The sequence below is a fragment of the Oncorhynchus clarkii genome, chromosome 7 (assembly GCF_045791955.1).
Source record: "Oncorhynchus clarkii lewisi isolate Uvic-CL-2024 chromosome 7, UVic_Ocla_1.0, whole genome shotgun sequence".
Lineage (NCBI taxonomy): Eukaryota > Metazoa > Chordata > Actinopteri > Salmoniformes > Salmonidae > Oncorhynchus > Oncorhynchus clarkii.
In genome coordinates this window covers 57,172,529-57,460,886 of record NC_092153.1, presented here as the reverse complement: position 1 = coordinate 57,460,886, position 288,358 = coordinate 57,172,529, and the positions used below count along the sequence as shown (strand labels likewise).

General features: G+C 42.5%; 11 protein-coding genes, 3 long non-coding RNA genes and 1 pseudogene across 16 annotated transcripts; 5 read left to right on the top strand and 10 right to left on the bottom strand.

Annotated features, from left to right (window-relative positions):
- Positions 1-29,121: 29,121 nt before the first annotated feature.
- LOC139414349 (coiled-coil domain-containing protein 174-like) lies at positions 29,122-32,916 on the bottom strand. Its single transcript, XM_071162266.1, has 11 exons — positions 32,771-32,916; positions 32,330-32,431; positions 32,112-32,212; positions 31,919-31,977; positions 31,637-31,784; positions 31,422-31,517; positions 31,139-31,275; positions 30,860-30,954; positions 30,584-30,731; positions 30,289-30,438; positions 29,122-30,018 (listed from the first exon to the last, which is right to left on the bottom strand). Exons 1-11 carry the CDS (start codon positions 32,810-32,812, stop codon positions 29,339-29,341), a joined length of 1,758 nt encoding a protein of 585 aa, XP_071018367.1. The 5' UTR covers positions 32,813-32,916; the 3' UTR covers positions 29,122-29,338.
- A 7,865-nt stretch (positions 32,917-40,781) lies between these two features.
- LOC139413537 (uncharacterized) lies at positions 40,782-44,935 on the bottom strand. Its single transcript, XR_011634809.1, has 6 exons — positions 44,495-44,935; positions 43,613-43,661; positions 43,196-43,228; positions 42,726-42,836; positions 42,458-42,583; positions 40,782-42,176 (listed from the first exon to the last, which is right to left on the bottom strand). It is a non-coding gene; the product is annotated as an uncharacterized lncRNA (long non-coding RNA).
- A 14,216-nt stretch (positions 44,936-59,151) lies between these two features.
- Positions 59,152-60,381, top strand: LOC139414347 (vasopressin V2 receptor-like). Its single transcript, XM_071162265.1, has 2 exons — positions 59,152-60,016; positions 60,173-60,381. The coding sequence occupies exons 1-2, from the start codon at positions 59,152-59,154 to the stop codon at positions 60,379-60,381; spliced, it is 1,074 nt and encodes a 357-aa protein (XP_071018366.1).
- A 25,575-nt stretch (positions 60,382-85,956) lies between these two features.
- LOC139412630 (protein cereblon-like) lies at positions 85,957-100,607 on the bottom strand (annotated as a pseudogene).
- A 463-nt stretch (positions 100,608-101,070) lies between these two features.
- On the bottom strand, positions 101,071-102,657 carry LOC139413536 (uncharacterized). Its single transcript, XR_011634808.1, has 4 exons — positions 102,595-102,657; positions 102,466-102,492; positions 101,719-101,741; positions 101,071-101,403 (listed from the first exon to the last, which is right to left on the bottom strand). It is a non-coding gene; the product is annotated as an uncharacterized lncRNA (long non-coding RNA).
- A 1,038-nt stretch (positions 102,658-103,695) lies between these two features.
- Positions 103,696-112,164, bottom strand: LOC139413535 (proliferation-associated 2G4, a). Its single transcript, XM_071161035.1, has 12 exons — positions 111,900-112,164; positions 108,720-108,848; positions 108,196-108,301; positions 107,064-107,133; positions 106,820-106,976; positions 106,575-106,653; positions 106,115-106,193; positions 105,845-105,978; positions 105,568-105,662; positions 105,357-105,484; positions 105,085-105,138; positions 103,696-105,002 (listed from the first exon to the last, which is right to left on the bottom strand). The coding sequence occupies exons 1-12, from the start codon at positions 111,982-111,984 to the stop codon at positions 104,937-104,939; spliced, it is 1,182 nt and encodes a 393-aa protein (XP_071017136.1). The 5' UTR covers positions 111,985-112,164; the 3' UTR covers positions 103,696-104,936.
- A 2,776-nt stretch (positions 112,165-114,940) lies between these two features.
- LOC139413534 (receptor tyrosine-protein kinase erbB-3-like) lies at positions 114,941-153,445 on the bottom strand. Of its 2 annotated transcripts, none has more exons than XM_071161033.1 (28): positions 153,063-153,445; positions 144,674-144,828; positions 141,635-141,821; positions 141,152-141,277; positions 140,280-140,342; positions 140,020-140,138; positions 139,736-139,877; positions 139,399-139,512; positions 139,152-139,269; positions 132,144-132,217; positions 131,928-132,018; positions 129,033-129,250; positions 128,775-128,907; positions 128,558-128,651; positions 128,112-128,266; positions 127,981-128,034; positions 127,698-127,839; positions 127,413-127,532; positions 127,145-127,243; positions 126,213-126,398; positions 124,368-124,523; positions 124,023-124,098; positions 123,741-123,887; positions 120,035-120,132; positions 119,642-119,803; positions 119,387-119,446; positions 116,833-117,109; positions 114,941-116,549 (listed from the first exon to the last, which is right to left on the bottom strand). In XM_071161033.1, the coding sequence occupies exons 1-28, from the start codon at positions 153,139-153,141 to the stop codon at positions 115,660-115,662; spliced, it is 4,335 nt and encodes a 1,444-aa protein (XP_071017134.1). In that variant the 5' UTR covers positions 153,142-153,445; the 3' UTR covers positions 114,941-115,659. The 2 variants fall into 2 exon arrangements, with proteins under 2 accessions (XP_071017134.1, XP_071017135.1); XM_071161034.1 differs by having other exon boundaries at positions 124,374-124,523.
- A 19,137-nt stretch (positions 153,446-172,582) lies between these two features.
- On the top strand, positions 172,583-175,459 carry LOC139413533 (peptidyl-prolyl cis-trans isomerase FKBP11-like). The gene is made up of 6 exons (XM_071161032.1): positions 172,583-172,931; positions 173,153-173,215; positions 174,190-174,280; positions 174,665-174,698; positions 174,939-175,009; positions 175,179-175,459. Exons 1-6 carry the CDS (start codon positions 172,761-172,763, stop codon positions 175,376-175,378), a joined length of 630 nt encoding a protein of 209 aa, XP_071017133.1. The 5' UTR covers positions 172,583-172,760; the 3' UTR covers positions 175,379-175,459.
- LOC139413532 (coiled-coil domain containing 65) lies at positions 175,435-181,147 on the bottom strand. The gene is made up of 9 exons (XM_071161031.1): positions 180,931-181,147; positions 180,457-180,689; positions 180,157-180,324; positions 179,732-179,901; positions 178,899-179,037; positions 178,279-178,476; positions 176,245-176,463; positions 175,953-176,105; positions 175,435-175,869 (listed from the first exon to the last, which is right to left on the bottom strand). The coding sequence occupies exons 2-9, from the start codon at positions 180,601-180,603 to the stop codon at positions 175,576-175,578; spliced, it is 1,488 nt and encodes a 495-aa protein (XP_071017132.1). The 5' UTR covers positions 180,604-180,689; positions 180,931-181,147; the 3' UTR covers positions 175,435-175,575.
- A 4,083-nt stretch (positions 181,148-185,230) lies between these two features.
- LOC139413531 (zinc finger protein Eos-like) lies at positions 185,231-192,956 on the bottom strand. 2 transcript variants are annotated; one of them, XM_071161028.1, is made up of 8 exons: positions 192,729-192,956; positions 191,496-191,547; positions 191,263-191,361; positions 190,824-191,087; positions 190,465-190,632; positions 190,163-190,312; positions 189,893-190,024; positions 185,231-189,693 (listed from the first exon to the last, which is right to left on the bottom strand). In XM_071161028.1, the coding sequence occupies exons 2-8, from the start codon at positions 191,530-191,532 to the stop codon at positions 188,867-188,869; spliced, it is 1,677 nt and encodes a 558-aa protein (XP_071017129.1). In that variant the 5' UTR covers positions 191,533-191,547; positions 192,729-192,956; the 3' UTR covers positions 185,231-188,866. The 2 variants fall into 2 exon arrangements, with proteins under 2 accessions (XP_071017129.1, XP_071017131.1); XM_071161030.1 differs by having other exon boundaries at positions 191,263-191,399; positions 192,729-192,940.
- Positions 192,957-205,292: 12,336 nt separating this feature from the next.
- LOC139414346 (uncharacterized) lies at positions 205,293-212,420 on the top strand. Its single transcript, XR_011634873.1, has 4 exons — positions 205,293-205,423; positions 209,499-209,919; positions 210,309-210,369; positions 211,945-212,420. It is a non-coding gene; the product is annotated as an uncharacterized lncRNA (long non-coding RNA).
- Positions 212,421-216,813: 4,393 nt separating this feature from the next.
- Positions 216,814-220,791, top strand: LOC139413530 (GTP-binding protein Rheb-like). The gene is made up of 9 exons (XM_071161027.1): positions 216,814-217,213; positions 217,683-217,754; positions 217,971-218,038; positions 218,255-218,337; positions 218,482-218,538; positions 218,652-218,699; positions 218,943-219,024; positions 219,137-220,362; positions 220,493-220,791. Exons 1-8 carry the CDS (start codon positions 217,162-217,164, stop codon positions 219,227-219,229), a joined length of 555 nt encoding a protein of 184 aa, XP_071017128.1. The 5' UTR covers positions 216,814-217,161; the 3' UTR covers positions 219,230-220,362; positions 220,493-220,791.
- Positions 220,792-225,203: 4,412 nt separating this feature from the next.
- On the top strand, positions 225,204-231,193 carry LOC139413529 (5'-AMP-activated protein kinase subunit gamma-1-like). The gene is made up of 13 exons (XM_071161026.1): positions 225,204-225,429; positions 226,530-226,581; positions 226,896-226,996; positions 227,099-227,180; positions 227,302-227,360; positions 227,563-227,608; positions 227,704-227,758; positions 227,894-228,020; positions 228,292-228,457; positions 228,568-228,605; positions 229,046-229,192; positions 229,386-229,491; positions 229,675-231,193. The coding sequence occupies exons 1-12, from the start codon at positions 225,421-225,423 to the stop codon at positions 229,488-229,490; spliced, it is 987 nt and encodes a 328-aa protein (XP_071017127.1). The 5' UTR covers positions 225,204-225,420; the 3' UTR covers position 229,491; positions 229,675-231,193.
- Positions 231,194-231,846: 653 nt separating this feature from the next.
- On the bottom strand, positions 231,847-264,307 carry LOC139413527 (activin receptor type-1B-like). Its single transcript, XM_071161024.1, has 9 exons — positions 264,123-264,307; positions 241,433-241,678; positions 239,692-239,958; positions 239,242-239,472; positions 238,923-239,090; positions 238,335-238,491; positions 238,044-238,168; positions 236,921-237,051; positions 231,847-236,520 (listed from the first exon to the last, which is right to left on the bottom strand). Exons 1-9 carry the CDS (start codon positions 264,208-264,210, stop codon positions 236,395-236,397), a joined length of 1,539 nt encoding a protein of 512 aa, XP_071017125.1. The 5' UTR covers positions 264,211-264,307; the 3' UTR covers positions 231,847-236,394.
- A 5,234-nt stretch (positions 264,308-269,541) lies between these two features.
- LOC139413528 (photoreceptor ankyrin repeat protein-like) lies at positions 269,542-277,596 on the bottom strand. The gene is made up of 5 exons (XM_071161025.1): positions 277,521-277,596; positions 275,967-276,291; positions 275,613-275,742; positions 271,367-271,507; positions 269,542-270,392 (listed from the first exon to the last, which is right to left on the bottom strand). Exons 2-5 carry the CDS (start codon positions 276,243-276,245, stop codon positions 269,569-269,571), a joined length of 1,374 nt encoding a protein of 457 aa, XP_071017126.1. The 5' UTR covers positions 276,246-276,291; positions 277,521-277,596; the 3' UTR covers positions 269,542-269,568.
- Positions 277,597-288,358: the final 10,762 nt, after the last annotated feature.

Below are 288,358 nucleotides of genomic sequence, written 5' to 3'. Positions count from 1 at the left end.
ATTACTTGATGTGGAATAGAGTTCCATGTAGTCGTGGCTCTATGTAGTACTGTGTGCCTCCCATAGTCTGTTCTGGACTTGGGGACTGTGAAGAGACCTCTTATGGCATGTCTTGTGGGGTATGCATGGGTGTCCAAGCTGTGTGCCAGTAGTTTAGACAGACAGCTCGGTGCATTCAACACGTCAATCAATACCTCTCTTAAATAAAAGTAGTGATGAAGTCAATCTCTCCTCCACTTTCAGCCAGGAGAGATTGACATGCATATTATTAAAATTAGCTCTCTGTGTACAACCAAGGGCCAGCCGTGCTGCCCTGTTCTGAGCCAATTGCAATTTTCCTAAGTATTTTTTGTGGCACCTGACCACACGACTGAACAGTAGTCAAGGTGTGACAAAACTAGGACCTGTAGGACGTGTCTTGTCGATAGTGTTGTTAAGAAGGCAGAGCATCGCATTATTATAGACAGACTTCTCCCCATCTTAGCTACTACTGCATCAGCATGTGTTGAGCATGGCAGTTTACAATCTTGGGTTACTCCAAGCAGTTTAGTCATCTCAACTTCCACATCAATTTTCACATTATTTATTACAAGATTTAGTTGAAGTTTAGGGTTTAGTGAGTGTTCTGTTCCAAATACAATGCTTTTAGTTTTATAAATATTTAGGGCTAACTTATTCCTTGCCACCCACTCTGAAACTAACTGCAGCTCTTTGGTGAGTGTTGCAGTCATTTCAGTCGCTGTAGTAGCTGACGTGTATAGTGTTGAGTCACCCGCATTCAGTAGGCTTAAATTGAAGATGTGGCAAATAGGAGTGGCAATATCGTCTGCTATTATCCGCAGTAATTTACCATCCAGATTGTCAGACCCCAGTGGCTTGTCATTGTTGATAGACAACAATAATTTTTTCACCTCTTCCACACTGACTTTACGAAGTTCAAAAGTACAATTCTTGTCTTTCATCATTTGGTCCGAAATATTTGGATGTGTAGTGTCAGCGTTTGTTGCTGGCATGTCATCTCTAAGTTTGCTTATTGTGCCAATGAAAAAGTAATTAAAGTAGTTTGCAATATCAGTGGGCTTGTGATGAATGAGCCATCTAATTCAATGAATGAAGGAGTCGATTTGTCTTTTTCCCCAAAAATTTCATTTAAGGTGCCCCAAAGCTTTTTACTATCATTCTTTATATAATTTATCTTTGTTTCATAGTGTAGTTTACTTTGATTTTTATTTAGTTTAGTCACATGATTTCTTAATTTTCAGTACGTTTGCCAATCAGTTGGGCTGCCAGACTTAATTGCCATACCTTTTGCTTCATCCCTCTCCACCATGCAATTTTTAAATTCCTCATCAATCCAAGGGGATTTAACAGTTTTTACAATCATTTTCTTAATGGGTGTGTGCTTATTAGTAACTGGAATAAGTAGTTTCATAAATGTGTCAATTGCAGTGTCTGGTTGCTCCTCATTACACACCACAGACCAGCAAATATTCTTTACATCATCAACATATGAATCACTACAAAACGTATTGTATGACCTCTTATACACTATATTAGGCCCAGGCTTTAGGACTTTGGTTTTCCTAGATATGGCTATTATATTGTGATCACTACATCCTATGGATTTGGATACGGCTTTAAAGCAAATATCTGCAGCATTAGTAAAGATGTGATCAATTCATGTTGATGATTTCATTACTGTGTTTCTAACTACCCTGGTAGGTTGACTGACAACCTGATCCAGGTTGCAGGCACTGGTTACAGTTTGAAGTTTTTCCTGAGTGGGCAGCTTGACAATAGCCAGTCAATATTTAAATCACACAGAAAATACAGTTAAAGTCGGACGTTTACATGCACTTAGGTTGGAGTCATTTAAACTTGTTTTTCAACCACTCCACAAATTTCTTGTTAACAAACTATAATTTTGGCAAGTCAGTTAGGACATCTACTTTGTGCATGACACAAGTAATTTTTCCAACAATTGTTAACAGACAAATTATTTCACTTATAATTCACTGTTTTACAATTCCAGTGGGTCAGAAGTTGACTGTGCATTTAAACAGCTTGGAAAATTCCAGAAAATTATGTAATGGATTTAGAAGCTTCTGATAGGCTAATTGACATAATTTGAGTCAATTGGAGGTGTACCTGTGTATGTATTTCAAGGCCTACCTTCAAACACAGTTCCTCTTTGCTTGACATCATGGGAAAATCAAAAGAAATCAGCCAAGACCTTCACAAGTCTGGTTCATCCTTGGGATTCAAGTTCTAAATGCCTGAAGGTACCACGTTCATCTGTACAAACAGTAGTACGCAAGTATAAACACCATGGGACCACGCAGCCGTCATACCGCGCAGGAAGGAGACGCGTTCTGTCTCCTAGAGATGAACGTACTTTGGTGCGAAAAGTGCAAATCAATCCCAGGACAACAGCAAAGGACCCTGTGAAGATGCTGGAGGAAACAGGTACAAAAGTATCTATATCCACAGTAAAAACGAGTCCTATATCATCATAACCTGAAAGGCCGCTCAGAAAGGAAGAAGCCACTGCTCCAAAACCGCCATAAAAAGCCAGAGTACAGTGCAACTGCACATGGGGACAAAGATCGTACTTTTTGGAGAAATGTCCTCTGGTCTGATGAAACAAAAATAGAACTGTTTGGCCATAATGACCATCGTTATGTCGTTAATGACCCAAGCATACTTCCAAAGTTGTTGCAAAATGGCTTAAGGACAACAAAGTCAAGGTATTTGAGTGGCCATCACAAAGTCCTGACCTCAATCCTCTAGAAAATTTGTGGGCAGAACTGAAAAAGTGTGTGCGAGCAAGGAGGCCTACAAACCTGACTCAGTTACACCAACTCTGTCAGGAGGAATGGGCCAAAATTCACCCAACTTATTGTGGGAAGCTTGTGGAAGGCTACCGAAACGTTTGACCCAAGTTAAACAATTTAAAGGCAATGCTACCAAATACTAATTGAGTGTATGTAAACTTAAACCACTGGAAATGTGATGAAATAAATAAAAGCTGAAATAAATCATTATCTCTACTATTATTCTGACATTTCACATTCTTAAAATAAAGTGGTGATCCTAACTGACCTGAGACAGGGAATTTTTACTAGGATTAAATGTCAGGATTTGTGAAAAACTGAGCTTAAATGTATTTGACTAAGGTGTATGTAAACTTCCGACTTCAAGTGTACGTACACGCACGCGAGCCTGCATAGTGGGTAGTTACACTGATGTCAAAACAAGAAATGAGAAGAATGTGCTTTATTTTGTATTGACAATTTGAACTTTGACACTTTGAAAAGTAATCAATTTTCTATTACAAAAATAAACTTGTCTCATTTTTTCCTAACAATGTCAGAATCAAATTAAACCCCTTTACATTCCCTTGTCATCATAGGCAGTTACTGTGTGAAGAGTGCAGATCAGTCACTGAGACACCCCCCCCCACCATCCTGATGAAAAATTTTCTGAGTCAGGAGAAGATGACAAAGGAGGGAGGAGTAACAAATATCATCCCTCTGGTGTCAGTGGCACTGCATCAGGCTGTGGTGGCAGGTCTGCCTATGCTCAGCCTCTTGCTCTGCATGGCCAGGATGCACACCCTGTCTGACATGCTGGACACCACAAAGTCCAGGGCCGTGCCCCCTAGAGACCTTAGGGGGAAAGGAGTGTGTGTGTGTCTACAATACACTAGCTTTAATTTAAACTTTTTCCACAAACATAAAAATACTTTTGGACAGCTGAAACAAGTCTCACAATTTGTGTGTGTGTGCATGTTTACCTGGATTGAAGCTTATCAGGGAACCGGTTCTCCTTGTAGTGGGAGCAGGAGGATCGGGATCTGAGGGGTCTGTCTTCCATTTGCCTATCCCCTTTACTGCGTCCTGCTGGCTCAGTTTGAGGGGGACACTTGGCCTCCCAGCCTTGGGATCTATCAAGGAGAGCTAAGTGACAAACTAACACTACAGTCCACTTGAAGTGATTGGCCACAGGCCTGCTGGCTCTCCAGGCCAAGCAGAGGCTCTCACTTTTAATTTCATCCATCACAGCATTGATCTGACACTGCACAATCCATATAAACACTCATACATCTACACAGACACTCTCTTTCTCTCTCTGATGCCAATACATACAATATTTTACACACCTGTCAATGCCTTTACTTTAAGAGCTGGAACGAGTTAACACATGTTCATTGGCCTGTGTGAATGTAATGATTTGATTTGATCGCAAAACATGATCATTCTCCCACTGACTGAACAAAAACATGATAATTCTCACACACATCTGTAGCCATGAAATACTTTGAAAGGCTGGTCATGGCTCACATCAACACCATCATCCCAGAAACCCTGGACCCACTCCAATTTGCATACTGCCCCAACAGATCCACAGATGACACAATCTCTATTGCATTCCACACTCCCCTTTCCCACCTGGACAAAAGGAACATCTATGTGAGAATGCTGTTCATTGACTACAGATCAGTGTTCAACACTATAATGCCCTCAAAGTTCATTACTAAGCTAAGGACCCTGGGACTGAACATCTCCCTCTGCAACTGGATTCTAGACTTCCTGATGGGCTGCCCCCAGATGGTGAGGGTAGGCAACACCACATCTGCCACACTGACCCTCAACACGGGGACCCCCCTCTGTACTCTCTATTCACCCATGACTACGTGGCCACGCACGACTCCAACACCATCATTAAGTTTGGCGACGATATGAGAGTGGTATACCTGATCACCGACAACAATGAGACAGCCTATAGCAAGCAACTAGATTCAGCCTCAGGATAATTTGTTCTTGAGCGGACGGTCAGGGGGCTGGAAAATAAGTAAAATAATTTGTAGACTGCATATTGACCGCAAGAAGACCAAACAGATATAATGTTTGTCTAAAACATAATAATTTCAAACCTTACTTACATTTGTATACGATCGCATTGTGTCTCTCTATTATGCGTGGGAATAATTGGTTACAATTTCTTAAATTAAAATCACTTGGAGCTGATTTCCTGGTGTTTTTTAGTCTTTTATGTCCAACAATAAATAATAAATAAATAAAACCACCCGCAAGCTGCCAGTTGGGGAATCCTGGCCTATAGGGAGGAGGTCAGAGGCCTGGCAGTGTGGTGCCAGGACAACAACCTCTCCATCAACATAAGCAAGACAAAGGAGCCGATCTTGGACTACAGGGAAAGGAGGGCCAAGCACGCCCCCATTCACATTGACAGGGCTGTAGTGGAGCGGTTCAAGAGCTTCAGGTTCCTTGGTGTCCACATCACTAAGGACCTATTATGGTCCAAACACAACAAGACAGTCTTCACGACAACACCTATGCCCCCTCGGGAGGCTGAAAAGATTTGGCATGGGTCCTCAGATCCTCAAAAAGTTGTACAGCTGCACCATCGAGAGCATCCTGACTGGTTGCGTCACTGCTTGGTATAGCTACAGAAAGATGGTAGTGCATATGGCCCAGTACATCACTGGGGCTGAGCTTTCTGCCATCCAGAACCTCTATACCAGGCAATGTCAGAGGATGGCCCAAAAAATGGTCAAATACTCCAGCCACCCAAGTCATAGACTGTTGTCTCCGCTACCCCACGGGAAGTGGTACCGGAGCGCCAAGTCTTGGACCGAATAGCTCGTTAACAGCTTCTACCCCCTAAGCCATACGAGTGCTGAACAATTAATCAAATGGCCACCCACACTATTTTCATTGACCCCCTGAATATTTTTTTTTTTTTTTTTTGCATAGGCTCAATGTACACTCACTGGACTTCAGTGGCGACCCGTCATTCAGGGCAGGTGGGGCAGAGCAGGTGGGGCAGAGCCCTTTCCAAATTCCACAAATTAACAAACAAAATTAAAAAATAATTTTTGGTTGCTACATGATTCCATATGTGTTATTTAATTGTTTTCATGTCTTCAATATTATTATACAATGTAGAAAATAGTAAAAATAAAGAAAAACCCTGGGATGAATAAGTGTGTCCAAACTTTTGACTGGAACTGTATGATATCTCATGATTTATTTATTTTTACATTTGCAAAGATTTCTTACAACCTGTTTTTGCTTTGTCATTATGGGGTATTGTGTGTAGATTAATGAGGGGAAAAGGCTGTAACATAATAAAATGTGGAAAAAGTCAAGAGGTCTGAGTACTTTCCAAATGCACTGTAGATTAAAGGCTTCAATGCCGAAATATTGAACTATGCCTTTAATATGGAGTAAATTACAGTCATTGGAGACAATTACAGGGTTTTGTCTGTATAGAAAATTATTACGCCGGCCGGTACTTTGGTGACTAGTAAATATTGTTTAAACCTCCCGCTTTGGGCTGGATGTGCGTAGTTCATACATGCATAATCTATGAGTAGAATTACTGTTTTACCTCAATTAGCCACGAAATCCCTAGTTTGAAAGCGACTGTTTTCTGGAAGCTGTGCGGCGGCATTTTCCCTACATTTACCCCCACGTGGGCCTGGCCCCTAGCAATTCAAATTCTAGCCAATGAGCTTCAGCCTCTCTGTATTTGAGTGACAGCTAGCAAGACGCACACATGGTAGATCGAGAGAGAGCAATGACGTGGTGCACATATCTGCACCTTTGTGAAGTAACACACATTTTTCGGGACCGCTTTTGACTCGTGAGTGCTACTCTCAGAACTATTGGCCAAAAAATATACAAAAGTACCAGAGAACATCTTTAAAACCAGAAAGCATGCTGAAAAGATATTGAACTATATACACTACCATTCAAAAGTTTGGGGTCACTTAGAAATGTCCTTGTTTTTGAAAGAAAATCACATTTTCTGTCCATTAAAATAACATGAAATTGATCAGAAATGCAGTGTGGACATTTTTAATGTTGTAAGTGACCATTATAGATGGAAATGGCTGATTTTTGAAAAATTGAATATCTACATAGAGTAGGCATACAGAGGCCCATTATCAGCAACCATCACTCCTGTGTTCCAATGGCACGTTGTGTTAGCTAATCCAAGTCTCTCATTTTAAAAGGCTAATTGATCATTAGAAAAACCTTTTGCAATTGTGTTAGCACAGCTGAAAACTGTTGTGCTGATTAAAGAAGCAATAAAACTGGCCTTCTTTAGACTAGTTGAGACTTAGACTTCTTTAGACTAGTAATACTAGTATTACTTCCTTCACAGAACAACACACACTTTGATTTTCTTTCAAAAACAAGGACATTTCTAAGTGACCCCAAACTTTTGAATGGTAGTGTATATATTTTTAAATAATACCATATTTGAGAACTAACAATCAAATAAAACCTAGACAGTCGGGGAGAATCGAAAATGATTTTGTTATAATGTTTGAGCAGAGGAGCACAACATTAGCCATGGCAAAATGCATTGAATTGCAGGAAATGTGCTTTAAAACTGTAAAATTGTCTCAGCTCAATACCAAACTGTGTAGAATTGCTGGAAATTTGCTTCCGAAATGAAAATGTTGTTCTCTCAGTTCAATGTAAAAATGTGTAGAATTGCAGAGAAATAGCTTTACAACAGCAAAATGTTCTCTTCGCCGCCAAGTTACAATAGGCTATGTTAGAGTTTACACTTCCTGTTCCAATGAACTGTGAGGTCAAAATAATGAAACTGTCTATCAAATATATTCATTTTAAAATGTTGATTAATTCTACTTGACATTATCATTCACCTGATGATAAGACAAGACATGGTTCATTTTCTTTGCTCATATACTATGGAGTCCCTGGGTAGCCGGTTTGCCTGGACGAGGGTCCCTGGGCATGAAAAGTTTACAAAACCTCTGGTCTAGATGACCCCACTGATCATGTTAACGCACAGGTAGATTTTGGGTCGACCTGTTTGAGTAGTCAGTGAGCGAGGTGATGGTCCTATGTGGTTCTGTGCCAGACTCACCCCAGTTTGTAATCATGAGGTAGGACGTTGCCCTTGGCATAGTCACTCTGGGTTTTGGCAATCTGCTTCAGGAGGTTGGTCTTGCTGAAGCCATAGCCATTCAGAGCACTGCCTCCGAAAATCAACTTTCCCCCAGCATACATCTGTGGACACACGTGACCAGTTGCACACACAAGATTAGAAAACAATAAAGGGTGTCAGGTTGGTATAAATTGAAGAAAATTGCAAATTTGTATATGGTTTTGGTTAGAAACCTCAACTTTAGGGCAAAATACAAAATCAAATTTCGTGGTCATCTAGCACAGTGTCACGCCCTGACCTTAGATATCTCCGTTTTTCTATATATTTTCGTTAGGTCAGGGTGTGACTAGGATGGATACTCTAGTTTTTGTATGTCTAGGGGTTTTTCTATGTCTATGTTGGACTGATATGGTTCCCAATCAGAGACAACTGTTTATCGTTGTCTCTGATTGGGGATCATATTTAGGCAGCCGTTTCCCCTTTGTGTTTCGTGGGATCTTGTCTATGTTTAGTTGCCTGTCAGAACTAGTTGTATAGCTTCACGTTTCTTTTGGTCGATGTTCATTCATTAAAAGTAATGTACGTCTACCACGCTGCACCTTGGTCTCATCCTTATGGCGAACGTGACACAGAAAGTCATTTTACAGTGTCTCTATCTAGCTGCACAATAACATATGAATAACATATAAAATAAAGCAATGACAACAGGGCAATAAAATAACATCAATAATAAGCAACATCAATAAGGGATCATAGATTTAACCTGGATTCACCTGGTCAATCTATGACATGGAAAGAGTAGGTGTTCTTAATGTTTTATACACAGTGTATATGCATGTATAGTGGGGTCTGAAATTATTGACACTGTTGATAAAGATATGAGCACTGTGTTCGATCGTGCCTGGCCATCTTGTTTCAAGAGGACCACAATTGAAATAAGTTTCAGACTTTATTGTGTGATATCCTCAATGATTTTACTCATGTGCATGTATACCTTTTTCAAGTTTTGTGTGCTTTTTTTTTTTAAATGGTCTAAATACTAAAATAAAACTAGCAATAACGACTGTATAAAATAATTTGTATGCTGAGCTGTTGTATGCTCCAAAAAAATGTAAGGAATCAAGAAGGAATTGTGAATAATGATGAGTGAGAAATTTACAGAGGGTCAAAGATCATACACCCAAGACATGCTAATTCAGCGTTTCCCAAACTTAGTCCTCAGCACCCCAAGGGTTGCACATTTTATTTATTACCAGAGCACTACAAAGCTTATTAAAATAATAAAATAATCCTCAAGCTTTGATCATTGGAATCAGCGTAGTGTTAGGGCCTCCCTTGGGGTCCCGGGGACCGAGTTTGGGAAACACTGTGCTAAGCTCTCACCATTACCAATAAAAGGGGAGGTTAGCATGTCTTGGGGGTATGATATTTGATCCTCTGTAACTTTCTCTCTCATTATTCACGATTCATTCAGGATTATCCATAATCACGGTAGCATCCACATTAATGTTTAGAAACATATTAGGTTCTTCTTCTCTCCCTCCCTCCAAAATGTGCCCTGGTAGCAACACATAAATGCATCTTCATAAATGGGAGTAAACACACACACACACACACACACAACAAACATGCACACACAACAAACATACACAGATGGTGACAGAAGAGCTGTGACTATCTGAGTGATTGTTTCCCAGTCTGTTGGGCTGTTCTCACCAGAGGCAAATGGAAACAAAGAGAGGGGGGGGGGGGGGGGGGGGGGCAGTCAAGGTCACATGGGGGCCTTCCCTCCACCAAACCAGGAAGCGCCTTGCCCCTCCATACAGGATGTCTCTCAATACTATAACATGGGCTCCGTTTCCTTTTCTCCTTTCCTTCATGAGAGAACTGGGTAAGTTTCCACCATATTGCCTCAACTTTTCAAATGATGCCAGATCAGTGATAAATGGAGGAAAGGAGACAAGGAGAGGAAGTTAATAGTTTTAACAGACAACTATACAGTAGCACCCCCGCCTTCTGTAGGACAGTGATCTCCCAGCTAGCACATGTGGTTCCTTGGAAGTTGTGGAAACGTACATTTTTGTTATCCCATTGGTTCTGGGAACAAAGCCAAAATTTTCCTGACAGGTAAAACAGAACGTTTTTTAAACATTCTCAGAATGGAAGTAGAACTTTCCCCTTTTCTGTGAACGTTACTTTTTAGGTTGCAGGGAGGTTGTTAGAATGTTTCACTATGGTTCCTTGAAAGTTTTCCTGGGAAAGGAAACCCTCATTAAGATCAGGTGCGGCTAATTAGTGGGTGCGGCCAACACACCTGCACACAAATTAAATCACATTTTATTGGTCACATATACATACAGTATTTAGCAGATATTATTGCTGGTGTAGCGAAATGCTTGTGTTCCTAGCTCCAACAGTGCAGTAGTATCTAACAATACACAAATGTAAAAGAATGGAATTAAGAAATATATAAATATTAGGATGAGCAATGTTGGAGTGGCATTGACTAAAATAGAGTAGAATAGAATGCAGTATATACATATACATATGAGATGAGTGAAGCAGTATGTAAACATTATTAAGGTGACTTGTGTTCCAATATTAAAGTGGCCAGTGATTCCATGTCTAGGTACAGAAAAAAGTTTAGACACAGCTACTAATATTTTTATTTATTTAACCTTTATTTAACTAGGCAAGTCAATTAAGAACAAATTATTATTTACAATGACAGTCTCCCCCGGCCAAACCCTAACGACTCTGGGCCAATTGTGCGCCGCCCTACGGGACAACCAAGAACGTCCGTCCGGATGTGATACAGCCTGCAATCGAACCAGGATCTGTAGTGATGCCTCTAGCACTGAGATGCAGTGCCTTAGACCGCTGCGCCACTCGGGAGTCCATTCAAGGGTCTTTCTTTATTTTGACTATTTTCTACATTGTAGAATAATAGTGAAGACATCGCAACCATGAAATATATGGAATCATATAGTAACCAAAAACGTGTTAAACAAATCAAAATATATTTTATATTTGAGATTCTTGAAAGTAGCCACCCTTTGCCTTGATGACAGCTTAGCACACTCTTGGTATTCTCTCAACCAATTTCACCTGGAATGCTTTTCCAACAGTCTTGAAGGAGTTCCCTTCAAGACTGTGCACCCGGTGATGCATAGGACAGACCGTACCACCCTCTGGAGAGCCCTGTGGTTGTGGGCGGTGCAGTGATACTGCCCGTCAGTATGCTCTCAATTCTACATCTGTAAAAGTTTCTGATGGTCTTATGGGCCAAGACAAATTTCTTCAGCCTCCTGAGGTTGAAGAGGCGCTGTTGCACCTTCTTCACCACACTGTCTGTGTGGGAGGACCATTTCAGATTGTCAGTGATGTGTATGCCGAGGAACTTGAAGCTTTCCACCTTCTCCACTGCGGTCCTGTCAATGGGGATAGGGGCGTGCTCCCTCTATGTTTCTTGAAGTCAAAGATCAGCTCCTTCATTTTGTTGACTTTGAGGGAGAGGTTATTTTCCTGGCACCAGTCCACGAGGGCCCTCACCTCCTCCATGTAGGCTGTTTTGTCATTGCTGGCAATCAGGCCTACTGTTGTGTTGTCTGCAAACTTGATGATTGAGTTGGAGGCGTGCGTGGCCACGCAGTCATGGGTGAACAGGGAGTACAGCGGGGGGCTGAGCATGCACCCTTGTGGGGCCCCTGTGTTGAGGATCAGCGAAGTGAAAGTGTTGTTTCCTACCACCTTTTGGCGGTCCGTCAGGAAGTCCAGGACCCAGTTGCACAGGGTGGGGTTCAGATCCAGGACCCCGAGCTTAATTATGAGCTTGGATGGTACTATTTTGTTGAAGGTTGAGCAACAGCCAATGAACAGCATTCTGACATAGGTATTCCTCTAGTCCAGACGGATAGGGCAGTGTGCAGTGCGACGGCGATTGCATCGTCTGTGGATCTATTGGGGCGGTAAGAAAATTAAAGTGGGTCTAGGAAGTCAGGTAAGATAGAGGTGATATGATCCTTAACTAGCCTCGCAAAGGACTTCATGATGACAGAAGTGAGTGCTACGGGGCGATAGTCATTCAGTTCAGTTACTTTTGCTTTCTTGGGTACAGGAACAATGGTGGACATCTTGAAGCAAGTGGGAACAGCAGACTGGAATAGGGAGAGTTTGAATCTGTCCGTAAACACTCCAGCCAGCTGGTCTGCGCATGCTCTGAGGACGTGGCTAAGGATGCCGTCTGGGCCGGCAGCCTTGCAAGGGTTAACACGCTTAAATGTCTTGCTCAGTGGCACTGTGTTATCCTCAAAGCGGGCGGAGAAGGGGTTTTGCTTGTCTGGGAGCAAGACATCGGTGTCCGCGACATGGCTGGTTTTCCCTTTGTAATCCGTGATTGTCTGTAGACCCTGCAACATAAGTCTCGTGTCTGATCTGTTGAATTGCGACTCCACTGTCTCTGTTCTGATGTTTTGCCCGTTTGATTGCCTTACTGTTTGTATTTGACCATATTTCCAGTCACCTTGCGATGGTTGGCGCTTTCAGTTCTTTTGAACAAGATAGAGGATAGAGAGAGTTTTGTTGACACAGAGCAGAATGAATATGTTTTGTAATAACACTCTTAGAACATTCTGTTCTGAGAACATGACTTTAAATAGAACCATAAGGAAACCTGCAGAAAACATTATGCTGAAGCACTGAAATTCCCACAGAGGAACTTTGTTTCTTAACGTTCTCTGAACATTCGTAATATCAAACCAGTTGGAGTACCTTCCTAGGGCGGCAGGTAGCCTTGCAGTTAAGAGAGTTAGGCAAGTAACTGAAAGGTCACTGGTTCAAATCCCCGAGCTGACTAGGTCAAAAATCCTTGAGCAACGCACTTAACCCTAATTGCTCCTTTAAGTCACTCTGAATAAGAACGTCTGCTAAATGACAAGTGTAGAATATTACCAAAAATGTTATGAAATGTAACCATGTTTTAATTTTTAGGAAACATTCTGTTAAAGTAATGAAATATCAAGAAAATAACATTACTTTGTCAAGTTCCTTAAAAGTGCTGAGAATGTTCCAAAGCCAAGCAACTATCTTGCACCATTCTCAGAAAGTCGTGAGAATGCAAAATAACCATAGGACATCCATGCTCTCGCCAAGCTATAATGTTCTCAGAACATTCTGTGCTAGCTGGGCTGTCCCAACCATAATCAACTACTTCCAAACCCCCCTGTTCCTCCCTGTGCCCCCATGTCGTGTACCAGAAGTGTTCCAGGTCCAATGCCGTGCCTCTGGACCAGGACAGGAAGTGATGACTGGGTCAGATGATTGGCCGTGTCTGTGTCGTATTTGACCAACCTGAACGGGTCCTGAGAACTCTATCACAGACATAAACATAATAATTATTAACACTCAACAAATAGCAAAATCATCTAGCATACTCCCACTGTATGTCTGAGCCAGGGTTGCCATGTTCCCAGTTTTGCTGCAAATTGGGCTACTTTGAAAACAATGTTGCGTGTGAAAATGTAATGGTCGCGGATTTCAGGTTTTTGGGCTACTTCTAAACTTCACCACAGACGCCATGGCATTTCTCTCTGTTGAGTGAGTGATGAGGAGGAGGGCAGGAGCAGTGTATGTGTGTTTCTGGGTGGAAGGGTGTGTGTGTTGAGAGAGCACTGCAGCAGGCAGCTGAGTCACGTGAGTGAGAGGATGTGCGCACGTCATGAATGGAAACACCTATTGGATAAATGTGGCAACTCCTCTCTTGCTGCCCTCCAATAAATGTGGGTCATTTTCAGGCCTTGTTGGCTGGCGGGTTTTGAGTCGTCATTGATCAATCTACAACTCTGGTCTGAGCCATGATCAGACATAGTCTATATACAGTATGTCCCTAAAGACACCCTATTCCCCATATTGTGCACTACTTTCTAAAATACTGCGTCTATTTGGGATCAAAAAGCAGTGCACCATATATGGGTAGTAAGAGTATCATTTGGACAGAAGTAACACCTCCTCCACACCCCCAGCTCCTCACCTTGGCACAGGGATTGGCGGAGGCATGGACCTGCCTGTGATGGACCCTCCGCAGTATGACCTCCACGTTGCGGGCCCTGGGTGGGGGGCAGAGGGAGGAAGTGACGTAGATCACCAGGATGTGGCCACGGGGGGCCCAGGGGGCCCGGAGGAACAGCTCCAGCTCCAGGTCAGACAGGAGGGGAAGGCGGGTTGAGCAGTGGCAGCCCTGTGGAGTAGGAGGAATCTGAGAGCCTTGGAGGAGGAGGAGTCTGAGAACCACAGGGCATGGAGGAGTTTCACTGGGGGAGAGAGCTGAGAGGGAGGAGACGCATGGCAGGCCTGCTGACTTTGCCCTGTGGGAGAGAGAGAGACTAAGATTAGTGTGTGTGTGTGTGTGTGTGTGTGTGTGTGTGTGTGTGTGTGTGTGTGTGTGTGTGTGTGTGTGTGTGTGTGTGTGTGTGTGTGTGTGTGTGTGTGTGTGTGTGTGTGTGTGTGTGTGTGTGTGTGTGTGTGTGGTGTCACCTGTGTAAGGTAGGTCTGTACAGGTTGGCTGGTGTGGACATGGGCAGGCTGCAGGTGGCTGGCCTCGGGACCTTCCTCCTCAGACGGGCTGGACGCACAAAGGTAGGTGGTATCTCCTCAACGGTGAGAGGTACTCTGGGAGTTGCGGTCCAAGCCTCTTTGCGTTTAGGTGGTCTGGATTTGTAGTCTGGGAGCAGTGGTTCATCACTGAGGCCTGGGGGATGAAGAACAGAGGGAGTATAGCTAGAAGACTAGTAGTTTAGTTTACAAGAAATAAACATCACACAACAAACAGGGTTGTTCTAGGGCCATCTATCATGGAGAATAGCCCATGGGGTGATGGCATACCTGTGGCCATCAGGTAGAGTTGGAGCCAGCGCAGCGCTGTATCTCTCACTCTCTTCCTGATCCCCTGTAACTCCACCCTGTAGACCTGGACCTCCACTGACTCCACCACTGCTGCCCCTGGCCCCTCCCTTCCACTACTCACAGGCTATACATGGGGAGGAGTGGGAGGAAAGGAGAAGAGGGAGGGAAGGAGGGATAAGAGGGGGAGTAAGAAGGATGAAAGAGGAGGGGATTGAGGGAAGGAAAGGGAGAGAAGGAGGGAAGTGAGAGTGAGAGGGATGTGAGAGGAGGGGATAGAGGGAAGAAGAGAAGTAAAATAGATGCATTAGCCAGAGACTCTGGGTTCGCGCACAGGCTCTGTCGTAACCGGCCTCGACCGGGAGGTCCGTGGGGCAACGCACAATTGGCCTAGCGTCATCCGGGTTAGGGAGGGTTTGGCTGGTAGGGAAATCCTTGTCTCATCGGGCACCAGTGACTCCTGTGGCGGGCCGGGCGCAGTGCGCGCTAACCAAGGTTGCCAGGTGCATGGTGTTTCCTCCGACACATTGGTGTGGCTGGCTTCCCGGGTTGGATGGCACTGTGTTAAGAAGCAGTGCGGCTTGGTTGGGTTGTGTATCGGAGGACGCATGACTTTCAACCTTCGTCTCTCCCGAGCCCGTACGGGAGTTGTAGCGATGAGACAAGATAGTAGCTACTAAAACAATTGGATACCACGAAAAATAAGTAAAATAAAAAAATAAAAAAATAAAAAATAGATGCATTAGACAACAGCTGAGACAGAAAAAAGTGCTGTTTCCATAGTGATCATAAACCGCTTACAGTGAAGGCTGTCTAGTCTTCCATACTGACACTAAGTTAAACACATCAAACAAATACCAAATAGATATCTCTTACACATTAAACTTTTTTATAGGAATGAGAGAATACCAAGAGCAAAGCTGTCATCAAGGCAAAGGTTGGCTACTTTGAAGAATCTAAAATCCCCAAAAATATATTTTGATTTGTTTAACAATTTCTTACTACATGACTCCATATGTGTTATTTCATAGTTTTGATGTCTTCACTATTACTATACAATGTAGAAAATAGTACAAATAAAGAAAAAGCCTTGAATGAGTAGGTGTGTCCAAACTTTTGACTGGTACTGTAGTGTATACATTTTTTTCCAGAAAGTTATGAGGTTCAAAAGTCACAGCATAATAGGAATGACCCGGATGCTAATTTTAGGTCCTGTCTACACCCCAAGACAAAATGTGTAGAATTGCAGGAAACTAACTTTAAAATCGACATTGCTCTGCCATCAAGAGGGGGGAAACTAAAATGCTTTGCCCACGAGGTGAAAGGGCGGGGGCACAACCAAATCTCGCTTAGGGGCCCCCAAAAGACTAGAGACGGCCCTGCTGAATTTAATCAGTCAATCACATTGTTTTGCTCATTAGTATATCATAGCAGGCCCAATGCAGTCATGTTGTCTCTTGTTATCCCTCCCTTCCTTGCTCTCTCTCTCTGTGCCTATAGTATGTAGAAGCCATATTCAGTATGTAGGACTGTGTTTAGGGGCTCTATCCTAGATTCTGGGTTCTTACCGGCTCCTCCTCCCTCAGACTCAAGGTGATGTCATTCTCCGCCAGGACGCTGAATATCAGGGTCATGTTCAAGTGGTTACTGAAGGTCAGTGTTATGTTCTCATTCACCTGATGAATACACACAAAATCTATAGTAGATGTGTTTGGGCTGCACACACGCACACGTACGTACACACACACCTTGTATTTGTGCAGAACTTCATTCTGAGACCTGGGGTTGAAGGTCCACTCCTTGGTGAGACAGCCCTCTCTTGTGTACTGCTGACCTCCCAAGGATCCCACCAACAAGGCAACCCAGCTGGACCTGATCACACAACACACGGCCCTTAGTTTAGAGACTCTTTTACAGACTCTCATACGGTTTACTCTTGAAATTACTGCTAAAGTTTGATTGCATGGCTACCATTACTGCACATCTGTAGTGCAGAGGATCTCAACTTTTTTGATGCCTGGGACCTCTGTTGTGGAAGCAAATTCATCAGGGACCCCCTCATAATCAGAACATTACTTAAGTGAGATAAAAAATTGCATACAATGAGTTGTACTATGACTTCGGCAGTGCATGGCCGGACAAACCAAGTCTCTGGTCCTGGGAAGAAACATTTTAAAGGCCCGTCGCTTGGCATCGGAGAGAAAATGTTGCCGTTTCCAAGCTAATTTCCTGCAATTCTACATATTTTGTCATGTGGCAGAGAGATTTTTTGTTGTTGCAAATTTAAAGCTAATACAGTGCATTTACATTTTTTTTAAATACAAGAAGTATTGAGTTGAAAAAATGAAGAATTGGTGGCGTACTGTGGATACCAATATCCCTGTGAGCCTCCCAGGTCCATGTTGCCCCGGGGTAAGAACATCCATTGTAGATTAATAATATTACATTGTATTGCATTATACCATCTTAACTTACTCCACGGATCCCTTGGCCAAAATGTGTTGAATCTGTTGTCGTTAGTAATATTATTTTTTATTATGCAGCACCATCGCGAACCCCCAGGGGTGCCCCGACCACACTTTGAGAACAACTGTGTTTGTGTATTCTGGTTTCAAACAGCTGGGGATCTGACCATACCTGTGCTTGCCTGTGTGGTACACAACACCATGGCCACTGGGTTTGAAGGAGGCCACCAGGATGTCATAGGGACTGTCAGAGAAGATGTTTGTGTAAACGCCCCCTCTGGGCATGGCACTGGGCAGCTGGCACACTGCTACTGAACCAGATGGGTAGCTGAGACACAGTCAGGACAACACTGAGAGGAGGGCTCCATGCTAAAATAGATTAAGTATGTGAAGAGAGAGAGAGAGAGAGAGAGAGAGAGAGAGAGAGAGAGAGAGAGAGAGAGAGAGAGAGAGAGAAAACATGGAAGTCAACAGTGGTAGAAAGCAGAAGTGGCGAGGCAAGGATACTAGAGATAGCTGGTTCCATCAGGCAGGCCGTAGTGCAGTTTTGGGGAGATGCTATAGCTCAAGTACTTGGTGTTGGGGATTAAGGGGAAGAGGCAGTCCTCTGCATGGGCTGGGACTGGCTGTGGAAGCTGGAGAACCTTATAGTCCTGGTAGTGTTGAGCCACCATGGGGCGTGTGTGGCCTCTCAGATCCAGCCGGGCATTCTCTTCTTTTCTATAGGAGCATAATCAAATCAACACAACAGCTACACAAGTGTCTATATAAGTCATATATGTTATTAAGATATAGAAGGGTAGACGGGGGAAGGAGAAGGAGTATCCGGTTTTACAGGTTGATCTATAGTGCTGAGAGAAGAGGTCTGCTCCATAGGTTTATACCACTTACATCTGATCCAGAATGGGTCTGAGCTTGTTGACAGCCCAGTAACACACCTCCAGAGTCCTGCTGTGAAGACGTGGAGTACAGGGGGCATTGTTTACCTCTATAGGGAGATGGAGAGACAGATACACAGAGAGAGAGAGACAAAGGTTGAGGGTTACACTTGCAACACTACTGCATATCTACAGCCTAGTCTGGGTGGAAATGCATGTTTTCCCACCAGACAATAGTGTAGCATTCATAACTCTAAATTGTCTTCATCGGGTTCTGCTAAGCATTTTGTAGAATTTGTTTTGAAGTCTGTATGGTGATGGTGTGGGGTGGTTTGCTGACAGTATTTTAAAGGAGAGGCATGGCCTTAGGTCCTGTCCTGCTGTCATTAGTGTGTCACCTTTGTACGTGAGAGAGAAGGAGAGATGGGACAGACACTCCTCCAGGCAAAGCCTCAGAGTGGACGTCACAGGAATACAGGTCGCTGCAGACAGACAGAGATCAATGTACCACTCATCAACAGGATACTTCACTTTGAACAAAATAAATTCATTCTTTCAATCGCAACCCAATAGTTTACAACCCCTTTGCCATTTCCCTCGATGAAGCCACATGATTTTTGCATTATTTGTGCACAGAGATATATTGTAACCGGGAGTGTTTTGCTTTGTGTGACTTACGTATCTGTTTATCACTGTTGTTGTCCCGGTCAACAGGGAACTTTTTCTTGAACTTCAAGGTGCTGAAGCGAGTGGTTGGCTGGCGGACAGACAGGGAGGACTCAGTGGGCAGCAGGATCTGACTGGTGACAATGGACATCCTGTGCCTGGTGTCCGGGGGGAAGGCGACCTGGTTGGGGTAGGGCCGCGGGGGTCTACCAGACACCCTGGTCTGGTGGAAGGGTTTGGCGTCAGCAGGGATGTCTGAGAGTTCCTCCCAGGACAAGGCACACAGGTTCCGGATTCCCTTGGGAAGCAGGATCTCCTTCTCCTGACATTCCTGGAGGAGCTGAGCTATCTGCTCCAAGAGGTCCGGAGCCTCAGCCGTGTAGCACTGAAATGTCTTCAGGTCCATGTCTGTCCCCTGTAGTTCAGGTCACCGGGTAAACGCTAAGGCCAACATTGGTCAAGTGTAATCTCAGGATTAGCTTTAAACACAGCAAACTCTCATAATCTATTTCATTTAGAGAAGATTATTAGTGTAACAATTAGAAAGCAACTTTGGAAATGGAACATATGGTTTCTCTGTTCAGGCTGGCCCATAGAATGTTGAGGTGGTTCCTGGTCCATTCTAGAACATGGGTCAACAATGACTCTTTATGACCAAACTTTGAGAGTTCTGATACAGTTCTGTTCAGGATTCCCCCGAAAACGTTCTATGGCACTGGAGTGACAGCAATGAAAGCAGCTCTTGTACTGACTGTCCCGTTAAATGGGATTTGTTGTATATCATAAAGCAGAACCAGACATCAATGGGCAACTAGGCAGCCCTGTCAACTGATCAAAGTCACACAAGGCTAACATCAAGGCTTGTCTGATGGAAACACACACAATGGCTGCTTATCCAGCAGTGGAAACTTCCAAGGCCTGATAATGTATTAAATGAAAGTGAATACACAATTTTAAATAGCTGCTATTACATTGAAAAATGACTCAACTTGAAATCAATCCATTGAAGCTGGTGACACCTTTTCTAGGTGTAGAGTTGTTTGTATATCTGAATGCATTGTTAGTTTTGAGCATCTGGAGATGCACTACTGTATAAAACGAATCAACTATAGTTCATCTGGACATTTGTTGCTTATATATGATCATTTTAAGAGTAGTTGAGGGGATATGTTGCATTTGAGCCGATTGTACATAACTAACTAACAACTTACCTCGAGTGACATTCTTTTGTGTGATGACTGGATTACCATTTGTGACAAATGGTAAATGGTTGACTGTAATCCCACTTGAGCAAGGTCTCTCATGCAAATACAATACTTTTGGCATTTAGCATCAAATAGTACTTGTTTATTTTCAACCACTAGGCCTATCATCCAAAGGCATCAAATGCCCATAAGCCATAGAAAATGGCAACACTGGTGAAGGCCAGTGGGATGGCCTTGTGTCTCCCAGGCTTGTGGCTGAGACCATCTGCAGAGGTGCAGCGGTGTACACATCCAGTTGTGACCTCCATAAAGATATAGACCTGAAAGACAAATTAGTTCTTAGAAAAGTCAAGTAGCAGAAAATCTAGGAGGCAAATTGGTGAATGGTGTCAGGTATAACTGATATCACCCTGTTGAAACCCCCAACAGTCCAAACCCCATGATGAAGACATGTGGTTTCCCTCTCACCATGTGTTCCTGGCGTGTAATATCAGAAAGGAAGCTTTTGAACTGTCTTAAGAGCCTGTGGCCTGGTGCATGCGGAGCACCATGATCTTCCCCTAGGCTCTAGGAAGATGTAATCGACACTGCTCCTAACCAGCCAGAAAGATTCATAGGAAAATATTAAATTACTGAACTGTTGTGAGTAAAGAAAAGGCAAATAAAGAAAAGGCAAAGACAGTTTCCCTGGAGGCTCAACACTACAGGGACATGTTGGTCACAATCAAGAGTTCTAGAACATGTTAAAGGGTGATACATCTGTTAAAGGGTGATTATGAGTCAGCCTAGAAACTACATGTTTCACTAATGGCTGGAGGTCAATGTCCTCAGGTCAATCTTTAGCAGCGGCAGCCATGATGTCAGTCTTGTACGTCAGAAACACTGGGTCGTTCGAGACCTGAATGCTGATTGGTTGAAAGCTGTGGTACACAACATGGCCAAAGGTATGCAGACACCCACTCGTCGACCTTCTCATTCCAAAATTATGGGCATTAATATGGAGTTGGTCACCCCTTTACTGCTATAACAGCCCCTACTCTTCTGGGAAGGCTATCCACTAGATTTTGGAACATTGCTGCGAGGACTTGCTTCTATTCAGCCACAAGAGCATTAGTGCGGTTGGGCACTGATGTTGGCCGATTAGGCCTGGCTCGCAGTCGGCGTTCCAATTCATCCCAAAGGTGTTCGATGGGGTTGAGGTCAGGGCTCTGTGCAAGCCAGTCAAGTTCTTCCACACCTATCTTGACAGAACATTTCTGTATATACCTCGCTTTGTACACATGGGCATTGTCATGCTAAAACAAGAGAGGGCCTTTTCCAAACTGTTGCCACAAAGTTGGAAGCACAGAATCGTCTAGAATGTCATAGGTCACTTAGTTTACTGGAATTAAGGGGCCTAGCTCGAACCATGAAAAACAGCCTGTCGTAATGTTGTATTGATTAATGTGACGACTGTTGCTCAACGAATGATTAACTGTTTATAATTACGTGATTAAGTTAATCAGGTAATCATTAACTCAGTACCTGGGGCACCATGGGAAAAGTTGTTTTTATTGAATTTCCATTTCCCAAATGAACTCAAAGAATATCAGAATACTGATTTTACAGCAGTTGCTAATTAATTCATTTCCTCTACAGTCTCATCCTGAACGTCGCATAATTTGGGAATCTGCACAAACCCAAGTCTCACTAAATTATTCCGTACCACACCAGTTGATTATTTATTTACTAACAAGCTAAATGATAACATAAGATACACAAACACACAGTTTAGGCCACTGATTAGAACTTAGTACAATGAAACAGGTCTCTAGCGGGCCAACACAATATGACACGTGTTTCACAAAATACCTCTACTAGCTTTCCTACAGACAGGAGGGTTTTGTTCAGGAGAGTAGCGTGTGTTTACCACCAGAATAATGTCCTGAAGAGACTTTCCCACATGTTGCAACCTGAGTGCCTGTGGTTTCAGCTGTTGCTGGATAAGTGACATCTCTTCAGTAATCTTCCTAACATTTATCTTGACTGTGGCTGACTGCATTGACAGTAGTGGTACCAAGGGCAAATAGTGCGCCACAGGTGGAATGTGTTGGCGGTACACGTTCTCTGAATCTAGGCGGACGTACACCCTCGGCATGCGTACTATGCAGTTAGTTATAAGGAGTCCTGGATCATAGCGGAGAACGATTCCCTTAGGGGGTCCGCTCGTGATTACATCTGCTGGGTTGGTTTTGATCAGGGCGCAGAGTGTCAGGATCAGCCAAAGGAACTCCATCCTACAGAAACACATAATCGGAGATATTGTTTGATTATTTCAGTTATTTTCTTTTGTAAACAAAAATGTCTTGACACAACAAATGTATCTGATTTTCCTATTTTGAACAGCACAGCGCAGGACAATATCAACAATGACAACTAATGTTTAATATCTTGTAGCTGGGAAGAGAAGAAAATATGTTAGGTGCAACGTACTGATCACCTGGAAGGGATCAGCTGAGGATACTTAAGAATTTTCTTAGAAAACTAGCAAGTCAGAGATACTATCTATTCGGTGCTGGCTTGCACCCCTTCTATCCTATGTGGGGAGTGTACAACTTGATTTGGTTCCTGTGGACCCACTTTAACTTGGCATTTTGTTGACCTTTGCTGATTCTGATTTGATAAGCTACAGGTGAGAGTTTCACCACAATCTCGTGTGGCCCTGTCCAATGGGGTAGGAACTTTGTCTCAACGCCCGCGGGTTTGTTGTATATGTAGTACCAACCTTATCCCTGACCTCGAACACCTGGTGTGAGGCCTTTTTGTCGTAATAGGTCTTGTCACCTTCTATGCCTCTTTCCATCTTTCCTTGAGCGTACGCAAAGGTAGTCTGGAGGTGGGTTCGCAAGTATGTCATGTATTGATGAGTGGTGGCTGCGACAACTTCTCCCGGTTGGTACAGGAGATGCAGTGGATGTGTCATTTGCCGGCCTGTCATCATCTCGGAGGGTGTTATTCCCGTAGACCTGTTGTGTGTGGCTCTGATCGCCATCAGTACCCGTGGGAGTTTGAGGTCCCAATCTTTGTGGTTGGCTGCCACATATTTCCTCAGGATTCTGACAATTGTTTGGTTGCTCCTTTCTACCTTGCCAGAGCTCCGAGGGTGGTATGCGATGTGGAGTTTAGCTTTGACTCCCAGCAGCCGCCACAGTTCGGTTATTACAGCTGTCAAAAAGGGAGTTCCTCTGTTGCTGTCCACCGTTTCTCCTGGCAGGCCGAAACGACTGAAAACGTGGTTGAGCAAAAGTAAGGCAGTGGTTTCCGCTGTGCAATTGGTTGCGGACAGACACTCCACCCACTTTGTGAATGCGCAAGTCACTGTGAAGAGATACTTGTTGCGTCTGGCCGCCCTGGCAACTGGGCCAACCCAGTCGATCTGGATTGAGCTCCAGGGGTAAGACACACCCTTGCGTTGCAGGGGTGCTCTGTGAAGTGGCTTGGAGTGTTGAAAATGGCAGCAAACTAGACAACACCTCACGTATTGTGCCACGTCTTGTTCCATGTGAGGCCAGTGGGCCACCTGTCGCAATGTTTCACATGTAGCCTTGACCCCCCCTATGGCCTCCACATGGCTCGTCGTGGGCATGAGGTATCATTAACCCCCTCTGTGTTTTAGGAACCACCCACCTTCGTGTGGCATCGGTTTCTGAAACATATACCAGTAGGTAATCTACAAGTGTGAGGTGCTGTTTAGTTGCGTACAGTGAACGCAAGTCGTGTGAGCCTGCCAAAGATAGTTCGGACACTGGGTGAATGACAGGATCACACTAATCACACAGAATTACATATAGACAGGAAAGCCATCAAAGTGGCGATGGACTCATCTTGCTGTTGTATTGCTACCAGGTCACCATTCAGGAATGAATGAGTTAGCAACACATTATGTTCGTGCAAAGACGTTTCCCACGGTGCTACATGACTATGCATTACCGCAGACACCATAGCCGCCTCAGTGATTATTGAGTCTTGTGCATCGAACACCCAAGGGGTGTCATGAATTGCACCATATTTCACCATGCATGGTCGTTGCCAAGTTTGTCACTACCAGGTGATTTGGAGTGTCCCTTGACTTTCTTCCAATACACCTGTATGTCGTGTTTGGTTATGAGGTCATCACAAGCTAGAATGTGCTCCTTGTTTTTCACTTCTTTGCCACTTGAAGTAGTCATGTGCTTTTTTTTCCAAAACGGTAAGTGGCATAAGAAGGTGAGTCTGGCGTAGTCTGAGTCGGTGCCGATTACCAGTTCTGACAAGTCGTGTTTCACAGCCGTTTGCAGTGTGATAAGCATGCCCGCCACTTCTGCGAACTGGCTGGTCTTGTTGCCTAGCTGAAATTGAAGCGGTTTGCATGGAATGTCATTCTGCCATACCAATCCCACACCAGCTTGCAAGTGGTCTAGATGGCGGGTAAGAACAACCATCCACAAATGCCATCGGCATGCCAAGACACGTTCTCTTCGAAGTAGTGATGGTTCAAAGGCAATGGCGGAGCTACGTCATGCGGGGGTGGTGTGAAGTCGGTTTCACAGTCACCACAGCGTTGACACACCGCCAAAGCCCTTTGCATAGTTGATTACTACATCATGGCTCTGCAGCGTCATTATTCCAAGATGGCGTAGCAGTCGGATGTCTGTTTTTGTTTGTCTTGTCCCGTCCTGTTGTCGTGTCTTTGGCTATGCCGGATTAAGTGATATGACATGCTATTCTATACAATCCTTTCTCCGTAATTAATATTACCTGATTGAGCTAATCATGTAAATGTAATTAACTAGAGAGTCGGGGCACCACAAAATAATATTTATAGATCTGTTATCTTCCGAATAAACTCTTAAAGACCTAGTAATATTTTACACCAATAGAAGTCAATGTTAATCGTCACCTTAATTCAGTCTCATCTGAAAGTTGTAAATTCTTAGTTATCTTCACGAACCCTGGCTAACAAGTTGAATCAGCAATTGGGTTTAATTATTTATTTACTAAATACCTAACTAATCACACAGAATTACATATACAAAGAATGAATCATACCTTGATTACAAATTACGTCATAAAGGAAAACATACCTAGCGGGCGGAACAGATATGACAGCTGGTTACACAAAAGAAAAGGGTCTGGGTTTGAGTGAGAGGTAGAGAGGTCTTGAGTACGGAACGAGAGATTCAGTGAGGAGTTTTCTTCCGCTTGCTTAGAAATCAAGATTTCCATCTTCATCCCCCGAGTTCTCTCATCATTCATTTGGTCAGTGACTTCAATGAGTTCTGCTGATTTGTCATCTAACTTAGTCATTGTGTTCATTACTTGATTGTCTTTGGTCTGCAGAATTTTGAGTAGAACCATGTTACTCTCAGTAACGTTCAACAAAACTGCCTGCATGTTATCAAATTGCGCGCTCCTGTTTGTAGATAACTCAACAGATTTATCTAGTTTGGAGGACAAAGATCGTACTTTTTGGAGAAATGTCCTCTGGTCTGATGAAACAAAAATAGAACTGTTTGGCCATAACGACCATCGTTATGTTTGGAGGAAAAGGGGGTAGGCTTGCAAGCCGAAGAACACCATCCCAACCGTGAAGCACGGGAGTGGCAGCATCATGTTGTGGGGGTGCTTTGCTGCAGGAGGGACTGGTGCACTTCCCAAAATAGATGGCATCATGAGGTGGGAAAATAAGGTGGTTATATTGAAGCAACATCTCAAGACATCAATCAGGAAGTTAAAGCTTGGTCGCAAACTGACGTAAGACAGGGAATGTTTACTAGGATTAAATATCAGGAATTGTGAAAAACGGAGTTTAAATGTATTTGGCTATGTTATATGTAAACTTCTGATTTCAACTGTATATTTGCCATATACCACAACCCCTCGTGCCTTTTTGCTTAAATATAAATTCTCATACAAAATACGTTTCTAATACTGTATAACATCAAACAACAACAGAATAGCTGGTTTCATGAATGGTGGTCATGCTTGAAACCTATAAGACCTTTTGAGTTGTCGGCAGAAATCACTCCATCATTTCTTGGTTGCTAAAATTCTAATAGTTCACCTAATTTCAGTTTATGTGACAAAACAAGCAAGTATTGTGTAGACAATCATTGTACCATCTAAACCGCTGTAAAATATATTTTCCATAACCAAAAACATTGTAGTGTCAGCTGTTTGAAGCTGGTGTACAAACCCGAAAGTAAGCAAGAATGAAACTTGAGTGAGAAGCATAGAAACAGTGAACATAGAACAGCTCTACTGCTTCTTAGACTTGCTTCAATGAGAATGACAGATCTATAACTCACATTTTATGTGGATTTGGTTGGGTTGCCCAAAAAGTTATGTATTGCAGCTTTAAGTATACCTTTAAGACAAAACATTTCAGAGGCCTAATTAAAAGAGATCCTATTAAATTACTGGAGGGGCTATGTCATGAACCCTTAAAGTTCCACAATGGGGTGAAAATGGAAGCCATATTGGTCAGGTAGAAATCCAAACCAGTCTAATTGGAATGAATGGCAGTAGAGACATAATCCTGATTTCACTTTCGGCATGTGATATGTCCCCAAAAAATTAGCAATAGACTTGAATTGTCAACCTACAATAGTAATGTAATTATAAAAACAGTTTATACAGGTTTTATTCCAATTTTCTGTATAAATAGCCTCTAAAATATATGTACTTGTTTCATTTACAACTTGTCTAGGTTTTCTCATTAACAGATTTCAACCAGTGTTTGGCTGTAGATTCACTGCATTGTTTGAATGGAATGTTGGCATATTGGCAATTCATTTGAAACATTAAAGGAATCATTCCTTTAAAACTGACTGGCTAGCTAGCTAACAAACATACAGTTCAAATAAATTATTCAAATTATTCAAATATTTTACACAATATCTTATCACAGCACTGGAAAACCTACTTCAGAGGTGGATTCAAAATGGTTTAAACATGTAAGTTGTTCCAAAACAGAAACGCTATTTAACATGTGCCTCAGTAAAGTTTATATTATTGTCTTCTTGTGTTATATAATACACTCACATGGCATAAATACATATTTAATAAAATCCAATGATTAATCAGAATTATTAAAGTTACCCTTCCGTTTGAAGAAGCGAAAGATTTTCCCAGATCAGTGTCATTTCCATGACCTGCCTTCTTGATGGGACAAACGCATATGCCTCCCTGTCAAGCCCATGAAATGGACCAGAACAGTTCAGGCCAGAGTATACTTTGTTGGATTGAAAAACATTCAAAACATTGCAATGTTACACAATCTGAACACACCCCTGCTCTGAGGTCTGGTGGCTCACAAAAAGTAAATGGACACAGCACCATCTAGAGGCTCCTTCTGCAGTAATGTCAGTGAATCCTTCCTCACTTAAAACTACATCCATCCCCAAACATTATCAATTATATAGAGTGCATTAGGAAAGCATTCAGACAACATTTCCCCCTCATCAATCTACACAGAATACCCCATAATGACCAAGTAAAAACAAGTTTAGACATTTGTGAAAATAATTAAATAATACATTTACATACAAGTATTCAGACCCTTTACTCAGTACTTTGTTGAAGCACCTTTGGCAGCAATGACAGCCTTGAGTCTTTTTGGGTATGATGCTACAAGCTTGGCACACCTGTACTTGGGGAGTTTCTCCCATTCTTCTCTGCAGATCCTCTCAGCTCTGTCAGGTTGAATGCGGAATGTCCCTTCATAGCTATTTTCAGGTCTCTCCAGAGATGTTCAATCAGGTTCAAGTCCGGACTATGGCTGGGCCACTCAAGGACATTAAGAGACTTGCCCAAAGCCACTCCTGTGTTGTCTTGGCTGTGTGCTTAAGGTCGTTGTCCTGTTGGAAGGTGAACCTTCGCCCCGGTCTGAGCGCTCTGGAGCAGGTTTTCATCAAGGATCTCTCTATAGTTCGCTCCGTTCATCTTTCCCTCAATCCAGACTAGTCTGCTGAAAAACATTGCCACAGCATGATGCCTCCACCACCATGCTTCATCGTAGGGATGGTGACAGGTTTCCTGTGACGGTTGGCATTCAGGCCAAAGAGTTCAATCTTGGTTTCATCAGACAAGAGAATCTTGTTTCTTATGGTCTGAGTCCTTTAGGTGCCTTTTGGCAAACTCCAAGCGGGCTGTAATGTGCCTTTTACTGAGGAGTGGCTTCCGTCTGGCCACTCTACCATAAAGGCCTGATTGGTAGAGTGCTGCAGAGACGGTTGTCCTTCTGGAAGGTTCTCCCATCTTCACAGAGGAACTCTGTCAAAGTAACCATCCGGTTCTTGGTCACCTCTCTGCCCAAGGGCCTTCTCCCGAATGCTCAGTTTGGCTGGGCGGCCAGCTCTAGGAAGAGTCTTGGTGGTTCCAAACTTCTTCCATTTAAGAATGATGGTAGCCACTGTGTCCTTGGGGACTTTCAATGCTGCAGAAATGTTTTGGTACTCTTTCCCATATCTGTGCTGGACTCCAATCAAGTTGTAGAAACATTTCAAGAATGACCTGGAGCTCAATTTCAATTCTCATAGCAAAGGGTCTGAATACTTATGTAAATAAGGTATTTCTGTTTTTAATTTTTAATTAATAAACTACAACTTCTAAAAACCTGTTTTCACTTTGTCATTATGGCGTATTGTGTGTAGATTGATTTAACAAATGTTCTCTCATCCATTTTAAAAGGTTGTAATGTATTAAAATGTGGAAAAAGTCAAGGGGTCTGAATACTTTCCCAATCCACCTAAATGCAAATAGGTTGAGTTTTGAGCACAGGTCTGCACATGCTTTAATATAAATGACAAGCTTTGACATCTCAATGCCTGTACCTAACCAGAAAACAGCTATTACCTCATGGATGAGCCTCTGTATTGTCCTGTCACTCAAAACACGTAATCATCAAACATTAACAAAATCACCAGTCTAAACAAAATGAACTATGGACTGATTCAGTCATGCATCGATCCATTAAACAACCATCTTTAGCTATAGACAAGTGCCTTGAATCCCAAATATAGCAAATCAGAAAACACAATGTCAAATTAAAATGCTATCCTTTAATAACAGATCATAAATATGGAAAGCAGGTTACAGATCCAAGGTCAAATTACACAAATGGTTCCTTCTCTTTGGTGCCCTCGGAGGTCAAAGATCATGGTAATGTCATTATAGTCTAACACACTGACGTTGTTTGTGTGTTAGGGTAGATTAATACAGGTGTGTGTGTCACCTGTGTGAGACATGTCTGTGAGGATCAAGAATAATTCTTGTAGAAGGACAGCATGTCATCCAGGCTCTGGGAGGGGGGCTGGGTCTGAGGGGGGGGCTGGGTCTGAGGGTGGCACTGGGGCTGAGTTTGTGGCTGGGGGGGATACTGTGGGGTGTATTGAGGGGGGTAGTGAGGTGGGGCTCCATACTGGAGGTGAGGTGGAGTGGGATACTGGGGATGAAAGGGTAGATGTGCAAATTGGGGCTGAAATGGGTAATCAAACTGAGGGTGTGTTTGTGGTGGTGGAGGTGGTGGTGTATATTGGGGTTGGGGCTGTTGGGAGGGGGAGTACTGAGGTGGGGGTTGGGCGGGGCATTGAGGTTCTGGAGGTGCAGGTGTATTTTGGAGATGGACAGTGTTTTGGGGCTGAGCAGGGGATGGTGTGGGTTGAGGTTGTGAGGGTACAGGGGTACTTGGCTGGGGTATAGGCGTACTTCTGGGCTGAGGCTGGGATACAGGAGTACTTTTGGGGTTGGCCTGGGGCACCTTGCGCCCTCCAAGCTGCCCCTCGGACCACTTGAAGGCCATTTTGGGTTTGTCCTTCTCACGTTTGGCCTCTTTCCCATAGCTCTGTCTTTTATTATTGCTGAAGTACGCAGAGGGAGGGGCGAATTCCGACTCCCTCTCATCCCGCCGCCGACTCGTCCACTCGCCAAAAAAGTCCACTAGGAAAGGAATGTGTTGTCATATTGGAAAGAAAAGACAGTTAGTTAATGACTTAACCCCCGACCCTAGGAGGCATACCAGTCTTCAGTGTCCCACTGGAGGAAATTGCCAGAGATGACAGGCCTCGGTTACACCTAGATCGCTCCTGCTCAAATTTGTTGTGTTATACGTGTTGAGTTAGTGTGGTGGAAGTGATTCATCAATGATTACCATTAATTATAAAAGAACCATGCCAATCGTATCAGCCCCAAACAAGGAGTAGCGTTTACCTTTTCCCCTGTCCCACTCTCTGACGTGGGGTACTCCTGGCTTGGTGTCCCTCCTCTCCTGGATCTCCACCACCACCTTCTTCAATGCAGGGGCCTCTTCAGGTGCTCCACCTGATGGGGGTAGGGGCCCAATCAGGTCCTCCTTCCCTTCTGAGAGAAGTAATACAACCGACAACACTTACAATAGCATTCACTACAGCCCAAAGTATACAGAGCAGTAGTCATAGCCATTCAATCTAGCGTGATCAGTTATCATTGTCCCTGATGCAGTATTGTTGTGGGAGGTTCCTCTAACCTTGGTTGTGTTCATCTCCCTGGTCGTCCTCAGTTCCGTCCAGCTTGGCCTTCTTCATCTTCCTCTGCCTCACCTTGGCCAGCCGAGCATCCAGCAGAGTCTTTCTCTTCTCCTTCAGCTGGTCCCTCTTACTGCGCTGGTCTGTTGTCTATGAAAAAGAAAAGGAGAGAAAAAAAACATTCACAATCTGCTTCAAACTCAGTCATTTAAATGAACTGATACATAATATAAGTAAGGTCCTAGTCTCAGGGGTTGTGAAGGCTGAGAGCAACTCACCTGGTCTCTGAGCATGTCCAGGGTCTCTCTCTGTTTCCTGCGCTGCTCCTGGTCCTGAGAGAATGCAAAGTAGCCCACACCCAGCTCACGGGCCTCTGAAAAATAGCAGGTTGAGAGATGGAGAAGGAAGAGGCCAGAGATCAGAGAGTGGAGAAGAGCACAAGTCAATCCATAATCCACAGAGATCACACCTCTCTGGGTTTGCTGTAAAATGTACAGTAAATAGCGTTTGATTTGATGAGTTCACTAATGTATCTCTGTAACAGGTGTCTTGCTAACCTTGCTCCCTGATGTTCTCATAGTGGATTGGACCCACAGGTCTGTTCATGGCCTCCTCCTCCTCCCTCTCCCACTCCTGCCTTTGCAGCTCTCTACGCATGTCCTCTGACAGCAGGTCCTTCTCAGCCGGGTCAAGTCTGTGTACATAAAAGCAAGAACACGTAAAAAATATTGGCAAAAAATATATAAAAAATGAATAACCAGAACAACACTACTGGTACTAACATCTTCTTCTAAAAATAAGCTTACATTAATTTCCAGGTTTGATCAGAATAAAATATACCTTTTTCCCTGAAAGTCTTTGTCCATTTTCTTGAACCCTGGTAGGTCTTTCTTCATGCATCTCCGAGATCGTCCCAAAGCATCTACATAGTCCACCCTGAGTAGAAATCAGTAAACGGCTACTTTAACTCCTAACCCTCGACCACTCAATGGCATCTACAGTCCAATACTCTGACATACAGTAGTTTGGGGCTTCATGTGCTGTAGATACATTACCATTCCTCGCCTGGGTTCTCAGGGGGTGGGATGGGGGAGGAGCTCTCTCTATCCTCTCTCTCACTCTCTCGTTGGGCATGATTCTCTCTCTTCTTGTCAATAATCTTCTGGGTGAAATCCACCAGAAAAAGTCCCTCTGTCTCCTCATCTGACACATTGGAAAATAGGATAGTAATTCCATTGTGAGAAAGACAAAGGGCATTTGCAGGGCCTTCACATGTCAACTTTACATACAGAATATGACAGCATTTCTTGTACAGTATCACAAACATAACACTATACCAAGAAAGTCTCCTTTGGTCATCTGCTCATACAGTTTTGCCTTCTCCTCTAGCTTGCGCCTGCGGGAAAAGAGAGACATGGAAGACAAGCAGCAATGAGAGACTTTTGCTATATTACAAAAAAAGACCTAATAGAAGGCAGTGATGGTGCATTAAACATGTTGTCAGTGTGTAGTACATCACGTTGTACTCACTTTGCCCTGTCAAGGTTGTTCTCTTCCTCTGCCACCAGTTCCACATCTTTCTGTCCCCGCTCTGAAACACCCTCATTCTGTTTGCTCCATACATTAGGTTTCTACACAGGGAAAAGAACACAATGGATGTTATGGAGACAAAGTTAGGATATGCTGGTCAAAATGTGTGGTAACCTGTTCATTACATGTCTCTGTCCTGTACAATGTTCAATACATACCTTGCTTTTGGGGGCTTTGGTACTAGTTCCAGCATCTTGCCCCAATTTTTCATGTTTGAATTGCTCTTGTTTCCTATAGAGTTCAGCTTTGAGATCAACCAGCTGCAGATGAGAGTGTAACATAGCAGTGTGGTCGCCATTTTAGTGGTTAAACTGATAGCAACTAACGTTAACCCAATAAGTCGTGTCACCATTTTAATATCCATGAACCTCGACAACAATAGACAATGCTTTATTTTTTTTACATTTACTTTGACTATAACATGGTTAGTTTGCCGCTGATTAACATGTCAGAAGAAAGTAGCCTAGCTTCCTACGTTAGGGCGCTGACTAGGCTAGCTCGCTAGCTACCGTTAACTAACTAGCGAGCTATGGTTCACACACTGATGACAAGCAACATTAGAGACAATGTAACAATATGATTTATTCTGAACAACTCACAGATGAAGCAGTCACGGCATATTGCTTTTTCTTTTTATCCATGGTTGTTAGATTTCGATATATTATCTCACAATCAGGTAGCTAGTGAAATAACAATCCACAACTTCGAAGAAGGCGTGTTGTTTGGGTGACGTGATCATTTCTGGGGGACGTACCTAGCTAAGACTCAAGACTGCCACCTACTAGTGTGGAGTAAGAAACCTAGCGTGTATATTTTTTTATATGTTTTATTTTTATTTAACCTTTATTTAAATAGGCAAGTCAGTTAAGAAAAAAATATTATTTACAATGACTGAATACCCCAGCCAAACCCTAACAACGCTGGGCCAATTGTCCTAGAATCTAACTAGGGTCTGTAATAACGCCTCTAGGACTGAGATGCAGTACCATGGACCGCTGCGCCACTCGGGAGCCCAAATGCATGTTCCGGCTGTGGCAGCCCCGAATCCTAACCACTAGATGTTTTCAATGTTGCCTCATTTGTTTTGGGTTAATCACATCATGGATTTAGGCTCTTGAACATGCAGTTGATTATGTAATAGAGGGGCACATGTATATCAGAGATGGACAGAGATAGTTCATTTACTAATGTGATTTTGTAACCAAAAATATACTATTTCTATGCTTACAATGATGCACAACATTCTGCCCATTATAGCTGACAACAAATGGTATGTTGAGATAATGTGTTCTTGGCATATTTCCGCACACAGGACAGTGAATATGTCTATTGCAGACTCAGGAAATAGTACCCATGCCAAACCCTTCTCCTGAGGGAGAGTAGGTTTTGTCGTGCCATCTTCACGACTGTCTTGGTGTGCTTGGACCATGTTAATTTTCTGGTGATGTGGATACCAAGGAACTTGAAGCTCTCAACCTGCTCCACTGCAGCCCCGGCGATGAGAATGGGGGCGTGCTCGGTCCTTTTTTTCCTGTAATCCATAATCATCTCCTTTGTCTTGATCACGTTGAGGGAGAGGTTGTTGTCCTGGCACCACACGGCCAGGTCTCTGACCTCCCTATAGGCTGTCTCGTTGTTGTCGGTGATCAGGCCTTTCACTGTTGTGTCATGGGCAAACTTAATGATGGTGTTGAAGTCGTGCCTGGCCGTGGAGTCATGAGTGAACAGGGAGTACAGGAGGGGGCTGAGCACGCACCCCTGAGGGGCTCGTGTTGAGGATCAGCATGGCGGATGTGTTGTTACCTACCCTTACCACCTGGGGGCGGCCCGTCAGGAAGTCCAGGATCCAGTTGCAGAGGGAGATGTTTAGTCCCAGGCTCCTTAGCTTATTGATGAGCTTTGAGGGCACTATGGGGCTGAACGCTGAGCTGTAGTCAATGAATAGCATTCTCACATAGGTGTTCCTTTTATCCAGGTGGGAAAGGGCAGTGTGGAGTGCCACGTGCGCGCTGAAAGGGGAATCCACGCGACTGATTTGATGTCAAAAAGACATTGGCGATAGAGTCCCTGGTTTGGATCTTTTGGTAGTTAGAAAAAGTTTGAGCAAATATTCCTCAAGGAACACAAAATTCAAGAGTACAATGTGGAATAGTATGACTGACCCTACATACTGATCTTAGGTCAGTTCTTGAGTCGTCCCCTAATGTATTTGGGTAGGGTAAACTGATAGTAAATCTATCAATTTGCGAGTTCATCTGGAAGCTGTATATTCCTGCCATTTTGCAAGACTCCATTTGATTACAGTGTTGTTACTATATGGAGAAATAAATGAATGAATAATTATTGCACTAATGAGGCATGGTTTTTTAAATATATATATTATTTTATTTCACCTTTATTTAACCAGGTAGGCAAGTTGAGAACAAGTTCTCATTTATAATTACAACCTGGCAAAGATAAAGCAAAGCAGTTCGACACATACAACAACAGAGTTACACATGGAGTAAAACAAACATACAGTCAATAAAACAGTAGAAAAATAAGTCTATATACAATGTGAGCAAATGAGGTGAGATACGGGTGGTAAGAGCGACATCATTGATGTATACAGAGAAGAGAGTCTGTCCAAGAATTGAACCCTGTGGCACCCCCATAGAGATTGCCAGAGGTCCGGACAACAGGCCCTCCGATTTGACACACTGAACTCTATCGGAGAAGTTGTTGGTGAACCAGGCGAGGCAATCATTTGAGAAACCAAGGCTATCGAGTCTGCCGATGAGGATGTGGTGATTGACAGAGTTGAAAGCCTTGGCCAGGTCAATGAATACGGCTGCACAGTATTGTTTCTTATCGATGGCGGTTAAGATATTGTTTAGGACCTTGAGCGTGGCTGAGGTGCACCCATGACCAACTCTGAAACCAGATTGCATAGCGGAGAAGGTACGGTGCGATTCGAAATGGTCGGTAATCTGTTTGTTGACTTGGCTTTCGTTTTAACAGTCTGGTGTAGGAGTTAATACATTCTATACTGGTAGGCCACCGTGTACCAAATAAAAAGTTAAATGGGGTTCCATTTAATTTTCAACTCTACTGTCACAAAAAAAATGTGTCATATAGCGAATGTGCCCATTCTGGTATTGGCATGTGCGTTGACAAAAGCTTGTAGGTACAGTGCGGGTTAAGTATACTGTACATGATGAGATTATTATGGACAAAATAGGAAAATTATTTGAATTTGTCAAAAGGCAGCCAACCATCGATCATCATGTCACCAGAATAAGACCCTCGATATTTATTGAAAAGGAGCATCAAGCTCATCACCTTGCACTTCCACCACCATCATCATTTATTTCAACTGTAGCCTAAAAACGACATGCTTTCCTGAGGTTTCCCCTAGCAGTCGGCACTTCCTTTTCTCAACGCATGAGCAGTTAGAATCTTCCAATAATCACTCTATTGTGGCATTGCTTTATTAGTTGTTAGTTTAATATTACATGTTACAATTGAGGTATAGACACGTATAACGCCTCATAGTGGTGGGCGGACCATACAACATGTCAATTGCCTGACTCCAATCGATATGATGGTTATTAGGCTGTAGTAAGTTTTGCGCATAAATGCGTTTCCACAATTCCCAACAACGACCTAAAGCACACAAATCTATTTACAAATAAGTATATGGATGAGCGATGGTCGAGCGGCATAGGCAAGCTGCAATAGATGGTATAAAATAAAGTATATACTTGTGATATGAGTAATGTAAGATATGTAAACATTTTTAAAGTGGCATTATTTAAAGTGACTAGTGATCCATTTATTAAATTAAAGTGTCCAATGATTGGGTCTCAATGTGGGCAGCAGCTTCTCTGAGTTAGTGATTGCTGTTTAGCAGTCTGATGGCCTTGAGATAGAAGCTGTTTCTCAATCTCTCGGTCCAAGCATTGATGCACTGTACTGACCTTGCCTTCTGGATGATAGCGGGGTGAACAAGCAGTGGCTCGGGTGGTTGTTGTCATTGATGATCTTTTTGGCCTTCCTGTGACATCGGGTGCTGTAGGTGTCACGCATGACAGGTAGTTTGCCCCCGGTGATGCGTTGTGCAGACCGCACCACCCTCTGGAGAGCCATGCGGTTGAGAGCGGTGCAGTTGCCGTACCAGGGTGTGATACAGCCCGACAGGATGCTCTTGATTTTGAATCTGTAAAAGTTAGTGAGGGTTTTGGGCAAGCCAAATTTCTTCAGCCTCCTGAGGTTGAAGATGCGCTGTTGCACCTTCTTCACCACGCTGTCTGTGTGGGTGGACCATTTCAGTTTGTTTGTGATGTGTACGCGCAGGTACTTAAAACTTGCCACCTTCTCCACTGCTGACCCTTCGATGTGGATAGGGGGCTGCTCCCTCTGCTGTTTCTTGAAGTCCACAATCATCTCCTTTGTTTTGTTGACGTTGAGTGAGAGGTTGTTTTCCTGACACCACACTCCGAGTGCCCTCACCTTGTAAGCTGTCTCATCGTTGTTGGCGATCAAGCCCACTAGTGTTGTGTCGTCTGCAAACTTGATGATTGAGTTGGAGGAGTGCATGGCCATGCATTCGTGGGTGAACAGGGAGTACAGGAGAGGGCTGAGCACACACACTTGTGGGGCCCCAGTGTTGAGGGTCAGCGAAGTGGAGATGTTGTTTCTGACCTTCACCACCTGGGTGCGGCCCATCAGAAGGTCCAGGACCCAGTTGCACAGGGAGGGGTTGAGACCCAGGGTCTCCAGCTTGATGATGAGCTTGGAGGGTACTATGGTGTTGAATGCTGAGCTGTAGTCAATGAACAGCATTCTTATATACAGTGGGGCAAAAAAGTATTTAGTCAACCACCAATTGTGCAAGTTCTACCACTTAAAAAGATGAGAGAAGCCTGTAAATTTTCATCATAGGTACACTTCAACTATGACAGACAAAATGAGAAAAAAAATCCAGAAAATCACATTGTAGGATTTTTAATTCATTTATTTGCAAATTGTGGAAAATAAGTATTTGGTCAATAACAAAAGTTTATCTCAATACTTTGTTATATACCCTTTGTTGGCAATGACAGAGGTCAAACGTTTTCTGTAAGTCTTCACAAGGTTTTCACACACTGTTGCTGGTATTTTGGCCCATTCCTCCAAGCAGATCTCCTCTAGAGCAGTGATGTTTTGGGGCTGTTGCTGGGCAACACGGACTTTCAACTCCCTTCAAAGATTTTATATGGGGTTGAGATCTGGAGACTGGCTAGGCCACTCCAGGACCTTGAAATGCTTCTTACGAAGCCACTCCTTCGTTGCCCGGGCGGTGTGTTTGGGATCATTGTCATGCTGAAAGACCCAGCCACGTTTCATCTTCAATGCCCTTGCTGATGGAAGGAGGTTTTCACTCAAAATCTCACGATACATGGCCCCATTCATTCTTTCCTTTACACGGATCAGAACTTGCACAATTGGTGGCTGACTAAATACTTTTTTGCCCTACTGTAAGTATTATTTTTGTCCAGATGGGATAGGGCAGTATGCAGTGCGATGGCGATTGCGTCATCTGTGGACCTGTTGGGGCGGTATGCAAACTGAAGTGGGTCTAGGGTGGCCGGTAAGGTGGTGGTGATATGATCCTTGACTAGCCTCTCAATGCACATCATGATGACAGAAGTGAGTGCTACGGGGCGGTAGTCATTTAGTTCCGTTCTCTTTGCCTTCTTGGGTACAGGAACAATGGTAGCCATCTTGAAGCATGTGGGGACAACAAACTGGGATAGGGAACGATTAAATATGTCCGTAAACACACCAGCCAGCTGGTCTGCGCATGCTCTGAGGACACGGCTAGGGATAGCCGTCTGGGCCAGCAGCCTTGCGAGGGTTAACATGTTTAAATGTTTCACTCACGTCAGCCACTGAGAAGGAGGGGGGGGGCGCAGTCTTTGTTAGCGAGCTGCGACCGTGGCACTGTATTATCCTCAAAGCGGGCAAAAAAATTGTGTTTAGTTTGTCTGGAAGCGTGATGTTGCTACCTGTGACGTGGCTGTTTTTGTAGTCCATGATTTCCTGTAGACCCTGCCACATACGTCTTGTGTCTGAGCCGTTGAATTGCGACTCCACCTTGTCCCTGTACCGGCAGTTCACTTGTTTGATTGCCTTGCAGAGGAAATAACTAGACTGTTTATATGCAGCCATATCACCAGACCTCTTTCCATGGTTAAATGTGGTGGATCGCACTTTCAGTTTTTGGTGAATGCTGCCATCCATCCACGGTTTCTGGTTAGGGTAGGTTTTAAGTCACAGTGAGTACGACATCTCCAAAGCACTTATTTATAAACTTACTCACCGAGTCAGTGTATAGATCAATGTCGTTCTTTGAGGCTGACTGGAACATATTCCAGTCCGCGTAACCAAAACAATCTTGGTGCGTGGCTTCTGATTGGTCAGACCAGCGTTGAATGGTTCTCATCACTGGTACATCCTGTTTGAGTTTCTGCCCAAATCCGTCATGGTCGGATTTGCCAAAGGGAGGGCGGGGGAGGGCTTTGTATGCATTGTGGAAGTTGGAGTAGCAGTGGTCGAAAGTATTAGCCCTTCGTGTCATGCAATCGATATGCTGATAACATTTAGGTAACAATGATCTCAAATTTGATTTGTTAAAATCCCCAGCTACAATAAATGCAGCCTCCGGGTATATAGTTTCTAGTTTACATAGAGTTGAGTGAAGTTCCTTGAGTGTTGTCTTGGTGTTCGCTTGAGGGGGGAGATGTACACAGCTGTGACTATAACTGACGAGAATTCTCTTGGTAGATAGAATGGCCGATATTTGATTGTAAGGAATTCTAGGTTGGGTGAGCAGAAGGACTTGTTATGATCACAACATGAGTTGTTAATCATAAAGCATACACCCCCGCCCTTCCTCTTCCTAGAGAGGTGTTTATCTCTGTCGGCGCGATGCATGGAGAAGCCCGGTGGCCCGGTACCGGCCAAACTGTGTTATAAACGTTGTGAGCGCCCTACTCTCTGGTGACAGCGGTATCTGCCAAAAGCCTGAGTGGGCATCCAGCTTTGTGAAGACTTGTGAGCCATCCAACTGAGCCAGTGACTCCTCCAATGATGGAAATATGTATCTCTCTCTGCGGAATGCCTCATTCAAGTTAGTCATGTCCACACAGATCCTCATGTCCCCATTGGCTTTTGGGACCACCCTGCACACCAGTCAGTGGGACTCTCTATTTTAGACACCACCTCAATTTCTTCCATCCTCCCCAACTCTTCCTTTACTCTGGCCAATAAAGGGATAGGCAGAGGGTGGTAAGGGCATAAGGGACAGCATCATCTTTCAGGCGGATTTTGTAGTCACCTTCTATCCTTCCTAGACCAGAAAACACTTTTGGGAATTTCTTTTTGAAAACTTCACCTGGGTCCTCCAGTTCGCTCACTCTCTCAATGAGATGCAACGCTTCAATTACTGGCAGCCCCAGGAACGGTCTGGCTAGAGAGTCAATGACGAAGACAGGCTGGATGGCACTTTTGTCTTTACTCTCCTACCACTGGTAATATCTTATTACTGGACCCGTACAGCTTTTTGTTTATGGAGAGCAAAGGGCCATCTCTACTATAGCTATACAGCCTAGTTGGGATTGCTGTCACTGCTGCCCCAGTGTCTAGTTTAAATGACACAACCTCCCCATTGAGTTTAATGTCTGAGTGCCAGCCAGCATTGTTTTCCCTTACTTCTCCCAGAAAGATGCTGTCCTGCTGTACCTCCTCTGAGACCTCATGCATTTGCTTTAATCGACAAACAGCTGAAAGTGTCCTCTCCTGTGACAGTTCCTGCATTCTGCATCCTTTGCTGGGCAATCTTTCTAGCTGTGGAAAGGGGATTTCCCACATTTGCAACAAACACTTTAAGTAGTTACTTGTGCTGTCTGTGATTATTTTCTCCAGTCTGTCTCTGTTCTGTTTGTGCACCAAACTGACAATGTTCTGCTAGCTTGTGAATAGCTGTGATAAAACTGTTGGTGGTTTCACCATGCTCCTGTTTGAGCACATTAAACCTAGCTCTCTCAAATATAATGTTGTGTCTCCCTACAAAATGCATTTCAAAACAGTCTTTAACGTCACTGTAGTTAAGTTTCTCTTCCTCAGTCAATGTATCCTCGGCTTCATCACCCATAGAGTAGATCAGTGTGTTAATTTAAGGCTGATGCTACTCTGTACCTTTCAAAGCGCCTGATCCATTTCAGCCAGTTTTGAATGTCCATACAATCAAAATTCTCCAGAGGACTAATGCGAAATCGGTCAGCACTAGCCACTGACCTGTCCTTGTTTGCCCGAGAGCCTGTTGAACTTGGAGTCCGCAAACCCTGAAATCCCGCCAGTTTCTTCCTCTTGCAACATGTTGCTTAGCAGTAACTTAGTTCTTGCTAGTTAGCTAACACAATAATGATCTGAGCTGTTTATCTCCAACACTGTGCCCTCCCTGCTTTCAAACAGCCTGTCGGCCTGAATGTATGATTTACTTGGTACGTCCTTCACATTTATGTGATTATTAAAACCACTTCTGACACCATGTAGTATTATCTAAAATAAGGAGGCACAACAACAAGGTTTTAGTTTAAGCCTGTTTACTAGCCCAGTCCCCCATGGGACATCCTACTACACTAGATTCCATGAAAGATAAGAATGTTTCATCAAACTTCAAACATTGAAAATAGCTAAAGCTTCTCCTCCTTCAGACTCTTGGTAATCCCAGTAAGGTCTTGTAGGCTCCAAAGCTGTGTCCATGACCTAGAGCAGGTATTACATCATCATCAGTCACCTGGCTGGGTGCTAGTCAACATCATCTCCAAAGAGACGATCCATTCTATCATAACTCACAGGCATGCTGTTACTCTAAAATATAGGCATCGCTTTGGGCCTCTCAGTCTGAAACCCTTTTATGGAGACACCAATATGCACTACTTCACAAAGCATTGTACTGATGATCAAATCCCATGCAAAGAAGGTAAGTCAGAGAAGACATAGTTCCATCCAAACTGTATGTTAGCTGATATTTAAATGTATATTCCGGACTCTGACATTGCTCATTCTGATATTTCTTAATTTCTTTCTTTACATTTTTTGGATTGCGATAACATCTGGAAATCTGTATACACAACCAATAATACTGTATTTCCTGTAGTGTTAAACCCTGGCATATGTGAGAATTCATTTACTAACCTACACGAGTCAGAAACATTTAGATAAGGGATCTAAGAGGATCTAAAGCAGAGGGAGGGAGTGGGTTACAACCAAAGCCTGTAGGAGAAGAAGGGATGGGGATTAGAGATCCTGAAGCAGAGTGGAGGATGTGTGTCAACTCTGTGGAGGAGGGATGGGTGTCAACTCTGTGGAGCAGGGGAAGGGATGAGTGTCAACTCTATGGAGGAGGGATGGGTGTCAACTCTGTGGAGCAGGGGGAGGGATGGATGTCAACTCTGGATCAGACGGAGGGATGGGTGTCAACTCTGTGGAGCAGGAAGAGGGATGGGTGTCAACTCTGTGGAGCAGGAAGAGGGATGGGTGTCAACTCTGTGGAGCAGGGGGAGGGATGAGTGTCAACTCTGTGGAGCAGGAAGAGGGGTGGGTGTCAACTCTGTGGAGCAGGGGGAGGGATGGGTGTCAACTCTGGATCAGGAAGAGGGATGGGTGTCAACTCTGTGGAGCAGGGGGAGGGATGGGTGTCAACTCTGGATCAGATGGAGGGATGGGTGTCAACTCTGTGGAGCAGGGATGGGTGTCAACTCTGTGGAGCAGGAAGAGGGATGGGTGTCAACTCTGGATCAGGAAGAGGGATGGGTGTCAACTCTGTGGAGCAGGGGGAGGGATGGGTGTCAACTCTGGATCAGATGGAGGGATGGGTGTCAACTCTGTGGAGAAGAGGGAGGGATGGGTGACACCTCTGTGAATCAGGGGGAGGGATGGGTGTCAACTCTGGATCAGACGGAGGGATTGCTGTCAACTCTGTGGAGCGGAGGGAGAGATGGAGTTAACAGGGTTTGTCTCTGCAAAGTCTGGTGGCAGCTTTATAAATATGAGAGAGATGAAAGTGTAAAGGTTGAGAAGGCCAGGGATCTTGCATAGCGGGAACTTAAATTAAAGAGACTTAAGGAGAGATCTCATTCCCCTCTCTCACATGTGTATGTGAATGTCACACTGTCCCGTGTGATATAGGTTATGTAAACCTGTGTAACCAGGGAGACATAAGAGGGGAGAAGACAAATGCCTGTTTATAAGACACTCACATTTAGGGGCCTTCTTCTCGATGGGCCAGTAGCGGAAACCCCTCCTGGCACGGTCGTTGTATTCGTTCCTGTACTGGGGCAGGTTTTGGAGAGAGGTGTTACCCCCCAGAGTACTCTGGGACATGCCTAGAGGCAAACAAAACAGCATGACGAGCAAATTTGAGCAGAAAAATTCCAGTCTGAGCTCAGTTAGATCAAGTCATTATCTCCGTCATTATTTATGTTGAACAGATCATTAATAACAAAAGGAACCCTGAAGAGGATTTACCTTGTGCCTTAGAAGTGTTAGGATGATTAGGTGAAGCCTCAGACATTTGAGTCAGGGGAGGAAATAGATGGTTGTGCAAACCAGCCGGACCCATCCCATACACTTGAGGATCTAGGAACAAGGGCAGGGACCAACAATGTTCTTCATGCAAAAGATGATTTTTATGTTTTTGGGGAACTCACCCCAGCACAGTAGAGCCTTATTTCAACCTACCAAGCTACCAACACACTGGACCCTCATAACCGGCCTAGCAAGAAGACCTACTGTAAGAAATACCAGTCACCAAATGACTAGATACACACCAACCTACAAGCTGCAGAAGAGATAAATACAGCAAGCAGATCAACAGCTGTCAGCGCAGAGACAGTCAGTACACAGTGAGTTTGAAAAGAGCCACTGCCACACTCCTAGTGAGAAGGCTTTGAGGTCATGACAAAATATGTTGAACTTTACAGAACTATTCACAAAACCTGTTCTCTGGACTCTCGGGTTATGTCATCAAACTGCAAAGTAGGAGAAAGGCGAAAAATAATCACAGTCAGTGTCAAATGTTCTCTTCAAAATCCCATATATTACTTTTTGGAGACTGGACAATGACTCCAGTGCTTGTGTGTGAATAGAGTAGGACGCTAATGTAATTAAAATCGAATTCAATATGGACTGGTTGTGTTAATGAGAGGTACACTATCAGGAGTGGAGGAATAGTAGGCTTGGACTTCAATCAATTCCATCAGCATTACTTAACTTAATTTAGAAGAAAGACTTGTTTATTGAATGTTCTTTCACATTTTCATCATGTCTGATGATTGGTTGCATGATCAGTTATGAGAAACCATATGTCATATGTCTATTTAGTTTGCTCATGCTCAGGCGTAATATTACAGTACCCTTTTCCTTCACCATGGCAGCTGGCATTGAGACCAGATACGTGGGTACCTGGGTGAATAGAACCCAAATGTGATTTACAAATCATTCTAAAGGATATACAGTGCATATAGAAAGTATACACCCCCTTAGATTTCTTCACATTTTATTGTCTTACAAAGTGGGATTAAATTGGACTTAATAGTCATTTTTTTTGTCAACGATCTCAACAAAATACTCAAATGTCAAAGTGGAAGAAAAATTATAATATTTATAATTTAAAAAAACACTAATATGGTGCATTCTGAAAATATTCAGATCCCTTGACTTTTTCCAAATGTTGTTACGCTTATAGCCTGTCGTAACGTGACTATGATTAAATGTGAAGACTGTTATATTATCAAATCGATTGTCTATGTGTAATTATTCCTTACATGATTAAACTAATCATGTACATTTTTATTAACTAGGAAGTCGGGGCACCACGGGAAAATGTGTAAAGAGTCTCTATTTCCCTAATTAAATCTTCTATTAATGTATTACCTCATCAGTCTCATTCCTGAATGTCGCAAACCCTTGGATATCTGCACAAACCCTATCATCATAAATCATGAATCAGCGATATACAAATTGGCTGAATTATTTATTTACTAACTAACTAATCAATCGCAGAATTACATAAAAATAACACACAACAGTTATACATTGGTAACTGACATGATACACTGAAAAGTCCCGAGTGGGCTATGCCGATATGACAGTTTGGTAGACAAAGGAAGGGGGGGCAGCTCAAGAGCGGGAAACTCAGAGTGGACCCACGTCCATACAGTCAATAACTACAGTCATGGAAATGCAAATACTTTGAACATAAACAACCGCTCATTCGAAAAGAAAATGCTATTTACATATTTACGAGTGTATGCTTTTGTTGTCCTTCTCTGCGATCGCCGGTCTGTCTGCTGGATAGTCTGTTGACAGATCAAAGTCTTTCGTAGTTGTAGCTTGTTATAATGGATACGTCAGAGTACCATTCGGAATTGTTCTTGAGAATAGATCTTTCAGAGTACCATTGTTCTTAGATCCGATGCGTTTACCAGACTAAAGTATTTAAACAGCTGCAGACTGAATAGTTGGTCTTTAGTTTGTAGATTTCTTAACCATTTCAGTGTGGGGATGATGGCCACGTTCTCTGGTCCTATGGTAGAGATTTAGTTTGAACCATTTTGCAACATCCGGCTCAGTCTGCTTGGTCTATAGAGCGGAAGCCATTCCAATGTTGGGACCTCGTCCCTGCGTTCTCTTGACTATTTAAATTGCCAACCATTTCAACATGTAGCAACAGCTCCATGCTTTCTGGTCTAAAATACATTGTGTCATGAGTCATTTATTAACTTTATTAACTGATGTTTGGTTATAATGGCTGTGCTCACCCTTAACTCAGTACTTTGTTGAAGCACTTTTGGCAGTTATTACAGTCTTCATGAGTATGAAGCTACAAGCTTGGCACACCTGTATTTGGGGAGTTTCTCCCATTCTTGTCTGAAGATCCTCTCAAGCTCTGTCAGGTTGGATTGGGAGCGTCGCTGCACAGCTATTTTTAGGTCTCTCCAAAGATATTCGATCGGGTTTAAGTCCAGGCTCTGGCTGTGCCACTCAAGGACATTCAGAGACTTGTCCCGAAGCCACTCCTGCGTTGTATTGGCTGTGTGCTTAGGGTCGTTGTCCTGTTAGAAGGTTAACCTTTGCCCCAGTCTGATATCCTGAGTACTTTGGAGCAGGTTTTCATCAAGGATCTCTCTGTACTCTGCTCTGTTCATCTTTCCCTCGATCCTGACTAGTCTCCCAATCCCTGCCACTGAAAAGCATCCCCACAGCATGATGCTGTCACCACCATGCTTCACCGTAAGGATGGTGCAAGATTTTCCCCAGACGTGACTCTTGGCACTCAGGCCAAAGAGTTCAATCTTGGTTTCATCAGACCAGAGAATCTTGTTTCTCATGGTCTGAGAGTCTTTAGGTGCCTTTTGGCAAACTTCAAGTGGGCTGTCATGTGCCTTTTACTGAGGAGTGGCTTCCGTCTAGCTAAACCATAAAGGCCTGTTTTGTGGAGTGCTGCAGAGATGGTTGTCCTTCTGGATGGTTCTCCCATTTCTAAAGAGGAACTCTGGAGCTCTGTCAGAGTGACCATCAGGTTCTTTGTCACCTCCCTGACAAAGGCCCTTCTCCCCCGATTGCTCAGTTTGGCCGGGTGGCCAGCTCTAGGAAGAGTCTTGATGGTTCTAATCTCCTTCATTTTAAGAATGATGGAGGCCACTGTGTTCTTGGGGACCTTCAATGCTGTAGACATTTTTTGGTAGCATTCCCCAAATCTGTGCCTCGACACAAACCTGTCTCAGAGCTCTACGGACAATTCCTTCTATCTCATGGATTGGTTTTTGCTCTAACATGCACTGTCAACTGTGGGACCTTATATAGACAAGCGTGTGCCTTTCCAAATCATGTCCAATGAATTCAATTTATCACAGGTGGACTTCAATCAAGTTGTAGAAACATCTCAAGGATGATCAATGGAAACAGGATGCACCTGAGCTCAATTTTGAGTCTCATAGCAAAACGTCTGACTACTTGTGTAAATTTGGTATTTCTGGTTTTTATATGTTATAAATTTGCAACAATTTCTAAACTTTTTTCGCTTTGTCATTATGGGATATTGTGTGTAGATTGATGAGGAAAACATTGAATTGAATCCATTTTAGAATAAGGCTGTAACGTAATGTGGAAAAGGTCAAGGGGCAAGAATTACTCTCGATGGCACTGTATACCTTATTAGATAAGTATTCACTCCCCTGAGTCAACACATGTTTGAAACACCTTTGGCAGAGATTAGAGCTGTGAGTCTTCTTGGGTAAGTCTCATAAGAGCTTTCCACACCTGCATTGTGCAATATTGGCCCTGTATTCTTTTCAAAATTCTGTCAAGGTCTTGTCATCTTCAGTTTTCTCCCATCAAACCATTGAACTATGTAACTGTTTTAAAATCACCAATGGCCGCAATGTGACATCTCTGAGCAGTTTCCTTGCTGCAGCTCAGTTCAAAAGGACGATTGCATCTTTGATGTATCTGGGTGGTTTATACATCATCCACAGCATAATTATTATATTGACCATGCTTAAAGATATATCTACCAATCACTGCCCTGTTTTATGAGTCTTTTGAAAAGCTCCCTGGTCTTTGTAGTTGAATCTATGCTTGAAATTCAATACTTGGGTGAGGGATCTTACAGATGTTGAATGTATGGGGGACAGAGGAAGGGGTAGTCATTAAATAATTATGTCAACTCCTATTAGTATAAATAATTTATTATGAGATTTGTTAAGCCAAATTTTACTTCTGAACTAATTTAGGCTTGCCTAAATAAAGGGGGTGAATACATATGCAACGACTATATTAAGTTATTCACTTTTTATTAATTAGTTAAAAACTGTGTATAATTTTCTTTTCACTTTGACGTTATGGAGTATTTTGTGTAGATCAATGACCAGAAACTACAATTAAATATATTTTAATCCCACTTTGTAATGTAACAAAATATGAAAAAGTTCAAGGGTGTAGCTACAGTATATGATAGTTTTACTCAATTATTCATGTAGGGCCAGGGGATTTTCCTGACCACAAGACTTTACCAGTAAAGACTCCTGGCCCTATGCATAACCAGATACTGCTTTGAGCACATCAATCAGGCTACATATAAAGTACTGGTGAAGTCCATACCGCAGTCTTCATTTTGGTCCAGTGGTCTGTGTGGACATGTGGAAACACCACAGGGTGACCCTGGGGCCAAAATGTCATGCTGTTGAAGTAAACCAGAACTTCATCAGTGTGTTAACAGTCTCATCTTTACTATTGGGATAAATTCACATAACTGAAAGCTGGCAGGAAACCGTTTATCTTCTATTCTATATCTGATTGACGTCTTTGGCAGAGGAACATGTTGTAGTCTGCAAATGTCTGCCAGAATCAAGATAAGAGGCAGATAAATATGCACCACAAAGAGAGCACTCAATCTGTATCTGTGATGCTGTGTGTGTCATTGTGTTCACGCATTCAAAAAAATATGGTGGCATAAATTATCTCCACATTTTCACCCATATGAGATACAAAGTGCCTTCCTACATACAATTGCTTGCATGCATACACATTACAGCCTACTGCATACTATTTTGGTATGTGAATCAGTATTCAAGTATAACCAATACAGCCTTGCTTAACCTACAAAAGTAAATAATCTAGCTGTGTCTACTCTGCATATAACCCTGTGGTATATGGTACATGTACTGTATGTCAGTCAAATGACATGTGGAATAGGGATAAGAGTTAAATGGTTCCACAGTGAAAGAAAGATGAAGGATGATTGGACTCACTGCTGTTGCCTGAAGGGACTGGGGTCCCAGGTTTTCTTCCTCTTCTCCCCAGCCTGCATGTTTCTGCAACAACTACAAAGACAGGGACAGATTGTGTTTCTTCGTAGCCTAGCAACAGGTCACCAACAATCTCCCTCCTCTGGCATGCCGGGTGCTGGGGGAAATAATTTTAGCCACTGCCTTGTAGCACACATTCATATCTTCAGAGGTGAAGTTGCATAGAATGCACACACACACCTATAGACACTATAGAATAGTACAGTACCTAACACATGAATGGAACAGCCATAGAACTGAATATAAAAATGACATTGGTCTCTTTCCTTAATAGAATTAAACTCGTTAGTATAACCAAAGCATATAATTACTCATGCTTGAGGAACTTTTCACCTTATGCAACATTGGTAGTCTCACGAAGATAACCATTGACAAAATAATACATATGTTAAGAATTTGTTGTCCCGACTTCATCTTTAATCTCTTCCAAACCCAGTAAATGTGACTAACAAGCTGATGAGCAAAACCTGCTCTAAAGTCAAGCCACTGAATTGGTATTATTATTGTTATTATTAACACATTATTGACTCAGTGAATGCACAGACATGTAGGCTACAAAGTCCATATTAAGCAATTGCTAAATAAATGGAGAAGACCTCACTAGTTGCTACAGCACTGAATTCACCCTAACCTACCTGTGTCCAGTCATACCATTTTACATGCTGTTATCTCATTATTTGTATAGATTCAGAATTCATCAAATACAGCTGAATCAAAGCCATATAGATATCTAGTATATATATATATATATGACTCTGAGCTGAATAATTACATTACTATCCATGTCATATTCCTGAAGTGTCCTAGAGTAGGAGTGCTGATCTAGGATCAAATCAAAATTGAATCAAATTTTTGTCAGGATTTGGCCAGGGTTGTTCCGGTTTTGGTCACTAGATGCCCCCATTGTGCTTTTTGACCCATTTGTTTTCCCTTGTTCCCAGTTATTATTTGCACCTGTGCCTCGTTTCCCTTGATTGTATTTAAACCCTTAGTTTTCCTCAGTTCTTTGCTCTGTGTTTGAATGTTAGCACCCAGCCCCAGCGATGCTGTGAACATTTGTTGCACCAGTTGGACTCTCTTGTGGTACTCTGTTTTTGTTCTTGTTTATTTATTTTTGATTATCTTTTGAGGCTTTTTCTGCTGTACCTACCACCTTGTGGATTTACCTTTTTGTCTTGGAGGATTACCTTTGTTCTCTTGGAATTACTTTTGACGTTGTGGATTTATATTTTTGCCTGAAGAACTTTCCTTTTACTTTATTAAAACACCGTCTCAAGTCAGGACCCGGGTTCGTAACCGGGTCCGGACAATTTTGTTGGTCACATACACATGATTAGCAGATTATATTGTGAGTGTAGCAAAATGCTTATGCTTCTAGATCTGACGGTGCAGCAGTATTGAACAGGTAACATCTAATAATTCTACTACAAAATCTAATATCTAACAAATTCCACAACTAAATCTAATACACACAATCTAATAAAGGAATGGGATGAGAATATAGAAGTATAAAATATATGGATGAGCAGTGACAGAGCTGCTAAGATGCAATAGATAGTGAAGGATAGTATTCATGTAGTTTTGACTTAGATCATAATGAATAAGATTAAAAGGACGGGGGGACCTGATCCTAGATCAGCACTCCTACTCTGAGACACTTGATACATTTGGCCCCTGTCCTTATGCCTCCTTGGGTTGCTGCCTGTCCTCTAGGAGACACTGTTCCACACACTGGGTGATGTGGCTCAGGTCATTCAGCACACTGTGAAGGTCCTCATGCTCCTCATGAAGACACCAGGCTCCATGAGAAGAAGACTAAAGAAGAAGACTGAAGAAGAAGGAAGAGGGATTAGTGGAAACTATCTAGGTTTCCCCTTTTATCTGTGGATTAATTGTCGGAGTAGAGAACACACTATTTTGTGTGACTCAAAATGGGTCCAAATTCTACAAAGATCCAGAAAAAAGGACTTTGAGCATTTCAGGTAAAACAACAAATCAATGTTTATATCCCAGGACAAAGTAGCTAGCAACAGCAAGCTAGCTAGCTAGCTAAATGGCCATGAGTGTTTCATGAGTTTCGACCTGTCCCCAAATTAATACAAACAATTCCAGTTCACAAAACTTTGACGATTGTAACAGTTCCCAGTTCATCCTTTACCCAGCATGAAACAACATACTGTATGGGTCGGCCAAAGCAACCTCACTCATACAGGTCCAAAATCATCTCTCATAAGACTCTCAGGGCAAACATTTGAAATCTCTACCACCACACCTGCCACCACAGGTAGGCCTTCATCCTGGTTGGGCTCAATTTCAGAGGAATCATTACTGCCGACTGACTCCATTTCATGATTCTCAAGAGAGCCAGCAGACCCATGGGATCCAACATCCTAAGGATAAAATCAAATCAGAACTTTATTTGCGCCGAATACAATATGTGTAGACCTTACCATAAAATGCTCACTTACAAGCCCTTTACCAACAGTGCAGTTCAAGAAAGAGTTAAAGTAAAGTAAAAAATAATAAAAAGTAACACAATAACGGGGCTATATACAAGGGGTACTGGTACCGAGTCAATGTGCAGAGGTACAGGTGAATCGAGGTAATTTGTACATGTAGGTAGGGGTGAAGTGACTATGCATAGATAATAAACAGCGAGTAGCAGCAGTGTACAAAACAAATGGAGGAGGGGGGTTGTCAATGTAAATAATCCAGTGGCCATTTGATTAATTGTTCAGCAGTCTTATGGCTTGGGGGTAGAAGCTGTTATGGAGCTTTTTGGTCCTAGACTTGGTGCTCCGGTACCGCTTGCCGTGTGGTAGCAGAGAAAACAGTCTATGACTTTGGTGACTGGAGTCTTTGACAATTTTTTGGGCTATCCTCTGACACTGCCTAGTATATAGGTCCTGGATGGCAGGAAGCTTGCCCCCAGTGATGTACTGGGCAGTACGCACTACCCTCTGTTGCGCCTTACGGTCAGATGCCGAGCAGTTACCATACCAGGCGGTAATGCAACTGGTCAGGATGCTCTCGATGGTGCAGCTGTAGAACTTTTTGAGGAACTGGAGACCCATGCCAAATCTTTTCAGTCTCCTGAGGGGGAAAAGGTGTTGTCGTGCCCTCTTCACAACTGTCTTGGTGTGTTTGGACCATGATAGTTCATTGGTGACATGGACACCAAGGAACTTGAAACTCTCGACCAGCTCCACTATAGCCCCGTCGATGTTAATGCGGGCCTGTTCGGCCCACCTTTTCCTGTAGTCCACGATCAGCTCATTTGTCTTGCTCACATTGAGGGAGAGGTTGGTGTCCTGGAACCACACTGCCAGGTCTCTGAACTCCTCCCCATAGGCTGTCTAATCGTTGTCGGTGATCAGGCCAAATCACTGTTGTGTTGTCCGCAAACTTAATGATGGTGTTGGAGTCGTGTTTGGCCACCCATTCATGGGTGAATAGGGAGTACAGGAGGGGACTAAGCATACACCTCTGAGGGTGCCCCCGTGATGAGGATCCGCGTAGCAGACATGTTGTTGCCTACCCTTACCACCTGGCGGCGGCCTGTCAGGAAGTCAAGGATCCAGTTGCAGAGGGAGGTGTTTTGTCCCAGAGTCCTTAGCTTAGTGATGAGCTTGTGGGCACTATGATGTTAAACGCTGAGCTGTAGTCAATGAATAGCATTCTCATATAGGTGTTATTTTTGTCCAGGTGGGAAAGGCCAGTGTGGAGTGCAATTGAGATTGCGTCATCTGTGGATCTGTTGAGGCGGTATGCGAATTGGAGTGGTTCTAGGGTATCCGGGAGGATGCTGTTGATGTGAGCCATGACCAGCCTTTCAAAGCACTTCATGGTTACCAACGTGAGTGCTACGGGGTGGTAATAATTTAGGCTGGTTACCTTCGCTTCCTTGGGCACAGGGACTATGGGGTCTGCTTGAAACATGTAGGTATTACACACTCGGTCAGGGAGAGGTTGAAAATATCAGTGAAGACACTTGCCAGTTGGTCCGCGCATGCTCTTAGTACACGTCCTGGTAATCCTTCTGGCCCCACGGCTTTGTGAATGTTGACCTGTTCAAAGATTTGACTCACATCGGCTACCGAGAGCGTTATCACACAGTCGTCCAGAACAGCTGGTGCTCTCATGCATGCTTCAGTGTTGCTTGCCTCGAAGCAAGCTTATAAGGCATTTAGCTTGTCTGGTAGGCTTGCGTCATTGAGTAGCTTGCGGCTGTCTTTCCCTTGACGCTCAAGAGACAAAGTAGATTTACAAGTAATTTTACTTGGCTTGTAATTCAGGCGACGAAGGTTTGCTTTGCTTTTTTGTCATTGCAGTTCTTCACATTTTAGCTAATTATTTTATGTTAATAAGGGCTGGGGAGTGAACGTCTCTACTAAGTGGTTCGTTTTACTGTCCATCACTGGACCTTGACCAATTACGTATTTTACATGTAAGGTACATTTTTGACACAATATTTATACAGAAGATGTCTACATAGTTATTAATGGTTACTTATTTATTGGGAAATAAATAATTTGAACTCAGTTAAGGCCAGGCACGAGCAGTGGTGTAAAGTTCTTAAGTAGGGGCGTCCCAAGTGGCACAGTGTATGACAATTGAGTACTTTTTCCACCACTGGGCTGTTGAATATAGATACAAATAATACTTTTTTGTATTAATATATATTTTTTAATTGTATTAAAATATGCAAATTATGTGATATCTTAAATGTGTGCATATGCTTGTCCCACAAATACATTTTTCTGGACACTGGATTAATCCCGCGTTTACATGCTAGTCGGAAATAATAAACTCAGAAGTTTCCGATTTGCTGACTCGTTATAGAAATATGATCCCGAGTTTGTCACTTGGGACGTATCAGATTCAACCAATAGGAAGCTATAGTAAATATAATTATATAATTTACACTCCCTTTAACTCAGAGGTTCCAATTCCGACTAGCAAGTGAACACGCCATTAGTCAGCCTAAATATTGGTTTCATGCCGGGTTCAAGTGCTAGTCAGAACCATGAAACTCTGACATTTCCGACTTGCTAACTGGTGGAACATGGCATGTGTATAACTACAACCAGTAAGCAAGTCACACATTTCCGAGTTTCCTAGTTCCGACTAGCACATGAACACAGCATAATTTTGTTAAGATACTCCAGGAGCGAATTTACTCAGAGCAGATTGTGGCCAAATACTTTTTTTGTCGTTCTATCTGCCAAATACTAAAGACATGTACAGTGCCTTGCGAAAGTATTCGGCCCCCTTGAACTTTGCGACCTTTTGCCACATTTCAGGCTTCAAACATAAAGATATAAAACTGTATTTTTTTTGTGAAGAATCAACAACAAGTGGGACACAATCATGAAGTGGAACGACATTTATTGGATATTTCAAACTTTTTTAACAAATCAAAAACTGAAAAATTGGGCGTGCAAAATTATTCAGCCCCCTTAAGTTAATACTTTGTAACACCACCTTTTGCTGCGATTACAGCTGTAAGTCGCTTGGGGTATGTCTCTATCAGTTTTGCACATCGAGAGACTGACATTTTTTCCCATTCCTCCTTGCAAAACAGCTCGAGCTCAGTGAGGTTGGATGGAGAGCATTTGTGAACAGCAGTTTTCAGTTCTTTCCACAGATTCTCGATTGGATTCAGGTCTGGACTTTGACTTGGCCATTCTAACACCTGGATATGTTTATTTTTGAACCATTCCATTGTAGATTTTGCTTTATGTTTTGGATCATTGTCTTGTTGGAAGACAAATCTCCGTCCCAGTCTCAGGTCTTTTGCAGACTACATCAGGTTTTCTTCCAGAATGGTCCTGTATTTGGCTCCATCCATCATCCCATCAATTTTAACCATCTTCCCTGTCCCTGCTGAAGAAAAGCAGGCCCAAACCATGATGCTGCCACCACCATGTTTGACAGTGGGGATGGTGTGTTCAGTGTGATGAGCTGTGTTGCTTTTACGCCAAACATAACGTTTTGCATTGTTGCCAAAAAGTTCAATTTTGGTTTCATCTGACCAGAGCACCTTCTTCCACATGTTTGGTGTGTCTCCCAGGTGGCTTGTGGCAAACTTTAAACGACACTTTTTATGGATATCTTTAAGAAATGGCTTTCTTCTTGCCACTCTTCCATAAAGGCCAGATTTGTGCAATATTCGACTGATTGTTGTCCTATGGACAGAGTCTCCCACCTCAGCTGTAGATCTCTGCAGTTCATCCAGAGTGATCATGGGCCTCTTGGCTGCATCTCTGATCAGTCTTCTCCTTGTATGAGCTGAAAGTTTAGAGGGACGGCCAGGTCTTGGTAGATTTGCAGTGGTCTGATACTCCTTCCATTTCAATATTATCGCTTGCACAGTGCTCCTTGGGATATTTAAAGCTTGGGAAATCTTTTTGTATCCAAATCCGGCTTTAAACGTCTTCACAACAGTATCTCGGACCTGCCTGGTGTGTTCCTTGTTCTTCATGATGCTCTCTGCGCTTTTAACGGACCTCTGAGACTATCACAGTGCAGGTGCATTTATACGGAGACTTGATTACACACAGGTGGATTGTATTTATCATCATTAGTCATTTAGGTCAACATTGGATCATTCAGAGATCCTCACTGAACTTCTGGAGAGAGTTTGCTGCACTGAAAGTAAAGGGGCTGAATAATTTTGCACGCCCAATTTTTCAGTTTTTGATTTGTTAAAAAAGTTTGAAATATCCAATAAATGTCGTTCCACTTCATGATTGTGTCCCACTTGTTGTTGATTCTTCACAAAAAAAATACAGTTTTATATCTTTATGTTTGAAGCCTGAAATGTGGCAAAAGGTCGCAAAGTTCAAGGGGGCCGAATACTTTCGCAAGGCACTGTAGATGCTTCTGAAGCTGAGGAAAATTATTTGGCGTCTGACTTTCGGGAAACGGCAGTTAAAGACAAGTATACTTCCTTTTGATTATCAAACGTCAAACACCTATTTCAATTTAGACCCAATCACCATCTCTTCAAAGTAAGTAACTACAGTACATATAGTTGAGAATGTTACATTCTCTATGAAATGGGCTTTTAAATGTGTAATTCTGTGTAGTGAGCTTTGAAATTATGGATTAATCCATTTAAAAAAAATTGCAGTTTAGCATTAATTGTCACAAATCTTTCCCTGGAGGCAGGTCTGCAGAGTGGTCATGCCTCACTAGCTGGCACAGCCAAAAAGTAATAAAAATACATTTTAAACCTAACCCTAACCGTAACCACACTGATAATCCTAATGCCTAACCCTAACCTTAAAATAAGACCAACAAGCACATTTTTGTTTTCATAAATGTTTACGATATAGATCATAATGAATTTGCAGCTGCCCTATCTAGAGGAAATCACTCCGTTCTGCAAGATTTGTGATAATAAACCTGCTTAAAATGCTGCAACCAGCTTAAAATGCTGTACTTTTTGAAAATACTAATAGTAGTGGACCAAAATACCAACAAATCAAAAAATGTAAAGGTAGATGCAAAAATTGTATTTCAACCGGTGGTGCCTGGCCATAAAAATGTTTAAACAGTTTCTGTTTCAAGTAAAATTGTAATGCAAAAGTGTGATTCTTGTAAAGTTGTTTTCTAAATGTGCAGCATTTTAGTTTTACCCTACAGTGGAATGTTTGAAATGATGGAAAAAAGGTATTACAGTCTATTTATGTTTACTCACAGAGAAGACGGTGCAGATGGATGCAAATAGAATGGTTATCTCGCCAACCCGGCCGGCTCTCAGCTGTCTCTATGCTGTAGCAATAGAGGCTGGGGACGAGGTTAATAAAATGGTGGTAGTACAATTACCCTCTTTAAAAGTGAAGGGAGCTTGTTGGCATTGCTCTGATATTATTGTTGTGATTTTGTTCCTATTGTTGTAGTGAACATTTGTCTGTCATTACAAGAACGACATCAAACCATACCTCTTCCGGCAGCACGTTGCAGTGCCTTGTGTTCTTTTGCACCACAAAAAGCACTGTATATTAACATGCTTTTGAGTCACCTAGGTAGTCTACACCTTTTCTTATCAGGCATACATATACCCAGTCATATACTCTACACCAGGGATGGGCAATTTTGATGAGGGTGGGGGCCACCAAAAATCTGAACTTGACCTTGTGTATTCTGCTATTCTAACTTGCAACAGTAGCTTGAGACCTCAAACTAAATTCACAAAAATGTATCCAAAGGGGTTCATGTTTATTGTCCTATGCACAACAGTCAGATTAACGTGCATGCTCTACCCAACAGTGCAGTAATCAATATCAAATTAGGACAATAAAAGGCCACTCTAAATTGTGCAGTTTTGTCACACAACACAATGCCACAAATGTCTCAAGTTTTGAGAGAGCCTGCAATTGGCATGCTGACTGCAAGAATGTCCACCAGAGCTGTTGCCAGAGAATTGAATGGTAATTTCTGTACCATTCGCCGCCTCCAACATCATTGTAGAGAATTTGGCAATACGTCCAACCGGCCTCACAATGACAGACCACGTGTATGGCGTTGTGTGGGTGGTTGATGTCAATGTTGTGAACAGCGTTCCCCGTGGTGGTGGTGGGGTTATGGTATGGGCAGGCATAAGCTACTGACAACGAACACAATTGTATTTTATCGAAGGCAATTTGAATGCACATAGATACCGTGACGAGATCCTGAGGCCCATTGTCTTGCCATTCATCCGCCGCCATTACCTCATGTTTCAGCATGATACTGAGCTGACAAGGTAAAAATCTGCCGTTCTGCTCCTGAACAAGGCAGTTAACCCACTGTTCCTAAGTCGTCATTGAAAATAAGAATTTGTTCTTAACTGACTTCCCTATTTAGCCAGGACACCGGGGTTAACACCCCATCCAAAAGACTGGTTTTCTGATCCACACCTCTACTTTTTTAAGGTACAGTATATGTGACCAACAGATGCATATCTGTATTCCCAGTTATGTGAAATCCATAGATTAGGGCCTAATTTATTTATTTAAATTGACTGATTTCCTTATATGAATTGTAACTCAGACAGATAATCAGATTCCCTCCCTCTCTCCCTCCCTCCCTCCCTCCCTCCCTCCCCTTAGTGGGTAAAAACCCAATGCTGTATGTCTTACAGGACCAGAGGAGCACCTGCAACTCCCAGGGATTCTGATCCAGAGGAATATGTGCAGCGAGGGAGGGGAGGACAAGCTGGGCACAGAGGCTGAGCTCAGTCAGATTCACAGATCATAAGGCACCTATCATCACAACATATTTACAATGGGCATGTGAGAGTAATTAGTGATATAATTATCCTGATTTTTCATTTGTTCCACATGAACACTAGCGTGTGATATAGTTGTGATAGTCACCTCCAGAAGGAGGAACCCAAAGGGCAACAGTGTCCGAGTAATTTCTCCACAGAAAACATATTTAACCAGCTGAAGTCAACTCTGTCTCGAATCAACACTGACTGTTTCAGGACATCTGGGGGTTGTTAGGAACACTAATGGTGTTCTGCTACATTGGCACATCTCCATGCCCTGTGATGGGACTGATTGTTTGTGTCTGTCTGGATAGGCCAATATAGGGAGGATGAGACTATAGGTCATTGGGTATTAGGGCACTCAAAGAAATATAATATCATTAATTTTTAAGCAATGCCACCGACCGTCAGATTTAGGATTATGAATTGTGATAATTGTATCAAGTTTTGTTTTTTAAACGTGTACATTTGTATTACTGAAACCTACTTATTTGAGGAACATTACATTTTGGAGTTTGGGGTTAGGGTTGCAGGAACGCTCAGATCTGTGTAAATTGGGATGATCTCATCCTCCCAGGAAGCTAATACATAGGCTAAAGACCTGAATTATTATGTAGAAGCATGGAGCTCTTTATGGAAAGGGAAACTGAATTCCAGGCTGAGACAACTTCCAAAGACTGGGTGCTTACTGTATATAACAAGTAGACCTATACCTAGTGCAGTCCAATGTAAACATCTGTTAGCCTAATACAGTACAGACAACCTACTGTAGCAGCCTGACACGCTAGAAATGATTTGAATTCTAACGACATATCCAACCTTTGCACACAGACTTACACACACACACACACACACACACACACACACACACACACAAGCACTCAGAACATACACACAGTCAACTATGATGTTCTATTAATGATTCCACTACCCACTTTATATTTGTAAATACAGTCCATTATTACTATGCATACTACCTCTTCTATTACTTCTACTACTTTTATTTTTGTAAACTATTTTCGTTGTTATTGTTTATTATTTATTAATGTAGGCCTACTGCGTTGTTGAGGGAGCTATAGCACAATCATTTTGCTGCACCTTTTATATCTGCTGTAAACTGTAGCTATGTGACAAATACGTTTGACTTAGATTTAATTCGATTTTAGCTGACCGAACTAAATAAAAAACGAACGCGTTATGCTAAAAAAGAAAACAATATATATATATTTTTTAATTATACAAGTGATCATATTTGAGACTTCTCGCTAGAGTGTAAAGGGCTCTCTAGTCAAGAAAAGCGGCAGCCGCTGTACGCGCGGACTGTGGTGCGGAAGCTCCACCCCACCCTCTCCCATGCGAATAATATAAAACCCAGAGAAACCACTGCAACACCTCATCAGTAGACTTATCCTGCGCACTTCAATCAAATGAATTATCAGTAAGTTGTGTCTGTTTAAGTTATAGTCCTACGTTTCTTTAGCCTATGGTCCTATTTTTTCATTTTTATGGATTGAAATTAGTTATTTGGACATTTAGGCCATTTTGTTTTCATCATAGATGTGATGTCAGTATTTGATAAGCATTTATTCATTGTAATTTCGAAGTTTATTTAGCCTAAACGCAACTTAACTTGCTCACTCAGACTTGCTTTTTATTGTTATTTGAGAAGTTAAGATCAGATATGGTAGATAAATCATAACAATAGTATAATAGCATATCAACGTTTCTCATTTAGTCAGTGTATGAATCTTTGTATTTGTTTCTCTGCAGAAGAACACTCGTGCGTAAAGTTGCGGGCCTCCTCTTCGCTCTCCGTCAGTAAACCATGCACCCGTTTAACAGCAGTCTCGGTAACTTCAGTATGATGATGGAGGTTGAGGACACGCCCAGGGATGAGAAACTTGCCAAAGTAGAGATCGCGCTGCTCAGTGTTATCTTCGTAAGCGCCTCTATCCTGAACACCGGGCTATTACTGGTTCTGTGGAAGCGGCGCAAACAGGTCTCCAGGATGCGTGTCTTCGTGTTCCATCTGTGCATCGCAGACCTGGTGGTTGCGTTTTTCCAGGTTTGCCCGCAGCTCATGTGGGAAATTACTGACAGGTTCATTGGACCAGACCTGGTGTGCCGCTTGGTGAAGTATCTGCAGGTAGTGGGCATGTTTGCGTCCACCTACATGATTGTGGTGATGACCATTGACCGCTACCAGGCTATATGCAACCCCATGGTCAAGTTTCAGAGGAGGCACGCGCGCTGGAACATCCCAGTGTGCGTCGCCTGGACGATCTCCCTCGTGGGCGGCCTGCCTCAGATGTTCATCTTCTCGAGGGTCCAGGTGGCGCCCGGGGTGTTCGACTGCTGGGCGGACTTCATCCAGCCCTGGGGCCTGAAGACCTACATCACTTGGACCACGCTGGTCATCTTTATCTTACCCATTTTGACTGTGGTGGTGTGCCAGGTGCAAATATGTCGAGCCATCCAGGTCAACCTTTATCTAAAGACGCATCAGGACGGGGGCAGCGGGGTGGCCTTTCGACTGCCCTCCAGAACCAGCAGCGTGGCCGGGGTGTCCAAAGCACGAATCAAGACCGTGAAGATGACGGTGGTTATTGTGTTCGTCTATATCATCTGCTGGACTCCGTTCTTCATGGTCCAGCTTTGGTCTGTTTGGGACATGGACGCGCCGACAGAAAGTAAGAACACGGATATCAATCTTATTATAACTAAATAATAAAGTCAACAATTATGACTGTCGATGTAGCCTAGTGCTTTATTGTTTACACGCCCTCTGATTTTGGGTAAGCTAGTCTACCTGTGCGTAATTTCATCTTGTGTTATTGTCATTGTAGCGACAACGTTCACCATCCTGATGCTGTTGGCGAGTCTGAACAGCTGCACAAACCCCTGCATCTACCTGCTCTTCAGCGGCCAGCTGCCCAAGAAGCTGGAAACGGTGCTGTGCCGGAGTCCGTCCGAAGTGAAAGACTCCATTAATGATGAGGCCGCGGTGGTCAGCTCGCTCTACGTGAGCTTCAAAAGCATTTCCGACTCCAAATAGAACGCACGGTTTTCAAATCCCCACGGTGTGTTGGGAAGCAAGTGACTAGAGGCACGCACAGTCAATCAGGTAACCAACGGCGAGTCAAGGGCAGTTCTAATGACGGGCCATTTACTCCCTCGATATCATGGTCAAGATGTATCAAGTGATCTTTCGGGGACATTAAAGCACTCACTATAATGGAGCCAGAAATAGGTAGGATAATTGTGATAATTGTGTAGGGTATTTGCGCAAATACGCGCCAAATCCTGGGGGGTAAACCCCCGCTAATGGATAAAGGCAGGCGGTTGGTGCTGAAGGCTGGTGCTGGGCGTCACAGGGAGCTAAATCACGGTTGTAAAACATCTGTCAGACAACATAGTAATGAGAGACATTGTGACAAGGTGTGGTCAACATGTCGGTGGAGTCCAGAAAATAGATTCGTTTGGTACCTTATGTGAATAATTTTCCAAATCTAACAAAATCCATGTTAACACCTGCAAATGGTTTGACAAAATATTGTATAGCAGGCATATAGAATTAATTTACTGCCTGTTATTATTGTTATATTTCATAAATATATTGTAAACGATCAAACTTTCATCATCAACATTGGAGAAGATGTTTAGTGCTTTTATGAAATTTTTATTTATTTATTTAACCTTTATTTAACTAGGCAAGTCAGGCCAGTCAGAGACATGGTGAAATAATCCTTTACAAAATAGAAGCTGTGTGTTCACAGAGACAGTTCAAGTTGTAGCTTAACAAGACAGACCAACAGACCAACTTTAGAGTGCCCAGACATATTTTTGGTAAAACTTAAATTTGTACATATAAAAAACGATTTATGAAAGTCTTCTCTAATGTTCATCTTCTATGTTCTAAACTGAGAAAGACACCAATGATTTTGTAGTGCAAGCGATTATAAAATAAACTACCACATTTTTGTGTGTCAATAGCTAGGTTGTTTTCATCCAACAGATTTTCATGTGAATGAATATTAAAGAATAAAAAAATCCGCATAATAACAATATGCACATTTTCGCACTAAACATGTGTTTCCATCAAATTGATTTGTTGCACGATAAAAAAAATACATTGTACAGATAAATTGCCATGTACCGAATAAAAAAATACAAGTTAAATGGGTTTCCATCGCATTTTCAACTCTACAGATGGTTTACTCACACAAAACAGCGCTTTGTTTAGCAAGTGTGCCCACTCTGGTATTGGCACGTGCGCTCTAGCCATATAGTAGATTCTGTACAGTACTGTAGCTGAGCGCTGTTGACTAGAGCGCACGTATAGCCTACATGATGAGATTATTATGGATAAAAGAGCGAGATTATATTTTTTTTGTCAAATGGCAGCCAAACATCGATCATATGTCACCAGAATAAGACCCTCAATATGTATTGGAAAAGAGCAATAAACTCATCACAGTACACTTTCACTATTCTGTGAAGTTCATCATCATTTATTTCATCTGCAGCTTAATAAACTGCATGCTTCCCGGAGTCGTAGTGGAAGGAACACACACGTTTACTTAGATATGATGGTTATTGTAGTATATCAACATTTGCGCATAAAGGCGTTTCCACCGCAATTTCTCGCATAATAAATTGTACAAAACGATCCCATTTTGTCTAGAGTATTTTGAAAGGTTTACCGACAACTTTTTGTTTTCATCATCTGTCACGACATTTTTTATCCAACATGTACTTTAGTAGCTTAAAAAGGTTGGATGGAAACCTGGTTACTGACAGCAATGGAGCTGGCATGAATAAGAACATACCTGGGACCAAGCTAGGTTTAGGAGCCTGGCAGACCGGTATGTATCTTTATAAGAGCTGCTTGCCATAGTTTCTCCCTGACTATAGCCTTAGGGTGTTTCACTCTTGGTCCCTTTCAGATCATTTTTTTGTTGCTTCGCTTATTTTCGTGTGCAGTGTGAACACGCCAAAGAAACTCAGACCGCTCAAAAGAGTCCCGGAAGCGAACCGAACTGTGCCGGTTTCAAGAAGTGGTCTGAGTTCGGTTCACTGCAGTTCCCTTTTTCAGGGAAATGTTTTATGTATTTTACCATGATTTAACTAGGCAAGTCAGTTAAGAACAAATTCTTATTTACAATGACAGCCTACTAGGAAACAAGGGTTAACTGCCTTGTTCAAGGGTAGAACAGCAGATGTTTAACTTGTCAGCTCGGGGATTCGATCTTGCAACCTTTACAAGTCCAACCACTAGGCTACCTGCCGCCCCGTTAGTAACACAAAACTCCCCCGGTTTGCTTGACATTATTCCCGCACCACCTTTTCATTGGTGCCACAATAGAGAGAAGATGATGATGTGCAGGTTTGCAGAAAATAATGTGTGCTATTTTTGTATATTGATTAGTGATTGTCACTGATGCACAGTAATTCCAAAATATGTGTGGAGTTTTCAGTTCAGATTATTTGTTTGCTATATGTGCTCTATAAGAGAGCTTCATAAGATGTTTACTCGATTGTGGAGTTTGAATAGTGTTAGAGGCCACAACATACTGTATTTGATGAGAATCACAACATAGGGTACAACATAAATTCTAGCTCTTAAAGGGGCTGTAGCCTACATTGGGTGTACAATGATCAATTACAGCATTATTTAATCTGCAGTTATTCTTCTGTTGTTTATGCTGTTACCAATAATATTCACATGTTAATAGTATCTTCTGATTGCAATTATTACGTCATCTTTTAATTAAATGCAATAGATTAGTTTCCAAAATGTTTGTTTTTTAAATGATTTTAAGTAAGCTACCTGTACTGTATCTCTAGCTGTACGATAACATGTTCTGACCTGTCCTTTGTAAAAACCCAGAGTGCATTGAGTGAATGTTGGGAAAAAAATATTGGTTCCTTTCTAAACATTGCAATGTGAATGCAAAGAAGACTCGGACCACAAAATGGGTGAAGTGAACTGGCAAAAGAGTCCTCATTCAAAGGCAATGTGAATACAAAAATAACTGAGTTCACTTTAAGAGGACTGAGATTGGTTATTTTAAAGAGAACTATATGTGAAAAACTTTTACTCTACAGCAGGGTTTCCCAAACTCGGTCATGGGTTTGGGAAATCCTGCTCTACAGTATGAACAGGTGATACAACAGAATAATGTGGCTTTCCAAGGGAATGGATATTAGCATATTTTCTGCTCCATTTAGAATGTTGCATTGGAAGAATGGTTTGTCAGATGCAGCGTTTCAAAGATCAATACATGTCATCAGAAAGCCGTTATTAGCTGTTCTTTTCCAGGATCAGTCACTGTGCAGCACTGGGAAACTCGACTGTACTGTCAGCCTGTCAATCAATCAATCACAGGTAATGTGTATGTGTTTCTAAGCGATTTGGAGGCCAGTCTGAGGCCCCGCCCATGTCTATTTAACACAATCATGTCTACTGAACAAAGGGCTGTTAGAAGCAGAATGAAAAGGCTAACTGAAAGATTTAAAAAGAAAGATTTGAAAAGTCCTTCACTAGTAAAGGTATGTGTTCAAGTTAGGGATGCACAGATGTGGAAATTCTGGGCCAATACTTACAGTGCATTTGGAAAGTATTCAAACCTCTTGAATTTTTCCACATTTTGTTACGTTACAGCCATATTCTAAAATTGATTTAATAGTTTTTCCCCCTCATCAATCTACACACAATACTCCATAATGACAAGCAAAAACAGGTTTTTAGAAATGTTTGCTAATTTATATTTAAAAAAAACTGAAATATCACATTTACATAAGTATTCATACACTTTGCAATGAGACTCGAAGTTGAGCTCCGGTGCATCCTGTTTCCATTGATCATCCTTGAGATGTTTCTCCACCTTGATTGGAGTCCACTTGGGGTAAATTCAATTGATTGGACATGACTTGGAAAGGCACACACCTGTTAATATAATGTGCCACAGTTGACAGTGCATGTCAGAGCAAAAACCTGTCACGTTCTGACCTTAGTTCTTTTGTTATGTCTTTGTTTTAGTATGGTCAGGGCGTGAGTTGGGTGGGTTGTCTATGTTAGTTTTTCTATGATTTTCTATTTCTGTGTTTGGCCTGGTATGGTTCTCAATCAGAGGCAGCTGTCAATCATTGTCCCTGATTGAGAACCATATTTAGGTAGCCTGTTTTCGATTGTGTTTTGTGGGTGGTTATTTTCAGTCTTTGTGTGTCTGCACCAGACAGAACTGTTTCGGTTGTTTCTTTGTTGTTTGTTATTCAGTGTTCAGTTTTTTCATTGAATAAGATGAACACTTACCACGCTGCGCTTTGGTCCTCACCTTCTTCCACCACAGACGATCGTTACAAAACCAAGCCATGAGGTTGAAAGAATTGTCGGTAGAGGTCCAAGACAGGATTGTGTCGAGGCACAGATCTGGGGAAGGGTACCGAAAAATGTCTGCAGCATTGAAGGTCCCCAAGAACACAGTGACCTCCATCATTCTTAAATGGAAGAAGTTCGGAACCACCAAGACTCTTCCTAGAGCTGGCCGCCCGGCCAAACTGAGCAATCGGGGAGAAGGGCCTTGGTCAGGGAGGTGACCAGAGAATTCTGGGTCTCGACCCCGCCCTGTGCAACTGGGTCCTGGACTTCCTGACCGGCCGCCCCCAGGTGGTGAGGGTAGGAAACAACATCTTCACCCCGCTGATCCTCAACACTGGGGCCCCACAAGGGTGCATTCTCAGCCCTCTCCTGTACTCCCTGTTCACCCACGACTGCGTGGCCATGCATGCCTCCAACTCAATCATCAAGTTTGTAGACGACACGACAGTGATAGGCTTGATTACAAACAACGACGAGACGGCCTGCAGGGAGGAGGTGAGGGCCCTCGGAGTGTGGTGTCAGGAAAATATCCTCACACTCAATGTCAACAAAACAAAGGAGTTGATCGTGGACTTCAGGAAACAGCAGAAGGAGCAGCCCCCTGTCCACATCGACGGGACAGTGGTGGAGAAGGTGGAAAGTTTTAAGTTCCTCGGCGTACACATCATGGACAATCTGAAATGGTCCAAACACAACCGTAAGGCTCTCCAGAGGGTAGTGAGGTCTGCACAAAGCATTACCGGGGGTAAACTACCTGCCCTCCAGGACACCTACACTACCCGATGTCACAGGAAGGCCAAAAAGATCATCAAGGACAACACCCACCCGAGCCACTGCCTGTTCACCTTGCTATCATCCAGAAGGCAAGGTCAGTACAGGTGCATCAAAGCTGGGACCGAGAGACTGAAAAACAGCTTCTATCTCAAGGCCATCAGACTGTTAAACAGCCACCACTAACATTGAGTGGCTGCTGCCAACATACTGACTCAAATCTCTAGCCACTTTAATATTAAAAAGTGGATGTAATAAATGTATCACTAGCTACTTTATATAATGTTTACATACCCTACATTACTCATCACATATGTATATACTGTACTCTATACCATCAACTGAATGTTGCCTATGCCGTTCGACCATCACTCATCCATATATTTTTATGTACATATTCTTATTAATCCCTTTACACTTGTGTGTATAAGGTAGTTGTTGTGAAATTGTTAGATTACTTAGCTATTACTGCATGGTCGGAACTAGAAGCACAAGAATTTCTCTACACTCATCTTAACATCTGCTAACCATGTGTATGTGACAAATAAAATTGAATTTGACCAAGAACTCGATGGTCACTCTGACAGAGTTAACTTATTCTAGCCAACTAGCTAGTTAGCATAAACTGTTAGGAGTGCTAGCTAGCCACCTTATTACCAGGTTGTCTGAGGTAAAATACATTCAAAAGATAACTTAATTCAAATCAAATGTATTTATATAGCCCTTCGTACATCAGCTGATATCTCAAGGTGCTGTACAGAAACCCAGCCTAAAACCCCAAACAGCAAGCAATGCAGGTGTAGAAGCACCTTTGAGTTGTAATTGCAGTTGTAAATGTTTCCACTAGTGATTGATAGATTTACAGTTAGTGTTACTTTATAGCCTTTTAGCTATTTCACACAGCATTTTATGTCATATAGCTAGCTACGTTTTTAAGAGAGCTTTTCAATTCGCATCTCTCCCACTGTTTTCAGTCACAGGTGGGGACTGGATTAAGTGTGAGCAGTGCAGGAGGTTGGCTACAATTTTACAGGAGGTAGCTTTATTTGTGACCCATGTTCAAATTAGAATTATGCAATAGCAGAGCATAAGAGCCACATCAATGTTACACTGAGTTAAGTTGTTGTTACAAAATGTTATATTCCAGTGTTATTTAATGTTATTAGTTACAGTATATCCCATTCCAATATTATATTCCAATTAATATATTTTTTTAAATAATTAAAAACTATCGAAAACCTTTTGCTCCTGAATGTCATTTTAAAGGCTGCTGGGATTCAAAATCTTGCATTATTAAAATAATATTTAGTGCAATTGTACATAATGGATTGCATGGAAAAGGAACAAAGAAAGAACAAAGAAAATGAATGTGCAGGTGAGTTAAAAAGAGGGATTTTACATCAGATCTCACAGTGCAGATATTAATGGTGACATGTGCAACACCATTCCCTCCCCCCATATTTTATTAAAATAAGACAACTAGACTTTGCTTTTAAGTATTACTTACCAAATAATTTCTAAATAAAACAGATAAATGGATTTTAACACACTTGTGTGAAACCCTATGCCATAATCTTCTACCGGGGTGACCATGGTACTTTAAAAAAATGCAATTTCTAGCCATTTGTAGCCATTTATTTCCTTTCATAGTTTATTTGCCTAAACATGACCTTCATCCACATACACGTTGCTTTTTTTGTGTCAGAAATTAGACATTGTTCTTAGGGGGGTCTCGTTACCCCCTAGAAACCTACTCACAAGCGTAGGAGTGCCACAAGCGGGGGTGGAAGGCAAAACAACTCAAATTATGTATAATTAAACAAAATGAATGCCAATTTCATGAGGCCCCGGATGATGTGAGGCCCCAGGCAATTGCCTAATGGTAAGAGCGCCACGGTGTGTGCGTGTTTGTGTCAGTCTCATTTCAGTCTGATCTAAGCAACATTACGACTCAGTTGTATCATGTACAACTTTGAAGCATACTTCATACACAAACGCAGAAAGACACATAAACAAACACACACAAATCGAATAGTTCTGTACTTCAGATACACACTGATATGGACACAGAGACACAAACACACACACATTAACAGTTCTATACCTAAGACTAAGAATATACTCAGGGGATGTCCAAGTTCTTTGACGCTGTCCTGAGACACAGATTAATGTTGTTGTTGTGAACTGAAAACAATCTGGGGTCCTGTCCTAGAAATGCTGTCTGGCCTTAGGCCAGCCAAGGTCTCAATATTCTGCCTTCACAATTAGACACAGAATTTATAGGATTCTACACAGAGGCTCTTTCATAGGGGTTGAACTTGAATCCCGTGTACGCCGGCTTTAAATGTGCCAACATTCAAGATTTCATTATTTAATCTTCTAGGAAATCTAGGCTAAGAAATATTGAAACTTGCACAAATACAGACTGAGTTTGTTGGTGGGATAATTACAAACACAGTTTAATGTTCCATAGGTCCCCCTTGTCCCTGTGATATTAAGCTGTCACTTTGACACATACAACATCAGGCTACGTCCTATAATCATGGCTTTAGTGCCAAAGATGTATTGTTCCTCGAAGTTCTGCGGAATTGAAACACTCGAAGGGTCATTTATGTGCATTTAAGCATACAGACAGGCATAAACACACACACATTTTGAAACTTGATACAAACAATCACTCTTAATCCCAGGCATAACAGTCAGGCAGGTTATAAAAGGTAAACAAACGTAAGAGGTCTGATGGAACTCCTGAAGCACCATTTTAAATCTCGTATTTTTCCCCTTCATCAAAGGCTGGTATCTAAAATGAGAAAAGGGTGAAAGGGGAGAAATGGATAATTCATGTATACTCCAGCAATGCATGTGTGAGGGATGATCACTAGACTAGGGAGAATCAATCTGTATACCATTTAATCTCCATATACATATTTAAACCAAACACACCTCAAGCCACTCCACTGCCCTGAACTCGTAATGGAACCAACACTATGTTCCAAAACAAATGACTTGGCTTTGCTTTGTACTCAGCCAGCCTGTAGGCTACCAGGGGGGCAGGGGAAGGGGGACAGGCAGTTATCATGACAGACCTACAGGTAACTGCCAAAATAAAGGACACACAAACATAAAGTGTCTTAATAGGGTGTTGGGCCACCACGAGCAGCCAGAACAGTTTAATTGCACCTTGGCATAGATTCTACAATTGTCTGAAACTCTACTGGAGGGATGCAACACCATTCTTCTATGAGAAATTACATAATTGGGTGTTTTGTTGGCGGTGGTGGAAAACTCTGTCTCAGGCGCCGCTCCATAATCTTCCATAAGTGTTCAATTAGGTTGAGATCTGATGACTGAGACACACACAAACATTTTGTTCTACCGTCTTGGAGACCTAAAATGTATTTCCATTCAAAACCGCTACCATAACCCGTAACCCAAAACCTAACTTCTAAACCTAACCACTCACCCCTTACCCTAATTCTAACCCCTAAATTTAAAATAGCCTTTGTCCTCATGAGGACGTGGGACATGTCCCCACGAGGAAGAATTTTCCTTGTTTTACTATCCTTGTGGGCACTTTTGAAGAACCAACACACACACCCTTTAAACCACGATGCTCCTTTGAGACCCCGCTTTCAAAGTCACTGAGATCTCTTCTAGCCATGGTAGCCAAAATAATGGACAACTGGGCATTTGTATACGGTTTATGCAGTGTGGGATCCTTGGGACATCCCTACCCTAAACCCTAATCTTATCCCCTACCCTAACCTTAACCATAAACTGTACCTAACCTTAACCCTTACCATAACCATTTCAAATGTAAACTTCAATGGGGTAGGGACTTCCCAAGGATTCCAAATAACAAGGACACTTTATAAACATGTTTTAATTTCTTAATTAACTCAGGAACCACACCTGTGTGGAAGCACCTGCTTTCAATATACTTCGTATTCCTTATTTACTCAAGTGTTTCCTTTATTTTGGCAGTTACCAGTAGCTGACAATGACAGAACGCTGCGGACACAAAACATCTCTGCCACGTTAGAGACAGACTCATTAACTCTATCAGACCTCAGGAAAGACACAGATGCAGACATTTCACGATATGCTGGTAAGTTTGATGAGACAAGACGAACTGGCAACAAACAAACAGAAAACACAAGTCTAAATGCACAGGGGATAATGGGGGAAATGGGCAACACCTGGAGGGGGGTGGATGAACAGATAACAGGTGAAACAGAAAATGGGGTGACAAACTCTCTCTCATACTCTGGCATTATTGGCATCGGCAGGCCAATATCACTATAGAAACAACGGACAGGTGGTTTTTGTCTGGTTCACTATGGCAACCACCATGCCTTGATTTAGAGGGCTCCTGTGATTGGACAGAATCTTATCATGAATTGTAACTACCTCTGAAATATATAAATAGTCTGGGATCTGTGGGCATGCATTTTTCAGTGCAGTGGTACTGGGTATGGATGATTATCTAGGCAAGGGACCAGAACAGCTTCACATATTCCACATAAGCTTGTATAGGCCTCCCAATTTTCTTGCCAACTCCAATCAAATCAGATTTTATTTATCACATGCGGCAAATACAACTGGTAAGAGGACTTTACCGTGAAATGCTTGCACACCAATCTTCATGTGTGTTTTGCTCTATCAAAGTTGAGCTACACGTAAGGGTTTTACAGTTATTCCATAACTGACACACTGTTATCTCATCAAAAGAGCTCTCTGATGAACTGAAGTCGGGGGGGTGTACATCCTCTTACTCAGACACTCTTATAAGCAGTGAAATCTCCAAAAAATAATAATAGTTTGAGAGTAGGAGGGTGTGCACTTCTCTCTGAGTGGAGGAATGTGACTCTTGGCTGATTAGCTGCAATTGTGCTTCAGATGATCAAATCAAATCAAAGTTTATTTGTCACGTGTGCAAAATACACGTGAAATGCTTACTTACAGGCTCTAACCAATAGTGCAAAAAGGGTATTAGGTGAAAAAGTTAAGTAAAGAAATAAAACAACAGTAAAAAGACAGGCTATAAAAGTAGCGAGGCTACATATATAGACACCGGTTAGTCAGGCTGATTGAGGTAGCAAGTACATGTAGATATGGTTAAAGTGATTATGCATATATGATGAACAGAGAGTAGCAGTAGCGTAAATGGGAGTTGGCGGGTGGTGGGTGGCGGGACACAATGCAGATAGCCTGGTTAGCCAATGTGCAGGAGCACTGGTTAGTCGGCCCAATTGGGGTAGTATGTACATGAATGTATATGATAAACAGAGAGTAGCAACAGTGTAAAAGAGGGGTTGGGGGTGGCACACAATGCAAATAGTCCGGGTAGCCATTTGATTACCTGTTCAGGAGTCTTACGGCTTTTGGGTAAAAACTGTTGGCCTTTTTGTCCTAGACTTGGCACTCCGGTACCGCTTGCCATGCGGTAGTAGAGAGAACAGTCTATGACTGGGTTGGCTGGGGTCTTTGACAATTTTTAGGGCCTTCCTCTGACACTGCCTGGTGAAGAGGTCCTGGATGGCAGGCAGTTTAGCCCCAGTGATGTACTGGGCCGTATACTCTACCCTCTGTAGTGTCTTGCGGTCAGAGGCCGAGCAATTGCCGTACCAGGCAGTGATGCTCTTTATTTTGCAGCTGTAGAATCTTTTGAGGATCTCAGGACCCATGCCAAATCTTTTTAGTTTCCTGAGGGGGAATAGGATTTGTCGTGCCCTCTCCACGACTGTCTTGGTGTGTTTGGACCATTCTAGTTTGTTGTTGATGTGGACACCAAGGAACTTAAAGCTCTCAACCTGCTCCACTACAGCCTCGTCGATGAGAATGGGGGCGTGCTCGGTACTCATTTTCCTGTAGTCCACAATAATCTCCTATAGTCTTGGTTACGTTGAGGGATAGGTTGTTATTCTGGCACCACCCGGCCAGGTCTGTGACCTCCTCCCTATAGGCTGTCTCGTCGTTGTCAGTGATCAGGCCTACCACTGTTGTGTCGTCCGCAAACTTAACAATGGTGTTGGAGTCGTGCCTGGCCATGCAGTCATGGGTGAACAGGGAGTACAGGTGGGGACTGAGCACGCAACCCTGGGGAGCTCCAGTGTTGAGGATCAGGATCCAGTTGCAGAGGGAGGTGTTTAGTCCCAGGATCCTTAGCTTAGTGATGAGCTTTGAGGGTACTATGGTGTTGAACGCTGAGCTGTAGTCAATGAATAGCATTCTCACATACGTTTTCTTTTTGTCCAGTTTGGGAAAGGGCAGTGTGGAGTGCAATAGAGATTGCATCATCTGTGGATCTGTTTGGGCGGTATGCAAATTGGAGTGGGTCTAGGGTTTCTGGGATAAGGGTACTGATGTGAGCCATTACCAACCTTTCAAAGCACTTCATTGTTACGGACGTGAGTGCTACGGGTCTGTAGTCATTTAGGCAGGTTGCCTTTGTGTTCTTGGGCACAGGGACTATGGTGGTCTGCTTGAAACATGTTGGTGTTACAGACTCAATCAGGGTCATGTTGAAAATGTCAGTGAAGACACCAGCCAGTTGGTCAGCACATGCCCGGAGCACTCGTCCTGGTAATCCGTCTGGCCCCGCAGCCTTGTGTATGTTGACCTGTTTAAAGGTCTTACTCACGTCGGCTACGGAGAGCGTGATCACACAGTCGTTCGGAACAGCTGAGGCTCTCATGCAGTATTGCTTGCCTCGAAGAGAGCATAGAAGTGATTTAGCTCATCTGGTAGGCGCATGTCACTGGGCAGCTCACGGCTGTGCTTCCCTTTGTAGTCCGTAATAGTTTGCAAGCCCTGCCACATAAGACGAGCATCGGAGTCGGTGTAGTGTGATTCAATCTTAGCCCTGTATTCACGCTTTTCCTGTTTGATGGTGCAGAGAAGTGCCGTGATTAAAGGAAGAGGAAGAGTCACCACTTCCTCAGAGTTTGTGAAAGAGAAATACAATATTTTATAATACCATATGCCATTTAGTAGACACTTCTACCCAAAGGGACTTGTCATGCGTGCATACATTTTACATATAGGTGGTCACGAGAATCAAATCCACTATCCTGGCAATGCAAGCAACATGCTCTACCAACTGAGTTACACAGGGTGAGTTACTGAAACTTTCCGGACAACGAGGGCCTACGGTCTTAGCTCTGATGATGTGAGTGATGACTCTTCCTTATGAGCAGGTTACACGTGTATTGATCATATACTGTAGCGCCCACTCCAACCAAATCATGACTAGCTCCAATAAAGAGCACCATTCAGGCAGTCACAAAGCCACCAGGTGTGAGACGAGAGCCCTGGAGTGCTCTGTTACTCCTGACAGAGTGGTTAGCTCCAGCTGGAGTGGCTGACTTAGTTGACGTCACAGGGCAAAGAGTGGGTGGATGAATGAGACCTGTGACTTAGACCCATTGTGAGACTCCACAACACAGTCATAATGAGCTATTATAACATACAGTGTAGCTAGCTCTGTGCCTACCTGCTCTCCTACACACTGGCTAACTAAAGAGGACAAATAGCTGAGAGAGGACAGCAAGATGGAGAGAGATGCTGGAACTATTGAGAGAAAACAAAGATAATTGATTACCACACACCCACACTGCTTGAGTGTAGGCAAAGAGGAAACAACAAGAGAGAGGCCATCCATCTTTTCTCTTGGGTTGTTTTGAAGGAGTTTGAGGTGTGGTGCTGCACAACTTGATTTCAGTTGTAACTCCCAATGTCTCATCATAACAAAACATATGCTGAGTGATAAAACCAAAAATGCTGTTGTGAGGGCCACGCAATGGCCCATAATGTCATAAAACTTGCTTGATGCTTCCCATTTGTTTCTAAGTGGCCAGCTGTGGATCAACAGTAGGCTATTGTAACCACTTAATGAGGCAGTTTTCAGACACATATTAATCCTAGTCCTGGACAAAAAACATGCTCAATGGAGAATTCCCATTGAACTAGTTTTTCAGTCCAAGACTAGGCTTAATCTGTGTCTGGGACAACGGTCCAATGGACACAACGGGATGGAGGCTGAGTCAGATGTGCATGACGTCTCATAGGGAGCTCATCATACTAAATCCTTGATCAAACACAACACAGCGGATCCACCGTCGTCTCATTCCCAGCGCTGTTATCGGATTAACACATGCTGGGAATAGGGTTTTGGTGCATTTAGAGAAATCAGTCTCATTTCCCTTTGGAGAATCAGAACCATGCACAGAGTGTCACAGGGCCGCCACCGCATCCCCTCTGTCACATTACTTGGAGGAATTAACACGGCCCCTGGATTCTTCCCCATACTTTCCCCTTAGAGTAGTCTGGCCTGGATAGCAAACCATCTACTGGACCAGATTTACAGACATGGTGTAGTCAGGGTGGTGGTGGTGATAAAGCTACCGGAACCCAATGAGCAGGAGGCCATTACCGGCTCCTGCCAAATCAAATATACAGTCACTTTGAAACTAAAGCAAACTGGTGATATCCAGTTTGTTCAGTCACACAACTATTGAGGGGTGTCATCAACCTAGTCAATGTTTTTGAAGATGCTGGAGGTTAATTATGTTCTTTTGTGAATTGCATTCAAATGGCAAGAGATCACATTTTTCTTTGAATGCAGTTTATAATTACAATTTCTGAAGAGAAGGAAAAAAAGTGTTATTAGTCTACATAGAAAGACAACTTCTGAAATCCTAAAAGGTCATCTCAGGCAGAGAAGAAAAGGCTCTTGAATATACAAGCTGGTGGAAGCTACTGTATGAACAGTGGTGCAGGAGGACTGTGTGTGTGTGTGTGTGTGTGTGTGTGTTACAGCATATATATATATATATATATATATATATATATATATATATATATATATATATATATATATATATATGTGTGTGTGTGTGTGTGTGTGTGTGTGTGTTTACTGAATGATGGGACTAATGGCCCAGCATCAAAGAGCAACAACGCCATGACAACCATCAGTTGTTATATCTGGCCTATTCCAGCATATTCCACATCACCAGTCAAAATGTCCTCTTTAGCTCTGTTGGTAGAGCATGGCATTTGCATCAGCAGGATAGTGGGTTTGATTCCTGAGACCACACACACATAAAAATATACACACGCATGACTAAGTTGCTTTGGATAAAAGCGTCTGCTACATGGCATGTAGAGTCGTGAAAAAGTAAGTACACCCACTGGAAAGTTGCCTTTTTTTGTAAATATTTGGACAGATGGATATGTAATCTTCACTTCAACACTATTGACAGATAAAGGTCATATAATTTAACAAATAACACTGAAAGATTATACGTTGCAATCATTTATTCATCAACAATCAACGGAAATGCAATTTCATAGTGCGGAAAGAATAAGTACATCTCTAGCTTCAATGGCTTGTGTTGCCCGCTTTAGATTGAATAACTTAATGTAGCCGTTTCTTGTAACTGTCTATCAGTCTCTTACATCGACTGGGAGGAATTCCCCCCCCCCCCCCCCAGTTTCCATGTCTCTAAAGCATCTTTACCTGGCTCACTGCAATAAAATCTGCTGTAATGAGTAGGGCTGTTATGTTGAGCGGTCACGAGTCATGACCACAGTCAGCAAATAGGCTTTTCCAAGATCTGATGCTGCTGATGGTCATTAGTAGCCTACCAAACTTGCTAACTGCTTGGTACTCAGCACTCTATTGTCCCTCTAATCACTGACACCAATGCAAATGTATTCGAAAATCTAAACAAACACTTCATGAGAGCCCATGACACTTTCTATAGGCTATGCAATTGCATGAAATAACAGAGTGATGACCTCTATTAAAAATAGGAGCCCATCAGCTTTCTATAGGCTAGGCCTACTATATTTATTTCTAAAATGACCTAATATTAAGCACATTGCTTCTCTTTACAACAGGACTATAGCCTACCTTGCGGGCATGAAAACGAACCATGTGAAAAGTGTCCTCCATTTGCTATTTAAGTGCATAGATGACATGCATTTTTCCCCGCTGCCCGTTTCACGACAGGTGCAAGATAATGGTCCATTCTAAATCAAAACAAATTTCACACATATTATTTAGTATACGTAAAGACAAGATTTAATCAATAATAGTGGGATGGGTGACAATATTAGCCTATCACTTGTGAATGATGTCCAGTTTAAGGCAAACAGTGCATTCTTTTTTTTTTGTTGCTACATTTTCAAATCATAGTTGCACGCCTCATGTAGCCTAGCTCATAGGCCAATACATTTTTATACGGTTTGTATCACAACTAAAGTGGCCAAATAATAAATCACATTAATCCGCTTTACAACGGGTTTAGAGCCTAACTGGCATACATAAGCAGCGTGTGAGTTTCAATTTTGGGAAGATCATTTTCACCATAAAAATGCACCTTTATAATAAAAGCAATAAATGCATAATCACATTTGCGGTCACTTTTGAGAATTGTGTTTTCCTGCTAATGGAACATTTGTGCTTATAACCTACTGCTGTGTGCGAATTGCTGCACTTATAATGTGATGGAATAGCCTAATAGTTTATCAACATTTTAAGCTAAACATTCTCATCTGTTGCGTCAGGCTCTGCTTTATTTTTTTTTAAGCTAGTGGTTGTATTCATTTGGGATCTTTTGCATCCCACAAATGTTTGGGATATTTATTTCTAGCACAGAATAGGTCAACGTTTGTACTATGGGAGAATAGTAGATTGACATAGACTAGTGCTTTGCTGTTCGGTAGGCCTACTCAACTTGTTGGCTAACTGAAAAGTAAATGTGGAAAGTTCTTCCAATATTGTCAATATACACCTCGGAATTGGATAAAGATGCGCGCAGTTGCGTCCCAGATGTGTCTGTCTTCAAGTCCCAATCACGTGACGGAGAGCCATGTGAGTGTGAGATGATTCTGGAAGCAGCCGAATTATAGAAGGGAATTATAATTATCATATTCAGCTACAAAAGGCACAGATTTTTTTTTAGGGGGTATTAGAGGGGATGCACCCGGGAAGTTGAGGCATTATTAAGTGCTTGTCAAATTGTGAATGAGAGACTGATGAAGTGTGTACAGCCTGCACAAAAAAAACAAAGCAGAGCTCATGCCTTTCATGCAACTTTTTCAAAATCATAATTGGAGTCACATCATGCAGCCTTAGAAAGTATTAATAATCAAAACATAAACAGTGCATTCGGAAAGTATTCAGAAATATCACATTTCCATAAGTATTCAGAAACCCTTTATCTCTGTATTTTGTTGAAGCACCTTTGGCAGCAATTGCAGCCTTGAGTCTTCTTGGGTATGACCAGCCAAACTGAGCAATCAGGGAGAAGGACCTTGGTCAGGGAGGTGACCAAGAACCTGATGTTGGTAACTCAAAGCTCTAGAGTTTGTCTGTGGAGAACCTTCCAGAATGACAACCATCTCTGCAGCACTCCATCAATCAGGCCAGATGGAAGCCACTCCTCAGTAAAAGGCACGACAGCCCACTTGGAGTTTGCCAAAAGGCACCTTAAGACTCAGACCATGAGAACCAAGATTGAACTCTTTGGCCTGAATGCCAAGCATCACGTCTGGAGGAAACCTGACACCATCCCTATGGTGAAGCATTGTGGTGGCAGCATCAAGCTGTGGGGATATTTTTCAACGGCAAGGACTGGGAGACTAGTCAGGATCTAGGCAAAGATGAACGGAGCAAAGTACAGAGAGATCCTTGTTGAAAACCTGCTTCAGAGCTAAGAACCTCAGACTGTGATGAAGGTTCACCTTCCAACATGACAATGACCCTAAGCACACAGCCAAGACAACACAGGAGTGACTTCGGGACAAGTCTCTGAATGTCCTTGAGTGGCCCAGCCAGAGGCCGGACTTGAACCCGATCGAACATCTCTGGAAAGACCTGAATATAGCTGTGCAGCGGAGCTCCCCATCCAACCTGACAGAGCTTGAGAGGATCTGCATAGAAGAAGTGTGTGCAGGTGTGCCAAGATTGTAGAGCCATTCCCAAAAACACTTGAGGCTGTAATCGTTGTCAAATGTGCTTTTGTATTCTAAAGAAACTGTTTTTGCTCTGTCATTATCGGATATTGTGTGTAGATTGATGAGGGAAAAAAAAACAGGGCTCATCTGTAAAAGAGACCTTGGTCTCAGTATGACTTCCTGATAGAATTAATGTTAAAAAAAGAGGTGGGGGAGAAGGAATGAGTAACATATGGAGAGATATACACTATATATACAAAGTATGTGGACACCCCTTCAAATTAGTCCATTTGGCTATTTCAGCCACACCCGTTGCTGACAGGTCTATAAAATTGAGCACAGAGCCATGCAATCTCCATAGACAAATAGTGGCGGTAGAATGGTCTTACTGAAGAGCTCAGTAACTTTCAACATGGCACCGTGATAGGATGCCACCTTTCCAACAAGTCAGTTTGTCAGATTTCTGCCTGTAAGAGCTACCACCGGTCAACTGTAAGTGCTGTTATTGTGAAGTGGAATTGTCTAGGAGCAACAACGGCTCAGCTGCGAAGTTGTAGGCCACACAAGGTCACAGAACTGGACCGCTGAGTCCTGAAGCTCGTAAAAATCATTGTCTGTCTTTGGTTGCAACAGTCACTACCGAGTTCCAAACTGCCCCAGGAAGCAATGTCAGCACAACAACTGTTAGTCGGGAGCTTCATGAAATGGGTTTACATGGTTGAGCAGTTGCACATAAGCCTAAGATAACCATGCGCAATGCCAAGCACCGGCTGGAGTGATATAAAGCCCGCCCCCATTGGAGCAGTGGAAACGTGTTCTCTGGAGAGATTAATCACGTTTCACCATCTGGCAGTCCGACAGACAAATCTGGGTTTGGCGGATGCCAGGAGAACGCTACCTGCCAGAATGAATAGTGCCAACTGTAAAGTTTGGTAGAGGAGGAATAATGGTTTGGGCTAGGCCCCTTAGTTCCAGAGAAGGGAAATCTTAATGCTACAGCATACAATGACATTCTAGACAATTCTGTGCTTCCAACTTTGTGGCAACAGTTTGGGGAAGGCCCTTTTCCTGTTTCAAAATGACAATGCCCCTGTGCACCAAGTGAGGTCCATACAGAAATGGTTTATCCAGATCGGTGTGGAGGAACTTGACTGGCCTGCACAGAGACCTGACCTCAACCCCATCGAACACCTTTGGGATGAATTGGAACGCTGACTGCGAGCAAGGCCTAATCACCACACATCAGTGCCTGACCTCACTACTGCTCTTGTGGGTGAATGGAAGCAAGTCCATGCAGCAATAATCCAACATCTAGTGGAAAGCCTTCCCAGAAAAGTGGAGGCTGTTATAGAAGCAAAGGGGGACCAACTCCATATTAATACCCATGATTTTGGAATGAGAAGTTCAACGAGCAGGTGTCCACATAATTTTGGTCATGTAGTGTATTTTGGATTACATTCATTATGGCCATGCAAATGGAATAAAATGAGAGTAGTTGGCTAAGTGTTAAGATAGAGCCGAGCAAGATAAAAGTGATGCAGACCAGAATCACAGCCAGGAAGACTAAAGAGACACAAGCCAGGCACTGGGGCTGTTACAGTAGCAGACAGTGGTAAAAAAAAAGTGCCCAATTGTCATATTTAAGTCAAAGTAAAGATAACTTAATAGAAAATCACTCAAGTAAAATCCCTTTAAAATACTACTTGAGTAAAAGTTTAAAAGTATTTTGTTTTAAATATACTTAAGTATCAAAAGTAAATGTAATTGCTAAAATATACTTAAGTATCAAAAGTATAAATAATTTCAAATTCCTTATAGTAATCAAACCAGATGACACACTCTTCTATTTCAATTTACGGATAGCCACGGGCACACTCCAACACTCAGACAATTTACAAACAAAGCATGTGTGTTTAGTCCACCAGATCAGAGGCAGTATGAATGAGCAGGGATGTTCTCTTCAAAAGTGTGTGAATTGGACAATTTTCCTGTCCTGCTAAGCATTCAAATTGTAACGAGTACTTTTGTGTGTCAGGGAACATTTATGGGGTAAAAAGTACATTATTTCTTTAGGAATGTAGTGAATTAAAAAGTTGTCCAAAATATCAATAGTAAAGGGCAGGAAGAATAGTACTTTAAATACCTCTCCCAGAGGCCAGTCACACACCCAGTATCCCCTCTCTCTGGGCAGGAAGAATAGTACTTTAAATACCTCTCCCAGAGGCCAGTCACACACCCAGTATCCACTCTCTCTGGGCAGGAAGAATAGTACTTTAAATACCTCTCCCAGAGGCCAGTCACACACCCAGTATCCACTCTCTCTGGTTAGCCCCTCGCTGGGCCAGCGACAGGAGGCTACCAGGAAAGCACTGACCAAGCCAGCACACCGTGTTGCACGTGTACCTGTATGCCTACAACACACAGCGCAGACACACAAGTCAAGTCCACTCACATGCTCACCAATTACTGGAAATGACGTATGGATACTCAGTACAGAGTGGATTCCTGCCACCCCTTTTCTTCCCACCTTTCCATTTTCACTCTTACCCCATTCTGTCGAAAGGTTTTTCATACATGCTGCATCTCTCTATAGCTGCTGTTTCTGTCTGAGGAGTGCCTGGTGTTCCTTTGTTGGTTACAACAGTGAAGTGAGAAGAGGGTCTACTAGCTTCTAAAAGCCCTGCTGATTCTGCTGAGATGGACTGCAGGAACATGTGCACCTCCACATATGCCAAAGAACAAACAAGTATGCTCCTTACTTTAATTTGAGCTACAGTAGAACACTGAAAACTTTCAGGGGCATTAGTGTGTCAGACTACACACAGGGCTGCCCAATTCCGGTCCTGGAGAGCCGAAACACTTCCGTTTTTTGTTTCTACCTGCTAATTAATTGCACTCACCTGGTGTTCCAGGTCTGAATTAGTCCCTGATTAGGAGGATAAAAAACAGTTTGCGTCCTATCGGCCCTCCAACACCACTTCTTGCAGCATCTGGTCTCCCATCTAGCCCAACCCAGCATAACTTCAGAGGCAAGCCAGCACTGGGATGCAGGGTAATATGGCTGCTGAATAAAAATTGAAGACTAATAATGTGTTCACCAGCCCCGTGAGACATGGTTCTATTACTCATCCCCCATGGTGATGGATATTGTCCCTTACACTGTATTGACCTTAAGCAATCGGTCACCTGGGGCTGCCACTGAGGACACAAACAAATACAAAAGGACAGCAATTTCCTCAATACATGTAGATACACACACCACACCGCACGCACGCACACATACATACAGTACGCATTGAGGCATATTGACATGTCAAGATGTGTTTGTAGCTAATTGTCACAGATGTTACCGCCAACGGAACAGCGGGTCACTGATGTACACTACTGTTCAAAAGTTTGGGGTCACTTAGAAATATCCTTGTTTTCCATGAAAACATACATGAAATGAGTTGCAAAATGAATAGGAAATATAGACAAGATGTTGACAAGGTTATATAAATAATGATTTTTAATTGAAATAATAATTGTGTCCTTTCGTCAAAGAATCCTCCATTTGCAGCAATTAAAGACCTGCAGTCCTTTGGCATTCTAGTTGTCAATTTGTTGAGATAATCTGAAGAGATTTCACTGCATGCTTTTTGAAGCACCTCCCACAAGTTGGATTGATGGGCACTTCTTACGTACCATACGGTCAAGGTGCTTCCACAACAGCTCCATACAATTGAGATCTGGTGACTGTGCTGGCCATTATAGACAGAATACCAGCTGACTGCTTCTTCCCTAAAAAGTTAGGGAAGAAACATAGTTTGGAGCTGTGCTTTGGGTCACTGTCCTGTTGTAGGAGGAAATTGGCTCCAATTAAGCGCCATCCACAGGGTATGGCATGGCATTGCAAAATGGAGTGACAGCCTTCCTTCTTCAAGATCCCTTTTACGCTGTACAAATCTCCCACATTACCACAACCAAAGCACCCCCAGACCATCACATTGCCTCCACCATGCTTGACAGATGGCGTCAAGCACTCTTCCAGCATCTTTTCAATGTTTCTGCGTCTCACAAATGTTCTTCTTTGTGATCTGAACACCTCAAACTTAAGATTTGTCTGTCCATAACACTTCTTTCCAATCTTCCTCTGTCCAGTGTCTGTGTTCTTTTGCCCATCTTAATCTTTTATTTTTATTGGCCAGTCTGAGATATGGCTTTTTCTTTGCAACTCTGCCTAGAAGGCCAGCATCCCGGAATCGCCTCTTCACTGTTGACGTTGAGACTGGTGTTTTGCGGGTACTATTTAATGAAGTTGCCAGTTGAGGACTTGTGAGAGTCTGTTTCTCAAACTAGACACTAATGTACTTGTCCTCTTGCTCAGTTGTGCACCGGGGCCTCCCACTCCTCTTTCTATTCTGGTTACATTTCTCACATTGAATAGCCTTAATTTCTCAGAACAAGAATAGACTGACGAGTTATAGAAGAAAGTTATTTTTTTCTAGCCGTTTTGAGCCTGTAATCGAACCCACATGTTGATGCTCCAGATACTCAACTAGTCTAAAGAAGGCCAGTTTTATTGATTCTTTAATCAGAACAACAGTTTTCAGCTGTGCTAACAATTGCAAAAGGGTTTTCTAATGATCAATTAGCCTTTTAAAATGATAAACTTGGATTTGCTAACACAACGAGCCATTGGAACACAGGAGATGGTTGCTGATAATGGGCCTCTGTACGCCTAGTGCTGACTGTAGTACTGTACTACGCTCTGATTTTACACAGTAGATCACAGTTTCTAAACCTTTTTCGTACCAAGGCATCTGGGGCTCCTTTTCTACTTGTTTTCTATTTCCACTAATCCAAGGTTCTTCTTCAATGGCATTTGTCTCATCTGAAGTGTTACCTACTGGTATACCAAACAAATGTTAAAAAATTATAACAATCATGAAAAAATACAATCTCAATTGTATTGAAGAACATTTCTTACTGCGTAGAATTACTTTGCTAAAAATGGTGATAATTGAGCTGAACAAATCAATCCTGTTTTACATTGTTAAAAAATTGAACTACATGGCTATGGGAGAGGCAAGAGTGTTGAGGTTCTACATCACAGATACAGTTGAAGTCGGAAGTTTACATACACCTTAGCCAAATACATTTAAACTCAGTTTTTCACATTTCCTGACCTTTAATCCTAGTAAAAATTCCCTGTTTTAGGTCAGTTAGGATCACCACTTTATTTTAAGAATGTGAAATGTCAGAATAATAGTAGAGAATTATTTATTTCAGCTTTTATTTCTTTCATCACATTTCCAGTTGGTCAGAAGTTTACATACACTCAATTAGTATTTGGTAGCATTGCCTTTAAATTGTTTAACTTGAGTCAAACGTTTTGGGTAGCCTTCCACAAACTTCCCACAATAAGTTGGGTGAATTTTGGCCCATTCCTCCTGACAGAGCTGGTGTAACTGGGTCAGGTTAGTAGGCCTCCTTGCTCGCACACGCTTTTTCAGTTCTGCCCACAAATTTTCTATGGGATTGAGGTCAGGGCTTTGTGATGGCCACTCCAAAACATTGACTTTGTTGTCCTTAAGCCATTTTGCCACAACTTTGAAAGTATGCTTGGGGTCATTGTCCATTTGGAAGACCCATTTGCGACCAAGCTTTAGCTTCCTGACTAATATCTTGAGATGTTGTTTAAATATATCCACATAATTTTCCTCCCTCTGGATCCCATCTTTTTGGGGAAGTGCACCAGTCCCTCCTGCAGCAAAGCACCCCCACAACATGATGCTGCCACTCCCGTGCTTCACGTTTGGGATGGTGTTCTTCGGCTTGCAAGCATCCCCCTTTTTCCTCCAAACATAACGATGGTCATTATGGACAAATAATTATATTTTTGTTTCATCAGACCAGAGGACATTTCTCCAAAAAGTACAATCTTTGTCCCCATGTGTAGTTGCAAACCGTAGTCTGGCTTTTTTTTAAATAGTGGTTTTGGAGCAGTGGCTTCTTCCTTACTGAGCGGCCTTGCAGGTTATGTCGATATAGGACTCGTTTCACTGTGGATATAGATACTTTTGTACCCGTTTCCTCCAGCATCTTCACAACGTCCTTTGCTGTTGTTCTGGGATTGATTTGCGCTTTTCGCACCAAAGTACGTTCATCTCTAGGAGACAGAATGCGTCTCCTTCTTGAGCAGTATGATGGCTGCGTGGGCCCATGGTGTTCATACTTTCGTACTATTGTTTGTACAGATGAACGTGGTGTCTTCAGACATTTGGAAATTGCTCCCAATGATGAACCAGGCTTGTGGAGGTCTACAGTTATTTGAGGTCTTGGCTGATTTCTTTTGATTTCAAATCAAATCAAATCAAAGAGGAACTGTGTTTGAAGGTAGGCCTTGAAATAGATCCACAGTTACACCTCCAATTGACTCAAATAATGTAAATTAGCCTATCAGAAGCTTCTAAAGCTATGACATCATTTTATGGAATTTTAAAAGCTGTTTAAAGGCACAGTCAACTTAGTGTATGTAAACTTCTGACCCACTGGAATTGTGATACAGTGAATTATAAGTGAAATAATCTGTCTGTAAACAATTATTGGACAAATTACTTGTGTCATGCACAAAGTAGATGTCCTAACCGACTTGCCAAAAATATAGTTTGTTAACAAGAAATTTGTGGAGTGGTTTTAATGACTCCATCCTAAGTGTATGTAAACTTCTGACTTCAACTGTATATCAGACCAGAAATTCCATAACTGACTGGTTACTTATTACTGGTTACACATTTAATTGTGTGGCTCACTGATATAACAAACAAACAAGACATTGATTTGGACCATAGGCACTCCATCCAGCCATCAACATCACACACAGAACCATGGTGACTGACAGATTCTCTGGATCCACTGCCTTGGGCCCTGCTTTCCTCAAGTCTACACCCGGCACCAAGCCAACTCTAGTCTTCACTGACCAGAGGTACTTCAGAGGCACAGTGTCTTACAGTTAAATGGGCCTCCATCAGTTACAAAATAGAAATGAGTATCTCTACATGTATACTACAAACAGTGGGGAGAACAAGTATTTGATATACTGCAGATTTGGCAGGTTTTCCTACTTACAAAGCATGTAGAGGTCTGTAATTTTTTATCATGGGTACATTTCAACTGTGAGAGACGGAATCTAAAACAAAAATCCAGAAAATCACATTGTATGATTTTTAAGTAATTCATTAGCATTTTATTGCATGACATAAGTATTTGATACATCAGAAAAGCAGAAGTTAATATTTGGTACAGAAACCTTTGTTTGCAATTACAGAGATCATACGTTTCCTGTAGTTCTTGACCAGGTTTGCACACACCGCAGCAGGGATTTTGGCACACTCCTCCATACAGACATTCTCCAGATCCTTCAGGTTTCGGGGTTGTCGCTGGGCAATACGGACTTTCAGCTCCCTCCAAAGATTTTCTATTGGGTTCAGGTCTGGCGACTGGCTAGGCCACTCCAGGACCTTGAGATGCTTCTTACGGAGCCACTTCTTAGTTGCCCTGGCTGTGTGTTTTGGGTCGTTGTCATGCTGGAAGACCCAGCCACGACCCATCTTCAATGCTCTTACTGAGGGAAGGAGGTTGTTGGCCAAGATCTCGCAATACATGGCCCCATCCATCCTCCCCTCAATACGGTGCAGTCGTCCTGTCCCCTTTGCAGAAAAGCATCCCCAAAGAATGATGTTTCCACCTCCATGCTTCACAGTTGGGATGGTGTTCTTGGGGTTGTACTCATCCTTCTTCTTCCTCCAAACACGGCGAATGGAGTTTAGACCAAAAAGCTCTATTTTTGTCTCATCAGACCACATGACCTTCTTGACCGACTGATCAAAACATCTGGCACATGAAACAAAGGCATGATACATCCTTGTAAAAGCAGCATACTTCCACATATACAAACCCCCTCTAATCCTGGATTTTACATGGTCTATCTCTCCATGAACCAATCCAGCTGAAATTAGGTTCTCTGAGAAACACATCAACAACTAACGGTGACCAGAATCCCAAGTTGCTTTCTATTGATTTGTTTGTTTAGAGATTATGGGCACCAAAGGTCCTCTTGATCGGAGTCTATAACCCTATACACACCTAGCTGGATACTGCATGCAAAGTCACACCTATGGTTTAGAGCAGTTTGATAGTATGGCAATGCACTAGTGCGTGCCATGTCTGTGACAGATAGTATTGGAGCTAGATAGAGAGAGCAGTACAGACAAGTCCAGAGTAGCATGCTATGGGAAAGATTTGCCTGTGTTGCAGAATAAATATTGCTCAATTCCCCATATCTATCTGTCAATATGCAACACATTCCATCTCCAGTGTCACTGCACTCAGGAACAAAACACCTCTCCATCCTCTTCCTCTCTATCTGTGTGTGTGTGTGTGTGTTAGAAAGTGACATTTAAAGGCAGGATGACCTTATATGAGGGATTTGCTGCCATGGCTGTCGGGGGTTGGGTGGGACACCGAGTACTAAGGAGAGGCCCTCGCCAGTGGACAGAGTGTGTTGGCGACATGGGTGGCAGGGAGGTCCTCATGTTGCCACAGGCAAACCAGGCGGGAGCCCTCGTCCCCCTACTGGCCACCTGTCTGGGGGATGCGGGGCAGCATTGCTGAGCGGGTCAGGCCCCAGAAACGAGGAGGGGACAAGTCCGTCTTGGTGGCCGTGAACTTCCAGCCCATGTGGGAGCCACAGATCTGACACTGAGCGATCGTCCAGGCATACCTGAGGGAGGGGGGAGGAGCGAGCGAGAGAGGCAGAAATAACTTCCATCAGTCCTTAGGGATTTGTGCAGCATGCCTCACTTCTTATTGTTGACATAAGGCATCTGACACAGAAACTAATAACCTAGTCTTCCAATTTCCCTCATCACACAGTATATGGCATACCAGACAACATTGCTAATAGAGGCCTTGGACATTCTGATGCTCTCATGCACATATATTACATAGAGAAAGAACACAGACTGTGTCTATTCAATACAATGCCCTCTCTCATCACCTCTCCATTTTCTCCTCAGACTAAAGCCCTTACTGGCTGTCACGTAGGAATGGCGGCAGGCCAGGCAAAGGAGGGAAGGCACACAGACAAACCACTCCACTCCCATCTGACACCTGTTCAATTTAGACGTTTCTCAGGGTTCTCTTCCTGGCAACAACCTACCATTTGAATAACAATTATCACAAAGAAGCCCTTGCAATTAACAGATGAAAGACACCAATAAACAGCCTAGATCTGTCATGTTGTGTGTCTGTTGCTCTCTCCACAACATGTCTACTCAGAACAACAGGCTGTAATAACACGCTTCACCAGAAGAGCAGTGTGGCAGAGAGGTTTCTTCCTCCTCCATAGCTCCCCACAGAGGACTTGAATAAGACTCATCTTGACCAGTGCCAGCCCATGGGGAGGATAAGTGGAGGAAGTTATTGCTGTCATTATTACAGGAGGCAAACACAGGAGCGCTGAGGACTGACGAGTGGCTTTGGTTGAAGATTCCTTACGTAACATAACAGAATCACTGAGAACCCAGGGGAGCCCAAGGGCCTTGGACATGTGTGTCACTTGAGAATATAATTTGTGAGTGTAAGACTGTGGGTGAGTTTCTATAGTGTGGGGAATGGGTTAGTGTACATCTAAATGTGTGAGAGCGAGGGAATGTATGTGTGTGAGGCATGTATAGAGAGGGGTTACCCTGGAAACCAGCTGTGGAGCGTAGATGGCCTGCGGACCAGGTTGAGGTTGCTGGCTTTGTAGACAGTCAGGGTCTCATGGACCGTGGGAGTTAACATAGGCTGCATGGGGCCAAACAGAGACAAGCTGCAGGTGTGTGTGTGGGGGGGAGGAGACCAGGGTAGAGATAATGTCTGTACAAAAAACTGTCGAATTGAGTGTACAAATGACATTCAGATATTAAAGTATACGAATACATTAAAACTACAAATATTCTAGAATGACCCAGGTCGAATCAGACAGTGTAGACAGACAGAATGGGACAGTAGCCAGAGAGATGGTTATGAAACTTAACTAGATGAATGTCAAACAAGAGACACGAACTTGCTTAACCCTTCCTTGCGCGCGCACGCCACTCTGATGACCCCATAGATAAAGTGTTGAGTGTTCAGGGACATTGATGAGAAACTCCATATTATTTGAGGTTTTATAGATTCAAGTTATTGTTACATTTAATGGGTCTTTGAGACAATCTTTTAAAGATGTAGAAATTCCACCGCCACTTCTTGGTTGCTAAAATACGATTTCCTTTTACATTATTTAAATTTATTTAACCTTTATTTAACTTGGCAAGTCAGTTAAGAACAAATCTTATTTACAATGATGGCCTAGGAACAGTGTGTTAACTGACTTGGGGCAGAACGAAAGATTTTGACCTTTCAGCTCAGGGATTCGATCTAGCAACCTTTCGGCTACTGGCCCAAAGCTCTGTCCAATACGCTACCTGCCGCCCCAAAAACTCTAACAGTTAGCTTAAGCAAGTATATAGTTTAGAGAATCATTGTACCATCTAAACTGCTGTGAAATAGCCTGTGTTGCATAAATGTACACATACATGTTATTTAATTATTTCATCCAAACTGCTTCTGTGTGGGTCAACGAGTGTCTGCGTTTTTAGACGCCTGACCCGCTACAAGTCCCTCCTCTCCCATCTCCTCATTGGTTTTTAGGAGCATATACCCACATGGGTGATTGAAAGATGAAGGAGGTCCATATGCCAGTCCAGTCGGTTACAGTAACGAACCTTAATGTTGGTTGCCAACTGCCATATAAAATCCACAGAAGTAGAAAAGAAGACTGAACAAGGAGAGATTACTAGAAACCAACTCAGTTTCCCCTTTAATCTGTGGATTAATTGTCAGAGTAGGGGACACACGATTTTGCATGAGTTAAAATGGGTCAAAATTTTACTAATATCCAGCAACAACAAAAAAGGACCTTGTACATTTCAGGTAAAATAACAACCAAATGTTTATGTCCGAGGACAAATTAGCTAGCAACAGCAAACTACAGTTGAAGTTTACAAACACTTAGGTTGGAGTCATTAAAACTCATTTTTCAACCACTCCACAAATTTCTTGTTAACAAACTATAGTTTTGGCAAGTGGGTAAGGACATCTACTTTGTGCATGACACAAGTAATTTTTCCAACAATTGTTTACAGACAGATTATTTAATTTATAATTCACTGTGTCACAATTGCAGTGGGTCAGAAGTTTACATATACTAAGTTGACTGTGCCTTTAAACAGCTTGGAAAAGTCCATAAAAAATTGTCATGGCTCTTGAAGCTCTTGATAAGCTAATTGACATTATTTGAGTCAATCGGAGGTGTACCTGTGGATGCAATTCAAGGCCTACCTTCAAACTCAGTGCTTCTTTGCTTGACATCATGGGAAAATCAAAAGAAATCAGCCAATAAGTCTGGTTCAACCTTGGGAGAAATTTCCAAATGCCTGAAGGTACCACTTTCATCTGTACAAAGAATAGTACGCAAGTATAAACACCATTGGACCACGCAGCCGTCATACAAGTCAGGAAGGAGACGCGTTCTGTCTTCTAGAGATGAACGTACTTTGGTGCGAAAAGTGCAAATCAATCCCAAAACAACAGCAAAGGACCTTGTGAAGATGCTGGAGGAAACAGGTACAAAAGTATCTATATCCACAGTGAAACGAGTCCTATATCGACATAACCTGAAAGGCCACTCGGCAAGGAAGAAGCCACTGCTCCAAAACCGCTATAAAAAAGCCAGACTACGGTTTGCAACTGCACATGGGGACAAAGATTGTACTTTTTGGAGAAACGTCCTCTGGTTTGATAAAACAAAAATAGAACTGTTTGTCCATTATGACCATCGTTATGTTTGGAGGAAAAAGGAAGAGGCTTGCAACCCGAAGAACACCATCCCAACCGTGAAGCATGGGGGTGGCAGGATCATGTTGTGGGGGTGCATTGCTGCAGGAAGGACTGGTGCACTTCCCAAAATAGATGGCATCATGAGGGAGGAAAATTATGTGGATATATTGAAGAAACATCTCAAGAAATCAGTCAGGAAGCTAAAGCTTGGTCGCAAATGGGTCTTCCAAATGGACAATGATCCTAAGCATACTTCCAAAGTTGTGACAAAATGGCTTAAGGACAACAAAGTCAAGGTATTAGAGAGTGGCCATCACAAAGCCCTGACCTCAATCCTATAGAAAATGTGTGGGCAGAACTGAAAAAGCGTGTGCGAGCAAGGAGGCCTACAAACCTGACTCAGTTACACCAGCTCTGTCAGGAGGAATGGCCAAAAATTCACCCAACTTACTGTGGGAAGCTTGTGGAAGGCTACCTGAAACGATTGACCCAAGTTAAACAATTTAAAAGCAATGCTACCAAATACTAATTGAGTGTATGTAAACTTCTGACCCTCTGGGAATGTGATGAAAGAACTAAAAGCTGAAATCAATCATTCTCTCTACTATTATTCTGACATTTCACATTCTTAAAATAAAGTGGTGATCCTAACTGACCTAAAACAGGGATTTTTACTAGGATTAAATGTCAGGAATTGTGAAAAACTGAGTTCAAATGTATTTGGCTAAGTTGTATGTAAACTTCTGACTTTAACTGTACTTTCATAGCATGAATATACACAATGCATAGGCTATTATTGTTGACCAAATAATGATTTTTAGAACAAGAACATTTTGCTGCAAAATCACAGAAAATTACCAACATCAGCAAAATGCTTCGATGTGAGCAAGGCAATGTCAGCGTCTGTAATATTTTCAGCTTATTGTTCCAGCTCTAGTCAGAGCGACGATGAGGAGGGTGAGGATGGAGGGATGGATTAGAGAAGAGGTGTTTTAACACTTGCACAGCTCTCAATGCATGGGAGAGCTCACAAAAGAAGGCAGCATCTCCGACCCACCACCTCAAGAGAGAGGAAATGATCATCACTTTTATAGGCGGTGGCTAAATATAACACTAGCACATTAGAGTAGAGGAAAGAGAGGAGAGAGAGAGAGAGACGGGAGTCTGCCACAGAACAACAGGGAGGAGTAGGGGTAAGAGATTAGACCAGATCAGTTGGGGTACAGTGGGTACAGCTGGATGGATTCGTGGTGGGTGTAGGGGTAAATATCAAACAGTGTGTGGATACGGCTCTGTGTGTCAGACAGATGAACAAGTCCTCGCCTGGTTCATGCGTTGAGCAGTGTGCATGGCCTTTAAATTGTAAGGTTTAGTGATGTGTATTTATGGCTCTGTGTGTGTGCACATGTCTGCGTCTGTCTGTCTTTGTGTGCTCACCTAGTCCATGATGTCCAGCTCACAGCACAGCCTCTGGATGGCACTGCCTATCTTCAGCAGCTGGAGCCGGAGGGCATCGTCTATGGGCAAACAGGCTGCCACTCTGTAGGAGAAATCTGATAGGAAGGAGGGATGGGGAGATGGTAGGTTACAGATCAGGATTTAAATCTGAGAGGTTGGAAGAAGTACCTGAAAATATGATGGTTTTTGTGGCAGAAATATACAGTAGCCTTTAGGGCAGGCCGGGGAGTTGTACCTATAGCGTTTGTGGGGAGGGAATCATCCTTGAGGTTCTCGTACCACTCATGGAGCTGTCTCTTCACTCTGTTCATCAGAGTCTCCTGGGGGACAAACACAAGAAACAAGGTTACAAACAGGATGTGTGTCGTCACTTAACTGGTAAAGTATTTTTCTAAAACACATTATGGAATAAATCAGCTCAAATCAAGTTCCATTGGCAATGTTCTGTCTGTGTACACACAGTAGTTACAGTGCATTCAGATAGTATTTAGACCTCTTGACTTTTTCCACATTTTGTTACGTTACAGCCTTATTATAAAATGGATGAAATATTTTTTCCCCCTCATCAATCTACACACAATACCCCATAATGACAAAGAAACAACAGGTTTTTAGACATTTTTGCTAATGTAGAAATATCACATTTACATGAGTATTCAGACCCTTTACTCAGTACTTTGTTGAAGCACCTTTGGCAGTGATTACAGCCTTGAGTCTTCTTGGGTGTGATGCTACAAGCTTGGCACATCCATATTTGGGGAGTTTCTCAGATTCTTCTCTGCAGATCCTTTCAAGCTCTGTCAGGTTGGATGGGGAGCGTCGTTGCACAGCAATTTTGATATTCGGTCGGGTTCAAGTCTGCGCTCTGGCTGGGCCACTCAAGGACATTCAGAGACTTGTCCCAAAGCCACACCTGCGTTGTTTAGGCTGTGTCCTTAGAACCGTTGTCCTGTTGGAAGGTGAACCTTCGCCCCAGGCTGAGGCCCTGAGCACTCTGGAGCAGGTTTTCATCAAGGATCTCTCTGTACTGCTCCGTTCATCTTTTCCTCTATCCTGACAAGTGTCCCAGTCCCTGCTGCTGAAAAACATCACCACAACTTGATTCTGCCCCCACCATGTTTCACCATAGGGATGGTGCCAGGTTTCCTCCAGATGTGACACTTGGCATTCAGGCCAAAGAGTTCAATCTTGGTTTCATCAGACCAGAGAATCTTGTTTCTCATGATCTGAGAGTCATTTAGGTGCTTTTGGCAAACTCCAAGCGGGCGGTCATGTGCCTTTTACTGAGGAGTGGCTTCTGTCGGACCACTCTACCATAAAGTCCAATTGGTGGAGTGCTGCAGAGATAGTTGTCCTTCTGGAAGGTTATCCCATCTCGACAGAGAAACTCTGGAGCTCTGTCAGAGTGACCATCACCTCTTTGACCAAGACCCACCTCCCCCGATTGCTCAGTTTGGCCAGATGACCAGGTCTAGGAATAGTCTTGGTGGTTCCAAACTTCTTCCATTTAAGAATGATGGAAGCCACTCTGTTCTTGAGGACCTTCAATGCTACATAAATGTTTTGATACACTTCCCCAGATGTGTGCCTCGACACAATTCTGTCTCGGAGCTCTAAGGACAATTCTTCCGACCTCATGTCTTGGTTTTTGCTCTGACATGCACTGTCAACTAAGGGACCTTATATAGACAAGTGTGCGCCTTTCCAAATCATGTCCAATTAATTTAATTTACCACAGGTAGATTGCAATCAAGTTGTAAAAACATCAAGTATGATCAATGGAAACAGGATGCACCTGAGCTCAATTTCTAATTTCATAGCAAAGGGTCTGAATACTTAGGTAAATAAGGTATTTCAGTTTTTATTTATTTCCAAAAATGTCTAAAAAAAATGTTTTGCTTACCTATTATGGGGTATTGTGAGTAGATTGTAAGAGGAAAATTATTAAATTAATGTAATCCATTTTAAAATAAGGCTGAAACGTAACAAAATGTGGAAAAAGTGAAGGGGCCTGAATACTTTCTGAATGGACTGTATATCTAGCCCAGAGAGGTTAAGACACTAACCTATAGAACAGTGTTGAGTACACAGAGTCATAGAGGGCGTAGACCCAGGGAGGCCACGATGTCATGTGGCCCAATGGAACTTCCTCTGATTAGAACACAGGCAAACACACAGAAAACATCACCTCAGCAGGAGAACATCTTCATTCATATGCCTTGTGTTACACAAACAACACTGGGTTGCAGGTCACATTCAGGGGGAGCAACTATATATAGAGGGGACATTATTCCTTTTCCACATGACAGAAAAGCATGTCTGTTCTAGACAAAACAAGTTTATCTGAACACTCCGTAAGATTGGGCCTACAGTTGAAAATGCGTCTCATGTTCCGTGTGTCTCGCCACCGAAGACTGTCACCACTACCTCTGCATGTTAAACATCCCCCTAACAAACAATTAACCTTCCCACCGCTCCTATTCTCCACACCCTGTCACTACCACCACACTCTGTTAACTTCAAGAGCGTGTGATAACAGACGGTGCATGACTTCACCATCAACAGAACAACATACACAGACATATAAGGTAATATTTTAAGGCAGGGGTTCTCAAACGGGGGTCCACGGAGGTACTGCAGGGGGTCCACGGAGGTACTGCAGGGGGTCCACGGCCAGATCTCTTTTTTTGGACATGACATTTTTTTATGAATATTACTAACACATTAAACTACTTTTGGCGTAGGGATCTGTGGAATAAGTTAAAAGTATGTAATGCAATACAATGTAATATTATTAATCTACAATGGATGTTCTTAACCCTGGGCAACATGGACCTGGGAGGCTCACAGGGATATTGGTATCCACAGTACTCCACCAATTATACATATTTCAGCATAACACACAAAAAAAAAATTGTTGACATAAATGCACTGTAATTTAAGCTTTGAAATGTTTTCTATCTGCATCACGGCAATTATTTTAGAATTGCAGGATATTAGCTTTAAAGCTGCAACAACAAAACATCTATCTGCCCCATGACAAAATGTTCCTTCCCAGGGTTCGGACCGTGGTTCGTCCGACCATGCACTGCCAAAGTCATAGTAAAACACCCTGTATGCTATTTCTATCTCACTCGAGTTGTGTTATGAGGTGGTCATTGGTGAATTTGCTATCATAAAAGGGGTCCCCGGCCCCAAAACATTTGAGAACTCCTGTTTAAGATATGTGATGTCTCATTTAAAGCTAGATTATGAGGGTAGTAGAGTATGTGAGGTATATCATGTGAATAGTGGTACATACTGACTGTACAAAACATTAGGAACTCTCTCTCCATGACAAAGACCGACCAGGTCTCATAGTGATGAGACAGACGATGGTTTTGCATATTTGAACTTCACTGGCGCCACGCAGTAAAACATTTAGTGTCGCAGCGCACAGCAGGGCAGCACACAAGCGACATTCAGAGTCATTTGCCTATTCCTATAGCCTGTTCCAATAAATATGTTATATAGCAAGAGAGGAATGCAGGCCAAAGAGAGCAGATAATTCACCAAAGCAGCACAAAATGCCCAGTCAGAAAATACTTTCTCTCTCTGTCAAATGCATAGGTCTTCGGTCTAGCTGTTTTTAAAAGAATGTAGCCTATTTTCCCTTCTCTTCATTTGATAGCCTTCAGTCATATTCATAGCCTAAGGTTAATAACTTTATGCATGGCTTTCTCCCGGTCAAACAATGAATATAACAGAGTTCTATCTAAAAAGTTATTTGAATGGCATAAGGTAAAAACATAAGGTAGCCAAAGGTCTAATAATGAGAGAACAAACAATATCAATAGCCTATAGAAAAATTGAATGACAAGTTTAAGCTTATTAAAGATGCACTATCCAGAATTTGCTGCGCCATTTCCTGGTTGCAAAAATTCAAATAGTTTGCCTAATTTCCGTTTATGTGACAAAACAAGCAAGTATTGTGTAGAATCTAAAGGTATTGTATTTTCAGCTGTTTGAAGCTGGGGGAAAAAAATGCAAAAATGAAACAAACATGGAACAGATCTACAGCTTTTGACTTGCTTTCAATGCGATTGACAGATCTGTAACACACATTTCTATGTGAATTTGGTCAGGTCCCCCAAAAGTTACATATTGCAGCTTTAAGAAAGAAAAGCAAAATCAAGGAGTGCAAGGCAGCATACAAAGACAAATGAGAAAACCTTTTCAAGGACAAGGACAGTAGGAGAGCGTGACAAGGGCTACAAACCAAAGATACATTGTCAAAAATGACCTTGCTTTTGCAAATTATTTGAACAGTTTCTATTGTCGGTTTGACATGTGTGATTTTACTAGTAGAAAGAGGAGGAAGGGAAGCGCTACTAAGGTACACAATAGTACATTTTGGTAGATAGGAGGTGCTCTTTGGTAAAAGGGGTAAATTGGTCGTCAAAAAGAAAGGAGGACCAAGGCACTCTTCATATACTAATAAGTAATAATAAAGGCATTTTAATTAATTATATGAAGAGTGCCTTGGTCCTCCTTTCTTTTTGATGTGTGATTTTACATTGAAGCAGAAAGTAGCCTTGGACAGTATAGACAGCATACCAGCTGTTGATATACAGATCTCTGTGAATGACATCAAGAAATACATTCAACGTGTCAACCCACAAAAATCATATGATCCAGATGGTGTCAGAAGCAAGGCACTACAGGCATGCGCAGACCAGCTCGAATTTCAGTTCCAGCGATCTGGTTTTGGCTGAGATGAAGGTTCACCTTCCAACAAGACAACGACCCTAAGCACACAGCCAAGACAACGCAGGAGTGGCTTCGGGACAAGTCTCTGAATGTGCTTGAGTGGCCCAGCCAGAGCCCAGACTTGAAACTGATCGGACATCTCTGGAGAGACCTGAATATAGCTGTGGAGAAACGCTCCCAATCCAACCTTATAGAGCTTGAAAGGATCTGCAGACATGAATGGAAGAAACTCCCCAAATACAGATGTGCCACGCTTGTAGTGTCATACCCAAAAAGACTCTAGGCTGTAATCACTGCCAAAGGTGCTTCCACAAAGTACTGAGTAAAGGGTCTGAATACTTATGTAAATGTGATATTTCAGTTTTTTAAATTTGTAATACATTTCTAAAAATCTGTTTTTGCTTTGTCATTATGGGGTATTGTGTGTAGAAAGATGGGGGAAAACGATTTAATCAATTTTAGAACACGGCTGTAACCTAACAAAATGTGGAAAAAGTCAAGGGGTATGAATATTTTAGCACCAGTAGTACATTTAACATTAATTCCTATAATTCTAATCTATAATGTTTGTTACTTTGGCAAAGGTCATTTCTGTTAATGCATTCAATATTATTATTCCAGTCTTCTCATTATCATTGTCAGAGTGGTCATATTGTTTGCAGAGTGCACAACCTATACTACATTTGTGAGAAACAAGTTTTGGTTTATTTCATTCCATTTATGAGTTTTGTAAATTTAGTCATCGTCTTTTGTTTGGAGCGCTTCTGTCAATGTTGAGTAAGGACGCACACACATAGAAGTAGGCCTATAGGCTACCTGGCCTGATTATACATAGTAGGCCTATAGGCTACCTGGCCTGATTATACATAGAATTAGGCCTATAGGCTACCTGGGCTGCATGCAAATGTAAGCATATAAATGTGCCCATTTGGGGATCTGATATTATTTTTGATTGGCTTAACGCACCACCACTAATGAATGACCTTTGGAGCTTCTCAAAGTAATGTTTTCTTCACCTCAAACAGCAAGCCAACAAAGTATGTTTTTACATCCATTGAGAATTACAAGTTTCTCAACGTATTTGAAAAATCTTTCCAGCTCTCTCCCTTTTGATAACCACTCAGTGTGAAAGGGGAAAATATCATGCTCTGATCCAGTGGAAACGTCATAAAATAGGCCTACCTGATTACTTCTTATCAGTGCCTGACTTGGACTGAAATAGGTTCCAGTACTCATTTTGGGTGCTGGTACTGTTTATATTTAGGTACAAGAGCTCCACAATATTTTTGAGGTAATATATAAGCAGTAGAACATTTGAAGTGACAGTACTCAGCTCCGGTGAGCTCCTGCCCAAGTCAAGCACTGCTTCTTATCCTTGCGCAAATAGCCTACAGTTGTGTCTGACCCAAGTTCACTGGCATGGAAAACTGAGGGCCCAGAATATTTTATACAATGTTGAAAGGCACTAAAGTAACTGCAAAAAAGGTGACAACACAATGAACTTTTTGTCTTGAATACAAAGTGTTATGTTTTGGTCAAATACAACACATGACTAAGTACCACTCTCAATATTTTTAAAGCATAGCGGTGGCTGCATCATGGTATGGGTATGCTTGTAATCATTAAGGACTATGGAGTTTTTCAGGATAAAACAAATAAATGGAACTAAGCACAGGCAAAATCCTAGAGGAAAACATGGTTCAGTCTGCTGCCCACCAGACACTGGTGGAGATTAATTCCCCTTTCAGTAGAACAATAACTTAAAACAGAAGGCAAAATCTACACTGGAGTTGCTTACCAAGAGAGTGAATGTTCCTTAGTGGCCGAGTTACAGTTTTGATCTACTTTAAAATCTATGGCAAGACCTGAAAATGGTTGTATAAGCAATGATCAACAATCAATTTGGCAGAGCTTGAAGAATTTTGAAAAGAATAACGGGCAAATGTTGCACAATCCAGGTGTGGGTGGAACGTTCTTAGAGACTTACAGCTGTAATCGCTTCCAAAGGAGCTTCTACAAAGTATTGACTCAGAGGTGTGAATACTTACGTAAATGAGATATTTCTGTAAACTTTTCCAAAAATATGTTTTCACTTCGTCATTATGGGGTATTGTGTGAAGATGGATTAAATGTATTTATTTTCTTACCCATGTTGAATTCAGGCTGTAACACAACAACATATGGAATAAGTCAAGGTGTATGAATACGTTCTGAAGGCACTGTATGTGCTTTTGTCAGTATATATATTGTTTAAAAGGCTAGTATATTATATCACCTCCCCATAGTGTCTAATGTGCTTTTCTACTAAAAGGATAAAAAGAATGAGTGTGCCATCTTGTGGAATAACTTGCTAAATATTTGTTGCTCATTCATACTGTACATAGAGGCCATGTCAGAATAACCATACCTGCATTCTAAATAGTAGGCTTTTAAGGTATGTGAAAATAGAATGTTTTATAGTATGTGACATTTCTTTTTAATTGAGTATGTTTTAAATGCCAGGATGTCATACTAATTTCTGCTTTTCATCTAGTAGAATTTGCTGCACACTATTGAGGAAGAGAATAGTATTTTTACACACACGTATGTTTGATAACAGCTGATAATCAGAATAGGGGACGCACTCTGCAAAAATGGCGGGGAACAAGCGTGATTGAGCAATAGATGACATCTTCTCAGTATGGATGAGTAATATGTTGATATTTGTTGCTTAATGCATGTGTTTTTATTAAACAGTAAGATCTAGTATGCAGTACTATTAGTACACCGTATGTAGTTTTAGTAAGAAGTAGACAAGGTGGATTTCGGACAAGGCCAATCTCTACTTATAAGGCCATGAAGATAATAATGCCTTTATGAAAGTGAGAATGATGATTACATTTAGAGATGAAGCTCAAGTGACAGACAGATTGGATAGATTTTGGTCTTCTGTCTATAAGCTGTTTTACTCATTACTCTGCCCAGGTTCTACGAGGTCTCAGGTGGTTCTGTTCAGTAACATTTGGTTCCACTCACCCATCTGCCTGGGTTCTGATCTCATGGACCTTGAACCGCTGCCGTCCGACTACCTTCACTTTGACAGTCTCGATGCCGTACTCCTGATCCTCCCGATAAGCATAGATTTCAGCTGTCGTCCCAAACTCTGCATGCACCTCGCCTGTCACTGGAGGGTAAGGTGAGAGGTACAGACAGCCACACACATCTAATTAAGAACACTCTACTGTGATCACACACACGACACCAGTCCAATGCATTTAAATCAGTGGTGTAAAGTACTTAAGTAAAAATACTTTAAACCACTACTAAAGTAGTTTCCGGGGGTATCTGTACTTTACTATTTATAATTTTGACAACTTTTACTTCACTACATTCCTAAATATAATAATGTACTTTTTACTCCACACATTTTTCCTGACACCCAAAATTACTTGTTACATTTTGACAGGAAAATGGTCCAATTCACACACTTATAAAGAGAACATCCCTGGTCATTCCTATTGCCTCTGATCTGGTGGACTCACTAAACACAAATACTTTGTGTTATAGTGTGCCCCTGGCCACCCGCCAATAAAAAATGTATTGTGCCTTCTGGTTTGCTTAATATAAGGAATTTGAAATGGTTTATACTTATACTTTTGATAGATAAGTACATTTGAGCAATTCCATTTCCTTTTGATAAGTATATATAAAACTAAATACTTTCACTCAAGTAGTATTTTTACTTTTACTTTAGTCATTTTCTATTAAGGTATCTTTACTTACTTATGACAATTGAGTACTTTTTCCATCACTGATTCAAACATGAGGCTGTGCATTATCAGGCTGAAACATGAGGTGATGGCGTTGGATGAATGGAATTCAAATTGACATCGTTAAAATGCAATTGGGTTCGTTGTCCGTAGCTTATGCCTGCCCTTACCATAGCACCACCCCCACAATGGGGTACTCAATTCACAGCATTGACATCAGCAAAGTGCTCAAATTTGTTGATAAAATGCGGGACATGATTGTTTGGTTGCGGGACAAAGGGCCAAAATGCGGGGCTGTCCGGCACAATCTGGGATATGTGATCACCCTAAACAGAGCCCATTCCCATTATTCCCACCATCTCCTTCTCTCCCTCCCTTCACTCTATACCTGTGTGCGAGCACAGCAAAGGTGCGGTCTCTCTGGATGATGTTGCGCATCATTGCTGACCTCCTGCAGTCTGAAGAGCTGCAGCGGCAGGGTCTGTCCAGGGATAAGCATGATGGCGGTGAATGGAAGCACTGGGATGGTCTGGCAGCTGTCGTCATCGTACTGGGAGGAGGGGGGCCGAAGCACTTGTGCAGTGTAGAAAACCAAGAACTCTATACTCAATGATACAGCTGTACAACAATACTTTGTAGATGTAAATATGAAACCCACAGCATGTGAAGTTGGAAGACTCGGGTCAAAGTTTATGCTTGGTTTTTCTTCATCCTCACTGTCCTGAGTCTCAGTCCCCATCTCATCCTCTTAATTTTCTGTAAGAATAATAGTCAAAGTGGCCATAAGCAAATATGTACTTTCACTTGCCCATTGCAAAACAATTTCCCGAGTGATTGCGTTAACCTGTTGGACATGAAGATGCATTTTGAAGATAATCACAGAAAACCTAGGTTTGGCAAGCTATTACTAGTAGACTGGCATGACTAGCAGCTGGGAATTAAATGACATTAGCATGCTTTTTTTTTTACTTAAGTACTTTACACCAACGAGACATCTCAGTTATGTAACTAGCAAGATACATTTTAATGAAAGCAATCAGTGAAAATTAGCTTCACTACGACAGTGATTGAGTTCATTATGCTGTCACATGAAGTATGGCCTCATTTCTTTGAATAGAAAACAGATGCGTTTAAGGTCCCATTACAATTACCAACGTACGCTTCAGTACACCCGTCTACCAATGCAATTAAAGACCTTTGTATCGGGTAAGAGTTGTAGCTGATTGCCCATGTCGATATTGTCGCCTCCACCCCGGTCGTCGGCCATATCCTGTGGTTTTCTATAGCAGGGTAAGCATCCAAAACGACTCACTGTCGAGCCCAAGTGGACTGAGTTAATCTTCAGAATTATGCATTTTGGGGCTTGGAATTAGTTTAGTGGTGGACATGTTCCCATTAGCTGGACCTGAAGCCCGCTAGATAAGAGCTCCAAAACTGCCATTCCGTTCATTTGATCTAAATCCTAAACTATTGTTTGTCATAGTACTATTAAATGACGTTTATGAAAATGAACAGGAGCCCTTGTTTCACACTAAGCACGATCGTATTACACCCCCCCCCCCCCCCCCAAAAAAAATAGAACCCCAAAGGCTACCCTTAAGAGTCAAGAACTTGAACCCATATCAATACCCAAAGGCATTTCACAAACTAAGTGTGCTGCAATATGGTTTCAAGAGTTGCCTCGTTCTCATAAGGATTTTACTGTAGGGCTAACACATGTGGCTTGAAAGACAAACAATAAATCAATTAACAGGGAGCAATGTAGTTAGTAAACCAAAGATTTATTATAGTCTTTACAACTGTGCTGGGCAGATGGTATAAGGCCAGAATTAAAAACGACCAAAGATTCAATCTCAGGTCTTCCTCGCCATTCTCCAGTAGTCAGCCAGAAGCCATTTGCAGAGTAGAAGACTGGGTAGCCGGGATCTGTCCTTTACGCCATTGCAACGTTTGCTTCAGACTACCACGCTCAGCTCTTCACATCATGGACTGCAGTCTTCAGTCACCAGAGAGGGCTTGGAGATCACAGCTGTAGGGTATGGATGGGCCAGTCTACTTAGACCTCTGCCTCATCTTTCGCCTTTTACGCTTCAGCCTACAGACAAGTGACAATGAGTGAACAGCACTACATTACATGCAAAACTACACAGCCATATCAGTTGAGATTGCAAAGTAACTGTAGGGACTTTAACAATGATTAAGTCTACACCAGTACTCAATGACAAAGTGTACACCCAGAATTGAACTCAAGCCCGAAATTGTGCTGAGCATGATTCTCATAGTAAAACGCAAGTCCAGCTTATCTTGCAGTGTATCAATTGCTCTGTATACACGGAGCACCATGTTTGGCTAATGACAACTTGTACCATCCATATCCAACATATGAATTAAGGCAAAGAATGATTCTTACCTGCGCATACGCTTCTTCCTCCACTGTAATAAAAAAAAAAACATTTGTCAAGTGAAAATCCACATTCAAAACAAGCCAAGTATTTTGTTAACATGCCGAGCATGATTTGAGATTAACTTCACTGCATGTTTTGAATAAACATGGCACTAGAAATCACTAACATGTTGCATTACTGCAGGCTACAAAAGACATCAAAAGCAACATTGCTAGTACCTTTCATGTGCCACTGGGCCGTTCTAACTACACAAAAGAAAAATAAACGCAACATGTAATGTGTTGGTCCCCACGTTTCATGAGCTGAAATGAGCCAAGAAAATAAAAAATCTAATTTCTCTAATTTTGTGGACAAATGTTGACATTCGTTATTAGCATTTCTCCTTCGCCAAAATAATCCACCTGGTAGCTGTGGCATAATCAAGCCTATTAAACATGTGGGCGGGCAAGTGCCCCTGTCCAGTCATGTGAATGCCATAGATTTGGGCCCAATTAATTTTCGATTGAGCGACTAACTCCTTAAGAGGTGTTGAAATAGTTGCGTTAACATTTGTTAGTAATGTAATATATATATATATATATATCGCCATGGACGAGGCTAACCCTGCGACAAAGACCAACTGGTACACCAGTTAAGTTAAAAAAAAATAAAGGAAGCTAGAAAAAGGTTCGTCTGGCGTTAGCTAGCCACTGACGAGTAGTGACAAAGAGCCAAACAAAAACCCGCCAATAAGTTAATATTCATCAATTTACCTTTGCTCTCATCTTGTGGAGATGTGTCTGCAATAAAATATATAACAAAGTTGTTAGATGCAATGGATGCCAACCATTTATTCCAGATTAGTTTGGATTCGTTTCGGGATAGCGTACTATAAGACTTACCACTAAAGCGAGGACACCAACTTGAAAGAGGATGTGACGAAGAAAGGGGAGGGGATTTATAGTGCCAACGCAAAACAAACGTCATATTAAATTGCCCCTTGCTCAGCTTAGTGCTCACTGGGAGATGTAGGCAGAAAGAATTGAACATAAACTAATATTTTATGTTGGAATTATGCACCTGTGCACAGGTATGTTTAGTTGGTCTACAACCATGTAAGTCTATGGATTCAGTTTGTAATAGCAAGATGGGGCAGACTTAAGCCATAAGACTAACAAAATGGCCACAAAGACTATCTGCATGGACCCTTCTATTTTATTTTGTAGTTTTGCACTGACTCTATGCACACTTCACTTTATGTAAACAGAGCCAAATATGTTGATACATTTATTTTAGTTTATTTATTGATAAAAGTCACCTTGTCCAAAATATTTACATGGCTATCAAAACATCATGCCAGGGTAAGCCAACATGAAACAGCCCTTATTTTAAGGGTTTCTAAAATCCCCTGAGATAATGTTAAGGTGGAAAAACGATTGGAACAATTTCCATTTGACGCTAGATTTTATGGGTATTGTGACACCTCCACTATTGGGCTCTATTGTAAACATGGTATTGTCACTGACCTATCTATATCTTACTTAGTGTACTTACTTTGATTTCTCATGTTTTTTTTCTACTTGACTTTTTAATGTACTTTTCATAGTAATACTGATATTGATTACTGCATTGTTGGGAAAAAGCAAGCAAAAAAATACATTTTACTGTACTGTACTTACTTAAAAAATGTGAAACTTTCCATCCATGTAACTTTCCTTTAAAAGCTCATCAAGCAAATCAAACAAAGGTTTAAAAACTGTGAGCAAGTTCTTTTTCACCACACTAAATATCTGCGGTCTTCCTTACAGATATATATAATCAGAAGAACTCTGTTCATAGTGAAACTGAAGGTCCAGGGACCCGTAGATAACATAGGATTTTCATCTGTGCCCTATACAGTCCATGAGTTGTGCTCTGATGGTAGAATTGTGTTTCATAGATCAAAAGCATCAATAGAATAATAGTGGAAACTACTTTTAAAAAATAATAAAAACACAAGGCACTGGTATTATAAAGTTTATTGAATGTTTTCTTCATTTTTTGAAAATAAAACAAAAACACAGGGGATCTGTATGTTGACTTACATGAACTCTTTGTGCATGTCTGAGCTGACCAAATTAGGGTACATGGGGAGGTTATTCTGATGGCTGGCTTAAAAAAATACTTGTATGCAATTACATCAAAAATGTGTGCATAGTTTCCACAGAAAAGTAAACTAACTACCTGTCACTAAAATCATTCTACTACAACTGTTGTCAATGTAGCTTTGCCAGATAATGATATATCTTACTTAGCAGAATAATGGGTTTGCATAAAATATGATTTCATACAGTTCTGATTGAAGACACGGTTTAAAAGCTCCACTAAAAAGTTTCATACGTTAGATGGTTGATAAAAATTAGGTATCGTTGAAAATAAAAACCTATTTCTAAAATTGTTTGACTGAAAACAGCGCACTACTTCCTAAAAAAAAAAATCCCCTACCAGGAAAGAAGGGGCTGGCAGTAAACGTAGCAGGGTTCGTTCCCCATAAACTATTCAGGTGTTGGTGCGAGAATTCTGTTCTCTAAATTCTGTGCTCTAACCATTCAATTCTGTCATGTTTGAATAACTAACACTTGAACCAAATAGGATTCTAGGGCAAAACATGTGAAGGGCTAAGTCGGTCTCCTTCATGTACAATGAAAATACCAAGTCAGCTTATCAGGGTTTGGAATTATTACAAAGTGTGACTGGAACCCCAACATTATTTTACAACAAATATCATCCAGTTTAAATTAAAACTTGCTTTATTTAGTATTTTTTGTTAATTTAGAAAGTTTATAAAACTTCACCTATAGATGGCAACCATCCTGAAGTCAGGAAGTTACATCACCTAACGATAAGGTGTAAAAACACTGCTACAAAAGGTTATTTATCCATCATATTCCAAAAATGTGTTTCCCCAATCTAATATTCCAGTTAAGTATCAATGGCAAATATGTTGTTTACAACAATGTGTTACACAGGTGTGACCCTCATTCAGAATCAAATGAATGATGTGGGACACAAAATTGTATTTTTCAACAGATTTGAGATCTATCAGATTTATTCAATGGGCCATATGCTAGAAAAGGGCATGTGGGTCAAAAAGAGCTAACAGTTGGGGAAGATTTAGATTAAGTTTTTAAGTTTCCATTCTTTGAGGGGGGAAGGGGGGGGGGGGTGTATGCATGTGTCAGGGTGTTGGAAGACAGGTAGCCATCTACTCTGCCGCCTTTTTGCTCTCCTCAGTTGGCTGTCCAGTAGCGGTTTCCACAGTCTTGGAGGCCTAGGAGAGAGGAAGGAGGGCACAGATAAGAATGAAGAGAGCGAAGAGTGTATCGACTTAATTCGTTTCTCATATCAAATACCTTCTTTTTCTTCTTCTTCTGTGTTTTGCGACTAGCTGAGCTCTGCAGTAGAGTCTGAAGGGGGAGAGAGGGATTGTTTGTTGTAAATCATGAGATTTATTCAATGGAAGCCACAACAGAGCTGGCAAGTGTGGAAATATAACGGTCAAAACTTGACGCCAACTCACAGTTATCTAGTTCAGGCTCTGAGATGCAAATCCCTGTTCATGGATAGTTATTCATGTAATATGAACAGTGAAGAGCTTTTCAGGTTGCCTGGGAGCCTTACTTACCCTAAGCTCTGCGTCCTGCACTTCGTGCTCTGACTTGTAGAGCTCTGGCTCAAAGGGTCCGCTGGTGATTCTATGGGGGCCGTTGGCCATCAGCAGCACTGTGAACTTAAACTGGGCCACAAACTCTCCTGGGAGACAGAGTGAGAGATGAGACAGGTAAATCGAAACAGAAGAGCACAGAGGATAGGAAAAGACAGATGCAGAGACTCACCCTCCTTCTCGTTGAGCACACTGAAAGGCTGAAGCAGTTCGTGTTTGGCACACTCGACCACGCCCAGGCGGGCTTTAGCCTCGTCCTCAAACGCCCTGAGAGGAGAGCAACAGGACAGACCCGTTATCTGAGGAGGTTTCCAACAGACATTCAAAGCACCTGACTCAGCATCAGAGATGGTTGATGAAAAAAAATGTAAATAAGAGTATGGTCTTGATATGGGGTTGGTTATAACATCTTTCTGACACTCCTAATGTGCTTCCATTTGGTATCCTACCTGAGAGTGAAGGGCATGGCGTCGAAGCGTCGCTCCACCTCACTGAAGAACATGCGGGAGGTCTTCATCTTCAGCCCGTACTGCTTACTGGGGTCCCTCTTGTAAATTGTGGTCCTCTGGCCTCCATCCCTGGCCTGGGTATAAGAGCATAGAAACATTGGACAGGCACATTTAGCCAGGTAAGAAATGTAAAGGAAAAAGATTAGGGGCTTCTTAGGACAGTTCATTGGGGCAGTGAACAAAAAAAATAAACATCTCCCTCTCTTTTACCTTCCCTTCACCAGTGCTGATCAGGACATCCACAGCGTAGACCTCGTGCACCTCAAACTCCGCCTTCTCATGGTCCTTCCTGCAGACGGGCATCAACAGTAACAAATCAGAGCAACTCAAAGCTTTCAGTTATCATTCAGTCTTAGTGTCCTCCTGTCTGTCTTTGTGGTATTCCACTTTGTCAAAGCACTATTCTCTGGGGTGACAGGAATTATTACAAAGTGTGACTGGGCGGCAGGTAGCCTAGTGGTTAGAGCGTTGGACTAGTAACCAGTAACTGAAAGGTTGCAAGATCGAATCCCCGAGCTAACAAAGTACAAATCTGTCGTTCTGCCCCTGAACAAAGCAGTTAACCCATTGTTCCTAGGCCGTCATTGAAAATAATAATTTGTTCTTACCTGACTTGCCTAGTTAAATAAAGGTAAAACAAAAGTGTTCAAGTGCTCGGACAATAATGTACCTTTGCTGGTCTGTGGGGTTCTGAATGATGGTTTTCTCTCCATCGATGATGTGCTGCTTCAGCTGATGAGATAACATACCTTAAACAGAAAGGCACAAAAAACAACAACATTGCAAAGTTTTTCTCCCTACATTTGACTGTTGTCACACAACAGTAAACTTCATACGTTAAAGGTCAGATAAAACTGTTGATTCACTATCTTAGACCCATGAACCAGAGTCAACTTAACTAGCAAAGGCACTCACCCTCAATGGCCGTGCATTTGAATGACTGAGCAATCTTGTTCCATGCCTCCGTCACCTTTGAGTTCTGGTTGCCAGGCTTGACAAGGCGTAGGGCTGCCTCCGCACACATGTGAGCTGCATTGATCACATCAGCTTTCTTCCCTGTCACTGGAGCCTCCTACATACACAGGGAAGAGGTGGGAACTTTAAGCCTGTTGCGATGAGGGATCAAAAACCAAGTCATAAGGCCATACAAGGTACATACCTTAGTAGCTCCCACAACAAAACTATGAGCTACATTAGAGATGAAGCCGTCAACATGGACACCAAGATCACTGCAGAAATAAAGGGGGCAGAGATGGAAAGAAAAGGGGAGATGAAAATGTGATAAGTCATGAGGAAAATAGAAGTGCATCAGACATTCAGAATTATTTCTGCCAGGGGTGTGAATACTTATGTAAATGAGATATTTCTGTATTTAATTTTCAATAAATTTGGAAACATTTCTATAAACATGTCATTATGGGGTATTCTGTGTAGATAGGTGAGAAAAAAATCAATTTAATCAATGTTGAATTCAGGCTGTAACACAAACTGTGGAATAAGTCAAGGAGTATGAATACATTTTGAAGGCACTGTATGTAATTGTGTAAAAGGACTAGATGAGATTATTTCAATGTTGTGTTCCCAAAGATCATATGGGAAAGACGTCAACAAAAAATACAAGGTCAGACAAATACGAAATAATCGAATGTGTGTGATTATATTACGGTGAGTGAGGATGTGCTGAGGGTAAGTTTTGTTACTGGTTTGTTCATGTTCACCTACAACAATACTGCAGGGGGCTCAATGTAGCTCAAAGACAGCAACACTAGCAATTTCATTGTCATGGTGGAAGGACACACCCAGGATTTTGTTATAGTAATGAAAAAGGTTACTTTTCAGATTCTAAGAATGGCACAGCCATACAGTACCACAGCATAAGCTGGCATTTAACCATTAGTTGGGTCTTAAACACATTACACTCACAATATTCCTAACAGTGTCATTATTATATATTGACACAAAACAGGAAAGGTAGGGTCAGAGATGAAGACAAAAGTGGGCAATTCAACAACTAAGATGATGAGGCTTGTTTAACTACGCAATGGCCAAAGTGACAATTGAACACCAATGCCAGATGAACAAGACATGTAATCCAATCATTACTTAGAATTTGCCACATGACAGATAGACATACGGCACACATAGACATACAGAGAGACGAGACCTAACAGAAAATACAAGCCAACAGCCAAGCATCAGATGCATGAGAACACAGCACACAAGATGACAGACGAGAGAGGTACTGGAGACAGAGTGATGGGGGCCACGTTACTGCAGATGGAGGTTCCTACATTTTGACCAGGTCCCCATCTTTAAGTGTGTAGTCAGGGTCACTCTTCAGGGGAGAGAAGTGGCAAACACAGTTATTGACTGAGACGCTGGTAGGGAAGGCAATGCCTGGAAAAGGGAAGAGAGAACCACCAAATCTTTAATTTAAAATAATCTGTAGTGTTTGTGAGAGAGACCTGACTGATGTCAAATTACATCCCTATTCTTGCCCTATATCACTCTTCATAGTTCTGTCATCTCACTGGCATATTCAATGACCCATCCCACGTTCAGGCTCATTGTGAATGTGTGGCATGGACACATGCAGACTCCTGCCACAGACTGAACTGATCAGGTGATGTTTCTAATTTGGAGACAGTATGACAACACATTAACCACATCATGAGAACAACCACTGCTTTGAACCACCTGCCCTACATAAACAGCTATGGGAGACAGGGCAAACAGTTTTATCAGTACAGTAAATAGCCCCATTTCTCTTGCACTTCTCACCCATCCTTATCTCCCCTCTATCCCAGCCCCTCACCTTTCTTTAAATCCTTCTCCTTCCTGAAGACCTTGCCAGTCTCGACCATGATGTGAGCATCTCCCTTCTCACACAGGTTGACAACAGACACCCCTGACTTGGCCGCCTCAATCACCACACGCAGGGCCTCTGGATAACAGAAGAGAGGGCGGTCAGGGGAATAGGAGGTGGAGCGGTATCAGACAGATGAGGTCAAAAAGATTAGAGTGTAGAAGTGAGACCAAAGATGTCATTATTACATTCAATCACACCATATGCGTTCTCTATGAATAAGACTACCCATTATGGTTGTATTGTGTCATGATGAATCAGCAGCCATTTAACAAGTTTCATTGTCAGGTTACTTTTATTTTATTTCACCTTTATTTAACCAGGTAGGCTAGTTGAGAACAAGTTCTCATTTACAACTGCGAACTGGCCAAGATAAAGCATAGCAGTGTGAACAGACAACAGAGTTACACATGGAGTAAACAATAAACAAGTAAATAACACAGTAGAAAAAAGAAAAAAAGAGAGTCTATACAGCGATCGGTTAGCTGCTCAGATAGCAGATGTTTGAAGTTGGTGAGGGAGATAAAAGGTCTCCAACTTCAATGATTTTTGCAATTTGTTCCAGTCACAGGCAGCAGAGAACTGGAAGGAAAGGCGGCCAAATGAGGTGTTGGCTTTAGGGATGATCAGTGAGATACACCTGCTGGAGCGCGTGCTACGGGTGGGTGTTGCCATCGTGACCAGTGAACTGAGATAAGGCGGAGCTTTACCTAGCATGGACTTGTAGATGACCTGGAGCCAGTGGGTCTGGCGACGAATATGTAGCGAGGGCCAGCCGACTAGAGCATACAGGTCGCAGTGATGGGTGGTATAAGGTGCTTTAGTAACAAAGCGTTTGGCACTGTGATAAACTGCATCCAGTTTGCTGAGTAGAGTATTGGAAACCATTTTGTAGATGACATCGCCGAAATCGAGGATCGGTAGGATAGTCAGTTTTACTAGGGTAAGTTTGGCGGTGTGAGTGAAGGAGGCTTTGTTGCGAAATAGAAAGCCGATTCTAGATTTGATTTTGGATTGGAGATGTTTGATATGAGTCTGGAAGGAGAGTTTACAGTCTAGCCAGACACCTAGGTACTTACAGATGTCCACATATTCTAGGTCGGAACCATCCAGGGTGGTGATGCTAGTCGGGCATCCGGGTGCAGGCAGCGAACGGTTGAAAAGCATGCATTTGGTTTTACTAGCGTTTAAGAGCAGTTATGAGTCATAACCTAGGGACTGAGGTCAGTCTCTGAAGTCCATAGCTGGAAACCAGCCAAACATCCAGTGCCAAACATTCAGAAATTATTCTTACCCCTTGACCTTTTCCACATTTTATTGTGTTAGAGCCTGACTTTAAAAAAATATCTACAAAATTGAGATTGTAGGCCAGCGACACACACACACACACACACAATACCCCATAAAGTCAAAGTGGAATTATGTTTTTAGAAATTTGTACAAATTAATTACAAATGAAAAGCTAAAATGTCTTCAGTCAATAATTACTCAACCCGTTTGTTATGGCAAGCCTAAATAAGTTCAGAAGAAAAACGTGTTTAACAGGTCACATAAGGTGCACACGCATTGTGTGTAGTCTTAAACATGATTTTTGAATGACTACCTCATCTCTCTACTTCACACATACAGCACCTATTGATATATATATTTTAAATTAAATGTAACCTTTAACTAGGCAAGTCCGATAAGAACAAATTCTTATTTACAATGACGGCCTACACCGTCATAGGTTAGTTTTGAGGAGTAACTACAATGTTGTTGATCCATCCACAGTTGTTTTCTCCGATCACAATCATTTAACTTTGTAACGGTTTTAAAAATCACTAATGGCCTCATGGTGAAATCCCTGAGTGGTTTCCTTCCTCTCCGACAATGGAGTTAGGAAGGACTCCCTGTATCTTTACAGTGACTGGGTGTATTGATACACCATCCGATGAGTAATTAATAACTTCACCATGCTCAATGCAGTGTCGGCTATTTTTACCCATCTACCAATAGGTGCCCTTCTTTGTGAGGCATTGGAAAACCTCCCTGTTTTTTTGTGGTTGAATGTGTGCTTGAAATTCACTACTTGAATTTTTCTTTAACACAGTGAGTCCATGCAACATATGACTTGTTAAGCAAATATTTACTCCTGAAATATTCAATACTTAGGCTTACCATAACAAAGGGGTAGAATAATTATTGACTCAAAACATTTGTAAAAGTCTCTAAAAACAAAATTCCACTGACATTGTGGGGGTATTGTGTGTAGATCAGTGGCACATGTCAATTTAATAATTTTGAAATTCAGTCTGGAACACCAAAATGTGGAAAAAGTCAACGGGTGTGAATACTTTCTGAAGGCACTGTAGCCAACAGTATATCCGTTAGACCTAAATTTCACTTAACTTGAAACAAGTAGCTAACGTTAAATAGCTACCTACCCACACAGCTGGCTAACTATCAAATTCTGTTGTTCCAATTAATCTGTTAGTCAGGCACCATCATATAGCTACAATTTGTGTGGTTGACATGGAAACATAAATGCAGTTATCCCCAAATCCCCAAACTGTGAACTAGCTAGCTAACTATGACTTCTAGAGTAGCTAGCCAACTAGCTACATCTAGATAACTAACAAATAAGGTGGTTGGTTAGCTAGCTTGCTTGCTAAACTCGACAGCTAGCTGTCTGATGTGACTAACTGTTAAATCATCTACGTTGTTGACAAAATAACCGCGTTAACATTGTTCACGTGAAGTCAGCTTGCTAGCACCAAGTTACTAGACAACTAGGACTGGGCCCCATTTCCATTCCACACGTTTCTAAATCTGCGACTAGCATGTCAAAGCACATGGCTGTTGGACTGTGCCTTCTTAGTCATTGATTGGGCTTGTTCGACAGTACATGCGACTGCCAACTGGCTGATCTCCAACATCACCTTGAATCATAACGATTCATTATTATTTGTAGATCCGTCAGTCACAATTCACCCATGATACATTCACTGTTTTGACGCTCTCGAACAAGGCCATTGGTATGTGCCTACCTGTTATGGTGACTACACTGTCACTACGGGCTGTGTGTACGAAACGAATGGCATGCAGAGTAGGTCACCTCATTTCAAGTCATTCCGATCGGACACTTACGGTTGGCGATGTCACCTCCCATTTTGTACTTGGTGACAACCAAGTCCTCCGCGATGGTCTGTTCTTGTTCTTCGTTGTCAGACATCTTGACAACGTCTCTCTTTACAACACTTTTCCCGATATGTCAAGCTCCAAGACCAACACACATCCAAAGCTCCACTCCGCTGCTAAAAAGCCCAGCACCCTCATTCCAGATTCTCCTCCCACCTCCTTCCTACGTAAGAACAAAAAACGTCCCAACAACCATGCCGCCAAAATGAGAAGTGAAGCTTCATGGTTTAGATTGTAGTTTTTCAATCCCCTTCAAGTTACTATACCTATACACGTAGCACCACAGAATAAACTACATTTCACACATTCATCTACAGCCACATGGGTTGCGTCACAGGTCGTCTTTTTTTGTATTGGCACTGTGACAGAGCACCACCTTTGCTGCAAGTATAACATGCCAAGAAAGGTTATAATCACTACTGACTCAAGTAGTAAATATTGTGCAAAATGTGGGTGACACATCATCATCCTAATCATCATATTCTCCGGTGACTCTGGAGCAGTCTAAGCTCTGGAGAAGAGTCCTTTAGATACAGACGGAAAATGATTCGGTGGTTATCATCAATCCAGACAACAGTGATCACTCAGACTCACTGAGCACGATATACGGAGAGAAACCCCATCCCAACAGGGGGCCTTACTGCCTTTGTCAAGACAAGTTGTTACTTTATAATGTGATAAAATACAAATACCACATGATCATCTGCTTTGAATTAACTTTGTGTTAATCATGGAAATGGGAATTTCAGCACTGTGCCATTTCTTTTGATGCCCTAAGGGGAGAGGAATATTTATGAGTGTCTTACAAGTAGGCTAAATATTTGAAAACATTCTGATTTATTCGAATATGGTAAAAACTGATTTGGTTTCTGAAAATATAAATGAATGAAGAAGCACTGAACTGGAGAGCTAGGACAAAATTACAATAGGTGCACACACACTTCCCAGCTGAGGAAACGGTCAGCCTGAGGCATGGATTTCAGTACCAGAGTGCATGCTGCGCTTTTAAGCATGGATGTTGTTCCTGGTGTTGAGCTCTAGTAATCTGCTCAAACCAACTGCAATAAAGATGACATGGAACGTGCCCCTTTATTTCTCACTTACCCCAATAAATGGGACTGTCAGAAGAAACAGCAAGACCAGCACAATATAAATGAATTAAAGATCTAGTATCAACAAACTGAATGAGAATTATGTCCCCCTATCAATAACAATTATGTACATTCTTCAAAGATTTTTATTATTAAAAAAAAAGCAAAAAAAATATCACTAAAAGGTAACATTAACATATTAAAAACATGAAAATACAAGTGAAAAAGGAGATTGTACAAATACATTTTTTGTTCTTATAAGTACAGTGCCTTGCGAAAGTATTCGGCCCCCTTGAACTTTGCGATCTTTTGCCACATTTCAGGCTTCAAACATAAAGATATAAAACTGTATTTTTTTGTGTAGAATCAACAACAAGTGGGACACAATCATGAAGTGGAACGACATTTATTGGATATTTCAAACTTTTTTAACAAATCAAAAACTGAAAAATTGGGCGTGCAAAATTATTCAGCCCTCTTAAGTTAATACTTTGTAGCGCCACCTTTTGCTGCGATTACAGCTGTGAGTCGCTTGGGGTATGTCTCTATCAGTTTTGCACATCGAGAGACTGACATTTTTTCCCATTCCTCCTTGCAAAACAGCTCGAGCTCAGTGAGGTTGGATGGAGAGCATTTGTGAACAGCAGTTTTCAGTTCTTTCCACAGATTCTCGATTGGATTCAGGTCTGGACTTTGACTTGGCCATTCTAACACCTGGATATGTTTATTTTTGAACCATTCCATTGTAGATTTTGCTTTATGTTTTGGATCATTGTCTTGTTGGAAGACAAATCTCCGTCCCAGTCTCAGGTCTTTTGCAGACTCCATCAGGTTTTCTTCCAGAATGGTCCTGTATTTGGCTACATCCATCTTCCCATCAATTTTAACCATCTTCCCTGTCCCTGCTGAAGAAAAGCAGGCCCAAACCATGATGCTGCCACCACCATGTTTGACAGTGGGGATGGTGTGTTCAAGGTGATGAGCTGTGTTGCTTTTACGCCAAACATAACGTTTTGCATTGTTGCCAAAAAGTTCAATTTTGGTTTCATCTGACCACAGCACCTTCTTCCACATGTTTGGTGTGTCTCCCAGGTGGCTTGTGGCAAACTTTAAACAACATTTTTTATGGATATCTTTAAGAAATGGCTTTCTTCTTGCCACTCTTCCATAAAGGCCAGATTTGTGCAATATACGACTGATTGTTGTCCTATGGACAGAGTCTCCCACCTCAGCTGTAGATCTCTGCAGTTCATCCAGAGTGATCATGGGCCTCTTGGCTGCATCTCTGATCAGTCTTCTCCTTGTATGAGCTGAAAGTTTAGAGGGACGGCCAGGTCTTGGTAGATTTGCAGTGGTCTGATACTCCTTCCATTTCAATATTATCGCTTGCACAGTGCTCCTTGGGATGTTTAAAGCTTGGGAAATCTTTTTGTATCCAAATCCGGCTTTAAACTTCTTCACAACAGTATCTCGGACCTGCCTGGTGTGTTCCTTGTTCTTCATGATGCTCTCTGCGCTTTTAACGGACCTCTGAGACTATCACAGTGCAGGTGCATTTATACGGAGACTTGATTACACACAGGTGGATTGTATTTATCATCATTAGTCATTTAGGTCAACATTGGATCATTCAGAGATCCTCACTGAACTTCTGGAGAGAGTTTGCTGCACTGAAATTAAAGGGGCTGAATAATTTTGCACGCCCAATTTTTCAGTTTTTGATTTGTTAAAAAAGTTTGAAATATCCAATAAATGTCGTTCCACTTCATGATTGTGTCCCACTTGTTGTTGATTCTACACAAAAAAATACAGTTTTATATCTTTATGTTTGAAGCCTGAAATGTGGCAAAAGGTCGCAAAGTTCAAGGGGGCCGAATACTTTTGCAAGGCACTGTAAACACAAATACAAAGCTTGACATCTGGCCATTTCATTTAGTGCCTCCCTCACTCACAGTGCATTCCACTTGTAATACAGAAAGAAAACATCCCAAAACGTATGTTATTATGGATAAAAACATGATCAATGTAAACCTGTAACAGACACATTAAAGATACAAACATAGAGATTCTGGGTTCGAGTCCAGACTCTGCCGCAGCTGGCCTTTACCGGGAGACCCATGGGGCGGCACACAATTGGCCCAGCGTCATCCGGGTTAGGGGAGGGTTTGGTCGGCAGGGATGTCCTTGTCCCATCGCGCACTAGCAACTCCTGTGGAGGGCCAGGTGCAGTGCATGTTGACACGGTCGACAGGTACACAGTGTTTCCTCCGACACATTGGTGAGGCTGGCTTCCTGGTTAAGTGGGCATTGTGTCAAGAAGCAGTGCGGCTTGGTTGGGTTGTGTTTCGGTGGACGCACGGCTCTCGACCTTCGCCTCTCCCGAGTCCGTACGGGAGTTGCAGCGATGAGACAAGACTGTAACTACCAATTGGATACCACGAAATTGGGGAGAAAACGGTAAAAAAACATAAAATAAAATATAGTTATAAACATGCCACACATATTTTTAATATTGGATGGCTTTCTCCCCTCCCCTGGTCCTTCATTGATTTCAATTGGCATGGAAGAGCTACAGAGGAGTCTATCCTCTTCAGCGCCAGTGAGGGAGGTCCACTTCCCTACGTGTTCACAGCGTTAAGCTTCAGGAACAACCTGCTCTGCCAGTAGTCTGGATTGTCAAAGGAGCAATCTCCGCCACTAGGCTCCCCTACCCCTGCACACACTTTTACAAATGCCCCCATCCCTGTGTGCTGACCCCCTATGCCTCCCACTGCGCCTTCACCTTCTCTCTGCACATTCTCGTACTCCACTGGTTCCCCAGCTCCAGGGGCGGCCAGGGAATCCATGTCCTCATACTCATCCACCTCTCCCTCTCCTCCTCCTTGCATCCTCAGACCCTCCCTGCCTCGCAGATCCTGCCGCAGCTTGGGCTGCCTGTTAGTGTATTGATAGTCGTCCTCTTCTACATATTCTACTACGTATTCGTCGTCCTCCTCTTCCTCCACCTCTCTCTCGCCTTTCATCCGCTGTTTAGGCGTAGCTCCAGGGTGAGGCACATCTCGTGTTGGGGGATCGTCTGGTCTTTCACTGGCTTCTGGTCCAACACTTCGAATGTCCATGTACTTGTATTCCATATCACCGGAGCCCTGTTGCTCTGTGTTGTCTGAATCAGAGTTGAGAGCTGGGAATTCATAGTCCTGGTGTTCTTCATTCTTGGTTTGGCCTCCGCTGGTCTCCCCAGCTGATGTCCTGTACCCCATGCACTTTGAGTACTCTGTGTCCGGCACAGAAGAGCATTGCCTCTTGTTCATCTTCAGCCGATGTGGGCCATCTTTGGAATGTCCAGGTTGCTGCCTGGGGGAGAGATACATAATGGATGCCTGTTTGTTCATGTACTCATATTCCTCACAGGCACTGTCATGGTCCTCCGAGGGTCCTGATGGGTATGAGGAGACCTTGGACGTCTTCCAGTGAGGAAGGGTGACCTGGGAGCTAAACAGTAGGGTCTCTGTGGAGAAGGGTGACAAGAGAAAAAGGAGTGAGTAAGGTGATCCAGAGATCTGAAATGATCTGAGTACTCTTGCAATTAATACTGACATTCATATACTCAGAGTTATAACAATGCCATGCAACCATCCCCAAACATGTCATGCAAAACCATTTACACTTTTTATATGGCTTAATGAACATTCATAAATGCAATATGTTCAACAGACAGAAACTCAAAGATAGATGTTGCTATGCATATTGTGTGGTATGTTGGTTTGCGTCATCTATCTCTGGTATATCACCTCTCTCTGGGCTGTCACCCAGTCCGGGGAGCATGTATCCGCTCTGGTCCTTCTCCCCCTTTGTGTCAGGGGAGGGGGTCTCAGAAGGCCCCCCTGACATGCTGTCCCTCTGGGACATGTAGGCACTGTCCTCCCGATGCCGCTTTCTCTGCATGCTGCCAGCCAATAAAAAGTATTCACTCATCTCCAGCTCCACCACAGTGCCCCGCCCTTCAGAACTCTCTGACATGGTGCGGGCGGAATTGAGGCGAGAGCGGGACGCTGATGGCCACACCATCTATACAGGGGAAAAGGGAGTATAATGCAATATGAGTGATCAATCCTATAGGATTGATATAGGGTGGAAGACGTGTTAGCATGTTCACGTTTTCATGTACACTCCTGTTCAAAAGTTTGGGGTCAATTAGAAATGTTCTTGTTTTTGGAAAGAAAATCCATTTTTTTGTCCATGAACCTTTTTGGGATAGGGGGCAGCATTTTCACTTTTGGATGAATAGCGTGCCCAGAGTGAACTGCCTCCTACTCTGTCCCAGATGCTAATATAGGCATATTATCATTAGTATTGGATGGAAAACACTCAGAAGTTTCTAAAACTGTTTGAATGATGTCTGTGAGTATAACAGAACTCATATGGCAGGCGAAAACCTGAGAAAAATCCAACCAGGAAGTGGGACATCTGAGGTTTGTAGTTTTTCAAAGCTTGGCCTACCGAATACACATTGAGATATGGATGAGGTTGCACTTCCTAGGGCTTCCACTAGATGTCAACCGTCTTTAGAAACTGGTTTGAAGATTCTACTATAAAGGAGGGGCTCATGAGACCTCTTTGAGTCAGTGGTCTGGCAGAGAGCCTTGGGCTTATGACGCGTGCTCCCGACAGAATTACCTCTCGTTCCAGTGCTTTTTCTGAAGACAAAGGAATTCTCCGGTTGGAACATTATTGATGTTTTATGTTAAAAACATCCTAACGATTGATTCAATACATCGTTTGACATGTTTCTAAAGGACTGTAACGGAACTTTTCGAGATTTTGTCTGGATGAAGTGCCTGCGCCCCACATGAAGATGGATTACTGGTCTGAACCCGCTAACAACAAGTGGCTATTTGGACATAAATGATGGAACAAATCAGTAATTTATTGTCGAACTGGGATTCCTGGGAGTGCCTTCTGATGAAGATCATCAATGGTAAGTGAATACTTATGGTGTTGTTTCTAACTTTGTTGATTCCAAAATGGCGGATATTCCTCTGGCTGTTATGGGTTCTGAGCGCCGTTCTCAGATTATGCTTTTTCCGTAAAGTTTTTTTGAAATCTGACACAGTGGTTGCATTAAGGAGATGTCTATCTTTAATTCTGTGAATAACACTAGTATCTTTTATCAATGTTTATTATGAGTATTTCTGAAAAATCACCGGATGTTTTGGAATCAAAGCATTACTGCACGTAAGGCACCAATGTAAACTCAGATTTTTGGATATAAATATGCACATTATCGAACAAAACATACATGTATTGTGTAACATGATGTCCTATGAGTGTCATCTGATGAAGATCATCAAAGGTTAGTGATTAATTTGATCTATATTTCTGCTTTTTGTGACTCCGCTAGCAGAACCCCTGCCCTAGAAAGGTTAACTAGTAAATAAATAATAACACCAGAGTAGGCAGAGTTGCAAAGAAAAAGCCATGTCTCAGACTGGCCAATAAAAAAAAAGATTAAGATGGGCGAAAGAACACAGACACTGGACAGAGGAACTCTGCCTAGAAGGCCAGCATCCCGGAGTCGCCTCTTCACTGTTGACATTGAGACTGGTGTTTTGCGGGTACTATTTAATGTAGCTGCCAGTTAAGGATTTGTGATGTGTCTGTTTCTCAAACTAGACACTCTAATGTACTCTTGCTCAGTTGTGCACCAGGGCCTCCCACTCCTCTTTCTGTTCTGGTTAGAGCCAGTTGCGCTGTTCTGTGAAGGAAGCAGTACACAGCGTTGTACAAGATCTTCAGTATCTTGGCAATTTCTCACATGGAATAGCTGTCATTTCAGAACAAGAATAGACTGATGAGTTTCAGAAGAAAGTTATTTGTTTCTGGCCATTTTGAGCCTGCAATCGAACCCACAAATGATAATGCTTCAGAAACTCAACTAGCCTAAAGACGGACATTTTTATTTCGTCTTCAATCAGAACAACAGTTTTCAGCTGTGCTAACATAATTGCAAAGAGTTTTCTAATGAACAATTAGCCTTTTAAAATTATAAACTTGGATTAGCTAACACAACGTGCCATTGGAACACAGGAGTGATGGTTGCTGATAATGGGCCTCTGTACACCTATGTAGATATTCCATAGCAAAATCTGCCGTTTTCAGCTACAATAGTCATTTACAACATTAACAATGTCTACACTGTATTTCTGATCAATTTGATGTTATTTTAATGGACAAAAAATGTGCTTTTCTTTCCAAAAACAAGGACATTTCTAAGTGACCCCAAACTTATGAACGGTAGTGTATCTTTGTATGCAAAATGGTCATGGTTCATCTCCAGTGACTGACCTGAGGATTATCCAGTCCTGGGGTCATAGGCAGGTATCCAGCCTGACTGCTGTGAACACCCTGAGGGGAATACAGAAATGGGACAGCACAGGATGGGGATTAGAGGAAAACAGGGTACCCAAAAAGGTGGTTCGATCTACCCATGTTACATAGATACGGGCCAGGGGTTTCCTAGATAGGACACATGATCCGGAAAAACTTGTGGCTCCTTGTATAGTGTATGAATATGGAGAGATGCCTCATATGAGCCCTCACCCTGTGACTGTCCATTCCTGAAAGTCTCGAGAGACTCCTGGCCTGTGACCGGTAGAGAGGGGGCGTGCCGTCCTCATCCTGGTCCTCCTGCCCCGCCTCCATGTCATCCAGCTTTGTGCTTCGTTGGTGAGATACATCTGAGGGAGAGTCTGACGGGCTTCCCTGGTGGAATGCAACTTCAGTCATCATAATCATCAACTTCTCCAACAACATCATTATTATCCTCATGAGCTGACATTTGGTTTGGATGAACAAGAGTGTGACTGTCAAGTAAACGGCACAGTCTTTGGACTGTAATGACTGGCATTTGGGAGTTGAAAAGCACATTCTTAGCATATAGATTTGTAGGGCTATTGGTAACTGATTTCTCCCAAAGATGGCATTCTGTCTTACCTTGATCACAAGGTACCTCGGCGGGTCCCTGGCCATTCTGGTAAACTCATTGGCCAGTTCCTTGAAGGTGGGACGGACATTCTCGTCAATCATCCAGCCTATAAATTATAATAATGCCACGTGAGTCCCATTGAAAATAAAGTGCCAGTTGTTTGTGCATTCTTTATCAACTATACTTTCAGATCAAAACAAATTATTTCAATGTAATACATCCAGTGTACTCTAGGGACATGTGGGTGAGGACATGTGCAGCACAGTTCTGGACATATTGTAGCCTGTTTAGGCTCTTGGCAGATGCGCCAACAAAAAGGGTGTTAGAATAGTCCAGACGGGATGAAATAAAGGCGTGTAGGAGTCGCTCAGCTGCAGGTTGTGATCGCATAAGTCTTAACCTGGCAATGTTCCGTAAATGGACATATTAAACTGTGGTCATACTCTTGATGTGGGCATCAAACGAGAGCTGACTGTCAAATATCACACCCAGGTTGTCAACCTGACTGGAGGGGAGGACCTTGACACCATCAATATTGAGGCTGTAGCTGCTGATGTTGTTGATGATAGTGCGAGTGCCAATCAGGACGACCTCTGTCTTTTTTGCATTTTAACTACAGGAAGCTCAACTGCATCCATGCCTTGATGTCCTGCAGGCAGCTAACCAGGAGTGCAGTGGGCATTGGAAGTAGGGGTGCTGAATTTAAAAAATATATTAATAAAAAAAACTTATATATTTTAGTGTACCCTGCGTGCACAACCCATGTGGAATTCCAGGTCTCTGGCAGTGTTTCGAACTGCCGATCTGTGGTCATGAACACCGAGTTAATCTCAGCCTATGCTGCCTTTCAGTCCCTTGACTTTTTGGCCCTGACGGAGACCTTGATCACCCCAGGGAGCACTGCTACTCCAACTGCTCTTTTTTTTTCTCTCATAGTCCGAGAGCATCTGGTTATCACGGTGGTGTCACGGGTCTACTCATTTCTCCTAAATGGAGATTTTCCATCTCCTCATTTGAATTCCATAATGTCACTGTCACTTGTCCACTCAAGCTTAACATTATTGTAATCCATTGCCCACCAGGTGCCCTTGGAAAGTTCCTCAATGAGCTTGACACGTTGATAAGCTCATTTCCGGACGATGGCTCGCCGCTCTTCGTACTTGGCGACTTCAACCGCCCAACGTCTGCCTTTGATAAATTTCTTTCCAACTCTGTTTTCGTCTCTCTTTCCTCCAACCCTAACCACAGCCCCTACCCAGATGGTCATGCGCCGTCGCAATCGTCACTCTCTCTCCAACTACACTCTCCTCTGCTATCCTATAATCTCTCCATTCTGCTAAATCCTTCTCCCTCCTGTCTCCTGATTGTGCCTCTTCATCCCTACTCTCCTCCCTTTCCGCATCCTATGACTCACGCTGTCCCATTTCCTCCCGGCTGGCTCTGCCTTCACCTCCTCTTCCGTGGCTGAGTGACTCATTGCGAGCTTACAGGACAGGGCTGCGGGCAGCTGAGAGAAAATGGAGGAAACTAAACTAATCCTTTCAATCGCTCCTCTCTACCTTCTCTTCCTCTGTATTTGCTGCTAAAGCCACTTTCTGCCCCTCTACATTTCAAGATTCTACCTCTAACCCTAGGAAACTCTTTTCCACCTTCTTCTTCCTGCTTAATCCACTGCCCCCTCCCTCCTATCTCTCTGCAGACGACTTTGTCAACCACTTTGAGAAAAAGGTTGACGACATCAACTCAGCCTATTGAGTCCACTGATCTCACTCACACAGAACTACCCTACAAGGTGACGTGGAGAGGATCTGTGTCTGCACCACGTAGTCTCCCTAAAGGTGTCCCCCAGAGCTCGGTTATAGGCCCTCTCCTCTTCTCTCTATACACCAAGTCACTCAGGCTCCGTCATATCCTCACATGGTGTCTCCTATCCTTGCTATGAAGATGACACTCAACTAACTTTCTCCTTCCCCCCTTCTGACACCCAGTTGGTGACACGCATCTCTGCGCGCCTGGCAGATATCTCAACTTGGATGTCGGCCCACACAGGCTCAATCTCAACAAGATGGAACTGCTCATCCTCCCGAGGAAGGTCTCCCCGCTCAAAGACCTCTCCATCAAAGTTGACAACTCCACAGTGCAAAGAACCTTGGCGTGACCCTGGACAACCCCCTGTCATTCTCTGCAAACATCCAAGCATTGACCTGCTCCTGCAGGTTCATGCTCTACAACATCCATAGAGTACGACCCTACCTCACACAGGAAGCGCCGCAGGTCCTAATCCAGGCACTTGTCCTCTCCTGTCTAGACTACTGAAACTCACTGTTGTCTGGGCTCCCCGCTTGTGCCATCAAACCCCTGCAGAACACTGCAGCCTGCCTGGTTTTCAACCTTCCCATGTTCTCTCATATCACCCCACTCCTACACACATTCCACTGGCTTGCAGTTGAAGCTCACATCCACTACAATACCATGGTACTTGCCTACGGAATAGCAAGAGGAACTGCCCCTTCCTATCTTCAGGCTATGCTCAAACCCTACACCCCAACCTGAGCACTCCATTATGCCACCTCAGGTCTCTTGGGAAGCTCCGGCTCCAAGCTCCTCTCTGTCCTGGCACCCCAATGGTGGAACCAGCTTCCCCCTGAAGCTAGTCCCTGCCCATCTTCCAAAAACATCTGAAACCCTGCCTCTTTAAACAGTATCTTAAATAATCGTCCTCCTCACCTCAACCCCCCCCCCCCCCCCCCCCCCCCCCCCCCAAAAAAATACATAAAAATTAAATAAACTTAACCAGCACTAGCACTTGAGGCGCCCCCCTATCGGACTACCATTGTGTGTGACCTACTAGGACCAATGGCTACAAACTTGTAGCGATCAGTGAGATAGGATCTAAACAAGTTCAGGACAGTGTCTGACAGGCCAAGGGGCTTCCCCATGCAGTTTAGCAGGTTGGTGTGGCTGACCGTGCTGAGTGCTGCACCGAGGTCCAGCAGTATGAGGATGCTGGCAGCCCCAGAGTCAGCATTCATGAGGAGGTCATTAGTGACCATTATCATGGCAGTCTCAGTGTTGTGTCTAGCTCTAAAACCCAACTGGAAGGGCTCAAGTAGGTTGTGAGTGGCCAGATGGTTTTGGAGTGGGCCAGAAACAGCTTACTCAGGAAGGGCAGGTTGGAAATAGGCCTGTAGTTCTGTAGGTTGTCAGGGTCAGATCCAAGCTTTTTAAGTACTGGTGTGACTGCGGCCAGTTTGAGCTGAGGGACACATCCAGTGATAATAAACTTGTTGATAATTTCAGTGAAGAAAGGCTCCAGAGCAGGTAAGCAGGTCGTCACAAGGGAGGTGGTAATAGGGCCAAGTGAGCAAGTGGTGGGCTTCATTGTCCTAACCAGCTTGACTACATCAGCTGTAGTGACTGTGGTGAAGGTGGAGAATCTTGACTCAGGGAGGGTAGGACTCAGTAGCTCAACTACTGGGGCTGGAGAGGGCAGGATGGTGTTATTCATGTTTTAAATTTTGCTTTGGAAGAAGCACAGGTATTGATTGCACCTTTCTGGGGAGGCTGAGGTAGAAAAATTGTTCACAGGTTGGAGGAGCTTGCTCACAGTAGATAACAGCACCCGGGAGTTACCACTGTTTCTTCGGCAGAGTGGCTAGAGGGATAACTAGGTATATTGGTATTGAGGGTGAAGGAGAGAGGGTGGTCACTCACACTTGACCATGACCATGTAGACATCTATGGTGCAGATGGGTGGCTGGGAAAGACGCTCGCCCTTCTCCAGAAGGTCTGGCACTTCTTGTGGACGCATCGCCGAGTAGGGCTCCGCCCCATATGACATCATCTCCCACACTGTCACTCCTGCAAGACAGAGAAATATAATAGACACTGTAAAATTATGGTAATTCAACATACACACAAGTACTTTGAACTTACTTACCGTTGATATAAAAGTCTATAAAAGCACATGAAACCCACACACAAACAGTGACTCACCATAGCTCCAGACATCACTTTGATGTGTGTATCTGCGGAACAAGATGCTCTCCAGAGCCATCCATTTAATGGCCGTCTGTGGTGAGAGAGACAAGACAGGGAACTATGTCACCATGAATTACATCGAGTTCAAAGCCTGTGGCCATTGGAAAAAAACATATATTAGTTAGTGTTCATGGCAGCAATACAAAACACGTATAGAAACAGGGCATTTATCTAGTCAACATCTCACTTAAGACATGACAGCAGATGCTTCTAGCCAATTTTAAGCAAAAGATAAATAATAGGCTGAGACATTATCCATGTCTAGTTTTTCCATGTGACCTAACGAGGACGTCAACACACTTTCACCTCATTGTAGAAGTACTTTTTGTCATCGGGGTAGAGCAGGTCTGTGATGCCGTAGTCAGAGATCTGGACCATGTAGTCACTCTTCAGGAGCACGTTACGGGCTGCCAGGTTTCTGTGGACCATCATGTGTTCCTGCAGATAGTACATACCCTGACAGGGGAGAGCACACATACCTCGGTCACATACACAATCACACACCTTGATCACATACACTTCTATCATATACAGTGCCTTCAGAAAGTATTCACACACTTGACATTTTACAAATGTTGTTAAGTTACAAAGTGGGATTAAAATGTATTTAATTGTCTTTTCTTTTGACAACGTTCGACACACAGTCCTCTGTAATGTCAAAGTGGAAGAAAAATTCAATGATTAGAATTACCTATGGCAGCGGTTACAGCTGTGAGTGTTTCTGGATAAGACCAAGAGCTTTCAATACCTGGATTGTACAATATTTGCAATAAATAAATTCTTCAAGCTCTGTCAAGTTGGTAGTTGATCATTGCTAGACAGACATTTTCAAGTCTTGCCATAGGTTTTCAATCCGATTTAAGTAACTGTAACTAGGCCATTCAATGTTGTCTTGGTAAGCAGTATATATTTGACCTTGTGTTTCAGGTTATTGTCCTGCTGAAATGTGAATTTGTTACCCAATGTCTGCTGTAAAGCAGACTGAACCAGGATTTACTCTAGTATTTTTCCTGTATGTACTTAGCTCTATTCTGTTTCATTTTATCCTAAATAACTCCTTAGTCCTCCCTAGTCCCTAGTTTATCAAAAAAATAAATACAGCAATCACGTAATACTAACATACATTATTCCTCTGAAAAATACCCATAACATGATGCAGCCACCACCATGCTTGAAAATATGAAGAGTGGTCCTCAGTGATTATGTGTTGGATTTTCCCGAAACATAACGCTTTGTATTCAGGACAAAAAGTTCCTTTCTTTGCCCCATTTTTTGCAGTATTACTTTAGTGCCTTATTGCAAACAGGATGCATGTTTTGGAATATTTTTTATTCTATACAAGCTTCCTTCTTTTCACTCTGTCATTTAGGTTAGTATTGTGGAGTAACTACAATGTTATTGATCCTTCCTTAGCTACTGGCGTGACTGGTAGTCCCAAAGGGCGGCGCACAATTTGCCCAGCGTCGTCCGGGTTTGGCCGGTATAGGCCGTCATTGTAAATAAAGAATATGTTCTTAACTGACTTGCCTAGCTAAATAAAGGTTACATTTTTAAAAATGTAAAAATATTATCACAGCCATGTAACTCTGTAACTGTTTTAAAATCACCATTGGCCTCATAGTGAAATCCCAGAGGCGTTTCCTTCCTCTCCTGCAACTGAGTTATGAAGGACGCCTGAATTTTTGTAGTGACTGGGTGTATTGATACACCATCTAAAGCGTTATTAATTGAAAAACCTCCATGTTCTTTGTGGTTGAATCTGTGCTTGAAATGTACTTCGACTGAGGGAACTTAGAGATAATTGTATGTGTGGCGTACAGAGATGAGGTAGTCATTAAAAAATCATGTTAAACACTATTATTGCACACAGTGTGAGTCCATGCAACTTATTATGTGACTTCTTAAGCAAATTTTTACTCCTGTATGTTTTTATGCTTGCCATAACAAAGAGGTTGAATACTTATTTACCTAAGACATATCAGCTTTTCACTATTAATTCATTTATAAAAAAAATTCAGGCTGTAACACAACAAAATATGGAAAAAGTAAAGTGGTGTGAATACTTTCTGATGGCACTGTACATAATCACTCACCCACTCACCCGCTCACCCAACCAACCACACACACACACACATGGTATCTCACCTTGGCAATCTGCACACACCAGTTGAGCAGCCTCTGTGGGTCCAGGCTGTCCCTGTGGTGCCTGATGTGCTCCAGTAAGGACCCCTGATTGCTTAGCTGGGTGACCAGCTGGAGACTAGCACCTGGACATACACCTAAGAGCCTGACGATGTACTGGTGGTCCAAGCTACCCATCACCATCATGTGCTGCAGGGGTTATCAGAAAAAAATCTAACAGCATTAATAACAGTTTATTTTTCCCCCCAGAGATTCAGTATTTAATAGTTACATGTACATGGTTGCAGGTGTGATTGCAGGGTAAAGTGAAAATCCTAGGCCTTGAGCTCCAACATGCAGAACTAAGCGAAATAAAATAATGAAATGGTAATAAAAAACAACAATATCAATATAAATATAAAAGTCAAAAGTTTGGACACACCTACTCATTCAAGGGTTTTTCTTTATTTTTATTATTTTATACATTGTAGAATAATAGTGAAGACATCAAAACTAGGAAATAACACATGGAATCATGTAGTAACCAAAAATGTGTTAAAAAAATCTAAATATATTTGATATTCTTCAAAGTAGCCACCCTTGATGACAGCTTTGCATACTCTTGGAATTCTCTCAACCAGCTTCATGAGGTAGTCACCTGGAATGCATTTCAATTAACAGGTGTGCCTAGTTAAATGTTAATTTGTGGAATGAGTAGGTGTGTCCAATCTTTTGACTGGTACTGTACATCATAACAACTGTAGCTGTGATGAATAAATAAATGTCCATTGGGATGGAAGCAGAGGAAAGACTATGGGGTGGTAATAACATACATATTAACAACTGCAACTGTATGTCGGTGGGGTGCAGCAAGAGTCAAGAAAAGTGGGTATCAGGTCAGTATGCTTTAAGGGGCAGGGGTTCTTGAGAGTGGGTGTGTGAGAGTGTTTTCTTACCTCTGTGATCTCATGGAAGGTATTTTGCCCCATTCGATCATGAATAGTCTTTATGGCCACGGGGATCTTCACTGAGTCTCCCTCAGGAATCCAAATGCCCTGAGAAATATGGAGGAAAAGAGAGGGAGAGAGGGGTTGCCTCACAATGAAACGAAGACAAGTAAGGTAAGTAGCACAATACATGTAGGGCCTACGGGAAAATCGGAGAGGTGCAGGGTGATGATGATAATAGGGGCTTTAAGAGGGCGACGGTTGATGATGTAAACACCTTGTGGACGGAGCCGAACACACCGGTGCCCAGTAGCTTGATCTTACGGAGTTCAGTGACCTTCAGGATCCTGGCATGAACTTTGACCACTTTCTCACCAGGGTCCAAAGGCTCAAAACTCTACAGAGACATGCACGTCATGCACACAATTAATATCGACACATATCAAGACAATAGACTACACATACTCTTATTAAGAGTATTCATTATTAATTAATTATAATTCTCTCTCTTTCTCTTACTCTCTCTCACACACACACACACACACACACCATCCCTTCCCACCTCTCCACTCTCCAGGTATCGCCTCATGGCTCTCTTGCGCCGGATGGCAAGACCTCGGCGGTACAGAACACTCATCACAAAGATGGAGAAGCCCACTATCACTGCTGCCAAAACTCCCAAAACAATTCCTGTAATGGATTGGCTGGAAAGAGACATGTATCAACCAATCAGCACCTGATATACAATAATGAATAATGCTACGTTCTAGACTAAACAAAACTTACAGTGAGGAGAAATCAGGTTGTCAGTCACAGGTAGAACAAAATATAGAAACTACACTCACCCATCAGTTAATCTGGTGGAGTCCAAACAGTCCCCAATTCCGGGGCCTGAGCAACTGAAAACACAGAGCAGAGAGATATTTAACACACACACACACGCACACACTCCCCCATTCTCTAACTCGTCTCTCACCCCTGGGTGCAGTTGAGGTGGCAGGGCTCACAGCGTCTCTGCTGGTTGGGGTATTTAAAGATGAGACCCTTCTCCCCCATCACTCCTTCAGGGCATGAGGAAACACAGTGAGGACCGTCCCTCAGACTGGCACACACCACACACTCATTAGCTCCCTGCAGAGAGAAAGTGAGAGAGTGAGAGGGAGAAAGAAAGAAAGTGAGCGAGCGAAGGAGCGAGAGAGGCGGTGAGGGCGGTAGAGGGGGATGGAGAGATGGAGACAGTTCACAATATCCATGTAATTGTGGTTCAAAATATTATCCACAAGGCGGCAGTGAAGCACTACATTTCAGATAGTCCTGAAAACTTTGAGAGACACTTTTCAACTAATCACTCTGAGCTCATAGAACTGTCTTTTTAAGATGCTTTGAGAGAGGTCTATGGGCAGATGTTAGAGGTGAGCATACCAGTCCTATGCAGGTGGGCTGTCCCTCCTGGACCTCACACTCCGAGTGACAGGGCATACACTCTCCCTTCGGACTTGTAAACTCACGCCCCTTCCTGGAGAAAAGCAGAGATTGAGATTGGAAAAATAGGTTAAACACATAGTCACGTACACACATTGAGACATACTGACAAATCAACATTATTATAAAGACGCATTTTTTTTGAATGAGTACTGACCCGGTGAGAAATCTGCACTGATTGACACAGGTTCCCCCCCGGCTGTAGTTCTTACAGGATAGACACTGGTCTGGCCCAGGACCCCAACACCCCTCCGACGAACACAGAGGGTCACACATGTGCCCCTCCGCAACTACACACACACACACACAAAAATATGCAAAAAACTATTAGTAATTCACTAGTGTACACGCAAAAAAATGTACTTAATCATTTTGAAGATGTCACCCAATCTCTCTCCTCTATCCCCCGTCTCACCACATTGGCTCTGGGGTCGGTTGTCCTTGACGTCGATGTTCTTCTGGTGGCGCTGTGGGCGGGAGCTACTACTGAAGAGACGTGTCCAGTTGACTGTGTGGTGGTAGCATAGCTTCCTGTTTCCTGTGATGTAGACACCGCCGTCATTGATACTCTGCAGTGAGCGCAGCCCCAGGTAGGTCAGTGACGGGATACGCATCACCAGCATGGCGTAGCCCCTGGAGAAGAGGGAGGAGGGAAGAATGTAGGAGGAGGAAGAGAAGCAAGGTAGAGGGATAGGGTGATGACAAGAAGAGAGAGAGCCAAGAGAGAGAGAACCATTAAGGTGGAGGGAATGGAGGATATTTCAGAAAAAAATATGTAGAAATGTATATTGGTGCTGGGAACATAAATCAAGTCAGGAAAGAGAAGTAAATGAATCCCAGATAAGGCATTGCTGCTCCCAAACATGAATTAATTGTTTACATGTAGACAGAAAATGTGTGTGTTATTATGTATAGAATTCATATGCTATTGTGGTAGAGACTCCTAATAGCCAATGTGGTCATCAGTGGAGACTGCTCACGGGAGGAAGGGGAGGACCAGCCTCCTCAGTGAATTTCATAAACATTTGAAATGTAAAACATTTAAAAAGTTATTTAGATAAAACTATAGTAAATACAATGACATTTCACCAAATAACTGATTAAAACACACTATTTTGAAAAGAAGGCCAACAGTAGCCTCAACAGCACTCTGTAGGGTAGCACCATGGTGTTGCCGGAGGACAGCTAGCTTCCGTCCTCCTCTGGGTACATTGACTTCAAAACAAAACCTAGGAGGCTCATGGTTCTCTCCCCCTTCCATAGACTTACACAGTAATTAGGACAACCTCCGGAAGGACGTCCTCAAACCTATCAAAGCTCTTGCAGCATGAACTGACATGTTGCCCACCCAATCAAAGGATCAGAGAATTAATCTAGTACTGAAAGCATAAACTACAGCTAGCTAGCACTGCAGTGTATAACATGTGGTGAGTAGAAACAGAAAGACAATAGTTGAACAGTTTTGAACAAATTACTTTCTTCCAAAATGAAGGAGAAGCAAGAGCGAAATAGAGAGTCCTTTTTTTCACTTTCAGTTTCCCTTACTTAGCTAGCTAGTTTAGCCTACTGAAACACCCTGCTCAAACAGAGGGATGCTATGTTAGCTAGCTGGCTATGACTTTCCAACACAACACTGGAACTCTTCCAAGTCAAGTTGTCACTGTGACTAGGGTGGGCAATCTAGTTTCTTTATTTCTATGTTGGTGTGGTTCCCAAGCAGAGGCAGCTGTCCATCGTTGTCTCTGATTGGGGATCATATAAAAGTTGTCCTTTTTCATTTGGGTTTCGTGGGTAGTTGTTTTCTGTTTAGTGTCTGCACCTGACAGGACTGTTTCGGTTTTCCCCTCTTTGTTATTTTGTTAGAGTCTTTTGAGTATTACATTTATCATGAACACTTACCATGCTGCGTTTTGGTCCACTTCTTCATATGACGATCGTTACACAAGTTAAGCTTTTGGTATTAGTAATTTATTGTCACCGGGGCCTGCCGGTGTAACTGCTTACTGACTGTACACTAACTTTACTGTATGATTTTAGCGGGTTTACTAACATGTTAGTTATTTTAGCTATGCTGACTATGACGTTACTTTAGCTTATGGTGATAACGATGTAGGCTGTTTGTAGAGGTTTGGCTTGGAAAGGTTTTTTCGCCTGGTTGCATACAGCTGATTTGTTGTGCATTGAAGTCCACAAGCGAAGGGAAGAGCAGGAATACAAGGTGGGTGTTATGAGAGTGAACTCTGTTACACGTGATCAGGGGTGTAATCATTCTGTCGATTCTGTTGAAAACGTTCCTTAAACGTAAGCGAACACAACAAAACGGGGATAAACACACCTGAATTTGTCCAAGAGAAACTCTCGTTTGCAACTGTTGGACTAATGATCACAGCCTATATCAGCTAGTTGCAGGCAAAAGCGTGCAAGGCGGTATTGAATGTCACTGTCTGTCACCTCAAATTTGTCTCTCGACCTGTGTGCTCCTACGTTGTAAACTTTCATTCATAAGCTAGGTTGTAGCAACCTCATGATGGGTATATGGAAAATTAGAGGATCATGTAATAGCCTACACCTATAACATGTTACATTGAACTGGGTGAACAGAATATGAATGACAGTCATCCAATATGCTGTAATAGAAATAAGGCCATGCTCATAAAAAATAAATTGTCCTCTCTCATCTTAAACAGCACTGACCTCCACTGGTGGTCATAAGGTATGATCAAGTTCAAAATACAATCATGAGGATTATACCTCAACTACACTAAAATCCCCCACCCATCACCAGCTGAGACACTTCTCATACAGTTCAAGACCACTCGTAACCACTTCAGAGGATTTTTGTTTTGTTTAGCATTGTCTGAGTATGACGCTGTTTTTTCAGTTCACACAGTATCAGGAAGATTAGTAGTCAGATAGATTAGTAAAACAACTGTCACACACACTACTGGACTTTTTAGAGTGTCTGCCGCTGATGGAACAAATGAGAGAGAGCGAGAGAGGAATAGAGAGAGCGAGAGAGGAATAGAGAGAGCGAGAGAGGAATAGAGAAAGAGAGAAGAGACCGAGAGAAAGGGGAGCAAGAGCAGGGGATGATAAATGGGGTGAAAGGGGATGAGAGAAAGTGGTGACAAGACACACAAGACACAACAGGGCAGTCTATGCATGCATGTCTACAATGCAGTTAAGCACAGATGGAGATGGAAATGGGTTCAGTGGACACATACTGTAGAAAGTGATATTTCTTAAGTGCAGAGAGACAAAGACACAAGTCTAATGTCAGAGAGTGAGAAAGACAGAGATAGATGGTCACCTGTAGAGGGTTCTTCCTTGTATGGTTCCCAAGTTGGAGAACACCGACAGGTCAGTCAGATTTTCAGGCCACGACTGGATACTCAGAACGTCTGGCAACCGCAGAAGGTGTTAAAACACAGAACACCTTCCAAACACGAATACATCATATCACTCACACTGCTGCCACTAAACAGACACATGCATTTGAAACTTCAACATACACACAAGCACACACCTGTGATCTCTCTCACAGTTCTGAAGATCTTCAGTTTCTCTGGGTCCAAAGCTGTGATGTTGTTGTAGGGATCACTGTGTATAGAAGATCATCCAACATAAATAGTGAGGTCCATTGAAAGGTGAACACATCAAGTTGACATTACTGTGCCATTTTGAATATGTATACAGCAGCAGTCAAAAGTTTGGACACACCTACTCATTCCAAGGTTTTTCTTTATTTTTATTATTTTCTACATTGTAGAAACTATGAGATAACACATATGGAATCATGTAGAAACCAAAAAAGTGTTAAAACAAATGAAAATATATTTAAGATTTAAGATTTTTCAAAGTTGCCACCCTTTGCCTTAATGACAGCTTTGTACACTCTTGGAATTCTCTCAACCAGCTTCACCTGGAAAGTTTGTCCAACTGTCTTGAAGGTGTTCCCACATATGCTGAGCACTTGTTGGCTGCTTAACCCTTCACTCTGCGGTCAAACTCATCCCAAACCATCTCAATTGGGTTGAGGTCGGGTGATTGTGGAGGCCAGGTCATCTGATGCAGCACTCCATCACTCTCCTTCTTGGTCAAATAGCCCTTACAGAGCCTGGAGGTGTGTTGGGTCATTGTCCTGATGAAAAACAAATGATCGTCCCACTAAGCGCAAACGGGATGGCATGGGATGGCATATCGCTACAGAATGCTGTGGTAGCCAGGCTGGTTAAGTGTGCCTTGAATTCACTGACAGTGTCACCAGCAAAGCAAAGCACCTACACAGCGTCATCCATGCTTCACGGTGAGAACCACACAAGCGGATATCATCCATTCAGCTACTCTGCATCTCACAAAGACCCGGCGGTTGGAACCAAAAATCTCAAATTTGAACTCAGTCTCTCAGATTTTCACCCACCTAATGTCCATTGCTTGTGTTTCTTTGACCAAGCAAGTCTCTTCTTATTATTGGTGTCCTTTAGTAGTGGTTTCTTTGCAGCAATTTGACCATGAAGGCCTGATTCTCGCAGTCTCCTTTGAACAGTTGATGCTGAGATGTGTTTGTTACTTGAACTCAGTGAAGCATTTATTTGGGCTGCAATTTCTGAGGCTGGTAACTCTAATGAACTTATCATCTGCAGCATAAGTAACTCTGGGTATTCCTTTCCTGTGGGGGTTCTCATGAGAGCCAGTTTCATCATAGCGCTTGATGGTTTTTGCAACTGCACTTAAAAACTTTAAAAGTTCTTGACATTTTCTGGATTGACTGCTGTTCATGTCTTAAAGTAATGATGCACTGTCATTTTTCTTTGCTTATTTGAGTTGTTCTTGCCATAACATGGACTTGGTCTTTTACCAAATAGGGCTATCTTCTGTATACCACCCCTACCCTGTCACAACGCCACTGATTGCGCCTGAGGGGATGGCTGCCCTTTTATTGGCTCTTAACCAACCGTGCAATTATTATTTTTGTTCCCGTGTTGTTTGTAAATTATTTTGTACATACATAATGTTGCTGCCACCTTCTGGACATCAGAACAGCGATTACTCACCTCGAATTGGGCGAAGAATTTAATGAGTCGGATGGGAAGGATATACTCCAAACGCCCTCATCCCTGTCATTAGCTGGAGATAGAAACTGAGATTTTGTGGAAAGAGATCGGGGTGCCTTGTGAGGATCATGCTAATCTGCCTTTGCCATCCGTACTGCTAGCCAACGTTCAATCGCTGGAAAATCATTGGGAAAATCATTGGGATAAACTGAAAGCACGTATATCCTACCAACGGGACATTAAAAAATGTAATATCTTACGTTTCACAAAGTCGTGGCTGAACGACGACATTAATAACATACAGCTTGCAGGTTATACACTATCGGCAGAATAACACAGCAGCCTCTGGTAAGACACAGAGTGGGAACCTATGCATATTTGTAAACAACAGCTGGTGCACAATATCTAAGGAAGTCTCGAGGTTTTGCCCGCCTGAGGTAGAGTATCTCATGATAAGCTGTACACCACACCATCTACCTAGAGAGTTTTCATCTGTATTTTTCATAGCTGTCTACATACCACCACAGACTGATGCGGGCACTAAAACCTCACTCAATGAGCTGTATATGTCACGCCCTGATCTGTTTCATCAGTGATTGTCTCCACCCCCCTTCAGGTGTCGCACATCTTCCCCATTATCCTCTGTGCATTTATCCCTGTTTTCTCTGTTTGTCTGTTGCCAGTTCGTCTTGTTTGTCAAGTCAACTTCTCCTTCTGCTTTTCCCCAGTCTCTCTTTTTCTCGCCCTCCTGGTTCTGACCCTTGCCTGTCCACCTGCTTGACTATTCTGCCTGTCCCTGACCCTGCTTGCCGTCCTGTACCTTTGCCCCTACTCTGGATTACCAACCTCTTCCTGACCCTGAGCCTGCCTGCCATCCTGTACCTTTGCCCCACCACTCTGGATTATCGAACCCTGCCTGCCTTGCACTGTCAGTTGCCTGCCCCTGTTACTGTAATAAACATTGTTACTTCAACACAGTCTGCATTCGGGTCTTACCTGAAATGTTATAGTACGAACTGGCCATGACTTACCCAGCAGACTTGGACCAGCTCCGCAATGCCATCTTCTCCCAAGGAGCCACCATTGGTAGGCATAAGGAGTTGCTTCGCGGTCTGATGGAAGGGTTTCAGGCCGTGGCTGAATGTCACGACCTAGCTTTGTACGCCTGGTACCCGGCTGGTAGCAGCGCCATCACCCCGGTTTCCCAGGAACCCCACTTACCACCCCCGGAGCCCTACGATGGAGATTCCAGAACCTGTTGGGCCTTTCTGTCCCAGTGCTCCCTTGTTTTCAAGCTGCAGCCTTCTTCGTTCCCCTTGGACCGCTCGAGGATAGCGTACATCATTACGTTGGTGTCCGGGAGGGCACTCGCCTGGGCCACGTTGGTGTGGGAGCAACAATCCGCCATCTGCCTCAGTCTGGAGGTATTCGTGGTCGGAGGTGACAAAAGTTTGAGGCGCCGGTGTCCAGTGGAGAAGCTGCCCAGAGGTTACTCCAGCTTTGGCAAGACTCCCTCAGTGGGGCTGACTATGCGGTGGATTTCCACACGCTAGCAGCGGAGGGTGCCTGGAACCCGAAAGCGCTGTTCGACACTTTCCTGCACGGAATATCGGAGGAAGTAAAGGACGAGCTTGCAGCCCGGGAACTACTGATGGATCTCGACTCACTCATCGCTTTGACCATCCGGCTCGATGGACGGCTATGGGAACGTAGGAGGGAGAAGAGGTCTGATTGCTGTCCCAATCTCTCACTCAAGGATCCCACCTTGCATCTGATGGACTCAGGAAGTCCCCGGCGTCTACGTCCCAGACTGCCAGTTTACCTCTTCCCAAGCCAAAGCAGCTCAGCAGGGCTAGGCTGTCTCCAGCCGAACGAGTATGCAGACTTAACACCCAGAGTCTGTATTGTCTGTATTGCGGTACTGCCTATCATTATGTGTCTACCTGTCCCTTCAAAAGACCTAGCTAATTGGTAGGGATGAGTACTCTGGTGGGTCCTAAGGACAATTTAGCTTCTCCCCCTAATCTCCCCCCTCTCCATGCCACCCTGCTGTGGGGGGGGACCAGTCCAAGTCTCTCCAGATACTCATCGACTCGGGGGGGCGATATGAGTCTTACGGACATTTCCCTGGCGTCCGAGCTGGGCATCCCCACTCAACCCCTCTCCTTTCCCATGAATGTTAGAGCGCTAGACGGGTGTTCTATAGGCCGGGTCACCCACCATACCACCTCCATCAACCTACGAGTGTCGGGAACCACAGCGAGACGATCCAATTCCTGTTAATTGATTCTCAGCAGGTTCCTTTGTTATTGGGATTCTCTTGGCTCCAGTGACACAATCCCTCGATTGACTGGTCTAGTGGTGCCATTGTGGGCTGGAGCCCGTTCTGCCCCGGACATCTCCGCCATTCCCGCGGTGTATCAGGACCTCCGGGAGGATTCAGTAAGGCCCGGGCCACTTTGCATCCGCAACACCCACCAGTACCCAAGGATGTTAAGCCGGATGCGCTGGCACACCGCTATAGCCCCTCTGGATTACCGACCTCTGCCTGACCTGACCATGAGCCAGCCTGCCGTTCTGTATTTTTGCCCCACCACTCTGGATTATTGACCCCTGCCGTCCTTGACCTGTTGTTTGCCTGCTCATTGCTGTAATAAACATTGTTACCTGAACACAGTCTGAATTTGGGTCTTACCTGAAACGTTGTAGTATACCGCCATAAGCAAACAGGAAAACGCTCATCCAAAGGTGGCGCTCCTAATGGCCAGGGACTTTAATGCAGTGAAACTTAAATCAGTTTTACCTAATTTCTATCAGCATGTTAAATGTGCAACCAGAGGGAAAACAACTCCTTTACTCCACACAGAGTGCAAAGCTCTCCCTCGCCCTCCATTTGGCAAATCTGACCATAATTCTATCCTCCTGATTCCTGCTTTCAAGCAAAAATGAAAGCAGGTAGCACCAGTGACTTTGTCTTTAAAAAAAGTGGTCAAATGAAGCAGATGCTAAACTACAGGACTGTTTTGCGGAGTACACCACATCCGTCACTGGCTTCATCAATAAGTGTATCGATGGAGTCGTCCCCACAGTGACTGTAAGTACATACCCCAATCAGAAGCCATGGCTTATAGGCAACATTCGCACTGAGCTAAAGGGTAGAGCTGCCGCTTTCAAGGAGCGGGACTCTAACCTGGAAGCTTATAAGAAATCCCGCTATGCCCTCCGACGAACCATCAAACAGGCAAAGCTTCAATACAGGACTAAGATTGAATCATATTACACCGGCTCCGACGCTCTTCGGACGTGGCAGGGCTTGCAAACTATTAGACTACAAAGGGAAGCACAGCCGAGAGCTGCCGAGTGATACGAGTCTACCAGACGAGCTGAATAACATGAATGAGAGAATCAGTTGTTCCAGACGACTGTGATCCCGCTCTCCTCAGCAGATGTGAGTAAGACCTTTAAACAGGTCAACATTCACAAGAGCGCAGGGCTAGACGGATTACCAGGACACGTACCCCGAGCATGCGCTGACCAACTGGCAAGTGTCTTCACTGACATTTTCAACCTCTCCCTGTCTGAGTCTGTAATACCAACAGGTTTCAAGTAGACCACCATAGTCCCTGTGTCCAAGAAAACAAAGGTAACCTGCTTAAATGAATACCAACCCATAGTACTCTGTAACCATGAAATGCTTTTAAAGGCTGCTCATAGCTCACATCAACACCATTATCCCAGAAACCCTAGACCGACTCCAATTTGCATACCGCCCCAACAGATCCACAGATGATGCAATCTCTATTGCACTCTACACTGCCCTTTCCCACCTGGACAAAAGGAACACCTATGTGATAACGCTATTCATTGACTACAACTTAGCAGTCAACACCATAGTGCCGTCAAAGCTCATCACTAAGCTAAGGACCCTGGGACTAAACACCTCCCTCTGCAACTGGATCGTGGACTTGACTCCAACACCATCATTAAGTATGCAGATGACACAACAGTGGTAGGCCGGATCACCGACAATGACGAGACAGCCTATAGGGAGGAGGTCAGAAACCTGACCGTGTGGTGCAAGGACAACAACCTCTCCCTAAATATGATCAAGACAAAAGAGATGATTGTGTACTACAGGAAAAGGAGGACCGAACACATCCCCATTATCATCGACGGGGCTGTAGTGAAGCAGGTTGAGAGCTTCAAGTTCCTTGGCGTCCACATCACCAACAAACAAACATGGTCCAAGCACACCAAGACAGTCGTGAAGAGGGAACGACAAAACCTATTCCCCCTCAGGAGACTGAAAAGATTTGGCATGGGTCCTCAGATCCTCAAAAGGTTTTACAGCTGCACCATCGAGAGCATTCTGATGGAATGCATCATTGCCTGGTATGGCAACTGCTCGGCCTCCAACCGCAAGGCACTACAGAGGGTAGTGCGTATGGCCCAGTACATCACAGGGGCTAAGCTTCCTGCCATCCAGGATCTCTACACCAGGCGGTGTCAGAGGAAGGCCCTAAAAATGGTCAAAGACTCCAGCCTCCCTACTCATAGACTTTTCTCTTTGCTACCGCACGGCAAGCAGTACCGGAGCACCAAGTCTAGGTCCAAGAAGCTTCTACCCCCAAGCCATAAGACTCCTGAACAGGCTATTTGCATTGCCCCCACCCTATATGCTGCTGCTACTTTCGGTTATTATCTAGTCACTTTAATAACTTTACCTACATGTACAGATTACCTTAGTTACCTCGACACCGGTGTCCCTGCACATTGACTCTGTACCTGTACCCCCTGTATATAGCCCCACTATTGTTATTTACTGCTGCTCTTTAATTATTTGTTATTCTTCTGGAATTTTCTTAAAACTGCATTGCTGGTTAAGGGCTTGTAAGTAAGCATTTCACTGTGCGGTCCACACCTGTTGTATTCGGTGCATGTGACACATACAATAGGATTGGATTTTGATTTGATTGCCTCAAACGCATGAAGAAGGAAAGAAATTCCACAAATTAACTTAACAAGGCACACCTGTTAATTGAAATGCATTCCAGGTGACTACCTCATGAAGTTGGTTGAGAGAATGCCAAGAGTGTGCAAAGTTGTCATCAAGGCAAAGGGTGGCAACTTTGAAGAATCTTAAATAACATATTTTGATTTAACACTTTTTTGGTTACTACATGATTCCATATGTGTTATTTCATAGTTTTGATGTTTTCCTTACTATTCTACATTGTAGAAAATAGTAAAAAATAAATAAAAACCCTTGAATGAGTAGATTTACTGGTACTGTATATATTTAAGTATTTTGTATGTTTATTGGATAGAAAGAGCTAGAGCTGAAAGGTAGGAGAGTGCTGTAAAAACATTGGGCCAGATTGGAACCTAAGCTGGTAGCAATACATCATACATGTGCTCCAGAGGCAGCTAGACTACCCCATGCCATGCCATTTTGATAGAATATTGCTGCTGTCACTCACCCTTTAATCCCAGTGACCAGGAAGTGAAGGCTACCCTGGATCTTGGTGCAGTTGATGAAACTGTCAATGTTCTGAGAGTCCACTGTCTGCCTGGAGGCTGTGCCTGTTCCTTGACAAGCTAGAGATTTGAGGAGAGGAGAGGGGAGAAGAAAGGAGAAGAGAAAAGGGCAGGTTGCTGGAGTAGAAGACTCTCTATAAAGCAATGATAGTTGAAGGGTGTATGTGTGGGCACTGGACAGCCGGGTACCTTTGGGACAGAGGCCTCCACAGGGCTCACATCTCTTCACTCCTTTCTTCTCCATCTCCGTCTTATAAGAAGGGCAGCTGCTCACACACGAGCTCCCGTCCACCACAAAATTAGCTGAGGAGGAATGTATGGTGAGAGAGAAAGAGTGGGGCAGAGGGACAGGTAAAGGGAGAAAACCAAATCATTACAATCCACAGGGAAATCCACAGGAAGTTTGGACCATGCTAGAAAATTGATAGATTGAATGAGGATAATGAGTGAGACATGATGGTCATGGTTATGACCAGGAGTTGACTGGTGAGGGGAAGTGGGGAGAGCATGCTGTGTGTGGACTCACTGGGGCACTGGGCCACACAGATGGAACTGTACTGGTACTTGGCGCTGGGGTTGGGCTCCAGTTTGAAGGTGTGCTTGTTGTAGATGAGGGTCTGGGGACACTGGGGCACACAGGAGCCTGAGTTGTTGAAGTTACGGCAGGCCTGGGTAGAGAAAAAGCACAGTTATATGATACGGTATGCATTGCTTAGTAATATAGTTTTAACCCATTAATTTCTATGCAATGACTATCAGAGCAACTTTTAAGACTTCTTTGCGGTGTGTTTGTGTGTATAGCAAACTCACAAAGCAGTCGGTATCCAGGGGTCCGGTGCAACCTCCTGCACACTCCATATGACAGCATTCACTAGGACTCCTCCCGAAGCAGCGGCCATTACACTGAGGGGCACACACTGTCTTCGTCACTGGGGGGGGGGGGGCAGAGAGAGAGATAGAGAGAACTTTGAGCCATGCAAACTGACTGAGCTGGGTTGTAGGACATTACATGAGAGCGAAGCTATCTAGTGTTGTCAGAAAATGAGAGCCAGGGGTCAAAAGTGACTCACAGCTCTGGCAGGTGTCATTCCTGGGCCCCCAACATGGACCTCCGCATGCCTCATCACATGGCTCTGAAAAACATGTCAGACATTTTAGAAAATGTAGAAACTACATCACACAAAAACATAGAAGAAGACGGCCAGCATCCCGGAGTCGCCTCTTCACTGTTGACATTGAGACTGGTGTTTTACGGGTACTATTTAATGAAGCTGCCAGTCGAGGACTTGTGAGGTGTCTGTTTCTCAACCTAGACACTCTGATGTACTAGTCCTCTTGCTCAGTTGTGCACCGGGGTCTCCCACTCCTCTTTCTATTCTGGTTAAAGTCAGTTTGCGCTGTTCTGTGCAGTGAGTAGTACACAGTGTTGTACCAGATCTTCAGTTTCTTGGCAATTTCTTGCATGGAATAGCCTTCATTTCTCAGAACAAGAATAGACTGACGAGTTTCAGAAGAAAGTTCATTGTTTCTGGCCATTTTGAGCCTGTAATCGAACCCACAAATGCTGATGCTACAGATACTCAACTAGTCTAAAGAAGGCCAGTTTTATTGCTTCTTTAATCAGCACAACAGTTTTCAGCTGTGCTAACATCATTGATGGTTGCTGATAATGGGCCTCTGTATGCCTATATAGATATTCCATTAAAAAATCTGCCATTTCCAGCAACAATAGTAATTTACAACATTAACAATGACTACACTGTATTTCTGATCAATTTTAAGTTATTTTAATGGACAAAAAATTTGCTTTTCTTTCAAAAATAAGGACATTTTTAAGGGACCCCAAACTTTTGAACAGTAGTGTATATAGTAGCAGTCCTAGCACTAATCTGAATACATGTCATTTCTGTGAGTACTACCATCTACCTCCTGCTATACTCACGTTCAGGCCCGTTCTCGTTGATGATGACTTCAGAGTCTCTATCCTTCACTATGTCCAACCAGTTCACCTGAGGGGTATAGCTCAGGAACTTATTCTGAATGATCTGCACCCCTCCCTCCAGTATCTCTTTGGAACACACACACACACACATACACACACACAAAGGAAGACAAACAATTAGTTTAACAGGCCAGAACACGTTGGTGAGTAACCAAATCAAAACGGGCACAAATTTGTATTTCTCTCTCCGCAGTGCCTCCTCTCATCTCTCATGCTACAGTTGGGAATTGAAATTTGAATTTCATTGTACTTCCTGGATTGACTGGAATTTACCCCAATCCTGCTACTGAAGTCCGTATGGTAGTTGGCATGTGGACTATGATAACCATGTTGCTGTTCATGATGATGATGTGTATCACTTAAAGACTTATCTTCATCACAATAAAAAAAAATGTGTGTGTGTGTGTGTGCGTGCGTGCGTACCTGTGAGGTGTGTGAGGCCCAGCTCCTTCAGTCCGTGTTGGCCGTCCTTTTGGTAGTTGACGAGGACAGCCAGAGCAAAGCGCTCCTCGTACAGAGTGGTGCCTCTTATGACACGGAGCTGGTCCAGCGGCAGCCGGCTGAACTGGTTAATGGCAATGAGGATGTAGCCCGTCACTTCTCTAATAGACTACGGGGGAGAAGAGGTCAGGGAAGAAGGAAAGAGGAAAAGAGAAAGCGGAAAGAAAAAGGTGTTACTGTAGACGGAAACAGGATACGGATATGTTCCTCATTGTTGATCTTGGAGAGCTGCAGTGTGAGCAGGCATTTGTCACCTGATTCAATTGAATCAACTACACATCAAGACCTTGATTTGCTCAATCAGGTGTGTTAGAACTGGGCTGGGGAAAAAATCCTGCATGCAAGTATCTCTATAGTATGCGGAGTAAAGAACATTTATGTAGCGCAGTGGTTCCCAAACTTTTTATAGTCCCGTAACTGCTTGTTGCAATTTCGATGAGGCTCTCGTGTTCAGATATTGGTAAGTGGACTGGAGGCAGGGCATGAAAGGGATAACGAATCCAGTTGTTTGTGTCGTCTGTTTCAGGAAAGTACCTGCGTAATTGTGCACCGAGCTCACTCAGGTGCTTCGCTATATCACATTTGACATTGTCCGTAAGCTTGAGTTAATTTGCGCACATAAAATCATACAATGATGGAAAGACCTGTGTGTTGTCCTTGTTAATGCAGACAGAAAAGAGCCTCAACTTCTTAATCCAAGCCTCAATTTTGTCCCGCACATTGAATTAAATTGAGGAGAGTCCCTGTAATCCTAGATTCAGATCATTCAGGCGAGAAAAAACATCACTCAGATAGGCCAGTCGTGTGAGAAACTCTCATCATGCAAGCGGTCAGACAAGTGAAAATTATGGTCAGTGAGAAAAGTTTTAGCTCATCTCTTGATAAAAAAAAACGTGTCAATACTTTGCCCCTTGATAACCAGGCACTTCTGTCATATGTAAAAGCGTTACATGGTTGAGAAAGAGTTCAGGGGCCTTGCTTTAACAAAGTTAACAATTTTCACTGTAGTGTCAAAAACATCTTTCAAGCTGTCAGGCATTCCTTTGGCAGCAAGAGCCTCTCTGTGGATGCTGCAGTGTACCCAAGTGGCGCCGGGAGCAACTGCTTGCACGCGAGTTACCACTCCACTATGTCGCCCTGTCATGGCTTTTGCGCCATCAGTATAGATACCAACACATCTTGACCACCAATGTCCATTTGATGTCACAAAGCTGTCCAGTACTTAAAAAAATATCCTCTCATGTTGTCCTGGTTTTCAGTGGTTTGCAGAAGAAGATGTCTTCCTTAATTGACCCAGAGGCGAAAGAAACGTACACCTTTTTAGGTGAGGTGGTGGCACTTAAAAATTAAAGAAGAGCCGCACACTCTAGGAGCTCAGATGCAATAATTGAATAACCTAATAATCAACGTTTCGACAGAGAAGCTGTCTTCATCAGGGTATAATTCCTTAATTGACCCCCCATAAACGTAATGGACATATACCAGGAGCTGTGCCAGGACCACCACATCTGTTGAATCATCCAGCTGTAAAGCATATAGTTTACTGGCTTGTATGCGAAGCAGTAATTGTTTCAAAACATCTCCTGCCATGTCACTGATGCGTTGTGAAACAGTGTTGTTTGATGGCATTGTCTGTATAGTTTTTTGGCCTTTTCCCCCAGCATTGTCCCAGCCATATCTGCGGCAACAAGAAAAATGAAGTCCTCCACAATAGTATGGGGCTTGCCTGTCCTAGGGACTTGGTAGCTCACCATATAAGACGCTTCTAGCCCCTTCTTATTAATGGTATCTGTTGCTTTTATACATGTCTTACTACTCAAAAGTCTTTATTCTCGCTCAAAAAACTAATGTGGCTTATTTTTTAAATTGTCATGTTTCGTTTCTAAATGTCTGCGCAAGAGTGAAGGTTTCCCGTGAGAGAGTAACGGTTAATGTGATTGGATGTTAATTATTTGACTAGGCTACCTGTATTTGACATTGTGTTGTTATTTCACTGAACACTAGATGGTTTAATTTTATTTTTGGTAGTGAAATGAGGCTACTCAGGCGAGAAAAAAAACTCACCCAAATGTATAGCCCCATTGGAAAATATAAATGTACTGTTTGAAAATGTGAAGAATTATATATATATTTTTATATACATATTTTTTAAAATATGAATCACGTTTTTATTTGGTGTATCTCCGACGGCATTGCGTACGCATGCCCCAGTTTGGGAATACCTGATGTAGCGGATCATGTACTGTATGGTAGCCTGACATATTAATTCTAAAATTCAACAACTTTGACTATAACATCACAACAGCCCTCTTACTCTCTCACTCATCAATTGTTACCATGACAGCCGTAACATTAGGTAACTACAGTACAGATGTGGGATCTTAATTTGATCACCCTGTTGCAGGAGAACTTGTAGTGTATTTGAGGTTTAAAAAGGCTTTTGAATGTATTAACTCCTACACAAAAATGTCCATTAATTATAATCCACATAATATTTTACACTTCCTGTTGCTGCAGGATAATTTTCCTGCTGTACCAAACTGGCTCAAATTAAGATCCTATACCTGTGCCATGACAGAAACTAGTTACAGGCAGAGGCATATACAGTATATGGCTCTGTTTACGGATAACTAACTGGTTTTCATGGCTTTGTGTTAAGTTACCATGGCTGTGTGATCAGTTACCATGGCCGCGCCACAGTGATAAAGGTTTCACAGGGGAATGTAAGAGGACTCATTGTGTACAGGAGACAGTGACATCATCCACAAGAGACACACAATGATAAAATCTCTGTGTTGTTCTCTGTGCCCCAGAGGGAAGTGTGGCCTGACATGTCTGATTGTGTGTTTAGTGTTGGCACTATATATATAGACTTCTATTGACTGGAGTAGATGATACATTCTCCTGGTGCAAGACACACACACATCCTGTTGCCATTCATCCACCTGTTCATCCCCTCACCTGAAGAAAGGTGAAGTCCCTCCAGTGTTCCATCATGGTGATCTCCAGGTTACCCATGACGATCTCACAGCCACTGTACATCTCCTTCATTAGCGTGTACTGCGTCTGTGAACTTCCTGTCACGCTTAGTGCATTTTGGGTGCCGGAGCATATCACTGGGGGAAAGATGGGTAAAGACAGTTCTTCAGTTTTAAGGATTTCAATTTTTAACTCTAGCCTATGTGTAGTTTTGATGTAACACATCAGGTCACAACTTACAGTCAAATCTGACTATGACTAATACATGTTAGTGCTAGGAATAATAAATAACTTGTTCACATTTCCTTCTCATTCCCTTTAGGCTAGTGCTACATATAATACAGTGACTGACTGTCTCTGGGGCAGACCTACAAGGCCTTGTTAATTGTGGACTGTAGGAGTCCAGTCCTTTTCCCTTTCAATGTCATTGCAACTGAGACTGTTTTGCTAATCAAATCTTAGCCAGATGTCCAAAGAGAGAGAGAGAAAAAGTGAAAGAGGGAGAGAGGAAGGAAGAGAGGCTAACTGGATAATAACATGTGTTTTTTAATTGTAGTTGCTGTTGCTGTTCCATTAATATTTTTCCATATATATATCAATAAGTTATTTATTCACAGATTCACAGACAGATATGTCTCCAAGAACAAGATATACTGTGTTGGGTTTGATGGGACATTGAACTTTAACTAACATGAGGTACTGTAAATAGACCATGTTGTCAAGTCCATTTGCACTTTTTACATGTTGTCTATGTGCTGTGTTCCTGTGCTCTCACAATTATCTGAAATAAATGTTCAGCATTAAATCTGGAGACTGTGAGGAGTCACACAGACATGTGCTAGGAGTGTGTTAACATGTACTAGTTAATTCGCTTCACACAGGAAATAACAATCAGTAAAAGCTAGCAGGTGATTCTGGAGAAAGTAGCATAGTGTGTGAGCAGTCCAATGAGCAGGCCCAGACATCATAAAGCAGTAAAGCAGAGATAGTAGACACTTTATTGTGTTTGTGAGAGAGAGAGAGAGAGAGAGAGAGAGAGAGAGAGAGAGAGAGAGAGAGAGAGAGAGAGAGAGAGAGAGAGAGAGAGAGAGAGAGAGAGAGAGAGAGAGAGAGAGAGAGAGAGAGAGACGGGGGTTCAAATAGTGTTAGGTCCAGAGTGAAATTATAGTTTCTTAAGGCTCATCACAATATTTCCCTGTGAATGGATGTTAGAGAAAGAGAGAGGGTGTATGCGGGGGGGGGGGGTCACAGGTGCTGACTCTAGTATGGAGGAATGTGAACACACACAGAGCCAGACAGTGCACACTGACTCTACCTTGTTAGAGGGTCAAGGGACATTCCTGAACACTAATTTAGCAGCGTGCTACATTAGACCAGTGCTCTTCTATCCTGGTCCTGGACACCCACAGGGTTGCACATTTTTGCTATAGCCCAGCATTTGCATACATGTGCAACCCGCATTGTGAGGTTGCATGAGAATAATAAACATGTAAAAAACAAGGATCAGAAATTATTATATAATGAACCACCAACTAGATCCAAGGTGTACAAGCTACAGTCAAGCACAGTGTACTGTAGGAGTTCTGTTCAGCTCAAATTGGACCATGGACTTTGTGCAATGTATACACATTTGGTCATTGGAAACCCATTAGATTGTAATTATGTTCTTATGTGTACATTTCTCAATGAGAACCATGTTATCACTACCCCACCTAGGTTAAGCGCTGGGAGAAGCCTGAGCTGGGTCACTGCTATCAGTAGATGGCTTAAAGCTGTTGACACTCAACCAGTTCAATTGCCTGTTGAAAAATAGTCCTGTGCACCTGCACATGTACACCCAGGCACACACAATCACGAAAGTATACAATCACCACACAAACACTAATGTGTATGCAGGCACAATAATTGAACACAAATAAATGAAGAATCCATGTATACCAGGACATCAGATGAAAAAGAACACACATACAAAATGTTCCATCACAGTAATTTACATTAACACACACACACAAATACACAGACAGGCAGAGCAACATGCATGTTCAAATATTGCTGGAGAAGTGAAGAATCTGAATGGGCTGATTAGGTGGGTTCCCTTGGCCTTGAGACACTTCAGTATTTGCAGATGGCAGACAGAGAGAGATGGAGAGGGGTGGAAGAGTTCACAGAAAACTCACACACAGTAACCTAACATGCTTGGAAACATTACTGCCATAGACAGTAACCTAACACGCTAGAAAACATTACTGCCATAGACAGTAACCTAACATGCTAGAAAACATTACTTCCATAGATAGTAACCTAACACGCTAGAAAACATTACAGTCATAGACAGTAACCTAACACGTTTGAAAACATTACTGCCATAGATAGTAAACTAACACGTTAGAAAACATTACTGCCATAGATAGTAAACTAACACGTTAGAAAACATTACTTCCATAGACAGTAACCTAACACGTTAGAAAACATTACTGTCATAGACAGTAACCTAACACGTTTGAAAACATTACTGTCATAGACAGTAACCTAACACGTTTGAAAACATTACTGTCATAGACAGTAACCTAACACGTTTGAAAACTGCCATAGACAGGAAACTAACACGTTAGAAAACATTACTGCCATAGATAGTAAACTAACACACTAGAAAACATTACTTCCATAGACAGTAACCTAACACGTTAGAAAACATTACTGTCATAGACAGTAACCTAACACGTTTGAAAACATTACTGTCATAGACAGTAACCTAACACGTTTGAAAACATTACTGTCATAGACAGTAACCTAACACGTTTGAAAACATTACTGCCATAGCCAGTAGCCTAACACTCTAGAAACATTACTCAGTCCTGGATTAGGTTTAGTTGTAATTTTCATTCATGTTTCCAATGTTTTAACACTCAAAAAGTGGAGTGGAAAGAAAAGGGAAGAAAAGAAAGACAAGAAAGAAAAGAGGGAGGAGGGGATAAACACGTTTTATAAAGTGATATAAACGATGGATGAGGTAAACAGAAACTTGGCTCAGGACACCAAGAGATTACCGCATACCTTAGAGGTCTATGTATGTTTTTTATTACTTTGGTACTATTTTCACAAGTATATGCTGAATTTTAAAAACTTGTAATGCAGTCAGTATTAAATTAAAAACCTTTCATTGTGCATTTATTTTGTTTGTAAACATCTTTCATCAATCAACCACTGATCCAAAAATATACATTTACTATGAAATATAATGAGTATTGTATTGATATTGTATTACAGCACTGTAGGAGCTGGAAAAACAAGCATTTCGCTACACCTGCTGTAACATCTGCTAATCTTTGTAAGCGACCAAAAAACTTTGATTTGTTACATAATAGTCATCATCTTAGTAGTACATTCAAGTACATATCATACTTTCTATGTTTGGTATTTGGAATTTTGGTTCACAGAAAACATGAAACATGACATAATACAGAACATTAATAAACAAGAACAGCTCAAGGACAGAACTACATCAATTTACAAATGGCACACATAGCCTACATATCAATACATACACATAAACTATCTAGGTCAAATAGGGGAAAGGCATTGTGCCGTGAGGTGTTGTGCCGTGAGGTGTTGCTTATCTGTTTTTTGAAACCAGGTTTGCTGTTCATTTGAGCTATATGAGATGGTAGGGAGTTCCATGCAATAATAGCTCAATAAAAACTGTACACTTTCTCAAATTTGTTCTGGATTTGCGGACTGTGAAATGACCTCCGGTGGCATATCTGGTGGGGTAAATGTGTGTGTCAGAGCTGTGTGTAAGTTGACTATGCAAACAATTTGGAATTTTCAACATATTAATATTTCTTATAAAAAGAAGAAGTGATGCAGTCAGTCTCTCCTCAACTCTTAGCCAAGAGAGACTGGCATGCATAGTATTTATATTAGCCCTCTGATTACAGTGACGAGCAAGACATGCCGCTCTGTTCTGGGGCAGCTGCAGCTTAACTACGTATTTTCTTGCAGCACTCGACCACGCGGCTGGACCATAATCAAGATAAAACAAAACTAAAGCCTGCAGGACTTGCTTTTTGGAGTATGGTGTCATAAAACCAGAGCATCTCTTTATTACAGACAGACCTCTCCCTATCTTTACAACCATTGAATCTATGTTTTAACCATGACAGATCACAATTACATTTTAGTCATTAGCAGACGCTCTTCTCCAGAAAGACTTACAGTAGTGAGTGGATACACTTTTGTACTTTTTCCCGTACTGGTACAATCTACGGTAAAACCAAGTAATTTAGTATTCTCAACTTGTTCAACAGCCACACCATTCATTACCAGATTCAGCTGAGTTACAGAACTTAGGGAATGATTTGTACCAAATACAATGCTCTTAGTTTTAGAGACGTTCAGGACCAGTTTACTACTGGCCTCCCCTTCCAAAACAGACTGCAACCTTTTGTTAAGGGTTTCAGTGATTTCATTAGCTGTGGTTGCTGATGCGTATATGGTTGAATCATCAGCATACATAGACACACATGCTTTGTTTACTGCCAGTTGCAGATCATTGGAAAAATAGAAAAGAGTAGAGGGCCTAGAGAGCTGCCCTGCGGTACACCACACTTTACATGTTTGACATTAGAGAAGCTTCCATTAAAGAAAATCCTCTGTTCTATTAGATAGATAGCTCTGAACCCAAGATATGGCAGATGTTGAAAAGCCATAACACATACGTTTTCTCAACAACAGGTTATGGTCAATAATGTCAAAGGCTGCACTGAAATCAAACAGGACAGCTCCCACAATCTTGTTATTATCAATTTCTTTCAACCAATCATCAGACATTTGTGTCAGTGCAATACATGTTGAGTGCCCTTCTCTATAAGCATTCTGAAAGTCTGTTGTTAATTTGTTAACAGAGAAATAGCATTGTATTTGGTCAAACACAATTTTTTCCAACAGTTTGCTCAGAGCTGGCAGCAAGCTGATAGGTCTGCAGTTAGAACCAGTAAAGGCTGCTTTACCACTCTTGGGTAGCGGAATGAATTGGTCTTCCCTCCAGGCCTGAGGACAAACACTTTCCTCCAAGCTCAGATAAAAAATATGACAGAAAGGAGTGGCTATAGAGTCAGTTACCATTTTCAGTAGCTTTCCGTCTAAGTTGTCAATGCCAGGAGGTTTGTCATTATTGATCAATAACAATAATTTTTCCACCTCTCCCACACTAACTACAAAATTCCAACTTGCAATGCTTTTTTTCATTATTTGGTTTTTAATACATAAGTCCTGCCTAAGTTTGCCCACTTTGCCAATGAAATAATCATTAAAATAATTGGCAACATCAAATGGTTCCATCATTCTTTATATCATCGATCTTGGCTTCATAATACAGTTTATTATTATTTTTGTTGAGTTTAGTCACATCATTTCCCAATTTGCAGTAATTCAGCCAGTCAGATGTGCAGCCAGACTTATTAGCCACTACATTTGCCCCATCTCTTTCAACCATACAGTTTTTAAATTCCTCATCAATCCATGGAGCCTTAACAGTTCTAACAGTCAGTTTCTTAACATGTGCATGTTTATTAATAATTGGAAGAATACATTTTATAAATTCATCAAGTGCAGCGTCTAGATGCTCCTTATTAATCACATCAGACCAACAAAGATTTTTAACATCATCCACATAAGTCACAGCAAAACCTTTTGTATAATCTCTTAAATATCATTTTAGGCCCAGCTTTCGGAACTTTGTCTTTCCTGGATATAGCCACTATATTGTGATCACTGCAACTAATGGGTACGGATATAGCTTTAGAACAAAGTCCTACAGTATTAGCAAAAATGTGATCAATACATGTGGATGATCTTGTTTCTGTATTATTTGTAAACACCCTGGTAGGTAGATTAATAACCTGAACCAGATTCCAGGCACTGATTACAGTGAGAAGCTTATACTTTACAGACATATATTTTAATTATGTAGTTCTCAAAAGTAATATGAGCATTGCATTGTAAAATACAATGACTTAATATGAACAATGTGAAACATGTATTTCTGGATGATTAAGTTTGGTGAAAAAGTGTGTGTAGGATTTTGTGTGTTGTACTTAGAGTTTTGAAAGAACTGCCTTTTTGATTATCTATTTTGAGGTTTGTACTAAGAGTTGTTAAAATGTACCACATACTGGTGAAAATTGCATCAGTGATGCAGGGTATTATTTGTGATAGATGAAAATGGTAAATATTCACTGTAAGGGGTACAACTACCTGTGTTGCAAAGGGAACACTAGTGTTGACTGAGAGGTTCACATTGAAAAGTTCAGGGGTTACACAATAACATGCTAGAGTACATGCCTCACTAACCGGTGCGACAACATTTTTTTGTGACGTATCCGTAAATAAGAACAGGTGTCCCTCTAGTGAAGCAGTAAACACTGAGAGGATTACCTGTAAGGCACAAATTGTTTTGTGTGGGCAGTTATTGTGCAATTACAAAGAAGGAAATTAAATCAAAGCTATAAATACATATTGGAACCATTTAAATAATAATAATAATAATATTGCGATATATCGTCAAAAATAATATCCTGATGTATAACTGTATTATAAAACCTGAACAGGTAAATTGTTTGTTTTTTATTAACCAAAAATAATGCATTTTCTACAAGGGTGTGCATCATAATTCAATTAAGGTCTTTACCAGAAATCACTAAATTATCAATCATTAAAAATACATTTGTGTCATATAACAAGAATTAAATGATTCAGATAAATATGCTACAGTCACAAACATCTGAGCATTAGAATAGTCATGCCAGGAATGTCAACCCTCAACCCTCACACACACACACACACACACACACACACACACACACACACACACACACACACACACACACAGACACACAGACAGACAAACATACGTGCACACAAACACACACACACACATACATACACAGTTCCAGGTGATAGAAAACAAGCTTGAAGAGATTGAGGAAAATCCAAGCTTCAGAGATGCCCGAGAAAGTGTTGTGATAGGTATATTTTTATGACATGGCAGTTATCGTTATCTCTGAACCCTGATATGAGTTTATGGCACACAGGGCCTTGTAATCTTGCGCTCTGTGCCACATCCCCGATGGCTAAGACAACAAACCACTACCTGACCAGTGCTCATGGTCACATATAGGACAATTAATCAACCAGTCCATCAATCAAATTATATTTCATTCAATTTGACTGGAGCCAACCTGTTACATATAGGACCAGCTGTCCCTCAGTAAATAAAGTGTGAGTATTCTAACATGCAGATTCAACTCTGGTCCATTGTGTAATAAACAATTTATTAACATGTAAAAAAAAATATGGATCCATGCAACATTTACCAGCAATGAATGAATTGTTTACCAGATATTGATGAGGAGTTATAGATCTCTAGCGAATACATTGAAATAAGGATAGTGTGCTATGCAGAGGAAATAAAGTATTGATTTGATGCTTTTCAAAATATATATGAAATATATTTGTACTGTTGTGTGACATGTACAGTATGAGTCTATTTACTTCAGCCTATTATCTTCCATTGACTGTCACCTGATGGGGATCACCTGCGCCCTGACCTGTTGTTTACATGGTTTTCCTCCTGCAATGCACCACCTTATTTACCTACAGCCGGATGACATAAGTACAGAGGCAAAGTTCAGCCAGTGTTCGTGGTTGTTTGTGATTCGAATCACAACACCTCACTCTGACATGGAGGCTATACACACTCACACCTGACCCACTATGAATAACATGCGAATACACTGCACAGATTTGAAAGTATTTTCCAGGAACACTTTTGAGGTGCAAAGTGAGAAAGACACAGAAAAACAGAAAGTAAACATTGTTTTCTTAGACATTTATAGGGAGGAGCTGCTTTTCCTTAACGACTTGCATGGCAAGCGATAACACAGACACAATTGACACAAACACATACAAGCACGCTGTTTCGAATGTCGGCTAACTTAAGTCGACTAACGCACAGCAAACAGGTTCAGCACATATGAAACTGGTTTTGTCTCTAGGGTCAGATTCACAGCAACGATTTAGGTGAGGACAAGTGATGCCATATTGACTATTTTATGTACACAACTGTGGGATTGGTCCCTCCTAAAAAAACACGAACCACATTGGGATTATTGACAAAATAATAGGCAACTTTATTGGGGCGTAAATGAGGTATGCCACAAAATGAGACACTTTGGGCCAATTCCCAAATGACTCCTCATTTTCATAATAGTTTTTTTAAACAGAAATGTGGGCACTGTCGGGGAAAGAGGAAATGACTTGAGAGAAAGTCTAATCAATTTGACGGCAAGCCCAATAGAGGCACGAAACTTACCTTCTTGAGTTTGAGCGCAGGTGAGCTGGAGCCATGGTAGCGCGACGCATAGCGCGAGCACCTTCCGGAGTCCCCTCATTCCGACAGTTGACACAATTTATCAAACATTACGAGCTGGGAGAGATGTACAATATCGACTACCCTCCACGGTTTCCTCCTGCTCATGAATTGTTAGTCAAATAAATCAATTAAATGTAAACATGTATCCCCTGCTATGTACCGTATCTCAAAGAGAACAGGCTAAGTAAATAAATTCGGATTTAAGAGTCCCCGATCTTGAACGTTCTCTTTGCAGCAGAAGACTACTCAGCAGATTCGAATGGATTAAAACATTCATTTAATTTACAGAAAAACTAAACGTAAAAAGCCTACTCGTATGCCTATTGACAAAAATATAGGCTAGGATAGAGCGAGTGTATATCGGTTTGGCACAGAGATTACAATCTTTCAACCTCTCTGATGTGTAAAATCATCAGTAGTCACTGATTGGACAAGAGACTGTCGTTGAACCAACCAGAGACAAATGCGCCGTCTGTAGGCTACTCCAAAACTGTCTGCGTCAAGTCTACAACGTAATACTTGCAACTAATTGTTTAAGGAAACGCTCTTCACTCCACTTCTATACTGAAGTGACTCTTTCGTAGCAGGTTAGGAGAATTTACGCAGCAGGCAAGGATAATTAACATAACAGGTTAGGAGACTGGGGTTAAGGTTGAGAAATTGGTCTCCTAACCTGCTACGAAAATCACCTTGTATCGAAGTGTCCCGAATTGATCATTATTGAACCATCTTTGTGAGTAAATAAACTTCCTATTCATCAGGTTTTTTTTATTCGCCTATATTAGTCGTATTGGTCATGTCAATATGCAAAATACAAATCATTTTAGTATCATCTTTCTGATTTCTGAAATGTCTTTTGGATATCCTTCCATAAGTATATACATAAAGTATTTGAAAAAATAAATTGTAGACATTCTTGTAGCCCTACCAATTAATGATGATTAACAACACTACACACAATTGACTCAACATCGTTTGGTATTCCTGGCTTATCGCGGGGCTAATGTAAGTCCACCATTGATAAATGTCTGCTTGTTGAGTTACATTGCTGACAAACCACGCTGTTCTCCATGAATGGCGGAATTGTACCTAGGTAGCGTGGACTGGTCACTCTTTCTTTGAAGGGGGCTGGACCAGCGCTATCAGAATGACAGCATTGTCCACGGGTCAAATTTACTTCTCAACCCCTACAAGCCCGTGCACAGAGGGGGAAAACATTCTTGCATTCTCTCGTGTGCGTCACTGAAACACTGTTTTTCTCAGTACATCAAATGAATTCAACTATTTAAATTTTGGTATTCTGTGACAGTGATGAACTGATGATTATCCTAGTAGAGGACCTGCATATGAATATACTGTCTATATGTCATCATGATGGTTGTCGATTGAACAATGACTCAGAATAGTTCTCACACACACACACACACACACACACACACACACACACACACACACACTGAGGGAGAGAGACTGAGTGGATGAGCCAGCTTAACAACTGCTCTCTTGAAACTGGCTCTGCCTGTAACTCCAGTCTGTGTGAGTGTGTTTGTCAGTGACTGAACAGACAGGCACTAATTGAAATCTTTAAGAGTGTATTGACGCACCCATGAGTCAATCTAATGAACATAATTTTAAAAATCCCTATCAAAATCCATTAGTTTAAGCTAGAGAAATTGGTCTGCGTCTCACATCCGCCAATGTCACCCTTATGCATCTGCCTGGAAAGTGGCAGAGGTACAGCTGTCTGTCAGACCAGGAGACATCCCAAAAATTGGTCTTCTCACAAAAACATCTGTAGTGTCCGAACATTTTGGGCTACAAACGAATGACCACTCCATGGAAAGAAAAGACTCACGAACATGATGGTGTTCTCCATTTTGCTCTACTACCCCCACAAGTGTCTCAGGACTTATCTGAACATAACTCATACAAATTAATAGAAGTATGGAGGTAGTTTTGTGCCAACAAAAATAAGGGGTTTAATATGTGTCCCAAAAAAATAATTCCTGAGCTTTCTTATATGTCCTAGATAATAGGACAGACACTCCCTTATGATTTTTTTTAAACTGTTTTTTTTGCCATTTATGAATGTGTTAATCAATGCGTTTCTATGGGCTATAATATTTTATTCAATATTGTATCAAATCTTTTTTTTAATCTTTTTTTTTATACATAAAAGGTTCCTAAAATTCCAAATCATATGGTTAAATGATCCATGGTATGATCATCTTGAAACAATTCCATATGTTAGCTTAGTAGAGCCCCCCCCCCCCCCCCAAAACACCCCAACATGTTCTTATTTGTGCCATTGCCATAAACCTACTGTTGTTATGCAATGTTAAAAAACGAATAGTAAATATCTCTTTATAGCGAGAGGTTCGACCAGGAAGATCTTCTCAAAGATCTTATAATTTCGAAAAAGGACCTCTTGTTTCATCTTGGTTAACAGTGAGGTATGGGATCAAATACAATAAACAAAGATAGACAGTTAAACACAAGCATGTAGAGGTTGTTTCACAATATCTTCATTCAGCTAGACTAAAGTTGCCTTCATGTTAGGCCAGGCAATGAAACATTTCATATGCATATGGCAATAACATTTTTGAAATGTTGGCCAACATGAAAAGATGCACAGGTTTATTACAGAAATTACTTAGCGTGATTATGTCCTGGCTCTAGGTAAGATGTGATGGAGCACTCCATACCAGTGTATCCCAACTCTGGTCCTTGAGTACCCCCAACGGCACACATTTTTGCCCCGGACGAACATACCTGATTCAACTCATTGAGGGCCTGATGATTAGTTGAATTGGTTGTGCTTGTCCAGGGCTACCATAACAATGTGAACTGTTGGGGTTACTGGAGAACCGAAGTTGGGATCTAGTGCAGATAGAGGGCTATAGCCAATAATACTCTGATTGTTGATTATGTCATCTACTTCAGTTGAATTTGTCACCACATCTGTCAGATATATTTCAGTAACGTTCACACAGAGCCTATGAGACAGGTCATAGAGAAAATTTGTCTATTTTCCTTTGTTTTATTACATCACTTTACAGCTTTACAAGGTGTCCATGACACCCCAGATACTTGATAATTCATCAATAAGTCACTAGGTAATTCATCTATTTCCCATTGATTATCATAATTTATGTTCACAGACAACATCACATTTTTGTACCTGTCACGCCCTGAGAGAGACGTTTTATTTGATTTGGGGTGGGCATTCTATATTCTCTATTTCTTTGTGTTTGGCCGAGTGTGGTTCCCAACCAGAGGCAGCTGTCTTTCATGGTCTCTGATTGGGGATCATACTTAGGCAGCCCTTTTTCCCTCCTTCAGTGTGGGACCTTGTCTTTGTTTGAGTGCATGTAGTTTGCACGACAAAGTTTTTCATTCATTGTATTGTTTATTTCTAGGTGGAACATTTAAATAAAAGAATGTACGCCTACCACGCTGCACCTTGGTCTCTTTCCGATGACAAACGTTACAGAAGATCCCACCACCAATGGACCAAGCAGCGTGGTCAGGAGGACTGGACCTGGGAGGAAATCCTGGAGGGAGCAGGACCCTGGACAAGGGCTGGGGAGTATCGCCGTCCGAAGGAGGAGATAGAGGCAGTGAAAGCGGAACGGCGACGTTACGAGGAGTTGGAGCAACAAGGCAAGAACGAGAGGCAGCCGGGGAGATTGATGGAGTCAGGGTTCAGACCTGAGCCAACTCCCTGTGCTTACCGTGGGGAGCGTGTGACTGGTCAGGCACCGTGTTATGCGGTGCGCAGTCCCCAGCAGCCACAGCCCGGTGCGCTCTGTGCAAGCTCCCCACAGTTGCCGTGCTAGAGTGGCATTCAGCCAGGACGGTTTGTGCCGGCTCAACGCTCATGGCCTCCGGTGCGTCTCTTCTGCCCAGGATATCCTGCGCCAGCTCTATGCACGGTATCCCCAGTTTGCCTGCACAGCCCAGTGCGGCCTGTTCCAGCTCCCCGCACTTGCCGTGCTCAGCCAGGACGCGTTGTGCCAGCTCTGCACTCCAGACCTCCAGTGTGCCTCCACGGCCCAGCATATCCTGCGCAGGCTCTACGCACTATGCCTCCAGTGCGCCGTCATAGCCCAGTGTGTCCTGTGCCAGCTCTCCACACTCACCGAGCTAAAGTGAGTATCCAGCCAGGATGTGTTGTGGCAGCTCCACTCACTAGGCTGCCAGTACGTCTCCTCAGTCCGGTGAGACCTGTTCCACATACAAAGCCTCCGGCGACGATCCCCGGTCCGGAGCCTCCGGCGGTGGTTCCCAGTTCGGAGCCTCTGGCGACGATCCACGGTCCGGTTCCTCCGGCGACGATTCACGGTCCGGAGTCTCCGGCGACGATTCACGGTCCGTATCCACAGAAGTGGAGGGATCAGCGTAGGGAGTGGGGGGTGATTACTATTTGGTTAGGTCAGGGTGTGATTTGGGGTGGGCATTCTATGTACTCTATTTCTTTGTGTTTGGTCGAGTGTGGTTCTCAATCAGAGGCAGCTGTCTTTCATTGTCTCTGATTAGGGATCATACTTAGGCAGACCTTTTTCCCTCCTTCAGTGTGGGATCTTGTCTTTGTTTGAGTGCAAAGAGTTTGCACGACGAAGCTTTTCGTTCTTTGTATAGTTTATTTTTTTCTTGGAACATTTAAATAAAAGAATGTACGCCTACAACGCTGCACCTTGGTCTCCTTCTGATGACAAACTTTACAGTACCCCAAAAACCAACTACTAGAAATGAACCAAGCACACTCCTCAAACACAGGAACCCAAAGGAAGACAGAAGACAGAACCCCCTTGTTGACCAATTTTGCATTAAGGAGCAAAAAACAAAACATTTCATAGAAGGTATATAAAAACTGTAGAATGGTTATATATAAGGCAACAAAACTCAAATTATTCAACACAAACAAGTAACAGATGCTGTATGCATGTGAATACTGGACTGTTTGGTTTGCATATGATTTAATATTGTTCCATATTACAACACTCACCAAAAAGACAGTAACCTCAGTTCTGCTGGTATCAGTGGTGGTAGAATGACTTACATCTGGACAAGCAACTAAATCAGAGTGTTTGATGTGTTGAGTCTTGACAGAATACAATCAGAGGGAGGTTTGAGGTCAGGTATTGTTCTAGTAATGCCATGAATATTCTCAGTGCATTCCATTTATACTGTCATTTGCTTTAGGTGTTAACAACATACTGTATCTGACAGGTCAAATAGAATACAACTCCTGAAAAATACAAAGATAAATGGTTTCACCCTGCTTATTTGTAAGTAACAAACTGTGTAAATAATTAAATATATTAAAATGAGCATGTCAAATAAATTGACACAGTCATGAATACATACATCAACAAACATCATATTCATATTCAGTCACCTATCAACTTAGACAATTATATCTTCCTCTGATCCAACTCAACACAGACAAAAGGAACTCAAGTAGGAGCAATATGATGCAGTTTGTGACTCCTAACTAGGGAAGGCAGGCAGTAGCAGCTTGTGTTAGTGAGGAGAGGTGTGCACATCTTTGTGTATAAGTGTCTGAGTCAAACTGCAGGACATCACAGTTGCACATAATTTCCAATACTGACATCACACATCTCACCACTTGGCTAAAAGAGACTCAGCAGTGATGCATCTCTTTATCCAGTTATGGAACACACTCTTGAGTGTGAGAGCAGCTGCATTTGAACTTTTGGCAATATAAGCATCCAGCTATCTATTGTGACCATCTATTACACAGAAATCAGTGCAGTTGGGCCATGCAGTGCTAGCACCATTAGGCAGGTTAGAAGAGACCAATGATAAAGTCCACAAGCCCATAAGGAACTGTATATTCACCTGATCACAGTGGAAACATGGGAGGACAACTACAAGACCTATCTCAGACTGATTTCTCATATTACAAGGGAGCGAAGGCAGGAAAGAAGGCATTATCTTCTGGTTCTGGTTACTAGGAGCCCATGGCAATCTATCACTATATGTCAAACAAATACAGCACAACACAGGTTACTACTTAAGGGAACAGAATAGAGTGTGTGACCCAATGAGGCAGTGACAAGAAGTTTCAGACAGCTAATTACAAGCATGTGATGTCATGATTAGAGAAGTTTTGTTATATTTGTTGCATAAATCCACATACACCGCCTTCTTACCTGGCAAATCAAACACATGCCAGCACACACACACATTCTCATACAACACATATACACTCTCAAAGATACATACTTGCACACACACACACACAAAGTGCAACACTGTTGCTCACAAAAGAAAAAGGAACAAAAAGCTTATAACAATCGATACAAGGTATGAGTGAAGTGAATAAAAACCCTGTTTAAGTGGAGAAAATCCTCTGTTACTCCACAGGAAGGGAGAGAGGAGGACACGAAGAGAAAGACAAACCACGTCAACTGGATCAAAAAGAGCTTACAGATGGAAAGTCAAAGCGACACAGAAACATTCAAAAACACATTCAAGGAATGCATGTTTGAGTCACATTTTGTTTCAATACTGTATCTATACTAATATTCATCTCACCCATTGTCAGGAGCTCGACACAGGAACAGCAGACGTGGGTTTGGTTGTGTACATTTGTGTTTGTTCGTATGCATGTAGCCTATGAGTAATGAGCATATGGCATAAGTATGACATTTCAGGTAAGACCCAAAAGCAGACTGTGTTGAAGTAACAATGTTTATTACGGCAACAGGGGCAGGCAAACAAAAGGTCAAGGCAGGCTGGGGTCAATAATCCAGAGTGGTGGGGCAAAGGTACAGGATGGCAGGCAGGCTCATGGTCAGGTAAGCAGGCTCAGATTCGGGACCGGCAAGGGTCAAAACCAGGAGGGCGAGAAAAAGGGAGACTGGGAAAAGCAGGAGCTGAGAACAAAAACGCTGGTTGACTTGACAAACAAGACAAACTGGCACAGACAGACAGAAAACAACAAATCAGGGCATGACAATAAGAGAGTCAGTAATCACTCAAATCCTCATCATCCAACAAACCACCATCCACTCAATACCCTGTGAAAGTGACGGCCACTTCCGCATTGCTTCCTTATCGTTTCCGCGCTTGAAGACCATTGCTACCATTTACACATTGGATAACAATTAATAAAACTACAAAAGTTGAACAACTACAAGGCTGAGGAGGCATTCACTTCCTGGTTGCTTTCACAGCACATTGAAAAAAAATAAACAATGGCCGAAACCTTAACAAAAAGCAACGAACCCAACCCCCCCCCCCCCCCCCCCCCCCCCCCCCCCCCCGGTTCACCTAGTACCTCTCCCGCTTCTCACTTCTTGTTCTTCAGTTGGTTGGCCAGCCAGTTCAGTCCCTTGTAGAGGCTGTACCCACTGGTGGTGCATGTGGCCTGGATGTACCAATTACGGTTGCGCAGGGAGTGCAGGCCCATCTTGTCTGTGATCTCAGCCGCGTTCATGGCATTGGGAAGGTTCTGTCAGGGGTCAAAGGTAAAATGTTAGCAAAAGCAGACATGTTGACCCCACAGTCATGACAGTTATGGGGACAATGGGGTGATTGATGGGTTGAGTTAAATTTTCTAGTTTGCATTAAGGTAATCTTTCATTAAAATGTTCCAAAATCGAGTAGCTGATTAGTTTCTGTGTGCCAAGATTAGGGTAAAGGAGATAGGGTGCAAGCCAGGCAGCAGGCTGTTTGTCAGCCTGCCAGCTTAGTGTAGTCTGCCACTTGCACAGTCAGTGTAGTCAGCTCAGCTTTCCCTATTGAGACCGTGTCTGTGCCTCGACCTAGGTTGGGCAAAACTAAACATGGCGGTGTTCGCCTTAGCAATCTCACTGGAATAAAGACCTCCTCCATTCCTGCCATTATTGAAAGAGATTGTGATACCTCACATCTCAAAATAGGGCTACTTAATGTTAGATCCCTCACTTCCAAGGCAGTTATAGTCAATGAACTAATCACTGATCATAATCTTGATGTGATTGGCCTGACTGAAACATGGCTTAAGCCTGATGAATTTACTGTGGTAATCTTGGATCTACCCATCCCGGATCCGGGAGAATTGTCATCAACTGACACTAATTAGCATAACGCAACGGACATAAATATTACTAGAAAATATTCATATTCATGAAATCACAAGTGAAATATATTGAAACACAGCTTAGCCTTTTGTTAATCACCCTGTCATCTCAGATTTGGAAATTATGCTTTACAGCCAAAGCAAGACAAGCATTTGTGTAAGTTTATCGATAGCCTAGCATAGCATTATGCCTAGCAACCTGGTCACGAAAATCAGAAAAGCAATCAAATTAAATCGTTTACCTTTGATGAGCTTCGGATGTTTTCACTCACGAGACTCCCAGTTAGATAGCAAATGTTCCTTTTTTCCCAAAATATTATTTTTGTAGCCGAAATAACTCCGTTAGTTCTTCACGTTTGGCTGAATTGCGGAAATTGCGGTCACGACAACGCCAAAAAATATTCCAAATTAGCTCCATAATATCGACAGAAACATGGCAAGCGTTGGTTATAATCAATCCTCAAATATCTATTTGATAATATATCAACGGGGACAGGTGGCTTCTTAGTAGGAAAGAGAGGAAAGAGAGAAAACAATGGCCGCATTTGTCTTTTACGCACAAAACACTCTGAGAGCCTCCAGCTGACCACTGACACAATGACCACTGACACAATGTTGACGTTCAGGCTCATTTTTCAAAATAAAAGCCTGAAACTATGTATTGTGACACTAGACACATTAGGGAAGCCATAGAAAAAGGAATCTGGTTGATATCTCATTCACTGCTCAATAGGGATGCATAGGAACGCAGAGCTTTCTAAATAAGAGTCCCTTCCTGATTGGATTTTTCTCAAGCTTTCGCCTGCAATATCAGTTCTGTTATACTCACAGACAATATTTGTACAGTTTTGGAAACTTTAGTGTTTTCTATCCTAAGCAGTCAATAATATTCTAGCATCTTGTCCTGACAAAACAGCCCGTTTACTTTGGGAACGTTATTTTTCCAAAAATGAAAATAGTGCCCCCTAGATTCAACAGGTTATTAAATGAGGCCTCACCTCCTGGTTACACTAGTGACCATATCCCCTCCGCATCCCACAAAGGCGGAGGTGTTGCTAACATTTACTATAGCAAATTTCAATTTACAAAAAAAAAAATACATTTTCATCTTTTGAGCTTCTAGCCATGAAATCTATGCAGCCTACTCAATCACTTTTTATAGCTACTGTTTACAGGCCTCATGGTCCATATACAGTGTTCCTCACTGAGTTCCCTGAATTCTTATCGGACCTTGTGGTCATGGCAGATAATATACAAATTTTGGGTGACTTTAATATTCACATGGAAAAGTCCACAGACCCACTCCAAAAGGCTTTCGGAGCCATCATCGACTCAGTGGGTTTTGTCCAACATGACTCCGGACCTACTCACTGCCACAGTCATACTCTGGACCTAGTTTTGTCCCGTGGAATAAATGTTGTGGATCTTAATGTTTTTCCTCATAATCCTGGACTATCGGACCACCATTTTATTACGTTTGCAATCGCAACAAATCATCTGCTCAGACCCCAACCAAGTATCATCAAAAGTTGTGCTATAAATTCTAGGACAACCCAAAGATTCCTAGATGCCCTTCCAGACTCCCTCCGCCTACCCAAGGATGTCAGCGTTCAAAAATCAGTTAACCACCTAACTGAGGAACTCAATTTAACCTTGCGCAATACCGTAGATGCAGTCGCACCCCTAAAAAGTAAAAACATTTGTCATAAGAAACTAGCTAGCTCCCTGGTATACAGAAAATACCCGAGCTCTGAAGCAAGCTTCCAGAAAATTTAAACGGAGCTACACCAAACTGGAAATCTTACGACTAGCTTGGAAAGACAGTACCGTGCAGTATCGAAGAGCCCTCACTGCTGCTCGATCATCCTATTTTTCCAACTTAATTGAGGAAAATAAGAACAATCCCAAATACATTTTTGATACTGTCGCAAAGCTAACTAAAAAGCAGCATTCCCCAAGAGAGGATGGCTTTCACTTCAGCAGTGATAAATTCATGAACCTCTTTGGAGGAAAAAATTACAGATTCCTCTTTAAATCTGCGTATTCCTCCGAAGCTCAGCTGTCCTGAGACTGCACAACTCTGCCAGGACCTAGGATCAAGGGAGACACTCAAGTTTATCAGTACTATATCTCTTGACACATTGATGAAAATAATCATGGCCTCTAAACCTTCAAGCTGCATACTGGACCCTATTCCAACTAAACTACTGAAAGAGCTGCTTCCTGTGCTTGGCCCTCCTATGTTGAACATAATAAATGTCTCTCTATCCACCGGATGTGTACCAAACTCACTAAAAGTGGCAGTAATAAAGCCACTCTTGAAAAAGCAAAACCTTGACCCAGAAAATATAAAAAATTATCGGCCAATATCGAATCTCCCATTCATCTCAAAATGTTTTGAAAAAGCTGTTGCACAGCAACTCACTGGCTTCCTGAATAAAAACAATGTATACGAAAAGCTTCAGTCTGGTTTTAGACCCCATCATAGCACTGAGACTGCACTTGTGAAGGTGGTAAATTACCTTTTAATGGCGTCAGAACAAGGCTCTGCATCTGTCCTCGTGTCTCCCAGCCGTCCTGTCTCAGCCTCCAGTATTTATGCTGCAGTAGTTTATGTGTCGGGGGGCTAGGGTCAGTCTGTTATATCTGGAGTATTTCTCCTGTCTTACCCAGTGTCCTGTGTGAATTTAAGTATGCTCTCTCTAATTCTCTTTCTCTCTCTCAGAGGACTTGAGCCCTAGGACCATGCCTCAGGACTACCTGGCCTGATGACTCCTTGCTGTCCCCAGTCCACCTGGCCGTGCTGCTGCTCCAGTTTCAACTATACTGTCTGCAGCTATGGAACTCTGACCTGTTCACCGGACGTTCTACCTGTCCCAGACCTGCTGTTTTCAACTCTCTAGAGACAGCAGGACCCGGTAGAGATACTCTGAATGATCGGCTATGAAATACCAACTGACATTTACTCCGGAGGTGCTGACCTGTTGCACCCTCGACAACCACTGTGATTATAATTATTTGACCCTGCTGGTCATCTATGAACATTTGAACATCTTGGCCATGTTCTGTTTGGGGTTTTAGGCTAGGTTTCGGTACAGCACTTTGTGACATCAGCTGATGTAAGAAGGGTTTTATAAATACATTTGATTGATTGACTCGCTCCCTGTCATTACTGTCCACCACCAAGATCAGACCTGAGAGAGAGGATTGTGTAAGGGTTTTCCTGTGGTGAAGGAGAGGCGGACCAAAATGCAGCGTGGTGGTTATTCATGTTCTTTAATAAAGGAACTATACATGAAATAACTAACAAAACAATAAATGTGTGAAAACCTAAACAGTCCTATCTGGTGCAAACACAGAGACAGGAACAATCACCCACAAAACCCAACACAAAACAGGCTACCTAAATATGGTTCCCAATCAGAGACAATGACTAACACCTGCCTCTGATTGAGAACCATATCAGGCCAAACATAGAACTAGACAAACCAGACACACAACATAGAATGCCCACCCAGCTCACGTCCTGACCAACACTAAAACAAGGAAAACACATACGAACGATGGTCAGAACGTGACAGATTGAGAGCGAGAAAGACAAAGCAAGAGAAAGAGAGAGAGAGATGAAGGGTTCATAGGGGGAATGTCATTGCCAAAGTTGAACCTAAGGCTCATCACAATACTTCAGTGAATGGATGTTTGAATGTAGCTCACCCTGTGTGTTCTGGAAGTAGCGTCTCCAGAGTGGGCGGATCTTGTTCTGGCCGTCCACGTCTCATAAAATGAAGCGGATGTTCTTGTAATCCACTGTCTCCACATTAAACCCTGTGGGGAGGAGCACACTACAGTAGTAACACTACAGCCTTATTGTAAACTAACATTCGGCACAGTATGGGCCATTCCATATTCCATACACCTGACAGAGAACCCGATTCAAAGATGAGGTACAGTAAGTGGAGAACTTGGACTTTAGTGTAAACCGTTCATTGAAATAGATTTAGGTGTCCTCTTATCATGTATGCCTGTGTGCAAGAGAAAGGGGGAGTGTGTGAGAGTTTGTGAGTCTGTACTGTGTGTCTGTGAGTACATACCAATATTCCCTATAAGACTCTTTAGCAGATTCCCAAAAATATTCCTCATGATGGTGACAGCTTGGCTTTCCTCTCCTCCCATGGTTCTGAGAGTGCTCTGGATTGGGTTAGGATTTGATGGCAGCTCCCAGCAAATGGCTGACTGGCGTTCAGTAGGGAGGGCTGAGAGAAGCAAATACATTTATTAAATGTTAAACTTTTCACCAGGGTAACCAATGTAGATCAGGTTGATGTACTGTGTATGCAGAGGAGGAAAGACAAAATAAACTCAACTTTTTTGATGGATCAATAGAGACAAAGATAAAGCAGAATCAAACACAGTACATCAGAATCCAACACACATTTCCCAACCAGGCAGATTTGAAATCACAAACACACACTCCCACTTTGCAAGTTATTGAAGATCTTTAATTGGCTTTATCTCACAAAGACACAGAGACAGACAGCTAGAGACAGTCTCTCTCTCTCTTTTTATTTATTTCACCTCATTTTTATATTCTGTCATAAAGATCATATATTCCTATAAAAAAAAAATTGAATAACAAAGGACCATAGTAAGTGCCAAATAAGGTAACAAAAGAGTTGACTATTTCATCTTCAATCATCCATGAATCCCCTTGTGACAGGGGGAAGGAAACTTGGTGTGTGCAACAGGGAGAGGCAATTGAATGGAAGCTTAACATCTATGGGTAACAGTTGACGTGTTATGCACTCTACACGCTCAGTTTTTCACCACAAAACGGCCAAAGGAGTAGAACCAGCTCACCTGTTTTAACATTATGATTTGACTATTAGATGTTCAATGTTTCTTTTTGAAAAAACGATTTTAAAGGAATAGAAGGAATAAAACAAGAGTTAATTTTGCATTAACAGGTTTGACCTTTACATTTTTTTTTGTGTTTTTTTTTTTTACCGTAAAATGAATCACTAATCACATGAAATAAATAAATCTTCAGAAATGACTTTGTCAAATCAACAAAATAAATAGGCCTTAACAATGATAGTGAAAACATGGATAACTATTGTGATTAAGTGGGTTAAAATCTTCCTAAAAGTCACAGAGGATGCTGAATTTTGGCACTTTAGCAAGTCTTTATTAATATAAAATCTAATTTATTGAATGTGTTCTATGCAAAAGACAACTTCATGTAATATACCAGGCTTCTCAAATGTAATATTTGTAAACAATTTCTACTTAAAATATCAAAGGGACGCAAAAAGGCACTTACTCGTGGAGTGACCCAGCAGCTTTCCTTGAGGCTGCATGTTTATTTTGGACTGTCTTTGTCTTTAGATTAATACCCTCCCTACATATGATGTCATCAAGAATAGCATAATTGGTGAATTTATATTATAATTGCTGTGTATTTCATTTTTTTAATCCAGAGGGAGAAGTGAGCATTGGCTGTCATTGCCCTGCATGTTGTCTTGTCCATAAAATGTGGAATTAGAATAGGATCTCTATGGCCCTGTCCCTGGTGCCTCTGATCTGGCGAATTCACTAAACACAAATGCTTTGATTGTAAACTGTCTGAGTGTTGGAGTGTGCCCCTGGCTATCCGTAAATAAATTAAAAACAAGAAAAACTTGCCCTCTGGTTTGTTTAATAAGGAATTTTGATACTTAAGTATATTTTAGCAATTACATTTACTTTTGATACTTAAGTATATTTAAAACCAAATACTTTTAGACGTTTACTCAAGTAGTATTGTACTGGGTGACTTTCACTTTTACTTGAGTCATTTTCTATTAAAGTATCTTTACTTTTACTCAAGTATGACATTTAGGTACTTTTTCACACCATTAGCCTAGTAGACTATCTTCATATAGCAACATTATCCATCCTCCTGATTTTGCCTATATGATTCAAGTCTACAAGTGATAAAGCCTATAGCCAAGCCTATTCAGGATGGATACCATTTACACCTAGGTGGCTTCTTGGCTGTTAGCAAAAATAGCAAGGAGCATGTTAGCCTACTTTTCAAGAGATGAGAAATGCTGACCAATAAGCTCATCTCGCTTTTATTTTTCAAATGAATGTGTCAAAGTATGAAAATTATTTCCCAAAGGGAAATGTTTCATCACGAGAAGCAAGCAGACAGCGAGAGCATCGTGCCATCGTCATGGCAATACACCCCCATTCAATTGTACATAAATGCATGTGATGTTAGAGCCAGCTACAAGCCAGTACATCTATGAAACAAAATAATATACATACACAAATAGAATTATGTCTCACTATGGCCTGTTGTTTGATATTTGTCGGTATTTTTGGTAATATTGCGTGCTCGCATCTTCACTTACCTCCAACTTTGACACACGCTGCATTCAAGAATAAGCAATACAGTCGGAAAAAAATCTGACCATATTTGCCAGTGGGAAAAACAGCAATGGTAGCATAATGGGAGAAATTCGCAATAGTCAATCACCTAAACACTAGGTTGTAAAACTTTAAGCATGGGCATATCATGCCTTATAGGTGTGCTGGTAATGGCAAAATATATCAAATCCTTATTGAAGCATACAAACTGATAATGCAAAACAAATGATTTTGGCGTGATGAATTGTACATCAGACATAGGCACACACATAGCGGCAGGAAGTCTATATTGGTCTTTTGTCAAAAATGTAAACAATGTATTTGAGTGTTTACCAGCATTTGTCTGATAATTATCAGTACAATAAAGCTAATCTGATAACACTTGTGGAATATAAAAATACTTGCTTGATATATGTTTTCCAGTTTCCAGAGCAGTTTACAGTAGTGAGTGCATACATATTCATACTTTTTCTTACTGGTCCCGTGGGCATCAAACCCACAACCCTAGCATTCAAGCACCATGCACGACCAACTGAGACACATCATCACATCACAAAACATCTGATGTCTCAATGTACCCAATTAATGTATTGTGCATCGTTTTTCTTCATGGTGATGTTAAGTCTGCAGTTACTGGTAAATTTACATTAAATGGATAGTAAGGATGGTTAATTAATACTGCACAAAATGGTTGTTTTTCATGTTATTTGTTCAAGAGAAACATATATTATTATTGAGGTGGATGTTTGTGTCTTTTCTTATCACTTTGCACCTTTAGATGTAAATGTTTGAGGACAGGGTTGTGTTCTTTCAGGATTCCATTACAATGACAATCACAGAGAAACAAATATATATATTTTTTACATTTATTTAACTAGGCAAGTCAGTTAAGAACTAATTCTTAGTTACAATGACAGCCTACCAGGAAACAAGGGTTAACTGCCTTGTTCAGGGTAAGAACCACAGCTTTTTACCTTGTCAGCTCAGGTATTCTATACAGTAACCTTTCGGTTATCGGCCTGACACTCTAACCACTAGGCTACCTGCTGCCCCAACTATTGAATTCTGCAAGATGCTGTTCTCAATTATACAACTACCTTTTTTGTCAAAGTGGAGATGCTGGACAAAAATGTTTTGTCCGCACTACAGATGTCTATATCGGTAATAATACACTGCTCAAAAAAATAAAGGGAACACTTAAACAACACAATGTAACTCCAAGTCAATCACACTTCTGTGAAATCAAACTATCCACTTAGGAAGCAACACTGATTGACAATAAAATTCACATGCTGTTGTGCAAATGGAATAGACAACAGGTGGAAATTATAGGCATTTAGCAAGACACAATAAAGGAATGGTTCTGCAGGTGGTGACCACAGACCACTTCTCAGTTCCTATGCTTTCTGGCTGATGTTTTGGTCACGTTTGAATGCTGGCGGTGCTTAAACTCTAGTGGTAGCATGAGACAGAGTCTACAACCCACACAAGTGGCTCAGGTAGTGCAGCTCATCCAACACAGACACAGCAGCCATGGCAAGTTCTTGAAACGCGTTGATATCAGCTGCATCCCTGAACTTCCAAATCTCACTCCAGAAGCCCAGTGTGTTTTTTTTTGTCTCATTCCATTTACTAAGATGAATCTTGTCTATCTCTGCAGGGGAGTAGCCACGGAGTTTGGCAATTTTTATATTTCTCCAGGGCTCTTATTGTGCTTTAGAGTTTCCTCCACATTGAAAACTGACATGTACTACAATGCTTCTTATTGGCCCTTTGAGGACATCAACATTTGCTAGTGGATTCAGCATCCTGCTGCTCACAGACTTGATCAGGCTAACCAAGCTGTCAAGTAGCTTAAGAGGATCTACTTGCTCTCCCTCAAAAGCCTTGATTGCCAACTGTACCTCACCCAGCACTACTGTACCTCACCCAGCGATGGAGAGCCAACATGTGGCACACACCTTGGTTATCTGTAAAGGTTTCCCCCCACAGTTGAGGGTCTCATATATGGCCTTGTAGGCCTCCCTGTACTTTGGAGACACTGAAAACCAGTTATAAGTCACTCGTACCAAGTACTCCACACTACGGGGGATGGTGTCATTGGAAGCATGACTTACAGCAAGCTGCAGAGAGTGGAACACACAGTGAATAAGAATCAGATATTTGAGGCCATAATCCTCCTTCAGCACTTTATGGACCCCATTGTTAATCCCTGTCATAACAGAGGCATTGTCAGTCCCTATCCCCAGGAGTTTCTCTTTCTTAAGACAACACTTCTCGAGGAAAGCCACAACAGCACGGGCTATAGATTTGGCATCTCCTCCCTCCAACTCAACAAGCCACAGAACTGTTGATACAATTGTCTGCTTGGTGTCACTAAAGTACCTTATCACAACCCACAGGTACTTAGAAACACGTACATCCGTAGACTCATCGAGGAGGCTGAAACGCTGATCACCCACATCTAAGACCAACTTTTTCAGAAAGTAGGGTGCTAGAACACCATTAATAATTTCTGTGCACTTTGTCCTGTGCATTTTGAAGTGGGTAGCAGCAGTGGAGTCTGAGAAAGCAGCTCTACATGCTTCTCCAATGTGATCACATGCCAGCATGGAACAGTGTTCAGCGATAGCTAATGCCATGGTGGCCTCAGCCTTTTTTGCAGAGTAAATTCTTTAAACCATAAATGGCAGCTTGTTTTGGGTGGAACTGTTAGAAGGCTTTGCCTTTTGAGTATGTTTTTGAGTTGTCATGTTTTTTTTTACATCACCAAGTTTGGCGTAGAAATCGGCCTTACAATACAGTATGCCCGTGTATCATCTCCAATAAACGGCTTCAACCAGCCTTTGAATTCAGGGTTTGATTCCCACTCCTTTCTGTATTTTTGAGTGTACAGTTTAGACTGAGACATGATGAGCTAGCCAGCTAGATGTTTAGCTTATGTCACAGAGAGGCACACACACAGTGGCAAGGTGAGTAAGTGACAGGCTGTGTGAGTCAAATGCACTGATTTATTTTTGTGCAGTGATTTATTTTAGACAAAGAACATTTTACATTTACATCCCGTCCTGAATGTATCAGCCAGCATCGGCTTCCCGCTTGCGCGATTAATTTGCAGTCTGGATGCGGTGGGTTGAACATCTCCTGCTCTGACTGCAGCTGGGAGGGACTGCTGCACGAGGACTGGGCTGCCTGTGAGTGCTTTGTGACGGGGATTGGGCCCACGGCAGCACCCGCTGCTCGTTGAGAAGAGTAATAATGATACGTGCTTTCACGTCAGTCTCCAAAAGTCTCCAATAACACCAGAAAAAGTCACTAGATCTGTCGCTAGTCGATAAAAAAAAAATTGTTGCTAGAGGGGTATGAATGCTCGCTAAATATAGCAAAACGAAATCGCTTTGGCAACACAAGTTGGCAACACTGGACTCGCCTCTGCCCTTTCTTCTGTGGGGTTTATTGGTGGTTTCCATCCAACTTTATGGTGCATTACTGCCACCTACTGTACTGGAGCGCCCCCGCCTCCAGACTGTGTACGTACGGGAGTCCTATTTTAGAAATGGACCAACAGAAGTATATATAGTGGGGTTCCTGCCAATGCCCAAATGCAGGAACGCTGCAATTGCGGGCCACAATCGCACCCTTCTCTTTTAAAGAGCTACATTTTAGCCAATGATTCATAAATATACTAGATGACTAATATGGGGTGCTGTGTTGAAACCAACGTGCCTCCATCTTGTAAAAAATATTTTGGAAGCTATAGAAATGCATTTATTAGTGTCTATATTTGTTTTTGCCACATGTGTTATATTACAGACACATTAATGAATATTTTAAAATTCTATTATTGTGAGATAAACAAATTAAAAAAAATTCTTAAGCTATAATTTTTTTGAGATTTCTAACGTTACTAAATACAACAACAAAAATGCTTTTATACATGTACTTTTGTCCTTGAAACATTTAATTGAAATACTGTAGAATTCCATTAACTCATATGGAGGGCTGCTTATATTTTCTTAAAATATGTGCCACTCCATTTAGTATGAATTGTTACTTTATGTTACGTTACATTGGTCTATGTAAATCTAGGACACTGAAATTAGTATGATATGTTATGTTTGGTCTGACATTAGATTACTTAAGACAAAAATGAAAGAAGCGTGGTTGGATGTATAATGCGAAAATATAGCATCCCAAAGGTTGCGTGTTCGAATCTCATCACAGACAACTATAGCATTTTAGCTAATTAGCAACGTTGCAATTACTTACTACTTTTTAGCTACATTGCAACTACTTAACATGGTAGCTAACCCTTTAACCTAACCCCTAGCCATAACCTTAATGCCTAACCTAACGTAGCGTATCATGCTAAAGCAGTCAAACTTATATCATACTAAAGCAGTCGAACGTAGCATATAATACTAAAGCAGTCAAACAAAATATGTCATACTAAATTATCAAGATGTAGGATACTATACATCTTGCAATTCATATGATAGTGTCCGACCGCTACAACATCGGTTGGTCAATGTAATGTAACATATCACACTAAATGGAGGTGCTGGATTTTAGTAGAATATAAGACGTTTTGCTCTGAGACCAGGTTGCACTGGGGAGTGCCAATATGGCGGACCGATGGCTTCAAAGCCTCAATGGTCATAACATCAACAATCTAGGGTTTATATATAAATAATTGAGTCCAGCTGGCACACAGGTCAGTATAGACGGTGGTGTCTGTCATGTGAGGTATGGAAAGTAAACAAACAAGTAAACAGCACAACGGGCAGCAACCATGGGAACCCCCATGATCTGAGGTTTCAGATCGCGATGAAAGTAGCCTGGTCCTAGGCCAGTTGAAAGGACATATCCTAACTGCTGGGGCTTTTATCAGACTCACAACTGCCCTCAACCGACACGAAGAATGTAACTGCACCGTTACCCATCAGCAAGGGACTTCTGGGTTGCTGGCGGAATGTTTAAGGCGGGCACTTCGGTGACCCAGGTGTTTTAGGACAACGTCCGCGGTTCGGCTGCCCTGTTATCGCCATAGCCTGCCCTGTTATCGCCATAGCCTAATATAACAACACATCAACCTTAACCGGCGTCACCTTCGATAGTCAATCGTCGGCGCTTGCATGCTCTACAGTTTCACTGAAGTTAGTTGGATAGTTTTCCAAAAGGTCGGATTTACAATGAAAGCCAAGACTGGGGTCATCCTAGTCATGCTTGCTGCTTTCGTTTATGTTGCAGCACAGGATGCTGAAGCCGAGCAAAATGTTGTGGAAGAGTTATTGGTGGAAACCTTGGTGAGTTCTGTCTATTTTCTCCAAAGCAGCGATAGGAAAGTGGCGACTCTTGCACGTGCCGAATACAATGCATTGCAACATTCAGACCAAATTGAAACCATGTAGGCATATCAGCTTGTTATTGTTAACATTGATAATGTATCGCTTATTTATGTAATAAAACTATTTTATTTATTTGGAATGAAAATTACTTGATTTTTTTTATTCTCCCCCTTCATAAGGTGAAACCCGAAACTTGCTCTATAATGTCAGAAATGGGAGACACGCTACAAATCCACTATACGGTAAGAAAAGAGTGTAAATGAATAGCCTAACTAACATTTTCAATTTCAAAGGTAGGCTAGGCACCGCCCTGTTTGACATAAGCCTACATGCTTATTGAGACAAATGTCGATTTTTATTAAATCTGGTCAAAAGTGTTCTCTGCAGTTGAAGTGGTGCTGATTCATTGCACCTCGATACATTTGACTGGATACGATGTTGCCTATGTGGCACGGTGTGAAGCAGCAAGTTCATTTTTCACTAAAGACGGGGGAATTCGAGTGCCAATCAAATATTGTCAAATAAAAGCAACTTTCAGTTTTGCATTACACTTAGTTTGTAATCATATCTGGGATGGCAAGTAAATTGCGTGTTTTAACCCATGTGCAATGGACACGTTTTCCGCGTGCCAAACATTCTACTCGGTAGGTAGTGTGATGGGGGAGCTGCAACACGTCAGCACTCCTGCTCATTACCAGATTTCTATAACATGTGGTTTTGATAAGTAAAATACCTAACCAGGCGTTGTAAGATCTGTCATGTCTGAGCAGGAGAACATGACCAAACCAGAAAGGATGATGCATAACTGGGCCTAAAATCTGTCTTCAGCAGTAGGTGGCGTTCTCTAATCTTAACCACACTGCCAACCTTACATTAAAACCAAAAAGCACATTTTGTTTTCATTTTTACGATAAAGCCATTTTTGACTGTGGCTATTAACTAGTGAAACCCCTTCTGCTGGTTGTTCACCGGTGTGTCTGCCATCATTGGCTAGAATGGTCTCATGTGACTTCATTGACAGGCGAGGTCATTGATTCATCAGTGTGCCCAGTGCAGCCACTCCTGTAAAGAACGTTAAACAGTATGTCAAGTGTTTCACAATTTACTGTGACTTGAACAGGATATGCATCTTAACCTTCTATTTAGATTAGAATCACAGCTTAGGTGCAAAATCTCTTAACATGCACCTACCATATTGTTCCAATGCTCTGAACAGGGTAAACTGCTGGCAGATGGCAAGGTGATTGACTCATCACTGTCCCGGGACCCCCTTGTTGTTGTGCTGGGAAAGAGGACTGTTATCCCTGGTAAAATCACAACCATTCAAAAAGACAGTTTGACAATATATTGATCACACAAAACAGGAACACTAGCTTAAGTTAACAGTATTCTAAACTGGGTGGTTCTAGCCCTGAGTGCTGATTGCATGACAGCTGTGGTATATCAGACCTTATACCACAGGTATGACAACATTTCTTTTTACTGTTCTAATTAGGTTGGTAACCAGTTCATAATAACAATGCACCTGGGGGGTTTGTGGTATGTGGGCTGTATCCAGCCCTTAGTGGTATATTGGCCATATACCACACCCCTTCGTGCCTTATTGTTTAAATATACCTTCAAATATAGCTCACACTTGCAGTGCAGTGTTTGTTATTCCATCATTCACTGGGATACTGTATCTCCAACAGGTCTGGAACAGAGCTTGGTAGGAGTTTGTGAAGGGTAAGTAAACAGTCAAGGTCTGCCAATACAACATTTTGAAGTGGACTACATTCATTTAGAACCACTTCCACTAGGAATTCAATATGACTTGGCTAAGCAAGGACAATGTTTCAAATATTGATATTACCACTATGTGAAGCAAATCAAAGATCCTGTCTCAAATTACTTTGGTAAAATGTCACAAATAGTGGATAACATAAATCTATGATAATAACCTTGTTCTGTCTTATGGTCCTCTAGACAAAAAATCAAGACCACTATTCCACCACACCTTGCCTATGGAAAGCGAGGATACCCTCCCACCATCCCATGTACTTAAACACATCTGCATACACACACAATAATAAATACAGCAATAAATGTCTCACCTTGATAACTGTCTAGCTAGTCCAGCACCTTTCCAAAGGTCTGGCTGAGCACAGCAACACACACAACTCAGTAGTTGATCCTCTCTCACTCTTCTTCCCTCTGTCCTGTTAGCTGATGCTGCCCTAGAGTTTGAAGTGGAGGTGATGTCACTGATCCAGGTAACCCCATGGCAGAAGATGGTGAACGATGTCTTCCCTCTAGTGTGTCTGGGCCTGGTTCCCACTCTGCTTGGCATGGTGGGCCTCTACCTCTATAACAAGGCCAATGCCCAGCGGCCAGGCAAGAAGGCCAAGAAGAGAAAGAATAAATAAAGGAAACTCGCAGAACTATTTAAATAATAAAACGTAAAAACAACAAGGGAACGTTGTTATTATCGGATGGAATAGTCCTCTTTTATTTGATGGATATTGTAAGACACCTGGTAGAAAGAAGTAACACACAAATAGAGTAAGGAATTGAGTTCTGTCAGAAGGAGTGCATGGTGTGTGATGTGAGCCTGTTATTGAGTCTACAGCGTGCGCTGCACAACATGTGCTGCCTCAATGACAGTGTGGCGCTTGCGTTGGGCATCAGCAGTGGGTTGAACGGCGAGGGTGGGCCGTGACACCATCAGCAGGGGGTTGCGATGACGGAGGATCTCGTCACTAACGGAGATGCCATCCAGGTACTGGCGCAGTAAGATCCGCAGTTGCTGGTTCTCCTGGGTCAGAGCTCCTCTCTCCCGTTCCAAACACAGCCGCTCCAGCAGAACCTTGTTATAACGCTGCCAGAACCGCTCCAGAACCAGGTAGTCCAGCATGGCCTGAGCACACCGGGTTACAAATGAGAAGTTGGGTGGGAGTCACAGATCAGATCAGTGTGTGTATAATACAGTACTATCTATACCTGTGCCAGCTCCTCAGATGGAGGCTCCATAGCATTAGCTCTCTCCTGGCTCTCTTCCTCAGCAGTGAGAGATGAGGTGTAGAAGGGCAGGACTTTCTCATGTTCTGTCTCCAGTTTACGACACATCTCAGCCAGACGCAGCAACCTCTCCCCCTGATCCACAACATCACAGGACAGGGTGAGAGAATTCATAGGAAGTGAATGTGAGTCAGTACACATGCATAAGTGTGCTGTGTATGTTTGGTTGCTAAATGTACATACTGTATGTGTCTACATGCATTAACGTTAGCACCTTAGTGATGATGCCCTGTAGGTTCTTGGCAGCGGCGTTGCTATGCACGGTGAGGTTGGTGAGCTGGTTCCTCTCGGCTGCGCGGGCACGGCTCAGCTGGGCCTTGAGCTGGCGAGCCTGCAGGGTCACCTCCTCCCTGGCCGCCCTCAGGCCCCGTGCTGCCCCCTCACTCTCCTTCTGGCTGGAGTTCAGCCTAGAGCGCAGAGCAGATATGGAGTCCTGGAGGGGAGAGACACCAATACAGTGGGAAACGAGCACTCATGCTGACATACAGAGGGCATGCATGAATACTGTATTCAAATAAAGTTAATAATACAATCACATATAACAGATGAGCAATATAAGCATTCTATTTTCATATGGTAGACTGTTGCTCAGAGTAGTCCTTTTGACCCTGTATTCTACATAGGAGGAATTCAGACCCGAGTTACGTGCCTGTAAAGGGAACTTAATTCCCTTTTTATGCATTTTTCTCTGCGTATTCTGACCTTGATCTTAAGTATGGGGAAACACATGTGACAGCCAGATATTAGTTTGGGGAGGTGATCACAGAAATGGTGGTGTGTCTACAGATTTATCTATTCTGACCTTGACTTAATTCCCTCATAATTTCACCCCCTTTACTCGCGAGGAAACCATGAATAAGGTCAAGCAACCCGTCGGTTCCAAGTTTTTAAAAAACGACTTTATTTTTACCCGATAGTAATAACGCCATTCTCCACGCACTGTAATTTATAAATTAATAAAGAGCTAGGTAAATGAGTAATCCGTTTGGATAAGGGGATTGTAAATATAAATAACAATTGGTTTTGGTTTATTTTAATTTATGATCGCTGGAGACAAATTTGAAATCAGTAATATGGCTGCAAACTGAAAAGCTTATCAACATGACAGGTATTCATGCTCCTTTCCCACAGTACGAAATGTTGTGCCGCTATGCATAATTTAAATCGTATGGCCTTAACTTTTAAGGATAAATCTTGGAAATGCATAGCCGAGCAGAATGACAGTCATGCCAAACTGTACCTTTGTGCGCTCTAGAATGTTTTAATCATATTCCCCAACTTTTCCTGTTTCCTCCAATTTTCTATTGGTAGCAACCATAAGTAATAACCATACATATTTAACTGACAATTTAGGGTTAATTCCCTTCATTCCATTGTTTGATTTTGCCGACCTTTATTTGTTTCCTCTAAACGCTGTCCTGTCCATGTGGTTGTTGCGGAGGGTCGCTAGTAGTAGTAAATCATTTTTATTTACAAGTTGTCCAATATTTTGGGACATGTAGCCTATTTGAATTATTATGGAAGGCAGACCAAATGTGGCAGTTTAAACCTGGAGCTTGGCGCACGGTTCACGACAACTGGACTGTTGTCATCACAGGTCCATCATCAGTGAGGATTAAGGTAGATTTATATGACTACACTTTTCTCCCCTTCCAATATTTCATGGTTTGAACAACTGAATATGGCAACTTTCAGGATGAACCAAACCTATGTATTTTTGATTAATCAATATGCGTTGTGCATAAAGGCACTCCGAACCATTTTTTTAAATGTATTAATTATGTAGATTCATAAATACTTTCCTAATCCTAAATAATCAACAGATTTTTAAATCTACTAAACGGAGACTAATATGATTAACATATTTTGATGGCTTTCTTCATTGATCTCTAATACTCAGAACCCGTTCTCTAGATATATATTCTAGTGAGTCTTGAGAAAATTATAATTAAAAGGTACACTGTATTTAACGGGATGGCTTTTGATAAATGTACTGAAAACCCTATTAAATGAAAACTCCATGAGAAAATATGTTGGCCAACAAGTGGGAGGGTTTTCAGCAGTTTAATTAAATGTATTCAGTGCGGATATTGGAGGCACACCCAGAGTTTGTTGCACACCTGCATACGGTAAGTCTGAATACCAAATACTGCTCAGTGTTTCAATCAAAACATGTTAAAAGGGCATAGATTTCCTAAGTCTGAATCGGCCCCCATTGGAAAAGTAGTCTCTGTAGCCCAACACTGACCTGCATCTTCTGCAGCCTCCTCATCTGCGTGTCGATCTCCTGGGCACTGCGCTGGTCGCGGGTCCTCAACGACTCAAAGGCGATGTGACGGTCCTCTGTAGCCTCATTGTAGCTGCGTAGGGCCTGTTGGAACTGACGCCACAGGCCCTCCACCGTCCCCTCTAGCTGGATCCTCAACGCATGTTTCTCCTCTATGTTCTAATGGGAGAGGGAAAGGAGATCCCAGACAGGGAATGTAAGCCAGCTCACACAACATCCCCTAACAGCTGGTTCAAGGCTTGTTTTGTTCTGTTGTTCATAACGATTAAGGTTAAAGGGATACTTCGGGATTTTGGCAATGAGGCCCTTTATCTACTTCCCCAAATGATGAACTCAGATGAACTCGTGGATACCATTTTTATGTCTGTGTCCAGTATGAAGGAAGTTAGAAGTAGTTTTGTAAGACAATGCTAACTAGCGTTAGCCCAGTGGCTGTAAGTCTATGGGTATCTGCTAGCACGCTAAAGAGGAGAAATTATCCTAGACCAATTGTGAGGATCTGCAAATGGAGAGAGGGGAAATGAAAGAGGCCCACCAGAGGGAAAAACAACTGATGCTGGTTGTCTGAGCCAGACCCCTACCCTGTTCTTGATGTCGTCTCTGGTGCTCTGGTAGTCCTGGCGAGCTTCCCCGTCTACCTCCATGTAGAACTGCTCCATGGCAAAGGTCACATCCTCCAGGTAAGCACACTCCTGCTGGTGCTGGGACAGGATCTGCTCCCTGGGAAACACACACACACACACATTTAAGTAATTTAGCAGACACTCTTATCCAGAGCGATTTATAGTTAGTGCATTCATCTTAAGACAGCTAGGTGAGACAACCACATATCTTAGTCATAGTAAGTACAATTTTCCACAATAAAAAAGCTATCAACAAAGTCAGTACTAGTAGGAAAAAGTCAAGTGTGAGTGTTAGTTCACCAAAGGCAAAGTTTTTTTTTTTTTTTTTTTTTTTTGGGGGGGGGGGTGGAATTATTTAAGATACACACTCTCACACACACACTATCACCCACACACACACAACAGGAGGCTGCTGAGGGGAGGACTGCTCATAACAATGTCTGGAATGGTGTGTAATGGCTGGAATGGACTGAATGGTATCAAACACATGGAAATGATGTGTTCCACACCATTCCATTTACTCCGTTACATCCATTACTATGAGCCCGTCCTCCCCAATTAAGGTGCCACCGGTCGCCTGTGACACACACGCAGCTGTCAATTCACATATAACACATAACTAGTAAATATCAAACTTGCATCAAGGTTACAAAAATCTAAATAGTTTTGTGCAGCATAATTCAGTTATTAATTGTTGTGCAGAACTGTGTATAGTGTCTCTGGCTGTCTAATAGAGAACTGGACGGATAGGTCTATCTGTCATGGTGTGTGTGAGAAGGTTTTACACACACCTCTCAGAATTGAATTCGTAGCTCAGTCCCTCCAGGCCGCTGTTCCACTGCTGCTCCAGGGATGCCAGCCTACCCTTCTGCAGGGCCAGCAGGCAGTCCACACACTCCAGGTGAGAGCGCAGGGCCTGGGCTGACTGCTGCTCTGCCTCACTCAGGTCACACACCAAACACTACAGCAGAGAGAGAGATATAGACTGTCACACCACAGGCGGCCGGTGATAGCTAAATTTGGGAGGACGTAATGGCTGGAACAGAATTAATGGAATGGTTTCGAAGACATCAAGCACATGGTTTCCATGTGTTTGAAACCACTCCATTCCAGCCATTATTATGAGCCGTCCTCCCCTCAGCAGCCTTCTGAGTCTCTCACACACACCAAGAAGAAGTCTCTCACAGATGCATGTGGAAATAAATAAATACCTAACCTTGATGACACTGTCCTTCCGGTCCAGCACCCTCTCAAAGGTCTGGCTGAGCACAGCAATGTCACTGCGCAGTTCAGCTGCCCGTGTCTGGCGGAGAACTGCTCGCCACTGCTGCGTCAACTTGTGCAGGTTCACTGCACTGTTGCGCTCCTCCTTCTGCAGCTTATCCTGGTTGCATTACGGGTAGAGATGATGGGGACAGTACTTAGAGGTCATGCAAGGACATTTTGAGAATAGAATAGGCTTAACAAGTTGCATCAGGCTGTGTGACTTTTCATTGGGTTACATTCTTGAACGTACCTTGAGAAATTGAGTTAGCATGTCTTCCTTCCTTTTGGCCATCTCGTCCTCTGCCTGGGCCCTCTGCTGCATGTACAAGAGTCTCTCTTCCTCCGTCATCCCTGCTTGCTTCCCTGCTCCCCCCTTTTTTGCACCCTTCTTTGGCATGGTTCCTCTCTCAAACTCCTCCTGGGGTGCTGTTTTGGTGTCACTTGGCCCACTTTGCTCTCTTCGTTCAGAATGGGAAGCCAAGACTTAAGAGGTAAGACAGACATACTTTTAAAAAATGAGGAACCCACACAAAACAGCCTAAACATTTAATTAATATCAAGTTGGTTGTCATTGTCCAATAACCAAGCAAACGCATAGTAAAGAAAACTCATGACCAATGCCTAGCTACTGTCATATGGTCTTGTCCAGAGCCTGCCATGTCCATGCAGTTTACAAACACCCCGTAATTGCATTTGCGACAACTAACATGATGCGATGTCTTACCTGTGTGAATTCTAGAGATATGATAGCGGGATCTCCACAAAATGAGTTTGTGTTTGGTCTCCTAGCAACATTCTAGGAGTTAAACCCACCCAGGGGGCGCGCCAGACTGCACATACCGCGCCGCCAATGTGCCAAAAATAAAGTGCTAGGAAAAATGCTATGCATCGACAAAGCAATCATTATCAATGAATGAACAATATCCTAAAATGAATTAATTTAGTAACTTGTGATAATGTGCAAAGTAGGTTTATCAATACCCAGTTGCAGAAACGATACATTATGCAAATAAAGCAAGCGTAATTTGCGTAACATAATGGCAAATGTGCCCTTTCTTGGGAGACATTTCTCGCTGTCCAGGACAGACAGGAAAACGTAGACGCATGCTTTTACTCTCTAGCAAATTGAAATAATTGACAATTAGCATTGAAAGGAAAGTATTGGAATGCCGAAGCGAAGCGCCAGTCAATTTGTAAGATCAACAGAGAAACTTCGATTGTACAAACAAATGTTTGTAAATTGCGGATTAATGGAAATGCATAATGGGAAATGACGTCTATTATTAGCAAAGATGCCACATACATATCCTTCCGCAGAAAAATAGTATTGTTATTTTGTAGAACTAAAATAAGTAAACATTTGATTTATTTGATAATAGCATAATTATGCAAACTATATATTAAAAACAAATACATATGAGTGCTTTCTGTGTCATTCACAACATCCAGGGTTGCTAGAGAGATATAATTCGGTCGGCACCCATCCCTCAGGTCCTGTTCAAAATGGTGAGTGCTTAGCTGAATTGCCCATGATTTTGAAAACGAATTAGTTTTCTAAAAACTCTCATTGTTGTGAAATGTAAGCTCGGCACCCATGCTTCCGGTCCAGTTCGTTTATATTCTGATGCAGAAAAAATGGAACGTAGTCGCCTTATTCAAGAACGTCACTGCGAGTTCGTTGCAATAGTGTTTATATTTCCGGCAACATTCGCGTGACGCTAGCGCATGCAAAAGTGGTACTTTCCTTTGAGAGCTTGAACGTTTTACACTGACAGAACCGCACAAAATCTTAAAATCAATCACCCTGACAATCATTATATGTTCAGTACGATGCTGTCACAATTTAATGAAGGAGGCAATTTTTACAACCGCTACGTCGATCTGTGGAGTCCCATATGACCTGCATCCACCTCCTAAAGACACAGTCTTTGCGGCTCTGGCTCAAAGCGTTTAATCTAAAGAAATCACCAAAACGTCCCTTTGTATGCTCCTACCAATTCTTTGACAATAAGTTTACAGTGGAGCATCCACACCCAGAAAAATGGCTTGGCTACGATACTCCACTCGTGAAGACGCGTCGGGTGTTGGTCAGGCAGTCATCAGTGACAGGTAACGTTAAGCCAAACGCTTGAGCAGTTTGCATGCTCTCATTTTGTGTCTCCCTCTTGCTCTTGTAGCTAAGCAGTCTCATAATAGCACCATTTATTTCCTCTACAACTCAATAAAAAATATGTATATATACTTAATTACTATGATTATTACATATTTTTAGGAGCATCCATGCAGTATGGTGTTTTGTTCTAAATTGTCCATTGACAAGCCATACTGATTTCTTAACAGATGACACAACAGGTTCAAGTTTTCACCAAATTGAAAATGGGGATTGGCCAACACGAATAGAAAGAATGGATTTACCTTCAGAGAAGGATGCCCAAACCCAATGGGAAGACCCATCTCTAAGTGATCACAACTACAGCTCAGGTGATCATGTAAAGCTCACTACCTGTGAGGCAGGGATACAGTGCCCAGCAGCACCGCTCTACAAAACCCTGCTGAGGAATGAAGCACTCTGTTGACTGCATACAGGCTTGTCTCTTGCTGCCCTTTCTACCCTCCTGGTAGAACATCTTCTACCCTTCTACAAAGGCAGCTTTCAATTAGACCAACTTCTGATGACACTGATGAAGCTCAACTTGCTGCAGCAGTACCTAGCAGAAAGGTTTGGTGTTTTCCAGGGTATTGTCAGTTGAGTGATTAGTTATTGGATTGACATGATGGAAGATAGTCTGAGGGAGTACATTCCATGGTTGCCAAGGGAGATCATCCGTGCTACAATACCACAATGTTTTAAGGACTACTACCAAGGACCAACCTGGATTATCGACTGCTCAGAAATTGCTTTACAGAATGCAATAATCTGGATTAAAGGGGGGAGTCATTCAACCATTACTACACCCAGAACACTATCAAGTACCTTGTGGTCGGTCTGGTGATGTTAATTTCTTCATCATATGGAGGTAGATGTAGCAACAAATATATAACGTTGCATTCTAGGTTCTCGGAGAACCTCTGTCCAGATGATGAGGTCATGGCTGACCGGGGCTTCACAATCCATGAACTGGTGTATGAGAGGAAGGTTAAATGAACAATTCCAGCCTTCACAAAAAGAGGCGCACAGCTGTCAGTGGAGGACACCACATGTACAAGATTGATAGCCAACGTGAGGGTTCATGTGGAACGCGTAATTCAAAGGCTCAAACGGTTTAGAATCATCTCACAGTCAGTGCCAATCGACCTCTCATCGAAAATGGACAAAATACTTTGAATCTGTGCTGCCCTGTGTAACCTGCGCTGACCTGTGTGGTGATATCATTCATGAAGATGTTGAATCAACTGATCAGTCAAATACAATTCACAGGGTTGATTTCCCATGATGAATTAAAGTTGTCTAAAGTTACGTTAAATACATTTCAATTCATTATATAACAACTCAACTGAATTATTTGTTTTACATACTCATTAATATTAATAAAAAACAAAGCCATAAAAATCATTTATACAGTACTGTGACTGTTGATGCAGTAAGTCAGGCTTTTTAATTGAATATTGTATAACTGTGGACCAGCTAGTTAACTAGATTGCTAATTTGCCGGTACGGTATGGTTGGTTAGCTAGTTTCTTGCATATTCTGGCAAAGACCACTGCACTAATAGGAAACTCTTAGGCAACAATTATAAACATTTTCTCTTTTTGTATGTTGAATAAGGCTTAAGTTGAGGAAACTGAACTTGAGCCTGCTTGAAACATGGGTTTTGTTTTGGTTGACCAAGAGTCGGTATATCGCAGGTTGGTTCTTTGTATGCACTGTATGTTTGTGATAAACACATTATTATACCTATATTAATTATACTGTAATTACTGATGCAGCATTTGTGATGTTTTTAGATCAGTTGATTGAGTCTTGCTAATGGGAGTAGCTAATTGGCTGAAATGAACCTACACAAAGGACTGGAGTTGAGGAACACTTGTGAATAACTCGACAGTGAGCCTCTGCTGATGTTTCAAGATATTCATTATGTCTTTGTTTATAGACTAAGAAGAGACGGAACTGTGGTCGTGCCAAGAAGGGCTGTGGGCATGTGCAGGGACAAGGCCATAAAAAAAGTTTGTCATCAGGAACATTGTTGAGGCTGCTGCCGTAGATATCTCAGAGGCTAGCGTGTTTGAATGTGAGTAGATTGTTGAATGGTCTGAGGGCAACTAGTCATGTGATGCTAGCATTGAATGGCACTGGAGCATGTATTTTGTTTGATTAGATCCACCAGATCCTTGGTTTATTACACTTCATACTCAAACATCCTTTCTTCTGGCAAGCCTGTTTTGCCCAAGCTCAATGTGAAACTGCACTACTGCGTGAGCTGTGCCATCCACTGTAAGGTGGTCAGGAACCACTCCACAGAGGCCAGGAAGGACCGCACACCACCATCCCACTTCAGGCCCAGTTGTGAATACTCAAGCACCAAGCTCTGCCATGGCCATTAAATGGTGATCATGAATGTCGAACTCATTCCATGGAGGGCTGAGTATGTGCTAGTTTTCTTTATTTCCTTTCAATTTGTCCAATTAAGACCTACACAACCAGGTGAGGGGGAGTTCCTAAATAATCAGTGACCGTAATGGATCAATCAAGTACAAGGGAGGAGCGAAAACCCATGGAATGAGTTTGACACCTGTGGCCTGCACAAATCCTCATGTCTGGGATATCTGCTTGGATTGAGAGAATCCTCAGTCAAATACAGTAACTGACATTTCCATTCTTGCTTTTCCTCTAACGTTGGCTGTTATTGCATGATGTGATTGTGGAATACTGTTCTGATGGAATGTGTTCTCTTTCTACAGGGTGGCCCACCCAGAGTTCCTCCACAGCCCATGTAAAACAGATTGATTTGAATATATTTTTCACTTGCAAAACATTTATATACATCTTTATAAATATGAATGTCTTATCATTGTAGAAAATATCAGGCAGTCAAGTGTATTTATTTGGAATACTCTCCTTCAATACAGTACAAAATTTACAGTAGTTTAATGTTGATACACAAATACTTAATTACATTATGGTACATGAAAAAAGGCTCTGCAGTTCAAACGAATCCACACAATTCACAAGGGCAGGAGTAAAGGTAACAGAGCAGATAGTCAAGTCAAAGGGAACACAAACACAGTGCAATCAAGAAACCTTGAAAGGGAAAGGAACATTGAAACGAGGGCAAAAACAAGCACACATCAGTAACAAAATATTTTTCTCTGAAGCTGGGGTGACTTAAGGGGAAATACAAAATAAGCTTTACTCATTTGTCCTTTAGATTTTTGTGAAAACTTTTAAGGTTTAGCAGACCACATTGTTACCACATGCACCAGGTTTTAAAAGCATAACGGCAATCCAGTGTAGTACACCAAAGAATAAAATCCAGGATCACTTCCTTTACTTTTTTTCAAGTATTTGCTTACCTTCTGGTCAAAATGGATTTTATGTAAGAGAAACTGCACTGGTCACTGCCAGGGCAAGTATGAGACATCCTGTCCTATTATCCTTGTCTGGTTAGGTTAACTGAATTGGCATTTTCACACTTGCCAAAGCCCAGACATCTCTGCTAGTATTTCAGTTGACAAGCTCTTTAATATAGCTCTGTTAGAACAAGCCATCTATCTACTCTGGGACAGGCAGAATTCATTCTTATAAAGACCCGTAATATCATACATTGATCATGCCATCTCAAACTTCAATCTTTGGCAGTTAATGTACATTATTGTGTACATGCCATTTGGTTTACAGAAAAAACTGTTTTTGCATCATAACACATGAGTAAAGTCACAGGCACATTTGTAAATGGAAGCTATTGTGAGATGAGTCAGAAGCTAGAGTTTTGTGCTGTGCCATCAGCCTGATTTGTGGAACGACAAGGTCATGTCAATGTAGCTAGGTGTCGGAATGGTGACTGATGTGAAACAGCTATAATTAACACTCATTAAAGTCCCCCCCCTAATATCTGTCACATACATTTGTTACTTCTTCTTGAGATTGACCCTGGACCAAGTGTTCTGTCCTCAAATCTATGTTGAGCCAACATCCTCAAACAGTGAACCTCAGGGAGTAAGGCACAATAGACCGATTTTTAAAGAGAAACAACAGATCTGGAGAGATCCTGCCCTTCGAATTAGTGTGAAACGATGCACAACTTCCACATCAGTTCAATAATCAAACCATTTTTTATTTACATTCTAAATATTCTCATTTGAAGAGTAATTACATATCCGTTCATAAGGCATTACATTTAGAACAGCAGTACAGATTAACATTAATGCAACTATGCCCTGTAATTAAATAGTTTAAGATCTTTTCTGATATTTTCTTGTACTCCACTTCAAAGCCACATTCCTTCTTTTTTGGTAAAATGTATTAAAATATCAAATAGTGAAGATACAGAGCTATCGCTGTCAAAACATAAAAGGTCAAATTAACCACCAAAATAAATAAACATTTACCAAACCTATATCCCCCCCAGAGGCATTTATGAGGTAAAGTTTCATTTATTTTATAAAGAAATCCCAAGGCAGATTTTCCAGTCTGTCATACTTCATCTGTGTCATAAGTAGGGCCAGTAGTTTTGCTTGACCATAGAAAACTCTGGGGCCCTAATCAAGAGCTATAAACCCCACGGGCTTCCAAGTTCATTCACTGTGAAGACAAAGAGATTAGGTAAACAAGTAAGGCAACTGCCAAAACCAATCAGGACCTAACTGACCCCTTACCCTCAGTTTCCTAATCTCTCAATGTAAGTGCTTTTTTTAAATTCACAAGTGCGTATTCATCAAGTTCCTTTGAGCAAAGCATTGTTGTGGAAAATAAAATACAAACTATACATCTTGGTAGTCAAAGTTGACCAAAGGGATCTATGAGTCATGATTCCAAGGAAAATGTTTACCAACATCAGTGCTCTATAAAAAACAAGTCCAATGAGAAAAAAGGAAAATCATTGAACAAGACTAAGCATTTCAACGTCACTTCGGAAGAACCACGTACTCAATCTCAACCACAGAGGACTGTGGACAACCACAGACACTACTCATTTATGCCTTAGCAGCAGGTGACAATCTTCTGGATATGTACTTATCAACTGAATATTTTAAAATCTTTTATATGCCCGAGTGCTTTTTTAAAACATGTTTATTTCCTTTTTGGACGATGTAATACAATTTACATGATTAGGCTACTTAAGAAATTAGCGACTGTGCAAATCAAAGTGACTAGTGAAGGGCAATCTAGAATTCAGCATGGGCAGGCTACTTAGCAGGGGCAGACAGGATATTTCATGTTATATCATCAAAATAACTACCTCTTCTCATCCATAAAGATATATGTTGGCAAGACATGGCTGTTAATAGATGTCCCCCAGGTCAACATCATGAAAGGCACAGTACAATGAATATGCAATTGTTTTAAGTCTCACTTGTAAATAATAATCATGTTTAGGTTTGTTTTGTAGTACACAAAGCAGTGGGATATCAAGGACCTAAAATGGCCAAAAATCTTATCCCAGCCCTTTGTTGACGTCAACTCCAAAATAGTGGCAGTGGCTCTCTTCTTTTGTGGAATGAGTTTTAAAAACGTTTTATTTCTTTCAACAGGCTGCACAGAGAAAGGTGCAGGCCATAAATGTAATCTTCTATAAAATATAAATTATCTCGGCAGGTATCTCAGTGCAACAAAAGCAATTAAAGGAAACAAAACAAACATACTGCACCCCATTCCACGACATTCACACTGCTAAAAGCCTAAAACTCTCATTTAACTTAACTTCCAAAATAACAAACACACACATATACACAAACTGAAATTCAAAAGTGCACTCCTCATTGAGGCCAACCCCTCAAATCTCTTCTGAACATTTAACTTGGGATCCTGGGTCCAGTCTGCACCGCAACTTATTAAAATAAATGACCAACAGTAATATATACCATCTACACACAATCTTAAACAACACTGTCTGCCACACCCCCAGGGACTAGGTGTGTTACGGAATGGAATAGATCCGTTAAGTGCTTTTCAAATAGAGCTTTGACAAATTCCAAGGAAGCCTGACTGTTCTTGTTTTTATCTTGGTTAAAATATTGATTACAGTGCAGTCGACGAAACAACTCAAAATGTCACATATAAATCACATTGTCTAGATGGTAGCATCACTGTTTTGTGCACCCAGTTTTTACCAGGATAAGAGAGGAAAGGTAGACCACAGCAGAGAAAGGCACTTTGAGGGGAAAAAAACAAACAAAAAAATACATTCACTCCCTTTACTTCAGAATAAAATCTATTTGAAAGTGCATTTTCTCATTAAGAATTCATGCATTTTGAAAAGTGCATTCAGAGTGGTGAGGATTCTCTTTCCTTTTTAAAAGTGATGCAATTGACCTAATGTGCCTATTTGAAGTCAAGGTTTATGTGGTAACAGTATCAATGCCTTTGCACAAATAATTTACTAAAAGCAGTTTCGTACTACCCCTACCCCCTATTGTGATGCAGACCAAACCCAAGCAGGCCCTTCTCTCAGAGTAAAAAAAAACAAACAAAACCTAAGTACAGAGGCCTGCCCAGCCATCCCTCAGCCTAGCAGGTGCTCCCCGCGGACAATGTGCGAGGAGAACTCGTAGCGGTCCTGGCTGCGATGGCCACAGATGTTGCACTCAAAGGGCTGGCGGAAGCCGTGGCAGCCCATGTGGATGGTGAACATGACGTGGTCCAGGAAGAGCACGCGGCAGTGCTCGCAGCGGAAGGAGCGCAACACGTGCCCCTCTCCGTCCACCACTCGAAACGCCTCCCTGGAGGTGGGGGAGCCTGGGGCCGGGGGGGTGGCAGAGTTGCCATCCTCTTCCCTCTCCCTGGCGTGGCTTGGGCTGTGTCTGTCCCTACCCCTGTGGTGCAGTAGGGGCGGAGGGGGTGGGTGGTGGTTGGAGTGGAGGTGGTGATTGTTGTTGTGGAGAGGCAGGGCAGGCGCCACATTGCTTAACACTTCATCCGGCATGCTCTCAGTGTCTGTGGAGTCCTGGCAAACGTTGCTAGGCGAAGGGGCGTGGCTGAGTCCAAGAGGTAGGTCCTCGTGACCCTCTGCAGCCTCCCTGCCCCCCACTCCTGTGGACCCTAGGCCAGCCCCGGCCCCCATGCAGTCCAGCCTCGGCCCCAGCGGCGCCATGGGGGTGTGAGCTGAGCTGATGACTGGCCGGAGCTCTGACAGGCAGGAGGGGTGAGGGGGTGGCAGCCATAGGGGTCGGAGGCCTTCAGATCCACCAGCTCCTGGCACCCCCAGGTAGCCTCCTCCCAGGACGGTGTAGTGTGGCTGGTCCAGACCGTGGTGTTTCTCCCCGTCCTTGTCAAAGGCGGCGCTGAGCTCGAAAGGTGTGTCAGCTAGACTGTGGCGCATGTGCTTCTGTCCTGCAGGGCAGATAGAAGGCAGGGAATCACACTGTACCACAACTCAGAGAAACTAGTGAGGTGAAGGTAGGTCTTTTTTTTTTTTTTAAACAGACACCTGATCAATGATGTTGTACCCTTTGTGTTACCTGTGTGTGTGTGTGTGAGAGTGGTGCCTTTGCTCACCCCACCCCTTTACACATTCCAATTATGTGCTGACCTACAAATTTCTGTGGTGTGAATCTCTTGCGTTTGGTGATGCTGTTGGCCAGCCGATCGATGAACGTAATCTTGTCTGAGGAAGGTTGCAGCAGGTTGTCAGGCATGAACTCCAGGTCCCTCAGCTCCTCTACTATAGAAGACATGATCACACCGTAGATAAAAGCAGTAACATGCAGTGTTTGTGTATGTATGAATGTGATTTAAATGTCAAAGTTATCAAGGCTCTATAGGTTGCTCTGTGTGCGTGTGTGAGTTTGTTTGCCACTACCTTGAGTGTGAGCACTGGCTGGCTTCTGTGTCTCCAGGCTCTGCAGGTAGCTGTGGCAGCATTCGCGGTGCTCTTCCAGGGTGCTCTGCTGCTTGTAGCTGCGTCCACAGTAACTACACTTATAGGGCTTTCCCACTGTGGGAGATGACACTGGGGACAAAGTCAACATACCGTAAATACAGTACATACAGAATGTGTGTGTGTGTGTACTTTGCTCAGGAACTGACAGGCTCAACTCAGACCCTATTTTCTTCACCCAAGTGTGTGCGATAATGTGTGTACAATAAGTGTATCCCTCTCACCCGAGTGAGTGCGGACGTGGCCGGTGAGAGCGTCCCGTCTGCGGCATGCATAGCTGCAGAAGGGACATTTAAAGGGCTTCTCCCCTGAGTGCAGCTTAATGTGACGAAGCAGGTTCCCCTTCTGTGTAAAGGAGGCCCCACACTGATTGCACTGGAATGGCCGCTCACCTGGGGGAGGCACATACCCGTTTACACACCCCGAACAAACCAAATTTCAAACCAGTTTGAGTAATTTGAAATCAGTTTCACTCCCAGTCACGTGCCCAAATCACAATGTCAACCTGGTTTCGGGGCAGATCTGCTCTGCAAACTAATCTTATCGTATAAAGGACTAATCACTCAATTAATTGGTCAGTCACCTGTGTGGCTGCGTTTGTGCACCATGAGGACATTGGGCCCAATGCAGATCATCCCACAGACGTCACACTTGAGTTTCCCATTGGGCAGCCGGGTGGCACCTCCTGGTGACATGGGCTCCGGACTGGCCAGCTCCCTGTAGCCGCCTCCTGCCTCTCCTCCCTGCTCAGAATCCCCCTCCTCCACCTTGTCCCCTTTCTCATCCTCTGGTCCTGTGCCACGGCCCACCTCCTCATCACTGTACAGTTCCACTTTGATGGAGTTAGCTGGAGAGAGACAGTGAATAGACCATGAGAGTGACATATGATGAGAGCAGACACTGCTGTGCTTGCTAAAGTTGAATAAAAACATCTGAGCCACAAAACCAACTACCATACGCTCCCTTGGGAATAATAAAGTTCCCTACTTCTACAACAAAGGAATTGACTAACTGGAACTTACCACTAAGAGAACGGCTGGGGGAAGTGTGCTGGCTGTTGGGGGTGCTCACTGTGCGGCCTCCCACGGCCCCTGAAAACTCCCTCGAAGAGTCTCCACTGCCTGCAGTCCACACACACAGACAGACACACCACACAGGCCTACTGACATTCTATTCAGTCATCTCAATAATGTCACAACCATAAGGTCAGTAAGTCAGCTAATACAAAGGACTGTCCATGCCCTGCCCTCCATACCTGACATGTAGGGATGGCCATTGCAGTCTTCAGCCATTCTATCACCAGCTAACTGAAGGAAAAAACAAACAGGTAGACAAGAGCCTCTAAATTATTACAGTTGTTCTTCTGTACACACATTCACAGTTCCAGGAAATGCATAGTAGATGAAAATTCCTGAAGTGCAACTGGCCCTCATTGAGCCAAGCCCAGCAATTTCAGAGGACATGAAATGGAGCTAGATACAATGGCCTTTTGTTGAACACTTAGCTATCAATTTCTTCAAGACTGTGGACTAGGCCTATACTGTCTGTAATTTAGGATAGTTGGTTGGTAGAGCTAGATTGCAATACAAGCAAATATGCTACCAGCCATGTACATAACAATTAAAGACTAACTGGGCAAAACCAAGATACATTTGGCTAAGTTTATGTACGGAAGAAAGTCACTAACACTCAGTCAATGTGTATCGAAACATCTAGTTAGCTACTTTACTTGTTTACAGTGCGACAGCCTAAAAAGCTAGCTACTTTTATAGATACATTGGTTATGAAAGTTATTATAACCACCAAACAGACTTTATTCGTGCTGGGTAACGTTACCCGTTTTTGTTCACTTTGGTGGGGGTTGTAACCTGTACTACCTTAGCAAAAATAATATTGTGTTAGCACAGATGAAAGGGTTAGCTAGCTAGTTATGATATTTGACGTTAGTCAGATGGCTCATTTAGTTGGCTAGTTTGTTAGCACATGCTAGCTAACTGAGCTCAGCGACCACTAGCTAGCTGTCTGGCCAGCCTGCCAACTGATAAAGTTGTTAACGAACGTTACTACTGTAACTAGCCAATTGCTTTCAGATACCTAACATTGGCTAGCTAGCTACCGAAGTCAGAAAGACCGACAGTGACAGTTCGATATAACAAAAACAAAATAGTAAAAAACATAAAATAGTACTCTTGATGATGCCTAGCTAAATCATATCGATTGCAAACATTGTATATACAAGTGTTTACTCTCAATTCCACGTTTTAGCATGTCTGGCTGGCTGGCTGGCTAGCTAGTTACATTAATAATGTTTCTTAAGCGGTTGCTATGGTACCCACCGCCCAGAAACATTCACTATTGCTACAGCTAATCAGTTGGCTAGCCTATCTGGCTGTTGGCATCGTCAGCTATACACTTAGTTAAAACCGTTTAAACAAAACATCTGTAGAAACAGCATCTACACAAATCTTTTTCCGAAAATCTTCCGTACCTGTCACGATAGGCCTCGATTCTGTGATTTTATTTTTCTGGTTCTCCGCTTGTTTTCTCTTGCGGCGACAGCATCTCCCGGCAGCATTTACATCAAATCCTAAACAATTTCCGGGATACAGACCGGTTTAATCCAACTCCCATGGATTCTCATCAAGAGAATGTCGTGTATCGAGTTTGTGGCTCCGCTAAGGACTGCCATCTTCCCCCACTGACCCACGTGTTGCACATTAAATGTCACATAGGACCTAGGATTTACAAAGTCCCGTTTTTTAATTCAGAGGAAAATATGATAGTTTTTTATTCCCTGTCGGCTGTCTTTCTTTCATGCAATGATTTGTTGCACTCTTGGCAATTCCCTTTTCACCAGTGTTGTATTTTCACTAAACTAGGCTGCCCTTGTATTCATCAAAGATGGTTTCATTTAGGCTGCAGCCCACTAGCAGTATAATTTTTGCTCCCTAAAGATTTTGATGAGTGGAGGGTTTATGAAAATCAAGTGGTTGGGAAGAAGAAGTGTAGTAAAATCGTTTGAAGGATAAAATATCAAGCATAAGACAGCGAAAGAGTCGGGTACAGTCACTGATCATGTCTAATAATGCAGATTGACTTCAAACATTTATACTGACCTGGGTGAAAAACAAGCTCAATCACATATTTGTATTCCTAAAACTAGAACTTTGGCAGTGGTAGTAATGTTAAAGACAGTATATGAAACAGTTTAGATCGGCTGTTTACTTATCTGCCACAGGGTGGCACTACTGCTGTGTGTGTGTGTGTGTGTGTGTGTGTGTGTGTGTGTGTTTTTGTGTCCAAAAGAGAAAATGTGATTGCATGTGTTATGTTCTGTTAATTACTGATGTCCCCTTTAAGGATGGAGCACCCTTGGTCATGCGCAGTATTGTTCTATGTTATTCTAGTACTAACTAGTTTGAGTAAATGTGAAGCTCCAGTTCAATTGCTTGTATTCCGAGTCTTTCTTATTACATAAATAAGTACTAAGTGTTAAGACACTACAGCATGGTACATCCAAATAAGGCCATGTAGAGCCTGAAAACTAGTTTAGGTTTCCGTTTCCGTTGATTTAATTGCATGATATCAGTTGAAATGTGGCATTCTGGTGTCTCTCGATGCGTCTTGATTCTTGACTCTTGATTGTGTACCTTTGTGTATTCCATGTGTAACTGTGTTGTTTGTGTCGCACTGCTTTGCTTTATCTTGGCCAGGTCGCAGTTGTAAATGAGAACTTGTTCTCAACTGGCCTACCTGGTTAAATAAAGGAGAAATACATTTTATAAATTCTCTCACATACAGTGCATTCGGAAAGTGTTTTTCCACATTTGTTTTTACGTTACAGCCTTATTCTAAATGGATTAAATTGTTTTTTCCCCCCTCATCAATCTACACACAATACCCCATAATGACAAAGCAAAAACTGATTTTAGAAATTTTTGCAAATGTATATCACATTTACATAAGTATTCAAACCCTTTGCTCAGCACTTTGTTGAAGCACCTTTGGCAGCGATTACAGCCTCGAGTCTTCTTGGATATGACACTACAAGCTTGGCACACCTGTATTTGGGGAGTTTCTCCCATTCTTCTCTGCAGATTCTCTCAAACTCTCATCAGGTTGGATGGGGAGCGTTGCTGCACAGCTATTTTCAGGTTTCTCCAGACATGTTAGATCGGGTTCAAGTCCAGGCTCTGGCTGGGCCACTGAAGCAATTCAAAGACTTGTCCTGAAGGTGAACACCTTTGCCCCAGTCTGAGGTCCCGAGCACTCTGTAGCAGTTTTTCATCAAGGATCTCTCTGTATTTTGCTCCGTTCATCTTTCCCTCGATCCTGACTAGTCTCACAGTCCCTGCCGCTGAAAAACATTCCCACAGCATGATGCTGGCACTATGCTTGACCATAGGGATGGTGCCAGGTTTCCTCCAGATGCAACGCTTGGCATTCAGGCCACAGAGTTCAATCTTGGTTTCATCAGACCAGAGAATCTTGTTTCTCATGGTCTGAGAGTCCTTTCGGTGCCTTTTGGCAAACTCCAAGCGGGCTGACATGTGCTTTTTACTGAGGAGTGGCTTCTGTCTGGCCACTCTACCATAAAGGCCTGATTGGTGGAGTGCTGCAGAGATGGTTGTCCTTCTGGAAGGTTCTCCCATCTCCACAGAGGAACTCTGGAGCTCCGTCAGCGTAACCATCAGGTTCTTGGTCATCTCCCTGACCAAGGCCAGAGTCATCTCCCCCGATTGTTCAGTTTGGCCGTGCGGCCAACTCTAGGGAGAGTCTCGATGGTTCCAAACTTCTTCCATTTAAGAATGATGGAGGCCACTTTGTTCTTGGGGACCTTCGATGCTGCAGACATTTTTTGGTACCCTTCCCCAGATCTGTGCCTCGACACAATCCTGTCTTGGAGCTCTAAGGACAATTCCTTCAACCTCGTGGCTTGGTTTTTTCTCTGACATGCACTGTCAACTGTGGGACCTTTTATAGACAGGTGTGTTCCTTTCCAAATCTTGTTCAATCAACTGAATATACCACAGGTGGATTCCAATCTGTCACACCCTGATCTGTTTCACCTGTGTTTGTGCTTGTCACCACCCCCTCCAGGTGTCGCCCATCTTCCCCATTATCCCCAGTGTATTTATACCTGTGTTCTCAGTTTGTCTGTTGCCAGTTCGTTTTGTCCGTCAAGCCTAAAAGCGGGTTTCCCCTTGCTCCTGTCTTTTTCTAGAGTTCCTGTTTACTAGTTTTCCCGGTTTTGACTATTCTGCCTGCCCTGACCCTGCCTGCCGTTCTGTACCTTTTGACTCTGATTTGGATTATTGACCTCTGCCTGCCCTTGACCTGTCGTTTTGCCTGTCCCTGTTCTAGTAATAAACTTTTGTTACTTCGACACTGTCTGCATCTGGGTCTTCCCTAAAATGTGATACAATCAAGTTGTAGAAACATTTCAAGGATGATCAATGGAAACAGGATGCACCTGAGCTCAATTTCGAGTCTCATAGTAAAGGGTCTGAATTTTATTTTTATTTTTTATCCGTTATTTTACCAGGTAAGTTGACTGAGAACACATTCTCATTTGCAGCAACGACCTGGGGAATAGTTACAGGGGAGAGGAGGGGGATGAATGAGCCAATTGTAAACTGGGGATTTTTAGGTGACCGTGACGGTTTGAGGGCCAGATTGGGAATTTAGCCAGGACACCAGGGTTAACACCCCTACAATCATCAAATCAAATCAAATTAATTTATATAGCCCTTCGTACATCAGCTGATATCTCAAAGTGCTGTACAGAAACCCAGCCTAAAACCCCAAACAGCAAGCAATGCAGGTGTAGAAGCACGGTGGCTAGGAAAACCTCCCTCGAAAGGCCCAAACCTAGGAAGAAACCTAGAGAGGAACCAGGCTATGTGGGGTGGGCAGTCCTCTTCTGGCTGTGCCGGGTGGAGATTATAACAGAACATGGCCAAGATGTTCAATCAATCCCTATCCCAGTCTGTTGTTCCCACATGCTTCAAGAGGGCCACCATTGTTCCTGTTCCCAAGAAAGCTAAGGTAACTGAGCTAAACGACTACCGCCCCGTAGCACTCACTTCCGTCATCATGAAGTGCTTTGAGAGACTAGTCAAGGACCATATCACCTCCACCCTACCTGACACCCTAGACCCACTCCAATTTGCTTACCGCCCAAATAGGTCCACAGACGATGCAATCTCAACCACACTGCACACTGCCCTAACCCATCTGGACAAGAGGAATACCTATGTGAGAATGCTGTTCATCGACTACAGCTAGGCATTCAACACCATAGTACCCTCCAAGCTCGTCATCAAGCTCGAGACCCTGGGTCTCGACCCCGCCCTGTGCAACTGGGTACTGGACTTCCTGACGGGCCGCCCCCAGGTGGTGAGGGTAGGCAACAACATCTCCTCCCCGCTGATCCTCAACACTGGGGCCCCACAAGGGTGCGTTCTGAGCCCTCTCCTGTACTCCCTGTTCACCCACGACTGCGTGGCCACGCACGCCTCCAACTCAATCATCAAGTTTGCGGACGACACAACAGTGGTAGGCTTGATTACCAACAACGACGAGACGGCCTACAGGGAGGAGGTGAGGGCCCTCGGAGTGTGGTGTCAGGAAAATAACCTCACACTCAACGTCAACAAAACTAAGGAGATGATTGTGGACTTCAGGAAACAGCAGAGGGAACACCCCCCTATTCACATCGATGGAACAGTGGTGGAGAGGGTAGTAAGTTTTAAGTTCCTCGGCGTACACATCACAGACAAACTGAATTGGTCCACCCACACAGACAGCATCGTGAAGAAGGCGCAGCAGCGCCTCTTCAACCTCAGGAGGCTGAAGAAATTTGGCTTGTCACCAAAAGCACTCACAAACTTCTACAGATGCACAATCGAGAGCATCCTGTCGGGCTGTATCACCGCCTGGTACGGCAACTGCTCCGCCCACAACCGTAAGGCTCTCCAGAGGGTAGTGAGGTCTGCACAACGCATCACCGGGGGCAAACTACCTGCCCTCCAGGACACCTACACCACCCGATGTTACAGGAAGGCCATAAAGATGATCAAGGATAACAACCACCCAAACCACTGCCTGTTCACCCCGCTATCATCCAGAAGGCGAGGTCAGTACAGGTGCATCAAAGCTGGGACCGAGAGACTGAAAAACAGCTTCTATCTCAAGGCCATCAGACTGTTAAACAGCCACCACTAACATTGAGTGGCTGCTGCCAACACACTGACTCAACTCCAGCCACTTTAATAATGGGAATTGATGGGAGATGATGTAAAATATATCACTAGCCACTTTAAACAATGCTACCTAATATAATGTTTACATACCCTACATTATTCATCTTATATGTATATGTATATACTGTACTCTATATCATCTACTGCATCTTTATGTAATACATGTATCACTAGCCACTTTAAACTATGCCACTTTGTTTACATACTCATCTCATATGTATATACTGCACTCAATACCATCTACTGTATCTTGCCTATGCCGCTCTGTACCATCACTCATTCATATATCTTTATGTACATATTCTTTATCCCCTTACACTTGTGTCTATAAGGTAGTAGTTTTGGAATTGTTAGCTAGATTACTTGTTGATTATTACTGCATTGTCGGAACTAGAAGCACAAGCATTTTGCTACACTCGCATTAACATCTGCTAACCATGTGTATGTGACAAATAAAATTTTATTTTGATTTGATGTTCAAATGTTCATAAATGACCAGCATGGTCGAATAATAATAAGGCAGAACAGTTGAAACTGGAGCAGCAGCACGGCCAGGTGGACTGGGGACAGCAAGGAGTCATCATGTCAGGTAGTCCTGGGGCATGGTCCTAGGGCTCAGGTCCTCAGAGAGAGAGAAAGAAAGAGAGAAGGAGAGAATTAGAGAACGCACACTTAGATTCACACAGGACACCGAATAGGACAGGAGAAGTACTCCAGATATAACAAACTGACCCTAGCCCCCGACACATAAACTACTGCAGCATAAATACTGGAGGCTGAGACAGGAGGGGTCAGGAGACACTGTGGCCCCATCCGAGGACACCCCCGGACAGGGCCAAACAGGAAGGATATAACCCCACCCACTTTGCCAAAGCACAGCTCCCACACCACTAGAGGGATATCTTCAACCACCAACTTACCATCCTGAGACAAGCCTGAGTATAGCCCACAAAGATCTCCGCCATAGCACAACCCAAGGGGGGGCACCAACCCAGACAGGACGACCACATCAGTGAATCAACCCACTCAGGTGACGCACCCCTTCCAGGGACGGCATGAGAGAGCCCCAGTAAGCCAGTGACTCAGCCCCTGTAATAGGGCTAGATGCAGAGAATCCCAGTGGAAAGAGGGGAACCGGCCAGGCAGAGACAGCAAGGGCGGTTTGTTGCTCCAGAGCCTTTCCGTTCACCTTCCCACTCCTGGGCCAGACTACACTCAATCATATGACCCACTAAAGAAATTAGTCTTCAATAAAGACTTAAAGGTTGAGACCGAGTTTGCGTCTCTGACATGGGTAGGCAGACCGTTCCATAAAAATGGAGCTCTATAGGAGAAAGCCCTGCCTCCAGCTGTTTGCTTAGAAATTCTAGGGACAATTAGGAGGCCTGCGTCTTGTGACCGTAGCGTACGTGTAGGTATGTACGGCAGGACCAAATCAGATAGATAGGTAGGAGCAAGCCCATGTAATGCTTTGTAGGTTAGCAGTAAAACCTTGAAATCAGCCCTTGCTCTGACAGGAAGCCAGTGTAGAGAGGCTAGCACTGGAGTAATATGATAAATTTTTTGGGTTCTAGTCAGGATTCTAGCAGCCGTATTTAGCACTAACTGAAGTTTATTTAGTGCTTTATCCGGGTAGCCGGAAAGTAGAGCATTGCAGTAGTCTAACCTAGAAGTGACAAAAGCATGGATTAATTTTTCTGCATCATTTTTGGACAGAAAGTTTCTGATTTTTGCAATGTTACGTAGATGGAAAAAAGCACAATAAGTGCCATGGGATCTTTAATGACCTCAGAGAGTCAGGACACCCGTTTAACTTCCCATCCGAAAGACAGCACCCTACACAGAGCAGTGTCCCCAATCACTGCCCTGGGGTATGTTTTTAGACCAGAGGAAAGAGTGCTTCCCACTGGCCCTCCAACACCACTTCCAGCAACATCTGGTCTCCCATCCAGGAACTGACCAGGACCAACCCTGCTTAGCTTCAGAAGCAAGCCAGCAGTGGTATGATGGGTGGTATGCTGCTGAATACTTAGGTAAATAAGCTACGACCTACTTCCGGCGCCGACAGAGATGGCCGCCTCGCTTCGCGTTCCTAGGAAACTATGCAGTTTTTTGTTTTTTTACGTGTTATTTCTTACATTAGTACCCCAGGTCATCTTAGGTTTCATTACATACAGTCGAGAAGAACTACTGAATATAAGATCAGCATCAACTCACCACCAGTACGACCAAGAATATGTTTTTCGCGACGCGGATCCTGTGTTCTGCCTTACAAACAGGACAACGGAGTGGATCCTATGCAGCGACCCAAAAAAACGACTCCGAAAGAGAGGGAAACGAGGCGGTCTTCTGGTCAGACTCCGGAGACGGGCACAGCGCGCACCACTCCCTAGCATTCTTCTTGCCAATGTCCAGTCTCTTGACAACAAGGTTGATGAAATCCGAGCAAGGGTAGCATTCCAGAGGGACATCAGAGACTGTAACGTTCTTTGCTTCACGGAAACGTGGCTTACTGGAGAGACGCTATCCGAAGCGGTGCAGCCAACAGGTTTCTCCACGCATCGCGCAGACAGGAAAAAACATCTTTCTGGTAAAAAGAGGGGCGGGGGCGTATGCCTTATGACTAACGTGACATGGTGCGATGAAAGAAACATACAGGAACTCAAATCCTTCTGTTCACCTGATTTAGAATTCCTCACAATCAAATGTAGACCGCATTATCTACCAAGAGAATTCTCTTCGATTATAATCACAGCCGTATATATCCCCCCCCAAGCAGACACATCGATGGCTCTGAACGAACTTTATTTAACTCTCTGCAAACTGGAAACAATTTATCCGGAGGCTGCATTCATTGTAGCTGGGGATTTTAACAAGGCTAATCTGAAAACAAGACTCCCCAAATTTTATCAGCATATCGATTGCGCAACCAGGGGAGGAAAGACCTTGGACCATTGTTACTCTAACTTCCGCGACGCATATAAGGCCCTGCCCCGCCCCCCTTTCGGAAAAGCTGACCACGACTCCATTTTGTTGATCCCTGCCTACAGACAGAAACTAAAACAAGAGGCTCCCACGCTGAGGTCTGTCCAACGCTGGTCCGACCAAGCTGACTCCACACTCCAAGACTGCTTCCATCACGTGGACTGGGAGATGTTTCGTATTGCGTCAGATAACAACATTGACGAATACGCTGATTCGGTGTGCGAGTTCATTAGAACGTGCGTTGAAGATGTCGTTCCCATAGCAACGATTAAAACATTCCCTAACCAGAAACCGTGGATTGATGGCAGCATTCGTGTGAAACTGAAAGCGCGAACCACTGCCTTTAATCAGGGCAAGGTGTCTGGTAACATGACCGAATACAAACAGTGCAGCTATTCCCTCCGCAAGGCTATCAAACAAGCTAAGCGCCAGTACAGAGACAAAGTAGAATCTCAATTCAACGGCTCAGACACAAGAGGCATGTGGCAGGGTCTACAGTCAATCACGGACTACAGGAAGAAACCCAGCCCAGTCACGGACCAGGATGTCTTGCTCCCAGGCAGACTAAATAACTTTTTTGCCCGCTTTGAGGACAATACAGTGCCACTGACACGGCCTGCAACGAAAACATGCGGTCTCTCCTTCACTGCAGCCGAGGTGAGTAAGACATTTAAACGTGTTAACCCTCGCAAGGCTGCAGGCCCAGATGGCATCCCCAGCCGCGCCCTCAGAGCATGCGCAGACCAGCTGGCCGGTGTGTTTACGGACATATTCAATTAATCCCTATACCAGTCTGCTGTTCCCACATGCTTCAAGAGGGCCACCATTGTTCCTGTTCCCAAGAAAGCTAAGGTAACTGAGCTAAATGACTACCGCCCCGTAGCACTCACATCCGTCATCATGAAGTGCTTTGAGAGACTAGTCAAGGACCATATCACCTCCACCCTACCTGACACCCTAGACCCACTCCAATTTGCTTACCGCCCAAATAGGTCCACAGACGATGCAATCTCAACCACACTGCACACTGCCCTAACCCATCTGGACAAGAGGAATACCTATGTGAGAATGCTGTTCATCGACTACAGCTCGGCATTCAACACCATAGTACCCTCCAAGCTCGTCATCAAGCTCGAGACCCTGGGTCTCGACCCCGCCCTGTGCAACTGGCTACTGGACTTCCTGACGGGCCGCCCCCAGGTGGTGAGGGTAGGCAACAACATCTCCTCCCCGCTGATCCTCAACACTGGGGCCCCACAAGGTTGCGTTCTGAGCCCTCTCCTGTACTCCCTGTTCACCCACGACTGCGTGGCCACGCACGCCTCCAACTCAATCATCAAGTTTGCGGACGACACAACAGTGGTAGGCTTGATTACCAACAACGATGAGACGGCCTACAGGGAGGAGGTGAGGGCCCTCGGAGTGTGGTGTCAGGAAAACAACCTCACACTCAACGTCAACAAAACTAAGGAGATGATTGTGGACTTCAGGAAACAGCAGAGGGAACACCCCCCTATCCACATCGATGGAACAGTAGTGGAGAGGGTAGCAAGTTTTAAGTTCCTCGGCATACACATCACAGACAAACTGAATTGGTCCACTCACACAGACAGCATCGTGAAGAAGGCGCAGCAGCGCCTCTTCAACCTCAGGAGGCTGAAGAAATTCGGCTTGTCACCAAAAGCACTCACAAACTTCTACAGATGCACAATCGAGAGCATCCTGGCGGGCTGTATCACCGCCTGGTATGGCAACTGCACCGCCCTCAACCGTAAGGCTCTCCAGAGGGTAGTGAGGTCTGCACAACGCATCACCGGGGGCAAACTACCTGCCCTCCAGGACACCTACACCACCCGATGTCACAGGAAGGCCATAAAGATCATCAAGGACATCAACCACCCGAGCCACTGCCTGTTCACCCCGCTATCATCCAGAAGGCGAGGTCAGTACAGGTGCATCAAAGCTGGGACCGAGAGACTGAAAAACAGCTTCTATCTCAAGGCCATCAGACTGTTAAACAGCCACCACTAACACTGAGTGGCTGCTGCCAACACACTGACACTGACTCAACTCCAGCCACTTTAATAATGGGAATTGATGGGAAATGATGTAAATATATCACTAGCCACTTTAAACAATGCTACCTTATATAAATGTTACTTACCCTACATTATTCATCTCATATGCATACGTATATACTGTACTCTATATCATCGACGGTATCCTTATGTAATACATGTATCACTAGCCACTTTATACTATACTATGCCACTTTGTTTACATACTCATCTCATTTGTACATACTGTACCCGATACCATCTACTGTATCTTGCCTATGCTGCTCTGTACCATCACTCATTCATATATCCTTATGTACATATTCTTTATCCCCTTACACTGTGTACAAGACAGTAGTTTTGGAATTGTTAGTTAGATTACTTGTTATTACTGCATTGTCGGAACTAGAAGCACAAGCATTTCGCTACACTCGCATTAACATCTGCTAACCATGTGTATGTGACAAATAAAATTTGATTTGATTTGATTTGATTTATTTCTATATATTTTTTTAACATAACATTATGGGGTATTGTGTGTAGATTGATGAAACATTAAAAAAAATCTATTTTAGAATAAGAACGTAACAAAATGTGGAAAAAGGGAATACTTTCCGAATGCACTGTATAGACACCCACAGTCAAATAGATTAGATTAAATTCTTATGCTCCGAGCTCCAACAGTGCAGGTCAAAAAAGGGAATGAATGAGACAATAATAACAAATAAAAAAAATACAAATTACAATAAGAATATATACACTTTACAACTGTAGCAATGATACACTACATATTCGTCGCCAAACCCACTGGCTCCAGGTCATCTATAAGTCTTTGCTAGGTAAAGCCCCTTCTTATCTCAGCTCACTGGTCACCATAGCAACACCCACCCATAGCACGTGCTCCAGCAGGTATATACAGTGCCTTGCGAAAGTATTCGGCCCCCTTGAACTTTGCGACCTTTTGCCACATTTCAGGCTTCAAACATAAAGATATAAAACTGTATTTTTTTGTGAAGAATCAACAACAAGTGGGACACAATCATGAAGTGGAACGACATTTATTGGATATTTCAAACTTTTTTAACAAATCAAAAACTGAAAAATTGGGCGTGCAAAATTATTCAGCCCCTTTACTTTCAGTGCAACTCCAGAAGTTCAGTGAGGATCTCTGAATGATCCAATGTTGACCTAAATGACTAATGATGATAAATACAATCCACCTGTGTGTAATCAAGTCTCCGTATAAATGCACCTGCACTGTGATAGTCTCAGAGGTCCGTTAAAAGCGCAGAGAGCATCATGAAGAACAAGGAACACACCAGGCAGGTCCGAGATACTGTTGTGAAGAAGTTTAAAGCCGGATTTGGATACAAATAGATTTCCCAAGCTTTAAACATCCCAAGGAGCACTGTGCAAGCGATAATATTGAAATGGAAGACCACTGCAAATCTACCAAGACCTGGCCGTCCCTCTAAACTTTCAGCTCATACAAGGAGAAGACTGATCAGAGATGCAGCCAAGAGGCCCATGATCACTCTGGATGAACTGCAGAGATCTACAGCTGAGGTGGGAGACTCTGTCCATAGGACAACAATCAGTCGTATATTGCACAAATCTGGCCTTTATGGAAGAGTGGCAAGAAGAAAGCCATTTCTTAAAGATATCCATAAAAAGTGTTGTTTAAAGTTTGCCACAAGCCACCTGGGAGACACACCAAACATGTGGAAGAAGGTGCTCTGGTCAGATGAAACCAAAATTGAACTTTTTGGCAACAATGCAAGACGTTATGTTTGGCGTAAAAGCAACACAGCTCATCACCCTGAACACACCCTATCCCCAATGTCAAACATGGTGGTGGCAGCATCATGGTTTGGGCCTGCTTTTCTTCAGCAGGGACAGGGAAGATGGTTAAACTTGATGGGAAGATGGATGGAGCCAAATACAGGACCATTCTGGAAGAAAACCTGATGGAGTCTGCAAAAGACCTGAGACTGGGACGGAGATTTGTCTTCCAACAAGACAATGATCCAAATCATAAAGCAAAATCTACAATGGAATGGTTCAAAAATAAACATATCCAGGTGTTAGAATGGCCAAGTCAAAGTCCAGACCTGAATCCAATTGAGAATCTGTGGAAAGAACTGAAAACTGCTGTTCACAAATGCTCTCCATCCAACCTCACTGAGCTCTAGCTGTTTTGCAAGGAGGAATGGGAAAAAATGTCAGTCTCTCGATGTGCAAAACTGATAGAGACATACCCCAAGCGACTTACAGCTGTAATCGCAGCAAAAGGTGGCGCTACAAAGTATTAACTTAAGGGGGCTGAATAATTTTGCACGCCCAATTTTTCAGTTTTTGATTTGTTAAAAAAGTTTGAAATATCCAATAAATGTCGTTCCACTTCATGATTGTGTCCCACTTGTTGTTGATTCTTCACAAAAAAATATAGTTTTATATCTTTATGTTTCAAGCCTGAAATGTGGCAAAAGGTCGCAAAGTTCAAGGGGGCCGAATACTTTCGTAAGGCACTGTAGATGACAGCGAAGATGCAATAGTCAACAAAATTGCGTAAGTAACTTTGAACAATAGAGGTGTTATTACCGCCGATCATATCTATATCTGCCGCAGAATGTCAGAAAACCAATATACTGTACCTACATATTTGATATTTCTATGTGTCATATGGGAATGCAGCTTCTTTTTGTAAAATATCTTTCTCTCTCTGTCTTTCTCTAGGCTGTGGCTCTGTACTTTCACTCTCTCTGTCTCTGTGGGCGCTGTTCTACTCCCACATCTCTCCATCTTCTCCAACGAGGTCCTGCTCTCCTTCCCACACAACTACTACATGCAGTGGCTTAACAGATCTCTTATACACGGTAAACACACACAAGACCCTACATGAACATACTCACACAGATAGTTACGCTGACACACACGTTGTCAGACCCAGTTATCTCAATGAGAAAAAACCTGTATAAATAAAAGGTTTAAAAAAATAAAAATGTATGCTGACATTTTGTACGTGGTTTGAAGTCCGGTGCTGTTGAAAGATCTTCTCAGTGTGCATGCTTGACATATTTTATTTTTATTCCTATTGAATTTGTTCAGAGAAAAATGACAGTCCACCCCAGGTTACAAGTGATGATGATAAGACAGATATGATATGAGCTCCTCAGACCCTCAACCTCTAAAACGGACTGTTAGTGAAGTTGAATCAGAAGACAATAGCATGTAGACAGAACAGGAGGCTTCCAATATTTGCTGGAATGGAGTGAATGGAATGATAACAAATATATGAAAACTATGCGTTTGATGAATTAGGGCCGATTTTAAGTTTTCATAACAATCGGTGTGCGTCCTTTTTGGACGCTGATTATGTCCGATTACATTGCAATCCACGAGGAAACTGCATGGCAGTGTTACTGAGTGCAGCAAGGAGCAAAGATAAGTTGCTAGCTAGCATTAAACTTATCTTATAATAAACAATCAATCTTCACATAATCACTAGTTAACTACACATGGTTGATGATATTACTAGTTTATCCTGCATTGCATATAATCAATGCGGTGCCTGTTAATTTATCATCGAATCACAGCCTACTTCAACTTCACGAAACGGGTGATGATTTAACAAAAGCGCATTGCCGAAAAAAGCACAATCTTTGCACAAATGTACCTAACCATAAACATCAATGCCTTTCTTAAAATCAACACACAGAAGTATATTTTTTTTACCTGCATAATTTGTTCACATAAATTCATGTTAGCAAGCAATATGAACTAGGGAAATTGTGTCACTTCTCTTGCAAGCAGAGTCAGGGTAAACTGTGAACTAATTTGCCAGAATTTTACATAATTATGACATGACATTGAAAGTTGTGCAATGTATCAGCAATATTTAGACTTAGGGTTGCCACCTGTTCGATAAAATATGGAACGGTTCCGTATTTCACTAAAAGAATAAACGTTTTGTTTTTGAAATGATAGTTTCTGGATTTGTCCATATTAATGTCCAAATGCTCATATTTCTGTGTTTATTATATTATAATTAAGTCTATGATTTGATAGAGCAGTCTGACTGAGCGGTGGTAGGCAGCAGCAGGCTCGTACACATTCATTCAAACAGCACTTTACTGCGTTTGCCAGAAGCTCTTAGCAATGCTTGATTCACAGCGCTGTTTATGACTTCAAGCCTATCAACTCCCGAGATTAGGCTGGCAGTACTAAAGTGCCTATAAGAACATCCAATAGTCAAAGGTATATGAAATACAAATGGTATAGAGAGAAATAGTCGACGTGTCATAATTCCTTTAATAATATCTACAACCTAAAACTTCTTAACTGGGAATATTGAAGAACTGGGAATATTGAACCCACCAGCTTTCATATGTTCTCATGTTCTGAGCAAGGAACTTAAACGTTAGCTTTTTTACATGGCACATATTGCACTTTTACTTTATTCTCCAACACTGTGTATTTGGATTATTTATACCAAATTGAACATGTTTCATTATTTATTTGAGACATAATAGTTAGTTATGTATTATATTAAGTTAAAATAAGTGTTCATTGTTGTCACGATCGTCATAATGATTGGACCAAGGTGCAGCGTGTAGAGTTCCACATATTTTAATAAATCAAAACTCATCAAACAAGCACAAACAAACCATGACGTTCTGGGTTGCTAACAGGTAGCTAAACAAACACGTAGTCAAGATCCCACAAATCACAATGGGGAAAATGGCTACCTAAATATGATCCCCGATCAGAGACAATGATAAACAGCTGCCTCTGATTGGGAACCATATCAGGCCACCATAGATATACAATTCCCCTAGATGACCCACCCTAGTCACACCCCGACCTAACCAACATAGAGAATAACAGGCTCTCTATGGTCAGGGCGTGACAATTGTTCATTCAGTATTGTTGTAATTGTCATTACTACAAATAATACACTGCTCAAAAAAATAAAGGGAACAGTAAAATAACACATCCTAGATCTGAATTAATGAAATATTATTATTAAATACTTTTTTCTTTACATAGTTGAATGTGCTGACAACAAAACCACACAAACATTATCAATGGAAATCAAATTTATCAACCCATGGAGGTCTGGATTTGGAGTCACACTCAAAATTAAAGTGGAAAACCACACTACAGGCTGATCCAACTTTGATGTAAGTCCTTAAAACAAGTCAAAATTAGGCTCAGTAGTGTGTGTGGCCTCCATGTGCCTGTATGACCTCCCTACAATGCCTGGGCATGCTCCTGATGAGGTGGCGGATGGTCTCCTGAGGGTTCTCCTCCCAGACCTGGACTAAAGCATCTGCCAACTCCTGGACAGTCTGTGGTGCAACATGGCGTTGATGGATGGAGCGAGACATGATGTCCCAGATGTGTTCAATCGGATTCAGGTCTGGGGAACGGGCGGGCCAGTCCATAGCATCAATGCCTTCCTCTTGCAGGAACTGCTGACACACTCCAGCCACATGAGGTTTAGCATTGTCTTGCATTAGGAGGAACCCAGGGCCAACCGCACCAGCATATGGTCTCACAAGGGGTCTGAGGATCTCATCTCAGTACCTAATGTACCTCGGTACCTCTGGCGGGCACATGGAGGGCTGTGCAGCCCCCCAAAGAAATGCCACCCCACACCATGACTGAACCACCGCCAAACCGGTCATGCTGGAGGATGTTGCAGGCAGCAGAACGTTCTCCATGGCGTCTCCAGACTCTGTCACGTCTGTCACATGTGCTCAGTGTGAACCTGCTTTCATCTGTGAAGAGCACAGGGCGCCAGTGGCGAATTTGCCAATCTTGGTGTTCTCTGGCAAACGTCCTGCACGGTGTTGGGCTGTAAGCACAACCCCCACCTGTGGACATCGGGCTCTCATACCAGCCTCACGGAGTCTGTTTCTGACCGTTTGAGCAGACACATGCACATTTGTGGCCTGCTGGAGGTCATTTTGCAGGGCTCTGGCAGTGCTCCTCCTGCTCCTCCTTGCACAAAGGCAGAGGTAGTGGTCCTGCTGCTGGGTTGTTGCCCTCCTACGGCCTCCTCCACGTCTCCTGATGTACTGGCCTGTCTCCTGGTAGCGCATCCATGCTCTGGACACTACGCTGACAGACACAGCAAACCTTCTTGCCACAGCTCGCATTGATGTGCCATCTCATGCTACCACTAGAGTGAAAGCACCGCCAGCATTCAAAAGTGACCAAAACATCCACCAGGAAGCATAGGAAGAGGTCTGTGGTCACCCCCTGCAGAAGCACTCCTTTATTGGGGGTGTCTTGCTAATTGCCTATAATTTCCACCTGTTGTCTATTCCATTTGCACAACAGCATGTGAAATTTATTGTCAATCAGTGTTGTTTCCTAAGTGGACAGTTTGATTTCACAGAAGTGTGATTGACTTGGAGTTACATTGTGTTGTTTAAGTGTGTTTTTTGAACAGTGTATATAAAAATCGGCATAATCGGTATCAGCATTTTTTGGTCGTCCAATAATCGGTATCGGTTTTGAAAAATCATAATCGGTCGACCTCTACTCGATACCATTCAATTTATTCCGTTCCATCTATTACTATGGGGGCAGACGGTAGCCTAGCGGTTAAGAGCGTTTCGCCAGTAACCAAACGGTCACTGGTTTGTATCCAAGTGCCGGCAAGGTGGAAAAAATCTGCTGTTCTGCACTTGAGCAAGACAGTTAACAACTGCTCCCCGAGTGCCAATGATGAGGTCGTCAAGGCAGCCACCCGCAGCCACCCAACCAGTTAAATACGGAAGACACATTTCACTTGAATGCATTCAGTTGTGCAACTGACTAGGTATCCCCTTTCCCTTCGAGCCTGTGCTCCCCAATTAAGGTGCCACCGGCCTCCTGTGGTAGAGAGAGATAAAGCCTTTCACTGTCTATAACACTGTCTGTCCCCATCTCTCAATGCAGGACTATGGAATCTAGTCTTCCTCTTCTCCAACCTCTCCTTTTTCTTCCTCCTGCCCTTTGCCTACTTCTTCACTGAGTCTGAGGGCTTCGCTGGATCCAAAAATGTACCTGCTTCAGTGACAGAGAAGACTGGTTAGAAGATGTGCTTTAGCCAAATCCCCTGAGTATTGTTGCCATGGCATGATGATTGGGATGAGTTGGCTAAAGCACATACATATCTGGAACAAGGTTAGTGATAAGGCATCATGTACAGTAAATGTAAATAAGATGTGGTATAATGTTTCTATACTCTCTGTACACCGGGTGTGATGGCTTGTCTGTATGAGACAGCAGTAGTCCTCTTCCTCCTGACCCTGCTGATACTGGGAATGGTGTGGGTGGCATCAGCCATACTTGATGATAATATGGCCAAGTCTTTACGGTAAAACAACCCCTCTTCTCCTACTCCCCTCTCATTCTCTCCCTCTGTTATGTGACTTTCATAACCTGTTTTATGTGATTTTTGTCTTTCATCTTCCACCTCTTCACATATTTTGTCTGTTGGCGTTGTTAACTAAAAATCTGCAATGAAATTGTAATTCCTAAATGACTCTAAAACGTGTTACATGTTCTGTCTGTCAGATCTGTGGGAGTATTACCTGCCTTATCTGTACTCCTGCATTTCCTTGTTTGGAGTCCTGCTGCTGTTGCTAGTACAGTACATTTTTACCCATGAATATCCCAGGCCATTGGCATTGTGTATATGTGAGGTTTCTCTCGGTGATACCTGTGTATTATATATTATATAAATGTATACCCTGTCTCCCACAGTATGTCTCTGGAATTATCACACATGTTCAGCATCACAGGAAGCCTACTGGTCCAACCAAAGGTGAGTGTGTCTGTGTGAGACTCATGTCAGTGTGTGGTGTTGGTTTGTACAGTATGTGTGTGGTGTTGGTATGTACAGTATGTGTGTGGTGTTGGTATGTACAGTGTGTGTGTGGTGTTGGTATGTACAGTATGTGTGTGGTTTTGGTATGTACAGTATGTGTGTGGTGTTGGTATGTACAGTGTGTGTGTGTGGTGTTGGTATGTACAGTATGTGTGTGGTGTTGGTATGTACAGTGTGTGTGTGGTGTTGGTATGTACAGTATGTGTGTGGTGTTGGTATGTACAGTATGTGTGTGGTGTTGGTATGTACAGTATGTGTGTGGTGTTGGTATGTACAGTATGTGTGTGGTGTTGGTATGTACAGTGTGTGTGTGTGGTGTTGGTATGTACAGTGTGTGTGTGGTGTTGGTATGTACAGTATGTGTGTGCTGGTCTGAGTCCCTGAATGTCTTCCATCCTCGGCTGCTGGAGGACCTTGAAGAGACATTGAGTTGCGCTGAGTTTGAAGAGGCCTCTTTATCCAGGAAACTTACTAGTTAGTCCCATTACATAACCAGGGTTGGGTAGGTTACTTTTGTTGGGTTCTGAGAATATGAAATGTTACTTATTCATGTCACTGATGGAGTGCTAAGGTTGAGTGTCTACACCAGAAGTTAAGGGTTATAGGAGGAAGGTATATAATGTGTGCAACTAAGCTTGGAATGTGTTGAGTGCAGGGAAGTGATTACATGTGGCAGGCATTGATAAGAGGAGATTGGTGGAGATCTTAGAAACTAACAATGTCACTGAGGGAGAGAGGGTAATGTATAACGTTTACATTATGTCAGCGTATGTTATTGTTAGCCATCAGAGATCCTCTGGGAGGAGAAGAGACAGTCTGGTATCAATAACCATGATAGCCTTGAGTTGGGGTGGAGTGAGCACTTTGGGGTAGACACCAGTCTCAATGTCAACAGTGAAGAGGCGACTCCGGGATGCTGGCCTCTAGGTTCCTCTGTCCAGTGTCTGTGTTCTTTTGTCCATCTGAATCTTTTATTTTTATTGGCCAGTCTGAGATATGGCTTTTTCTTTGCAACTCTGCCTAGAAGGCCAGCATCCCGGAATCGCCTCTTCACTGTTGACGTTGAGACTGGTGTTTTGCGGGTACTATTTGATGAAGCTGCCAGTTGATGACTTGTGAGGCATCTGTTTCTCAAACTAGACACTCTAATGTAATTGTCCTCTTGCTCAGTTATGCACTGGGGCCTCCCACTCCTCTTTCTATTCTGGTTAGAGACAGTTCTGTGAAGGGAGTGGTACACAGCGTTGTACGAGATCTTCAGTTTCTTGGCAATTTCTCGCATGGAATAGCCTTTATTTCTCAGAACAAGAATAGACTGACGAGTTTCAGAAAAAAGGTCTTTGTTTCTATCCATTTTGAGCCTGTAATCGAACCCACAAGTGCTGATGCACCAGATACTCAACTAGTCTAAAGAAGGCCAGTTGTATTGCTTCTTTAATCAGGGCAACAGTTTTCAGCTTACACACGTTGTGATCGGCTGATTCACTAATATGGTCCTCTCTCTCTTCCAAGGGCTGCATATATTGCTATTGACTGTGTCCCGCTCCACCATCCCACTCAGGCTCCTATTGGCTAATGGACTCACAAAGATTCAGTGACACTTGAACAAGCTAATGACCTGGGCTTACCAAAGTGAGCTTGCCAAAGAGCAGTGTCTCCAAATATGTATCTGTAGTAAATTATCTTTGAAAGAGAGAAGGGGATTGACCTGTTTGCTGATGGATGACTGGTGATCCTGTTACTACTAAAATGAGAAGAGGAGGAAACTCTGGACTTGGACCTCAGACATGATTACACTTCAGAGTATAGGTACAGGACAGGTATTGCACCAAGGGGACCAATGCCAGTCTCCTCTTCTGTCAGGTCTATAATGGAGTATGTGAGAAATAAATTGAAAAAAAGAAAAAAAGGGGAGGAAGACAATGGTGAAGGAAACAAACTGAATAGAAAGGGAGCACGAATAGACATGTATCATATATAGAGTATAGACATGTATAGTATATAGAGTGTATAGTATATAGAGTATAGACATGTATAGTATATAGAGTATAGACATGTATAGTACATAGAGTATAGACATGTATCGTATATAAAGTATAGACATGTATAGTACATAGAGTATAGAGATGGTTGTCATCTAGTCTCGAGGTCTTTCCCAATACATGAACTTTTCATCGACATCCATGGTGACTTTTGCTAAAATGTCTGCCAATCTCAAAACATCTTGATCCTTGACTGGAAAGAACTCCACTGTCACGCCCTGATCTGTTTCACCTGTTCTTGTGATTGTCTCAACCTCCTCCAGGTGTCACTTATTTCCCCCAGTGTATTTATCCCTGTGTTTCCTGTCTCTCTGTGCCAGTTCGTCTTGTATGTTTTCAAGTCAACCAGCGTGATTTCCCGTGCTCCTGTTTTCTATTCTCTTTTTCTAGTCTCCCCAGGTAATGACCCTTGCCTGTTTTTTCTGGACTCTGTACCCGCCTTCCTGACCCTTCTGTCTGCCCTGACATCAAGCCTGTCTGCCACTCTTTACCTCTTGGACTCAGAATCTGGTTTTGACCTTTTGCCTGTCCACAACCATTCTCTTGCCAACTCCTTTTGGATTATAAATAAACTACAAAGACTCTAACCATCTGCCTCCTGTGTCTGCATCTGGGCCTCACCTTGTGCCCTTATGTCCACAAGAACTTCAGCTCTGTGTACTTCTCTAGATATCGCTGTCTTTTCATCTCTCCCTTTTTGCCTATTGCGCTCTTGCACTCATTACCTTGTGTATTATTCAAAAGATTTATTCTGCTGTGTCACCTTGTGAACATAATTTCCCTTCTTTCTGTTGTCCTTTAATGGAATGTTTAGGAAAGAAGCAGATGTCTGCATGGGGTCAAAGAATTAGAGTAAATCAGTTAACAGTAATTAAAGTAATTAACTCTCAGTAATTAACTCTACTTCAATGCATATGGCCAATTGTACTATATTACTCTTTTTAGTATATCATTCTCATTTACATATTTGAATCAAAACCTTATTTAATAAGGACATTTTATTGTTGGATTGAAAAGTTGGACAACAGACTTTCATGAAGAGAACAGCAACAAACACTGGAAACAATGGTCTGGAACTTAAGACCACGTTAAACTGTGATCTGTGTGTTTGAGAAAGACTGTTTGTGTGCGTGTGTGGATCTGTCTGCCAGTGTACATTCATTTTTCTGCGCAGCGTGTTGTGTACATGCATGGAGATTTTTCTCCAATATTTTTTCCATGTTCCTTTTATTTTGTAAATTACGTTTTTCAATTATGAGTTTGTGTCCATAGATTTATGTTGACCTCAAGTGAATGTTCATATGTTGTTGTCTCACAGGGGTAAAACCACTCCTCAACCTCTCCTGAATCATACAAATGTCCAAATGGGTTGTCATATCAATGCCAGAACAGTTAAATTATCTGTATGTCCTGTTAAACTGTATTCTTTACGATGATGTATGATTGTTAGCTAGCTATAAAAGTGAACTCTGGTTAAAAATATATGAAGATTGTTTAAAACTGTGAATATCTAAACTGAAGAGAGTTTTGTAAGGACTCCTCTACTGGAACAATACATGTTTTTTTTCAGTTTGTTTCTTACACTGTTGCTGCTTGTTTTGATTTGAGCATAGCATACCCACTGAGAAAATATATTGATTTGGCAACCCTGTTTCACTCCAATCTGTAAGTTTGCCTGAAGTTTTTAGAGCCTCAAAAGTAGGCAAGTCTTTATATACAAATCCCTTCTCCCACACCATCTGTTATGTGTCTAGTACCAAATGGTATGGTAAAGATAAGTCTGTCATCATTTTAAATCGTTTCTATCTTCTTCAATTGTGTAATTAAGGGGCTGCTGGGGCTACACAAAGATGGCATAAGTCTACTCAACCTAACTTGCTTAACTTCTTAAGCAGCTATTTAACAGATTTTGATTTTGTTGTGGAGTGATCACTTTCCACATAACAAGGATCACTGTACACATTCATGGTTGAATAGGGCCTGGGCCATAAAATAAGCATAGGCCCATTTAAAACTGATAAAAGGTTCTCTGTGTGGTCCTCTGTAGCTGAAGCTCTGAGCTGTCCGATCAGGTCCATTGTCTACTTGCTTGCTCTGTAGCTCAATTGGTACTACTGGCGCTTGCAACGCCAGGACACTGGGTTAGATTCCAGTGCTTGACTTGGGCGGAAGCTCACCGGAGCTGAGTAGCGGCACCTCAAATGTTCTCCTGCTTAAGCTCCTGTTCCTGTTATAGAATATTAGCTCAAACGTATTGTGGAGCTCCTGCACCTAAATATAAACAGTACCAACACCCAAAATGAGTACCGGCGCCTATTTCAGTCCAAGTCAAGTATTGGGGACCATCCATACTTAGAATGTATGCACGCGTGAATGTAAATCGTTTTTGGTAATAGCGTCTGCTAAATGGCACATATTATTATTAATAAAAAAATGTATGTTTCTGTAAAAGGATGTATATGTTAATATTGTACGGTCATTGAGCATTTAATAATAAAAACTGCTGAAAGTGTTTTGCTATTTGAATGTGTATTTCTCTCACACGCGTTTGCATATAACTTAATCAGGGTGAGAGTGACCTCTGCTGTACAAAATAGGGCACCCTCATGTCAAGCTCTGACGTGAGGGTATCAAGCGCATGAAGCGAGATGGTGGATGGTGGTTGGAAGAGCGCGCTTGTTTGAAATGGAAAAGCGTTGCGGTAGCTTTTTATAAAGAACACCAAGACGAAGCAGCTGCTTTATAAATGGGATGCACTGTTGAGCGCAACATCCCGAGGGGTTCGTGCTGATTGTACGGAGATTGTGACAGCCGGTTAAATGGCTTCCCTTGCGAAGGCAAGAACAAGATGTATGTCAGGAGAAGTGCAGTATTATCATAAGGAGACGTACATTTAAAATATGGAGGAAAAAAGGGAGGAAGAGGGTAAGTTTGAGTCGTTAAAAATTGCAGAACTAGGGAGATGGTTTGTTAAAGAAGAATGGTAGAAAGTGTAAGCAGAGTGAGCTGAAATAGGAGGAGAAGTGGAAGTGAATGAGGGCGAAGTATCTGAGGTGGTAGATGTGGTGAAGTTCTCGAAGCCTGAGGCTTGCACCGAGGGTCAGGATAAAGACAATAGGAGTGAAGTTTTTGGTAAAAGTGGACCCTTGCCTTTTGACTAATTCATTTGTGGTTTCAGGGCAGAAGTTCTCATATGCTGAGGCAGTGAAGAAAGTAGAGGACACATCAAGACAGTCGTGAAGAGGGCACGACAAAACCTTTCCCCCCTCAGGAGACTGAAAAGATTTGGCATAGGTCCCCAGATCCTCAAAAAGGAGGGTAGTGCTACAGAGGGTAGTGCGTGACTGGGGCCAAGCTTCCTGCCATCCAGGAGGACCTATATAATAGGCGGTGTCAGAGGAAAGCCCATAAATTGTCAGAGACTCCAGCCACCCAAGTCATAGACTGTTTTCTCTGCTACCGCACGGCAAGCTGTACCGGAGCTGTACTTAACAGCTTCTACCCCCAAGCTATAAGACTGCTGAACAATTAATCAAATGGCCACCGGACTATTTACATTGACCCCCCCCATTTGTTATGTACACTGCTGCTACTCGCTGTTTATTGTCTATGCATAGTCACTTCACCCCTACCTACATGTACAAATGACCTCTAACCTGTACCCCCGCACACTGACTCAGTACCGGTTCCCCCTGTATATAGCCTCTTTATTGTTTTTTATTGTGTTACTTTTTATTATTTTTGACTTTAGATGATTTGGTAAATATTTTCTTAACTCTTCTTGAACTGCACTGTTGTAAGCACTTCACGGTAAGGTCTACACTTGTTGTATTCAGCGTATGTGATAAATAAAGTTTGATTTGATTTGGAGATGAGTCAAGGGGGAGGGATCCTGGGAGGAGTGGTGTGAGTAGTAGATCTGTACCAGTAAAGAGGGAAATGCCAACAAGTGATATGTTTCAGTAAGATTATATTTTTTGCATTTATAGCAATGGTTATCAACTGTACTGCAGGGATGGAATGTATGTTGCAGAAAATTGAGGTTGTGCGAATTTGGGTGTACGAGACTTTACATCAGAAGAGTTACAGGGTGTCTTAAGTGGTGGGGTCTCTTCCTTTCAAGTTGTTGGCCTGAGGTAGGACTAAATAGATGTAAATAGTGGAGTAGGGTAGTGTTATTTATATATTTTTTTGTGAGTGTTTTGTTAGATGGTAGGGTATTTGTTTATTTATTCTAAGTATTAGGGAGTTGTACTCCAGTCTAGTAGGTGGCGATAATGCAACATTTACTGGATGCCAACCGCCATTAAACCTCATCGAAGAACAAGCTCTGACGTATGTAGTTTTACGACGGTGTGCTTTACCAGTTTCCGACAGTGTTACTCGGGAAGCGCAACTCTTGTGAATAATCCGTTTTGGTTTCCTGTTTTAAGTTCTGAAAACTAATATTTAGATATTTCAAACTAATTATCGCTATACATAACTATATCGATAACCGATCAGTCGAAATACGTGTTCTATCAGCTTCAGTTCAGTTCTGAAGTTGCAACTCGAAGCCCAGCGGCTTTGAAAAGTTTGTTGTTGTCACGTGACGTGATACGAATGCGGTGATAAAGTTTTTTTTTGTTTATTAAAACGACCATAGATACAAAAACAACATTCTATATTACGTTACTATTTTAAAATAATGCCTCAACCAAAATACAGGAAGATTGCTGTGATTGGGTACAGATCTGTTGGTGAGTGAAATAAGAAGCTAAGTTACTTAGCCATCCTTTGTTTTTGTTTTCATAGTTAACGTTGCTGCTAGATGGTTAGCTAGCAATAGCGTAGTTATGATAAAAAAAAAAAAAACAACGGCTAGCTAGCTTCTAGTACCAAAACAGAATCAATCACATAAGATAATGTCACAGCTCTGTAATTGTGTAGTGTGTTAATGTATAAACGTTGTAGTTGATAACCTTCTGCTTACTCTAGTCACCATGCCAAAGTTCCACGATGTGTTAACGCGGCCAACAAACGTTAGCTCATAGACCTAGCTAGCTAGATATTTTCATTGTGAAACCGCTGCAGTCATAACTAACACAGCCAATCACAATGTATAACTGTTGCTCAGAGTCGGGTAACAAATGGTCATTTTGTTTTCCTATGATTTTGGAAATTGCTGCTCATCGGCCTCAACAATGCATTTTTTCTCTACCTCTACAGGAAAGTCTTCTCTCACAATACAGTTCGTGGAAGGACAGTTTGTAGATTCATATGACCCTACCATTGAAAACAGTAAGTATTTTTTATTTCGTTTTTTCGTTGGATCAGTTTTGTTATTCTAAGTTATTGCAGCCACGATTAAGGTGTCATTGAGGGTCAAATAATATGCATGGGTGAAAAGCAGAACATATGCTCCTTTTTATGATCATGCTATATCCAGCAATTACCATGTGCTCACCTTATGTGGCATAGCCTGGACTTGACAACTTTCTCTTCAACTCTTTCCAGCCTTCAACAAAATGGTGTCTGTCAACGGTCAAGATTTCAATCTTCAGTTGGTCGATACTGCTGGTCAGGTATGTATGCTTTACATTACTCATCTTCTTTCTTTACCTCTGTTGCTCTCTGAAATAACACAAAATAAATGTCTGGTGATTAGTGACCATTTGTGCCGTTGCAACATGTAAAATGGTTGGGATATGAAAGAAAACAACAGACAATATTATTTTCAGAAGCACTTGTCCGTCCTTGTGTTTTCTCTCTTTAACCGATTTCTCGCCTTATCTCTACAGGACGAGTACTCTATTTTCCATCAGTCTCATTCAATGGACATCCATGGTTATGTCTTGGTCTACGCAGTAACCTCCATGAAAAGGTGAGTAGTCACGGGTACATTTAATTTGCAGTTCATTTTTTGTCCTGGCCCTCTGATCTTGTGACTCTACTGTGTGTATAGATAGTTGTCTGTCCATCAATACACACTGGTAACCCGTCTCTTTTTGTCTTTCACTTTTTGCAGTTTTGAAGTTGTTCAGGTTCTTCATGACAAGCTGCTAGATATGGTTGGGAAAATACAGTAAGTTAACCAAAGTTATAAAAGGTTAGTGATGCTGCTTTTGATGATCTGTTTGGATTGTAAAAAATTGGTTTTCCAAGTACACTTTTTAAAATGTAGGTGTGTTCTTTTAGGGTGCCAACTGTTCTTGTTGGAAATAAAAAAGATCTCCACATGGAAAGGTAAACCTACTTGAGCTGAATGAAGGAGGAGCGCATTGGTGCTCCCACTCACATGCATGGCTGGTACATTATGTATAGAACCATGCCACTACCATCCCATTTTAAAAACTGGCATATGGTTTCACCTTGGTTTTCCATCTAAGGTCTTGGACCTTGTGGTCATATAGGTACATTAATGCTATCTGACCTATAAAAAGGTGTGATTTCATTACATCATGCTCAATGTGTCCCTCCTCCCCTCAGGGTGATCAAACCAGAGGAAGGGAAAAAGCTGGCCCACTCATGGGGAGCAGCATTCATGGAGTCTTCTGCCAAGGAAAATGAGGTAGACAAAGATATCTTCTCTGCAGACAGAGCTACTCATACAAATGTGTCTCTTCAAAAGCATGAACTTATTTATTGATTTGTTTTTCTACTTTCAACTCTATGCATTGCAGACCGCTGTAGAGGTATTCAAGCGGATCATTCTGGAGATGGAGAGGGCGGATGGGAACGTTCCCTCAGAGGATAAAAAGTGTGCCGTGATGTAAGAGGGTCTCACCAGGATAGCAGTAAGCTCATTGGATGAAGCCAGGAGACACAACGTCACCAGCCTGCCAATCATGACTTCCCTAGCACCAAGGAGCTGCAGTCGCAATGTGGCCACTTTATAATTCAACAGTGTTTTACACAAAGGCACCCAATCACACTCGAGGCTAACTAAAAATAACTCTGACAGGTGTCACACAAGGGTTTCACTGTCAGTTTTACTGAAGTCTATCAAGTTTGGTTGGCATAAACCAAACCTCATGAAAATACCAAATGTAATGTAAGAGCAACAAGCCTAAACTTCACAACAAAAAACAGCTCCCTGATAATTGCAATCAAATAGCTAGCCATGTATCAACAGATGGAGTGGTGACTGGCTAGTGTCCCCAACTCTCACTGGCTAGCTTCACCTTGTACATAATAAGGGCTGACCTTGATGCCTAAAAAACATGCCTGACTTTTTTTTTCTCAGGTCATTGTTTGGAAAGTCACTATAATTCACAACTGATTAATGTATAGGTTACAGTATCTTGGAATGGGTTCTCTTTCACACAAGATGTGTATTGCAGAAATACATTTCCTCTAGCATTGGTCTTGGCTAACATTTTTTCACTGTAAAACTTTCAGCGAGTCAACTTCAGGTTACACTTCACTCTTGAACTGTAAATCATTTATTTTAGGAAACATGCCAATTTGTATTTTCTAGAATACAGTTTTATGTTCTTCTGGTTGGCAGATTGGTCCTCGCTCCTTTCTGCTATGATCTACCATCTGACTTTAATAATTAAGCTGTAATTATCCAGTGGATGAGGCACCCTTGAATGATGTTTAGAATTTTGGGGTTTTGATTCCAGAAGTGATGTAGGGCTCCATCAAGCCAAGCAAGGACGCCTTATGACACATGATCACTTATGAATTTATGTTGAGTCGGGGACTCCCAGTGGACACAGTGCTCACCATAACCTGATTTTCGTGTCCACAAAAGCTCAATTCGCTGCCCAATGGTTTTTACTGACATTACTTACATTTATCCAGACGGTCCAACCCCTAGTGTTGATTATTTGTTGTTTAGAATTTTTTTATAGAGTGCTTCTTTTTGAATAAGTAGTAGATTGATTGATTGATTGATTGATAGGTGATTGATGATGCAGTCTAAGGCTGAGTTTACACAGGCAGCCCAATTCTAAGCTTTTTTTCACTACTTGGTCCTCTGACCAATCAGATTTGTGCTGAAAAATATCTGATGTGATTGGTCAAAATATCAGAATTGGGCTGTCTGTGTAAACTCAGCCTAAGAGAAGCTGGAGATGCTGTGTCTTGTGCCTTACCCTTCAATCCCCCCCTTTACCCCCCCCCCCCCCCCCCCCCCACACACACACACCTGTTTCCCTACTTGACTCAAGATCCTCTGGGTTATTTTCCCCTTCTCTGTTGACTTGACCCAATGGGGAAAACAAGGTGCACAACACGCACCTGAACACCAATACCCCCACATTGGTTAGTGTTAACTCAGAAATATTGCTGTAAACTGTTTTGTATATATAAATATTTTACTCCTTTAAAAGTCTATTTTTTTAAAAATTGATTAGTTGTGTCATGGCTGCTCAATAACTGTCTTGCAGCTAAGAATTTGAATTCCATCTCTGAAACAGAGACATGCAGCCACTATAACACCACACCACTTGGAGACAAATCTGTTAGTAAATTAGTAATTATTTATTTGACAAAACCGAATTATGATGCTTACAATTATGCAGATGTATTTTTAAATTGTCCCTGTACTAAACCTAAGCCGTCATTGATGGTTTTTACTGACTTTTCACAAAAAAATATGAATTGATCATGAGGGGCCGCAGTGGCTTGTGGGTCTGCGTACCCACATCCATACCCACACATGCAGTCAACTGATTTATGGAATCAATCCATTTGTGCAGTTAAGGTAACTCTTAATTGCATTACCAGTAGCCAGGGCTGGCCCTAACCTTTTGGGGGTCCTTAGTGAGATTTGGTTGGGGTTCCCCCCACCTCGGGGGAAAAGCATTTTACTGACCCTGTCTTGACAGCGGAGAGAAAAATGTAGGTTTTAAAGTACATTTCCTGCTATTCTAAACATTTGGGTATAGGGCAGAGAAAAAAATGTGCAGTTTAACAGCACATTTCCTGCAATTCTATCAATTTTGCCATGGGGTGGAGAGACACTTTTGCAGTTTTAACACTAGCGGTGTGTGGGTCAAATCAGTGGGGAAGCCAAGCCAGGAAAATAATGCCATGTTACATCGGTCCGGTGAAGTCCATTCTGTGTTGTGATAATTGCGTTTTTTGCACTAACCTGTTAGTTGTTGGGCTCCCGAGTGGCACAGCGGCCTAAGGCGTCACTACAGAACCTAGTTCGATTCCAGGCTATATCACAACCGGCCGTGATTGGGAGTTCCATAGGGCAGCGCACAATTGGGCCGGGGTAGGCCGTCATTGTAAAGGTTAAATAAAAATAAAATAAGTTCTAATGAGATAAGAAAAAATATGCAATTTAACAGCTAATTTCCTGCAATTCTATCTATAGGGTTTGGCTAGGGTAGGCTGTCATTGTAAATAATAATTTGTTCTTAACTGACTTGCCTAATTAAATAAAGGTTAAAAATATATCATTTAAAAAAATGGAGTTGGTCCCCCTTTGCTGCCATAACAGCCTCCACTCTTCTGGGAAGGCTTTCCACTAGATGTTGGAACATTGCCGTGGGGACTTTCTTCCATTCACCCACAAGAGCATTAGTGAGGTCGGCACTGATGTTGGGCGAGTAGGACTGGCTCGCAGTCGGCGTTCCAATTCATCCCAAAGGTGTTTGATGGGGTTGAGGTCAGGGCTCTGTGCAGGCCTTCCACACGGATCTCGACAGACCATTTCTGTATGGACCTCACTTTGTGCACGGGGGCATTGTCATGCTGAAACAGGAAAGGGCCTTCCCCAAACTGTTGCCACAAAGTTGGACACAGAATCGTCTAGAATGTCATTGTATGCTGTAGCGTTAAGATTTTCCTTCACTGGAACTAAGGGGTCTAGCTCAAACCATGAAAAACAGCCCCAGAACATTACTTCTCCTCCACCAATCTTTACAGTTGGTACTACGCATTCTGGCAGGTAGCATTCTTCTGGCATCCGCCATACCCAGATTCGTCCTGTTGGACTGTCAGACATGAAGCGTGATTCATCACTCCAGAAAGCGCGTTTCTATTCTTGATTATTTTTTTTAACCCTTTTTCTCCCCAATTTTGTGATATCCAGTCTTGTCTCCCCTATGGACTCGGGAGATGTGAAGGTCGAGAGCCATGCATCCTCCGAAACACGACCCTGTCAAGCAGCACTGCTTCTTGACACATTGCTCGCTGAACCCGGAAGCCAACCCCACCAATGTGTCAGAGGAAACACCGCCCAGCTGGCGACCGAAGTCAGCTTGCAGATGCCCGGCCCGCCACAAGGAGTCACTAGAGCGCGATGGGACAAGGAAATCCCGGCCGGCCAAAAACTCTCCTAGCCCGGACGACGCCTCATGGGTCACCCGGTCACGGCCAGCTGTGAAACAGCCTGGGATTGGTCTGTAGTGACGCCTCAAGCATTGCGATGCAGTGCCTTAAGCCGCTGCACCACTCGGGAGGCCAGCAAAGCCGTTCTACTGTCAATGTTTGTCTATGGAGATTGTATGGCTGTGAGCTCGATTTTATACACCTGTCAGCAACGGGTGTTGCTGAAATAGCCGAATCCACTAATTTGAAGGGATGTCCACATACTTTTGCATATATAGTGTATATAAGCCGAAAGCCAAGACAATAAGAAGACACAGTGGCAGTGGCATCCATGAATACATGCCACTGAGTTTTAAAATGAATTCCCAGCATTTTGCCATGACTTATGCCATTTTAATTTGGTATCTGAATGAGAGTGACTAACAAAATCAATGGGGCTCCCTGGAGGTCATGGCCCCTGGGCAGGTGCCTCGCGTGCCCGGTCAGTATTCGGCAATGATTAGTACAAGTTTAGATAGCTGGCTAGACTAACTTATCTAATCAAAAAATGATTTGCTGACATGGCTAATTGAGTGAGTAGCTAGGCTTCCATCCAATTGGCGACAGATTTTCATGTGAATATTCTCAAATCTGCATTAAGAAAATATGCGCATTTCCCCACCAGTGGTGTTTCCAACAAACGATTTGTTGCAGATAAAAATCAGTGTGTGATGACGTAGCGCACACAAAATGTACTTTTTCAATAAAATTTCCATGTACCAAATAAAAAAACTCTCAACTCTACTGATTGTTTTGTCACATAAACTGTTGCGTTAAATAGTAAATGTAACTACACTGGATTTGGAACAAGCTTTCGCCAACAGCTCCCAGAGATGATATTGTTATGGATAAGAACTTTTACAGAGAATATTTGTATTTGTCAAATGGCAGTGAAGCATTGATCATCATGTCACCAGAATAAGACCCTCGATTATTGGAAAGGAGCATCAAGATCACTGGGCACTTTCACCACCCTGTGAAGTTCATCATTACTTATTTAAACTGTAGCCTAATAGAGTACAACAGAATGAGTCATAATACCCCTAAAACCCGGCGGTCAAACAAAGAAATGGTTCCACTCATTTTCTTACCCATTCATTTTTCATAGGGGATTTTAGAAATACTTAAAATAAAGGCTGTGTTTTGTGTAGGCTTATCCTAGCCTGTTGTTTTGATCACTGTGCAAATCTCTCTAGGAGGTGATTTTTAAAATCAATATATTCCCCCAAAATTAAATGCTAATTAGGCTACAAATGCCATGATGATTTGGATGAGACTGCTGAATAAAGGTAAAACTCTCTGGATTAACTATCTAATGTTAGTTAAATGTAGAAATAAATGAATAAATTGGCTACCTTTCTTTAAATGGACGATTCTGTGAACTATGTTGGGCAAGTTTTAAATTGAAACAATACCTGTTAGCAAAGGTGTCAGCTAGAGATGTGTGCAGGAGTTTGCAAGGATTAGTAGTCTTGAATGATGTCTACTTTGATACTAATTAGCGTTTTCTAATCTGAGATTAAATAGAGCTGAATTATTGATAAAAGTCACCTTGTCTGAGAGACATTTACATGGTTATCAAAAATTCACGCCAGGGTAAGCCTACACAAAACACAGCCGTTATTATAAGTGTTTCTAAAACTCCCTATGGGAAAAATGAATTGTGAAAAAATGATTGGAACCATTTCCATTTTTGACCACTAGTTTCTATGGCTATTATGACACCTCCACTGTGGGGCTCTATTAACTGCATGATTTCTCTAGTCATAGTGGGAGGACTACACACCACGTCATTGCCACTCCACATTTACACTAAAAGATCCCACCATGTCCAACGAACAAATGATCTCTTGGCATTTAAAAAATTGTACCAAAAGTACTGTTTCCATGGATGGAAATGTGGTTATTATCAGTGACAGACGTAAAAAGAGAAAAACTGCTGATGCACAAACAAATTAAGAAATTGCACCTATTGTGTATTTCTACTAACTCTCAACAAATTGCCTACCCCAAATTAGACCATAGATATTACAATGTTTTTAGATCAGAGGTTTGATACCACAGCACCCGGTCGTCACACTTACAAATTCATAAACCTCGCCCATTTCTACAATGTATCTTCTTAAAGTCAGATGTAACTTAACCACACTGCTAACCTTATATGAAGACCCAAAAGCTCATTTTTGTTTTCATGATTTTTTACGATAATAGCCAATTTTGACTTTGAGGCTGGGATCTCTCAAGCACCCCGACTCAAACTTTCTTCGCGGTCATGTGTATTCGGAAGTCAAGTTGAGAGGGCAATCTTTTATTTATTTTATTTAACTCGGCAAGTCAGTTAAGAACAGATTCTTATTTTCAATGACGGCCTAGGAACAGTGCGTTAACTGCCTGTTCAGGGGCAGAACGACAGCTCGGGGATTTGAACTTGCAACCTTCCGGTTACTAGTCCAACGCTCTAACCACTAACCGCCCCAAATCTCTCGCGCTTCCGGGGAGTTTCAATGCTTGTCTCTCGTCGTTTAGCTCCAGTTTAACAAATAACGTAGATACCTCGGAAAGAAGTCCGTCGTGAGAAACAGTGGTTACGTCGCTACCTTACAGGATCAAGCAAGGGCGAGCCAGTGCATGGAATATGGAGTGTGTAAGTAGCTCAGCTACACCGCCAGCAAGGCTAAACTAGCTATCTAGTAACGTTAGCCTACCCTAGCTAGCCAATCACAGTACTTGATGTTTGCTAGTTGATACATGAGTAGCTAGCAAGCTCAACTTGGTTCTCTGTGGTTGTGTGTCATAACTACTGGTAGCCTGCGTAACTAGTTAGCTAACATCGTTAGTTTGCTGCATCTGTTGTGTTCACATTCCAGCCAGTAACCTTAGCTAGTTAACGTTGCAGTACTAGTTTACATCATGACCTCTTAAAATACCAAATTGGAGGCCATCATTAGCTGTTGACATTGTCAAGCCCTAGTTATCATTTCAGAGATGTTAAGATGCTTTGTCTTCTACATAGTGAACTAGGTGAGATAACATTACCTCTCGTGAAAATCCACTCGAACTATATAGTTTTAATTAGTCCACTGTTGATACAGTCCCACAATGTTTTGCATGCCAGCAGTCAAGTTTTCAAGATATTAGACTTTCAGGAAGCAAAGTGACACTTGATCGAAAATGCATCTTATGATGATGTGGCACATTGCTTCTTGAATGTCCAATATCTTGAAAAGTTGACTGCTGTTACACAAAACTGGGACTGTATCAACAGTGGACTAATTGAAAAATGACCTAAATACTAGTTGTTTTTTTGTGCAGATTTTTCCTTTAACGTTACATTGACTGCATGAACTGTCTAATATCTGAGCTATGATCCAGCTAAGCTTGTTGGCTACCTTTTCTGTCCAAAGGTTCTTATATCTAAATGTGACAAGGACAGTCAGACAATGACTCCCATTCCTCAGTAGTGGCTAAATAATGCCATTTGTGTTGGTGCAGTGCACCTGTGCCCTGCAAAGTATTTGTTGCTGCTTAGGAGGAGTGATCAAACACTGAACCACTTTCAAACAGCAGCATGTTGGCTACTTTATATTCCTGATATAACTATGCGATGATTAGCCATGACTAACACATTGGTGGTAATGAATATAAAAGGCCTTGGATTCTTGAAGAGAACATAAACTATTTAATTTCCTTGGAATTCTGCCTTGCCTGGGGGAAATGAGTCAATGAACCTGTACTCTCTTTCAGATTCCACTTGCTGTTGATGATGTGGATTGTAAAAAGGAGCCACTTCTAGGAGGTAAATAGCCTCCTTTTACTGTAAATGCATAGTGTAATAAACAGCAATGAAAGGATAAATAGCTATGCATGATGAGGTAATCTTAATCCTATGCATGGTGAGAAATTGTTAATGTGCTTTTTTTTTTTTTACATGTGTTTTTAAAAAGCATTATTTTGCTTGTGTTGGATGGTATCCTGAAAGTGTGACATTGTGATAAATTCTGGAGTCTATTGAGGCAGCTCTTTTTAAATACAAAAATATTACAATTGCAAATGCATATAAGGAATGGACAGTAAGTTGAACCCTTTCCCTTTCCTCCTCATTCTCCTCAGACCCAGATTATAATGTCTACACCCGGTTTATGAAGTCTCATCGGTGCTATGACTTGGTCCCTACCAGCTCTAAGTTGGTGGTGTTCGATACTTCACTGCAGGCAAGACCACGTCCTTCTTTTAACTACTTCCTGTCAATTAAATCTGGACCAAAGATGTTGCGTAGTGTTTGTGTGTGTATAACTGTGTTCAGATCACCATAGGTAAAGAAGGCGTTTTTCGCTCTGGTGTCCAATGGGGTGAGAGCAGCGCCACTCTGGGACAGTAAGAAGCAGTGTTTTGTAGGTAAGAATAGAGTAAAAAACACATTTTGCTAGCTGGGCTTTTGGCAGATTTCGAAATGCACAATGAGTAGAGTCCCGTTGGATTCTGGTGGCCCTGTTCTCCTGCTGATCTCTCACTGCAGGTATGCTGACCATCACAGACTTTATCAACATCCTCCATCGCTACTACAAGTCTCCTTTGGTAAGGCCTGCCCTCGACGTCCACTGTTTCTGCTTGTTTTATAGCATACCCTATCTCAATTTCACATTTTGAATCATAGTGGTGAAAAGGCACAACACCTGATTTGCAGCACACATCCTTCTGTCTATTGAACAGTTGACCTTCATGCCTCTCACCCCCCTTGTTATGTTAGTCAGCACTTTCTCCTGTTCTAATGTTTCAGGTGCAGATATATGAGCTGGAGGAGCACAAGATAGAGACATGGAGAGGTAAGAGCACTCATTAACTGTAATAATAAGTGACTGATAATTCACTGGCGCTCCAGAAGGCTAACTAGTGCCTATTCTGTTCTCCTTCACCATAGAAGTCTACCTTCAAGACTCCTTCAAGCCCCTCGTCAGCATATCCCCTAACGCAAGGTAGGTCTACTGCCATGGCGAGATGTTGAGGGTTGTCACTGGACAGTTGGTTCAAGCAGCTTGAGATCAATTTGGTGATACTGGCACTGTTTGATACTGACACGTGTATCAATTTCCGCTTCCTCCCTGCTTCAGTCTGTATGATGCTGTATCGTCTCTGCTGAAGAATAAGATCCACAGACTGCCTGTGGTCGACCCTCTGACAGGGAACACCCTATACATCCTCACGCACAAGAGGATCCTGAAGTTCCTCAAGCTCTTTGTGAGTCTTTCTTGTGATCCTCTCTTTCTTACACTCTTCCCCATTCATCTCTTTTACCACATTTTATCATCTGCTGTTCCTTGACATCTCAATGTCTCATTCTCGGCAGTAGATAAGGTAGGACAAGAGCACTGTTACAACTGTAGGCCTGTTAATGAAGTCTACACCAAACTGTTTATTCATGCTTTTGAGGTAATATACCGTGTTTAATTTCTATGTATTTTTCAAGCCACTTGCATTAGTGGAACATTGTGTGTTATTTTCTTCTCAGATATCGGAGATGGCAAAACCTGCCTTCTTAGGCCAGACTCTAGAAGAGCTTGGCATCGGAACATTCCATAAGATTGCAGTGGTGCGTTCTGACACACCCCTCTACACAGCACTGGGAATCTTTGTGGACCAGAGAGTGTCTGCCTTGCCTGTCGTCGATGACAATGGTAAGTGAGGGAGGCGAGGGGACAGTTGGTTAAACATGTCTGACCCAGACACTCTCCTGTTGTAAATGGTAGGTAGTTCTCATGTACCCATGTTTCTCTCTCACACACAGGACGAGTGGTGGACATTTACTCCAAATTTGATGTCATTGTAAGTACTGGACAGCTGTGCTACCAATGGGCGGTATTTAAACAGAATAGTCACTGGTTATCAGAAAATATTGTTTGTGAGAGACCGACAATGAGACGAAACAGAAAGACCGTAACCAAAATTGTCTGTATCCTTGTGCCGTAAGAGTATTTTATAAAGGCAAAGCATTCAGTGCAGACCAAAGTAAGTCTCTCCTGTTCTAGATCAATGGGTCTCTTACCCAGTGGGCAGGCAGTATATAGAGCCTGTGGGTTGTTATCGACCAGCTGGGGTTTATTAGCCTTTAGCCTGGGGAAACAAGAGAAAGTGGGCGCACTCTGCACTGGACTCCACTAACCCCTAGATGACAGTATGTGTCTGTCTGCGTGTTTTCATCTCTGCTATCCAAATACAGTACCGAACATAAGCAGCATTGAGAAGTAATAATGTCCCCCACACAGAACCTAGCAGCAGAGAAGATGTACAACAACCTGGATGTGACTGTGACCAAAGCTTTACAGCACCGCTCTCAGTATTTTGAGGGAGTGCTCACCTGCAACACACACGACACACTGGAGTCCATCATCAACAGACTGGTGGAGGCAGAGGTGAGAGAGCTGGAGACACCTGTGTATACACTATTATTGTTTGGGTCGACAATTTAAACATTTCCTGGGCGTTTATCAAGGTCAATAGAAGTAGTACATACAATCATAATGTAATACACACAGGTGCTGAGATCTAGCCTTGGCTTTTAGTTTGTAACTTATGGTTTTGTTTTTCTGTCTCCATCTCTCTCAGGTACACAGGCTGGTGGTGGTTGATGAGCAGGAGGTGGTGAAGGGCATCGTCTCTCTCTCAGACATCCTCCAGGCACTGGTTCTCACTAATGAAGAAGCAGACTAAGGTAAACACAAAACTTCTCTATTCACTGACCTTGATAAATCAAATGAAAACAATGTGAATGTAATTTAGTTTCAACTCAGTTCCTGAGAGGCAATGTCTTACCTGTAAATTGTTTTGTGATTTTTAAAGGATTTAAATAATTGTCAAGTTGAACTAAAGATTCATCTGGTGTTTTGTATTTCAGGAACTGCTTGAGGGAGTGATAAAGGAAATATTCCTCCAGAAGATGAGGAAGGATAGAGAAAATGAGGATCCTGGAAGAGGAGAAAGAGGAGTGACGCGAGAGAGGGAAAGATAAGTCTTCTACATCCCCTCATGTACAAATGTACATCTACAGCACAGGAGGACATCTCTTTCTCTCTGCATACAAATGTGAAGTCCCATTGACTTTCTCAATCCAGCAATATAGATACGTGCAGTAACAAGGGACATACAGGAACACTGTAAATCAAGCCAAAACCCAAGCAACCAAAAAGACCCAAACAAGAAGCAGGACCAGAAGTAGCCAATGGAGTGAAGCTGTATGTCCGTTCTGGGCAGTCCAACACAACCTAGTGTCTCTCCTCTGTAAATGCAGGTGGTGGACCTATACAGTACAGGAATGATGTGTAGTTATATGAAGGGGATCAATTTGCCACTTCTCAGACAAATCCATTCCCCATCTATTCTCTCCCTTTTGGTCTGTAGATACACTGGGGAGAGGAGTCAGTAACTTCCCACCCTGGCCCTAAAATGAGCAGCATTCCTTTACCCATCATCCTTATAGGTCTGGTATCTCTAAAGCACAACTAGCCAGCCAATCATGGATCGCAGGTTAAAGGATGTCACAGTGTAACTTGAAGATATACAAATCTACAACGGCAACTCCGCTGCCTTGGTTACAGTAGGTGTGGATTGTCGGAGATGGAACTGCTGTAGAAGATGTCATTTTTGAGTTTTACTCATTTATATAGTGATGCACAACCAATTAATATTTATGTAAATATAACAATGTTTTATTTTGGTTATTTCCGTTTCTAAAGTGCTCTTAATTTCTTTGGGGGGGGTTTAGTCAATGTGTCCTTGTTTGTCTTGACATGCATTCAGTTTGACTCTGAAGACTGGAGAAAGTGCTCCACCGTGAACCATAACATAAGGCTGCTGTTAGGGCTTGCCTAGCCTTGTTCTTCAAAGTCATTCTAGAGCTACATGAGAAATTATTTAGCCTTTTTTAAGTTTTACTAATTTCCCAATCCCAACCATATTTCGTTAGACAGTTTTCAAGAACATGTAGTGTGAGTGTGGATTGATCATGATGGATTCGTTCACTTTTGCTTGTGAGCCTTTTCTAGTCCTCCTTATTGGATGTTAAGTGCTTCTGAGCTATCCATCATGATTTTATTGGGGGTATATCAGTGAAGCATTAGACATTATCTTTTTGCTGTGTCTATTCCATTTTATTTCATCCTTGTTATAGGATTCAATTTTAGCCTTTCATTACTGCCACCATTTTCTTTGTCCTTTTTACATTCCGAGGGCAAACCAATCTCGACCTATGAAAAGGACTTCCTTGGGGCATTGAGTCAGTACATTTTAACATTTTACTTTTCAAAATTGACTTTTGGTATGAATAAGATGCGTACAAGTATGTAAATGCTGTCTTTTTTCTACTACTCATGTGAAGTTCTAATTTAATGCATGAACAATAAATATGATTTCTCTTACATGGGGTTGGTTTTGACATGTATGCACTTTTGAATGTGTTTTGTCTTGGTGAAGCAGTAGGGTTGATGTGTAACTGAGTGGGTGTAGGTCAGTCGGAGGTTGTGGGACGAGCAGGATGTGAGGTAACACTATGGCCTAGATTTAATCAGATCAAGAATTAACCAGCGATAGATGTGTTGTCGGTGTAACGCCGTTGGCGCGTTCAAATGTTCAAGTCGGTGAGCAGCTGCTTGTGTGATCATTGTCAAAAAGCCACACCCTTCTCACTCATGTTAATTACCAAACGAGAAAGTGTAGGCTATATAGAAATGTCTGCTTTAGGTATAATGCCGGGAGTCGCTTGTGGATTTGACGGCTCTAAAGCAGTTGCACCGCCGACCTCAAACTACTGCTATGCGGGTGTAGGCTAGTGCAGATCTGATACAATCTAGCCCTAAGTCTGGGTAATGAGACTGCTGACCACACGAATCAGGAACTGTGGACGAAGCATTATTACAGGGAATAGAGACATTAAACTAGAACTTTCCTTTTGATTTGAATGAGGGGTCGGAAGACATTAAGTTTGTATCTGAAAAACATTGGAAGATGCAGTATTAGAAGCCGTTTTTGTATTGATGTACATACTGGTGTGAGCAAATAAAGACAAACCATGTAGGAAAACAGTTGTATTTATTACTATAGGCTATATAATATTACCGATATACATGATTGGATACTAGTCCTGAAAAGGTTTTCACTTGGTTTTAAAAGCTTATTTTGATTTCTTTGTCCAGATGTCTGGACAGAGACCTGGGCGTTCTCATCATTCGTCACTTCATTAACTGGGTGGTTCGAGCATTGAATGCAGATTGGCCGACAGCCGTGGTATATCAGACCGTATGACAAAATATTTATTTTTACTGCTCTATGTTGGTAACCAGTTTATAATTGCAATAAGGCACCTCGGAGGTTTGTGGTATATAGCCAATATATCAGGGCTAAGGGCTGTATCCAGGAACTCTGCGTTGCGTCGTGCATAAGAACAGCACCTAGCCGTGGTATATTGGCCATATACCACACCTCCTCGTGCCTTAATGCTTAAACACTCCATAGTGCAATACAACAGCATACAACAGTTCATCTTGTCATAATTCCCCTTAACAGTATGTGATGTAGAGACACAAGGCCAGAGACACATCCCATCCATGGCCTATGATGTTTACATAGGATCACTTCCCAACCAAGGACAGAATATCTGAACTCACCTAACAGTACGCAGACAACACCCAGGCCCCGTCTACCACTCACAGCCAAAAACATAAGCAACCACATTTTCAGGAAAAATATGCACATGTACGCACGCCAAGTCCTCTTGGCCATCACCCAAGAACTATAAACAAATAATATACAGTACAGGCGAGCGTGACATGGTCATAAACTAACACATTAAATCAAATAAATGCATCCAGGCCATATATATTTCCTGTGGAACAGCATTGATAAGTATCAGTAGTATTAATTTTATCACAAAAAAGTTTAACGACAATCTTTTTGTGCTACAGCCACACTGAATAAGCACTCTTTACAGAGGGTCTGGGGACTCTTCACTGTTACTTAGCTTTATGAAAATGTGAAGAAATCTGTGAGAGGTATTTACCAATCACCAAATCTGAATAACTGATTAAAATGCTTAATTAATATATTATAAACACCCTCTGTTGTCACTGGTGTGATCTGCAGTAAAACAGTGATGGGTGTTGAGAACAGTTTGGTTGAGGTGCTGTGGAGTGAGTAGTGCACACATTGGCCCTGCAGAGCCTTTTCTAGGAACTAGCAATAAACTGGCAGGATTAGGAACACAAGGAAGGAGACTTAACGTCAGCAGTACCTTTTGAGTTTGTGCTCAACGAAAAATAAAATAAAGCGACAAATTTAACAGTACATATTATTTTCCTGAAAACAGAATACATGGTGAAAACAAGTTATGACAGATAAATCATCATCCATCATACAAACTATTTACAATTTGCATATCAAAGAGGTAATGTAGGTGGGGTATAATTTATGAATATGGAGTGGAATAGACAAAAAATCAAATACTGTTCTATAGTAATGGGAGACATCAAATAGGAGGGACTCAGTATGTGCTTTCAATGACTCAGGATACAGTAGTGTTGCTTTGTAGATATTCCATTGGTTTATCAGTGGTTGATTGACAGCACATATAAGCCTCTCCAATTGTCTCCCATCCAAGACCAGTAACCAGTGTAACTGTTGGTAAACATTCCAAAACATTATTAAAATATCAATGGAAACTCAAATAAAAAAAGGGTCATATATAGTCACACCTAAAAAAGTTATTGTATGTACAGTGATAATACTCGGTCAGGGAGAATATAACATGAGGGGAAACATACATGGAGGTATTGTGAGAAAAAAATTAAATAAATCATCATAACAGCAATTGATGTGAGTGTTTACAAAATGGCTACACTACAGTCCATCCTCATGAAATACCATAGAGCCAGGTGTTTGTATGGACCATTCCTGCCTCTAAGTGGGCAATAGGAGTTCCATTACAACAATGGATGTAGTAATGGGAAACTTAGATTTAAAGAAACTATGTAAGCTGATCTCTCAGTGACTCACAGTCCACTGCTACCATAAATGATAGATAACATGACCCGATAAATGAGGAAGACTTGGTGCTCATTGATTTAAAAAAAAATTCTTAGTTTATATGTACAACAGAGAGATCCGTCTACAACGTGATCATTTCCACAAATGAGTGCCTTTTGCTTCCCTTTGATATTTTAAATAGAAATTGTGCACCAATATTGAATTTTAAAAGACTGTTATATTCAATGAAGTACCCTTTAATATAGACCACAGGGAGAATTCAATCAATCAGATTTTCTGTTAAAGTGCCAGCATTTTGAATTGTCCCTCCATGCACCCTCTGATTCCAGGAAGACTTTTACCCACTTAAAACCTCTTAAGGATCGTACACTTTTTTCCTTCCAATTTTCACCTAAAATGACATACCCAAATCTAACTGCCTATAGCTCAGGACCTGAAGCAATGATGTGCATATACTTGATACCATTTGAAAGGAAACACTTTGAAGTTTGTGGAAATGTGAAATTAGTGTAGGAGAATAACACATTAGATATGGTAAAAGATAATACAAACAGAAAAACATGCAATTTCTATTTTTTCTCACACCATCTTTGAAATGCAAGAGAAAGGCCATAATATAATATTGCAGTTTAGGTGCAATTTAGCAGTGTGTGTGCAAAGTTTGAGATTGATCCATTGAAGCATAGCAATACTGGACAATATTTTGTATCAAGTTTGCCCAAATGTGCCGAACTGGTCAATTGATACATTTTCAAGTAGATAACATACAAAAATCTGGTAATACAACATTTAAGTTGACACACTCCCAGGAATGTCATACATGATGGATCATTAGGTTATACACTAACTTTCACACATCTAGATGGCCGGGCAGGGTGGGTGTGGAGCAGAGACAGTAAGGGTTCAAACTGTACAACCCAGTTCCTACATTTTATCTCTGGGACCCTCAGGGTGACAAATCAGAGCAAGATTACTGAATGTAAGTACATTATTTACCTTCAGAGGTGAATGTATCAAAACAGTTGCTGTGATAAAAGTTTGTTGTGCACTCTCCTCAAACAATAGCATAGTATTTTTTTACTCTAATAGCTACTGTAAATTGGACAGTGCAGTTAGATTAACAAGAATTTATGCCTATATAAGACATGTCTATGTCCTGGAAAGTTTACTGTTACTTACAATGTCATGCTAATCACATTAGCGCACATTATCTCAACCGTCCCGGTATAGGGACACAGATCCTGTAGAGGTTTTTAACATCAACATTGCTCCAAGTTTTCACCATAATTGCAAAGCCCTATTTATTTTTTTGCTCTGATAGTCATTTCTGAAGATTATATATTTTAAAAAAAAATGTGATTATTCATTTTACGGAAAAAAAAAAAAAAATCCTGTTACGTGAACTGAACTCTCGTTTTAATATGGTGGAACTCTGAACATCTAATAGTCAAATCATAGTGTAAAAGTAAGTGAGCAGGTTCTACTCTTTCTGGCCATTTTCTGGTGTTTTGTGGTGGAAAACTGAGTGGGTCAAGTATAACACATCAACCATGTTACTCATAGATAGACAGGCTAGAATCTTTTAAAATATTTTTGTTGTTGTGAAGCTTACATTCAATTTCCCCTCCCTGTTGCACACAATAAGCTTCCATTTCCTGTCACAAGAGGATTCATGGCTGATTAAAGAAGAAATCGTCAACACTGTTAGTCAACCTATATACTTTACTTAATTAGGCACATACTATAGTCTTTTTAAATTTGATTTAACCTTGAGATGGGAAAACATGTTTTTTTATTAAGTTGAACATGTGCTCTTTATGACAGAACGTAAAAATGAGGTGAAATCAAATGTTTTTTCCCCACCAAGTTAGATATCTCAAAAGGCACTGAATTGGTGGAATGACCCCTACACAGAATTCATAGAAAGACTGTACCTTCCCCTTATATACTCCCTGACAAAGAAAACACAGAAAGCAGTCAGACCTCTCCCAACATCGAGTCAACATGGCATGAATACAGTATAAAGATAAACAGAACAAAAATAAATTAATGTATAGGGTAAAACCATTAGTGTCCTTTGATAAGTCTTGGGGAAAGTTACTAAGAAAAAAAAGGGTTTAGAATTAAATTACACATTCTGTTAATAAATACACAGTTGTATACAGTATATATCCTGCCATTGAGATTAACATGGGCATTGTCAGGGGCAGTAGTAGTAGTAGTAGTAGTAGCAGTAGCAGTAATTGTTGGCAGCCATTTTAGTAGGAACAGAACGGGGAAGGGTGGCTGCAGGGACAGAAGGGTGGGGTTGGTTGGGGACAGGGAAGGACAGGGGTTGTCAGTAGTTTTGGCTGAATAGGCGAGGTAGGGCTGGTCACAACTCAAACAGTGGTGGCTTTAAAAAGACTGGCAGGAAAGTTTTTATATCATGTTCTTTTTACATTTTGCTTTTGTCATTTCATTATTTTCTTTTGTTAACTTGTGCGTTCATTGGAAAAGACACTGTTCTTTCTCTTTCAGTATACTTTAGTGCGGGATAGAGTCCCTAGCGCTCTCCTCAGGTCTTTGGGACAGAACCCTCTCAGACTTTGATGTCCTCCTGGACACTCAGCTGGGACAGGGTCTTCTTGATGCGCAGGGCGGTGAGGCGGGCGGCTCCGTTGGCGTACCAACACTCCCTCATGATCTTCCCCATTACACGCAGGGCCTGGGGGGAGGGGGAGGGAGGCAAAGAAGGAGAGAAAGTAGACCGTTATCTAAAGCTCTGTGATAATGTAGAGTGTTATCTAAAGCTCTGGGGTAATGTAGTGTGTTATCTAGAGCTCTGGGATAATGTAGGATTGAGCGAACATGAAGAAAATTAGATTAGATAAAGTCATACATGCAAATATGGTGCAGATATGTACAGGGCTAAACAAGCTTATCAAAACCACCAATGCATCCCCAGAGAACAAGCCATAATTTAAAATACACAAGTATACAATGTAATACTTATAAGAAACCAGTGACACTTTCATAATAGTGAGCAACTGCTGTGCTATCATAATAGGACTGTTTGATTGACCTTAAAAGAGCATGCATATCTATCTACATGTGTCTGTCCCTACCTCGTAGCTCTGCCACCAGTTGGGCACGTTGGGCCGTAGTTTCTGGTCACAAACCACCTTTCTCATCTCCTCTATGGAGGGGTCAGAGGGCACCAGATCAAAGTAGGGCAGCTGGTACTCCTCATGGATACCTAAGGGCAGAGGTCAAAGGTCAGGTAAGGCCCAGTTTCTAATTGATGATGAATTAAACTTTTAACTACATTAAGATAGAGATACTGTATGCGTCGCAAATGACACCCTTTTCCCTATATCGTGCACTACTATAGGGGGTCATATGGGCAATAAATAGGGCAGGGTTCCCAACTGGCGTGCCGAATTCGGCGCACAGGTGATTTTATTTGGTCCCAAGTTTTTGTATTTTTTATTGTTGGACATAAGACTGAAAACACCAGCAAATCAGCTTCAAGGTATTTTAATATTGGAAATCAGTTCCAAAGCATTCCTATGCATATTAGAGAGATATACACCGAGTGTACAAAACATTAAGAACAGCCGCCCATGTTGACCCCACACTTGTGTCAAGTTGTCTGGATGTCCTTCGGGTGGTGGACCATTCTTGATACACACAGGAAACTGATGAGCATGAAAAACTCATCAGTGTTGCAGTTCTTGACACAAACCGGTGCGCCTGTCAACTACTACCATATCCCGTTCAAAGGCACTCAAATCGTTTGTCTTGCACATTCACCCTCTGAATGGCACACATACACAATCCATGCTTCAATTGTCTTAAGTTTTTTTTAAATCATTATTTTACCCGTCTCCTCCTCTTCATCTACACTGATTAATGTGGATTTAACAAGTTAAATCAATAAGGGATCATAGCTTTCACGTGGATTCACCTAGTCAGTCTATGTCATGTTTTGTACATTCAGTGTATGTGATTGTATACAAATATAAGGAAGGTTTGCAAGATTGTTTTAATAAAATATTATATATCTCTTTGGGCTTCTTGGGTCAATTTGTAGTCTACAAATGATTTGTAATTATGTTCGGGCCACCTGGTCATCCCCTCAAGAAAAAAAAACATCCAGAGGCTGAATCTAGTTGATGATCCCTGATATAGCCAATAGGGTGCCAGTTGGAACCCAGCCAGAGTGTGCTGAGGGGGAGCCTGTCTGACCTCCAGCGTTGCAGCGGCGTGTGATCTCCCAGTACACCAGGCCCAGAGCGTAGATGTCTGCACACTTAAACGAATCAAAATGCCTCATGTTGATGCTCTCATCCAGAACCTCAGGGGCCATGTACCTGACACAGAGAAAAATAGGTCTTTGTAAGCTGGTCTATATCCCTGATAGGTGGTGGTATGTATTGTGGTATGTGGGAGAGAGAGAGAGGGGGGGGGGGGGGGGTCAGTAGGTGAAGTTGGGAAATCAAGTACTTCTTAAGGTTGATGGCATGTGTGTGTTTGTACCTCTTGGTGCCCACTCTCTGGTTGGGAGCGATGTCTATGGTGTCGGTGGTGGACTCGTGGCGCACTGCCAGCCCAAGGTCAGCGATGGCACATGTACTGTTCTTCTTCACCAGGATGTTCTTAGACTTGAGGTCCCGGTGGGCAATACCAGGCTTACCTAGAGGAAGGCAGAGAGAGTTAGACTACCTGACAATCACTGCATTCCTGGCAATCAATGGAACTTATGTAACATGTTCGTGTGAAACAGGCGTTTTATGAATTCCAATTCATTTAAATCAAACATTGATCATGGTTATCTGCAGTATACCACTGGCTTCCAATGACAGACAACAACATTTAAAAAAATATTGAATGATGTTAATAACTGAACTATCAATAGATGCTTTACTTTAGAGGGGCTGCTATGCAAATCAAACTAGGCAGATCAATAACCCTGGAGTTTCCTATCAGCTAATAAGCATGGCCTACATTCACTGTTTGCACAGGCCAGGAAAAGGTAGAGTAGGGAACAAATCGAAGAGCCCAGAATAATTGACACATACAGCAACATGCAATCCAGTTTGCACATGGGCACAAGTACACACTCACCCTGCGTGCCCAGGATCTCCATGTGCAGGTGTGCCAGGCCGCTGGCAGCCGACAGTGCCAGTTTGATCATTCCCTCGATGGTCACAGAGTAGCGGTTCAGGTAGTCAAACAGAGAGCCGTACTCGTGGTAGTCTGACACCAGCCACAGCTGGGTCCATGTGCCATTATCTATGAGAGACAGAGAGACTAAGTTTAGAGACCAATTGTTAGACCCGACACCACCCAATACGAAAAACTGACCTGAACACCAGCACAAGAAGTGCTCTTCGAAGGGGAATAATTTTATATGTGATGTCACACGATGACGGCCAATGTTTACCTTTGTTGTCCGCGGCGATGAATCCCAGGATGTTCTCGTGGCGCAGCATGACGGTCTGGTAGATCTCAGCCTCCCGGAACCAGGAGCGCTCCTCTCTGGATGAGAAGATCTTCACCGCCACGTCTCCTCCTCTCCAGCGGCCCCGCCATACCTCTCCGAAACGCCCCTTCCCTATTATCTCCTGCAGCACGATGGTCCTGGCTACTGTCCGCTGGACAAACAGAGGGAGGCCTGCACAGAGACAGAGGACGGAAAGGACCGAGACATACGGGACACAGAGACAAGGCAAAAAATTAGAGGAATATTCAGTCAGACAATGAATCACATTGCCTAATATCAACCACATTTCCCCCTATGGATCTTCTTTATCTATGGAAGACATCATTAAAGCTACAGTCACATTTAGAGATAGATCAGACCCCTAGAGAGCCCCAGCTGTGCTGTACTGACCAGATCCTGATCCAGAGGTGGACATGTCATAGATGAGGTCCTGCAGGGTCTTGTCCTTGGCCATGTAGAGGTGGTCACAGGAGGGGTCCTCCACCTCCAGCCTCTGCCTGTGGCTGTAGGCCCTCTGGTGGTACTGGAACAGGAACACAGCCATGATTAGCAGCACACACAGCAGGCAGACGGGCCCTGCGACCACTGCCACCAGCTCCACTGGACCCCATGTACCATCAGGGCCAAAGCCGCCCCCCAGGCCCGGCCGCAAAGTCACTGAGAAAGAGGGAAGAGAGACAATGAGAATAAATACATAATTCACATGTAATTTACACTGAACAAAAATATTAAAAACGCAACACATTACAATTTCAAAGATTTTACTGAGTTACAGTTCATATAAGGAAGTCATTTTAAATGAATTAATTAGGCCCTAATCTATGGATTTCACATGACTGGGAATACAGATAAGTATCTGTGACCATAAAAAAAAGCTAGCAGTGTGGATCAGAAAACCAATCAGTATTTGTCGTGACCACCATTTACCTCAAGCAGCGCAATACATCTCCTTCGTATAGAGTTTATCAGGCTGTTGATTGTGGCCTGTGAAATGTTGTCACACTCCGCTTCAATGGCAGTGCGAAGTTGCTGGAACACGATGTCATACACATTGATCCAGAGCATCCCAAACAATGGATGACATGTCTGGTGATTATGCAGGCCATGGAAGAACTGGGACATGTTCAGCTTCCAGGAATTGTGTGCAGATCCTTGTGACATGGGTGATGGCTGTGCATTATCATGCTGAAACATGAGGTGATGGCGGCGGATGAATGGCAGGACAATGGCCCTCATGATCTCGTCACGGCATCTCTGTGCATTCAAATTGTCATCAATAAAATGCAATTGTGTTAGTTGTCCTTATCTTGTGCCTGCCCCTACCATAACCCCACCGCCACCATGGGGCACTCTGTTCACAACGTTGACGTCGGCAAAGTACTCGCCCACACGACGCCATACAAGACCGCGTTGACCACGCAGATGAGCTTCCCTGAGACGGTTTCTGACAGTCTGTGTAGAAATTCTTTGGTTGTGCAAACTCACAGTTTTACGAACTGTCCGGGTGGCTGATCTCAGACCCTCCCGCAGGTGAAGAAGCCGGATGTGGAGGTCCTGGGCTAGTGTGGTTACACGTGGTCTGCGGTTGTGAGGCTGGTTGGATGTACTGCCAAATTCTCAAACTACATTGTAGGCAGCTTATTCTCTGGCAACAGCTCTGGTGAACATTCCTGTAGTCAGCATGCCAATTGCCCACTCCCTCAAAACTTCGGACATCTGTGGCATTGTGTTGTGTAACAAAACTGCACATTATACTGGGGAAATGTTATTGTCCCCAGCACAAGTTGCACCTGTGTAATGATCATGCTGTTTAGTCAGCTTATTGATATGCCACACCTGTCAGGTGGATGAATTAGATTGGCAAAGGAGAAATGCTCACTAACGGGGATGTAAACAAATTTGTGCACAACATTTTAGAGAAATAAGCTGTTTGTGCATATGGAACATTTTTGGGATCTTTTATTTCATTTCAGCTCATGAAACATGGGACCAACACTAAAACATGTTGCATTTATATTTTTGTTCAGTATATATTTAATGAGTAAACATAACAATCCAAACACAACTCTGAACTGTTTGAGACCCATGTCTTCTATGGCAGCAGATAGCCTGTGGAATGTGTGGAGCTCACCAGAGGGAACTTTGAGGTTGAGGCTGTTGCAGTAGTTAGTGTAGCAGCAGTGTGTGTTGAGGAGGCCCTCAGCACTCAGGCAGTAGAAGGGCTGGCCCGGGGGTACCAGCTTGTCCCGGGTGATGCAGATACGAATGTGCTGCTCTTGGCCGTCGATGAAGGACGTGGAGGCCATGCAGGCCCCATCCGTCTCACACTGGGAGCCAGTCTTCTGACACTGGGCCGTGGTGCAGTTACACCACAAAGCTGCAAACAGAGAGACAGGGAGTATTTCAATATTTTGTAATTGCTTATGAAGTTGTGTCCAGCATTGACACATGAGTGACATTTTTTCACTTCTCCACTGTATGAGAATGAAGTTCATATCCAGCAGAGGGCTCTCAAAGACAGCAGCAGTGCCACCAAGCATAGGACTATAGACAAACAGATTAACGGTGTGTTTATTACATTTTTCCTCCAAATAAAAACACCACGACAGCGTAACACCCCTACCCTACAGAGGTGGTTCATCCAAAAAAACAGTATATGAACTTATCAACTGTAAATCAAACTGCATGACATCTTCAAAAGACGCGTTCGGTGGCGGGCCACGAAACAATTGTGGCCATTTTAAATGTCTCTGCCATTTATATTATTGGATGGAGGGGCCTCCTGAGTGGCGTAGCGGTCTAAGGCACTGCATTTCAGTGCTTGAGGCGTCAGTACAGACCCGTGTTCGATCCCAGTCTCTGTCACAACTGGCCGTGACCGGGTGTCCCATAGGGTAGTGCACAGTTGGCCCAGCGTCGTTTGGGTTAGGGGACGGTTTGGCCGGCAGGGGGCTTTACCTGGCTCATCGCGCTCTTGCGGCAGACTGGGTTCCTGCAGGCGGACTTCGGTCATCAGTTGAACAGCGTTTCTTCCGACACATTGGTGCAGGTGTTAAGGAGTGTGGCTTGGCGCCTCTCCCAAGCCCATTTGGACAGGCTGCGTAAGAGTTCTATTTTTTTCGGGTCCTCTAACAGCGTGAAAAAAAAAGTATATACACACACGCACCTAATATTGAGCTGCACCCCCTTTTGCCCTCAGAACAGCCTCAATTCATCAAGCCATGGTGACTCCAATGCTTCCCACAGTTGTCAAGTTGGCTGGATGTCATTTGGGTGGTGGACCATTCTTGATACACACATGAAAAACCCAACAGCAGTGCAGTTCTTGACACACTCAAAGCTACTACCATACCCCGTTCAAAGGCACTCAAATCCTTTGTCTTGCCCTTTAACCCTCAATGACACACATACACAATCCATGTCTCAATTGTTTCAAGGCTTTAAAAATCGTTATTTAACCTGTCTCCTCCCCTTCATCTACACTGATTTAAAGTGGATTTAACAAGTGACATCAATAAGGGGTCATAGCTTTCACTTGGTCAGTTTAGGTTATGGACAAGGCAGGTGTTCGTAATGTTTTGTACACTCAGTGTATCTTGATTAGATAAGTATTCAACCCACAGAGTCCATATGTGTTTTTGGATAAGTCTAAGAGGTTTGCATACCTGGATAGTACATGATTTGCACATTATTATTTTTGTTAATTCTTCCAAGATCTGTCAAGTTGGTTGTTGATCATTGCTAGACAGCAATAGATTTTCATGCCGATTTTAGTGAAATCTGTAACTAGGACCCTTAGGAACATTCAATGTAGTCTTGGTAAGCAACTCCAGTGTATATTTGGCCTTGTGATTTAGGCTTTTGTTCTGCTGAAAGGTGCATTTGTCTCCTGTTGGAAAGCAGACAGAACCAGGTTTTCCTCTAGGACTTTGCCTGTGCTTAGCTCTATCAGCCTACATTTCTTTTAATCCTAAATAACTCCCCAGTCCTTGTCGATGACGAGCATACCCATAACATGATGCAGCCACCACGCTTGAAAGTACTGTATGAAGAGTGGTACTTAGTGACGTGTTGTGTATTCCCCAAACATAATGCTTTGTATTCAGGACAAAAAGTTAATTCCTTTGCCACATTTTTTTTTTGCAGTATTACTTTAGTGCCTAATTGCAAACAGGATGCATGTTTTGGAATAATTTCACCATGCTCAAAGGGATATTCAGTGCCAGCTTATTTTTTTACCCCTCTATCAATAGGTGCCCTTTGTGAGGCATTGGGCAACCTCCCTGGTCTTTGTTGTTGAACAACCATTATTGGCCACAGACTTACATTTTTACTCCCATACTTATTTAGGCTTGCCATTACAAAAGGGGTTGAATACTTGGCTCAAGCCATTTCAGTTTTGTAAAAAAATCAAAAAACAAAATTCCCCTTTGACATTATGGGATAGTGTGTAGATCAGTCACAAAATCTCAATCCAATTTAAATTCCGGGTGTTACAACAAAATGTGGAAAAAGTCAAGAGATGTGTCATCTTGACTGGTACTGTATGTATGTATGTATGTATGTATGTATGTGTACAGTACCAGTCAAGTTGACACTCATTCAAGCGTTTTTCTTAATATTTTACTATATTGTAGAATAATAGTGAAGACATCAAAACTATGAAACAACACATGGAACCATGTTGTAACCAAAGCGTAACCAAATCAAAATATATATACCCGATAAAATGGATGGCACTGTGATACTTTACTCAGCAAACTGGATGCTATTTTGTAAATGACGTCGCCGAAGTCAAGGATCGGTAGGATAGTCAGTTTTACGAGGGTATGTTTGGCATCATGAGTGAAGGAGGCTTTGTTGCGAAATAGGAAGCCAATTCTGGATTTAATTTTGGATTGCTTAACGTGAGTCAAAGGAGAGTTTACAGTCTAACCAGAAACCTAGGAATTTGTAGTTGTCCACATATTCTAGGTCAGAACCATCCAGAGTAGTGATGCCGCCAGTTGGGCGGGAGGGTGCGTGAAGCGATCGGTTGAAAAGCATGCACTTAGTTTTACTAGCATTTAAAAGCAGTTGGAGGCCACGGAAGGAGTGTTGTATGGCGTTGAAGCTTGTTTGGAGGTTTGTTAGCACAGTGTCCAAAGAAGGGCCAGAAGTATACAGAATGGTGTCGTCTGTGTAGAGGTGGATCTGAGAATCACCTGCAACATGAGCGACATCATTGATATATACAGAGAAGAGAGTCGGCCCGAGAATAGAAGCCTGTGGCACTCCCATAGAGACTGCCAGAGGTCCGGACAACAGGCCATACGATTTGACACACTGAACTCTATCAGAGAAGTAGTTAGTGAACCAGGCGAGGCAGTCATTTGAGAAGCCAAGGCTAATGAGTCTGCCAATAAGAATGTGGTGATTGACAGAGTCGAAAGCCTTGGCCATGTCGATGAAGACGGCTGCTCTTTTATCAATGGCGGTTATGATATCGTTTAGGACCTTGAGCGTGGTTGAGGTGTACCCATGACCTGCTCGGAAACCAAATTGCATAGTGCAGAAGGTACGGTGGGATTCGAAATGGTCGGGTATCTGTTTATTAACTTGGCTTTCAAAGATTTTAGAAAGGCAGGGCAGGATGGATATAGGTTTATAACAGTTCGGGTCTAGAGTGTCTAGCCCCTTTGAAGAGGAGGATGACCACGGCAGCTTTCCAATCTTTGGGAAAAGCGGTTGAATAGGCTAGTAATACAGGTTGCAACAATTGCGGCAGATAATTTTAGGAAGAGTGGGTCCACATTGTCTAGCCCAGCTGATTTGTAGGGATCCAGATTTTGCCGTTTTTTCAGAACATCAGCTGTCTTGATTTGGGTGAAGGAGAATGTTTTTGTGCTGGTCAAGGGCAGTCAAGTCTGGGGTGAAACAAGGGCTATATCTGTTCTTAGTTGTAAATTTTTTGAATGGGGCATGCTTATTTAAGATGGAGGAAAGCGCTATTGAAGAGAAACCAGTGATCGTTTGACTGCGGACCCAGGACGCACGCAGGCAATGAGGCAGTGATCACTGAGATCCTGATTGAAGACAGCAGAGGTGTATTTATAGGGCAGGTTGGTCAGGATGATATCTAAGAGGGTGCCCATGGTTACAGATTTAGGGTTGTACCTGGTAGGTTCCTTAATGATTGTGTTAGATTGAGGGCATCTAGCTTAGATTGTAGGACGGCCTGGGTGTTAAGCACGTCCCAGTTTAGGTGAAGAAAAACTATATATACAAGGGACGGGAGGAGACAATCAAAAAGATATCCCCACTGCAACACCATCTTGGATATGATGACAGCTTTGGAAACTCTTAGCATTCTGTCAACCAGCTTCACCTGGAATGCTTGCCAATAGTCTTGAAGGACTTTCCACATATGCTGAGCACTTGTTGGCTGCTTTTCCTTCACTCTGCAGTCCAACTCATCCCAAACCATCTCAATAGGGTTGAGGTCAGGTGATTGTGGAGGCCAGGTCATCTGATGCAGCACTCCGTCACTCGCCTTCTTGGTCAAATAGCCCTTACACAGCCTGGAGGTGTGTTGGGTCAGTGTCCTGTTGAAAAACAAATTAGTCTCACTAAGCGCAAACAAGATGGGATGGCGTATCGCTGCAGAATGAAATGACTGTAGTCCTAAGAGTAGGCTGCTATGGTTCTTTTGCTCCTGCATGCGTTGGAGCATGTGCAAAGGGGAGTTCCTTCCAGTAGATCACACCTGCAGAATTGTGTGGTCTGGTAGACCATTCTCCTCCTGAATGCCTTCGAGTCTCTGCTTGGCTGGGGTGGCGTGTCCGAAGTAGGTGACAACCTACAACCCTCTGACTCCAGGCCATCATGCGCAACAAGTTGCAGTGTGTGTGCACTTCAACTGAGGTCTGGCATCTCCACTAGCCGCATCCCTTTACCATGTTTGCACCACTGTCGTGTAGCACCAGTAGCACAGGCTCACCGTCAATAGCCCACACTTGTAACATCTAAAGGAAGAGGTTGCCGATGTATTCTCCTGTGTGGGATCTGGTCATGGCTTTGACATTAAGGACTACCTGGACTCTGTTTCAGTCCTTGAAGTGAACAGTTAAACTCAGAGCTTCTGTGGACTCCAACCAGCAATCTGTTGTGAATGCCATACTGTCGCCATCATTTTCAAATGGACATAACTTGTTTTAATTTTCTCCACTACCTTGCTATGTACTTGAATCAGCTTTTCTGTGTGATAAAATATTTGACTTTAGAGTGCATCTGGGTTCTGCTTCAGTCAGCAGCCCCCGAAATCAAACACCTTCAACCACGTTGAATGATTGGACGTCTATGGCTATCATCTCCTTCACCTTTTTGTCATGTTTTTTTGCCCTAGGATCTGAAGGCCCCCCTATTTTCTGTGTTTTGTCAAATATTTGTAGCAGGGTGAGCTGCAGTGTTGCTGGGGAAGAAGTTATTCTCTGTGCATTTGTCCCTGTGCCTCTTCGTAGGCATCGTTGTGTCTCAGTTTCAGGTGAGCCCACAAATTGCTTGTGTTCTTGGCGGTGTCGTGTTTCGAAGGATGCATGGCTCTAGACCTTCGCATCTCCAGAGACCGTACGGGAGCTGCAGCAATGGGACAAGACCGTAACTACCAATCGGAAATCATGAAATTGGGGAGAAAAAGGGGTAAAAAAGTACAACTATTTTGCATTATTATTAACTTGTAGTTTTTACAAAATGAGGGCATTGCGATTTGCTTAGTCATTCAGTGTATAATACGTGTACACAGTATTAATGAAACATGATTTATGGAAGTGGATAATTAAATACAGTAGGCAAAATACTAAATACAGATAGAAGTATTATATTATATCTAGCAATCTAATTGATTAGGCAAGATTTGCATTTGTGCCCTAAAAAGGTTAGGAGATTCCAGCAAAACATTTACCTAGGCCCTGAAGAATGAGCTGCCTCATGCTAGCCAGCTGGACATCAACATACATGTACTTAGCTATGTTTTCATCAATTGCAGGGTTGCAGCCACTGATTTCTGGTAGTTGTCACTTGAAAGGAAAAAAAATCTAAATCACAAAATTTGCTGCTGGCACAACGCTGCCTCTCGCCTTCAAGCATTGCCTGAGTGAACGGCATCAAGTACCTCCACACAACTAGCTAGCTGGCTAGCACTCGTCATGGAAATGGGGATGCCAAAACATGAATTTGGACCAGTCTCTGGCCTGAGAAATGACAACCCATACATCAAAATGTAGCAATGAAGCGCTACTTTGTAACCTTCTGTGTTTTTTCAGTGTCTGAAAACATTTTTCGCAATGAGCACATATAAACAAATAAGATTTTGCAGGTTGAGGTTTCTTAGCACGGCAATTGCTTTACACCCTACTATGACACTTCACGCAACAGTATATGGTCAGTACACATTTTTGGCACTTTATTGAGCTGGCAAGCTTATATTTACTTAGCACTCACCATAGTTCACGGTAGGTCACTCTCCTCTCCGACTGGTGTAGTTACATTGGGTGTCCATTCTTGCTGTAGCGCGCCACGGCAAGATAGGCGTATAGCCATGTAAAGAGTGCCAGCTCCCTCAAGACATAATAATGAAATTGAACAATACAATTTAAAAAAAAAAAGTCTAATTCTATAAAGAACAGCTTTTTGTGCGTTTTCACCACATTTTATATCGGTCCTTTTCAGTGGATTAACCTAAACACTGATTAAGTATATCCTAAAAGGATAATATCAGCAGATAATAAATCGGTTGGGCTCCATTTTATTTGATAAGATTATATTTTGTACAATAAAAAAAATACATACAAAACAACAGATGCATACAAACATACATCCACAACATCACCCCTGCCCAGACCCACCTGCTCACATCTCCAGTCTCAGCATCATTCTCAGCCACATGGTCTCAAACTGCACTATTTTCTTTCTCTCCGTTGCCCACGCATGTTCAACATTGAGACAATAAGGAAACTTTTAGATAAAGCACCAGACAACTTTCTAACTCCGCCCATGACTTTATAACATTCCCAGAAGGCAAGGATTACAGGGTCATTGTTAATTTTACATTTAAGACATGAATCTGCCGTTGTGCTGTAGAATTAGTCTCGAGTAATAAATTATATAAATGAGTTTATACTGGATTAAGCATACATTTTCATGAACTGTAATTCCATTAGTTATGGTCGGACTCTATTTTGAATGACAAGCAATTTTACAAATTCTTGTACTTGCAGACATCAACAGAAAGCTCAAAGACACCTTGGTCATATGATACTCTGAACCTACAGGCTCTATAAAAATGGTAAACACATGGGGGAAGTGAAGTTCAAAAGACAAAAGGTGCTGACAGCTTGCTTTTAAATAGTGGTGCTCTACTGACAGTGTTACTTTAGTCAAAAATGGACTTTGCCCATACAATTTCATAATCCTTCATCTTGTGACATCATACTGGTCCTTTGTCTGGCAATTACATGGAATTTGACCAACCCAGACTGAGATCATTGGGGGTAGGGGAGTGAACCCAGGATGTAGTAGTGGGGGTGGGGCAGTACTTAAAAGGGGGAGCTCCTACATTTCGGGGAGATTGCTGTCGGTTGTGGAGGTTTGGGATTAGCCCCAACCTAGAGGAGATGGTAGGGGGGATTAAGGGCAGAGAAGGGGGAGGGGGAGGGGGTTTGAGGGGTGGCACAGTAGCATTCAAGTTTTTTTTAATCCCCAGCATCAATTACTGTTTTTTGGGGGGTAGGCTTTGGTGGGTTTTTGGGAAGAAGGGGATGGGGTTGTAGTAGTGGTTTGTACAGAGGACGGGGTTGACTGCTGTCATTAAACTCAGTCTAGACTCCAATGTGCCTCGACATTTTGAATAATTGAAATGTATTGGGGCCCCGAGGCTCCAATGTGTGTACTTAACCATAAACATCAATGCCTTTCTTAAAATCAATACACAACATATATATATAGTTTATTTTATTTTACCCCAATTTCGTGGTATCCAATTGTTGTAGTAGCTACTATCTTGTCTCATTGCTACAACTCCCGTACGGGCTCGGGAGAGACGAAGGCTGAATGTCATGCGTCCTCCGATACACAACCCAACCAGCCGCACTGCTTCTTAACACAGCGCACATCCAACCCGGAAGCCAGCCGCACCAATGTGTCGGAGGCTACACCGTGCACCTGGCAACCTTGGCTAGCGCGCACTGCGCCCGGCCCGCCACAGGAGTCTCATTGCTACAACTCCCGTACGGGCTCGGGAGAGACGAAGGCTGAATGTCATGCGTCCTCCGATACACAACCCAACCAGCCGCACTGCTTCTTAACACAGCGCACATCCAACCCGGAAGCCAGCCGCACCAATGTGTCGGAGGCTACACCGTGCACCTGGCAACCTTGGCTAGCGCGCACTGCGCCCGGCCCGCCACAGGAGTCTCATTGCTACAACTCCCGTACGGGCTCGGGAGAGACGAAGGCTGAATGTCATGCGTCCTCCGATACACAACCCAACCCAACCAGCCGCACTGCTTCTTAACACAGCGCAACACAACACAACACAGATCAGACAAGGAGATCCGACCAATCCCTCCCTAACTCGGACGACGCTAGGCCAATTGTGCGTCGCCCCACGGACCTCCCGGTCGCGGCCGGTTACGACAGAGCCTGGGCGCGAACCCAGGGACTCTGATGGCACAGCTGGCGCTGCAGTACAGCGCCCTTAACCACTGCGCCACCCGAGAGGCCCTACAAGTATATATTTTTAAACCTGCATATTTAGTTAAAAGAAATCCAGGTTAGCAGGCAATATTAACCAGGTGAAATTGTGTCACTTCTTTTGCGTTCATTGCACACAGTGTCAGGGTATATGCAACAGTTTGGGCAGCCTGGCTCATTGCGTTCTAATTTGCCAGAATTTTACATAATTATGACATAACATTGAAGGTTGTGCAATGTAACAAGAATATATAATTTGACCTAAGGCTCGTATTTCTGTGTGTTTATTATAGTTAAGTCTATGATTTGATATTTGATAGAGCAGTCTGACTGAGGGGTGGTAGGCAGCAGCAGGCTCGTAATAGTCAAAGGTATATGGTTTAGAGAGAAATAGTCGACACGTTATAATTCCTGTAATAACTTGTGACTGAACTTGAAAGGGGTTCCTTCGTTATTTTACCGTTCATGTCTTCCATAGAGAATATCTACTTCAAATGAGGCCCGTGTAAATGTCACTAGGATAAGGTAACGTTTGTCAAAATATTTTCATAAATCCACTCTACAAAAAAAATGATCTTCGCTTATATTTAGCCAATATTGATCAGTTACCTTGTCCTATTGATATCTACACAGTTATAAAATTGGCAAGGTGGTGAAAGCCTACACGAAACAGACCTTATTTTAAGTGAATCTAAAAATATCCTATGGAATAAATGAATGACGAAACCGCTTTTCAGATTTTGCTAGAAGGTGTCATGGGAATTATGACTCACACTTTGGTAGTCATTTTTACCATGTCCATTATTAAAATAGGATTTCCTGCATATAGAAATTATAGTTTTTGTTTTCAACATTCATCACAGGTAACTTCAACTCTTTTTATTCAAACAGTTGAGAGTATTTGTCTCCTAAGCAGACTCTTCAGTATCATTGTCACTTCAGAGCTGTGTGTGTGTTTTTTTACAGATGGCATAGAAAAGCAGAGCACCAGTGTGGGACTATTACATGGAATTGGCACCAGGGAAAGCAAGGTGTCTTATTTGTGATAAAGATGTAAGCATGGGTTCAGCAACGGCTAAATCAAAAAATACCACCACTGTGGAATCACCTTAAGAACACCCATCCAAAAGCCCATATGTATTATATTAAGTTAAAATAAGTGTTCATTCAGTATCGTTGCAATTGTCATTATTACAAAAACACACACACACACACACACTTTAAAAATCGGCCGATTAATCGGTATCCGCTTTTTTTTGTCCTCCAATAATCGGTATCGGTGTTGAAAAATCATAAGCGGTCGACCTCTAATTCAGACCCTTTACTCAATAGTTTGTTGAAGCACCCTTGGTGGTGATTACAGCCTGAGAGTCTTTTTTGGGTATGACGCTACAAGCTTGGCACACCTGTATTTGGAGAGTTTCTCCCATTCTTCTCTGTCAGGTTGGATGGGGAGTGTTGCTGCACAGCTGTTTTTAAGTCTCTCCAGAGATGTTAGATCAGGCTCAAGTCCGGGACTTGTCCCGAAGCTACTCCTGCGTTGTCTTGGCTGTGTGCTTCGCTGTCCTATTGGAAGGTGAACCTTCACCACAGTCTGAGGTCCTGAGTGCTCGGAGCAGGTTTCCATCAAGGACCTCCCTGTGCTTTTCTCCGTTCAGTCCCTGCCACTGAAAAACATCCCCACGACATGATGGCGCCACCCCCATGCTTCACCGTAACGATGGTGCCAGGTTTCCTCCAGACGTGATGCTTGGCATTCAGACCAAAGAGTTCAATCTTGGTTTTATCAGACCAGAGAATCTTGTTTCTGCCTTTTGGCAAGCTCCAAGCGGGTGGTCATGTGCCTTTTACTGAGGAGTGGCTTCTGTCTGGCCACTATACCATAAAGGCCTGATTGGTGGAGCACTGTAGAGATGGTTGTCCTTCTGGAAGGTTCTCCCATCTCCACAGAGGAACTCACGTCAGAGTGACCATGGGGTTCTTGGTCAAGTCCCTGACCAATATCCTTTTCCCCCCTATTGCTCAGTTTGGCTGGGCCGCCAGCTCTAGGAAGAATTTTGGTGTTCCAAACTCCTTCCATTTAAGAATGATGGAGACCACTATGTTCTTGGGGACCTTCAATGCTGCAGAAATATTTTGGTACCCTTCCCCAGATCTGTGCCACAACACAATCCTGTCTCGGAGCTCTATGGACAATTCCTTCGACCTCATTGCTTGGTTTTTGCTCTGACATGCACTGTCAACTAAGGGACCTTATATAGACAGGTGTGTGCTTTTTGAAATCATGTCCAATCAATTGAATTTACCACAGGTGGACTCCAATCAAGTTTTAGAAACATCAAGGATGATCAATGGAAAGAGGATGCACCTGAGCTCAATTTCTCATAGGGTCTAAATACTTATGTAAATAAGGAATCTATTTTTATTTTTAATACATTTTCAAAAAAATCTAAAAACCTGTTTTCGCTTTGTCATTAAATCAAATCAAATCAAATTTATTTATATAGCCCTTCGTACATCAGCTGATATCTCAAAGTGCTGTACAGAAACCCAGCCTAAAACCCCAAACAGCAAGCAATGCAGGTGTAGAAGCACGGGGTATTAAGGGGTATTGTGTGTAGATTGAGGAAATTGTTGTTTTTAATCAATTTCAGAATAAGGCCGTAAGTAACGTAACAAAATGTGGAAAAAGTCAAGGGGTCTGAATACTTTCCGAAGGCACTGTATTTATTTTTGGGGGCATAAGCAAAGGCTTTAATTTCTGTTCAAACAGATGGAAAAGTAAAAAAATATATCTACCGGAAACAAAAGCCTTAAAATATATTAGAAATAAATCAAAAAACACAATAATGTAGAAGTAAAAACCCCTGGCCACTACACTGAACAAAAATATAAAAATGCAAGTGTTGGTTCCATGGCTTATGAACTGAAATAAAATATCTTATTATCTCTCTCAAATTTTGTTTACATACCTGTTAGTGAGCATCCACCTGACAGGTGTGGCATATCAAGAAGCTGATTAAACAGCATGACCATTACACAGGTGCACCTTGTGCTGGAGACAATAAAAGGCCACTCTATGTGCAGTTTTGTCACACAACAAAATAGTTAAAAAGGTAGTCCTTGTGCATAGAGGAGCCGCAAGTTGCTCCCGGGTCTGCGGACCCACATCCTCAGTGAGAAAAACATTTGTGCCTCCCCCCCATGTTTTAGAGTTAATTTTGTGTAATTCTACACATTTTGCCATGGGGTGGAGAGAAATGTTTTCCCCCCCTGGCCAGGAATTCGACAATGATAACAAGTTTAGATAGTTTAGCAGCCAGCTAACTCCCAAACTAACTCTCAACATTTTTGACATGGGCTAATTGAGAAAAACTGCTGATGCACGACCCCATTTTAAAAAATTGCACCTTGTGTATTCTACTATTCTAAACTTGCAACAATAAGTTGAGACCCCAAAAAGCTGAATAAGCTTAATGTTGATAGAAGCCTAATTGAAAGTGTAACCAGAACCCTGAAAATATAAGGCTTCAAGAACATGAATAGCTAAAGTAGTGAGAAATGAAAGGGTATTATGACTTGCTGTAGGTAGTGTAGTTAAGTGCTGATACTCTAGACGAGGAGGGAGGAAAGCGCACCAGGCCAGGCGCAGCACCTGATGAAGACACCCAGACGCCACCACGCAGAAAACACACTCTACTCACCCTATCCTCCCCCTCCGACTATCCCACTCAAATCGATACAAAGGAAGTGTGTGTGTGCACGCACGCTTGTGCACATGCTCCTGTTATTGTATCTGTGCTCTCAGTCTTTGATTCTAGTTGGCTTTCTAAACATAGGTTCAGTGATCTCAGATAAGCAGGCAGTGTGTTCCTCGCATGATACTTAGTCCGTGGGGAGGCATGTTAACATTCATGTGATGGAATGGCCATTTGCCATGTTCGGTCAGTGTTTGGTTGAAGAATGATTGGGAAGCAAGAGGGAAAACTGCAAGCCTGAGAAACACCAGCATCAGAAAACATGATAATTTGATCGGTGAGAAGAACATGTAGGTTATGCTGGAACAAAATATGTTTCCATGTCAACATACTTTGATCAATGAAGGCCAGAGCGAGGTCTGTTCAAAAGAGTTCCCATTTATTTTAAACAGACAGTAAAACCAGATACATAATAGGCAGGCAGCCCAAACTTGTGAGTACTTGATTTGATTTTTCCCCCTGGTTATAGTGCCCATGGGAGACTGGCCTCAGATACTCAGAGCCTTGACACAGGAGTCCTTGGAGACAGGATGCAGCGTGTCAATTTGAGACGGAGAAAAAAAACATTGAAAATCAATGAGCAACTACAGAAGAGTAGATAATGCAGTTGATAGAAATTAGATAATAGGGTAAAACAGACCTCTTTAATTTACTAAATGACTCATTTGGTAAAAGATATGCATTTGTAAAATGCTTTCAGCATTAGCCCCTCAATGTAATTACATGCCTGTTTTGTAGATCCCATGAACTGCGCTTAATCTTACTACAGTCCAGCTCATCCCATCTCACCCGCAGTCTAAAATACTTCTCCCTTTCCACGTATCACAAACCCAAGGAACGAGAGCTGGTCACTCTCCCTGTAACCTCTTCTTTAAACATCTCAATCATACCGTTTCACAAACAATTCCCTGTTTGTCTTTAAGCTTGTTTACTCTGATGCTCTTTATCAACAAGGATGTACATGCCGAGTTGTAAAGGCCAGGGATTTTTCATATTTTCAAAAGAGCCCTGAAGTGAAGGAACCTTCTCACCCCCCAACCTTGATACAAGGTACAGCTGTGGTTTAGAGTTTCCCCTGGGCTTGAGTGGTTAAGCAAAGTCATTTGGGGTCTTTTATTCAGTGTGGTATAGATACAGTGGGGCAAAAAAAGTTGTCAGCCACCAATTGTGCAAGTTCTCCCACTTAAAAAGATGAGAGGCCTGTAATTTTCATCATAGGTACACTTCAACTATGACAGACAAAATGAGAAAAAAAATCCAGAAAATCACATTATTATATTATGCATTTATTTGCAAATTATGGTGGAAAATAAGTATTTGGTCACCTACAAGCAAGATTTGTCTCTCACAGACCTGTAACTTCTTCTTTAAGAGGCTGTCCTCCCCTCGTTACCTGTATTAATGGCACGTTTGAACTTGTTATCAGTATAAAAGACACCTGTCCACAACCTCAAACAGTCACACTCCAAACTTCACTATGGCCAAGACCAAAGAGCTGTCAAAGGACACCAGAAACAAAATTGTAGACCTGCACCAGGCTGGGAAGACTGAATCTGCAATAGATAAGCAGCTTGGTTTGAAGAAATCAATTGTGGGAGCAATTATTAGGAAATGGAAGACATACAAGACCACTGATAATCTCCCTCGATCTGGGGCTCCACGCAAGATCTCACCCGGTGGGGTCAAAATTATCCCAAGAACAGTGAGCAAAAATCCCAGAACCACACTGGGTGACCTAGTGAATGACCTGCAGAGAGCTGGGACCAAAGTAACAAAGCCTACCATCAGTAACACACTATGCCGCCAGGGACTCAAATCCTGCAGTGCCAGACGTGTCCCCCTGCTTAAGCCAGTACATGTCCAGGCCCGTCTGAAGTTTGCTAGAGAGCATTTGGATGATCCAGAAGAAGATTGGGAGAATGTCATGTGGTCAGATGAAACCAAAATATAACTTTTTGGTAAAAACTAAATTTGTCGTGTTTGGAGGACAAAGAATGCTGAGTTGCATCCAAAGAACACCATACCTACTGTGAAGCATCATGCTTTGGGGCTGTTTTTCTGTAAGGGACCAGGACGACTGATCCGTGTAAAGGAAAGAATGAATGGGGCCATGTATCGTGAGATTTTGAGTGAAAACCTCCTTCCATCAGCAAGGGCATTGAAGATTAAACGTGGCTGGGTCTTTCAGCATGACAATGATCCCAAACACTCCGCCCGGGCAACGAAGGAGTGGCTTCGTAAAAAGCATTTCAAGGTCCTGGAGTGGCCTAGCCAGTTTCCAGATCTCAACCCCATAGACAATCTTTGGAGGGAGTTGAAAGTCCGTGTTGACCAGCAACAGCCCCAAAACATCACTGCTCTAGAGGAGATCTGCATGGAGGAATGGGCCAAAATACCAGCAACAGTGTGTGAAAACCTTGTGAAGACATACAGAAAACGTTTGACCTCTGTCATTGCCAACAAAGGGTATATAACAAAGTATTGAGATAAACTTTTGTTATTGACCAAATACTTATTTTCCACCATAGTTTGCAAATAAATTCATTAAAATCCTACAATGTGATTTTCTGGATTTTTTAAAATAATTTTGTCTGTTGTCATAGTTGAAGTGTACCTATGATGAACATTACAGGCCTCTCATCTTTTTAACGAGTCCGAAGAGAAGGATATCCTGCTTTCACTCTAACAGTTCCAGATCCACACATTTTGTGTGAAGAAAAGACGCAGGAAAAGGGGCCGCAGATCGGGCAGCCTTCTGAGAATCTGTAGGCGATCGAGTAAACTCCCATTGCCATTAGTTCTTCTTGCCAACGTGCAAAATTGATGACCTACGATTAAGCTTATCCTATCAACAGGACATCAAAAACATATTCTTTTTCACTGAGACGTGGCTGAACGATGATAAGGACAATATAGAACTGGCGGGATTTTCCATGCTCCGGCGGAACCGAGACGCTACCTCTGGTAAGAAGAGGGGTGGGGGTGTGTGTCTATTTGTCAATAACAGCTGGTGCGCGATGTCTAATATTAAAGAAGTATCAAGGTATTGCTCACCTGAGGTAGAGTACCTTATGATAAGCTGTAGACCATCTACCAAGAGAGTTCTCATCTCTATTATTCATAGCCATCTATTTACCAACACAGAACTAAGCTGGCACTAAGACCGCTCTCAACGAACTCTTTAAGGCCATAAGCAAACAAGAAAATGCTCACCCAGAAGCAGTGCTCCTAGTGGCCAGGGACTTTAATGCAGGCAAACTTAAATCAGTTTTACCAGCATGTCACATGTGCAACCAGAGAGAAAAAAATATCCACTCAGTGGATTTACTCCACACAGAGCTCTCCATTTGGCAAATCTGACCATAATTATATCCTCCTGATTCCTGCTTACAAGCAAAAACAAAAGCAGGAAGTACCAGTGACTCACTCAATACAGAAGTGGTCAGATGCTACACTAGAGGACTGTTTTGCTAGCACAGACTGGAATATGTTCCAGGTTTCATCCAATGGCATTGAGGAGTACACCACCTCAGTCATCGGCTTCATCAGTAAATGCATCGACGACGTCGTCCCCACAGTGACTGTACGTACATATCCCAACCAGAAGCCATGGATTACAGGCAAAATCCACATCGAGCTAAAGGCTGGAGCTGCTGCTGTCAAGGAGCGGAACACTTATCCAGATGCTTATAAGAAATCCCACTATGCCCTCAGGCGAACCATCAAACAAGCAAAGCGTCAATACAGGATTAAGACTGAATCCTACTACACAGACGAGCGTCAGAGCCGGATGTGGCAGGGCCTGAAAACTACTACGGATTACAAAAGGGAAATCCAGACGCGAGCTGCCCATTGACGCAAGCCTACCAGACAAGCTAAATGCCTTTTATGCTCGCTTCGAGGCAAGCAACACTGAAACATGCACGAGAGCACCAGCTGTTCTGGATGACTGAGTGATAATGCTCTCGGTAGCCGATGTGAACAAAAGCTTTAAACAGGTCAACATTCACAAAGCCGCTGGGCCAGACTGATTACCAGGATGTGTACTCAAAGCATGCGCAAACCTACTGGCAAGTGTCTTCACTTGACATTTTCAACCTCTCCCTGACCTAGTCTGTATACCTACATGTTTCAAACGGACCACAATAGTCCCTGTGCCCAAGGAAGTGAAGGTAACCTGCCTAAATGATTACGCCCCGTGGCACTCACGTCGGTAGCCATGAAGTGCTTTGAAAGGCTGGTCATGGCTCACATCAACAGCATCCTCCCGGACACCCTAGACCCACTCCAATTCGCATACCGCCCCAACAGATCCACAGATGACGCAATCTCAATCGCACTCCACACTGCCCTTTCTCACCTGGACAAAAGAAACACCTATGTGAGAATGCTGTTCATTGACTACAGCTCAGCGTTCAACACCATAGTGCCCACGAAGCTCATCACTAAGCTAAGGACTCTGGGACAAAACACCTCCCTCTGCAACTGGATCCTGGACTTCCTGATGGGCCGCCGCCAGGTGGTAAGAGTAGGCAACAACACGTCTGCCACGCTGATCCCTAACACTGAGGTCCCTCAAGGGTGTATACTTAGTCCCCTCCTGTAGTCCCGGTTCACCCACGACTGTGTGGCCAAGCACGACTCCAACACCCTCATTAAGTTCTGACGACACAACAGTGGTAGGCCTGATCACTGACGAAACGGCCTATAGGGAGGTGGTCAGAGAACTGGCAGTGTGGTTCCAGGACAACAACCTCTCCCTCAATGCGAGTCAGAGAAAGGAGACGATCGTGGACTACAGGAAAACGTAGGCTGAACAGGCCCCCATTAACATTGGCATGGCTGTATTGGAGTGGGTCGAGAGTTTCAAGTTCTTTGGTGTCCACATCACCAAACTACCATGGTCCAAACATACCAAGACTGTCGTGAAGAGGGCACGACAAAACCTTTTCCCCCTCAGGAGACTGGAAAGATTTGGCATGGTGGTAGGCATAGGCAACAACCCATCTGCCACGCTGATCCTGAACACTGAGGCCCCTCAGGGGTGCATGATTAGTGGCCAAGCACGATTCCAACACCATCATTAAGTTTGCTGACAACAGAACAGTGGTAGGCCTGATCACCAACAACGATGAGACAGTCTATAGGGAGGTAGTCAGAGACCTGGCAGTGTGGTGCCAGGACAACAACCTCTATCAACGTGACAAGACAAAGAAGCGGATTGTGGACTATAGGAAAAGGAAGGCCGAACAGGCCCCCATTAACATCGACAGGGCTGTAGTGGAGCGGGTTCCTTGGTGTCCACATCAACAAAATATCATGGTCCAAACACACCAAGAAAATTGTGAAGAGGGCACGACAACACATTTTCCCCCCCAGGAGACTGAAAAGATTTGGCATGGGTCCTCAGATCCTCAAAAAGAGGATAGTGTGTACGGCCAGTACATCACTGGGGCCAAGCTTCTTGACATCCAGGACCATATACTAGGCGGTGTCAGAGGAATTACTCAAAAGAATTATCAACGACTCCAGTCACCAAAGTCATGGACTGCACGGCAAGCGGTACCAGAGCACCAAGTCTAGGACCAAAAGGCTCTAACAGCTTCTACTCCCAAGTCATAAGACTGATGAACAATTAATCAAATGGCAACCGGATTATTTACATTGAATCTCCCCCTTTTGTTTTTTTACACTGCTGCTACTCGCTTTATTATCTATGCATAGTCATTTTACCTCAATTAACCTGTACCCCTGCACATTGACTAGGCACCGATACCCCCTGTATATAGCCTCATTATAGCTATGTACATTTATTGTGTTACCTTGTGATTGATTTGATTTTTTAAAACTTTATTTGATACTGTATACTCGTTGTTGGTTTGGGATTGAAATGGGATGTGCGGGGGTTCACGAGTGGCTTTTTACTATTTATTTGGAATCCTCATGTCTTACTTACTAACCAGGTTGTGACAAAACCATCTGTAGAGTTGAAAATGCAATGGAAACCAATTAAACTTGAATTGTTTTTATTATTGCGGGAATTTATGTGCTCTACGTCATCAAGTTGATAGAAACATATCTTTCCGATTTTTTTTTATATTTGCATGAAAATCTGTCACTAATACATTTTTATATTTTTGGGGGGTCCAAATCAGAGGTTTTGTACTGTATTTATTGAATATTATATGAATCATATTTTTTTTTTAAATGGCCAATGAGGGGAGCAATCAATTAGCTTAATTTCTCAGATTAAATTATATTTCAACAAAATAATGCTGCAGGAATACTAATATCTGCTTCTAACTAGAGAAAGTATTTGTGAACAATCTAAGATGGTGGGTTTCAAAATCCTATTTTTTGTGCTTTTTGAGGTGGAACAACCCTTGGGCCATAGTGATGTTAAAAACAGGTGTTTGGTGTGTTACTGAAGTCAAGCACAGTACAGGTATTGTTTGGTGACAGGGCTGTGTGAAGGGAGTGGGGGAGGGGGAAAGAGGAAGGGTAGAGAGAAGGAGAAAAGTGGCAAACTGAACATTGTCTTGTACATTGTTATGTGATGTTTATGATGTCACTGGGTTATGATGTTTTGGTATTTCAATTGTCTGTCATAATTAAAACTACCAAATGTAGTGTTGTGCCATTCAGGTCACTTTATGTCATAATCATGTTAATTACCAGATTTTCATGTCACAGTTATGCAAACTATTTATTTAGTTAGTTTTTTCAGTATAATGTCATAATGAGTTAAGTTCAAATTCAACACACACCTTTTTCATCAACGCAAATCTTCCTAAACTCAACAGATAGAAGGCGGATGTGGGTACGGCAGACCCGCGAGCAGCTGCGGCCCCTCATGAGTTCAGATTTTTTGTGGCCCCCACCCCCTTCAAAGTTGCCTAAAGTCACAAAACTGGAGAACAGCAATCAAATAGGCCTACAGAAACAGGACTTAAAAGGTTGAAACAGGCTCAAACTTTCACAATGAGTCAGTTGCAAAGAAAAGCTGTGATTTTTTTATTCAGGCTTTTAACACCATTCAGTCTGGCAGATTAGATAACAAGCTGGAAAATCACCATTATCCAACTTTTTGGGCTTTAAAAAAAATATCAAAACATGGATACAACAGAGCCCCTTGCTGTGCCCAGATTAAATGTAAAAGGACTGTATACAGTGCCTTGCGAAAGTATTCGGCCCCCTTGAACTTTGCGACCTTTTACCACATTTCAGGCTTCAAACATAAAGATATAAAACTGTATTTTTTTATGAAGAATCAACAACAAGTGGGACACAATCAAGAAGTGGAACGACATTTATTGGATATTTCAAACTTTTTTAACAAATCAAAAACTGAAAAATTGGGCGTGCAAAATTATTCAGCCCCCTTAAGTTAATACTTTGTAGCGCCACCTTTTGCTGCGATTACATCTGTAAGTCGCTTGGGGTATGTCTCTATCAGTTTTGCACATCGAGAGACTGAAATGTTTTCCCATTCCTCCTTGCAAAACAGCTCGAGCTCAGCGAGGTTGGATGGAGAGCATTTGTGAGCAGCAGTTTTCAGTTCTTTCCACAGATTCTCGATTGGATTCAGGTCTGGACTTTGACTTGGCCATTCTAACACCTGGATATGTTTATTTTTGAACCATTCCATTGTAGATTTTGCTTTATGTTTTGGATCATTGTCTTGTTGGAAGACAAATCTCCGTCCCAGTCTCAGGTCTTTTGCAGACTCCATCAGGTTTTCTTCCAGAATGGTCCTGTATTTGGCTCCATCCATCTTCCCATCAATTTTAACCATCTTCCCTGTCCCTGCTGAAGAAAAGCAGGCCCAAACCATGATGCTGCCACCACCATGTTTGACAGTGGGGATGGTGTGTTCAGCTGTGTTGCTTTTACACCAAACATAACGTTTTGCATTGTTGCCAAAAAGTTCAATTTTGGTTTCATCTGACCAGAGCACCTTCTTCCACATGTTTGGTGTGTCTCCCAGGTGGCTTGTGGCAAACTTTAAAACAACACTTTTAATGGATATCTTTAAGAAATAGCTTTCTTCTTGCCACTCTTCCATAAAGGCCAGATTTGTGCAATATACGACTGATTGTTGTCCTATGGACAGAGTCTCCCACCTCAGCTGTAGATCTCTGCAGTTCATCCAGAGTGACCATGGGCCTCTTGGCTGCATCTCTGATCAGTCTTCTCCTTGTATGAGCTGAAAGTTTAGAGGGACGGCCAGGTCTTGGTAGATTTGCAGTGGTCTGATACTACTTCCATTTATTTCAATATTATCGCTTGCACAGTGCTCCTTGGGATGTTTAAAGCTTGGGAAATCTTTTTGTATCCAAATCCGGCTTTAAACTTCTTCACAACAGTATCTCGGACCTGCCTGGTGTGTTCCTTGTTCTTCAAGATGCTCTCTGCGCTTTTAACGGACCTCTGAGACTATCACAGTGCAGGTGCATTTATACGGAGACTTGATTACACACAGGTGGATTGTATTTATCATCATTAGTCATTTAGGTCAACATTGGATCATTCAGAGATCCTCACTGAACTTCTGGAGAGAGTTTGCTGCACTGAAAGTAAAGGGGCTGAATAATTTTGCACGCCCAATTTTTCAGTTTTTGATTTGTTAAAAAAGTTTGAAATATCCAATAAATGTTGTTCCATTTCATGATTGTGTCCCACTTGTTGTTGATTCTTCACAAAAAAATACAGTTTTATATCTTTATGTTTGAAGCCTGAAATGTGGCAAAAGGTTGCAAAGTTCAAGGGGGCCGAATACTTTCGCAAGGCACTGTACATGCAATCTGTGTTTGATAAGACAACGCTGAAGACAAGCACCCAACCACAGTAGAGCCAAACCATATCATCCATGTTATTCAAACATGAGTGCACAATTAGGGGGTTTATCAGGAGGGACAGACTGTTTATAGACCTTGAAAAGCACTAAAGGCCAGGGAGAAGAGGAACTGAGGCTGAGGGGGGGTGTTCTGTTTGCTCATTGTTGAACAGTTCGTTGAGTGAGTGAAAAAGGCAGCTTCTTGCTGCATTACAGTTGTATCAGTCCTCCATTGATCTGCTCCATCAGATGAGGTTCATGTTCACTGGGGCTGCATGTTCATGCAGAGGGTGGGGGTGTAGCAGCAGTGGACCTGCCCCTGGGTAGCCTACAAGATGGAGGTCGCCTCTTTCTGCCTAACTTCATCCCTGCCCTCATTTCTGACACAAAAGCACCCAGACTTCAACTGAACGAGGTGCATGAACCCACTCTCTCACGTTCTGCTGCTGGCCCTGACAACCTCTAAGGTTCGACTGTCAGATTCACATAACATCGCTCTCCATCTCTGACACACACACTGCCCTGACTACTGTAAGGTACGTCCCTCAGCTTCTCTGTTTAACATCCAATTTCCTCCTTTATAAATTAAATATTGTATCCAATAATGATAGCTACAGTGTAAGCCATAGTGTACTCAGGCTGATGGGTAGAACACCACACAATGGCTCATTTTGCAATGTACAGCAGCTCTTGAAAGCTAAATAGGTCAGCCTCAGTCCCTCATTGTGTTGTAGTTTCAGCAAAAGCTTATTGAGAGCTTCACTTTAAAAACCACTCGTTATCGTGTGTGCAGAGCATAGTCTACACACTATCAGAAACTGTTAAAAAGCAGATAAGCAAATATGTTCTCACTGAAAATGATGAAAAAACAAACTCACATTTAGGAATAAGGATATCATACCTGTATGAATCTGAGCATGAAGCTGATAATATGATATGTAATATTATGTGGGCTTTTATTATAAATAAAACCAATATTTCCATATTAGCTTTTGAGAATACAGCAAATGCCTTCATTTAACTTTGATCAGATGACTCAAACTGCTGCTATTTGATTATTGTGTTGGGTGTCAAGGAATGGTGGAAGATCCTTGGTAGATAGCTAACCTTGACTGTTCTTACCAAATCCAAAAAATGTGCTCTCTGAGATGTTAACTTACTAACGTGATCGTAGCTGACAATTAGCTACTAGCTGGCCAGAGACCTAGCTGGCGTTGTGATATTCTCAAGTAGATAGCTAGTTATGATGCATCTTTAAACAACGCAGTGAAGAGGGGTATGTAGCTGCTTCTCTTAATTTATTTATGCTATATTTAAACAATGAACTACCAGTAAAAAATAAATAAAAATAAAAATCAGGTCCAATTTGCGAACTCGGCTTGCTTGATACCAAATAACGTTACGTGCGCCATGTTGTTGTGCCAAGCGATGTCAGCCCCAGTCGCACAAACCAAGTAAATAAATACACACAGGCGTAAAAAAAACCCCATTATACTCACCATCATAACTTCTGAATAAGCCCAGGACGAGAAGCGTTAACAATATTTGTTTCTTAGCCATGATCGTTATATTCCCATTGCATTGCATTAATATGTTGGGTGGTGTGGTATTGACAGCAGTGCGAGACACAACCAATGATTTAAATATACATCATTGGACACACAGCTCCAGCCAGCCAGCAGACAGACGCCTTAAAGGGGTGTGGAGAATTTAAAGGAGAGGAATGGCTAACTAGCTGTTATTTTGAAGTAGGGCGATAAAATAAACTAGATAAGATTAGAAAGCACAATGTAACGTCTGGTCAAGGCTTAAAATATAAACTTTAAATTCAAATAATGTAATATGATAATGTGATTTTATACCCAGGTGGTTTAAATATTGAATAGGCCTTTAACATCGTATGTACCACCCACATAGAACATGATCTCTCTAATATTTTTAAAATGTAACTTGGCAAGTCACCTAAGAACAAATTCTTATTTACAAAACTGCCTTGTTCAGGGGTAGAATTTTTACCTTGTCAGCTCAGGGATTAAATCAGGCAACCTTTCAGTTACTGGACCAGTGCTCTAACCACTAGTAAACCACCCCAGTAAAGCTGCCCCAATAAGAATACCCATACCACTGCCCCACTTTATCAGACTATGCTACTGAACTTCTGAAAAATAAACAGTGTGTATGCATTAAAATTGACACCATATATCTAAAAAGGAGGACACATAAATCAACTCCATCTTTTTGAGAGAGCCGTGTCCCTCCCTCCTAGACACCGAAATGTGCCTTTAGGCTGGACACAGTACAGTAATCCCTCCATTGTCATTGTATTGTGTTACATTGTAGAGGCATCAGAGTTACCTAATACTGTCTTTCCGCTCAGCTCCACCTTGGATTGATTTATTTGTCCACAGTAGAAGAGGGTGTGGTCCTGCTCATGTATGTCACATATAGAGGGAGCTAGTTTGATCCAGTTTATTGTCTCTCTCTCTCTCTCTCTCTCTCTCTCTCTCTCTCTCTCTCTCTCTCTCTCTCTCTCTCTCTCTCTCTCTCTCACACACACACACACACATTCAAGAATAGTTTTGCACATCATAGTAAGTATCCAGTATTATTTAATGCAGTCATAAGGAACAGCCCACAGGGCACAGATGTTAATTCAACATCTATTCCATGTTGATTCAACGTAATTTAATTGAAATGACGTTAAAACAACATTGATTCAAATAGTGTGTACCAGTGGGAGTGTAGTGTTCAAAGCAATGCAACTCTGTCTTGCTACAGTACATGTATACTCCCAACATTTCTCCTGGAACCGATAATACGAGATGTGTGCATACAACACGAGTTGATTTAATTACTCATGATTACCATCTAGATACCGAATCCAGTGAAGCACTCATGATCTCTCTCTCTCTTTTAAAAAAATATATAAATAGAATCTCTTTTTTCCTCTGTAACTCTCCATTTGTCCAGCATTCAAATAACTAAAAGAGCAGACATTTACCCGAAATAAACTTTGTAATATCTTTGGTTACATAAATGAAAGTCATGAATATTATACGAACTATAGCCTAATTCCATTGGTAAGTATTTGCATAAAGGTTGAACTCCTTTGAATTAGCTCCAGACCATAATCTAGTGTCCTCTACCTTTATAGGGGGATTGGTCTGTACATTATGGCAACGCCTAATCCCCCTAAATCTAAAAAAAAATACTCTGCCCTTGGACCCCAGTCAACCCCCACCACGCCCTAGGTTGCCAGACTGACCAGACAGGCGGAGGCTTTGAAGGGGTATTATCTCTCTGAAGTTCGCTGACTCCCACACATACAGATATTTACAACCATACTCCGACAGGCCTACACATAGCTTACACAGAGAGAAGTGTAGAGAGGAAACACTGCCTTCAACCATATATTGACATACTGTAAGACACATTATCTGATGGATAGGAGTGTGGGACACAAATGCATTATTTCTGGGGGGTCAAAATGTGGGTTAAGGTGAAGTATAATCCAAAGAACCAATGTATTTTTTTAGCATTAGTATTCTTTTGTTGTATAATTTTTGTAAGTGTGACCAATAAGTAATGTCAAATACATTTCCATTTTGATTAGCTTAGCTAGAGCTCATTAGTTTTGCGTATTACACTCTGATCTTAAAAGTAGCATTTTTAAATCGATGCCGTCTTGTAGTTGCATTCACTTATTGTACTTTGATCATTTTACCTTGATTGTAATATTTCCAGTCAGACTGCGTCGACAGTCTTGAGTAAAGCCGTGAGGAATGAAAAAAGAGAAACAAGGTCGCCCTCTGGTGGCAGATTTGAGGTAAAGTGTAGCCCAAGTGAAGTCTGTCAAATTCTTTTTACACCTGAAAATAGCAGGTGCCAACTTTGCACTATTCCATGCTTGTATCTGGCTCATACATCATGCAAATGTTTTTTTTTTAAATGTAAAAAAATGTACCTAGGATGGCATGGACCATTATACCTTTGACTTCATGTCAGAGGATTACTATTTTAAAATTAGACTCAGCGATATGACTTAGATTGAGAAAGTAAACAGCATAGTGGGTCAATTTCCGCATCAACTAAGAGCGTTGAAGACTTGATTTACACAAGCCAGTCCTGACTCCTAAATCTTAAAATAGCCTCAGCCCTCCATTTTAGGACCACGGTAAACAGCACAGAATCAAATTACATCATAAACATGCATCTTTCACAATGGTTTATTTACAAAATAAAGTCACCAACACACACATATATACATATATATACATACATACATACATACATACATACATACATTTATATATATATACACATACATGCATACATACATACATACATACATACATACATACATACATACATACATACATACATACATACATACAGTGGGGCAAAAAAGTATTTAGTCAGCCACCAATTGTGTAAGTTCTCCCACTTAAAAAGATGAGAGAGGCCTGTAATTTTCATCATAGGTACACTTCAACTATGACAGACAAAATGAAAAAGAAAAAAAATCCAGAAAATTCACATTGTAGGATTTTAATGAATTTATTTGCAAATTATGGTGGAAAATAAGTATTTGGTCAATAACAAAAGTTTATCTCAATACTTTGTTATATACCCTTTGTTGGCAATGACAGAGGTCAAACGTTTTCTGTAAGTCTTCACAAGGTTTTCACACACTGTTGCTGGTATTTTGGCCCATTCCTCCATGCAGATCTCCTCTAGAGCAGTGATGTTTTGGGGCTGTTGCTGGTCAACACAGACTTTCAACTCCCTCCAAAGATTTTCTATGGGGTTGAGATCTGGAGACTGGCTAAGCCACTCCAGGACCTTGAAATGCTTCTTACGAAGCCACTCCTTCGTTGCCCGGGCGGTGTGTTTGGGATCATTGTCATGCTGAAAGACCCAGCCACGTTTCATCTTCAATGCCCTTGCTGATGGAAGGAGGTTTTCACTCAAAATCTCACGATACATGGCCCCATTCATTCTTTCCTTTACACAGATCAGTCGTCCTGGTCCCAGAAAAACAGCCCCAAAGCATGATGTTTCCACCCCCATGCTTCACAGTAGGTATGGTGTTCTTTGGATGCAACTCAGCATTCTTTGTCCTCCAAACACGACGAGTTGAGTTTTTACCAAAAAGTTATATTTTGGTTTCATCTGACCGTATGACATTCTCCCAATCTTCTTCTGGATCATCCAAATGCTCTCTAGCAAACTTCAGACGGGCCTGGACATGTACTGGCTTAAGCAGGGGGACACGTCTGGCACTGCAGGATTTGAGTCCCTGGCGGCGTAGTGTGTTACTGATGGTAGGCTTTGTTACTTTGGTCCCAGCTCTCTGCAGGTCATTCACTAGGTCCCCCCGTGTGGTTCTGGGAGTTTTGCTCACCGTTCTTGTGATCATTTGGACCCCACGGGGTGAGATCTTGCGTTGAGCCCCAGATCGAGGGAGATTATCAGTGGTCTTGTATGTCTTCCATTTCCTAATAATTGCTCCCACAATTGATTTCTTCAAACCAAGCTGCTTACCTATTGCAGATTCAGTCTTCCCAGCCTGGTGCAGGTCTACAATTTTGTTTCTGGTGTCCTTTGACAGCTCTTTGGTCTTGGCCATAGTGGAGTTTGGAGTGTGACTGTTTGAGGATGTGGACAGGTGTCTTTTATACTGATAACAAGTTCAAACAGGTGCCATTAATACAGGTAATGAGTGGAGGACAGAGGAGCCTCTTAAAGAAGAAGTTACAGGTCTGTGAGAGCCAGAAATGTTGCTTGTTTGTAGGTGACCAAATACTTATTTTCCACCATAATTTGCAAATAAATTCATTAAAAATCCTACAATGTGATTTTCTGGATTTTTTTTCTCATTTTGTCTGTCATAGTTGACGTGTACCTATGATGAAAATTACAGGCCTCTCTCATCTTTTTAAGTGGGAGAACTTGCACAATTGGTGGCTGACTAAATACTTTTTTGCCCCAGTGTACATACATACATTTATATACATACATACATAGATTTATATATATATATATATATATGCATTCGGAAAGTATTCAGACCCCTTAACATTTTCCACATTTTGTAACGTATTTTTTAAAATCCTCATCGATCTACATACAGTACCCCATAATGCCAAAGCAATTGGTGGGACCTTCTAAAGACAGATGTGTGCCTTTTAAATCAATTTACCACAAGTGGACTCAAATTCAGTTGAAGAAACATCTCAAGGATGAACAAGGCAGTTAACCCACTGTTCCTAGGCCGTCATTGAAAATAAGAATATGTTCTTAACTGACTTGCCTAGTTAAATAAAGGTAAAAACAATGGAAACAGGATGCACCTGAGCTTAATATGGAGTCTCATAGCAAAGGGTCTGAATACTTATGTAAATAAGGTATTCTGTTTTTTATATTTAATAAATGTGCAAACATTTCTAAAAGCCTGTTTTCGCTTTGTCATTATGGGTTATTGTGTGTAGATTGCTGAGGATAATTTAAAAAACTAAAAACATTTTAGAATAAGGCTGTAACATAACAAAATGTCAAAAAGTCAAGAGGTCTGAATACTTTCCTGTATATTCCAGAAGTATTTTCAGATTAACTGTTTTATACAAATAATTATCAGACTCAAGTTGCAAATGCTGGTAAACACTTGATTACATTTAGTTATAAACATTTCACAAATGTAGTGCACTGGGCCTTTACTGGTCCTGTAAAAAATAAATAAATAATAATATTTACAAAGCAGTATGAATATGATGGCCTTTAAAGAATCCATTTTACTGCATTGGCCATAAAACCGAGTCCAGACCTTTGAGTAATTTGAGCAGTACTTCATAATTCCGATGTTTGGAGTATAACTCCAGGAAAAATATATTGGAAGTTATTGGAAATGTGTGGCATCGAAATAAATTGGCAGCTTTAGACATCTCACTACTTCTCTCTCTTCTTTTTCCTTTCCTTTTCCTTCTTGGCCTTCTCTTTTTCTTTCTCTGCCTTCTTCTTCTCCTTCTTCTCTTGCTTCTCTGCTTTGTACTTCCATACGGGCAGCTCCAGGTGACCCTTGTGCCTCTTCTTCTTTTTTTCCTTCCTAGGCGTGGGCTCTCCAGACTTCACTATCTGGATCTTGGGGATGCAGCCAGAAGGGAACACACTATTCCTGTGGGCCATGTTCCTGGGCATGAAGGTGCGCACCCCGGTGGAGGCTATAGAGATAATACTGCCCCTGCGCTCTGTATCCACACAGCAGGACGTGGCGATGGTTTCGGTTGAGTGGATGTGTGGAATGATGGAGGAGACGGAGCCGTTGCTGTGGCACACAGAGCTCTCCTCCAGCTTCTTCTCTGAGTGCTTCTTCCTGAGATCAGGCACGGCCAAGCGCCTCTTTCCCACCTCAGGGGGGCTGGTGGGGCATAGCGGCCGGCAGGCGGTGGCCACCAAAGGGCTGTGGATGCTGGTGGTGATACGCACCATATGGTCCAAGACCCCGTTGTCCTGGGGGTCTTGGAGAAAATTGAAGCTGAAGATGGACTTGATGCGCTGGGTAATCATCTGGCCAGTGCTCTTGTTGGCTGTGGCTTTGGCCACCAGCACTTTCAGTTCTGGCCACTCGGGGACGTAGCTCTCAGTAAACTGCTCGGCTCTAGGCCGCAGGTTGAGGCGGCGGAGGCGGCTCAAGGTCTCGTAGCGGCCCGTCTTTAGTGCCCAGTCCCGCGCACACTTCTGCTTCCTGGTGTCTATTGCATTTAGGTCTGCACCTGGAAGAGAAATAGCAATGAAGGGAAAAAATAAAATAGCTTTCAGGTAATAATATTTCTCCATTGAAACACTTTCATTCACATTCCATTGCATATAGATCTATATTATAGCACCATAATGATAATCATGTGCTACATGAATAAGAAAACATAGATGCTTCTTGGTTTATGATGGATAGAGGGGAGAATGAATTATCTTTAATGTGATGGGGGAAAGGCTTCAGTTAGCTGAGCATTTTTTCCTCAACTCTTTTAGCATATTGACAAATGAGTGACTGACTCCAGTGGATACTACTGATCTTGTGAAAAGAGGACAACATATCTGGAGTAAAGAAACTTCGCTAATCTCCTGGCAGCCAAGACAAAGATCACACCAGAGTGTGCCCCCAAATTGATCCCTTAAACGTGGCAGCCGTCACTAACACATGCTCCCAACCAGATAAAGTTGACTGCAAACATTGGCAGACACACCACAGGTACATCCATCCCAACCACATTGCTACACACTTCCTATACCCTTAGCCCTTCAATTTGTGGGTTCATGCTCAACCCCAAATAGAACAGAGATTTTATAATTGCCAATTGCCTGAGTCAGCAACATTGCTGCCTGGGAGAAAGCATAGGCTAATCCCAGAATTCTGTGTGTATAACTATTTCTTCCTCCCCTTTCCCTCTCTGGGCCTTACTTCTGTTTAGAAGTATACCCTTTGGAATCTCTAAAGTAATTAAATTAATTTAATGTCAGCGGACACACTGTTGTGTGTCTGATAATACATGTGAGCTATGTGAACTGTGAACTGTGAACTGCACAAACATACCATGAAGGCTTATACCCAGGTAAATTGGGGTCAGAATGATGTTTTTATACTTGTAACATCAATTTGTCAGGTTATCTAAACATTTCTAAGATGTTTTCTCATGACTACAGTATGGTGTGTATGGTAGCGTTGAAGTGGAGGAGGCCTCTCACTCACCGGCCATGACGAGGGAAGACAACACATCGTCTCGGCCCTGCATGGCAGCTTTAATGAGTGCGGTGAAGCCACGGCAATCCCGGATCTCTGTGTCTGCCCCGGGGTAGTAGTTTAGGATGTAGGTCACTGTAATGGTGTGACCTGGAGAAGGATACAGGGTGAGAATGGGTTCAGGGTATCATGAGGTGCCATCGAAAATACTAAAGGCCTGTCACAAATGTCACCATTATTTCCTATATAGTGCACTACTTTTGAAGTAGTAAGTACCACAGATAGAACAATGAGCCAGATATTTCACTGGATGTTTGAATGTGAAAAATCTGGAGGGCGTTTCCACTCACTACCAAATAAGGTGAGGAGAGGAAGCCCAGTGGCCGGCAGTGGGAGAAGATGGAGTGATATGGGTTTTGGCCAACATTCTGCTAATTTTCTCATCGATTAAACATTTGATCTCTATACAATTTTCTCTTTCCAAAACTATAATCTGTAATCTGTACCGCCCCCAGAAACCTTCTTCTTTTACTCTCTATTCCAGACGTCCTAGACAACCAATTCTCATAGCTTTCAGCCGTACCCTTAGCCTACTCCTCCTCTGTTCCTCTGGTGATGTAGAGGTGAATCCAGGCCCTGCAGTGCCTAGCTCCACTACTATTCCCCAGGCGTTCTCTTTTGATGACTTTTGTAACCGTAATAGCCTTGGTTTCATGCATGTTAACATTAGAAGCCTCCTCCCTAAGCTTGTTTTATTCACTGCTTTAGCACACTCTGCCAACCCGGATGTCCTAGCCGTGTCTGAATCCTGGTTTAGGAAGACCACCAAAAACTCTGAAATCTCAATCCCTAACTACAACATTTTCAGACAAGATAGGACGACCAAAGGGGGCGGTGTTGCAATCTACTGCAGAGATAGCCTGCAGAGTTCTGTCCTACTATCCAGGTCTGTACCCAAACAATTTGAACTTCTACTTTTAAAAATCCACCTCTCTAAAAACAAGTCTCTCACCGTTGCCGCCTGCTATAGACCACCCTCTTCCCCCAGCTGTGCTCTGGACACCATATGTGAACTGAGCTCGTGCTGCTAGGTGACCTAAACTGGGACATGCTTAACACCCCAGCCATCCTACAATCTAAGCTTGATGCCCTCAATTTCACACAAATTATCAATGAACCTACCAGGTACCACCCCAAAGCCGTAAACACGGGCACCCTCATAGATATTATCCTAACCAACTTGCCCTCTAAATACACCACTGCTGTTTTCAACCAAGATCTCAGCGATCACTGCCTCATTGCCTGCATCCGTAATGGGTCCGCGGTCAAACGACCTCCACTCATCACTGTCAAACGCTCCCTGAAACACTTCAGCGAGCATGCCTTCTAATCGACCTGGCCCAGGTATCCTGGAAAGATATTGACCTCATCCCGTCAGTAGAGGATGCCTGGTTATTTTTTTTAAATGCCTTCCTCACCATCTTAAATAAGCATGCCCCATTCAAGAAATGTAGAACCAGGAACAGATATAGCCCTTGGTTCTCTCCAGACCTGACTGCCCTTAACCAACACAAAATCATCCTGTGGCGTTCTGCATTAGCATCGAACAGCCCTCGTGATATGCAACTTTTAAGGGAAGTTAGAAACCAATATACACAGGTAGTTAGAAAAGCCAAGGCTAGCTTTTTCAAGCATAAATTTGCTTCCTGCAACACAAATTCAAAAAAGTTCTGGGACACTGTAAAGTCCATGGAGAATAAGAACACCTCCTCCCAGCTGCCCACTGCGCTTTTTTCGACGGCTGGCCATGCTTTCCACTTGGCTACCCATACCCCGGTCAACAGCACTGCACCCCCCACAGCAACTCGCCCAAGCCTTCCCCATTTCTCCTTCTCTCAAATCTAGTCTGCTGGTGTTCTGAAAGAGCTGCAAAATCTGGACCCCTACAAATCAGCCGAGCTAGACAATCTGGACCCTTTCTTTCTAAAACTATCTGCCGAAATTGTTGCAACCCCTATTACCAGCCTGTTCACCCTCTTTTTCGTGTCGTCTGAGATTCCCAAAGATTGGAAAGCAGCTGCGGTCATCCCCCTCTTCAAAGGGGGGGACACTCTAGACCCAAACTGCTACAGACCTATATCTATCCTACCCTGCCTTCTAAGGTCTTCGAAAGCCAAGTCAACAAACAGATTACCGACCATTTCGAATCCCACCGCACCTTCTCCGCTATGCAATCTGGTTTCAGAGCTGGTCATGGGTGCACCTCAGCCACGCTCAAGGTCCTAAACTATATCTTAACCGCCATCGATAAGAAACATTACTGTGCAGCCGTATTCATTGACCTGGCCAAGGCTTTCGACTCTGTCAATCACCACATCCTCATCGGCAGACTCGATAGCCTTGGTTTCTCAAATGATTGCCTCGCCTGGTTCACCAACTACTTCTCTGATAGAGTTCATTGTGTCAAATCGGAGGGCCTGTTGTCCGGGCCTCTGACGATCTCTATGGGGGTGGCACAGGGTTCAATTATTGGGCCGACTCTCTTCTCTGTATATATCAATGATGTTGCTCTTGCTGCTGGTGAGTCTCTGATCCACTTCTACGCAGATGACGCCCTTCTGTATACTTCTGGCCCTTCTTTGGACACTGTGTTAACAACCCTCCAGACGAGCTTCAATGCCATACAACTCTCCTTCCGTGGCCTCCAACTGCTCTTAAATACAAGTAAAACTAAATGCATGCTTTTCAACCAATCGCTGCCTGCACCTGCCCACCCTTCCAGCATCACTACTCTGGACGGTTCTGACTTAGAATATGTGGACAACTACAAATACCTAGGTGTCTGGTTAGACTGTAAACTCTCCTTCCAGACTCACATTAAGCATCTCCAATCCAAAGTTAAATCTTGAATTGGCTTCCTATTTCGCAAAAAAAGCATCCTTCACTCATGCTGCCAAACATACCCTTGTAAAACTGACCATCCTACCGATCATCGACTTCGGCGATGTCATTTACAAAATAGCCTCCAATACCCTACTCAATAAATTGGATGCAGTCTATCACAGTGCCATCCATTTTGTCACCAAAGCCCCATATACTACCCACAACTGCGACCTGTACGCTCTCGTTGTCTGGCCCTCGCTTCACTCTCGTCGCCAAACCCACTGGCTCCAGGTCATCTACAAGACCCTGCTAGGTAAAGTCCCCCCTTATCTCAGCTCGCTGGTCACCATAGCAGCACCCACCTGTAGCACACGCTCCAGCAGGTATATCTCTCTGGTCACGCCCAAAACCAATTCTTCCTTTGACCGCCTCTCCTTCCAGTTCTCTGCTGCCAATGACTGGAACGAACTACAAAAATCTCTGAAACTGGAAACACTTATCTCCCTCACTAGCTTTAAGCACCAGCTGTCAGAGAAGCTCACAGATTACTGCACCTGTACATAGCCCATCTATAATTTAGCCCAAACAACTACCCCTTCCCCTACTGTATTTATTTATTTATTTTGCTCCTTTGCACCCCATTATTTTTATTTCAACTTTGCACATTCTTCCAATGCAAATCAACCATTCCACTGTTTTACTTGCTATATTGTATTTACTTTGCCACCATGGCCTTTTTTTGCCTTTACCTCCCTTATCTCACCTCATTTGCTCACATTGTATATAGACTTATTTTCTATTGTATTATTGACTGTATGTTTGTTTTACTCCATGTGTAACTCTGTGTTGTTGTATGTGTCGGACTTCTTTGCTTTATCTTGGCCAGGTCGCAATTGTAAATGAGAACTTGTTCTCCACTAGCCTACCTGGTGAAATAAAGGTGAAATAAAAATAAATAAATAAACAAACAGACTCACAGAGTGGACTGTGTTTTGTAGACTTTACACTTTGTCAAAGTTTTTTTTTAAATGTAGTTGTTTAAAAGGAGTGCAAGGGCAAAATGAGTTATTGCACACGCATACTTCACAGGGTATACGTTCCCCAAGGGAAATATTCAAATAAATACTAGAACGCGCCAATAGGATCTCACTATCTTGTGCTTGGCTCTGCCCACCACCTTGCTTGTTCTGCCCACTATGATTCATTTTCTCCCATTGGAAACAACAGGCTCTGGTATACCCTGGATTAGTTATACAAATCTTTGGTCGTACTCTATAAAGGTAATAAGTTCCATTTGGGATGCAACCTAGAGATGTGCTAATGAGGTTTCACTGTGTAGTATTTAGTAATAGGTCTGGTGAGAGTGGCTCACCTGCTTGTGCAGCGATCATCAGTGCTGTGTTGCCATCGTTGTCCTGGTGATTTATGTCCAGGTAGGGACAGTGGTAAAGAGATTGCACAATGTCCAAAAAACCCTTATAGCACGCCACCATCAGTCCAGTCTGTTGGGTAAAAAATGTGGATTAGACTGATGAAGAAAAAATCTGACTGCGTCAGAGTGAAGGCTGCAATTAAGGCCAACAACAATTTTACATGACTTGATTGAAGCATTCTGTGTCTTCATACAGGAGGCATGATGGTATTTGAACTAGTAACCCTCAGGACTCACTGGATCATACACCCCCAAAAGCTATCCCAAATGTGAAATAGCAAGAGAGACCCATACCCACCCGTTGTGGTCTACCGCCATGACCTCCTCTTTTGTAACCCCTCTCTCCAGAACCTTTCGGAGTGCCAGGGGGTCATTCCGAGTGCACACATCATACAGCGTGTTGGCAGTACCCTGTGAATCACCTTCCTGCTCGTAGTCTGGAAGCACTGAGTCATCTGAGAGGACACTCCCAGAGTCTAACACACTCCCTGACAAAGACACCTCTGAGGCGTCCTTGTCAGGGCCTTTGCCCAGGAGGGGGTCCTCAGACACAGAGTTCTTCACAGCAGCCATCTTGGAAGAGATGGAACTGGACCCTCAGCCTACATCACAACTGGAGCTTTGAGAAACAGAACAAGAGGGGTCAAACGTCAGAGACTAAAACGCAGTCTGGCATGGGCACACACCTAGAGACCTCTAGGGAAATAAACCAGGGGTCAGACCAGTCTGTTGATTGTGTTAGCATTGAAGTTGAGGCAAAACCACAGAGCCATTCAATGGGCCATTAGAATGATCTATAGATCAGCCACACATTTCTCTGATATGATTGACAGTTTGACTGGAGGAAACGCAACATAATTCTCCATCAGGGATAATTATGGTTTATCTCTTTGAGAGTGGTTACACTTCTCCAGCCCTATCCCTCAGCTGTTTACCAAATAAGTGGGGGGATGACCGGTTTGTTGTTGTCCTAGATTGCCCATTTAATCTCTGTGAATGGCAACAGAACGGTTGTGGCTGAGCGAACTCAACGTGCCTTCAGTGTTGAATAACTGGATTAGCATCTGAAAGCCCTTCTGAACACAATGCTAAATTCACACTAAGAAGAAAAAGAGTCACACGTGGGACTTCAGCGGCTCGTGTTTGGGCTTTAAATCCAGCCACACCTGTACCAGGCCATCCTCGCATCTTGGCCATTGAAATGTCTCTGGTTGTTTTTCGCTTGCGAGGATAAGCCTCAGAGATGTTGAGATGTTGGATATACGTATTACTGATGCATAACGCATCACAGATGCATCACAGATACATGTATCCTCACACTAATTGTACAGTTGTGCCAATTTCTCACAAGTGTTTCAACGACCCCAGCGACCCCACATCAGGGTGCCACACTGTTAAAGAACAAATGGAGGGTTGAGAAACCAATAGATAGACAGAGGACCACTGAGGATAGAGTGTCACCCAGGGAGACAGGTTTTTCAGAGATGCTGATGTAAAACACATCAACAGAGTCCCTGGGGTTACAAAGCCTCTTATGCAAGATTAAAGGCACTCTATTTGCAAAACATGGAACCATCTATAATATAAGCTTGAGAATTTGTTCTACATTGTCTTTGATGTCCAGAGCACAGACTGAAATGCAGTTGAGCGTCCTGAACCATTGCCTCTTAACGGCAGCAAACAGTCAACAACTGTTATGCTCTGTTCAATTATTGTTCACCTGAGCATGCACATTTCTAGAAGATCATTATAAAGAACACAATCTATAATTAAATCTTCAAAACTGTCTCTAGTAGAAAGTCTCTGGCAGAACATATTTTAAAACCCATCCCTGAAGAATGCACTTACCTCAAAAATCTAACTGGTTTCTACTCACTCTGCCTCTTGAGAAGATATTGTTCAAATGGCCAAAAAAAGTATTCTCTATAGATATGGTACACCACCCAACAACCGTGTAACGGTACAGAAGTCACTTCCTAATCCACCTCTTCTCCTGTGTCCTTCCAGTGAGTGACAGGTGAATGCAGGTTTCCCACACAGGCCCATTTCCGCCGGTGCATTTCCCTTCTCCATCCCATAGTCTGCCGGACGACATGAGGATCAGAGGAGGAGTCAGAGGAGGAGTCTTAACGTAGACACCAGGTGTCTCAAGTCAGCCAGAATGCTCTCTCACCTCATCCCAATTACTGAGGATTTCAAGAGGGGATTATTGACTGGCCATTTCCATCTCTCTCTACAAACCACAAATACATTGAGACCTATGCCACCTTAAGTCTGAAACACACCGACTGTCCCTTTCCCTCTTATATTGTCCTCTCTGAGCCACTGTAACACAGTGTTAGGAAATTATGTTGTGTAATCACGAGTGTCATGCAAGGTTTTCCCCCCATTTCATTCAGTTAATCCATTCCCTTATTGGACATCTTTTTGAAGCAGACAGGTATGACTGTTGTGCCAAAGTCCCCCTCAAGCCAACAAACTTCCCCCTTGTGTTGTCCTCCTGACCAATGAGAGGTATTTCTCTTACAGTCATACTTACCTCACCATCTTGTGGCTCCCCAGTTTGAACACTGTTCTAATGTGTCATTCATGGTTTGTGAAGACCGGTCTTGTATTTTTACAATTGATGTGATTTGTGGCTTAAAAACAACACAGATGTGTTTATGACCCATTACAAAGGTCTACGTGAGAGTTGCAGTCAGAACAGAGTAAACAGTCCAGTGGTGTTGAAGACAGAACTGTAGGGGAAACAAGGAAGAAGGAGGCAAAGAGATGACTCAGCAAAGTCTGCCCAACAGACCTTTCCCATGATGCCTCTGTCATAATCTTATTTTATCTGTTCTTTATTTTCTCTGATATTCCACCTGTCTGGCAGGGTGACTCCCTCAAGCTTCTCATTCCATCCAAATACACATAGTCCTGCCTGATCAGAGTTTACTGTGGGACACAGCTTTGTTACCAAACACACTGCTGCTTGTCAAGCCCCACCAATGGGGTGGCCTAGACTGGGATAAGGCTGGAATTAAGTAGTATAAGTACTCGTATAACGACACATGACATGGATACAAAACGAGAGGTGACACTCTTAAACAAAATTGTTTTTAAACCTTCCAGTTCACTCCCACCACCTCTTTCTCTCAATCTTGCTCTTTCTATTGAGATTATGATTCGATAATACACTAAAAACAGCCAACTTCTTCTCATCTTTTAAATAGTGTTGTTTGTTGTTCAACATACCAGAGCCAGACAGAGAGCAATGATCTGGTGCTTTAATGAAAGCAGCTTATGCCAGCGGAGTCTAAATGTTTTCTAGGACTTCAAATCTATCAAATCTATCACTTTTCTCATGGTCATTTAATTCCCACTAAGATCTTCAGATCTGTTGGTTTGATTTCGCAGACTAGTGGAACAGCTTAGATTTACCACAGAGTGGTGCTACTGCTGAGCTAAAAACTAAACAGAACTCCTGTCCTTTTACAGTACAGAACTAGAAAGAGAGATTTAGCTGCTTTTTTCTGATTCAGTTCTTGGGTTTACCTCATACGTTTTTTCATGGACACACTCATTCGTCCTATCTGCTGATATGGGACTGGAAAGAATATCTTTCAGGGAAAGGAACTGGGGCTATGTCTAAAACCAAATTTATGTTTTAACCAAAGTCATGGGTCTGGCTAATATTGGATTCTTGGCAGTTGATCACTAATGAATCTCCAATGGTTATGGCTTTGAAAAAGGGTTTAAATAGACATATTCCCTGCTGGTTATTCCTAATAATTTTCTATTTTTCGTTCACTCAGTAACTCAGTCATAAACATATATAAAAACATACTGTTGGGGAGAGTAGGGAAGTTGAGCAAAAGGGGTAAGTTGAGCTACCTTGTTTCTCAGAAACCATATACAAAATTAATAATTTCACCAAATAATTAGGAAGTCATCATTTCATGGAGTCTGTGAAGGAAGAAACCACATGGAAAAAGTGGTAAGCAACTTACGTCCAAATAGATTTTCACCAAGTCAAATGAATTTATTGTGTTAAAGGTTACATGATGTTTGTATCTAAACCAAAGTAAATCATTTTAAGATTGTTCTATACATCAGTTAGAGTCTCCATAAGCTTCAATATGAGCTCCTACACCTAATATGATGAAGGTGCATCCTTGTAGCTGTGGGCTAATATAGTAAAAATATTTGCCTTGGGGTAAGTTGAGCCAATGACCATGGGGTAAATTGAGCAAATATTTGAGCAAACTCAAGTGTTTTCTTCCCAGGCTAATGCAAGGCATTATCATTAGGATATGAGGTATCAACAGGGCCTATGTTGTAAGTGTTTAAAAAAGTACAATGTCTTTGTTAGGTGTTAAGCCTGTGTTAAAAGATGCTTAAAATGATTCAAATACAAAAATAAATTGTGTGTGTGTTGAATCATCTTTGGGAAAAAAAGATAGATGTGGATTTTAAAATGTTGTGGTAATTTCATTCAATACAGAAATTTGTAGACGGCTTAACTTACTCCATTCCTGGGATAAGTTGTGCCCCATACCTGAGATAAGTTGTGCCCCATACCTGGGATAAGTTGTGCCCCATACCTGGGATAAGTTGTGCCCCATACCTGGGATAAGTTGTGCCCCATACCTGGGATAAGTTGTGCCCCATACCTGAGATAAGTTGTGCCCCATACCTGGGATAAGTTGTGCCCCATACCTGGGATAAGTTGTGCCCCATACCTGGGATAAGTTGTGCCCCATACCTGGGATAAGTTGTGCCCCATACCTGGGATAAGTTGTGCCAAGAGACCACTTTTTTGGGGCAAGCTACAGTGTTTTTTCTAAACTGTAAAGTTTCATGAATTCTGATTATTTCCAGGGATGCACAACATCCCGAAATGTGTATAGGTATCTTTGCTAAAAAGAAAACTGTGTTTCCCTTGACGGAGTGATGCTGAATGTAAAAAATGGCTCAGCTTACCCCGCTCTCCCCTACATACGCTCACACACACTGAATCAAATGTTCCCATTCTAACTTACTTTCAGTGTATCAAACACATACACATGAAGCCTACATCACATGTACAAATGGTATCTGGAGGAGGACAACAGTGCAATGCTGCAACTGTCTGAAAACTGTTTTTGTGTTGTCTCAGAGGTACAGGCCACTGGGGCAAATGGTGAGTGGGTGTTTTGAGAGTGTTATAACTTTGTGTTTTACACAGAGGACAAACAATGCCTCTGTTAGTGATGATACTAGGATTCTTGGAAACATAATGTGTGGCTCTCACAGAAACAAGCATTACAAAGCAAACTTACACACACACACACACACACACACACACACACACACACACACACACACACACACACACACACACACACACACACAGTATAAGCAAATATATAAACACAGACAAGCGTATACACATACAGTACAAGTCAAAAGTTTGGACGCACCAACTCATTCAATGATTTTTGTTTATTTTGACTATTTTCTACATTATAGAATAATACTGAAGAAATCCAAACTTTGATATAACCCATATTGAATCATGTAGTAACCAAAAAAAGTGTTAAACAAATCAAAATATACTTTATATTTTTCAAAGTAGCCACCCTTTGCCTTAATGACAGCTTTGAACACCCTTGGAATTCTCTCAACCAGCTTAACCTGGAATGATTTTCCAATAGTCTATAAAAGGAGTTTCCACATATGCTGAGCACTTGTTGGCTGCTTTTCCTTCCCTCTGCGGTCCAACTCATCCCAAACTATCTGAATTGGGTTGAGGTCGGGTGATTGTGGAGGCCAGGTCATCTCATGCAACACTCCATCACTCTCATTCTTGGTCAAATAGCCTTTACAGAGCTTGGAGGTGTGTTGGGTCATTGTCCTGTTGAAAAACAAATTATAGTCTCACTAAGCTCAAACCAGATGGGATGGCATATCGCCGCAGAATGCTGTGGTAGTCATGCTGGTTAAGTGTGCCTTGAATTCAAAATAAATCACAGACAGTGTCACTAGCAAAGCACCCCCACACCATCACACCTCCTCCTCCATGCTTCATGGAGGGAACCAGACATGCGTAGATCATCCATTAACCTACTCTGCGTCTCACAAAGACATGGCGATTGGAACCAAAAATCTCAAATTTGGACTCATCAGACCAAAGGACAAATTTCCACTGGTCTAACGTCCATTGCTCGTGTTTCTTGGCCTAAGCAAGTCTCTTCTTATTATTGATGTCCTTTAGTAGTGGTTTCAAATCAAATCAAAATCTAATTTTATTTTATTTGTCACATACACATGGTTAGCAGATGTTAATGCAAGTGTAGTGAAATGCTTGTGCTTCTAGTTCCGACAATGCAATAATAACCAACGAGTAATCTAACCTAACAATTTCACAACAACTACCTTATACACAGAAGTGTAAAGGGATGAAGAATATGTACATAAAGATATATGAATGAGTGATGATACAGAACGGCATAGGCAAGATGCAGTAGATGGTATCGAGTACAGTATATACATGTGAGATGAGCAATGTAGAGTATGTAAACATTATATTAAGTGGCATTGTTAAAAGTGGCTAGTGATACATTTTTTACATCAATTTCCATTATTAAAGTGGCTGGAGTTGAGTCAGTATGTTGGCAGCAGCCACTCAATGTTAGTGATGGCTGTTTAACAGTCTGATGGCCTTGAGATAGAAGCTGTTTTTCAGTCTCTCTAATAGCTTGTTTGATTGCCTTGCGGAGGGAATAGCTACACTGTTTGTATTCGGTTATGTTTCCGGTCACCTTGCCCTGGTTAAAAGCAATGGTTCGCGCTTTCAGTTTCGTGCGAATGCTGCCATCAATCCACGGTTTCTGGTTTGGGAATGCTTTAATAGACATCACTGATGTACTTGTTAATAAACTCGTTCACCGAATCAGCGTATTCGTCAATGTTGTTGTTTGGTCGAATTGCTGCAAAGAAACCAGAGACTAAAACAGGAAGCTCCAGTGCTCAGGTCTGTTCAGCCCCAAAACATCACTGCTCTAGAGGAGATCTGCATGGAGGAATGGGCCAAAATACCAGCAACAGTGTGTGAAAACCTTGTGAAGACTTACAGAAAACATTTGACCTCTGTCATTGCCAACAAAGGGTATATAACAAAGTATTGAGATAAACTTTTGTTATTGACCAAATACTTATTTTCCACCATAATTTGCAAATAAATTCATTAAAATCCTACAATGTGATTTTCTGGATTTTTTTTCTTCTCATTTGTCTGTCATAGTTGAAGTGTACCTATGATGAAAATTGCAGGCCTCTCTCATCTTTGTAAGTGGGAGAACTTGCACAATTGGTGGCTGACTAAATACTTTTTTGCCTCACAGTATTTGGGCTGCAATTTCCGAGGCTGCTTACTCTAATGAACTTATCCTCTGCAGCAGAGGTAATTCTGGGCCTTCCTTTCCTGTGGCAGTCCTCATGAGAGCGAGTTTCATCATAGCGCTTGATTGTTTTTGCGACTGCACTTGAAGAAACTTTCAAAGTTCTTGAAATGTTCTGCATTGACTGCTGTTCATGTCTTAAAGTAATGATGGACTGTCATTGTTATTTGCTTATTTCAGCTGTTCTTGCCATAATATGGACTTGGTCTTTTACCAAATAGGGCTATGTTCTGTATACCACCCCTACCTTGTCACAACACAACTGATTGGCTCAAACGCATTAAGAAGTTAACTTTTAATAAGGCACACCTGTTCATTGAAATGCATTCCAGGTGACTACCTCATGAAGCTGGTTGAGAGAATGCCAAGAGTGTGCAAAGCTGTCATCAAGGCAAAGGGTGGCAACTTTGAAGAATCTAAAATCTAAAATCTATTTTGATTTGTTTAACACTTTTTTTGGTTACTACACGATTCCATGTGTGTTATTTCATAGTTTTGATGTCTTCACTATTACTATGCAATGTAGAAAATAGTCAAAATTAAGAAAAACCCTTGAATGAGTAGGCGGGTCCAAATATTTGACTGGTACTGTGTGTCCATAGACATACAGCCAGACAACAGAGAACATTTGGTGGAGACACAGAAGTGCAAGGTGTGCCAATGGTTTGTTCTTTCTTTCTCTCTCTCCCTCTCTCTCTCTCTCTCTCTTTCTCTCTCACTCCCTCTCTCTCTCTCACTCCCTCTCTCTCTATCTCTGTCTTTCATTACAATGCGGGGAAAAGAGAAGAAAGTGTAAGAAAAGAGATACAGTATATAATGTAATGTTATTGGTCACATGCACCGAATACAACAAGTGTAGACTTTACAGTGAAATGCTTACTTACAAGCACATTCCCAACAATGCAGAGATAAAAAGCACATTGTAACACAAAAACAATAATGAGGCTATATACAAGGAGTACCAGTACCGAGTCAATGTACAGGGGTACGAGGTAGTTGAGGTAGTTGAGGTAATAAAGTATGTACATGTAGGTAGGGGTAAAAGTGACTAGGCAATCATGGTATATAATAAACAGAGTAGCAGCGTATTTTAAATGTGGAAGTGTGTCTATGTGTGGGTGTGTGTGTTTTGTGTTTGTAAGCATATGTAGTGTGTGTGTGTGTATATGTGTGTTGGGAGTGTCAGTGTAATATGTGAGTGTGTGGGTAGAGGTGAGAGTACATAGAACCAGTGCAAGGAAGTTAGTGCAAAACATTCAGATAAATAATTAAATAATAAATAATAATAAATAATAAATGCTACAGCCTTATTCTAAAATTGATAAAATATTTTTTTACAAACAATAAACAATAACAATAACCCATGAATTGAAAACAGATTGTTAGATTTTTTTGCAAATGCATAAAAAAATATATAAAACAGAAATACCATATTTACATAAGTATTCAGACCCTTTGCTATGAGACACGAAATTGAGAGAAGGTGCATCCTGTTTCCATTGATCATCCTTGAGATTTTTCTACAACTCGATTGGGGTCCATCTTTGGCAAATTCAATTGATTGTACAGGATTTGGAAAGGCACCTGCACCTGTCTATATTAGGTCACACAGTTGACAGTGCATGTCAGAGCCAACTAGATCCAACCAAGACTCGTCCTAGAGCTGGCTGCCCGGCCAAACTGAGCAATCGGGTAGAAGGGCCTTGGTCAGGGAGTTGACCAAGGACCCGATGGTCACTCTGACAGAGCTCCAGAGTTCCTCTGTGGAGCTGGGAGAACCTTCCAGAAGGACAACCATCTCTGTAGCACCACCAATCAGGCCTTTGTGGTAGAGTGGTCACTCCTCAGTAAAAGGCACATGACAGCCCACTTGGAGTTTCCCAAAAGGCACCTAAAGGACTCTCAGACCATGAGAAACAATATTGTCTGATTAAAGAAAGATTGAACTCTTTGGCTGAATGCCAAGCGTCACATCTGGAGGAAACCTGGCACCATCCATATGGTGATGCATGGTGGTGACAGCATCATGCTGTGTGGATGTTTTTCAGGGACAAGGACTGGGAAATTAGTCAAGATTGAAAGAAAGATTAACGGAGAAAAGTACAGAAAGATCCTTGACGAAAACCTGCTCTAGAGCGCTCAGGACCTCAGACTGGGGCCAAGGTTCACCTTCCAACAGGACAGCGACCCTAAGCACACAGCCAAGACAACACAGGAGTGGCTTCGGGACAAGACTCTGAATGTCCTTGAGTGGCCCAGCCAGAGCCCGGACTTGAACCTGATCAAACATTTCTGGAGAGACCTGAAAATAGCTGTACAGCGACGCTCCCCATCCAACCTGATAGAGCTTGAGAGGATCTGCAGAGAAGAATGGCAAAAACTCCCCAAATACAGGTGTGCCAAGCTTGTAGCGTCATACCCAAGAAGACTCAAGGCTGTAATCGCTGCCAATAGTGCTTCAACAAAGTACTGAGTATAGGGTGTCTGTGCCCAATAATGTTTGCACTATGTTTTGTGCTGCTACTATGTTGTGCTGCTGCCATGTTGTGTTGCTACCATGTTGTTGTCATGTTGAGTTGCTACCATGCTGTATTTTCTTGTGTTGCTGCCATGCTATGTTGTTGTCTTAAGTCTCTTTATGTAACGTTAGGGTGTCTCTCTTGTCATGATGTGTGTTTTGTCCTATATTTGTAATTCATTTTAAATGTTTAATCCCAGCCCCAGTCCCCACAGGAGGCCTTTAGCCTTCTGGTAGGCCGTCATTGTAAATAAGAATTTGTTCTTAACTGACTTGCCGAGTTAAATAAAGGTCAAATAAAAAATATAAATATATATTCTTATGTAAATGTAACATTTCAGTTTTTTATTTGTAATGCATTTGCAAAAAAATCTAAAACACTGTTTTTGCTTTGTCGTTATGGGGTATTATGTGTAGATTGAGGAGGGAAAAAAACAATTGAATCAATTTTAGAATAAGGCTGTAACGTAACAAAATGTGGGAAATGTCAAGGGGGGGTCTGAATACTTTCTGAATGCACGGTATTTGTAGGACTACTGGTAAAAGTAGAAATACAGAGTGCTACATGTCTCTTTGGAGGACTGTATGGCTCCATATACTTTACATAAGATCCAGATAGTGTATTTCCCACAGATGATATCATGGGCGCAACTTTGGTTTTAGAAGTGGGGGGGACATAATTATTATTATAGATTTTTTATCCAGTCGGATAAACACTCCAAACAGCATCCGCATGGTCCTAAAGCACACCGTTTCCTCTTTTTGTATCACATTCCAATGATAAAACTGGGGGGGCAAAAATGCAATTTCAGAATGTGGGGGGGACATGTCCCTATCACCAGTGAAAGTTGCACCCCTGGAAGATATAAGAGACAACTATTCTGGGGCTGAGATAGTGAGAGAGAGTGGCTGGTGGCTTTAACATTCCCTCAGTTAAATGTAATCTTTCCAGAATTATTACCAATGACCAGATGCAATGGGTCCAGTCTAATTTAATTTAGTCAAATGAAATGTAAGATTTATTAATTTTGTAATTTCATTGCGTGAATTATCCAGTGTGTTTGGTTTAATTCATTCTGAAAGGTTTTACTCTGTCCTAAATCTATCTCATGTTGAAGATTTCCAAGACAAAGGAGGACCGGCTGCTGCTCGGTTAGCAGAAGTGGAGAGCAGAGAGGGGTTTCAGATGGAGACTGAGACCTAGTGAGATTCTGGGACTGGGGAAAAAAAAGAAAAAAGATAAGGAACTAGGGGTGGTGGGGGGTAATGGGGGTGGATGGTAAGGGGAAGTGTGCTGTCAAATATAGCAGCATTCTATTAAGGGTCAGTTTGACCTGTCAATCAGAATCAAAACAACCATCAACTCTAGGGGGTCACACAAAAGTATTTCAAGGATCCAAATTGATAATATGATGCAGTGCTTTGCTTCACCACTAGGTGGCAGTATCAGACCAAGTCTCTGTGCCTTGGGCTGTATCCCTCCTCGCTGCAGACAGGGCAGGTAAACACAGCAAGGCCTGCCTATCTGTCTGCAGCTGGAGGGCTCCAGGCCAGAGTTCTGCAGTCTGTCCCAAGTCCCCCTCCCTCTTCTCCCCGTCTCCAGCAGAGGAACTGTCTAACTATATCCCAAATGATACCCTATTTCCTACATAGTGCACAACTTTTAACCAGAGCCCTATAGGCCTTGGTCAAAAGTAGTACGCTATACAGGAAACAGGGTGCAATTTGGGACAAACATCTGACGGCTCCTTAGCCCCAACCAGAGCAGAGGGTAGGGAGGGGAAGGAAGGAGGAGGGCAAATTAGATTTGGTAGGGAGAGAAATCAAGCCACATTTCCTTGAGCAGGAGTTGGAAATGGTTTCAGGAGAGTGCAGAAAGGAAGAAGTGGTACCAGGGCTGGGGTTGGGTCAGGGTGCAGATGTTTACACAGTTTGGATTGGGAAGGAAAGGCTGATCTGAAGGTGTTTTGATTCTAGAAGCATAGTTATGTCTACTCTACCCTCACCTTCTGAGCAACAATTCCATACTACCAGCAACACAGTGATCCAACCCTTCAACATACACACGTATGCAACACACACACACATTGGAGAAAGATCAACGCTTTTCAGCTCACTGGGTTCGTCATTTAAGCAGGGGTTTTAAAGAGGCTTAAGTAGATAGCCAAGGGACCAAGCGCATTTAGATATTTTTATAGCCTTAATCTCCTGGGTAGATTCAGATTGCTGGGTTGTGCTGGTCTACCCATGATCGAGAGAGTGGATAGAGAGAGGGCGTGAGATAGAGGATGGATGGAGAGAGATGGATGATGAGACAGAGAGGGTGAGAGAATGAAAGACACATATGCTGCTTCTTCACAACCTTCCTATAATTTCTGCTCCAGTAAGCCTGCTGCAGTCGTTCTCCATTTCTAGGTTCATGTAAATTATTTTACACGTAGCTCTCCATGGAGTAAACGCTACCACGGCCACACGCACCTGTGCTGCTGAGATCATCTGGTCATAATTATTTTATCTGAGATTAGAGAAAACAAGACTCCAGGCTTCAGGCATGCTTTGTTATTTACTGTCACGCCCTGACCGTAGAGAGCTTTATATGTCTCTATTTTGGTTTGGTCAGGGTGTGATTTGGGTGGGCATTCTATGTTCCTTGTTCTATGATTTGTATTTCTGTGTGTTTGGCCGGGTGTGGTTCTCAATCAGAGGCAGCTGTCTATCATTGTCTCTAATTGAGAACCATACTT

Bases quoted from the DNA above. Each gene is read 5' to 3' on its own strand.
- LOC139413528 (XM_071161025.1), bottom strand. From the start codon at position 276,245: ATGGCTGCTGTGAAGAACTCTGTGTCTGAGGACCCCCTCCTGGGCAAA. The intron at 275,743-275,966 runs GTATGGGTCTCT...TTTACCCAACAG, and splicing joins CGGTAGACCACAACGGGTGG to ACTGGACTGATGGTGGCGTG. The intron at 271,508-275,612 runs GTGAGCCACTCT...ATCCTTCTCCAG, and splicing joins GATGATCGCTGCACAAGCAG to GTCACACCATTACAGTGACC.
- LOC139413533 (XM_071161032.1), top strand. From the start codon at position 172,761: ATGCTCTACAGTTTCACTGAAGTTAGTTGGATAGTTTTCCAAAAGGTC. The intron at 173,216-174,189 runs GTAAGAAAAGAG...TGCTCTGAACAG, and splicing joins CGCTACAAATCCACTATACG to GGTAAACTGCTGGCAGATGG. The intron at 175,010-175,178 runs GTACTTAAACAC...CTGTCCTGTTAG, and splicing joins ATACCCTCCCACCATCCCAT to CTGATGCTGCCCTAGAGTTT.
- LOC139413529 (XM_071161026.1), top strand. The intron at 226,997-227,098 runs GCAAGACCACGT...AGATCACCATAG, and splicing joins TGTTCGATACTTCACTGCAG to GTAAAGAAGGCGTTTTTCGC. The intron at 228,606-229,045 runs GTAAGTACTGGA...TCCCCCACACAG, and splicing joins ACTCCAAATTTGATGTCATT to AACCTAGCAGCAGAGAAGAT.
- LOC139413531 (XM_071161028.1), bottom strand. From the start codon at position 191,532: ATGGCTGAAGACTGCAATGGCCATCCCTACATGTCAG. The intron at 191,362-191,495 runs GTATGGAGGGCA...TGTGGACTGCAG, and splicing joins TGGCCATCCCTACATGTCAG to GCAGTGGAGACTCTTCGAGG. The intron at 190,313-190,464 runs GTGAGAGGGATA...CTTTGTCCCCAG, and splicing joins CCACGTCCGCACTCACTCGG to TGTCATCTCCCACAGTGGGA.
- LOC139413530 (XM_071161027.1), top strand. From the start codon at position 217,162: ATGCCTCAACCAAAATACAGGAAGATTGCTGTGATTGGGTACAGATCT. The intron at 217,214-217,682 runs GTGAGTGAAATA...CTACCTCTACAG, and splicing joins GATTGGGTACAGATCTGTTG to GAAAGTCTTCTCTCACAATA. The intron at 218,039-218,254 runs GTATGTATGCTT...TTATCTCTACAG, and splicing joins TGGTCGATACTGCTGGTCAG to GACGAGTACTCTATTTTCCA.
- LOC139414347 (XM_071162265.1), top strand. From the start codon at position 59,152: ATGCACCCGTTTAACAGCAGTCTCGGTAACTTCAGTATGATGATGGAG. The intron at 60,017-60,172 runs GTAAGAACACGG...TTGTCATTGTAG, and splicing joins CATGGACGCGCCGACAGAAA to CGACAACGTTCACCATCCTG.
- LOC139413527 (XM_071161024.1), bottom strand. From the start codon at position 264,210: ATGCAATGCAATGGGAATATAACGATCATGGCTAAGAAACAAATATTG. The intron at 239,959-241,432 runs GTGAGCTCCACA...CCTCTTTCTCAG, and splicing joins CAACCTCAAAGTTCCCTCTG to TGACTTTGCGGCCGGGCCTG. The intron at 237,052-238,043 runs GTCAGACAGGCT...CTCTGCCCTTAG, and splicing joins ACGCCGCTGCAACGCTGGAG to GTATCCATGAGGAGTACCAG.
- LOC139413534 (XM_071161033.1), bottom strand. From the start codon at position 153,141: ATGAGGGGACTCCGGAAGGTGCTCGCGCTATGCGTCGCGCTACCATGG. The intron at 127,840-127,980 runs GTGAGTGTAGTT...GTCTCTTTCCAG, and splicing joins TCCACCAGATTAACTGATGG to CCAATCCATTACAGGAATTG. The intron at 117,110-119,386 runs GTCAGTCACTGG...TCCCCTGTATAG, and splicing joins CAGGACTGGATAATCCTCAG to ATGGTGTGGCCATCAGCGTC.
- LOC139414349 (XM_071162266.1), bottom strand. From the start codon at position 32,812: ATGGATAAAAAGAAAAAGCAATATGCCGTGACTGCTTCATCT. The intron at 31,785-31,918 runs GTATAGTGTTAT...CCAATGTGTCAG, and splicing joins GACCAAAGGAGACTTTCTTG to ATGAGGAGACAGAGGGACTT. The intron at 31,518-31,636 runs GTAATGTATCTA...ATTTCTACTCAG, and splicing joins GAGAACCCAGGCGAGGAATG to GGTGGACTATGTAGATGCTT.
- LOC139413535 (XM_071161035.1), bottom strand. From the start codon at position 111,984: ATGTCTGACAACGAAGAACAAGAACAGACCATCGCGGAGGACTTGGTT. The intron at 108,302-108,719 runs GTGAGGGGCTGG...TCCCTTTTCCAG, and splicing joins GGAGAAGGATTTAAAGAAAG to GCATTGCCTTCCCTACCAGC. The intron at 105,485-105,567 runs GTGAGTCTCTGC...TCTGTCTCCCAG, and splicing joins TGTGCTCAACGAGAAGGAGG to GAGAGTTTGTGGCCCAGTTT.
- LOC139413532 (XM_071161031.1), bottom strand. From the start codon at position 180,603: ATGCCAAAGAAGGGTGCAAAAAAGGGGGGAGCAGGGAAGCAAGCAGGG. The intron at 180,325-180,456 runs GTACGTTCAAGA...TAATGCAACCAG, and splicing joins TGCTAACTCAATTTCTCAAG to GATAAGCTGCAGAAGGAGGA. The intron at 179,038-179,731 runs GTGTGTGTAAAA...TGTGTTTCCCAG, and splicing joins TACGAATTCAATTCTGAGAG to GGAGCAGATCCTGTCCCAGC.